The 288,358-nt window shown below is 41.5% G+C and overlaps 1 protein-coding gene and 1 long non-coding RNA gene across 4 annotated transcripts; one reads left to right on the top strand and one right to left on the bottom strand.

The window, feature by feature from the left end:
• The first annotated feature begins 46,220 nt into the window (after nt 1–46,220).
• On the top strand, nt 46,221–252,132 carry LOC134353680 (uncharacterized). 3 transcript variants are annotated; one of them, XR_010019655.1, is made up of 7 exons: nt 46,221–46,306; nt 46,405–46,472; nt 107,902–108,054; nt 129,142–129,184; nt 209,831–209,959; nt 244,156–244,260; nt 244,486–252,132. It is a non-coding gene; the product is annotated as an uncharacterized LOC134353680 (long non-coding RNA). The 3 variants fall into 3 exon arrangements; XR_010019654.1 differs by lacking the exon at nt 129,142–129,184; XR_010019653.1 differs by lacking the exons at nt 107,902–108,054; nt 129,142–129,184.
• Nucleotides 252,133–255,808: 3,676 nt separating this feature from the next.
• LOC134348437 (uncharacterized) lies at nt 255,809–259,942 on the bottom strand. Its single transcript, XM_063051857.1, has 2 exons — nt 258,303–259,942; nt 255,809–255,908 (listed from the first exon to the last, which is right to left on the bottom strand). Exons 1-2 carry the CDS (start codon nt 259,199–259,201, stop codon nt 255,809–255,811), a joined length of 999 nt encoding a protein of 332 aa, XP_062907927.1. The 5' UTR covers nt 259,202–259,942.
• Nucleotides 259,943–288,358: the final 28,416 nt, after the last annotated feature.

Genomic DNA, 288,358 nt, shown 5'->3' with positions numbered 1-288,358 from the left:
TTAGATTCCAATCATCCCCAGGTTCCACCAGCTACACGCACTTGCTTCCCATCAGAAATGGCAGGATAAAAACCCTGTGACCACAGCAAGAAGCTGCCAGTTCGTTGGTCAACTCTTGCGAGAGTAAACCTTGTTTCCTATTCCTGAGAACTGTTAGTTCTAAGCTTCGCATTGTCTCCTGGATATCAGCTCCCTGTTCGTGGTGGTGCTACGCCTAACAACTCTGCCTCAGCATCTGTGTCCTGCACTTGGGTTCGCCCCCAGCCACATCCTTGCAACACTATGGGGGTCAAGTCTTTGAGTACATAAAAAATGAATGTTGATAGGTTCTTGATTGCTCAGGATGCAAAAGGTAACAGAGGAAAAGGCTGGAGAATGTGGTTGAATGAGATAATAAATTGCTATTATGGAACGGTGGTGCTGACTTGATGGACTGAGTAGCCTAATTCTGCTTCTGTGTCTTAGGGTCTTATAAAACCATAAGATCATGAGATGTAGGAGCAGAATTAGGCCATTCAGCCCATTGAGTCTGCTCCTCCATTACATCATGGCTGATCCCAAATCCCACTCAACCCCATACACCTGCCTTCTCACCATATCCTTTGATGCCCTGACCGATCAGTAAACAATCAACTCCTGCCTTAAATATACCCACAGACTTTGGACTTCACCACAGCCTGTCACTTTTGCAACAAATGAGGCGAACCCAAGTGCAGGACACAGGCACAGAGATTTAGTTAGGATTCAGATGTGAACGGCCAACTGGAGGGAGAGCAGGAATGCGGGAGGCAAGCAGAATTATCTTGACACAGAGCTTAGAAAAGGAAACGGCAGACAAAACTCTTGGCACAGAGACCAAGTTATGCAGGCAAACCTCAGTGCTGAAGTAAAACTTTAGAAGACTTGCCTTGAAGCGGAGAGGTTGGGTTTCACAGGTAAACCTTGGAACTGGAGTAGAACTTAGAAAACTGATCTTGACATGGAGAGACCGAGTTTCACAGGTAATTCTCGGTACTGGAGCAAAACTTAGAACACAGTCCTAAGTGGCTGGGAAATGTTAATTGCCACACAGGCAAGACCAACAATCTGGCAACTAGTGGTTGTAATGCTGGGGTTCTTATGCTCCAGGTCTTGATGGAAACCAGGTGTGCTGGCATCAAGGAGAATTAGGAGCAAATAGGGAATTAACAGTCGGGACTGTGACAGTCACAGAGCATTCCACAGACTTACTAGTCTCTCGATAAACAAATTCCTCCTTACCTCTGTTCTTAAAAAGTCACTCCTCAATTTTGGAGCTGTGCCCACTGGTTCTGGATACTCCCAACATAGGAAATATCCTCTCCTCATCCACCGTATCTAGTCCTTTCAATTGGTAGGTTTCAATACACAATAGGTGCAGGAGTAGGCCATTCAGCCCTTTGAGCCAGCACCACCATTCACTGTGATCATGGCTGATCATCCAGTCAGTATCCAGTTCCTGCCTTATCCCCATAACCTTTGATTCTGCTATCTTTAAGAGCTCTAGCCATCTTTCTTGAAAGCATCCAGAGACTTGGCCTCCACAGCCTTCTGGGGCATAGCATTCGATATATCCACCACTCTCTGGGTGGAAAAAGGTTTTCCTCAACTCCATTCTAAATGGCCTACCCCTTATTCTTAAACTGTGGCCTCTGGTTCTGGACTCACTCATCAGCGGGAACATGCTTCCTGCCTCCAGCATGTCCAAATCCCTTAATAATCTTGTATGTTTCAATAAGATCCCCTCTCAGCCTTCTAAGTTCCAGAGTATACAAGCACAGTCACTCCAATTTTTTGACATATGACAGTCCCGTCATCCTGGGAATTAACCTTGTGAACCTACGCTGCACTTCCTCAATAGCAAGAATGTCCTTCCTCAAATTTGGAGACCAAAACTGCACACAGTACTCCAGTTGTGGTCTCACCAGGGCCCTGTACAGCTGCAGAAGGACTCTTTGCTCTTGTACTCAATTCCCCTTGTTATGACGGCCATAATGCCATTAGCTTTTTTCACTGCCTGCTGTACTTGCATGCTTGCTTTCAGTGACTGATGTACAAGAACACCTAGATCTCGTTGTGCTTTCCCTTTTCCTAACTTGACTCCATTTAGATAATAATCTGCCTTCCTGTTCTTACCACCAAAGTGGATAACCTCACATTTATCACATTAAACTGCATCTGCCCACTTACCCAGCCTGTCCAAGTCACCCTGCAATCTCATAACATCCTTTTCATATTTCATACTACCACCCAGCTTTGTGTCATTGGCAAATTTGCTAATGTTACTTTTAATTCCCTCATCTAAATCATTAAAATATATTGTAAACAGCTGCGGTCCCAGCACTGAACCCTGCGGTACCCCGCTGGTCACCGCCTGCCGTTCCGAAAGGGACCCGTTAATTGCTACTCTTTGTTTTCTGTCAGCCAGCCAATTTTCAATCCATGTCAGTACTCTGCCCCCAATACCATGTGCCCTAATTTTGCCCACTAATCTCCTATGTGGGACTTTATCAAAGGCTTTCTGAAAGTCCAGGTACACTACATCCACTGGCTCTCCCTTGTCCATTTTCATAGTTACGTCCTCAAAAAATTCCAGAAGATTAGTCGAGCACGATTTCACCTTCGTAAATCCATGCTGACTCGGACCAATCCTGTTACTGCTATCCAGATGTGTCGTAATTTCATCTTTTATAATTGACTTCAGCATCTTTCCCACCACCGATGTCAGGCTAACCGGTCTATAATTCCCTGTTTTCTCTCTTCCTCCCTTCTTGAAGAGAGGGACAACATTAGCCACCCGCCAATCCACAGGAACTGATCCTGAATCTATAGAACATTGGAAAATGATTACCAATGCGTCCATGATTTCTAAAGTCTTGTCTTTAAGTACCCTGGGATGCAGACCATCAGGTCCCGGGGACTTACCAGCCTTCAGACCCAACAGCCTATCCAGCACCATTTCCTGCCTAATATAAATTTCCTTCAATTTATCCATTACCCTTGGTCCTTTGGCCACTATTACATCTGGGAGATTGTTTGTGTCTTCCTTAGTGAAGACCGATCCAAAGTACCTGTTCAACTCGTCTGCCATTTCCTTGTTCCCCATAATAATAGTTTCATTGATCTCAGTTTCAATGAGATCCCTCCACATTCTTCTAAATTCCAGTGAGTACAGGCCCTAAGCTGGCAAACACGCTTCATCAGTTAACCCCTTCATTCCTGAATCATCCTCGTGAACCTCCTCTGGACTCTCTCCCATGACAACTCATCCTGTCTGAGTTATGTAGACCAAAGCTGCCGACCACACTCCAAGTGCATCCTGACTAGTGTCTTATAAAGCCTCAGTATTATCTCCTTGCTTTTATATTCTAACATCCTTGAAATTAATGCCAATTTTGCATTTGCTTTCTTTACCACAGACTCAACCTGTAAATTAACCTTCTGGGAGCCTTGCATGAGGATTATACGTCTCTCTGCACCTCTGATGTTTTATTCTTCTCCCCATTTAGATAATAGTCTGCACTATTCCTTTTACCGGAATGTATTATCGTACATTTCCCAACATTGTATTCCATCTGCCACTGTTTTGCTATTGGTCCAATTTGTCTAAGTTCTTCTGCAATCCCATTGCTTCGTCAGCACTACCTACCCCTCTACTTATCTTTGTATCATCCGCAAAGCTTGCCACAAAGCCAGCAATTCCATTATCTAAGTCACTGACAAACAATGTGAAAAGTAGTGGTCCCAATACTGATCCCTGAGGAATACCACTAATCACTGGCAGCCAACCAGAAAAGACCCCCTTTATTCCCACTCACTGCCCCCTGCCTGTCAGCCATTCCTCTATCCATATCAGCATCTTTCCTGTAACTCTATTGGATTTTATCTTGTTAAGCAGCCTCATATATGGTACCTTATCAAACATCTTCTGAAAATCCAAGTAATTGACATCCAGTGACTCTCCTTTGTTTACCCTGCTTGTTACTACCTCGAAGAACTTGAACAGTTTTATCAGGCAGTATTTTCCTTTACAGAAACCATGCTGACTTTGACTTATTTTATCATTAATCTCCAAGTACCCCAAAATATCATCCTTTTTGATAGAAACCAATGCTTTCCCAACCATTGAGGTTAAGCTAACTGGCCTATAATTTCCTTTTTTTTTTTACCTTCCTTCCTTCCTTAAATAGTGGAGTGATATTTTCAATCTTCTTCTCCTCTGGAAACATGCTAAAATCAAGTGAATCATGAAGGATCATAACCAATGCATCCCTTATCTTTTCAGCAACCTCTCTCATGGCTCTGGATTGTCGTCCATTTGGTCCAGGTGACTTATCCTCCTTAAGAACTTTGAGGTTGCCTAGCACTTTTCCCTTTGTAAGAGCAATGGCACTCACTCCTGCTCCGTGATACTCACAGACCTCTGGCACACTGCTCGTGTCTTCCACAATGAAGACAGATACAAAGTACCAATTAAGTTCATCTGCTATTTCTTTGTCCCCCATTACTACCTCACCAGCACTGTTTTCCAATGGTCCAATATCAACTCTCATCTTTCTTGTGCTCTTTATGTAACTGAAAAAAACATCTGGTATCTTGCCACAAACAAGAAAAAATCTGCAGATGCTGGAAATCCAAGCAACACATACTTAATGCTGAGGGATCTCAGCAGGCCAGGCAGCAACTATAATGGTATCCTACTTTATATTATTGGCTAGTCTGCCCTCATATTTAATCTTTTCCTTTCTTATAGCTTTTTTAGGTGTCTTTTGTTGGATTGTAAAAGCTTCCCAATTATCAACTTCCCACACGCTTTTGCTACCTTATCTGCCCTTTCCTTGGCTTTTATGCACTCCTTAACTTCCCTTGTCAGCCACAGTTGCCTACCCCTCCCATTTGACAATTCTTCTGTGGGACATATCTATCCTGCGTCTTGAGAACTATTCCCTGAAACTTCAGCCATCTCTGCTCTGCTGTCATCTTCTCCAGTCTCCTCCGATCCACCTGGGCAAGCTCCTCTCTTATGGCTCTGTGTTTCTCTTTATTCCATAGCGATACTGATACATGCGACTCATGCTTCTCCCTCTCAAACTGCAGTATGAATTCAATTGTATTATGATCACTGCCTCTTAAGGTTTCCTTTAAATTAAGCTCCCTAATAAAATCTGGGTTATTACCCAGCACCCAACCTAAAATAGCCTTTCCCTGAGTAGGCTGAAGCACAAGCTGCTCTAAAAAGCCATCTCGTATGCATTCAACAAATTCCCTCTCTTGTGATCAGACACCAACATGATTTTCCCAATCCCCTTGCATCATGCCTTATAAACAGTTAGTTAGCAATAAAGAGTATTTTTAAAAAGACTGTTGTCGTGCTAAAGAAAGAAAAGGAAGAAAATTTGTACATCCTTTGTTACCTTGTTATCCGATGGGCTCCTGTAACTTCTTGTGGCATAGGCATATAGCTTTAGCAATGCCTATGCTGCAAATCATTCCTAGAACTGGCACTCATTGTTTGTCTTCCTTCTCTCCAGGTGCACAGCCATGACTCACAGCCAAGAGTCTTTGTATAATGCCTTATATTTTCTTGTGAAGGGCTTGAGTCTGTGAACAAGAAAAAGGATGTGGAAATGATTGATGAGGCATGCTGTTTGGCTAAAAGGCCATCAGATGGATGACCAAACAAACGTTTCATTCTTTTCTGGCCCTTCCTCTGAATGTGCTGCTGAGATTAGTGAACATTGTAATTTTCCCAAGGTTATCACCCTTTTTTTGATGCATTAAATGGGCTTATTCCTGCTTTACACAGAATTTGTGCAATTTATGGCCATGAGCTGAGCCAATGTAAATATAATTCCTGACTCTTGGTGTTCATGAACTTTATATCAATTGCATACATCACTGCCTAGATCTCTGTGGAAAATTTTCACTTACTTTTCCAGATTAATTCATTAGCTTGACAACACAGATGTAGTAGTTGCAGTCCTACTGGTAGTACTTTTGCTCTGTGACAGAACATTGTGACTTCAAGTCAAAGGAGATATGATATATAAAAAACACTGCTCTTAGGGGGTTCTGTTCATTGGATAAGATGCTCTTATTGGCTATTAGGTTACAAGCCACACTTTTCAGCATAGGAATTATCCTTAGTATCCCAGTGATATTTAGCTCTCACCTTATATTACTAAAAATAGACATTATGTATCTGTATCTTTATGGGATCATGGTGTTGGCAGATTGACTGTCATGTCTTTTACATTGCATCAATAACTACTTTAAGAGTAAAGGTACCTCACATTCTATGATGTATTTTTTTCTTTTGTGAAAGATAATACTGGGAACACTAATTTTGAGCTTTAAAATCTTTTCTAATCCATGTTTCTCCATAAATAAAACATAGTCACTTACCGAAGCAGCAAAGAGAATTGATGCTATATTTTTGGAATGTGCCAATGTGCAAGTGTCTGCAGAGAAATAAACATTACTATTTCATTTCACATTTATATATTCATATTTTATTGTATCAAAACATTGGCTTCATAACCTCACTCAATTATCCTTTGATTTTTAAGATCTCAAAATTAAAACATATCAGTGAATGATTTGTATTGCAAATATTTTTGAACCATGTGTGATAGCTTATAGATCAACGTTCTTTTTTTTCTTTTTAAACAGTCCATGTACTTATCTAGATGATGTTTAAATTTTGCTAATATGCCTGCTTCAACCATCATTTCTGATAGCTAAATACGCACCTCCCTTTATGTAAAGAAGCTATCGTTGATTTCCCTTTTAAATCTCCCACCTCTGATCTTAAAATGATTGCCTTTTATTAGCACCTGTCCATGTGAAAAAGGATGACGTCCTTTCACTGTCTGTGCTCCTCACTGTTCCGGGCAATGAAGTCTATGCAACCTCTCCTTGTAACTCAGGCCCCCAGGCTCACAGCAGATCCTGGTAAATCTTTTCTTCACTTTCTAGTTTAATAATATTTTCCCTAAAACAGGGTGACCAAAAATCTACACAATATCCCAGGTGCATCCTCCCCATCATCATATATAACTCAAACATATTTTCCCATCTCATATATTCAATACCTGGACTGATGACCTATTGGACATTTTGATGGAAATATAATGTGATTTTACAGAAAGTTTGATGAAACAAATGAATGCACTCAAGTTCTCGGTTTGAAAATTGCTGAAGATGTTCACATTGATCATTTGACGATCAGATTAATCCATTAACTTTCAAAACTTGAAGTGTCAGCTGGAACTCAACTGGTAGTTCCCTTCTGTGTCAGTGATACATTTGGAAGGTCAATCTTGAAGGCAGAGTAGAAGGTTAATGGCAGGATTCTTAGCAGTGTGGACGAGTGGAAGAACCTTGGGATCCAAATCCATTGATCTCTCTAAGTTGCCACATAATTTCATGGTGTGCTCACCTTCATTGAGGCATTGAGTTCAAGAGTCCTGACTTAATGTTGCATGTCTATAAACCTCTGGTTAGAGTACACTTGGAGTATTCTGTTCATTTCAGTTCTGGTCACCACTATTAAGGGAAGGATGTGGAAGCTTCAAAGAAACTGCAGAGGAGGATGGCACCTGGAATAGAAAACATGAGGGTAGGTTGAACAAGCAAGGCAAGCAAGGGATTTTCTCTTTGGAGTGAAGCAGGATGAGAGGCAGCTTGATATAAGAGAGATATATATATATATGATATATATGTATATGTGTGTGTATGTGTGTGTGTGTATATATATATATATATAGCATGTTTAGCCAGCACCTTTGTTCCCGGGCAGCAATTGCCAATGAAGAATGAAGAAAGAAAAGAGGGGAAGAACACCAGAGGGAGGTGATGGGTGAGCAAGGAGATAAAATGAGAGATGGAAAAGGGATTGGGATATGGTGAAGGAGAGCGGCAGGGATGGGGGTCATTGATTTCTCAAACTGCTGATGATGCCCCTCACCCCGCTCTCTTTCACCATCCATTTCCCATCCTCTTTTCCCTCTCTCACCTTAACTCCTTGCCTGCCCATCGCCTCCCTCTGGTGCTCCTCCTCCATTTTCTGTCTTCCACGGCCTTCTGTCTCCTTCACCAATTTACTTCCTAGCTCTTTACTTCACCTCTCCCCCTTCAGGTTTCACCTTTCATCTTGTGTCTCTCTCTTCCCCTCCCCCCACCTTTTAAATCTACTCCTCTGCTTTTTTTTCCCTCCAGGCATGCTGAAGGGTCTCGGCCAGAAACAGTGACTGCACTCTTTTCCATAGGTGCTGCCTGGCCTACTGAGTTCCTCCAGCATTTTGTGTGTGTTGCTCGAATTTCCAGCATCCGCAGATTCTCTCTTGTTAGCAATTGGCCATCCCAGAGGACATCCATTGGCAATCCCAGAGGACATCCATTGCCAATCCCAGAGGGCATCCATTGCCAATACCAGAGGACAGCAAGTGCCAGCATCCATTTGCGGTGAATGGAGCAAAGGATCGGGGTGATGTCAGAATCTGGGTTTTTTTAAAACTACACAGGGAGTGGTGGGTGCCTGTAGCCCACAACCAGAGATGGTGATTGAGGTGAATACAATAGGGACTTTTAAAGTACTTAGATAGGCACGTGGTTGGAAGAGAAGTGTAGGGTAAAGGATTGTGTAGGAGGGAAGGGTTAGACTGATCATGGAGTGGGTTTATATAGGTCAGCACAATATCATGGGCCGAAGTGCCCATGCTGTGTTGTACCATTCTATGTTCTATAAATAAAAAACCTACAATATTCAGATTAAGAGCCCATTGACTTTCACAATGTGAAATTTGTTATTTTGCAGTAGCAGTATTGTACTAAGACATAGATTACGATAACTAATATAGTATGTGGATAAATAGTACAAAAATGTGTAATGAAATGGTGTTCCTGGACCAGCAGAAATTTAAAATTCTGTTGGTAGTGGGCTCAGATCTAAAGGTTTTCTGCTATAAGCTGGCAATAGCAAACTAGCAATTAAAATATCTTGGTTAGTGTTTCATGAAGGATGTCCATCCTGTGTCCAGAGGTACGAAACATATGTGAAGCACAGATAATGGCAGGGACCAGCGACCACTTTTGCAGCTTTAGCAACCTGGTGTCTCCATGATGATTTATTTCCCTGATCCTTTTTCCTGTTCATAGCCAGGTAAGTAGCAGTAGGACCATCAATTGACCTCAAGACCGAGTCTACAAACTGAAATTCTATAAAGCACTAAGAAATTTTGAATATACTTTTCTTCAAAGAAAAACTGAATCAACTGTCAAGGTCTTAGAATTCAATAAAAAATGAAATCTTCAAAGAAAACTTGAAAATTCACTTTAAAAATTGAGAACAATTAACTTTAAGAATTTCCCTACAGCCTGCTCCAAGACTTTTCTTGCATTCAGCAGTAATACTTGTCTCATATGTTTTCTTCCCTGAGGCATTCTTTATCACAGGGTGCTCTGGAGAGAATGCGATGTCCATACATATGATGAAGATGCAACAAAGATGTTTGCCTCAGTGGGATGGATGAAAATTACCCGCTACATCTTTCAGACGAAGAACTGGCACTTGGTTTGTCACCCAATGTTCAGTGCAGTTGGGAAGCTGTGTTATCAAACTACAGAGATAAAAATGCATTTAAGACTACTAAAAGAAATGAGGAGTAACTGCTACACTGGTAAAAACATTTGCAATGTATAGGTAGAGTAGCTTCAAACAATTAGAAAGAAACAACTTTTTAAAGAAGCTAGAAACATCATCCTGGGAATTACATATCTGTATTAAAAAAACAAATACTGGAATCTGCCAAGAAGAACACAATTCGTGTGCCCAGTGAAATTAAAGGCAATAAATTGAAGCCAACATGAACCTGTGGAACACATGAGGCTTCAGCCGTTGGAATCTTGAGCAAAACAAAAACAAAGCACTGGAGGAGCTCAGCAGATCAGGCAACATTTGTGAGGGAAACGGGCTGCTGAGACCACCCCGAATAAAGTGTCTCATCATTTTCACACACAACAGTCTTGAGTTTACAGAGAATGGTGCCAAAAACAAATAAACAAAAAATCTAGTGAGCATCAGTTTTCTTGTTGAAAATACCTTGTCACTGAGAAAGGTCAGAGGAGAATGGTCCAAGCCAACAGGAAGGCAACAGTAACTCAAATAACTACACATCTCAACATTGACATGGAGAAGAGCATTTCTGAATGCACCTCTCAACACATTGAACCTTGAAGTGGATAGGCTACAGCTGCAGAAGACTATGAACATACACTCAGTAACCACTTTATTAAGTACAGGAGGTAATGGGCACTAAGTGTATCATGTTTGTATATTGCATGATATTTAAATTTAATATTTTAGGAAGTGGATATAATGAGAATATTTTGAGTATAAAATTTGATCTTAAGTTTATTGATACATGCAGATAGGATTTATACTTGAAAATTAAACATTTTCAGTTCCACGAGAAAAGCATGAAAGCAAAATCATTTGGAATTCTTCAAAAGCAGACAAAAGCTTATGATCAATTCACCAGCCTCCTATGTTAGATGATGCTAATCCACAGCAAAGGTGAAGATAATATCTATCATCTCGTACTCCAAGGAAATGCACCTGTGATTTAAAATATATGCACAGAAACTGATCTATATTTTTGCCTATATCTTGTCCCATTTTCAGTAGGTGAATATGTGTACATACGGTATTATCGGACTATCCCCATGTTCAGCAAAGTTTTTCTTTGAGCTTACTTAGGTTGTCAATTGCTCTGTGGTTGTTTGATGCCAGCCACTCTCCAGTTTTCTGCATAATTAATGATTCCTCATACTCCACTTGCCAATGGCAATTGCACCATAGAATAAATTAATAGCAGCCCTGACCAAATTACTTAAGAAATTATCATAATCTACTACCAGCTAAACATATACCATCCTCCTCTGGATTTTGTTCACTAACTCCCTTTATTCTCCATAGAGAGAATAATGCACTGACATTTGTGATTAATAAGGAATTTGTCAAAGGATGAACAGCAATAGACTTCTAACATCTGACAGGGACTGCACTACATTGACATGATTTGAATGTTAGCTATTTAGGTGTCTTCCAAGTAATCATAACATTATTTTTACTACTCAATCTAAATATTGAGGGGATTAAACCCCTTTGGATTCATATACAATTCCTGTGACATGCTCATTCAGGACACTCCACTGTATACAGAAGGCTGCAATTATTCTAAAACCATAAAGTCACCCCACCTGAAATTAAATGTAGCCAATTCTGTAATAAATAGATAATCCCAATGACATTCAATATCTAACAGCAAATATTATGTTATGTGAGTTTGCAAATATCTTTTCCTTCAGCTTGGAGGAAGCTGTGTATCAGAGTTGATTTTCACATTTGCAATAGCTTTTGGATATGCAGGGCTGACCTTTCTCTGAAGTTTTAGTTGTGGCTACAAATGAAGACTGATTTCAATGAGAAATGCTGATATACTACATACTCTTTGTGAGTTTCAGGTGGGAGTATTTCTCCTTGACAATAATAAATGCAAGTGGACTCCAGCAGAGAGCACACCTCCTCTTCTTCCTCCCTCATCTTCTTGATCTGTATGCTGACTGCTCATTGATCAGTAATACCTTTGAGTCCAGACATCTGAGACCAACTGTTGTGTACAGAAGCTTTTAACAAAACAAATTGCATTTATGTGCCATCTTTCTCTGTTGACTTAAGTAAAAGTGAAGTCTGATAAAATGCCGGAGGTTTATACAGTTATATACTTCAGTAGAATTCAACTAAGAACAATCCTGCAGGTAGAGGTAGTTGATGAAATGGTTCAAGCATGACTCCATGAGGCTGGAAGAGTCTTAGCACAAATGCTGAGCTCCAGAATAGGAGCTCTTGTGTCAATTCAACATTGAGTAGCTCACTCTGCCTACTTGGGAAATATACTGTCGGCATACACATTGAATGAACTTCCAGCTCACCAATATGACCTGTACCAAAGACAAGTTCAAAGGAAGTGTATCATCAAATTACATACAAGTCACCATATGCAACCCTGAGACTCGTTTTCTTGTGGATGTACACAGTAAATCTTATAAACACAATAGCATCAATGAAAGACCATACCCAACAGGATGGACAAACAACCAGTGTGAAAAGGATAACAAACTGTGCAAATATGAAAGAGGAAAAAGCAATAAATATTGAGAACATAAAATGAAGAGTCCTTGAAAGTTAGTCCATTGGCTGTGGGGAAATTTCAGTGATGGAGTGAACGAAGCTGAGTGACGTTATCCCGCTGGTTCAAGAGTCTGCAGGCTGAGGGGTAATAACTTGCTGAACCTGATGGTGTGGTCCTGAAGCTTCTCTGCCTTTTTCCCGATAGCAGGAACAAGGGAACGGGCCAGGCTGGTGGGGGCTCCTTCATGATGGATGCTGCTTTCCTGCCACAGCGCTCCGTACAAATGTGCTCCATGGTCAGCAGGGTTTTAACCATGATGGACTGGGCTATCTCCACTCCATTTTCTAAGACTTTCTGTTCAAAGGCATTAGTGTTTCCTTATCAGGCCATGACACAAGCAGTCAATAAGCTCTTCACCATACATCTATAGAAATTTGTTAAAGTTTTAGATGTCATGCTGAATCTTTACAATCTTCTATAGAAGTATAGGCACTGCCGTGTTTTCTCTGTAAATACATTTCCATGCTGGGCCCAGGACAAATCCTCTGAAATGATAACACTGAGTAATTTAAAGTTGCTAATCTTCTTTACCTCTGATACACCAAAGATGTCTGGCTCATGGACCTCTGGTTTAATCTACTTGAAGTCAATAATCAGCTCCTTGCTGACATTGAGTGAAAGGATGTTGTAGCACCACTTTTGAATCTCCCTCCTCTATGCTGATTCATCACCACATTTGATCTGATCTATGACAGTGGTGTCATCAGCAAACTTGAATATGGCATGAGAGGTGTGCTTAGCCACACAGTGATAAGTATAAAGCGAGTAGAGCAGAAGCCTTGTAGTGGACCTGTGCTGATGGAGATTGTGGAGGAGCTCCAATCCAAAGTGACTTGCAGTTGCAAATGAGGAAATCAAGGATCCCATTGCACCAGCAGGTACTGAGGCCAAGGTCTTAAAGCTTATTGATTAGGTTTGAGGGGGGTGATAGAATGCTGAGCTGTAATTGATAAAGAGCATCCTGATGTATGCACCTTTGTTATCTAGATGTTCCAGGGTTGAGTGAAGAGCCAGTGAAATGGCATCTGCCGTGGACTTGTTGTGCTAACAGGCAAATTACTCCATGTTACTTCTCAGGCAGAAGTTGATGTGTTTCATCACCAACCTCTCAAAACATTTCTTCACAGTGGATGTAAGTGCTACAGGATGTGAGTCATTGAGGCAGATCACCACGTTCTTCTTGGGCCCCCTATATAATTGTAGACAGTTTGAAGCAGATGGATATCTCAGACTGCAAAAGTGAGAGGTTAAAGATCTCAGTGAGCACTCCAGTGAGTTGATCAGCATGGGTCTTTAGTACTCAGGCATGTACTCCATCTGGGCTGGATGCTTTCTGTGGTTTCATCTTTGTAAAGGGTGCTCTCACATCATCCTCAGAGTCTGAAATCATTGAGTGTTCGGGGGCTGTGGGAGTCCATGAAGCTTGCTCCATATTTTGATAGTCAAAGCAAACATAGAAGGTATTGAGCTCATCTGGAAGTGAATCCTTGTTGTCACCTATGTCACTTGGTTTCCCTTAGTAAGGGGAAATAGTACTCAAGCACAGCCACAGCTGTCGAGAATCATTCAGTGATTCAAGTTTGGTCTGGAATTGACACATTGCACATGGAATGGTTTTCCAGAAATTGTACAATTGTACCTAGATCAATAGTATTTCACTTAGTCAGCAGACCTGAATGCCACTGATCTGGCCTTCAGCAGGCTGCAGGTCTAATGGTTCATCTAGGGCTACTGGTTGGGGAAGATTGTGAATGATTTTGGTGGTATACACTTGTCCACAACTGTTTTAATAAAGTCTGTGACAACCGTGGTCTATTCTTTCAGATCCTCTGAAAAGTCCTTAAACATGGCCCAATCCACCGCCTTGAAGCAATCCCATTGCCACTCCTCTAGCTCCTGTGACCACCTCTTTGATGTCCTTATCTCTGGGGCCTTGCTTTTTAGCCTCTGCCTATACGTATGTAGGACAACCAAATGATTAGGTTTCCTGAAATGCAGTCCAAGCATGGAACAGTTGGCATTCTTAATCACAATATAGGAGTGGTCTAGTGTGTTGGGACCCCTGGTGTTGCAGATTATATGTTGATGATAATTGGGCAGAGATTTCTTCAAACAGGAACTTCCTGACTATGATTTGAAATGCAGTTTCTTGTTTGGTGACAGCAGCATTCAATATTAAATGTTTGGTTTATGTCAGCTTTTGGCGGTATGTAAACTGTGGATCACGGAGGAGGAGAGCGTATGCATTGAATACTGTACTGCAATTGCACTGGTATCAGTAATATTTAATATGCATATGCCATAGGGTTAGATTTTACCCTTTCAATCTCTTCTGACACTTTTGAGAGGAACGTAACTGGCCAGGACAGTGGCTAGATGTGCGGAAAAATAACCTCTGCATCTTGTAAATCTGCCATGGATGAAGCTCAGTTTCAGATGGGCATATCACCAAATGCTTGTTTTGACCACCCCTCTTTCTCCTTGACGATAAATTTCACAATGTTCACTAGTCCTAAATTAACCAAACAAAAATAGCTATATGTCACTTCCATACCTGCTATATGTAGAGCCAGACAGAATTCCAATAACTTTGACTAGCGATGGATCTGGCTGATAAGATGAAGAATCCCTGTCAAGTAATTATTACTTATGCAGATGTTTTTTGAAACTGCAAAAGTGAATATTAAACAATTAGAGTACTCAGCAGTTACAAAAGTTGAAGGTCTACTAGAGGATTACTGCATTATTAGAATGGAGGTGAAAATTCAGTATTGCAATATGCTCTGGTACAATACCAGTCTCATTCTGAAAACTTTTTAGCTCTTCATGTTATATAATACCACTCAAGAAAAGAAGAATAAATTTGGCCCACGCTCACTTTTATTTCCTGAATTGTATGACTTGCTCCATAGATAAGTTGTTGCAATGCAGCGTTTGGGAGCGGACCCAAGTGCAGGACACAGACAAGGAGACTTGACACGGAGATGTACTTGGACTTAAATGGAACACAGAGCCTGGACTTGGACTTGACCTGGACACGAAGCCTTGACTGGACTCGGAGCCTTGACTTGGACTGGACTCGGAGCCTTGATTTGGACTGGGACTCGGAGCCTACAAAACAAAACAATGACGGACCACTCGCATCCCGGCTCAGAGCAGCGGCAAAACGGCCGGCAACACTCAGCTGGACATGAGACGACAAAAACAAACAACAACAGACAATACGTATCTTGACATGGAGAAGCTCATGAAGATGGTCTCTTATTTTTGGCAGCTCAGAAGACGGTCCCTTATTCTTGGCGGCTCGGAACATTTATTGCTGCCCTGACTACAGTGACGGACCAGCCCCGAGTAGCTGTAAGTGGGGTTTTTATCCTGCCGGTTCAGATGAAGATCAGGTGCCTTAATCAAGGAGCCCGGTGGGACACAGGGAAAAGGAAATTAATTGAAATGAGTAGTTAATGGACCGGACCATGACATAAGTATCTATATATTGAAAATAATTTAGACTCCAAGGTAAACCTATGATAATCATTAATAATGAAAAACAATGACGTGAATTGTGAATGAAAATAGAATAACTGGTTATACAACCTCTGTGAATACTACTAAATTATAACCAAGCATTTGAATACCTTTATTCCATGTGCTTTATTTTATTGAATTGTATTGAACTAATGAAAGTTTGAAAATTATGCTGTTTTACTCACTTTTCTCATTAATGTCTTTCCTTGTTAATGATACTGAAGGTTTACCTAGGGATCATCATTAACCACTGTCAAGTGGAAGTTAAACTCTATATTTGCAGTTTCATAAAAAAACTAGGTTCTTATTGCACATGGGTTAGAAAACCTCTTTATTAATTCTGCTAGGCCATTATATAAATATTAATGAACTGATGTTACTGATCTATAAAACTAAAAAGAGCTTGCTGGTGAAAATAAATGCCAGTTAAGTGTCAAGATGTTACAGCATAGATCTGGGTCATGAACTTCTGCTTAAATTCTGACGAAAAGTCCTGGCAAAGTTACCGTAGGAAGCAATAGTGTCTTATGGTCTGTGAAGTAAAAACACCTGATGAATTTTAAGGCAAAATGGTCACTGAAGTGAAAAGGAATACTTAAATTTGAAGCGCAAACAACAGGAATTCTGCAGACGCTGGAAATTCAAGCAACGCACATCAAAGTTGCTGGTGAACGCAGTAGGCCAGGCAGCATCTCTAGGAAGAGGTACAGTCGACGTTTCAGGCCGAGACCCTTCGTCAGGACTAACTGAAGGAAGAGTTAGTAAGAGATTTGAAAGTGGGAGGGGGAGGGGGAGATACAAAATTATAGGAGAGGATAGGAGGGGGAGGGATGGAGTCAAGAGCTGGACAGGTGATTGGCAAAGGGGATATGAGAGGATCATGGGACAGGAGGTCCGGGGAGAAAGACAGGGTGGGAGGGAACCCAGAAGATGGGCACGGGGTATAGTCAGAGGGACAGAGGGAGAAAAAGGAGAGTGAGAGAAAGAATGTGTGTAAATTTGAAGGGCTATTTCACAGAAGTATCAAACTGTAAGGGCTAATTTTTGGGATTTGGCTATTTTGTATGTACATTGTGAGGTAACTTTCCTTGACACATAATGTTCTCATCAATTAAAAGAACATTGAAAAATTAATTGAAATCTATAATCTTAAATTACTATTTTTATGTATTCTATCAGGACGAGTTTTACAATAAGTTAGAATATACCCTCAACACCTGAAAGTTAAAAACCTGGCTGCATGTACAACAGTAGAGGTTCACTGTATGACCATTGCCCATATCTCAGCAGCCATCTCTTAGCAAAGGCAGACCTCAGAAAAGAAATTACCCATTATCCACAGAGGAACAGCATAGCCTTTTATAGACTAAGAAAGTGTTGATGACTGAGATTTCAAATTTGTCACAAATCTCATGTTCTGTCAGGAAACATTTATCCCTGCTCTGCTCTGACCTTCAGGACTACCAAGGCACTGGGAAAAATACCACCAATGCTATCTTTGCAAATTCCTTCAAATCCTTCCAGGGAAATGACTTCCAGGCAGATAAAGAAAAAGATTCATGGATGCACATTATACTTTGTTGAAGAGACATAATTCCCCTATTGACTCCTGGGCTAAGGTCGTTCAAAATTGGAAAGAGAAAGTGCATCTGCACCAGCCAGTATTTGTATGCATTTACATCACAGCCAAATCAATTCCTGATCCTGCCAGAGGGTTACGTTTCCATAAAGGTATTCCTGATTTTCTGTCATAACTTTAGCAAAAGAACTGTGGAAATCTAAGTAGTATAATTGTTGTCTGTGTTGGACAAAGATGCTCATTGGGATACTTTTATAGTTTTCCCTCACTACCCCAAGGTCCCAAGGCAAATTGCAGAATGCTATTGATCTGTTTACTGAGAGGAACATCAGTGATATAAAAATCTAGCTACTAATGTTTATATGTATAATTTACAGAAGCTGATTATTGAGGAAAATGCACAAACTTGAGCTCTTCTGAAGCTCCTTAATTAAATGAAGAATTTCATTAGTATTTTGGGAAAAGTTCTGAAATATTTACTCTCTTTGGCATTTTGTGTTACCCAGATTGAATGGAAAGCTCAGAGAGGATGAGACCAAAACACTAGAGAAGATCTTTTGACTTTATTTGGAGGGTGGTATCATTTAGGGCTGACTTCTTGTATACTTACTTGTTTATTGCTTTTTGTTTTACATTTTGAGTCCAGTTTGAGAGGGAGAAGCTGAAATGAGATGTATTAGTATTACAGTGGAGTTAAAGGGTATTACAAAGGCACAAGAGATGAACTGGTCAAAGTTGATTGGAAGGAGACACTAGCAGGGATGACAGTATAACAGCAATGGCTGGAGTTTTTGGGAGCAATTTGGAAGATTCAGGATAGATACATCCCAAGAAATATTCTTAAGCAACTGTGGCTGACAAGGGAAGTTAAGGACAGCATAAAAGCAAAAGAGAGGGCATATAATATAGCAAAAGTGAGTGGGAAAATAAAGGATTGGGAAGCTTTTGAAACCCTACAGAAAGTAACTAAAAAAGCAATAAGCAGAGAAAAATTGAAATATGAAGGTAAGGTAGCAAATAATATAAAAGGGGATAGCTACATTTTATTTACAAACATATAAGGGGAAAAACAGTAGTGAGAGTGGACATCAAACTGCTGGTAAATGAAACCAATAAGGTAGTCATGGGGCCAAAGAAATGGTGGACAAATTTATTAAGTACTTTGCACCAGTCTTACACCAGTCTTTGCACCAAAATGTTAGTGAACAAAGCAGTGGTAATCCCAACGCTCCTGTATGCATCAGAAACCTGGACAACATACCGACGACATTTGAAAGCATTTGAAAAGTTCCATCAGCGCTGTCTTCGAAACATGTTAACTATCAGCTGGGAAGATAGAAGAACCAACGTCAGAGTGCTAATTGAAGCAAAAACAACAAGCATTGAAGCCTACGTCATCAAGAACCAACTAAGATGGAGTGGTCATGTTGTTCAGATGAAAGACGAATGTCTGCCAAAACAAATCTTCTACTCCCAGCTTAAAGAAGGCAAACGTAAAAGAGGCAGACAACAGAAGAGATTCAAAGACGTCTTGAATGCCAACATGAAGAAATGTAACATTGGCATCAACAATTGGGAAACCAATGCCAAGGACAGGAAACTCTGGCAAGCCATCATCCGAGAAGGTACAGCAACTTTTGAAGCCAACAGATGTGCAGAATTAGAAGAACAGAGAAGATAATGGAAAGAGAGGCAGCAACAACCAAAGCCCAATCTGCCATCTGGAACTACCTGTCCTGAATGCTGAAGAACTTTCAAAGCCAAGATTGGAATCATAAGCCAATTGAGAGTCCATAAGTAGATCAACAGAATGAAGATGATCATCCTTGACCTCAAGGGATAGCCACGATGACTAGCCTTCACTATGGAAGACACCAGCAGTATGCCAGAAATTTGAGAATGTCGGGGCAGTAATGAGTGTAGTTCCAACTACTAAGGAAAATGTGCCTGGTAAGCTGAAGGGTCTAAATGTAGATAAGTCACCTGGACCAGATGGATTGCGCCCCCTTGTTCTGCAAGAGGCAGCTGAACAGATTGTGAAGGTATTAATAATGATCTTACAAGAATCACTATAGACATTTGCAATTTTCCATTAAATTCTTGAATGGCCCTAGAGTACTGGAAAATTGCAAATGTCACTCCACTCTTTAAGAAGATAGAAAAGAAAGGACATTATAAGCCAGTTAGACTGACTTTAGTGGTTGGGAAGATGCTGGATCCCATTATTAAGGTTGAGGGTTCAATTATTTGGAGGCACATGATAAAGTATGCCAAAGCCAACATGGTTTCCTTCTGCAAATTCCTGATTCCTCAACTCTACCTGTCCGTCCACTTGTTTCCATATCATCTGCAAAGCTGGCCACAAAACAATCAATTCTGTCATTCAAATTGTTGACATATAACATAGAAAGAAGAGGTCCCAATACCAACACCATTAGTCATTGGCAGCCAACTAGAAAAATCCCTCTTTATTCCCACGCTTTGCCTTCTGCCAGTCAGCTAATAATCTATCTATTCTCATATCCTTCCTGCAATACCATAGGATCCTATCTTGTTTAGCAGCTCATGTGTGGCAATTTGTCAAAGGCCTTCCAAAAATCCAAGTAAATTCTTTGAAAAAATAACAGGCAGGATAGACAAAGGAGAGTCAGATGGAATTGATGGCTTTGTGGCCAGCTTTGCAGGTAAAATGAAGACAGGTGGATGGACAGGTAGAGTGGAGGAAGAAGGAGTTTGCAGAAGTACTTAAGACAGATTAGGAGAACAGGCAAATAAATGGCAGATGGAATAAAGTGTAGGGAAGTGTATGGTAATACATTTTGATAGAAGGAACAGAGATGCAGACTATTTTCTAAATGGGAAGAAAATTCAGAAAGTAGTGGCGCAAAGGGATTTGGAAATCGTCATAGAGTACTCCCTGTAGATTACCTTGCAGGTGGTAATGAAGTCAAATACAATGTTAGCATTCATTTTAGAGGATTGGGATATAAAGGCAAGTATCTAATGCTGAGATTTTATACTGTGCCTATAAAAAAGATTCATCCCCCTCCCCCTAGAAGTTTTCATGTTTTATTGATTTACAACATTGATTCACAGTGGATTTAATTTGGCTTTTTTGACAACGATCAACAGAAAAAGACTTTTTTGTGCCAAAAGTGAAAACAGATCTCTACAAAGTGAGCTAAATTAATTACAAATATAAAACACAAATTAATTGATTGCATAAGTATTCATCCCCTTTAATATGACACACCAAATCATCACTGGTGCAGCCAATTGGTTTTAGAAGTCACATAATTAGTTAAATGGAGATCACAGTGTGCAGTCAAAGTGTTTCAATTGATTGTAGCAAAAATACACTTGTATCTGGAAGGGCCAACTACTGGTGAATCAGATTCCTGGCAAAAACTACACCACGTAGACAAAAGAACAATCCAAGCAACTCCAAGGAAAGGTTATTCAAAAGCACAAGTCAGAAGATCAATGCAAAAAAAAATTTACAAGTCACTGAATGTCTCTTGGAGTACAGTTAAGTCAATCATCAAGGAATTGAAAGAATATTGCATAGCTGTAAATCTGCCTAGAGCGGTTCCTCCTTAAAAACTGTGTGATCGTGCAAGAAGGGGACTTGTGAGGGAGGCCAATAAGAGACCTGTGACAACTCTGAAGGAATTACAAGCTTCACTGGCTGAGATGGGAGAGATGGTGCATACACCAACTCTTGCCCTGGTGCTTCACCAGTCACAACTTTATGGGAGAGTGGTAAAGAGAAAGCCACTGTTGAAAAAAGCACATGAAATCTTGGCTAGAGTTTGCTGGAAGGCATGTGGGAGACCCTGAAGCCAGCTGGAAGACGGTTCTGTGGTCTAATGAAACCAAAATTGAGTGTTTTGTCCATCAGACTAAATACTAAGTTTGGTGTAAGCCAAAGACTGTACATTATCAAAATCACATCATCCCTACTGTGAAGCATAGTTGTGGCTGCATCATGCTGTGGGGATGCTTCATTGCAGCAGGCCCTAGAAGGCTTGTGAAGGTAGAGGATAAAATGAATGCAGCAAAATATAGGGAAATCCTGGAGGAAAACCTGAAGCACTCTGCAAGAGAGCTGCAACTTGGTTGAAGATTTGTTTTCCAGCAAGACAATGAGCCCAAGAATAAAGCCAAAGCTACACAGGAATGGCTTAAAAACAACAAAGTTAATGTTCTGGAGTGGTAAAGTCAGAGTCCAGACCTCGATCTAATTGAAAATTTGTGGTTGAACCTGAAAAGGGCTGTTCACTCACGATCCTCGTTCAATCTGACAGAGCTTGAGCAGTTTTGTAAAGAAGAATAGGGAAAAATTGCAGTGTACAGATGAGCAAAGCTGATAGGGACCTAGCCACAAAGACTCAAGGCTGTAATTGAGGCCAAATGCGCATCTACTAAATACTGACCTTAAGGGGGTGAGTAATTATGCAATCAATAATTTTGTGTTTAATAATTGTAATAAATTTAGACCAATTTGTAGAAATTTGATTTCACTTTGATACAAAAGAGTCTTTTCTGTTGATTGAATCCACCGTGATTCAAACAAGTATCAAAACTTCCAAGGGTGCTGGGGGTGGGGGTGGGGGGTGAATACTTTTTATAGGAAGTATATGTCATTGGTCAAATCGCAGTTGCAGTATTGTGAGCCATTTTGGGCCTCTTATCTAAGAAAATTTGTGTTTGCATTGAAGAGGGTCCAGAGAAGGTTTACAAGAATGATTCTATGAATAAAAGGGTTAATGCATGAGGAGCATTTGTTAGCTCTGGGCCTGTACTCACAGGAGTTTAGTAGAATGAGGGTTTGAGAAAGACGATATGCTTCTCATTGAAACCTATTGAACATAGAAAGTCCTGGACAAAATGGATTTGGAAAGGATGTTTTCTATAATGGGAGAGTCTAGGGCCAGAGGGCATAGCCTGAAAATAGGGGGATGTCTGTTTGCAAGAGAGACAAGGAGGAATTTCTTCTGTCATATGGTAGTTAATCTGTGAATTTTACTGGTGGATGGCTGTGGAGGCCAAAATATTGGGTATATTTTATGGGGAGGTTAGGCAGGAAATGGGGTTGAGAGGGATAATAAATCAGCCATGATGGAATAGCGGAGCAGACTTGATGGGCCAAATGACCTAATTCTGCTCCTCCGTCTTATGCTCTTATTTATTTGCTGGAGAATATGCATGTCACAGCAAATATTTATTGTCAATCAATGTCGTGCTAGCTATTTCACTTAAGAATTAAACATTGCTGGGTCTGGAGTCCTGGACAGTTGAAACTCCATACTGTAAATATAGCTGCTTTTCATTTCGGATGGATATTTATGAAACAAACAGCTGTTTATGACTGTTAACACTTTCAGATTTACGTCACAGATGTTAACTTATAGATGTTATTTCAGATTTATTTAATCACTTGAATTTCAAACTCCTTGCTCTGGAGGTGGGATTTGATTCCCACACTTCATCAATAGTAGAGGCCTCCAGAAACTAGGCCTGGAATTCAACCACTGTAATATTGTAATTCTAATAATAAGAACTATATTTAAAAGAAAACAAACTGTATTAAAATATTTATCAGCCTTTGAAACATTTTCACACTAATCATGTCACTAATCAGAGAAAGTACAGAACTGGCAATCCACACCATGGTGTGTAAAATAATATACCCCCCCAGTCAATACTAGATGCTATGGCAACCAGAGAATTTATTTAGTGGAGTTGCGGGAAGATTGTTGAGTGAATTAGAAGTGAGAATACTATGGTAAACAAAGGAATGAAAAATATGACCAGGCTGGGAACTAATGCAGCCTATGTTCAAGGCATTGATATGCTAATGATCCGCTAATAGTCTATTTTCTGAAGGAAGGTTATGCATCAGAAAAAGACATTTATAGTAACTACTTCAAATAGCATGCAGCAGTTGCCATATAATGTGGAGACAGAGACCTTCGTTGTTATTTCAGTTTTGGACCAAATTTTATCAGGAATTTCAAAGAGGCGCAAAGCATAAACCAGCATTAACTCACCAGTGTGATTGGTATTATTAGGACTCTGGATACTTACTCAGAGATTGATTGTCTATATGGCCAAAGGTTTAGAAATCAATGCTGATCGGCTTTACCCAAATTACATTTATATTCACTATTCAGCATCCTGCTGAGCTTCCCAGCATCAGACAGAGAAGGATCCAATGAGCAACAGTCTCTTAGCATCCATGCAGCTATTCTATTCCAACATGATTCTCCAAAGGACTTGTGTAATTTCAGAGAGCAGGGAAATGCAAGCACCCAGTGTACAATTCAAAATGACTTCTTGTTTTGGTCCATTGTTGACTGTGATTTATGTCAATGATCTGGACAATAATCTGGTTAAATGGATTGGAAAAAATGTGGATGACACCGAGACTTGGGGTATACTGGAGAGCGAGGAAGGCTATCATGGCTTGCAGCGGGAAAGATGGCACATAACACTTAATGCAGATAAGTGTGAAGTGTTGCACTTCGGTAGGACCAACCTGGATAGGTTTTTCACAGTGAACAGTAGGACACCGCGGAGTGTGTTTGAACAAACGGATCTGGGAGTACATCCATAATTCATTGAAAGCGGCATCACAGGTAGTTAAGGTCATAAAGAAAGCTTTTGGCACATTGGCCTTCATAAATCAAAGTACTGAGTACAGGAGATGGCATGTGATGTTGAAGACATTGGTGAGGCCTAATTTGGAGTATTGTGTGCAGTTACAAGGGAAAAAAACCCCGAATTTTAAGGAAAAATTGAATAGGTTACCACTTTATTTCTTAGAACTTAGAAGATTGAGAGGAGATTTGATAGAGGTGTGCAAAATTATGAGGGGTATAGATAAGGTAAATGCAAGGAGGCGTTTTCCACTGAGGGTGGATGGGACTACAAGCAGAGATCAGAGGTCAAAGGTGAAAGGTGAAAAGTTTAAGGGAAACATGAGGGGAAACTTCTTCACTCAGAGGGTCGTGAGAGTTTGGATTGGGCTGCCAGCACACATGTTGCATGGGAGATCAATTTCAATATTCAGGTGATATTTGGATAGGTTCATAGATGGTAGGGGTATGGAGGACTTTGGTTCCAGTGCCAGTAGATGGTAGGCAGTTTAAATGGTTTCAGCATGGTCTAGATGGTCCTAAGGGTCTGTTTCTGAGCTGTGGTTCTCTATGACTCTGTGACTGAGGATACCTCATACGCTCCTCTTATTAAGATTTTTATTTACTTATAATGAAATAGATAGAGCATAGTAACGGGTCTCTCAGGCACATCGAAGCAGTGGCGCACAATTACACCTATGTGACTGATCAACCTACTGACCCGTATGTCTTGCGATATGGGAGGAAACTGGATTGACTGGAGGAAACCCATGCAGCCATGCAGAGAATGTACAATCTCCTAACAGGCAGCGGCAGAATTGAAAAGAGTTGACTGGTACTGTAAGAGCATTGTACTAACCGCAACACTACCCTGCTGCCCAGGTAATGGTGTGACGATATCACTTTCTGTGTATGTGTCAAACATTTGATATAGCATAATTTGTATAGTGCACAGTGCATCTGAAATTCAATTTTATTGTGGGTTTGTTTAAATATACATTATATACCATGTGATTTAGTGCATGCATCAAATTTATATTTCTGCTTCTTTAGATGTCCCGTGCAAACAAAGTGTTCACTGTTTTCAGCTTTGAGAAGCTCAGAATGGATACTCCATAAAATTCCCAGATCACATGACCTATTTTATTTAAAAAGGAATAGATAACCAGGCAATGCTTCTTGCTACTGCCAAGCTAACTCTGCTGGTGAGGAATATTCTCCGTTTAATTGGAGAAGCCTTAAACTTTACTTGGAAATCAGCTTGAAGTCGTCATAATCTGACTGCGGCATTTTCTGCTCACTGCTGAGAGTTTTATATTGTCTGTTTGTTTTATTCTGCTTTTTTTTTTGCCTTTGCTTCCATAGTAACACAGTTTCCACTGCAAATTTCCCTGTATGTCTATGTTTTAGATCAGTTCTCAGTGGGATATGATCTAGCAAAGCTGATGTGTGTATGTTCACTTCCTTGAGAATTAGTGCTTGAAACTGCTTTAACCTGCTGATACAGCAAATTATGATGGCGTTATATCACGTTCAGAAAACGGACTGCAGCCCACTGCAAACTGAAGTTGCCACCACACTCAATTTTTATGAGCCTAGTAATTTCAAATTGTTGCAGCCAAAGCTGCCAGTATCAACTAATCAACCATACATGTCTCACCTCTTTGCCAATGAAATGAATCCAAGAAATTTAGGTTCCTATATTACAGAATTAAAGATATTTTGCATGATGGGCCAACTGGCTGAATATAAGGTCTGCATTACTCCTTATCTGAGTTAATCAGTGATTAATTTTAACCACACGCTGTTTATATGTGCTGTTCATTATAAAAGCAGCATTCTACTGGAAAGATAATTCTTTTCCTCCAAGACAGGTTTTTCGGGAGCTTGCAGCATTTACTGGCAAAAGGGAACTTAGTTCTTTACCAGAAGAATCTCTGTTGGCATATCACAGATAGAAGGCAGTTAAATAATCTTAACCAGTATTAAATTTTTGCGACTATTCCCTTAAATTATAAAGAATTTTAAAACCTTTTGTCACTGTTGGCAACAGGTAATTCTCCCTGTAACCATTGAGCTCAAGCCCTGAAGGGGAGATTCACTCTGGCTAGAATACCCTTCATTGGGAGCACATATAAGCCTTAAATTTCATTGAAGTTAGTTTAACTACACAATACTAAAACTGCAGAATTCCCTGGTATGGCTGGCTTTCTTGTTGTCAGCTCAGCTTTATGCAATTTTAATGGCAGATAGAATCCAGAATAAAGGTCTGGAATTGGGCACCTTTCAAAAGTATTTAAAAAGTATTTGAATATGTTCAATGATTAAACCATGGGGTTTCCAAAGTCAATTGTAACAGCAGGAATTGTGCTGTGAAGCTGTATGAATATCTTTGACTGTATTACTATCAGAGGACTTTGCAAGCAATGCAACCTTTCTGCATTAAAATCAAGATATCGGGAGCAAACTATTCCTGTTTTCCCATTATCAGCACATACATGGAAAATGTCTCTATTGATCCCCAACCTCAAATCGTTGGAGAAAGATGTCAGAAATTAAGCCCTCCAGGCTCTTCAAAGAATGACTGTTTTGACATGCTCTGTGGACCTCTCTGACAACAGCCTTTTCATGTTATGTCTTTGGGCTGGTGCTGAAATAGGCAAGATTCCCTATTGGAATTGAGTTTGAAGAGGTGAGTTAGGAATCTGATTAATAGTATTGGGTAATCACAAGGGTAGCTGACCTTTCCTTGTAAAGGCCCCCACTGCAAGAAGTAGTAGTGTAGGAGAATGAGGGGATATTTATGAGAGGTGTTCAAAATTATGATGGGTATAGGTAAGGTAAATGCAAACAGGCTTTTTGCACTGAGGTTGAGTGAGACTACAACTAGGGGTCATGGGTTAAGGGTGAAAGGTGAAATGTTTAAGGCAAACCTGAGGTGGAACTTCACTTTTTTTTACTTTTTCTGCTCTCTTTTAGCAATACTATTTAATTAATTATATATATATAATTAACAACAAATTTCACAACATTCAAAATGCTGGAGGAACTCAGCAAGTCTCCCTGAAGAAGGGTCTGGGCTCGAAACATCTGCTGTTTATTCATTTCCATAGATGCTGCCTGACCTGCTGAGTTTCTCCAGCACTTTATGGGTATTGCCCTGGATTTTCGGCATCCGCAGCATCTCACAACATATGCTAGTGATATTAAACCTGATTCCGATTCACTCAAAGGGTGAATTGAAGTGCCAGCGGAAGCAGTGGTTATTGGTTCGATTTCAACAGTTAAGAGAAATTTGGATAAGTACATGGATGGGAGGGGTATGAAGGCTGTGGCCCTGGTGTGGGTGGTTGGGATGAGACAATAAGAGGACTAGATGGACTGAACGACCAGTCTCTGTACTGTAGTCTCTTTGACTCTATGACTCTATGGCTTTGATAAGAAGCACAGAAGAACTTGTTCAGGTATATTTGTGGAACAAAGGAGTGCAAAGGCAGCTCTGGGAAGCCAAATATCTGTGTTCACTGAGGCTAAGCTGCCACTGACAACATCCTATGAATTCATAAGTTCTTCTGTGTTAGTTTGATGGTCCATAAATTCCATTTTTGGGAAACAAAATAGAAAACAAATAAAAAAGAGAAGCTTTGTATTTTGAGACTTTGAAAAAGTACCTGAAGTTGAAAAGTCTGTGTTGAGCAGAATTCAGTTTTTAATCACCCTCTACTTAATTTTGCCAACTCTATTAACCTCTTCTACCAAGTTGCCAATGATTTCAAATGGCTCCTCAGCATGTAAAGTTAGGACTCTCAGTCACAGTTGTCCACTTGACCATATTACTGTGGCAACATTCTGTTTTGGAGAGAGAGAAATAAAATATTAAGCTACTTCCCTCTGAGTGTATTTATCACATGCCATAAGACATGGAGGGATATTTCTTTCCCAATGCAGATTTTGATAACCAGTTCTCTGCTCCTCCTCTATTACTTTTAACACTTGATTCGAACATGGAACATTACATCACAGTATAGACCCTTCCACCTGCTGTGCTGATCTTTTAGATTTACTCTAACCCTTCCCTTCTACATAGCCCTCAATTTTACTATTATCCATGTGCCTACCTAAGAGTTTCTTGGAAGTCACTGATGTACTGTATTTGCCTATGTATGTCCCTAATTCTTTGAACAATAGTAATGACTGTAAACCTAGAAATTATGAGCGCTCAGCAGTCTTATCAAATGAAGAGGACTGTATGATCAGGATTTATTGCCCAAAGCCTGGCTGGAAATCATGGTATGAGAAAGCTTGTGGACAGCTTGATTTTGTGGAATGGTCATGGCAAAGTGAAGCCTGAACAAATGTGCATGAAATATTTGACAGAGTTCAGTGATTTGACCCATGAGACTGCCAAAGTCCACAGTGCTGAGAGAGAGTGCAAAGACCATATCAGATCAAATGCAATCCACCCCAATGACTGGATACCAAATCAGACACTGCATCTTTTGTTTTTATTTCATGCTGACAGTGTCACAAGTGTGGAACAAGGGTGGACCCAAATGCAGGACATAAACACATTTTGTAAGGTTAACTAAATAGAGTTTATTAATAATTACAAGGAAAGCCATGACACAAGGATAGAACAGAGAGAAATCAAGGAGAGAGCAAAACAGAAGTGGGAATAAGCGTAATGGACTAGGACTCAGGCTGGGACTCAGGGTCTGGGCTAGGGCTAAGACTAGGAAAGTGGGATCAGGACTTGGAATAGGAGCCTGGGCTAGGACTCCGAGCCAGAGACTGGACAGGGAACTGAAACCTGGGTTTTGACTTGGGCTCGGACCCCGGATCTAGGCGAAGACAAGACGTGTCTACAGGACTGGATGTGGCTAGTCTACAGGACTGGACATGGCTAGTCTACAGGACTGGACGTGGAACTCCTGCACAGGATGAGAACACAAAGCTTTGACTTGGACTTGGACTTGGAACTGAAACATGGAACTCGGGACCCAGACATGGACTGGATACTTGAACCTCGGCGCATGGACTTGAGATACAGGAACATGGAACATAGAGCCGGGACCCCTCCTTGGGAACAGGTCGTAGGGCTGGGACTCATACACAGAAAGCTGAACATGACGAGATGGTTCCCAACACAATGATAGACAGTTCTTTATCTGGACACAAGTACGCTCCAAGCAGCGGCGAGCTCTTGACTCACCCCGGCGAGTTAACTTTGACAGACCCGCTCTGACAAGGGAAGGCGGCTTGTTGGCCCTTGCTTCGGGAGGAAACTTGTCTTGCCCCGGCAAGATGACTTTGGCTTGCACTAGCTTCCGTGACTTCATTAACGCTCTCACACTGAACGGCTGAAAGCTGGAGACTTACAAACTGCCAGTTCAGTTGAGAGTAAATTGCCTTTAATCACCAAGTCCGAGGACACGGGAAAACAGGGAATTAAAGGGAAACAAGGAGTAAATGGTCCCGATCGTAACACAAACAAAGGAAATTTAAAGGGAACCCAATCCGGACCATGACAGACATACCTGCTGTATATTCTTAGCAATTTTATTCTTTATTTCAGATTTTTTTATTTTTCTTTATTTCTAGTTCTATTGGGTAAGCATGGTCCATATTAATAAATCATAATTATGATTCAATTACTCCATTTTGGATCAAAATCAATATTTGATTGTGCTTTATGCTACAACTGTAAATATTGTTCATTTTTCATTGTAGTGCATCACTTGCAGTGTATATTTTTTTAAAATAGGACTTCACGACATGACAGAAAATTTCTCTATAAAATAGTTTGAAATAAAAGGTGCAAGAGTTTTGATGAAACAAACTGAAGTATTGCAATGAAATAAGGTATACAAATTTTGACTGAGTTCTACACTGTTCAATATCTCTAAGTGGTTTTTATTTAATTTTTGTGAAAAGGGGAAGAGTGAAATCCTTTGAATGCAAAGGTTCCATCAAATGTGTAGGAGCATTATTACATTTATGATTTGCTCCATATCTTGCAATAAGGTAGGTGGAATAGACTCAAAAATTTAGAAAACAGTGCAGATGATAATGATGGGGGAAGTGATATGGGCGATTTGGTAGTGAGTGGAGAAGGGTGGACTTTGAGTTAAGGACAATATTACAGATCAGAACCAAGTTGTCCCAGGCACTACTGAACAGTATGAATCATAAAGTCTTTTGTATAGTGATTTTTGTGCTGTATATAATTTTTATTTTATCAAAAATTCAACCTCCAAGTGCAAGTCTTTAAACATAATCAAAAACTTAGTGCACATTTCTATACCTTTTGTTCTCAATGTTCCATGCTTATGATATAAGGTACATACAAGTGCAGTCTACTAGTACCATTTCAAATACTTCATATGTCTCTGGACAATAAGGGCATTTTTATGCTGTAACTTCTTACTCTCTGGGCTGCAATACTGCTAAGTGCAAAAAAAAAATCACAGTCTGTTCAGAAGAAGCCAAATTAAAAACAATTAGAGTAACCAGTGGGTGTAGTGTACTTAGATTTCCAAAGGATATTTGATAAAGTTTAATGTAAAATTTACATTACAAGAGATGACCTATTAGCATTATGGGTAACATGTTAGTGCAAATACAGGTATGACTCACTAAGATTAAAAAGAATTATGATAAATAGGTTATTTTTAGGTTGATTTGGCACATCCAAATTAATGAGTCAAGTGAAAGAACCAAGTGTAAATTTGTTGTCAATATAAGGAAATATTGAAAACAAGTTGTGAGAAGAAGCAAACGTAAGCAAGAAGCAAAATTTGGAAGATGAGGTTTAAGGTCAAGGAATATGAAGTTACCTACTTTGATAGGAAAATTTGTAGATAGGAAATACAAATATCATATAAATGCAGAAAGTCATTAGAAAGGTAAATGGAAAATTGGTCCTTTTTGCAAAGAGAACACAAAATCAAGGAAGCTTACCTCAGTTATGCAGGACAATGTGAATACTGAAAAAATACTGTGTTCAGTTTAGAAGGGATCTACATGGAGGTGATTCAAAGCAAGTTAAGTTGGTTTATTACTGAAATGAGGGAGTTGTCCTCCGATATAAATTTCAGCTGATTGCAGTTTTAAATGAAAGGGACCTGTCAGAAGCAATTGAAAATTCCAGGGGCCTTGGCAGGTAGAGGGTGTTTCCTCTTGTGGGTGAATCTGGAATCATGGGATAACATTTCAGGAAAAAGGATGTACACTTAAGACAACATTATGGAGTAATTCCTTGTTTTGGGAGGTTATGAATCTTTCAAATTCTCCATACCAGAGACCTGGAGAAGCAGTAAATTGAATATATTTATGGATTAGATAGGCAGAGTTTAGGAATATGGAACTTAAGAGGGACGGGGCAAAAGAGAAGTTGAGACTAGGATCAGATGTGAGCTTATCAAATGGAGAATAGAAGGCATATATGGCCTCACGTGATTTTTCTTTCATAGTTTATTCTCTCTTCTATCTGACTATAACTTAGAATGCATAGTCACAAATTGGGAATTAATTTTTGGATAGAAAATCCTGAAAAAATAAAATTCTTAACACAATCCTTAACCCTTAAACTGAGTAAGAACATTAGAAATTTCACAGAGGAAGTACTTCCACTTCTAAAATTGAGTATTCCCATTTTCTTTTAAAAAATCAATCCTTCACTGATAAAGTAAGTGCTGGTGCATTGAGAAACAGGGATTGGGAATAACTTTAACTGTGATATATGTGTTCTTAGCCGCCAGCAAACAAAGGGCAACCTATCGTGGAAATGAAAGTTTGTATCATTTTTCCCCAAAATCTTTTGCCCCCAGATAATTAAAAAATCATGATTACTTCAATTTCAGCTCCAAAAATTATCATATAACTATGTCATAGAAGATTGTTTCATTTTTAAACTAAAGTGAATATCTGTAAATAGTTAATATTCACAGTGAAGTTTTGATTCTGTTAAGACTTCAGATAAAAATTCCAGTTTAGTCTAGCCTTTGCATTTTCATCTGTATGAATACAAAAATTGCCTTCAAATTAGATAATTATAAAGGTTAAAAGTTGAAGATTGCACATCATTAAATACAATGCTGCGTTTAATCCATTTCACACATTACAGTAGTGTCAACAAGTCAAAAGTACTTCTTTGGTTCTAAAAAGCTTTACCATGTCATGAAAGGTGCTATGAAACTGTAAGCTAGTTCTTTCTTTCATGAGATATGAACAAAGTGGTAGATTCTATAATTTATTTTGTCTGTATTTAACCTTCTGGCTTCTGAAATGTAGACTTTTCCAAAACAGTTCATGGACAGATTTCTAGGAACAGCAGAAGTGGGGTCTTGAACTATCAAAGAAAGTAACAGATGAAAGAACACTAATGCACTAAAATTTTGGTGGCAAATAGAGGATTGCAGCAGACCTTTCAATTAATAAATCATGAAATATCCATGGATATGAATACACAATATACCTTTAGGCTAATATACATCCTAAAAGTAAAATGGGAATTTGATTTGTAGGTAACTTATTCTGGTAAGAATGATTGGTAGGAGATGATTCAACAGACACAAGAAAGTTGTTGTGGTTTGAGTGTCACTGATATCATTTTCCACACATATTGCAAGTTTTATTCATTAAATCTCAATTATTATATTTAGATAGCAGAATATGGTCTCATGGTCTCTCATTTGTTGCTTACTGCTTGTCACTGGATTACTTTGTCAGAATTATCTAAGTATTTCTCACTACTCTCCAAAATGCAAGGTCTGTATTCCAATCATGAACTTCTGAGCAACTATTTGGTGCATTTGGAAACTGTTACTATTGATACTTACACTGATATGATTATTACTTACATAGAAACATAGAAAATAGGTGCAGGAGTAGGCCATTCGGCCCTTCGAGCCTGCACCGCCATTTATTATGATCATGGCTGATCATCCAACTCAGAACCCAGCCTTCCCTCCATACCCCCTGAGCCCTGTAGCCACAAGGGCCATATCTAACTTCCTTTTAAACATAGCTAATGAACTGGCCTCAACAGTTTGCTGTGGCAGAGAATTCCACAGATTCACCACTCTCTGTGTGAAGAAGTTTTTCCTAATCTCGGTCCTAAAAGGCTTCCCCTCTATCCTCAAACTGTGACCCCTCGTTCTGGACCTCCCCAACATCGGGAGCAATCTTCCCGCATCTAGCCTGTCCAATCCCTTTAGGATCTTATACGTTTCAATCAGATCCCCCCTCAATCTTCTAAATTCCAACGAGTACAAGCCCAGTTCATCCAGTCTTTCTTCATATGAAAGACCTGCCATCCCAGGAATCAATCTGGTGAACCTTCTTTGTACTCCCTCTATGGCAAAGATGTCTTTCCTCAGATTAGGGGACCAAAACTGCACACAATACTCCAGGTGTGGTCTCACCAAGGCCTTGTACAACTGCAGTAGTACCTCCCTGCTCCTGTACTCGAATCCTCTCGCTATAAATGCCAGCATACCATTCGCCTTTTTCACCGCCTGCTGTACCTGCATGCCCACTTTCAATGACTGGTGTATAATGACACCCAGGTCTCGTTGCACCTCCCCTTTTCCTAATCGGCCACCATTCAGATAATAATCTGTTTTTCTATTTTTGCCACCAAAGTGGATAACTTCACATTTATCCACATTAAATTGCTTCTGCCATGAGTTTGCCCACTCACCCAACCTATCCAAGTCACCCTGCATCCTCTTAGCATCCTCCTCACTGCTAACACTGCCACCCAGCTTCGTGTCATCTGCAAACTTGGAGATGCTGCATTTAATTCCCTCATCCAAGTCATTAATATATATTGTAAACAACTGGGGTCCCAGCACTGAGCCTTATGTGAATGGTAATAATAATCTGGTAGTATTTTCTGATGCTGGTTAGCATTCAATCATAATATCAATATATCTATAAAATATACATGTTTCCAGCCAAACATTTTTGATTTTTCAATGTGATAAAATGCAGAAGAAAATGAAGTGTGATTTTTTGCAAATGGAAATGCAGAAAGTTTGGGAGTAGATCACCTGTCGGGTAGATGTTGCAAGGTTAACCTAGAGCACATGGATATTAACAAAAGGCTATTAAATTAGGGCTTAGTGCTGGTTATATTGTACATAGATTGCCCTATATATTCATGTCAGGTATGAGATGGTAATCCATTTTGCACTGTACTTTCCAAGGCACACAAAAATAATGTTCTAGGAATGCTGGAGAAACAAATTATTTCTTCTTGACTTAACAGGTCAGGAAGCATTACTGAATAAAAGAAACAAAACACTTATTATTTCTGATCAATGACCTTCAAACAGACCTACGAAAAGTTAGAGATAAACAAATGCAAGCTAATCCTGGTACTCTGTTACAGAAGATAAACACTAGTCCCAGCTGCACAGATCCTAATTGCTGGATTTCTTTCCCCAAACTCCTCCGATTTCTCTCCCCTTTTTCCTGTATTCATTCAACACTCACAAAATTCAGCTCCTTGATGAACCTTTTAGTCACCATTCTTTCTTTGCTTCAACATCAGTTTTCCCCATGCCCATGTGAGCCATCCAGGAAACTATTTATAAATGTGTTTTAATCCTTATCGAATCCTGCAAGGAAAATTATGCATGAGTGAAAAAGAGGATGTATTTTGGTCCCAACAAGTCTAGATGCTGAAAAGGTATTTGTGTGTGTCTGCATTACATAACAAGAGCTCTGATTTTTTTCCTGAAGCATTCTGGCAGACCCATTCTGTCCTGCCGAAGGGTTTCAGCCCGAAACGTCGACTGTACTTTTTTCTGTAGGTGTTGCTTGGCCTGCTGAGTTCCTCCAGCATTTTGTGTGTGTTGCTTGGATTTTGAGCATCTGCTGATTTTCTCTTGTTTGCCAAATCAGTCTGCTAGCATTTCTCTGCATGTGTCCAAAAATTATGAAATAAGTCTTTATTTTGGGTTTACTGTCCTTCAGCTGTGTTTTACAATTTTAATTTAATGTAATATTGTCTGAATAAATCTTCTAGTTAATCACATGCTCCTAGACAGGTAGCATGAGAAAAGAGGGCAGAGTGTTTTGCTGGATATATCTTGAGGTTTTGCTGACTACTCTCCAGCACTGGAATCCAGTGAGGAGGAAAACATTTCTGCCGATCCTCACCACATATGCAGGGAATTTTCCATAACAAAGCCAATGTTATGGATAATTTAGTATAGCAACTTTCTGTTCTTTTACAAGACCAATAGGGAATCAATTTCCTCAGACCTTACTGGCACGCAGCCATAGAAACATAGAAACATGGAAAACCTATAGCTCAATACGGGCCCTTCAGCCCACAAAGCTGTGCTGAACATGTCCTTACCTTAGAATTTCCCATAGCCCTCTATTTTTCTAAGCTCCATGTAGCCATCCAGGAGTCTCTTAAAAGACCCTATTGTTTCCGCCTCCACCACCACCACCTGCAGCCCATTCCACGCACTCACCACTCTCTGCGTGTAAAAAAAAAACTTACCCCTGACATCTCCTCTGTACCTACTTCCAAGCACCTTAAAACTATACCCTCTTGTGCTAGCCACATTTCAGCCCTGGGGAAAAGCCTCTGACTATCCACACGATCAATGCCTTTCATTATCTTGTAAACCTCTATTAGGTCACCTCTCATCCTCCATCGCTCCAAGGAGAAAAGGCTGACTTCACTCAACCTATTCTCATAAGGCATGCTCCCCAGTCCAGGCAACATCCTTGTAAATCTCCTCTGCACCCTTTCTATGGTTTCCACGTCCTTCCTGTAGTGAGGCTACCAGAATTGAGCACAGTACTCCAAGTGGGGTCTGACCAGGGTCCTATATAGCAGCAACATTATCTCAAGACTCTTAAACTCAATCGTACCATTGAAGGCCAATACACTGTGTGCCATCTTAACCACAGAGTCAACCTGCGTGGCAGCTTTGAGTGTCCTATGGACTCAGACCCCAAGATCCTCCTGATCCTCCACATCCTCCACACTGTCAAGAGTCTTACCATCAATACCATATTCTGCCATCATATTTGACCTACCAAAGTGAACCACCTCACACTTATCTGGGTTGAACTCCATCTGCCACTCCTCAGCCCAGTGTTGCATCCTATCAATGTCCCGCTGTAACTTCTGACAGCCCTTCACACTATCCACAACACCCCCGACCTTTGCATCATCAGCAAATTTTCTAACCCATCCCTCCACTTCCTCATCCAGGTCATTTATAAAAATCACAAAGAGTAGGGTTCCAGAACAGATTTCTGAGGCACACCACTGGTCACCAGCCTCCATACAGAATATGACTTGTCTACAACCACTCTTTGCCTTCTGTGGGCCAGCCAGTTCTGGATCCACAAAACAATGTCCTCTTGGATCTCATGCCTCCTTACTTTCTCAATAAGCCTTACATGAGGTACCTTATCAAATGCCTTGCTGAAATCCATATACACTACATCTACTACTCTTCCTTCATCAATGTGTTTAGTCACATCCTCAAAAAATTCAATCAGGCTCGTAAGGCACAACTTGCCTTTGTCAAAGCCATGCTGACTATACCTAATCATATTATGCCTCTCCAAATGCTCATAAATCCTGCCTCTCAGGATCTTCTCTAACAACTTACCAACCACTTGAAGTGACTCACTGGTCTATAATTTCCTGGGCTATCTCTATTCCTTGAATAAGGGAACAACATCCGCAATCCTCTGGAACCTGTCCTGTCCTCATTGATGATGCAAAGATTATCGCCAGAGTCTCAGCAATCTCCTCCCTCACTTCTCACAGTAGCCTGGGGTACATCCTGTCTGGTCCCGGTGACTTATCTAACTTGATGCTTTCCGAAAGATCCGGCACATCCTCTTCGTTAATATCTACGTGCTCAAGCTTTTCAGTCCACTGCAGGTCATGCCTACAATCGCCAAGCTCCTTTTCCGTAGTGAATACTGAAGCAAAGTATTCATTAAGTACCTCTGCCATCTCCTCCTGATCCATACACATTTTTCCACTGTCACACTTGATTGGTCCTATTCTCTCACGTCTTATCCTCTTGCTCTTCACATACTTGTAGAATGCCTTGGGATTTTCCTTAATCCTGTCCACCAAGGCTTTGCCATGGCCCCTTCTTGCTCTCCTAATTCCATTCTGAAGCTCCTTCCTAGCAACCTTGTAATTTTCTAGAGCTCTAACAGTATCTTGTTTCTTGAACCTTTCATAAGCTTTTCTTTTCTTCTTAACTAGATTTTCCACGTCCTTTGTACTCCATGATTCTTTTACCCTAGCATCCTTTCCCTGCCTCAATGGAACATACTTCTGCAGAATGCCATGCAAGCTCCTTCCTGCTAGCCTTATAATCCTCTAGATCTCTACCATTACCTAGCTTTTTGAATCTTTTGTAAGCTCTTTTCTTCTTGACTAGCTTTACAACAACCTTTGTACACCACAGTTCCTGTACCCTACCACCTTTTCCCTGTCTCATTGGAATGTACCTACGCAGAACCCCCCCTATGCAAATACCCCCTGAACATTTGCCACATTTCTTCCATATATTTCCCTGAGAACATCTGTTTCAAGTTTATGCTTCCAAGTTCCTGCCTGATAGCTTCATATTTCCCTTTACTCCAATTAAATGTTTCCCTAACTTGTCTGTTCCTATCCCTCTCCAATGCTATGGTAAAGGAGATAGAATTGTGACACTATTTCCAAAATGCTGTCCAACTGAGAGACCTGACACCTGACCAATATCCCTGCTGCTATTGGGTGGTCTATAAAAAAACACCCAGTATAGTTTTTGACCCCTTCCTATTCCTAACTTCCACCCATAGAGACTCTGTAGACAAGCCCTCCATGACTTCCCCCTTTTCTGCAGCCGTGTCACTATCTCTGATCAACAGTTCAATGCCCCCACCTCTTTTGCCTCCCTCCCTGTCCTTTCTGAAACATCTAAAGCCTGGCATTCTCAGTAGCCATTCCTGCCCCTGCACCATCTAAATCTCTGTAATGGCCACAACATCATAGCTCCAAGTATTGATCCACGCTCTAAGCTCATCTGCTTTGTTCACAATACTCCATGCATTAAAATAGACACACCTTAAACCATCGGTCTGAGTGCATCCCTTCTCTATCATAGGAGATGAATTGCCCAAGGCAGTGCCCAGTATCCAGACTGCATTCATGGTGTCAGTAACAGTCTATTTTGAGTCACAATTGCAAACGGAAGGATGACTAGCAAACAACAAATGGTCTTTAATGATGGCACGACTGATGACACTAGCGTTCAACTCAAATGTGTGGCCAGTGTATATTCAGAGAAAGTCATGCCATGGCATGAAACATGATAGAGCAGAGTAGTGACATGCAGTCACAGTAAATTTTTCACCGGTAAACTGGTGGGAAGCCCTCAGCACTCAGCAGATATGGTGCTGCCGAACTCATAATGTCACTATCTTGAGGACACAACCTTTGCTACCATTCGTCAGACAGGCAGCCACAGATAAAGAAGAATAACCGGAAAAGCACACAGATATAGGGCAGGATTAGGCCACCTGGCCTGGCAATCAATACCATGACAATTGTCCTGCACCAGATCAGTTCTCCTATGTGCCAGTCCCCCACAGTGCTCAATTCCTTGCTCTTTTGACAATTTATCTACCTCCGGTTTTAATACTTCTGATGACTTAGCCTCTGCAAGTCCCTAGGATAGACAACTCCAGATATTCATTACCTTCTACAAAGAGAAATTTCCAAGCACCTTGGTTTGAAGTGACTGCCCCCACCCCGATCTTGAGGGAGAAGAGGACCCACAGAATAAAAATAGGTTATTCATTTTCTATCAGTCTGTTGCTGATAGGCACCTCCAATAACAATTCCAGTCCTCAGAATTCCTGTTTCCCCTTCACCAGAAGTCTCACACTTAACCTTCTTTCTGTTTTTGCCACATCATAAATGCCACAATGTAAAACTATAATCTATCATAAAATAAACATCCCAAACCAAATCACAACATTTTCCATAAAACATTCATCTGGTCACGTCTGACCTTTCACTTTCATCTAAATTCTGTGTGCATCATCTATCCTCTCTTAATATTCCTATGCAGTTTTACTGCAATGATTACACATAGCTGTTGGAAGATTGCTGACTTCCATTTGGTTGGTTTTAGAGAATATTCAGAATGCACCATCTCAGCATGCTTATAAGCTCTCCTCACACTGAAAAATTAATTCTGTTTGCCCTTCCACAGATGCTGCCTGCTTTGCAGATTGCTTCCAAGGATCTGTTTCATTTTGTGTTTGTAGTTTGTTAATCAGTGGAAGTAATTCGATTTTCATGAGATGACATCTTAACGATCCGAGCAATTTGTCGTGGAGAAATTTGCTGAACAGCTGCGAGACTCTGCAAACACCTCAATATACTAATTCACCTTCAGGATGGCTATTGCAAGGGAAGCTCCAATATCGGCTTTGAAAAGCTGCTTCATTGCTGGGTTTGGAAAACACAATTGGTCTCAGGCATCACTCCTTAAGTGTGGTTCACAACCCTGTACCAAGTTTCTGCTGGAAATTTCAGTGCTTTAGTACATTAAACTCTAACTTTCTGGCAGGTTTTTCAATACACCAGCCACTTCTTTGTTTGCACACACCACCAGATTTTGGCTGTTGGCTGCCCTATCAGAATCCAGATTAAAGTCCTCCTATACTATGCATGACCTCTGTTTCAATGAGGTTGCCTTTATTTCCCCTTTCCCTGTCGTGAATGCAAGTGACTCCATGATATCTTATTACATGTAGAGCCCGGCTCGAAGCTATCTTCTAAATTATGTCCAGTGTCCGTATCTGAGCTGCCAATGTGAAATCAAATGATGATGTTGCTATTCCTGTCCTCTGCTCTACTGCCTGATAATTTTGCAGTTCTTGTGTTTCTGAAATGAAAACAGCACAGGCTTAAGGTCATGGTATAGCAGATGGGAGATAGTAAGGGCTACATGCAACATATTTGGGAAGTATGCTGTTATATTAAAGAAAAACTGCAGTAAAGTTAAATGACTAACTGTGGACGTGAAGCTTCAAGCAATGCTCAGTGTCAGGAGGAAATGTAACAAATAAATGTAATGAAACCTTGATTCCCAGATTAGTCTGTAGGTCAGTGTTGGGAATTTAGGGCTTCTGGGAGATGCAACAATTGAAAACCCACTCAGTAACCTAGCCCCTTACTGATGTGCTTCTGACACATCCAGGATCCCAGGGTTTAAATGGTGACAATGACCACCAGGAAACTCTGCTCCCTTGAGCCTCTTAGCACGGCTTGGATGTTCCTTGGATCCTTAAGGACAAAACGACTCTCTGTAGTATAAATAAGTTTATACTCTGTGGCTGCAAAGAGCAGAATTAGGGCTACCAACAGATATCCATTAATGAAGCTGTTAAACAGGAATTTAATTGAATTGAATTGTTACATCCTTCACATATGTGAAGAGTAAAAATCTTTATTTTGTCTCCATCTGAATGTGCAATGTGCACATTATAGTAACTTGTAATACAAATGTATGTACAGTAAAGTATACAAAGAATAGTCAATATAACTTAGAAATTTAATTGTGTTAGTGTGAATTAATCAGTCTGATGTCCTGGTGGAAGAAGTTGTCGCAGAGCCTGTTGGTCCTGGCTTTTATGCTGCGGTATCGTTTCTTGGATAGTAGCAGCTGGAACAGTTTGTGGTTGGGGTGACTCGGGTTCCCAATGATCTTTCAGGCCCTTTTTATGCACTTATCGCTGTAAATGTGGGAATTGTGGGAAGTTCACATCCACAGATGTGCTGGACTGACCGCACCATTCTCTGCAGAGACCTGCGGTTGAGGGAAGTACAGCTCCCATATCAGACAGTGATGTAGCCATCAGGATGCTCTCAGCTGTGCCCCTGTAGAAAGTCCTTAGGATTTGGGGACTCATGCCAAACTTCTTCAACTGTCTGAGGTGAAAGAGGTGCTGTTGCGTTTTTCTCGCCACACAGCTGGTGTGTACAGGTCAAGTGAGATCCTCGGTGATGTGTATGCCAAGGAACTTGAAGTTGTTCACCCTCACAACCCCAGATCCATTGATATCAATAGGGGTGACCCTGTCTCCATTCCTCCTATAGTTCCTGTTTCCATCCAGGGGGTCAGTGTGGACATGGAGGATTACAAATACCTGGGGATACGAATTGACAATAAACTGGACTGGTCAAAGAACACTGAGGCTGTCTACAAGAAGAGTCAGAGCCGTCTCTATTTCCTGAGGAGATTGAGGTCATTTAACATCTGCCGGACGATGCTGAGGATGTTCTACGAGTCTGTGGTGGCCAGTGCGATCATGTTTGCTATTGTGTGCTGGGGCAGCAGGCTGAGGGTAGCAGTTACCAACAGAATCAACAAACTCATTCGTAAGGCCAGTGATGTTGTGGGGATGGAACTGGACTCTCTGACAGTGGTGTCTGAAAAGAGGATGCTGTCCAAGTTGCATGCCATCTTGGACAATGTCTCCCATCCACTACATAATGTACTGGTTGGGAACAGGAGTACATTCAGCCAGAGACTCATTCCACCGAGATACAACACAGAGCGTCATAGGAAGTCATTCCTGCCTGTGGCCATCAAACTTTACAACTCTTCCCTCGGAGGGTCAGACACCCTAAGCCAATAGGCTGGTCCTGGACTTATTTCCTGGCATAATTTACAAATTACTATTTAACTATTTATGGTTTTATTAATATTTAATTATTGTGCAACTATAACGAAAACCAATTTCCCCCGAGATCAATAAAGTATGACCATAACTATGACTGTAGTTCCCAACCAGCTCCTTTGTTTTTGCGACATTGAGAGAGAGGTTGTTTTCTTGACACCACTATGTCAGGGTGATGACTTCCTCTCTGCAGGCTGCCTCCTTATTATTTGAGATAAAATCAATCAATGTAGTAGCATCTGTGAATATAATTAGCAGATAAAAAACAATTTACTATATTCACACTACAAGATAGATTCAGAAATTCAAGGTAGATTTACACTAACACACAATATACTCTTCCTGTTTTATATGGAATAAAGCAATCCTTTAATACACCACTTAAAAACTATGGAGTGTACTCTCTTCTCCAAGATGACTCTGTTTCAGAACAGAGTCCTTTAGCAAAACATTTGCCTCCAACTGCTCCATTCATAATGTGTCTCTTCTTCAACTGGTCCAGGCTGGCCTAAGTACTCCAAATTAACTTTACCACTAACTATAAAGGCTATCTACTCACATGTTGGCCTATTAATGGCAGATGTGTTTTACAGTCTTTACAATTTATTATCTTATTTTGCAATCTCTGTGCCTTCTTTCACGATTAAACAAATTTAGTCTGCTCAATTATGTCCTGCATTCTCAACCTTCATGACCTAGGTTGGAGTAACCAACTACTCTCCAGCCTCTGACCAAATTCACCTCGTATGTAGTAGTTTAAATCATGATTAAATCTCTTCATAGTCTGCCCATCACTATCTTAGTATTCTACTTTAGTAACACAAACCCTTCCAACGTGGCGACTCTTTTTTAATACAACTTGTAGCATATGATCCTCTGACCACTCCATTGTAGATCATCCATTCAGCCAGTTAGATTTTTGGTTCTGAACTCCATCCCCAAATTCCTTAACCTCTCTGTTTAAAACTAACTGAAAGGCTGAACAATTTTTCAGCATTCATTTATTTTCCTCATACTTGTGGGACACATCATAGCTTTCTGCATTAAAAAAAGTCTCAGGAGTGCAAGTTGTTGTTTATTCATAGGGAAAGAGTAGCAAAAGAACATAACTGCTAAGTGCAATTGCTAAAATCATTTTGGTAATATCACTCTGCAAACTCCAGAGGTGGAAAAAAAACTGCAGGTGAAAAAAATCTGAAATAAAAACAGAGAATGCTGGAGTACTCAAGAGGTCAGGCAGCATCTGTAGAAAGAGAAACAGTTAATATTTCAAATCTGTGACCCTCCATTGGAATTTTGACTTCAAGTCTCTGACCTGAAACATGAACAATTTTTATTTCACATATGCTGGCCAACTTGAACATTTTCAAACTCTTCTGTTCTTTTTTTCATTTCTAACTTCAAAGGTAAACAAAGTATGCTCACAGTGAGGTTAATCTTACAAATGAGGACTTCTGCCACAGAGATTTTTTCCAGGGAGCAGAACAGATTGGGAACTCAGACAAGGAGGACAGCAAACCCAGCAAGGCTTTCTGTTGATTTAAATGAATAGATGGAAATTCATGCATGCATATTGACCTCCTGGCAGAGTACCTGCATCACATTTAGTTAATGAGGAACTGTCTGCATAGACTTTGAGACAAAAATTCTTTCTGATAACCTTCTTCTACTTGGGTGCATTTAGCTAAAAATTCTTAAATCCTTTGACAACATTTGTATCAAAGACTTTTAAGTTCTAAGATTAGGGATGCTCTTTATTTAGTTAGGCAAGAATTTTTTAGCCAGAAGTATTGCATCTTGTGCACTTCTATTTGCTTAATTATATAGCTTCAGAATTTAAGATTCCACAATATTTAACTCTGTATTACTTTGTAAATATATTTGTATTGGTTTCAGTTTAAGATACCAAGAGAGAGTGAAAACTTGCACTAAGATACATCAAGGTTGGGGCAAGCGGAACAGAGCAAAGTCAGAGAGGAGGAGAGGCAGTTTTGAGGCCTTCGTGTCTATGGATACCTTTTGTTCTGAATGCTATTTGCTTACTGTTATTGTTTGAACGACTTGTTTTTTATTCCTCACTCTGCACATTGGGTGTTGGATGTTCTTTTTTTAAAAAGGGTTCTTTTGGGTTTCTTTGTTTTGTGTCTGCTTGTAAGGAGACAAATCAAGGTTGTATAATGTATACATATTTTGATAGCATATGTACTTTGAAATCTTTGTTTACACAACATCCAGACAGATCATAGCTTTCATAGATTTAATTACAATTTTCTTTGGTTTTATCCAAAACTTTGATAAGTGTATTATGTGATGTTAAACTGCTCTGTCAGAGGCAAGGACACCAACTGAAAATCAATTGATTTATTTTGAATATACTGATTTGCCCAATATTTAAAGTATAGATTAACTTTCATATTAGCTCTAACAAAGATTAATCACTCCCCAAAAGGTTCGATACTTAGCCACTCTAATAATATTGTTGTACAAGTAAAGATATTGGTAAATGTCACACCAAATGCATTTACTAATTACTGTTGGGTTATATTTCAGTCTGTGAACTGAACTCTGCTTACAAGAAGTTCACAGTGCCACCCACAGATAAATCATGAAAACTCAGACCTTTTTCAGGACAGATCCACAATCCTTGGAACAAACATAGGTTATTAATAAATAACCTATGTTATTTATTATGCCACAAATTATCAATGCCACAAAAGATTTTAAGCTTCCAGCATCCATAGTGTTTAGCATTTGCCACAAATCAGGATTAAACTTTATATTTTTCCCAAAGTAGTTATCATTTTCAATATCAATTTTGGTTTGATGTGCAAACAATTTGCTTCAATTAAGTACTTTTGTCAATTTGTGTGCAAGATTGCAGCACAAGGAGAGTTCCATTTCACTGCAATGAAAGTCATAAGAGGGAAGTTTTATACTTTCAACAGAACCCAACACAAACAGGAGATGTAAAATAAAACAGCAGCCATGTCTGTGTCAATCATATACTGACAGGAATTAACTTGGAAGTCAACACAGACAAAGAAAATTAGGCAACTAACAAGAGAAGTCTATCAAGTAATTCTGAACTTTGCATAAAGGTAGGCTACTGCATTACTTATAACTGTGTAACAATATCCCAAATCTTTTAGAAGGCCTGGCCCAGAACAGCTGAGAAATGACTTGTCCAGTGGGGAATGGAGTTAAATGAATGGGTAAATCTTAAATTTAATCCTAGTTCTGTTGCATTACTAGGCAGTGGAAGATACTACAGAAGACAAGATTTAAGAATGTGCATAAAGCTTCCTTGAAGGAATACACACGATATGCAGGAGGAGCTCAGCAGGTCAGGCAACATCTATAGATGGGAATAAACAGTTGATGGCTCAGGCCGAGACCCTTCATCAGGAACATGATGTCCTGATGTAGGGTCTTGGCCTGAAAGGTTTATTCCCATCCACAGATGCTGCCTGACACGCTGAGCTCTCTAGCATGTTGTATGCATTGCTGTAGATTCCCAGCATCTGGAGTATCTCCAGTGTCTATGTTCCTTGAAGAAATGTAACATTCACATTGACTCCTGAGAGCCTGTCACCCATTACAATTCAAACTGGCAGAGGATCAGGATGGGATTGGAACCACAAGGAGACACCACAAGAATGCACTAAAGCCCCTCCATAAGTGGAGGGAGAGGATCAACTCAGCATTTACACACCCACCATCGTATCAGCCATCTTGTGCTCCATCTAGTGTGCAATTCCCACACTGGTCTCATCACACCACCCACAAAACCAGACGGGAAGAAAGTCTTTCTCAATCCTGAAGGAATGCCCAAGAAGGTAAGAGTTGAGGCAATAACATTAACTTTTTAAATCTGCTTTTGTATTAGGACATAGAACAATACCGCATAGGAGTAGGCCTTTCAGCCTATGATGTCTATGCCAAGCGTGATTCAAATGAAACCAATCCCTTCTGCCTCTACATAACTTGTATCCCTCCATTCCCTGCACATTCATGTGCCTATCTAAAAGCCTCCTAAAAGTCACTTCCACATCTGCTACCACAACCACAGTGCACTCCTGGCACTTAATACCCTCTGGATAAAAATCTTGCCCTGCACACCTCCTCTAACTATACCTGTCTCACCTCCATGCCTTCCTTCTTGGTGAATACCAGTGCAAAGTACTTTGCTGATATCCTCTGACTCCAAATATTTCTTACTTTGTTCTTTAGCAATCGTACCTTCTCTCTAATCATCCTTTTCATTTAATGTATGAAAAGATGCCTCATGATTCTCTTTAATCCTACTTGCCAAGGACCTCATATATACTTGTAACCGGGTGACCATTGGATCTTATTCAGTATTGTCAAAGGTGTACTTAGACATCCATCCGGGTAATATTAGAATAGTTGTCTGTGCCTTTAAGGGAGACGGTGATGTCATTAGACACGCGCGAGATAGCGGGGAGACCATTTTGCTTTCTGCTGAAGATGTGGTAAGGTGTTGAAATTTGGCCTCTCCCAGAGTGTGCTGGGCATGGTGAGGAAAGGTGAGCATTAATTGACGATATCCATGTGAATTTGTTTATGCTTGTTGGTGGATCGAGAATATCGGTAATTTGACACATTTTACATGTGGATGCTTTAGATCTTCTCGAGTAAGTGACTCAACACTGGATTGCGTGGCTTGGGCAAAGTTCCTCACCAGCAAAGTAGGTCAGTCTTCCTGTAATTTAACTACCAGGCAATACCTTGTAAAAGTTGTGCTAAAGTGTACATTTTGTCTAACTTTATGGTATCGGGACTGATTGTGCATGTAACTGCGTAACGTGAATGTTTAGTCTCTGTTCGGAAGTTCAGCACGTGTGTACGTCTTAGGTGAGATGTATTCGCTTACATTTTTCACTGTTATGTATAAGATGCAGGGTGGGTGGGATTCTAATGTTGTGTGTATTGGGTTCCTTCAGGATTGCCATTACCGTATTTGTACCATATTAGTTCCGGTGTTTTTTATACTGCATACGCAATTCTCTCCATACAGAAGGGTGTGAATCAGAAGTTAAACTGAGATTGTAACAGCAAGAACTGGTTGCAAATTCGTTCGTTTTGTTTCGCTCTCTACTGGCACTTAAACATCGAAAACTGATAAAGGAATTAAAACCTGAAAAAGTAATTGTTGTCCTGAGCGTGTACTTTTTCCCCGGGCTACAAGATACTCTTTGGCCCTCCTAATTCTTTCTGACTTTCTGGGTGATATCCAATTTCAGCTTTTTAAACTTTACACATCTTCCTTTCTCTTTTTGACTAAAATTTACCACCTCTCTCTCGTCATCCAAGGTTCCTCTACTTTACCATCTTTGTTCTTATACCTCACAGGAATATGTCTGTCCTAAACATTGGTTAGATGGTGTTTAAATTACTCCCATATATTAAGCAGACACTTAACCAATAACAATTGCACACGATTCACTCTCCCACGCTCCTGTCTAAAAATGCTGCAATTAGCTTATCGGTCTGGACAAAAATTCTCCCAACTTCTGGTAACCACCCTTCTAATTCCTTTATTCCACCAGTCCCATCCCTCTTCTTCCCTCCACCACCCATACATCTCTCCCTTTAGTTTCCTCCCTCGTATCATTCCCTTTATTCCATGGTCCACTGTCCTCTCTGATTAGCTTCCTTCTTCAACCCTGTATTACATCCAACTATCAGCTTCTTACAGCTTTCCCACTTTCTCCCTCCTTGTTTATCATCCCCTGCTAGCTCTTGCTGCACGCCTTCCCCTAATATTTTTTTTACTGGCTATCACTCCGCTTTCTTTCCAGTCCTAATGAAAGGTCTCAACCTAAACTGTCAACTGTCCAATTCCCTCTATAGTCTCCGTCTGACCTATTGAGTACCTCCAATGTTTCATGTATGGCTGTGACTGGTCCTGCCCAATTTAATACTTTCTCCTTAGATCCAGACTTGTCCTTATCCATTCACAAACAAAAGAAAATCTGCAGATGCTGGAAATCCAAGCAACATACAAAAAATGCCGGAGGAACACAGCAGGCCAGGCAGCATCTATGGAAAAGAGTACAGTTGATATTTTGGGCCGAGACCCTTCACCAGTCCTAATGAAGGGTTTCAGCCCGAAACATCGACTGTACTCCTTTTCATAGATGCTGCCTGGCCTGCTGAGTTCTTCCAGCATTTTGTGTGTGTTGCTTGTCCTTATCCATAACTTGCTTAAATCTTAAGGACTGATGATCACCATCTGCAGCATGTTCTCCCATTGAAAACTCAGTCAGAATCAGAATCAGGTTTATTATCACTGGCATGTGATGTGAAATTTGTTCACTGAGCAGCAGCAGTTCAATGTAATACATAATTTAGTTGAGAAAGAAAATGATAATAAATAAAATAAAACATAATAAATAAACAAGTAAATCAATTATGTATATTGAATAGATTTTTTTTAAATGTGCAAAAACAGAAATACTGTATATTTTTTTTAAAAAGTGAGGTAGTGTCCAAAGCTTCAATGTCCATTTAGGAATCGGATGGCAGAGGGGAAGAATCTATTCCTGAATCGCTGAGTGTGTGCCTTCAGGCTTCTGTATCTCGTACCTGATGGTAACAGTGAGGAAAGGGCATGCCCTGTGTGCTGGGGGTCCTTGATAAGGGACGCTGCCTTTCTGAGACACCGCTCCCTAAAGATGTCCTGGGTACTTTATAGGCTAGTGCCCAAGATGGAGCTGACTAGATTTACGACTTTCTGCAGCTTCTTTCGGTCCTGTGCAGTAGCCCCTCCATACCAGACAGTGATGCTGCCTATCAGAATGCCAGAATGCTCTCCACGGTACAACTATAGAAGTTTTTGAGTATTTGTTGACATGCCAGCTAGGTTCATGTCTCTTCTCTAGTTGGACCATTTCAAGAAACCCTCTTGGCTGCATCTCACAAATTCTGCCACATCAAAGCCTCTTGTTCTTGTGAAATTAACACTTCAGTAAACTAGTATCACCATGTTCCTTAACATATACTTGCTAGTCCTTCCCTTCAGATGTCATAATCTCAACCTTTCCATCAAATCCTGCACCTTCTGACCAGTAGCTCTGGTTCTGACCACACTGTCACTCTAAATGTTTCTGAGTCACACTGGTGATCCACAATGCAAGGGTTGCACCCAGCTTAGTTGCAACCTATACCTCCTGTACAAATCCCACCTACACAGAAAGAGAGCCCAATGATCCATATATCTCAGAATCTAAACCAGATTTATTATCTCCAGTTTACACGACAAGAAATACACAGCAGCAGTACAGTACAAAGATATTAAATTATTACAATTTACAAAATCATTGCAGGATAAAGAACAATGAGTAACTAATTTTCTTGCTGTTGCCATCAGGTAGGAGGTACAGAAGCATAAAGGCACACTCTCAGCGATTCAGGAACAGCTTCTTCCCATCTGCCATCTGATTCCTAAATGGACATTGAACCTTTAGACACTTCTTTAATATATATTATTTCTGCTTTTGCACAATTTTTAATCCATTTATATATATATATATATATATACATACTCTAATTAATTTAGTTATTATTATTATTATTTTCTTTTTCTTCTATATAATGTATTGCATTGAACTGCTGCTGCTAAGTTAACAAATTTCACATCACATGCCAGTGATAATAAACCTGATTCTGATGATCATGAGTTCATGACCATTTAGAAATGATGGAGGGTAAGAAAATAGAAACATAGAAACATAGAAAATAGGTGCAGGAGTAGGCCATTCGGCCCTTCGAGCCTGCACCGCCATTTATTATGATCATGGCTGATCATCCAACTCAGAACCCAGCCTTCCCTCCATACCCCCTGAGCCCTGTAGCCACAAGGGCCATATCTAACTTCCTTTTAAACATAGCTAATGAACTGGCCTCAACAGTTTGCTGTGGCAGAGAATTCCACAGATTCACCACTCTCTGTGTGAAGAAGTTTTTCCTAATCTCGGTCCTAAAAGGCTTCCCCTCTATCCTCAAACTGTGACCCCTCGTTCTGGACCTCCCCAACATCGGGAACAATCTTCCCGCATCCAGCCTGTCCAATCCCTTTAGGATCTTATACGTTTCAATCAGATCCCCCCTCAATCTTCTAAATTCCAACGAGTACAAGCCCAGTTCATCCAGTCTTTCTTCATATGAAAGACCTGCCATCCCAGGAATCAATCTGGTGAACCTTCTTTGTACTCCCTCTATGGCAAAGATGTCTTTCCTCAGATTAGGGGACCAAAACTGCACACAATACTCCAGGTGTGGTCTCACCAAGGCCTTGTACAACTGCAGTAGTACCTCCCTGCTCCTGTACTCGAATCCTCTCGCTGTTGCTGAATGACTGAGTGTGGGTCTTGCAGCTTCTGTACTGCTCTTCAATATTAGTAACAAGAAGAGGGTATGTCCTGGATGGTGAGGGTCCTTAGTGATGGCTGCTACCTTCCTGAGGCACCAACTCTTGAAGGTGCCCATGATGGAGCTGGCTAGCTGGCTGAGTCTACAAGCCTTTGCATCCTCCTCAGATCCTGTGCATTGGAATCACCAAACTAGGCTACGATCCAGCTGGTCATTACGTACCTCACCGGATGTCTACAAGATTTGAGTGTGAGGTTGTGGTTTCAATATAATTGAACCAGCTGAACTACCTCACACCTGTACCCCTTCTTGCCACCATCTGAGAATGTACCAACAGCGGTGTCATTGGTGAATTTATGTTGTGTACAGGATTCCAAGCTGCATATAGATGGCTTCCATATGCTTGAATCAGCTTCTCACACACAGCTATTTTTGTTTTACAATATCCTTGAATGTATTAGCACCCCATATGGTCTTAGAATGAAATACCAGTTTTGGCAAGATGCTGCCTAGGGAAATGATTGTACTGTGGCAAAACAATTACAAGTAGTACTTAATAAAACCATATACTGTAATTATAGTACATACAGCATATGAGCAACAAAGGAATGGTGAATTAGGTGTAATTCTGAATTAGAATGACACTGAAACATTATAACATGCAAAGACAGAACAGCTTCAGGTAGCAGAAGGCCTTCATTACATCTAGGCCATTTATGCAACCTTCTCTCATTGAAACACTGACCCATCTACGTAAGCACTCTTTCCTCATATGTATTTCAGTTATGAAGGCATGGTTAGCCCTTTAAATTATTTAGTAATCTCAATATTTCTCTTGCAGATGTGAATCAACCTACACTTTTCAAACTGTTTTTCTTATTATTACATAACACAGTTGTAGAATTATTCTGCTGAAAATATTGCAGATGTATCTCAAATGCTTTGTAATTTCAATTCCTTACAAATTCAATGTTTCAAACAAAATAAAATGTTTACTTAAACACAAGAATTCTTTTTGCCAGCATTTTATTTTTCCTCGGCATCACTCTTTTCAGAACTTAGCAGTACATGAAATTTTCAATAAATGTCATCTTGCTTCACAGCAAAGCAGTTATTGAACATTCATGATGAAAGTATTCATGCAGTATTATCTATTTTCTTTCCCAAATATATACATTTTGCAGCCCACAGTTGGATTATTTGAAAATAATCTATCCATTATTTAACAAGAATGGTTTCTTTTTTCTTCTTTGTGAATATTAAAACAAGAAGAAAGCATTGAAACTGTAAGAATCCAAGTGCTATTAAATTTGACTGCAAGAACCCATTACAATCACAGCCCAAGTTTTTATTTCCTCCAGCATCATTTAATTTCCTGATAACTTTCAGCAGACAATGGCAATAAAAAAGAAGGAATGACTAAACAATGCTCTGCATAAATTGAAGTCCTTTTAATTGCTGAGATAGCATTATTTAACATCTGGAAATATCTTTGGAAGATGCATTTAATTTACAGCATGAAACAGCAGATACCAGAGATTGTACATGCAGTTAGCCAGCAAAGGAAATGAAATAGAGGACTTCTCTGTGATTTGTTCTTATTTTCCTTTATTGAAGAGAAATGAATAACTTAGCATGTATTTATTAATAGTTTTTATTTAACCAGAATTTTCTTTTATAATCCTCTTTCCTCAACATTGTCATTGCTTGGAAATGACAGAGAATTTTGTTAAGGTGTTCTGACTTTGTGTATGCTGAATTAAGATAAATTTATCATTGGAATGTATGAAAATTGCTAGCTGCATTGAATAGAAGTTTATTAACCCTACCTTTTCATATTGAAGTATATTTGGGTCATTTTAATCTGACATAACTGGAAAATAAGAAAAAATGGGTGTGAATACTTCAAATAAAAAGTGGCAATTGATGCAACTGTGAAAGATTTATACCAGAAGAGTTGGGATAAATTTACCTCCATTCTTTGAGGAATGAAGATAACTTGGAAGGTTGTAGAATTGAAGAAAATTACAAAACTACAGAGGGGACAAGATGACAGAAGCATATGTGAAATAATAACTTCGAGGTGCTTGAGTCCCCAATGTCCTCAATTCAAATGAAACAGTGAATTTCATCCTTTTTATTGACCCTTTAGGTACAACGTAATGAAGTAAAGAATTTATTAAAAATCACCTCATCCACTGGAAAGTACAGCAAGGAGCCATGACCCAAAATAATGTAATTCTGCTCTGAAGCAATATGTCAATTTTCAAAAGTATTTTTCAACCAATTTGTTACTTATTTGCAGACCTGCAGTTTAGTTGGATGCCTCTCTGTTTTACACAGTGATTTAGTTTACTCTGATTTAAATCACTGAAATAGAATGGATCTTCCATTATCTGTGATAACAGAATGAACCCCTTGTGGTTAACAAAAATTGCTCAGTAATCAAGATTCCCCAATTTTTTCCTTTTTTACACATGATACAGCAATCAGTGGGGATCAGAATGAAGACAAGCATAGTACAAATATTACAAAGGGAGTAATTCTGCAATCTCACACTCTCAGTTGGAAATTATGCTTGCAGGGAGCTAGAGAAGGTATAGAGTTCTTTTTCATTTTATTCAATGATAAATGAAATCAGGTGGTATATTAAATGGGTTGTCAATTTTTTTAAGTTTGTTTTGCACTAATATTAAAAAAAAATTTGCTCAAGTTTGAATTTATAATCATTCAACCATACATAGGTATAGAGCTAAATGAAACAACGTTCCTCGGGAATCAAGAAGCAAAACACAGAACCAGCAACACTGGACAGCAAATTCTTTTGGAAATGTTGCTTCCTCAAAAATTTCCTGTGGTTATGATAGACTGCTTCAAGCTAAACACAAATATAATTTAAGACTACTGTATCACATAGGAATTTGGGCAAACAGGAAATTAACTTTTATTGAATATAATGCATTTAATTGTATAATGCTGCTGACACGTTTAGTTCAGTTGAACTACTGCAAAATGTTTTGTTATTCAAAAGTTACTGCACAGCTGATTGGTGTTGAAGAGCGGACATGGCTGTTGTAGTACAGCACAGCTTTCAGGCCTAACACTGAAGAATCAATAAAAAGACACCATTGTTGTGGGCCATGCTGACAAGCCAAAACAATCAACAGCCTATTAATGTCAGTGCAGAAACACAGATAATCAACTTGACCCAAAAATTGCGTCAGATCTTCTTTGCGGTTGCAAAAGAGAAATATTTGTGTCTGGTGACAGCAGATTCTATCTTTGAAGTCTTGAACCCAGTAATTCTGTGTTTGCCTTTGACAAACCCATCTCTGATCAGGTCAGTTTACTCAGACTGAGTTATCAGATGAGGTTCACTTGACATAATGTGTTCAAAATCTGTATCAGTAACAGTGTCACTTACCATTCCTGGGTCGTTCTTCATGGTATCTTTATCTTCCTCCTCTAGACTCCATGTCTCTGGTGGCTTTGGTACTGGAAGATTATCATCATGCAGCACAGGTTTTGGGCTGAAGGGAAACTGGGGCATTTAATGGATTTCTTGTTTTTAGTAGAGAAACCAAACACATTGATCAGAGAAGTAGCAGTCTGTCACATGATCCTTCTGCTCCCAGCATATCATCAGGACAGCGAGCAGCTTGTGCCTGAGTCAAGCCCTAAGATTGACAATGTATGATGTGCAACAAAACAAAGTATTGCGGCAGTTGCAACATTGCTAAGACATTTTGCTATCATGAATACTCATGAAAATATTTATTTTTATTACAATGAATACACATAATATGCTATGTGCGTAGAGCATGCATATCAACATGGTTGCAAACCAATAAACCTGTAAATGCGACGTGTGTGCATGATGCTTTTATAGCCTTTCTGAAAACCTGTTCTCTCATGCATCATCCGCCCTGCCTAAGTATGCCCAGGCATATCTGGACAAGATGGATAACTTCTCAGATTATATTGTGGGCAACATTTTAACTGATTTGAGTTATGAATTGAAATAACAAATATAGATGATTGGGGAAAAAATGGTATGTGATTGGAAAATGTTATGGTGATTTTCATGAACAGCAGCCCAAAATTCATAAGACACACCCAAAAATATTCAGGAAGCAAAGTCTTTATTGTCCAGTGTAACAAATACAGCACAAAAAATAATATTTACGCAAAGTTAACAAATATAAAGTATTCTGTGGAGTATAAGTTTCATAAAGTGCATATATGCCATATTCTGGTATCCAAGAGGGTTACTTTTGCAGTTACTGAAATTATGGCACTGAATGAACTAGTCATAACATTTCAACTTCAGTTTCTTTAAAACAAGATCTTTGCTGTGTTTTAGCTTCTTTAATTAACTTGACTGCTTTCAATAATGACAGGGACTTTAGGAGAAAGCCGGGTTTGATTATACAGATCATACACTTCAGCTTTGCCTTCTATGTTCATGTGCTAATATCGATATTGTTTAAGATAAGGAAGTTGATGGAGCCTCCTCCTCCTCCCTTTTGCTCTTTAATATATCACTTCCATTCATGATGTGGCAGGACTAACTGCAGAGCTGTGATCTGATTCATTGGTTATTGCATTACTTAGCTATTTCTATAAAGTGTAGTTTTCATCCTTCAGCTTGTACTTGGTTTTAAGTATGGAAGGGTCTGGAAGATCATACTCTGGTTCATTTATTTATCAGAGGTATATCCAAATGTACAGTGAAATGCATTATTTGTGTTAACAAGCAATTGCATCTCTGATTGCAGACATCAGGTCTCCAATCTCTAGTCCTTGGTCTGGATTTGCAAATTCACAGATTATCAAGCTTCTGACATCCGGACATGCTGTGGACTCACCAACTTTTGTCTTTGACTTTTGAGATTTTATTTTCTGTATCGAGCTCAGGACTCACTGATCACGATACTCTGAACTTTGGACTTCAATATCAAGACTTGCATGAATTTTCAGTCCTGGGATTCATTGACTTGTGGGTTCTTGGCTCCTGTGCCTCCAGCCTGCATGATCTTCCAATGCCAGGAATTGTTGACCTGGGATTCACTAGCCTTTGTCTTTGGGGTCAGCTGACCATGTTCCTTGAATGTGGAAATTGCTGGTCTTCGATCTGACTCCAGGAGATCTCTGACCTTAGTCCACAGAGCTTCCCAACCACTGGCTTCTGACCTTGACTTTTCATTTACTGCCTCTGACTTCTAACTTAACCCCCCAACCCTGTTCCTAAAGCCTAACCTGACCCGTAACTTCCCACGCTGTCCCCAAAATCATCCCTATGAACCTAAGAAACAACCAAGTCTGAGCCACAGTCTTGACAGATATTGCAACCTGGTTCCACCTTGAACCAGCAGTTTGGTTGAAAAGTAGGAATTTGTAAGTGTAGTTTTATTATGGTATTGTTTGATGGGTCTTTAGGGCGGTTCTCCCATCTTTACATATTTCCAAATAATGGTAGGAAATGTTTTGCAGGGCTGACAAAGTCAGCAGTAACTCCAGTTCAACAGGATTTTCACATACAGTACAGCTCAAGGACTCAGGAATCCTGATGGGTAGAAAGATATGAAAATGGTCAGAACCATGAAGTAACTGTACTGCTTGTGGCATAAAGAAGATCTTCCTCAACGTCTGTTAAGGTATCCATTATTAAATAGTAGCAGGATAGTTTGGAAATTAGACCTGACAAGCTGAATGAATATGGCTTTATGAAATGGAAATCAAGTTTGATAAATTTATTAGTATTGAATAAATGTGGTTCCATAAAGGGGAACTAGTAGATAAAATATATATATAGAATTTCAGAAGTCATTCAATATGATCCACATGAAAGATTACTGCGTGATGTAAAACATGGCGTTATGTATGACGTGACCAGCATGGGTAGAAAGTTGGCTAACCAACAGAAAACAGAGCCATAGGATTAATGGATCATTTTCAGGTTGTCAAGTTGTAACTAGGAATCAGTAAGGGGACCTCTACAATTTACTATCCATATGAATGAATTAGAAGAAGGGATCAGGTGTGATATAATCAAATTTGTCACTGGTATGAAATAGCTGTGGAAGCAGGATGTGAGGAGCATGCAAAGAATTCGTAAAGGGCTGTATATGGTTAACTAGTGGGTAGGTGGAGAATGATATGGGGAGATGATCCACTTTGGTGGAATGAATAGAAAAACGCAAACACGAGGAAATCTGCAGGTGCCTGAAATTCAAGCAACACACACAAAATGCTGTTGGAACATAGCAGGCCAGGCAGCATCCATAGGAAGAAGCACAGTCGATGTTTCAGGCCGAGACCCTTGACGAATTGTTTCGGCCTGAAAAGTCAACTGTGCTTCTTCCTATGGATGCTGCCTGGCCTGCTGCATTCCACCAGCATTTTGTGTGTGCTGCTTGAACAGGAAAACAGAGTTTTGTTTAAATGGCGAGATACTAAACAGTATTGCGGGACAAAGAGATCTGTGTATTCCCATTCATGAAACACAGGAAGTTAATATGAAGGTGTTCAAGAAGATAGTTTTAAAAAGGGGACGAAATATAAAGGAAGTCATCTTGCTACAGTTTGATGGGGCATTGTTAAAACCACGGTGTATAGTTTTGGTCTCCATATTTAAGGTGAAATGACAATTTGGTTGTTGATCGCATCTGACAGTAACAGATTGATGGAGTTCAGATGATGAGAACTGCATGAAGAAACCTATGTGGGAGAGATTTCAACATGGAAAAGCCATTGCACTGGGGCAGACCCATTCTTTCAGCCTAAAAATTCTAGGTCCAGTGGTATGAGTTGTCATCACAACTGGAGTCTTCCTTGGTTGCAGTGGACCTCCTTGACGTCTTTTGTGTCTTGTCATGCCTTTCGCTCTCCATGAAGCAGCCTGCAGCCTGAAATGGATCTGGAAATGAGTGATGAGGCTTTCGGGTCAGTGGGCATCTCCTGGGTAGACAGCACATCTTTCAAGCACTCTGAGAGGCCGTGATGGTAATGAGGTGCACTCCTCTGTGAAGGTCCTGAATTCAGCACGAAGCATGAGACTTGATGCAGGCAACATATCTGATCCATTTCCTGGATGGTCAAAAACCCGCACATCTTAGCAGTGAAATCCTCATACCTGTCTCAAATGGGGGTCCTATTGTTCCAGTTAGCCGTGGTCCAGGTCAGAGCTCACTCAGTCAACAGAGTGATGACGAAAGCAATCTTGACTTGGTTTGTAAAATACAGGGATGGCTGGAAATTTAAGTGCAAGATACACTGGAACAGGAAGTTGCAGCATCGACTTGGGGATTGTACAGACACTGGGCTCTGAAGGAGGAGGATGACTGGCACAGGGTTGCTGTATTGAGATGAGGAATTTGTGGAGAGTGTCGAACAGATGGTCAATAATTTCTGCCCTGCTTTAGGCAAGCAAACTCTGCTTGGTCAATTGCTGATTCACCATCCTGTCAGGAAAGGTAGACCGAAAGGCAGAGTGGAGGAGGAGATTAAGTGATGAGTGATAACTTTAATAATAAATTATAAAAATAATAAACCACAAGCAGCCATGAATCAAGAGAAAACAGGCACCATAGACAACAAGGTGACTGCAGGCGGGGAGCAACTGATTGAGGCTGGCTGGTCTGATGGGTGAACAAGGGTCTTGGCTGAGAGCTGGGTTTAAATAGGCTGCAGGTGATGAGTTGGAAATGAATGGCAGATGGCTTCTATTAGCTGTGTGGAGACTGGGAGGTGCTTATCTATGCTGGCCTGACATTACTGATCATAAATCAACCAAGACATTATTCCATATGACCTTTGTCATTTCACTTTAATTATTCACTAGGAATATGTCTATTCATTAAATAATCTTGATTTTGGAAATAGAGATAAATTTATTCAAATATTTTTTGTAAACTAGAATTATTTAGAACTGGGAAAATGAAAGCTGAGAATTGTAAAGAGGTTGATGAGTAGCCAGAACAATGGTAAGTAAAGTTTGTACTCAAATCCACTTATTAAAAGAGCCAGCCACTTGCCTTACATAAAAGCAGAATGCTAGAAAAACAAGTCTGGTAGCATCTGTGGAAAGAAAAGTGAAGTGAATCTTTCAGGTTGAAGATCCTTCTTCAAAACTGTCAAAGAGAGAAAACCAATAATGTGACAAATGCAGTTATGTATTGGTCTGATATGGAAATACCGTGAATATACTGAGGAATTATACCAAACAAAACTGTCAATATATTAGGTTGTAAATTGATTTTTAAAGCTTTAGAAATTGTAGAAAAAATAGATTTCCAAAATTGTTTCTATACAGAACACGACCAAAACATATGCGTCAATGTAGCTGTCTCAGTTTTGCATCTATCACACTGACTATTTACATTAGGAAATATTTTAGACAATCTCTCCTTTGTCAAATAATAACAATGTACAATTTTAAATTGAATTAGAGAATGACTGGCACAAATCGAAGAAGAGTGAACCAGCTTCAAAATTTGCAACCAATCCTCTGTTATCAAGGTTATGTTAAGCTTTCTTTCAAGGAGAGAAAACAAATTAACTTTTGCTGCAGAGTTAGATAAAAAGGAACAGATGGGACAAAAGGAATGTAACATTTAAAAACATGTTATTTTTGTTTTGTTTTTTGAATGAGTGTAAATAACTTAACATTTTTCCTAACCCAACATGTTCTCATCCACTCATTTCGCTAGTCCTTAGCTCCTCAGAGGATTTTAATATTCTTATCCTTACCTGTTTTGTAATTCAAGTTATGCTTCTTTTCCTTTTACAGTCAAAATCTGTTTAGGCATGTATATAAGATTGTACATAAGTTTAATTTAATTACAATGGGGATTGGGATCAGAATCAGGAAAAGATTTGCATGTGATAAGGCGACTTACACTTCCATGTCATTTAATAGGTCATCACAATCTCAAGAAAGTGTTTTCACTCTGTCTTCTGCTTGGTTATTACCATACAGAAAGTGCCTCAATGGGACAATGGGCTCAGGAATTATGGTCTTATTGACATTCTGCAGAAATGTCATTCAAATAAGGTCTTTGATATTAGCATTTGTTAGACGTGATTGAACGGGGTTGATTTTTGTTGGACATGAATATTAGGAAATCTTGTTAATGATTTGCAATGGACAAGGCAGGTCTGCCCATTTGAACAAATGAATACAGGGCCTATTAATAAAAAATCTTAAAATGTTACAGTTCATAGTTGAAGTAATCAAACTCTTCCTGTGGGAAATCTAGCAATGGAATGGATGCTCTTATGAAATGAGCACAAAAAGGCTGTATGAGGAAATAACCAGATAGAAGACAGCAATCATATCCATGCCATTGCCATTTTCCCTCACATGTAAAATTAGGGTCAGAAAAAGTCAAAAATTGCCATATATAATACTTCACCTGTCATCAATCCATGCTGTTGTGAGCCACTAAGAAGAACTTCACCTTTCAGTTATTGTAAAAGTATGCTTAGAACTTAACACAGGTAACAACAACAAATTGTAACATCCAACCTTCATATGTACATATACTTCTGTTCACACTATTAATATATTCAAACCTACTTTTCAATGCACTTGCATGGTAATATAATGATAGCTGCCTGGGATGAGAGCTTAGCACATGACTAACTTAATGGAACTGCATGCACTCATGAGGTATGTAACTCTACGATTTACATTCCCATGAGAGAGCTAAGCTCATGCAGTTCAAGGCTCAATGAACCATATCTAAATGATCAGTCCTCCAGCAGTTGCAGCTTTCTTTGTGCTCTTGTTCTGCTGTAACCCATCCACTTCAAAGTTTAACATGTTGTGCATTCATGATATGCTCTTCTGCACACCACTATTATAATATGTGGTTATTTGAGATATGATCGCCTTCCTATTAGCTTAGACTATAAGACCATAAGACATAGGAGTGGACTTAAGCCACTCAGCACATCAAGTTTGCTCCACCATTCCATCATGGCTGATTCCAGATCCCATTCAACCCCAAACATTCGCTTTCACACCATATCTTTTGATACCCTGACCAATCAGGAGACTGTTAATTTCTGCTTTAAATATATCCACAGACTTGGCCTCCACTGCAGTCTGTGGCAGAGCATTTCACAGATTCACTACTCTCAGGCTAAAAATAAAATCCTCCTTACCTCTCTTCTGAAAGGTCGCCCCTCAGTTCTGAGGCTGTGCCCTCTAGTTCTGGATACCCCCACCACAGGAAACATCATCTCCATATTCACCCTCTCTAGTCCTTTCAACATTTGGTAGTTTTCAATGAGATACCCCTGCATTCTTCTAAATTCCAAAGAGTATAAGCTTAAAGCTGATAAGTGCTCCACATATGTTAATCCCTTCATTCCTGGAATCATCCTCGTGAACCTCTTCTGGACTCTCTCCAATGACACCCCATCCCTTCTGAGATATGGGGCCCAAAACAGTTGACAATACTCCAAGTGCAGCCTGGCTAGTGTCTTATAAAGCCTCTGCATTACCTCCTTGCTTTTATATTCTGTTCCCCTTGAAATAAATAGCGACTTTGCATTTGCCTTCTTTACCATAGACTCAACCTGTGAATTAACCCTCTGGGAGTCTTGCATGAGGACTCCCAAGTCCCTTTGCACCTCTGATGTTTGAATTTTCTCCCCATTTAGATAATGATCTGCACTATTGTTCCTTTTATTAAAATGCATTATCATGCATTTCCTAACACTGAATTCCATCTGCCACTTTTTTGCCCATTCTTCCAATTTGTCTATGTCCCACTGCAATCACATTGTTTCCTCAACTCCACCTACTCCTCCACCTATCTTCATATCATTCACAAATTTTGCCACAATACCATCAATTCCATTATCTAAATCATTGACAAAAAATGTGAAAAGCAGTGGTCCCAATACTGACCCCTGAGGACACCACTAGTCATTGGCAGCCAACCAGAAAAGGCCCCCTTTATTCCCACTCACTGCCTCCTGCCTGTCAGCCATTCCGCTATCCATGCCAGTATCCTTCCTGTAATGTCACAGGATTTTATCTTGTTAAGCAGCCTCATGCGTGGCACTTTATCAAATGCCTTCTGAAAATCCAAGTAAGTGATATCCACGGCCTCTCCTTTGTCCACCCTGCTTGTTACTTCCTCAAAGAACTCCAACAGATTTGTCAGGCAAGATTTTGCTTTACAGAAACCATGTTGGCTTCGACTTATTTTATCATTAACCTCCAAGTATCCTAAAACCTCATCTTTAATAATAGACTCCAACACTTTCCCAACCACTGAGGTTAGGCTAACTGGCCTTTAATTTCCTTTCTTTTGCTTTCATTCCTTCTGAAAGAGTGGAGTGACATCTGAATTTTTTCAGTCTTCTGGGACTATGCTAGAATCAAGTAATTCTTAAAAGATCATGCCCAGTGCATCTGTTATCTCTTCAACAACCAGTCTGGCTGTCCTCCTCTGACCTCTTTCATTAACAAGGCATTTTCTCCCACAGAACTGCTGCTCACTGGATGTGTTTTGTTCTGTCTTTTTGCACCAGTATCTGTAAACTCTAGAGATTGTTGTATCCTAGGAGATCAGCAGTTTCTGAGAGACCCCTTCTGACACCAACAATCATTCCATGATCAAAGTCACTTAGATCACATTCTGATGTTCGGTCTGAACATCAACTGAACCTGTTGATCATGTCTACATGCTTTTATACAATGAGTTACTGCCATGTGATTGGCTGATTGGATATTTACATTAATGAGCATTTGTACAGGTATATCTCAGAGTGGACACTGAGTGTGTATATATAGTTAATAAGGTATAACAAAGACAAACTACCATTTACCTGAGTAATAAATTATATATTTAAAAGAAATACAGAATAATTGGAATATTATCAATCCTACTGCAGAACTATAAAACTGTATATTGGTTCATAATCGTTACTGACAGAGGAATTCATCCACTGAATGTTGCTGTGTTCTTCAGACTTTTGATAAAGAACAAAATCAGTGCAGACACCTAGTGCAGATAATGGAATGCCTTTATGTAATGCTTTTGATTATTGCAACTTTCAAATCTTCATTTTCATTGAAAAATTTAATATGATTGTCCATACCTTCAGTTTCTTCATAGGTTTTAACTTGATGAAGTAGTGAAATTGTTTCATTTTCACTCACAACCTCTCTAAGACTGAATGCTTAAAACTGCAGTGAGCAAAACAGTTCTGAATTACCTTACTGCTTATTTCTTGTCAACTATCAGTGACAAAAATCACTGCCTTTTGAACACAAACCCATGCAACTATTATGGTCTGGATCGGGGTCCCTTTAAATTTACCTTGTTTATGTTACGATCCGGACCGTTGATTCCCTGTTTTCCCATGTCCCTCGACTTTGGTGATTAGAGGTAATTAACGTTAGGCTGAACCAGTAGTTTATAGTCTTCGGCTTTCAGCCATTCGGGGCGGGAGCGTCTGCAAAGTCTGCAAAGTCACGGCATGCCAATGTCATCTGGCCAGAGCAAGCCTAGTCTCTGCCGAAGTGTGTGCTGGTAATTCGCCCTTCCTCACCGGAGAAATCCTGTCCAGTTACCTCGTCAAAGCGAGCCGGCAAAGTTTCCTCACCGAGGTGGGTCTGTCATTTAACCCGCCGGAGGGAATCAAGAACTGCTGTCTACTGTTCCCGGGTCGAGTCGAGAGCTTGCCACTACCCGGAGGCTCCAAGTCAAGTCCTGGCTCCGGCGGCATTCAAGCACCAAGCCAAGTCCTGGCCCTGGCGGCATTCAGGCACCAAGTCAAGTCCTGTCCCTCGTGGCATTCTAGCACCAAGTCAAGTCCTGGCCCTGGCGACATTCTAGCACCAAGCCAAGTCCTGGCCCTGGCAGCTTCCCAGTTCTGAGTCAAGTCCTGGCCCTGGCAGTCTGTGATTCCTGTCCTACCCCCTTGTCTGAATCCCTTCTCTACCCCTCTTGCCTCTAGCCCTCGTCTGCAGCCCCGCCTGCACGTCGGTCTAGTTCCATCGCCAGAGCTAGATAGGTACTGTCTGGTGTTCATTCATGTTGGTCTTGTCTTGTCTTGTCCTCGCCTCCGTGGGGTAAGTCAGGCCATCATGCTGTTGCTCTGCGGGGGGTGGGGGTCATGTTTTGTCTTGTCTGGTCCTCTCCTCCGTGGGGGTAAGTCAGGCCGTCTTGCCGTTGCCCCGCGGGGGGTCATGTTCTGTCTTGTCTTGTCCTCGCCTCCATGGGGTAAGTCAGGCCGTCTTGCCATTGCCCCGCGGAGGGTCATGAGTCCCGGCCCTATGTCCTGTACCCAAGGAGGGGTCCCGGCTCTCTGTTCTGTGTGTGAGTCCCGGCCCTATGTCCTGTACCCAAGGAGGGGTTCCAACTCTGTGTTCTGTGTGTGTGTCCATGGTTCCATTTACCTGCTCTCTCGAGACCGAGGCTCTGTGTTCCCATGTTCCTCCTCTCCCTAGCCCATGTCATGTCCATGCCTGGTTCTGGGGTCCGAGCCCGAGGCAAGACCCAGGTACTGGGTCCTTGCCCAGTCTTGGGCTCGGAGTCCATACCCTAGCCTCTTCATGTCTCCTCTAGTTCTGGGAGCTGATTCCGAGCCCTAGCCCAGACCCTTGGTCCCAGCCTAGTCGTAGTCCTCAGTCCTTGTCCAGTTTGCCACTCCTGCTCCTGCCTAGCTCTCCTGATATCGAACAATAAACTAAATTTGATTAACCTCACAAGATGTGTCTTGCATTTGGGTCCACCCTTGCTCCCTATGCCCCCGCCATTGTGACAGCAACTGATTTTATATAAAACTCCAAGCACACTTCAGTGCCTAACAGCCACACATGTGCATGCAACTGACTTTAGTTAGAGACTGTTCGGCAACAATCTCCTGCTCCAGTTATGCAGCGTAGTGCCCAAAATAAACAAAAGGAATCCCCGTTATTTTCTCGGTTAGAAAAATAACTTTAAGAGATGTTACAAATAAACGGCGGCCATCAACATCAATGAACCACTAATTTGCTGGGCTGATCAGTCAGCATCTTGGACTAAGACTGTGTTTCCTTATGTGACTAGGTTTTTTTCCCTTTCTCGTTACTTTGATAGGAAGTGTCTGTTTTTGCACCTTGACCCCAGAGGAATTCTGTCTCGTTCATTTGTATCCATGTATACTGAATATTTACTGTATGAATCTGTAAGTTTGTTATTGATCCTGACAGCAAGCATATTTACATGTTGCCTTTTGCTATAATTAATTATTGCTATATATGTGGCTAATAGATGAATGCCAATTTTTTGTGGTTAATGTGCAAACACAGGGTTTGAAACAATAAAAATTGAAGGTTTCATTAATATTTTTATCAAGCATGAAATATCCAATGATCAAGGAAAAATCTGACTGAAATTGCCGGTGCAAAAACAAAACAATCTTGATGTCAATTAAACCTGAATTTAAACTTGAAAATATCATTGGGTACAGAAGGGATAGATAGAAATTTTATCTGCTGGTTAAAGAGTTTTGCTCTGGAAGGGCATAAGCTACCTATCAGAGCTTAACTTTTCATGACTGATGCCAGAAATCCAGGTGCAAAGAGATCTAGAAATCTGGAACTTCTCCACAAATGAAAATTTGTACAGGGGAAATTAATCATTTTAAACCTAATATCAGTAATATTTGTTGAGTAAAGGAATATGGAGAGAAATGTATGGAATTAGGTCATAGATCCGAAATAACTTTATTGAGTAGTAGATAGTATCCTATGTCCTGTTGAACGTGTCACATTAATGCATTGATTATTATTAACTAATTAAGTAACAGCCTTTAACATTGTAAATGTTAATCAATGTATGTTTAGGATACAACTCCTGCATCTGTGACAGAGAGGGAGATAAGAAAGAAGGGGCAGTTGCTTTCTTGATGAAAGATGGGCAAAACAACAGTCCTTGGAGATGATATTCTTGGGGGATCAACCATTGAGGTCATATTCATAGAACTTAGAAAGAGGAAGAGGATAGTCACTCTGATGAGATTGTATTGCAACTCACTCTTATGTCTTCTTATCTCTTATCTTTTATCTTTATTGTCATTGCATAGTGCAATTTGTCATGCACCAATACAGCGTAAATGAGTTTGCAACTCTTCAACTCAATGCTATAAATCAACCAATAAAACAAATAAACAGTAAATAAAATCAAGTAACCAGCCAGTACAAGCAATGTCCAGCAGTACAAAAGCGTAACTCAGATGCATGACAGCCATAAATCCCCACCACCACCCAACAGACAGCAAAGAAGATTTTGGAACCATTAGTCAAAACTTATATGATGGGACAAGATTCTTTGCAGGGAAATTAACATCTACCAACTGGAAAGACTTTGAAAGTGTAATGTCAAGAGCTTAGGATCTGTGTGTGCTTGTTAGAGTAAAGAGCAGGACTACACAGGCATAAGCAATTAAGTATTAGTGAATTTCTTGGTGATTACAAGAACCATAGGAAGGCAAAAAAAGGATTTGAGAAGGATCTGGTAGGCAAGTTGAAACAAAATTCCAAGAGATTCTGTCAGTATATAAAACTAAGATCCTTTCAGTCAAAAATGAAATCAAATCCTTAGAAAGAGGTGATATAGGATCAGAAGATGCAGAATCCTTGTTGGTAGAGTTAAAGAACAGCAAGGGTGAAAGACCCTGATATGAGTTACATATAGGCATACAAACAAAAGCCAGGATGTGAGCTACAAATTACAAAGGGTGACAGTAAAAGCAAGTATAATGGATAGCAAAAAGGTATTTCAATATGCAGGTAGATTGGGAAAATCAGGTTGGTGCTGGATCCCAAGAGAGAGAATTTGTAGAATGCCTACTAGATGGCTTTTTAGAGCAGCTGTAGTTGAGCCCACTAGGGGAAGGGCAATTCTGGATGTTGTGTGACCTAGATTTGATTTGGAAGCTTAAGGTAAAGGCAACCTTAGGAGGCAGTGATCATGCTGCAGTTTGAGAAGGAAAAGCTAATATTTGGTGTGTCAGGAAATTATAGAGGCATGGGAGGGGAGCTGGCAAATGCTGATTGGAAGGGACACTAGTAGGGATGATTGCAGAACAGCAATGGCTGGAGTTCCATGGAGTAATTCGGAAGGCACAGGAAAGATACATCCCAAAGATGAAGAAGCATTCTCAAGAGACGATGAGGCAACGCGGGAAGACAAAGACAGCATAAAAGCCAAAGAAGGCATCCGTTAGTCTTGCAAGACCATGGATCTGCACCTGGAAAGTCTTCACTCTCCAAGGTGCAGGCCTGGGCAAGGCTGTATGGAAGACCAGCAGCTTCCCATGCTGCAAGTCTCCCCTCTCCACGACACCAATGTTGTCCAAGGGAAGGACATTAGGACCCATACAGCTTAGCACCGGTGTCATCGCAGAGCAATGTGTGATTAAGTGCCTTGCTCAAGGACACAACACGTTCCCTTGGCTGGGCTCGAACTCACGACCTTCAGGTTGCTAGTTCAATGCCTTAACCACTTAGCCACATGCCCACATAAAAGCCAAAGAGAGGGCATATAATAGAGCAAGCATTAGTGGAAAGGGAGAGAATAGGAACATTTTTGAAAGCAAACAGGAGGCAACTAAGAATGACAAAAAGAGAGAAAAGATAAAATATGAAGGTAAACTTGCCAATAATGTAAAGGGAAAAAGAGGAAAAAGAGAAAAAGGAGTAGATATCATACCACTGAAAAATGATGTTGGAGGGGTGGTAACTGGGGACAAAGAAATGGCAGACAAACTTAAGTATTTTGTGTCAGTCTTCAATGTAGAAGTCACTAGCAGAATGCCAGAAATGTGAGATTGTCAGTGGTCAGAAGTGAGTATCATTGCTATTACTAAGGAGAAAGTGCTTGGGAAACTGAAAAGTCTGAATGTGGATAAGTCATTTTGACCAGATGATCTTCACGCCAGGGTTCTGAAAGAGATAGCTGAAGACATGGTCATGCACTTTGATATTAGAAATAAATGTGCGGACTATTTTCTAAATTGGGGAGAAAATCCAAAAATCTGAGATCCAAAGGGACTTGGGAGTCCTTGTGCAGAACACCTTAAAGATTAACTTGCAGGTTGGGTTGGTGGTGAGGAAGGCAAATGCCATTCATTTTAAGAAGTCTAGAATACAAGAGCAAGGATGTGATGCTGAGACTTTATAAGGCACTGGTGAGGCCTCATCTTGAGTATTGTGAACAGTTTTGTGCCCCTCATATTAGAAAAGATGTGCTAGCATTGGAGAGGGTCCAGAGGAGGTTCACAAGGATGACTCTAGGAATGAAGGGGTTATCATACTAGGAATGTTTGATGGCTCTGGGTCGGTACTCGCTGGAATTCAGAAGGATGAGGGAGGATCTCATTGAAATCTTTTGAATGTTGAAAGGCCTAGACAGAGCAGATGTGGAATGGATGTTTCCCATTGTGGGAGAGTCTAGGACAAGAGGGCACGGCCTCAGGATAGAGGGGCACCCTTTCAAAACAGAGATGCAGAGAAATTTCTTTAGCCAATGGGTGGTGAATTTGTGGAATTTGTTGCCACATGCAGCTGTGGAGGCCAGGTCATTCGGTGTATTTAAGGCAGAGATTGTAGATTCTTGATTGGACATGGCATCAAATGTTATGGGGAGAAGGCTGGGTACTAGGGTTGAGGAGGAGAAAAAAAAAGGATCAGGCATGATTGACTGGTGGAGCAGACTTGATAGGCTAGATATATTTGAAGAACCTAGATTCTGGAATGGTTCCGGAGAACTGGATAATTGCAAATGTCTCTCTATTCTTTAAGAAGGGAGGAAGGTAAAAGAAAGAAATTATAACCTTTTTAGCTGGACCAGTAGTTGGAAAGATGTTGGAGTCTATTATTATGGATGAAGTTTTGGTTACTTGGAAGCACTTGATAAAGTAGGACAAAATCAGCATGGTTTCCTTAAGTGGAAACGTTGCCTGACAAATCTGTTTAAATTCTTTGAGGAAATAACAGGCAGAGTAGACAAGGGAGAGTCAGTGGATGTTGTTTACTTTGTTCTTCAGAAGCCCTTTGATAAGGTGCCACACTTGAGGCTGCCTAGCAAGACTAGGGTCCATAGTATTACAAGAAAGGTACAACCATGAGTAGAAGATAGGCTAACTGGCAGCAGACAAAAGGTGGCCTTTTCTCATTGGTTGCCAGTGATTAGCGGTGTACTGCAGGAGTTGGTTTTAGGACTTCTTTTCACATTATATACTGTGGTAAACCATATATATATTGTAACTGGGTTAACTGTCTGGACACACCCCTCTGCTGACTGCCCCTGTGGCTCCTTCCACAGATTCATGAATAAAGGTGATTTCGCCTTGCCCCTCACCCTCAGTCCGGGGGCAGACACTCACCATGGAGGTCGTATTGTACAGCGAATAAAAGCCCTTTATTATTTAACCCAACTTCAGTCTTTTGGAGTTATTGAAGGTGCGCTTCATATACCAATGATTAGAATGAAGGAATTGATGATGTTGTGGCCAAGCTTGTGGATGAAGATAGGTGGAGGGGCAGGTAGTGTTGAGGAAGCAGGATGTCTGCAGAAGGACTTAGGCTGGGAGAATGGATGAAGAGGCCGATGGAATACAATATAGGGAAGTGCATGGTCATGCACTTTTGTAAGAAGTTATAAAGGCAGACTCTATTTTCTCTTAAAAATTCAAAAATCAGATTTATAAAGGTACTTGGGAGACCTCGTGCAGGATTCTCTGAAGGTTAACTTGCAGGTTGAGTTGGTGTTAAGGAAGGAAAAAACAATGTTATCAATCATTTCGAAAGAACCAGAATACAAAAGCAATGATGTAATGTTAAGTTTTATAAGGCATTGGTCAGACTGCACTTGGGAGTATTGTGAGCAGTTTTGAGCCCCTTGTCTCAGAAAAGATGTGCTCACAGTAGAAAGGGTCCAAGAAGGTTCATGAGAATGATTCCAGAAATGAAAGGGTTAGCATATGAGGAGCATTTGATTGTGCTGGGTCTGTACTTGCTGGAGTTCAGAAAAATGAAGGGGGATCACCTTGCAAGGTATCAAATACGGAAAGGCCAAATAGAGTGGATGTGGAGATGATGTTTCTTAGAGTCAGGGTGTCTAGGACCAGAGGGCACTGCCTGAGAGTAGATGGATATCTATTTAGAACAGAGTTGAGAAAACTTTCTTTAACTAAAGTGTGATAAATCTGTGAAATTTGTTGCCACGGACAGCTGTGCAGACCAGATCACTGGGTATATTTAAGGTGGAGATTGATACGTTCTTGATTAAAGAGGGCATCAACGATTACTGGGAGAAGGCAGGAGAATAGGGTTAGGAGTGCTAATAAATCAGCTATATTGGAATGGCGGGGCAGACTTGATGGGACAAATAGCCTGATTCTGCTCCTATTTTATGAATGAAAGTATTAAGAGTAAATGGATGGCTGGAGGGTGGGGGGTGGGAATTAAAGATCAGCGTGGATGTTTGAAATTGAAATGGGTAATGTTTTTAATGAATATTTCTCTTCAGTTTTCACAGTGGGGAACATCATGGAAGCTAAGGAAATGGGGAAAATGAGTGGTGATGTCTTGGAACACATACATATTAGAAGAGAGAGGTTTTGGAGGTCCTAAAGTGCAGTTTGGTGGATAAATCTCCAGAATCTGACCTGGTGGAAGGCTAGAGAGGAAATTATGGAGGACCTTGCAGATATTATTGCATTATCTCTTGTCACAGGTGAGGTTCTGAAGGATTGGAGAGTAGCAAAAATTCTTTTAAAGTGTAACAAAAACTAGCCAGGGAACCAATCTCTGGGAGGTTCCATTTAATGGAATCTTGTTCCCATCTCTTTATGGTCACTGTTGACAAGTTGGTTGTAGAAAGAAGATGATGTTGCTGAATCCATTTCTCTGTTAAACTAAGACATAACGATCATGAATGTGACTGAGGAAAATGAGTGCTCAGCAGGTAAGGTGCAATTGCAGAAAATTAGAGGGAGTAACGTTTGTAGGCAAATATAAACTGAGAGTGCATCTGTCTCGCCACTAACCTGAAGCAACAGTATTGTTTGTACATCTGTTTTGAGGCAAACAACAACTGCTGACAGTACAGTTGAAACCTGAAGGTGACTTCATTAAGTTTCCATCACTAATTGGAGCAAATTCAACAGGAAAACTGGAAGAGCAGACTTGTGGAATGTCTGACTGTTTGCAGCAACTGTCTAATCCTTAGCTGAATGAAGGTCAGCTAAAGGTGCCACATCATTAAACTCTAGCAGCGCTGAAAACACATGCTAGTTTTACTTGCTTTGATAGCTTCTTCAGATCCACCACTGGGGCAATAAAGAAGTCTACAAGGGGAACAAGCTGGGTGCTGTTGCTGGGCCCTGATACACACTCAGCAATTTCCTTTGTCCTTCAGTTAATGGGAGGTAAATCTCAAAGGTTGTATACACAATGACTACTTTGATATACTCCTTGCTAACCAACTCTGCTGTAACTGAACAATTTCTCCATGGTGTGCTTTATGCTTTTGCAGAGTATTATGTAAAACTCCTGTTTGTTGACTTACTTTTGCTGACTTTTTCAACTTTTTGATACTAACAATGTTAAGGAGATATACACAGTAGATAGCCGTGTGACATTTTCCAGTTACAAAGTGCAGGTCCCAGCATATTCTTCATCTAGGCGGTAATAATGTATTACTCAGCATAATTTGGACTGACAACAGCAACAACAAGTTGCACACTTTGTATGATAAAAAAGAACCTCCTAAGATATTTTGGAGATGATTTTCTGAGCCTGAGCAAACAAGAAAGACACATTTAGATGAGGAGTCCAACAGTACGATCAATGTCATACTTTTTGCAGAGGCCAGGGGTGGTGGTAAATGAAGCTGGTTTGTGAAGGAGAGAACTAGAGGAGCAAAATATCCTGGGGGCCCAGGGATACATCATCACTGATGTTATCAGTAACTTGTTGCCTCAGAAAGGTTGTAGAAAATATCCCTATTTGGAGGAAGAAGAGATAACAGGCAGACCCCAAGGTATGACAGAGTCTCCTCTTCCTGGAAATTGTTCTAACCCAGACTGGTCATAGGTTAGAAATGAACAAAGACATAGTGTAGGGGAAGATCACAGAAGCAGCTGTGATGGGATAGTGAGCAGGTGCCAAGTTCCAATGGAATTTTAATTCTGACTGACATTTCATAGGTAGCAACCTTATTTAACAGATGTCTAAGGGACACATAGTGGAATGTTTTGTTTTGGAAATCAACAGCTAGTTGACATATAATTTGCAAGCTGTATAGAGCCCTCTTTTAAAATATGTACACCATCTGGGTTTTCTTCCAGTTCATGGAAGCAATTCCAGAATGCAGAGAACTGCTAAAAACGTCATCCAATGGGTGGCGCAACACAGTCTTCCTACTTTTAACACTCCAGAATGAACCCCACCATGATCAGCCACATGAATAAATTTTAATGATCCTTGCCTGCACTAATTCTATATTAACTTCAGTAGCTTCACTTTTAGTGTCATAATCATTTATTGGTTCAGACAGTTCAGCATCATTCTCACTGTTAAAATAGATGCAAAATCAGATTTTTTTTGGGAAGTACCCAAAAATATGCAATGGCAGATGAGTTATCCATAATTGCCATGGTTGTGGAATGAGGTTGGTATGGTATGTACAGTTCCTTTCCATTAATTCCTTTCCATTCTTTTTCCACCACAACCAGAACCAGAACATTGCTCCAAAAAAAAAACTCATCTGATAATTTAGTTATTCAAATATGAACTTTATCAGCATTCAAAAACTTTGTCTTTTGTGCTATTTCTTACCCTCTTGAAAGAAAAATGCAACTTGTATCGTATTTCCATTCCACCTTATATGTGAGCAAAATTGATTTTATTTTGTCATGTTGTCCCCTCGTTTATACCAAAGATAACAAATGCCTTCATTTTCTTTAAAGAGGTTTGACAGCCTCACATACCATTTGCATTGCAGTGACATGATTCTGCACCTTCCTCCAGCACACTCTGCTTTACACAAGTCTGCACTTGTTCTCACAAATTTAACGTTCCACAAACCTGGTGCTAATATTAGAACATCCGCAGCAAGAAATTAACAATTCAACAATTTTTGTGATAATCTTTTGATGATTGTTGGTAAGATGACATCATACACGGAGACAAGACACCCCTCAGAGTCATTGTTAAACACTGACTCTCTAATGATTGGCTTTCAATAAGAGAGGGCGAGAGATATCCATTAATAATGTTTACCAGTCTAGCACTGTTTACTTCAGAGCCAGGCAAATGAAAGTACTGTATGTACAGCAAGAGTGGAATGCAGAAATAACTATTGTTGGGTCAAGTTGCTATTCTCCAGAAATGGTATGAGTGTAATAATCCATGTATTCCAAACTTGCTCAGAATAGCTTGAAAAATTTTCACAACAGGTATAAGATGGATTTCTCTATACATCATATTGAATATTGAAAAATCATCTATTCCACAATTATCTTCGGGATCAGTGGATGACACATACTGAGTTTTAGGCTCAGCTTTTGAAAATACAATGAACTTACCATCAGGAAAAAACAGCTGAACATAACTGGAATCTCAGGAAGGAATAAAAAATGCATAAGGAAACCTTGACTCGTGCAATAACTGTTTCAAAGATTTTACAATCTTGAAAACAGCAATGCGTTGTTCCTGATTCGGCAATATAAGCTGCAGGACAGCTTTCAAAGTTCAAAGTAAATTTATTATTGAAGTATATATGTCACCATATACAACCATGAGTTTTGTTCTCTTGTGGGCATACACAGTAAATCAAAGAGAAAGAATCAATGAAAGGCAGCACCTACCAGGACGGACAAACGACCAATGTGCAAAAGCCAACAAACAGTGCAAATACAAATAAAAAAAAGGTAAATAAATAATCAATGAATATGAGATGAAGAGTCCTTGGAATTGAGTCCATAGGTTGTGCGACCATTTCAGTAATGAGTAAGTGAAGTTGACTGAAGTTATCCCCTCTGGTTCAAGAGCCTGATGGTTGCGGAGTTATAACTGTTCCTGAACCTGGTGGTGTGGGTCCTGAGGCTCCTGTACCACCTCCTTGAGTGCAACAGTGAAAAAAGAGCATGGTCTGGGTGACGGAGGTCCTTGATGATCCTGGTGGGGGTCCTGGATGCTGCCTTCTAGCTTAGCTTCACAATCTTAAGTATAAAGCAAGTACAGCAGGGGCCTAACCATGTTGTGATGCACCTAAGCTGATGAAGATTGCGGAGTTGATGTTTTTGCCAATCCGAACTGACTGGGACCTGCACATAAGGAAATTTGAGTATCCAATTGCAGAAGGAGGTATTGAGGCCAAGGTCTTGAAGCTTATTTACTAGTTTTGAGAGGATGATAGTATTGAATGCCAAGCTGTATTCGATAAAGAGCATGCTAATGCAAGGATCTTCATTGTTGAAATGTTCCAGGGTTGAGTGAAAAGCCAATGAAGTGGAATCTGCTGTTGGCCTGTTGCGCTGGTAGGAAAATTAGAGTGGATACAAATCGCTTCTCAGGCAGGAATTGATATGGTATCAGCAACCTCTCAAAGTGGATGTACAGTGATTACTACTGGATGACAAGCATTGAGGCAGGCTACAACAGACTACAAAAGCAAGAGTTAAAGATGTTGGTGATCACTCAGTTGTTCAGCACATCTGGGCCTGGTGCTTTCCGTGCAATCATACTCCTGAAGGATGCTCTCATGTTACCATCAGAGACTGAAGTAGCAGGGGTATCAGAAGCTGCGGAAGTTTGTGAAGTTGCCTCCATGTTTTGATGGTCAAAGCAAGCATAGGAGACATGGAACTTATCTGGGAGAGAAGCATTTTTATCACCTAAGGTTTAGTTTTCAACCTAAAGTTTAGCTATCACACTCATATGAAGAGTAATTGACAATTGTAAGATCGGTTTCAATTACGTACACTTTTTTTTTCAGAACTGTAAGATTTCTGGAGTAGGTTTTGCATGAGGAGAAGTTTCCTTGTGTTTTGTTATTTCTGATATTCTAGCAATGCCATAGTCACTTCTCAAACCACCTTCCCATGTAAATGCAGCGGATACAGCTCCTGCCTATGTTCCTCCTCCCTTCCCACCATCAGATGACCCAGATAGCCTTACCTGATGAAGCAGTGATTTGCACATTTCTTCCAATTTAGTATATTATTTTCTGTGGTTTTTCCACTGAGGTTTTGTGCTGCTGAGAAAAATAAAGGCAGATTGGTTTACCACTTTGCACAATGCCTCTGTTCAATCTGTAATAACAATCTTCAGCTTTCATTTACCTGAGATCAATTTATTCTCCCACTCTTACTCTGTGTTTGGCCTCCCACACTTTTCCAGTGAGGTTTGATGTAAGCATGAGGAGCAGCATTTCATCTTCCAGCTAGGCACATTACAACCCTCAGAAGTTAACAATGAATTTAATACATATATATCTAAAGTGTAGCAGCTACAAAGGAAGTGTAGTGCTGGTGAACAAATAACATGCAAGGCCACGATGAAGTAGATTGGCACCTTAGTCACCCGGGCCGAAGGGCTGATTTCAGTGCTGTGTCAATCTGTCGTTCTATGACTCTGAATGGTGAATGCTTAATTCAAAGTTCAAAGTAAACTTTATTATCAAAGTACATATATGTCACCACGTACAACCACAAGATTAATACCCTGTGGGTATACCCCAGCAAATTTATAGAATAGTAAGTATAACAGGATCAATGAAAGATCAACCAGAGTGCAGAAGCCAACAAACTGTGCAAATGAAAATACAAGTAAAAAAAACTGTATCCACTGCATTTGCATGGGAAGGTGGTGTGAGAAGTGACTATAAATAATGAGAACATGAGATAATGAGACGAAAAGTCCTGAAAGTGAGATAATTGGTTATAGGAATATTTCAATGATGGGCAAATGAGTGTAGTTATTCCCTTTTATTCAAGAGCCCGAGGGTTGAGGAGTAGTAACTGTTCTTGAACCTGATGGTACAAGTCCTGAGGCCATTGTAAGACCATAAGTCATAGGAGTAGAATTAGGCCATTTGGCCCATTGAGACTGCTCCACCATTCAATCATGGCTTTTATTTTCCCTCCTCAGCTCCACTCCCTGGCCTTCTCCCTGTAACCTTGGATACCTTGTTCAATCAAGAACCTATCAAGCTCTGTCTTAAATACACCCAATGACCTGGCCTCCACAGCTGCATGTGGCAATGAATTCCACAAGTTCGCTACCCTCTGGCTGAAGAAATTTCTCCACATCTCTGTTTTAAATGGATGCCCCTTTGTCTTGAGGCTGTACCCTCTTGTCCTAGACTCCCCCACCATGGGAAACATCCTTTCTACCATGAATAGGCCTTTCAACATTTAAAAGGTTTCAATGAAATCCCCCCTTATTCTTCTAAATTCCAGTGATAACAGACCGAGAGCCACCCAACATTCCTTGTACTATAACTCTTTCATTCCAGGAATCACCCTTGTAAACCTCCTCTGAACCCTCTCCAATGCCAGCATATCCTTTTTAAGATAAGGAGCCCAAAACTGAAGGTAAGTCCTCACCAGTGCCTTATAAAGCCTCAGCATCACATCCCTGATCTTATATTTTAGACCTCTTGAAATGAATGCTAACATTGCATTTGCCTTCTTCACCACTGACTCTACCTGCAAGTTAACCTTTAGGTTGTTGGGTTGTTCACACAAGGACTCCCAAGTCCCTTTGCATCTCAGATTTTTGGATTTTTTTCCCCTTTTAGGAAATAGTCTGCGCATTTATTTCTTCTAGCAAAGTGCATAACCATGCACTTTCCAACATTGTAATTCATTTGCTACTTTCTTGCCCATTCTCCTAATCAGTCTTAGTTCTTCTGTAGCCTTCCTGTTTCCTCAACACAACCTGTCCCTCCACCAATCTTCGTGTCATCTACAAACTTGAATTGAATTGAATTGACTTTAGTACTTACATCCTTCTTACACGAGGAGTAAAAACCTTCATGTTACGTCTCCATCTAAATGTGCAATGTGCAATTTATAGTAATTTATAATAGATAGTATGTAAACAGGACAACCAATATAACATAGAAATACAATTGTGTCATCATGAATTAATCATTCTGATGGCCTAGTGGAAGAAGCTGTCCCGAAGCATGTTGGTCCTGGCTTTTATGCTGCAGTACCATTTCCGAGATAGCAACAGCTGGAAAAGTTTGTAGTTGGGGTGACTTGGTCCCAAATGACCCTTCGGGCCCTTTTTACACAGCTGTCTCGGTAAATGTCCTGAATAGTGGGAAGTTCACATCTACAGATGCACTGGGCCGTCCGCACCACTCTCTGCAGAGTCCTGCATTTAAGGGAAGTACAATTGCCATACCAGGCAGTAATGCAACCAATCAGGATGCTCTCAATTGTGCCCCTGTAGAAAGTTCTTAGGATTTCATGGCCCATACCAAACTTCTTCAACTATCTTAGGTGAAAGAGGTGCAGTTATGTTTTTTTCACTTATGCCGAGGAATTTTTAAGCTGTTCACCCTTTCAATCCCAGATCCATTGATGTCAATAAAGGCTAGCCTATCTCCATTCCTCCTCTAGCCCACAACCAGCTCCTTTGTTTTAATGACACTGAGGAAGAGGTTGTTTTCTTGACACCACTGTGTCAAGGTGATAACTTCTTCTCTGTAGGCTGCCTCATTATTATTTGAAATTAGGCCAGTCAGTGTAGTGTCGTCAGCAAATTTAATTAGCAGATTGGAGCTGTAGGTGGCAACACAGTCATGGATATACGGAGAATAAAGGAGAAGGCTTAGGACACAGCCCTGAGGGGCATCTGCGTTGAGGGTCAGAGCGTCAAAGGTGAGGGAGCCCACCCTTACCTCTTGCCAGTGATCTGACAGGAAGTCCAGGATCCAGCTACACAAGGCAGGGTGAAGGCAGAAGTCTCTGAGCTTATTGTCAAGTCTGGAGGGAATTATGGCTGAACTGTAGTCCAAGAACAGCATTCTCACATACGCATCTTTCTTTTCCAGATGTGTAAGGACGCGTAGATTTGTGGCTATTGTGTTATCTGTCAATCGGTTGTGTTGGTAGGCAAATTGTAGGGTGTGGTAGTGTAGGTGGTAGCATGCTGCAGATGTAGTCCTTGACCAACCTTCCCCAACAGCTTTAAAAAACCTACCCTTAGAATATTGGTCTCCCTAGGGTTCAGGTGCAATCCGTCACTTTTGAACAGGTCGTACCTCCTCCAGAAGAGATCCCAATGATCCAAGAACCTGAAGCCCTGCTCCTTGCACCATCAGTTCAGCCACACATCAATCTGCCAAATCATCCTGTTTCTACCCTCACTGGCATGTGGCACAGGCAGCAATCAAGAAATTACTACCCTGAAGGTCCTGCTTCTCAGCTTTCTGCCTAGCTCTTTAAATTCTCTTTTCAGCACCTCTTTGCTTTTCCTTCCTATGTCATTAGTACCAATACATACCAAAACATTTGGCTGCTCTCCCTCCTACCTGATGACAGCAGCAAGGAGAGAGCATGACCTGGGTGGTGGGTATCTCTGATGATGGATGTTGCTTTCCTACTCAGTGGTTAGGAGGGCTTTACCCATGATTTATGGGCTGAATACACTATCTTTTGTATGAATTTCTGTACAAGGGAAGATTGTTGAGAATGCAAGCTCAAATTCCCTCGATAGGGATTCCGCGGAGAAAATCACTTCTCTCCACTCACACTAAATGAGCTGTATCCCAGCACTCTCCTCTTTGCATTTGTACCATCAAAGCCAATGAAACCATATAAATGCAACCAACTTCCAATATTCTCACCACATGGTGTTCAAACACAAGCCTCTGCTTCTCATTGTTTTGTTATCAATTTATTGACTGCCACTCTATGCTAAAATTGACACAACAACATGAAAATAATATCAAAGATCATTGCTTCTTTTATTCTCTACATTTTTATTCTATTAAGTTAATACAGATATAAAAACAAATTAATTAAATTTACATCATTCATTTGCTGCAAAAGAACCCCTGGCCAATTTCTATTTCAATTTGTAAATTGCTTATCACACAAATTAAAGGTGGGAAATTACACTGAGAAATCTATGAAGTAGAAATATTAATTAAGCTGAAAAGATAAACTAAGCTTTGGACAACCTTGATACGGATTGCATTTATTTCCAAATGAAATTCTGAAACAGAAAAGCCTCATTGAAAACAAACAAAAAAAAATTGTGCCCAGTGGTAAAGACGCCATATAGAAAAGCACCCATTAATGAGAGAATCTATTATACCAATAGTTCCCAAAGTGGGTGATATCCCGGGCTGCGGGGCGGTGGGAGTTTCTAAAGGGGCAATTAAGATGCCGTGGGCTGTGGAATGAGTGCTCAGTAGAGGGGCGGCAGCTAAGGGATTATAGGCTCAATTTAATAAATGAATTACCTATTATAAGCATTTGATCCTCTGTGCCTCATAATTGATTACAATAATCACATAATCACCTCATCTTTTGCTAACCCACTGTTCTCTTCGACTTTGCTCGAAGCATATTATAGTTGTTGGAAAGCAATGTGACTCTTCTGTATTTGAGAAACTCAGATTGAAGAAATTGTGTTATTTCTGTGCCCGGTACGTGCGTTATTGCTGTTTACTACTGTAGTATGACTCTCATACTCAAATCACACAGAAATGCATTCCCTATGAATTAGGGTAAAGTTCAAAATCTGCCCTTTCAAATGGTCTTACCACATTTAATGCTCCTTGAACATTTAAAGAGAATATACTCTGATAAAGCAAACAAGAACTTGATTTATTTTCAGTCACTGTGAAAATTTTCAGAAATGGTAAGTATGTTTGGCAGCAGTTCACAACAAAATAGTGATGGTTTGTGTGCTTCACACAACATTCCATTGCTCATTGTTAAATCTGGAAAGACTCATACACTTGGAGAGGAACTGATTCCGCCAGCAGTAAGGGATGTTCTAAGTATGGTTTTGCATAAAGTACCAGATTAAATAATTAAAACGAGACCTCTCAGTGACAACTCCATTCAAAGTGGAATAGATGAAGTGTCTGTGAATGTGGATACACATTGTGCACTATACTTAACACGTAGGATTTGGTCTGCATTTGGATGAGTCAACTTTGCCAGACAATGAATCTTTGCTTTTTGGTTATGTTTGCTTCATTGAAGATGAAAGCATAATTCAAGATTTGTTATTTGTTACCTGCAAGTGGACTAGAAAGAGTGAGTCAATATTTCAGGTTGTTGAACTATCTTTCAAAGAGGAGGACATTCTACTCATTAATATTCTTGCTTGTGCATTAGATCGGACATCATGATAGAGTTCTTTGAGGAGGTGACTAGGCATATTGATGAGGGTAGTGCAGTGGATGTGGTCTGTATGGATTTTAGTAAGGCATTAGACAGTGTTCCTCACGGTGGGCTTATTCAGAAAGTCAGAAGGCATGGGATCCAGGGAAGTTTGGCCAGGTGGATTCAGAATTGGCTTGCCTGCAGAAGGCAGAGGGTCGTGGTGGAGGGAGTACATTCAGATTGGAGGATTTTGACTAGTGGTGTCCCACAAGGATCTGTTCTGGGACCTCTACTTTTCGTGATTTTTATTAGTGACCTGGATGTGGGGGTAGAAGGGTGGGTTGGCAAGTTTGCAGATGACACAAAGGTTGGTGGTGTTGTAGATGGTGTTGTACATAGTGTCGAGGATTGTCAAAGATTGCAGAGAGACATTGATAGGATGCAGAAGTGGGCTGAGAAGTGGCAGATAGAGTTCAACCCGGAGAAGTGTGAGGTGGTACACTTTGGAAGGACAAACTCCAAGGCAGAGTACAAAGTAAATGGCAGGATACTTGGTGGTGTGGAGGAGCAGAGGGATCTGGGGGTACATGTCCACAAATCCCTGAAAGTTGCCTCACAGGTCGACAGGGTAGTTAAGAAAGCTTATGTGGTGTTAGCTTTCATAAGTTGACGGATAGAGTTTAAGAGTCGTGAGGTAATGATGCAGCTCTATAAAACTCTGGTTAGGCCACACTTGGAGTACTGTGTCCAGTTCTGGTCGCCTCACTAAAGGAAGGATGTGGAAGCATTGGAAAGGGTACAGAGGAGATTTACCAGGATGCTTCAAAGTTGCTGGTGAACGCAGCAGGCCAAGCAGCATCTATAGGAAGAGGCGCAGTCGACGTTTCAGGCCGAGACCCTTCGTCAGGACTAACTGAAGGAAGAGTGAGTAAGGTATTTGAAAGCTGGAGGGGGAGGAGGAGATGCAAAATGATAGGAGAAGACAGGAGGGGGAGGGATAGAGCCGAGAGCTGGACAGGTGATAGGCAAAAGGGGATACGAGAGGATCATGGGACAGGAGGTCCGGGAAGAAAGACAAGGGGGGGGGGTGACCCAGAGGATGGGCAAGAGGTATATTCAGAGGGACAGAGGGAGAAAAAGGAGAGTGATATACCTCTTGCCCATCCTCTGGGTCACCCCCCCCCCCGTCTTTCTTCCCGGACCTCCTGTCCCATGATCCTCTCGTATCCCCTTTTGCCTATCACCTGTCCAGCTCTCGGCTCTATCCCTCCCCCTCCTGTCTTCTCCTATCATTTTGCATCTCCCCCTCCCCCTCCAGCTTTCAAATCCCTTACTCACTCTTCCTACAGTTAGTCCTGACGAAGGGTCTCGGCCTGAAACGTCGACTGCGCCTCTTCCTATAGATGCTGCTTGGCCTGCTGCGTTCACCAGCAACTTTGATGTATGTTGCTTGAATTTCCAGCATCTGCAGAATTCCTGTTGTTTACCAGGATGCTGCCTGGTTTAGAGAGTATGGATTATGATCAGAGATTAAGGGAGCTAGGGCTTTACGCTTTGGAGAGAAGGAGGATAAGAGGAGACATGATAGAGGTATACAAGATATTAAGCGGAATAGATAGAGTTGTCAGCCAGTGCCTCTTCCCTAGGGCACCACTGCTCAATACAAGAGGACATGACTTTAAGTTAAGGGGTGGGAAGTTCAAGGGGGATATTAGAGGAAGGTTTTTTACTCGGAGAGTGGTTGGTGCGTGGAATGCACTGTCTGAGTCAGTGGTGGAGGCAGATACACTAGTGAAATTTAAGGCACTACTAGACAGGTATATGGAGGAATTTAAGGTGGGGTTTATATGGGAGGCAGGGTTTGAGGGTCGGCACAACATTGTGGGCTGAAGGGCCTGTCCTGTGCTGTACTATTCTATGTTCTATCATCTATGACAGGGCATCTCCGTGGGGTTATTAATATCTTTAAAAAAAGCTGTACACTACTTATTTACCATTCACTGTGTAATTCACAGACAACGTAATCACAAAAAAACTAAGTGATTGGCTGCACAAATCAATAAGTATTGTTATCACAGTAGTAAATAAATTCAAGTCCCTTGATCTCAATTCTCAAGTATTTTTAGAGCTTTGTATTGAGAACGATGAACAGTTTTAATGCTTGCTGTTGCACATGGAGGTCAGATGACTCTCAAAAGGAAACTGCGCATGATGCTTCTATGCTTTTTTTGAAACTGTGATAAAATTCTTTGAAGATTTAAGTGGTGCATTCAGAACCCAACTCAAGAATATTAGGCATGGTATTGCTTATTTCTCAGAATTATTCACAACATTTAATGAAATCAATCTTTAACTGTAAGGAAATGATGTGATTTATCTAAGTTGTCTCCACATTTCTGTCCAACTTTACCCTATTTAAGTGCAACATTAGCCATAGTGATCGTTTCCAATTTCTGAGCCTTTCTGAGTTGAAACAGGAAGAAAAATGATCTTCAAGTATGCTGTGCCCACTTGGGTAAGATGCATAAATACATCAGAGAGATTTCAGGATCTTTTCCTGATCCAAATTGCAGATTGGGTCATAAATCCATTTCTGAACCCTTGCAATGAGGCATTATAGGAAGGATGGAGGAAGAACTGATCTTGCTACGAAATGACTTTGAGCTGAAGCTGAGGTTCAAAAACCATATCAAGTCTTTTGGTTGCAGAAATAAATCTCTGAACGCCATCCTGCACTGTGGAATAAAGTCTAAGATGTTCTTTGTTGCCTTTCCAACATATTTAGTGGAGCGCAGTTGCGGTGCAGTCACCCAAATGATTTCAAAGCAAGAAAACAGACTGCAAATTACTGAACATGGAAATCTGCGACTCCTGAGTGACATTCAGCTTGATGTTGAAAAGCTGCGCCAAACCCATCTACCTCATTGAAAGGTGAAAAAGCAATGAAATAATGACTACTAATGTATGCTCTAAAATTCTTAATAAAAATTGGTTTTATTGTAATTAAATAACTAATTTTATTTTAGCTTTAAATATATTTGAATAATTTTTGCAAACATTTGTCTTTGAATTTGCAGTTCCTATTTCTTGCAGTGTGCATCATAAATCAAAATTCTTTAGAGTTTCTATTTAATGGCTGGAAAGGAGGGGGCACTGGGGATGTGGTCTGGGAGCCAAGGAGGAGGTTACCCAAAAAGTTTAGGAAGCACTATATTATACTAAACGGGATAGAGTGATTGTGAAAACAGCAGTGTGAATTAGCTGAAGAATGCTTCAGTGACTGCCATGATACTGTACTCCTCTCAGAAAGATGTGAAGCATATAGATCTAGGTTATACTACTAATGCTTTACAGAGATGAAGCAAGGAAATGAGGAAATATGATAACAATGAAATTGCCACAAAATACAAAAATACCAATGAATGTTATCATAAGACCATAAGTCATAAGACATAGGAGCAGAATTAGGCCACTCAGCCCATCAAGTCTTCACCACAATGCCATCATGCATGATTTATTATCCCTCTCAACCCCATTTCCTGACTTCTCCCCATAACCTGTAACTTGCTGACTAATCAAGAAAATAATCAATGATTTGGCCTCCATAGCCCTCTATGGCAATGAATTCCACAGATTCACCACCCTGTGGCTAAATGGACGTACCTTTACTCTGAGGCTGTGCCCTCTGTTTCTAGACTTAACTGTTATAGGTACCATCTTATCAACATCCACTCTGTCTAGGCCATTCAATATTCAAGAGGTTTTATTGAGATTCTCCTCACCACACCCCTCTCACCCAGTGCCTAGGCTATCAAATACTCCTCATACATTAAGCTATCATTCTCAGGATTCTTGTGAACCTCCTCTGGACTCTCTCCAAAGCCAAGACACCTTTTCTTGAAGAAGAGGCCCAAAACTACTTATAATACTCTATATGCCTTATAAAGCCTAGCATTACTTTGTTGCTCTAATACTCTATTCCACTTGAATTGTATGCTGATGATGTACTTTCCTTCCTTACCACTGACTCAACCTGCGAGTTAACCTTAAGAAAATCCTGCACAAACTGCTTGAAACTTCTTTCTAAGTTTTCTTCCCATTTAGAAAATAGTATATATCTTTATTCCTACAACCAAAGTATATGACCATACACCTCCCTACACTATACTCCATCTACAACTCCTTTGCCCATCCTCCCAATCTGTCTAAGTATTTCTGCAGACTCTCTGCCTCCTCAACACCACCTGGCCCTCCATCTATCTGTGTATCTTCTACAAACCTGGTCACAAAGCCGTGCATTCCATTATCCTATTCCTTGACATACAAGGTGAAAAGAAGCAGTCCCAATACTGACTGCTGTTGGACACCACTGTTCAATGGCAGCCGACCAGAATAGGATGACTCTTTGCCTCCTGCCAGTTCGCCAATCCTCCATCCATGCTGGTATATTTCCTGTAATACCATGTCCTCTTATCTTGTTTAGCAGCTGTATGTGGGACGCCTTGTCAAAGGCCTTTTGAAAATCCAAGTAAACAACATCTACTGACTCTCTTTTGTCCATCATGCTTGGTATTTCCTCAAAAAATTCCAACAGATTTTTCAGGCAAGATTATCCATTACGGAAACCATATGCCTCCAAGTACCCCGAAACATAATCCTTAATAATGGACTCCAACATCTTCCCAACCACTGAAGCAGGCTAACTAGCCTATAATTCCCTTTATTCTGTCTCCCTCCCTTCTTAAAGAGAGGAGTGACATTAGTAATTCCCCAGTCCCCAGAACCATTCCAGAATCAAGTGATACTTGAAGGATCATTATTAATGCCTCCACAATCTTTTCACCTACCTCCTTCAGAACTCTGCAGAGTATTTTGTCTGGTCCAGATGACTGATCTACCTTCAGGCCTTTCATCTTCCACACACAGACTCACACCTGCTGCCTGAAACTCTCGGATTTCATACAAATCGCTAATCTATTCCACAGCGAAGACTGATGCAAAATACTTATTAGGTTCCTCTGCCATTTCTTTGTTCCGCATTAATACCTCTCCAGTGTCATTTTCCAGCAGTTCAATATCCACACTCACCTCTCCTTTACCCTTTTTATATCTGAATAAATGTTTAGTATCCTCTTTTATACTATTGACTAGCTCACCTTCATATTTCATTTATTTTTCCTTATGGCTTTTTAGCTGCCTTCTGTTGGTTTTTAGAAGTTTCCCAATCGACCAACTTCCCACTATTTTTTGCTGTATAATATGCCCCCTCTTTTGCTTTTATGCTGTCTTTGACTTCTGTTGTCAGCCACGGTTACCTCATTCTCCCTTTAGAATACTTGGTTATTTTTGGGATACATCTATCTCATGCTTTTCGAATTGTCCCCAGAAACACCAGCTATTGCTGTTCTGCTATCATTCCTGATAGTGTTTGCTTCCAACCAACTTTGACCAGCTTCTTTCTCATGCCTCTGTAAGTCTCGGTACTCAACTGTAATACAGATACATCTGGATATTGACTCTATCTTCTCCCTCTCATATTGTAGGGTGAATTCTATAATATTATGTTCACGACTGGTTCCTAAGTTTGTCACAGCCAGGTGTAATAGTGGGGATAAGCTCCCACTACCTATAAAATGCTGCAAATGTTGTGCACCTCACAAATCCTCTGACAACCAAGTCCAACTCTTGGACTTCACGTGTGGCTTTGCTGCTAGGCCTGATGGAATTGTTTTTACTGTGAACAGCAGGAGCACTGGTGCCTCAAAACTAGTTGCTTTGGGCGGGTGGAGCTCGTTAGCCTTGGATGGCAGCCCACCTAAGAGAAGGGAAACTGATTTTAACCACCGCTGCCTTGCGGCCATACCCACCCATGGGAAAGGTTTCAGGAGTAAACCCTGAGGAAGAAATCCGGAACTGGTATTCCTAAGGCAGCTTGATGTTGTTTACAACTTTACTCTGGCAACCTCTGCGACATCACTGGTGCCAAGCTGTATCGATGCTTGTGCTTCCCTTGGATTACATCAGAGATACGGAGAAGGGGAACCCGCTGCATGAGCAACAGGCAGTTCTTCAAATCTTCCTGCCCAGGCTTGTGCCCTGGAGAGGACACAGTCCACCAGAGGCACAAACCTATGATCCCCTGGGATTGATGGCTGCCTGCTATGTTCACTGCTTCCAAAGAGTTCCTTTACCTTAAGATCCCTAATAAAATCTGGTTCATTATGCAAAACCCAGTCCAAAATTGTCTTTGCCCAAGAAGACTCAAACAGAAGCTGCTCTAAAAAGCCATCTCATAGGCACTTTAGAAATATCCTGTAACTCCAATCAGGGTCGTTTGACTTCCTTAACTCTACCCACAATGATTCTACATCTTCCAATTCTATGCCACATCTTTCGAAGGATTTGATTTCCTTTTTTACCAACAGAGTCACGCCACCCCCTCTGCCTAACTGCCTGTCCTTTTCGTACAATGTGTATCCTTGGATATTAAGCTCCCAATTATGATCTTCTTTCAGCCACGATTGTAGGTGCCTACAATTTCAAATTGCCAATCTCTAACTGCACTGTAAGATCATCTACTTTATTCTGTATACTGTGCATTCAAATATAACACCTTCAGTCTTGTATTCATCACCCCTTTTCAAATTTTTCCCCCTGAAACACAGCAACTCATCCCATTGTTATTTTGGAAACATAGAAGCATAGAAAGCCTACAGCACAATACAAGCCCTTCAGCCCACAAAGCTGTGCCGATCATGTCCTTCCCTTAGAAATTACCTAGGGTTACACATAACCCTCTATCTTTCTAAGCTCCATGTACCAATCCAGGGGTTTCTTAAAAGACCCTATTGTATCCACCTCCACAACCATTGCCGGCAGCTCATTCCATGCACTCACCACTCCTTGCATAAAAAAACTTACTCCTTACATCTCCTCTCTACCTACTTCCAAGACCTTAAAACTGTGCCCTCTCATGTTGGCCATTTCATCCCTGAGAAAAAGCCTCTGACTATCCATATGATCAATGCCTTTCATCATCTTATACACCTCTATCATGTCACCTCTCATCCTCCGTCACTCCAAGGAGAAAAGGCTGATTTCACTCAACCTATTCTCGTAAACCATGCTCCTCAATCCGGGCAACATCCTTGTAAATCTTCTCTGCACCCTTTCTATGGTTTTCATATCCATCCTGTAGTAAGGTGACCAGAACTGACTAGAAGTGGGGTCTGACCAGGGTCCTATATAGCTGCAACATTACCTCTTGGCTCCGAAAACCAATTTCCCCCAAGATCAATAAAGTATGATTATTTCTACTACTACTACTACTACTACTACTACTAAACTCAATTCCACGATTGATGAAGGCCAATACACCGTATGCCTTCTTAACCACAGAGTCAACTTGCGCAGCAGCTTTGATTGTCCCATGGACTCAGACCTCAAGATCCCTCTGATCCCCCACACTGCCAAGAGTCTTACCATTAATACTATATTCTGCCATCATATTTGACCTACCAAAATGAACCACCTCACACTTATCTGGGTTGAACTCCATCTGTCACTTCTCAGCCCAGTTTCGCATCCTATCGATGTTCCGCTGTGACCTCTGGTGGCCCTCCACATTATCCACAACACCCCCAACTTTTGTTTCATCAGCAAATTTACTAACCCATCCCTCCACTTCATCATCCAGGTCATTTATAAAAATCACGAAATGAAGGGGTCCCAGAACAGATCCCTGAGGCACACCACTGGTCACTGACCTCCATATGACCCATCTACAACCACTCTTTGCCTTTTGTGGGCAAGTCAATTCTGAATCCACAAAGCAAGGTCCCCTTGAATCCCATGCCTCCTTACTTTCTCAATAAGCCTTGCATGGGGTACCTTATCAAATGCCTTGCTGAAATCCATATACACTACATCTACTGCTCTACCTTCAGCAATGTGTTTAGTCACATCCTCAAAAAATTCAATCTGGCTCATAAGGCACGACCTGTCTTTGACAAAGCCATGCTGACTACTCCTATTCATATTATGGCTCTCCAAATGTTCATAAATCCTGCCTCTCAGGATCTTCTGCATTATCTTACCAACCACCGAAGTAAAACTCACTGGTCTATAATTTTCTGGGGTATCTCTAATCCCTTTCTTGAATAAGGGAAGTACATCTGCAACCCTTCAGTCCTCCAGAACCTTTCCCATCCCCATTGATGATGCAGATATCATTGCCAGAGGCTCAGCAATCTCCTCCCTCATCTCCCACAGTAGGCTGAGGTACATCTCATCCGGTCCTAGTGACTTATCCAACTTGATGCTTTCCAAAAGCTCCAGCACATCCTCTTCCTTAATATCTACATGGTCAAACTTTTCAGTCTGCTGTAAGTCATCCCTACAATCGCCAAGATCCTTTTCCATTGTGAATAATGAAGCCAAAGTATTCATTAAGTACCTCTGCTATCTCCTCTGGTTCCATACACACTTTTCCACTGTCACACTTGATAGGTCCTATTCTCTCATGTTTTATCCTCTTGCTCTTCACATACTTGTAGAATACCTTAGGGTTTTCCTTACTCCTGTCTGCCAAGGCCTTCTCATGGCCCCTTCTGGCTCTCCTAATTTCATTCTTAAACTCTTCCTTCTAGCCTTATAATTTTCCAAATCTCTATCATTACCTAGTTCTTGAACCTTTCGTAAGCTCTTTTTTCCTTCTTTACTGGATTTACAACAGCCTTTCACACCATGGTTCCTGTACCCTAACATCTTTTCCCTGTCTCTTTGGAAGGTACCTATGCGGATAGGGATATCCACTGAACATTTGCCATATTTCTTCCATACATTTCCCTGAGAACATCTGTTTCTAATTTATGCCTCCAAGTTCCTGCCTGATAGCCTCATATTTCCCCTTGCTCCAATTAAATGCTTTCTTACTTGTTTGTTCCTATCCTTCTCCAAAGCTATGGTAAAGGTGATAGAATTGTGATCATTATCTCCATAATGCTCTTCCACTGAAAGATCTAACACCTGAACAGGTTCATTTACCAATACCAGATCAAGTACTGCCTCTCTTCTTGTAGGCTTATCTACATATTGTGTCAAGAAACCTTCCTGAACACACCTAACAAACACCACCCAATCTAAATCCCTCGCTTCAGGGGCATGCCAATCGATATTTGGGAAATTAAAATCTCCCACCACAACAATTCTGTTATTATTACACCTTTCCAGAATCTGTCTCCCTATCTGCTCCTCGATATAAAAAACACCCAGTAGAGTTATTAACCCCTTCCTGTTCCTAACTTCCACCAAAAGAGACTCCGTAGACAATCCCTCCATGACTTCCTCCTTTTCTGCAGTCATGACACTATCTCTGATCAACAGTGCCATGCCCCCACCTCTTTTGCTTCCCTCCCTGTCCTTTCTGACACAACTAAAGCCTAACACTCAAAGTAACCATTGCTGCCCCTGAGCCATCCAAGTCTCTGCCCTATGATCTCACTGTGCTTCCTCACAGTCTCACTACATGCTGCATCTTCTTGTATACCAACGACCTGATCCTCAACCCTATCACTCTGGTTCCCATCCACCTGCCAAATTACTTTATACCCTCTCTAATGGCTCTAGCATACTAGTCCACCAGAATACTACACCCTTTGAGTTCAGGAGTACCCCATCCTTTTTGTACAGGTCTTACCTTCCACAGAAGAGATCCCAATGGTCCAGAAATCTGAAACCCTGCCCACTGCACCACTTCTTCAGCCACTCATTCATCTGTACTATCATCCCATTCCTGCCCGGACAAGCATATGGAACTGGGAGTATTCTAGGGATTACTACCTAGGAGGTGCTGTTTTTTAGCCTCTTAAATAACTTCATATACTCACTGCATAGGACCTCTTCCCCATTTCTACCTTTGTAATCTGTGCCAATGTGCACCATGACCTCTGGCTGTTCATGCTCCCTCATGAACCTGGACTCTATAGCACCTGGGAGGTAACAATCCATCCTGGCATCTGTTTTGCGGCCACAACACAGAATCTCCTGTCCGTCCTCTTAACTATCGAGTCTCCTATGACTAACACTCTGCCTGATTCTACCTTTCCCTGCTGTGCCTCAGAGCTGGCCACATTGCCACTGGTCAGACTGCTGCTGCTGTGCCGTTATAGGTTATCCACACCCAGTCCCTCCCCTCCAGCTGTATCCAAAGTGGTTGCAGAGGGGAATAGCTGCAGGGAAACCTTGCACTGACTGTTACTCCGTCACCCATTTACTATCTGAAGCCTGCACGCTGGGTGTGACCATCTCAGTAAAATTCTTGTCTATGACGATTTCATTCTCCTGGATAATCCTAAATGCACTCTACTCCAGCTCCAGCTCCTTGACTTTGTTAGTCAGGAGCTGCAGTTGGAGGCACTGACACAGTGTACGTGGACTAATACATTGAACATGAACCGACAATTTTTAATTCTGATATCCACCCAAATGGACATAGTGTGATATTGGTTGGCAAGCACGAAAAAAAAAAAACGGGAATAGAGTCACAGGCAGGGATAATTCCAATAGATTTCAACTCAGGTAGATGCAAAAGGGACTGCCATTTCAGTAAAGGATCTAGGCTGGTAACAGAACTCTCAACAGGGAATTCATAAACTAAAATCAATGTAAGAGAATGGTGTACTGTTGCTTTGAACATGCTTGATTTTTAATCAATGGGAGAGCTCAGGAGAAAAGTCATAACTGATTTACAATCAAACATCATGACTGATTTTTCATTTTTCTGAAAACATGTTTGTTGTAAATGACACTAACTGCTCTTAGCTCAGAAGTCTCTACTTGATTTTTTTTTGCTTCCAGCAACCGCAAAGTAAAAAAAAAACATCATTTTTATTGATATTGTACCTTATACATACCATTCAGGATGACCCAAAGCATCTTACAGATGATGAATTTTTTCTCTGAAGTGTTGCAATTTCTACAAAGCAAGTAATTGGTAATAATTAACACACTATGTTCCCACATACAGCGCATTGAGACAGTAAGTTTTGGCACTGCAATATGATCTTAGATGTCTCAAGCACAATTGAAGCGCAGACCATTTGCTGAGTATGCTTTCCTGTTGAATTCCTCATGTACTTAAATTGAGTTTGTTGCAGGGAGAAGAAATGGAAGAAGGATGTTTTTTTAAATGTTTGTGTTTCATTTAATTTTATAATTATTTTAAAGAGCTTGAGTTGACCATACACTAAAAAAAATCTTTTGGAATCCAGCTAAGCTGAAGGTACAGCTTTAGCAGCTGTCAAAAGACCCTGGTGGAAGTTGTAGGCAGAGGTTGTATGGGCCTATCATGGGACATATTTATATCGCTCAAAACTCTGTCATTAATTAGGTTTCTCCTATTGCTCAAAAAAATGGTCTTCTGGTTTTTAGATATTCTGATGTAGACACCATCAATTGTGCCATGCATATTATTCTTTTTCCCAAATTTAAATTAACCAAAAATATTTAGTGATTTGGGAAATGTGGGAAAATGAATAATGCATGTGTCACAATTAATAGTGTGTCAATGTCAGAATATCTGCACTATTATTTTAGCATATCTGTGCAAAGAAATGTGTAACCGACTATGAACAGTGTTGGTCACTTAACATTTCATACCTCAATATTGTTGAAAATTGATCCTAGAAATTATTACTTTTTCTCTCCATTGGCAATTGGTGAAGACAATTCTATATCTCTGTTGTTTTAACAGTGATTCATGAAGGGAATTCATGCAAGGAGGTGTAAAGTGAACCAGATTAATTTGATGAATCAATGTAATTTAATGGTTCTTGACAAAAATGCTGGATCAGATAATTTATCCAAAGCTTTGATTCTAAAATAAAACTCAATGATTCAGCATTGGATGTACTTGTTTGAAAACATGCAAATTCCGTAAAGAGAAAAGTGAACTCCAGTAATAAAGGCAAAACTAAATGGTGCTCTGGATGCAATTGGTTGTTGCTTGAACAGAAAAGAAAAATATTGGTCATTGACTATCTTTGCATATCAATTTGATTAAATATTAATCTGTGAAAATAATCAGCAAACTCAGTTTCCTATAATCAAAACAATCAATTCTTTTATGTGCTCACAGTCATTAATTTATTTAGTACCACTAGATATTGTCAGATTGCAGATATTTAATTTGAAAGAATATCTATTAATGCATGCATACTCTCTTTGGATGTTTCGCGAGTGCCTTTTAGAGCCTCAACATCACATCTCTGCTCTTATATTCTATATCTCTAGAAATGAATGCTAACATTGCATTCACCTTCTTCACCACCAACTCAACCTGGAGGTTAACCTTTAGGGTATCCTGCACAAGGAATCCAAGTCTCTTTGCATCTCTGCATTTTGAATTTTCTCCCCATCTAAGTAATAGTCTGCCCATTTATTTCTTCCACCAAAGTGCATGACCAGACACTTTCCAAGATTGTATTCCACTTACCACTTCTTTGCCCATTTCCCTAAACTATCTCTCTGCAGGTGCTGTGGTTCCTCAACACTACCTGCTCCTCCACTTATCTTTGTATCATCGGCAAATTTAAAAACAAATCCATTAATCCCATCGTCCAAGTCACTGACATATATTTTAAAAAGCAGTGGTCCCAACACTGACCCCTGTGGAACTTCACTGGTAACTGGCAGGCAGGCAGAGTAGGATCCCTTAATTCCCGCTCTCAGCTTTCTGCCAACCCATTCTAATAACTTCCCTGTAATTCCATAGGCTCTTATCTTGCTAAGTAGCCTTATGTGCGGCACTTTGTCAAAGGCCTTCTAAAACCCCAAGTACACCACGTCTACTACATCTCCTTTGTCTACCCTGCTTGTAATTTCCTTAAAAAATTGTAGTAGGTTAGTCAGGCAGGATTTTACTTTCAGGAAACCACTCTGGCTTTGGCCTATCTTGTCATGTGCCTCCAAGTACACAGTAACCTCATCTCTAACAATCGATTCCAACAACTTCCCAACCACTGATATCAGGCTAACAGGTCTATAGTTCCCTTTCTGCTGCCTCCCACCCTTCTGAAATAGCAGAGTAACATTTTCAATTTTCCAGTTATCCGGTACAATGCCAGAATCTATTGATTCTTGAAAGATTACTTGTTAATGCCTCCGCAATCTCTCCAGCCTCTTCCTTCAGAACCCGAGGGTGAATACCATCAGCCTCAGGAAATTTATCCGCCCTCAGACTATTAAGCTTCCTGAGCATCTTCTCAGTCGTAATTTTCACTGCAAAAACTTCACTTCTCAGACACTCTTGAATGTCTGGTATACTGCAGATGTCTTCCACTGTGAAGACTAATGCATAATATGTATTCAGTTCCTCTCCACCTCTGCATCTCTCATTACAATATCTCCACTGTCATTTTCTATTGATCCTATATCTACCCACAACTCTCTTTTACCCTTTATATACTTAAAAAAGCTATTGGTATCTTCTTTGATATTAGTCGCCAGCTTCCTTTCATAATACATCTTTTCCTTCCTAATGACCTTCTTAGTTTCCTTCTGCAAGTTTTTCAAAAGCTTCCAATCCTCTTTCTTCCCACTAGCTTTGGCTTCCTTGTATGCCCTCTCTTTTGGTTTTACTTCGACTCTGACTTCACTTGTCAGCCATGGTAGTGTCCTTCTTCCATTCGAAAATTTCTTCTTATTTGGAATCAGAAGTGGAGAGAATGAGCAGTTTCAAGTTCCTGGGTGTCAAGATCTCTAAGGATCTAACCTGGTCCCAATATATTGATGCAGTTATAAAGAAGTCAAGACAATGACTATACTTTATAAGGAGTTTGAAGAGATTTGGCATGTCAGCAAATACACTCAAAAACTTCTATAGATGTACATGGAGAGCAATCTGACAGGCTGCATCACTGTCTGATATGGAGGTGCTACCACACAGGACAAGAGGGTGGTAAATTTATTCAGCTCCATCTTGGGTACTAGCCTACAAAGTACCCAGGACATCTTCAAGGAGTAGAGTCTCAGAACTGCAGCATCCATTATTAAGGACCTTCAGCACCCAGAGCATGCCCTTTTCTCACTGTTACCATCAGGTAGGAGATACAGAAGCCTGAAGGCACACACTCAGCGATTCAGAAACAGCTTCTTCCCCTCTGCCATCCGATTCCTAAATGGACATTGTACCCTTGGATACTACCTCACTAATTATATATACATATATATAGTATTTCTGTTTTTTGCATGATTTTAATCTATTCACTATATGTATAATGTATGGTATACTGAATAAGATTTACTTATTATTTTTTTCCTTCTACATTATTTATTGCATTAAACTGCTGCTGCTAAGTTAACAAATATCACATCACATGCCTGATTAAACTAATTTGATAATAAACCTGATTCTGATTCTGATTCTGATTCTACTGATTCTGAATTTATCTGTCTTGCACTTCCCTCATTTTTTGCAGAAACTCCAGCCATTGCTGCTCTGCTGTCCTTACTGCTAGTGTCACTTTCCAGTCAACTTTGGCCAGTTCCCCTCTCATGCCATTGTAATTTCCTTTATTCCCCTGGAACACCGACAGATTGGAGTTTAGTTTATCCTTCTCAAATTTCAAAGTGAACTCAATCATGTTGTGATCACTGAACCCTAAGTGTTCCTGAACCTTAAGCTCACTTATCACCTCTGGATCTTTGCACAACACCAAATCTAGCACAGCCGATCCCCTAGTGGGTTCAACAATAAGCTGTTCTAAAAAGCCATCCCTTAGACATTCTACAAATTTTCTCTCTTGAGGTCCAGTATTGGCCTGGTTTTCCCAATCCACTTTCATGCTAAAATCCCCAATGATTATCAAGCATTGCCCTCCTGACACACCTTTTCTGTCTCCTGCGGCAATTTGTAATCCACATCCCAGCTCCTGTTTGGAGGCCTGTATACAACTGCCATTAGGGTCCTTTTACCCTTACCACTTCTTAACTCAACCCATAGAGACTCTATACCTTTCGATCCTATGTCATCCCTTTCTGATTATTTAACATTATTTCTTATACACAGGGTCACACCACCCCCTCTGCCTACTAACGTATCTTTCTGATACACCGTATATCCTTGGACGTTCAGCTCCCAATGGCAGCCATCCTTTAGCCAAGTTTCAGAGATGGCCACAACATCATACTTGCTAATCTGTAGCTGAATTTCAAGATTGTCCATTTTATTTCTTATGCAGCGTACATTCAAATACAACACTTTCAATCCAGTATTTGTTGCTCTCTGTTTTAACTGCACCATGCTTCTATTGCCCTGTAACTCAGCCCACTGGCTGTGATTATGCCTCATCTCCTGTCTGTCCTTCCTGTCATCTCTGTCACACACTATTTCTGTTTTCCCCTTCTTCAGCCCAATCACTCCGGTTCCCATCCCCTTGTCAAATTAGTTTAAACCCTCCCTAACAGCTCTATTAAACCTGCCTGCTAGGATATTGGACCCCTGTAACCTGTCCTTTTTGTACCTCTGCTAGAAGTGGCCCCACTGATCCAGCCACTGCCAAGTCGCCTACACCAGTCTCACAGCCACACATTAATATGCCTGATCATGCTATTCTTGTGCTCATTTTCATGTGGCACAGGCAGCAATCCAGAGATTGCTACCCTGGAAGTCCAACTTTTCAGCTTCCTACCCAACTCCCTGAATTCTCTCTTTAGGACTTCCTCCCTTTTTCTACCTATGTCATTGGAACCAACGTGTACCAAGACTTCTGGCTCTTCACCCTCTCCCTTCAGAATACTCTGCACCTGATCTGAGACATCCTGTACCCTGGCAGCTGGGAGGCAACACAGCATGTGGGTATCTCTATCAGGCTGACAGAATCTTTTGTCTGTTCCTCTCACTGTGGAATCCCCCATGACAATTGCATTCCTCATCATCTTCTCTCCCTTCTGCACAATGGAACCAGGCTCTGTTCCAGAGACCCGATCACTGTGGTCATCCTCTATCAGGTCACCTCCCTCAACAGCATCCAAAACGAGATAATGATTACTGAGGGGGAGGATGGCCACAGGGGTGCTCTCTACTATCTGAGCTCTTCCCTTCTCTTCCTTGACAGTCACCCACTTGTCTAACTCCTGCAGCATCGGGGTGACTAACTCCCTATAGCTCCTATGTATCTCCTGCTCACTTTCCCTAATAAGCTGTAGGTCATCAAACCGCAGTTCCAGATCCCTAACACAGTCTCTCAGGAGCCACATCTCGGTGAACCTGGCGCAGATGTGGCCATCTGGGAGGCTCAAAGAATCCCAAGACTCCCACATCTGGCACCCAGATTTGGCGTGATGTCAAAACATGATGTCAAATTAAACTAAATCTATTCTGCCGATGAGTTGGAACGGAGAAAACTCCCAGCTGAAAATAATATCTGCTTACTACATTTTTTAACCTGAACCTCTGGTTAGAGGTTCCAAGAATTCCGATACTTACTTGAATGATCACAAATGATCAAGTAAAACAAAAAGCAGGCTGTATAAGAGATCATCAGCAAGTTACTCAGAGGCATAGAAAGGACTAAACAAACAACGGAGAGTGGAAGGTAAGATCCACAAAGGTTCAAGAGATAATGCAATGCAGCAGAAAGTGAATTAAGTATTATGATTATGAAGACACACAGTCCTCTTTTATTGTCATTTAGTAATGCATGCATTAAGAAATGATACAATATATCCTCCGGTGTGATATCACAAAACACAGGACAGACCAAGACTGAAAAAAACTAACAAAACTACATAATTATAACATATAGTTACAACAGTGCAACAATAACATAACTTGATGAAGAAGTCCGTGAGCACAGTAAAAGTTCAAAGTCTCTCAAATGTCGCACATCTCACGTAGACGGAGAGAAGGAAGAAAAACTCTCCCTGCCATACCCGACCACGGTCCAACTCTGAGTCATCCGAAAACTTCGAGCTCTGATCAGTTCTCCGACACCGAGTACTGAGCGCCATCTCAATCTGAACGATTCGACCTCCTCCTCGGTCGCCAACAGCAGGCAAAGCCGGGGATTTTGAGGCCTTTCCTCCAAAAGATTCCCAACCGCGCAGTAATGACAGCAGCGAATGAGCGTTTCAGAAATTTTTCCAGATATTCCTCTGTGCTTTCACGTCCATCTCCATCAGATCAGAATTGTCCATGGCCCCTATTTAACAGATACGATATCATTTTTCATCGGAGGGATGCGCACACGTGGCGTGCTGCTTCTCTCTCCTCCCGCCTAGTTGCATAAAGATAATTTAATATTGCCAATCCCTTATCAAGAAGAACTAAAGCTGTACCATTGTGAAATGCCTTTGACCATGGACTGAAATAATCACTCATGGAGTTATATAGTCATACAGCACAGAAACAGGCCTGTTAGGCCCAACTGCTCTGTACCAACCAAGGTACCCATCCAAGCGAGTCTCAATTTCCTACTTTGGCCCATAACTTTCTAAATCTTTCCCATCCATGTAGCTCTCCAAATGGTTTTTGAACATTGTTATTGTACCTGTCTCAACCTCTTCCATGGGCAGCTCATTCCATGTATGCACCATCCTCCGCATATAGAAGTAGCACATCAAATTCCTCTTACTTCTCTCCCCTCTGATTTTAAACCTATGCTCTCTAATTCTTGATTCCCCAACCCTGGGCAAAAAATGGAGTATATCCACTCTATCTAGAGTATGTCCATCATGATCTTATATACCTCTGCAAGATCACCTCTCGGTCTTTTACAGTCCAAGGAAGAAAGAACTACCCTGCCCAGTGTCTCACTATAACTCAGACCCTTGAGTCCTGACAACATTCTTGAAAATCTTTTTTTTCACTCTTTCTAGTTTAGCAAGAGTATAGCAGAGTAACCAAAACTGAGCACAATACTCTCAAGTGTGGCCTCACCCAAGTCTAGTACAACTGCATAATAATCTCCAAACTTTGAAACTCAATGCCCTTACTAATTAAGGCTAGCATGCCTCAAACCTTTTTCACCATCCTGTCTGCCTGTTACTGCACTTTGTACCTGAACTCCAAGTTTTCTTTGTTGCCCAGGGTACTATCATTCTCTGTGAAAACTCTATTATGAAACTCCTATTATCAAATATTGACTGGTGCTTCCCACGTAAACAAGTACACATCCTTGTGTTTTTAAGAAGTAACTATCATGCAAAGTTACTAAAGTCATTATTACATCAACAGGTTACCTGCTTTGAATGTTTATTGTATTCTAGGTCAAAGTGCAAATTGGAAGAGAAGCTAAGTTTAAAAGATGGACTTTTGGACAAAATTAGACATTTATTCTGAATCTGGTTGCTTAAGTGAAGAAACCACATTGTGAGCAGCAAATACAGATCACAGGAAAGGCTCAAGTTAGCAGCAAAGCAGACAATAAATTCCTAGTGTTAAAAGTAATGAATGGAGCAGTGAACAGAAGAGCATAAAATAAAACAGAAGTAGGAGCAGCCCATTTGACTCATGCCAAATATGATCATGCCTTTGAACAAGATCATGGTGATAGTATACCACAGAAGAACTTCCTTGCCTGAGGCCAAATGACCTACTACTGCTTCTATTTCCTTTAATGTCCAGGGTTCACTCCAGAGTTCATCAACATCTGCCATGGCTTCAGTTTCAGTAAAATGTCCTGAACCAGAGGGAATAAAACAATTAAATAAGTATTGTATGCTAAAATGAAGTTAGTATGCTTTCAGTGGAAGGAATTTTTCTTTCATGAATTTACCAGATCTGTAAAGAGAAGAGAACACAGTGTGATTGGTAACAGATTTGCCAAATTTCTTGTGTATATAAGTTGGTGAACAGACTGTTCAGTGAGGCAAAAGAGACTACATGCACGGAAACAGTAGAAAATCTGATAGACATTTGGGAGACTGGGTGATGAAATACAATTAGTTTCTGCAATAAACCAACAGTTTGCAACATTGTTTCTGGGCCTGTACTTTCCTATGTTGCTGGTGCCTCTTTTGACATAAGTAAAGGTCACTTCTTTGCTCATTTTTAAAGTTCAATTTGAAATATTAACATAAAATTGTGCAAGAACTTCTCAACTGCCAATCATTATGAGTCTAACCAGAGAAGTACAGTTGTATTAATTCTAGATAAATGGGGCCTTCTGACACGATGACATGTTGACTGACAGAAAATATGGCATGAGAATAGTATGCCAAAGTAAATAACAGGAAAGATGTGAAGGTTACATTTTCATTATTCCAATAATGTCAATTCATATGCCAGGACTTGAAATCTTAAATTTTAACTTTGCCTGTTATGCTTTAGACCCATGTTTTTGCCTCAGCAAATATTTTTAACACTGGCAGTTCACAGAATCATAAAATTAATGCTTCTGACAGGCCAAAACAAAATTTCTCCTCTCAATATAATTGAACACAATCCAAAATAAACACACTAGCAATAAAGAGGAAAAATGTGTTTAATGAACAAAATTACTGGTGCAAAATAAGCCCCAAAAGTTACAGAAAATATATTGAATAGTGCTGGAAGATGGATGTGGAGATTGTCATATGTGATTAATTCACACACACTTGAGCCTGTGAAGGATTGGAATATGACTGTAATTTCCAGCTGCATTATTGAATTGATTAGAACTGAGCAGACAGAACACGTTTCAGAACTGTCTAATACCAGTAATAAAAAATAATAGTGAGATCAAGTCTGCACTTTTTGAAACTGCCCCATGTCTGAAAGGGGAAAATTCTGTTCTTGTGAGATTCAAGGTGGTTGGAAGGAAGAGAGATGCATTCTGCAATAGTAGACCTGGAAGTACGCTAGATACATACTATCTGTGAAAATAACTTTACAAGTGGAAAGTGCAAGTGCCTTCCACCACCGTTTTATTCTGGCAATTCCCCCTTTCCCTTCCAGTCCTGAAGAAAGGTCTTGGCCTGATGCATTGCCTGTTTGTTCATTGCTATAGATGCCACCTGGCCTGCTAAGTTCTTTCAGCATTTTGTGTGTGTTGCATGAATATAATATCTCTTCCACCCTATTGAGGTCTGAATACAGGGCTACAAAAATTTCAAAGACTTAACATACAGTACATGAAGGAATACACCATGTCCTAACAAATGTATGACTTGGATCCTACTTTCCTCAGTTTACCCCAACTTTCCCAGGGCTCATATCTCTAAAATTCATATGCAACTCAAATGTGTAACCCCACCCCACAATTGCATTTCAGAGCCACCTTGATATTACCTAAACATGTTGTGCCTCAGTCATGAGCTCACCTCTCTCTATCTTTGACACTTTTGCCATTGACATCACTACACTGGCACACAAGATTTCCTTGAATTTGATACTTCAAATGGTGTTGTCCACAAATTCAAACATGTATGACAAAGGCAATCACTAATGGCAAGAGTTAAACTAAATACAATGATCATATCTATGTGATATATTTACCACAAGAAGAAGGTTTTGACTGCCTCTAATAATCCTAAACACAAGGAAATCTGCAGATGCTGGAATTTCAAGCAACACACATAAAAGTTGCTGGTGAACGCAGCAGGCCAGGCAGCATCTCTAGGAAGAGGCACAGTCGACGTTTTGGGCTGAGACCCTTCGTCAGGACTAACTGAAGGAAGAGCTAGTAAGCGATTTGAAAGTGGGTGGGAGAGGGGGAGATCCAAAATGATAGGAGAAGACAGGAGGGGGAAGGATGGAGCCAAGAGCTGGACAGGTGATTGGCAAAGGGGATATGAGAGGATCATGGGACAGAAGGCCTAGGGAGAAGGAAAAGGGGGAGGGGGGAAAAAACCCAGAGAATGGGCAAGGGGTATAGTGAGGGGGACAGAGGGAGAAAAAGGAGAGAGAGAAAAAGAATGTGTATATAAATAAATAACGGATGGTGTACGAGGGGGAAGTGGGGCATTAGCAGAAGTTTGAGAAGTCAATGTTCATGCCATCAGGTTGGAGGCTACCCAAATGGAATATAAGGTGTTGTTCCTCCAGCCTGAGTGTGGCTTCAGCTTTACAGTAGAGGAGGCCGTGGATAGACATATCAGAATGGGAATGGGATGTGGAATTAAAATGTGTGGCCACTGGGAGATCCTGCTTTCTCTGGCGGACAGAGCGTAGGTGTTCAGCGAAACGACCTCCTAGTCTGCGTCGGGTCTCGCCAATATATAGGAGGACAAATCGGGAGGTCGCCAATATATAGAAGGCACCTTATATTCCGTCTGGGTAGCCTCCAACCTGATGGCATGAACATTGACCTTCTTAAACTTCCGCTCATGCCCCACCTCCCCCTCGTACCCCATCCGTTATTTATTTATATACACACACACATTCTTTTTCTCTCTCTCCTTTTTCTCCCTCTGTCCCCCTCACTATACCCCTTGCCCATCCTCTGGGTTTTCCCCCCTCCCCCTTTTCCTTCTCCCTCGGCCTCCTGTCCCATGATCCTCTCATATCCCTTTTGCCAATCTACTTTCCAGCTCTTGGCTCCATCCCTCCCCCTCCTGTCTTCTCCTATCATTTTGGATCTCCCCCCTCCCCCTCCCACTTTCAAATCTCTTACTATCTCTTCTTTCAGTTAGTCCTGACAAAGTGTCTCGGCCCAAAACGTTGTCTGTACCTCTAATAATCCTATACACTTCTATCAGATGCAACGCTTTCAATATGCTGGAGAAACACAGCAGGTCTGGCAGCATCAACAAAAAGGAATTAACTGTTGATGTTTCTGGCCTAGACTCTCCATCAGGACTGGAAAGGAAGAGGGAGGAAGCCAGAATGAGAAGGTGAGGGTGGAGGGTAAGGAGTACAAGCTAGAATGTGATTGGTGAAGTCAAATGGGCGGGGAGGGAGTTTGAAGAGAAAAGCTGGGAGGTGATAGGTGGAAAAGGTAAAGAGCAGAAGAATAAGGAATCTGATAAGCGAGCAGAGAGGACGTGGACTGGCTGGCCAGGGAGGTGGTCAGAGGAGCTGGATCATGTTTTGAACTCTCGGCTGCTGGCTGGGTGGGAAGCAGACTGGCAGATGGGGCTGTTGATTGAGTGGGTGGGGACTTTGGCATGGAGGAGCCTAGTAGTCTGGAAAGGGTTAGTTGTAGCCTATGGCTGCAAAAGGGAGAGGGGGTGTTGAGATTGAAGGGGGAGGGTGGGAGACTGTGGAATACTCCAGAAGTAAGGGTAGCCAAAAAAGGGGTACATCAAGTGAATGACCTGAAGTAACGGGGGACAACAAATTGACGAAAATGAGTGAATTGGAGGAATTTATAGTTCTGTATAAAATTAAAGGTCAGAAGGAAGGAGAAGGAGGATTTAGAGCCCTTAATCCTTTGAAAGTGGCAGCAGCATTAGAGAACCAAATAGGTAAAGGATTCCAGGCCAAGATTTGTCTAATGGATTGCTGAAAATTTGTTGCAAAGATATTGACCAATATAACAGTGCTAAAATGGTGGGAAAATTGGTTGTGAAAGTGGAGTGTATTACTCCGAAAGAAAGGAAGGGAGTTAAGGGGGTAGTGTATGGTATTTGGTCTGGCATGACTGAAAAGGAAATTTTGCACAATATTAAAGATGGTCGAGTGATTGAAGCCAAACGATTAAAATCGAGAGAAGGTGGTAATTGGTATTCTCCTGTCCTTCTGGTTTTTGCAGGTGATGTTCTTCCAACTAGAGTCTATCTTGGGTGCATGTCTTATCAAGTTAGAGAATACATTAGGCCTCCCTTACGCTGTTATAATTGCCAGAGATTAGGACATGTTGCTGGTTCATGTCGAGGTAAAAGAAGATGTATGAAATATGGAGACGATCATGATATTAAAGCATGTAAGGCAGCGGTGCCTAAACACAGTAACTGTGGAGGGGACCACATAGTGGCGTTCAGAGGATGTAAGTAGTTTAGTAAGGCAAAGTAGATTCAGGATGTTAGTATTCAACAAACACTGAAGTACTGAAGCAGTAAAGAAAGTTGATGGAGAGCAAGGGATAAGTAAAGAAAAGATTGGAATGATGGGGAGTCAGTTCATTCTGAGTTCTCTAACTATGGTTTCTTCAGGCATGTTGTTGACGACTAAAGAGTCTGTTTTGGCGTTTGTAGTTGATGTACTGGTTGGGGCTAAAACTACAGCCAAGAGGTCAGATATGATAAAAGTAGTTGTTGGAGCTGCAGAGAGATTCCTTGATATAAAACAGATTTTGTCGGAAAAATTACATGAGTATATGACAGACAAACAATCACTGAATACTTCCCAGTTATCTGGATCAGAGAGTACAGAGGAGCTTTATGTGGATGAAGAGGCCAATAATTAATATTTGAATGTTTTTAATATTACAATATTACAAGAAGATTACCTGCAAATGGTTAAGAATTAAAAAGATTTGTTGGAACTTTTAAAGACAAGCCCAATTTGATCTGTATACAGGAGACATGGTTAAAGCCTCATCTGGATTTTGTGATCCCTGGATATGATAGCTTGAGAGCTAATGAAACAGGTAAATCTGGTGGAGGGTGTGCAACTTTCGTAAAAACAGGACTCCAGTTTAGAAGACTTGATTTTAAATCTAACCTTGAAATTGTGGCTGTGGAGGTTTGGAGCTCTCGTGGTCAAATAACTTTGATTAACTTTTATGATCCAGGTAATATGATGTTATCAGATTTGGATGAAATTATGAATAAGGTAAGATTCCCTATAATCTGGGTTGGAGATTTCAATGCCCATAATCCTATATGGGGTAGTAAAAGTAAAGATAGTAATGGAGCAGTAATAGAGGAGTTTCTAGATAAATACAACATGGTACTGCTAAATGACGGAAGGCCTACAAGATTTAATATTGTAAAGAATATGTGTAGTCACTTAGACTTATCTATCACTTCCTCAATCTTACCTAGGGTTGGGGAATGGGATGTTATGGACAGATACAGACTAGGAACTATGTAGATTTGGTAGAAATTTGATAGTAGAAGTTGAGGAGAGGTCTGCTAGGTATAATTTTTCTTTGGCCCATTGGGATGAGTACCAGGAGAAAGCTGTGGCTATAATAGAAGAGATTAATAGTGAGGGCTCCATAGACGATTGGAATGAATCCCTCTGTCCTATAATTCATAAAGTTGCTCAGTTGACTATTCTGCTATGGAATGTACTTAAGGCTCGAGTATTAGTTCCGTGGTGGAATAAAAATTGTGATATAGCAGTAAGAAACAGAAATAGAGCTTTTTTTTAGATTATGAAGACACGTAGTTCTCTTTTGTTGTCATTTAGTAATGCATGCATTAAGAAATGACACATTATTTCCTCTGGTGTGATATCACAGAACACAGGACAGACCAAGACTGAAAAAACTGACAAAACCACATAATTATAACATATAGTTACAAACAGTGTAACAATACCATAACTTGATGAAGAAGTCCATGAGCACAGTAAAGTTCAAAGTTTTTCAAATGTCCCACATCTCACACAGACGGGAGAAGGAAGAAAAACTCTCCCTGCCATGCTGACCACAATCCGACTCTGAGTCATCCGAAAACTTCGAGCTCTGATCAGCTCTCCGACATCGAATACTGAGTGCCATCTCTGTCCGAACGATTCCACCTCCTTCTCGGTCGCCAAAAGCAGGCAGGACCAGGGATTTTGAGGCCAACCCTTCAAAAGATTCCTGACCACACATTAACGACAGCAGCGAATGGGCGTTTCAGAAATTTCTCCAGATGTTCCTCTGTGCTTTCACGTCCATTCTCCATCAAATCAGAATTGTCTACAGTCCCTATTTAACAGATACAATATCATTTTTCACCGGAGGGCTGCACACACGCAGCGGGCCGCCATCTTCTCCTCCCGCCTTACAGGAAATTAAGAAAGTACCCAGTGTTAGGTAATGTTATGGAGTATAAAAGGGAAAGAGCAGTAGCAAGCAGAGTAATTAAAAATGCAAAGAGGGATAGTTGAAGAAGATTTTGTGGAACCCTGGGCCCTGAGACAGCTATAAAGCAGCTATAGACGATTATTCACAGAATGTCAGGGATATATAGGAAACCATCTATCCGAGCTTTGTTGGAAGGAGATATTGAAGCTGTAACCAATAAGGAAAAGGCTGATATGTTTGTAGAGGTGTTCCAAGCGTTACACAATTCTGGAGAGTTTGGTGATTTGAGAAAGGAAATAATGTTAAAGGAAAGTTGGAAATTGGACAGGAGTTTGGATGATAATAGCTCCATAAATTTGTTTTTCTCCCTTCAGGAATTGCAGGAAGCTGTCCAATCAGGTTCAAACACTTCTCCTGGTAGGGATGGACTGTGTTATGAATTGCTTAAGCATTTAGATGACTCTGTATTAATAGAAATTCTAGCATTGTTTAATTCAGTGTGGAAAGAAGGAAAATTACTAGTAGAATGGAAGCATGCGGTGGTAGTTCCAGTTTTAAAGCCAGGTAAGGATGCGTCTATTCCTAGCTTGTATCGGCCTATAGCTTTAACGTCAGTGCTTTGTAAAACTATGGAACGAATGGTCACCAACAGACTTGTTTATTTTTTGGAAAATAAGAGACATTTTGCTGCGTATCAAAATGGTTTTAGAACTGGAAGATCAACAACGGAATCTGTTGCCATTTTAGTTCATGATATTAAAAAAGCATTTCAAAATAAAGAAGTAATGGTAAGTGTATTTCTAGATATTGAAAGAGCATATGACTCGTTATGGAAGGATGGTTTATTAATTAAACTCTATGATGTTGGAATTAGAGGTAGAATGTTTAATTGGATCAAAGGTTTTCTTAAGGAAAGAACAATTCAAGTAAGAATAGGCGGAAAAAGCTCCAAGTCAGTTAAAATAGGTAATGATACCTCTCAAGGAAGTGTCATTAGTCCAGTTCTTTTTAATGTCATGATAAATGATACCTTTGGTCAGGTAGGGACAGGATTTGGCAAATCATTGTTTGCAGACGATGGTGCAATTGGAAAAGAGGAAGAAACATCAAGTATATATTAAGGCAGGTACAGAAGTCTTTAAGATCAGTTGAAAACTGGGCTAATAAATGGGGTTTCAGGATTTCTGCTTCTAAGTCTAAATACATGATTTTTGGCTTTAGAAGAAAGATTCCTGATTGTGAATCGTATGATTCTCCACTAGAAAGAGTCAAGGTATTCAAGTTTTTATGTGTCTGGTTTGATGAAAGACTTTCTTGCAGGGTTCATATAGATAAAACAATTGGAAAGTGTGAGAAAGTTTTAAATGTTATGAGAAGTATTGCTGGATGGGACTGGGGAGCAGGGCAGGAAACTATGTACTTGATATATCTAGCTATGATTAGATCAGTTATAGATTATGGTTGCATTGCTTATGGTTCCGCTGCTACGGCAGTGCTTGGAAAACTAGACACCGTGCAGTCCAAAGCGCTTAGACTCTGTTGTAGAGCTTTTAGAACAACATCAGTCCCAGCATTATGTGTGGAGATGGGAGAACTGCCTCTGCATTTAAGACGAGCAACACACATCAAAGTTGCTGGTGAACGCAGCAGGCCAGGCAGCATCTATAGGAAGAGGCGCAGTCGACGTTTCAGGCCGAGACCCTTCGTCAGGTCCTGACGAAGGGTCTCGGCCTGAAACGTCGACTGCGCCTCTTCCTATAGATGCTGCCTGGCCTGCTGCGTTCACCAGCAACTTTGATGTGTGTTGCTTGAATTTCCAGCATCTGCAGAATTCCTGTTGTTTGTGATATTTCCGCTAAGGCCCCACCTCCCCCTCGTACCCCATCTGTTACTCATTTTTATGCACACATGCTTTCTCTCACTCTCCTTTTTCTCCCTCTGTCCCTCTGAATATACCTCTTGCCCATCCTCTGGGTCACTCCCCACCCCCCCCGTCTTTCTTCCCGGACCTCCTGTCCCATGATCCTCTCGTATCACCTTTTGCCTATCACCTGTCCAGCTCTCGGCTCTATCCCTCCCCCTCCTGTCTTCTCCTATCATTTTGCATCTCCCCCTCCCCCTCCAGCTTTCAAATCCCTTACTCACTCTTCCTTCAGTTAGTCCTGACGAAGGGTCTTGGCCTGAAACGTCGACTGCACCTCTTCCTATAGATGCCGCTTGGCCTGCTGCGTTCACCAGCAACTTTGATGTGTGTTGAGGAAATATCACATGTGAGTGAAGTCACCCAAATGGCAAAGAAACAGTAGAAGTGAAGGGAGCAGTTCAAGCTTGCTAGGAATGGGGTAAAGAATATCAAGAAGCATGAAAAAACATAGGATGAACTAAGAATCCATTCTTTTGATTTCAGTGGTCAATGACTGGTTTATCTGTATTGTTGGTATGTCTTTTTTGCTTTTCGGAATTGTACCAGTGGTTTGGAAATCCTTTGTGTTTTAGAAACGGTTTCTAATTTGGAAATCTTTTATAAGATGGCAACCTTCTATGAGTTTTAAATGTGTTTTAAGAATGTTGTTAGGATTTAAATGCATATTACTGAAAATGATTGAGCTCTGTTTTAAACTACTTTGTTAGCTGAATGTATCTTCTCCTTGGTGGTAGGGTGTGGGGGAGAATCCACTGCTCAAATAGTGGGTACAAGATAGTGAACTGGTCTTTGAAAATTTGGCAGTTAAAGGCCAAACTCCCTTAGGTGAGGATACCATAGCTAATTATATCTTGTAGGGCTTAAGGTTCTTATTTGAGTTTAGAGCTTTGCGGTCAGCAAATCTAAGAACATCAGGCTTCTGCACTTTATCTTTTTGACCTATCACCTCCCAGCTTTTCACTTCATCACCCCTCCCCTACCCACCTGAACGTGTGTGTTTTTCTGGATTTAGAGCATCAGCCGAATCTCTTCTGTTTACTTCTGTCAGGTTATCCATCAGCCTCTTTCGCTCCGAAGAAAATAAACCCAGTCTGTTCAATATCTCCCCACAGCTGAAGTCCTGCTGTCCAGGCAACATCCTGGTGAACCTTCTTTGCATTGTTCCAGTACTTTCATATCCTTCTGATGGCAATGCAACCAGAACTAAACACAATATTCCATGTGTGGCCCAAACATGTTTTGTTAATGTCCCAGCTCAAACATTCTTTTATAAACTTACTTTGCTTTTATTTTGTTGCCAGGAAGAAGCTATAAAGGTCAGCAAAAGAGTAAATGTATTATGAGAACCTAAGAGGATGAGATTTGTGACCTTCTTCACTGGCGTTAATGTATAATTAGTTGGCCATGGACAGGTTGTCCAGAAAGAAACCGTATGAAAAAGGAGGGGGATAGAAATATTACATCCTTTCTTTCATGCCTTTTTACATTTTTCCTTCATTTACCTTCAATTTTCTTCTCCCTTCCTCTTTTCTCCTCTTCTCCTTATCCTTCTTTTCCTGCTCTGCAGCTGCCTAGAATTGATCTCAAGGACTGAGACCACATGATCATGAGATTCTGCAGCATAAGTAGACCTTAATGAATTTTGGGACAGAAGGCCAGCAGGACTCTACTAGAATGGCTCAGGCAACCAACTCTTTGATGATCTATGACAAACCTTAAGGTAGCTGCTCAAGTTTGTGTGGAGTGCAAAATTATCTCTGGAATGGAGGAGGTATTTTCTGTATGATAAAACTTATGACAAAATTGTTGTTTTTACAGGCCATTACTTTTTCAGAAGTTTTCCTCAAAATAAACTCTGCAGGCCTTGCACAATACTCCCTATAGTGTTTACAAACTCCGTTGAATTCTGGAAGCTTCATTTATTAGTTGATGTAATACTTAAATCAATAGAAAGGATGTTTGATAGCACAGTAGTTAGGCAGGGGGTGGTAGGTTTATTTATTGCCGGCATGGTGCATCACTCCTGCTGGTAGACATGCATTCATAGAACTTAAGACGTTAAGCAGTACAGCACAGGAACAATGAGGCACTATATCTGTGCCAAACATGATGCCAATTTAAAATAATTCGATTTGGTTGCACATGTTTGTATCCCTCCTTTCCCAACTGTTCATGTGCCTCCCTAGATATGTTTAAACTTTGTTATTCTATCTGCTTCTACCATTTTTCTTGACAACACTTTCCAGCCACCTTCAGGACCCTGTGTAAAAAATCTTGGCTTGTAAATCTGCTTTAAATATTCCCCTTGTCACAACTACGGACTCAGCTGTGCAGCAGATTCAGCTCGTGAATCTGCACGTGTCAGCTAACTATTATTTCATTATGGTGTTATTGAACTTCCATCGTTTAATTGTAGTGTTTGGAGAGACTTGAGCAAAGCACAGCACTGTTACACTGCCTGCTAGCAATTGGCCTTGCCTGAGAAAGTGAACTATCAAATCTACTGATGCTGAACACTAGTGGTATTCATTTTATATTTAGATATTCCTTTCAGTTGTGGTGTTGGCATCTAGTTTTCCATTTGAGTTTTAATTAAATGCCCTGTTTGGCCTAGCATTTATTGTTTTCTTTTCCCTTAAAATACTGTTCACATTAAAGTCTATTAACTATCACCCCCTTCAGTCTCAGTCTCTCTCTCTCCCTCTCTCCCTCTCTCTCTCCCCCTCTCCCCCTCTCTCCCTCTCTCCCTCCCCACTCAGGCCATATCCAAATGTACTGACACCCCTGCTCTTCTGCACCCTGTCCAAAGTTTCCATATTTTTCTGTAATGTGGCAACAAGAACTAAACACAATCAAATATGGCTTAAATAAGGCTTTATATAGCTGCAACTTTTACAATAGATAAAAGCAAGCACACTATCCATATGAATTGCCAGGTTTAAGATATTAATAAAAGCAACTGGGCTCATATCAAAGCAATACTGAACATGGAAAAATGTAATAATCTGTTTTCTCTGCAAGATTTCAACTATCATTGGGGAGCACATTTTAACTCAAACTGCATATGTGTGCTTACAATGTAACAATAAATATCACACAGCTAAGTTTTGCAGACTATTTCTACTTATTACAGATGACCACAAGATTGTCATAGATTTGCACAGCACAGAGGATGCCACTGGACACATTGAATCTGTGCCAACTCTTTCAAAGAGAAATCAGTTTAGTTCCAGCTGCTGTCCTGCTGAAGGGTTTTGGCCCAAAACGTCGACGGTACTATTTTTCAAAGATGCTGCCCGGCCTGCTGAGATCCTCCAGCATATTGTGTGTGTTGCAAAGTTCCAGCTGCTGGACGACATCCCTATAATGTATTTTTTTGTGTGATTCTTTTGAGGGTGATATTTGAAAAAGCTCCAGTTGCACTATTTCTTAGAGCCCATTAAATTCTGACAACTTGCTGTGTAAAAAAGTTTCTCATATCATCACCAGCACTTTTGTCAGTCACCTTAAACATGTTTCCCTTGAAAGAAGGATCCTTCAACCAGTGGAAATAAAGTATTTGCTCAAATAAACCCCTCATTGTTTTAAGCAATTCTATCAGACCTGCTGTTGGGCTTCTAGTTTGAGAGGAACTTTGCCTATCAATCTCACAGTAATCAATCCAGTAAAATTCTTTTGAGCCTTTTTCAGAACCTTATGACCTTGGAAATGTGTGGTTCACAGAACTGGAAATTAACTCAGGCTGGGTGGAAACAATGCTTTATATAAATTCAGCATAATATCCTGACTTTGGTGCTCTGTACTTCCACATATAAACCCAGGATTCCAAATGCTATATTAAATGCTTGGTTAAGCCACCCTGCCAGCTGCAACGGATTGTGAACAAACACTACGCTTCCCCTCCCTTTAAGACCGTATCATTTATTTTGCTGTATGAGCTCTCCTCATTCTTTCTATCATAAAATTTTATTTCAAACTTTTCCTTGCTGAAGTTTACTTGCCTTATATCTGATGGTTTCACCAGCCCAGCTTTATTCCCTCAAAGTCTAATAATTTCCTCTCTGCTATATATTACATTTCTAAATATTGTGTTATCTACTTATTTTGATGTTCCGGCAATTCTAAGTGACTAATGGGTGTTGAAAATTATTGTAGTAATGGTGCTAAACCTGGAGATTGTCACTGTATCTATTTAGAAAATCAAACATTCATCATAGTTCAGTTGTTACCCGTCTCTCAGCCAATTCATCCTGCTACTGCCCCTTTCATTCTGTGAATTCCAATGTTGACAAGAAATATGATACATGGCATTTTATCAAATGCCTTTTGGAAAATCATTTATGCAGCATTAATTGTTCTGCTCTCATCCAACTTTGGCATTAACCTATTAACATCATTAAAAAATTCAATCAAATTTGTCAATCACAATTTGTCCTCAACAATTCCTTGCCCAATTTCCTTTATTGGTAAATTCTTGTCCAAGTGGTGATTAATTTTCATCTACATTATTGAAGATTGTGTAGCACAGAGTACAAATTCTACCAAGTGTGAAGTTCTACAGGTCCATTGGGAAAGGGTAGTGATGGTGATTCGTACTTAAAAATAGATTAAAGTTAATTAAGTATTATAATTATCAGTTCTTTTGCCTTGTAGATGTTGCCTGATTGCTGATTTCATCTAGCAGTTTGATTTCTTTTTGCCTGGAATAACAATTACTTAATAATTAATTCATTGAAACAGCAGGAGTGTAGTTATTGTTGACATGGAAAACTAGTTAGATTTTAGCTGAAAATCAAAATTGCAGAGATGCTGAAAATCTGAAATGAAATGTATTTTAGTTCTTCTAATAGACAAAGGCATATCAAGACTCTTCTGGCCCATTGAGTACGCATACTGTGCCACAGGGGAAGCTACAAAACATCGTCTAGAAGAGCTCAAGCTTGAGATCCTGGAATTTGAGCAATGGCTGGCATCACTACCGTACATTGTTGAAGCTGAATATTATGAGATTCACATGTTCCGAGTCATTCCACAGCATAAAGAAAAGCCCAGGTGGAATGCTGTCTACCAGTTACTGCTCCTGCTTTATTATTGCTCAAGAATAGAGTACAAGACAATGGGTTGTTTAATTTTAATTGTTTCAAACAGACGAGCTGACTCTTAAGCTGTTTAGTTCAAGATAGTTTGCAGAACTATGTGGATAATATCTTTTAGCCTATCAATAACTGATGTGTTCATAGTTAGAGGAGTTGTTTATAGTTATGTACTCCGAAGTTAGCTTTATAGCATTGATAGTAGCTAGCTAAGGTCTATGTCTCCAAAGATACTTTTAGACCATTTGTGTTAAAAGGATATCTGAGGAAATATCACATGCTTGTGAAGTCACTCAAAAGGCCACATAAGTGTATAGATGTAGAAAACAGTTCAGGTTAGGAATGGGGTAAGGAACATTAAGAAACATAGTAGAACTAGAATCCAGCTTTGGTTTCTGTGATGGAAAACTTATTTGTCTGCATCTTTGGTATGTCTTTTTCAGATTCTAGGAATTGTACCCATGTTTTTGGAAATACTTATCCATACCGTTTGAGAAATGCTTTGTACTTTGTGCTCTGGAAGTGGTTTGTAATTGGGAAATTAAGATAGAAATCCTCTGTGAGTTTTAAATTTGTTTTAAGAGTGTGTGGATTTAACTTCATTGGACATGTGATTAGGAAAGAGGAGTTAGAATGCACGGCAATTGTGGGAAAGATTGAAGGGAAGAAAGCAAGAGAAAGACAAAGACAAATGATGAAGGAGACAGCGGCCAGAGAACTGGAAATGAATACCAATGAATTGATCCACTTGACCCGAAACATGAGCGTGTGGGCCATGGCAGTCAAAGCTCAAACTGGGCATGGCACCTGATGATGATGATGATGATGTGGATTTAAACATGTATCACTGTAAATAAATGAACTATGTTTTAAACAACTCAGTTAGTTGGAAGTACTGTATCTTTTCCTTGGAAGTGAGAGGGGACCCACTGCTGGAATAGTGGGTATTGGTAGCTAACTACAGCATGGGGAATAAACAAGGAAGAGAACTAGTCTTTGAAGATTGGTAGTTACAGTATAATCTCTCTTTAGTGAGAGTACTTATGCCAATTTATATCTGATAGTACTAAAAGTCTTGGTATGAATTTGGAACTTCGCAGTCAGCGAACCAGTGCCACCACAGATGATGGATGCTGCTTTCCTGTGACAGTGTTCCACGTAGACATGCTCAGTTGTCGGCAGGGGTGTAAAGGTAAATGCATTTTGTAGACAGTCTGTGAGGGCCGTGGTGAGGGCATTTCTGCAGTCAGTTGGATGGGCTGAAATTAGTCTATTTTAATGCAAGAAGTATCCAGAGCAAGGATGATCTTAAAACATGGATCTGTGCATGGAAATGTGTCATTGTAGCCATTACTGAGACCTGCTACTGGATGTTCTGAGGTTTAGATGTTTCTAAAGAGACAGGCAAGGAAGAAAAAAATGAGCGAGTGACATTGCTTATTAGGGATAGTATTACAGCTGCAGAAAGGGGGTATATTGAAAAGGGATTGTTTACTGAGTCAGCATGGGTGCATGTCAGAATGAGAAAGAGTGCTATCATTTGAAGAACTCCATTGGAAGTTTCTATAGAACCCCTTCCTCCCCACACCAGTGGCAACAGAGGCAGTGAGGAGTAGGTTAGGAGGCACATTTTAGAAAGGTGCAAAAATAACAGGGTTGTTGCCATATTATAGGTAACTTCAACTTCCCTAATATTAATTGGCACCTCCTTAGTGCAAAAGGTTTAGATGAGACAGTATTTGATAGGTGTGTCCAGGAAGGATTCCTGACACAATATGTAGACAGGCTGACTAGAGAGGAAGCCATACTGGATCTGGTACTAGGCAATGAACCTGGTCAGGTGACTGATGAATTGATTAGCATTTTTGAGATAGTGGCATTTACAGAGATAAGCTTGGACAGGGATAGGAGGAGATGGTATGTGAAGTGTTGCAAGAGACAAATAATGAGGACAAGTAATTAGTAAATAGGGATGTGAATTATTCTAGTGTGGTAACAGAACCACAGACAAAAGTAGAGACATGGAATAAAACAGCAACAATACCTAATATTCAGGAACTTCACTAATTATATTAATGTGTGCACCAATTTTGAAATAGAAACTTAAATTTATTGCTAGAAATGTGGATAATCATTTTATTCCGTAATCAGGACCTAGTCTGTTTCTTAATTAAGTCTTCTAGAAGCTATTATACTTCTATCAGGTTTTAGTTTTACTGAGAATGTAAAGGTTATACCAAGTTCATGCTCAGATAGATTAGCTTTGGCTGGTCTGCTGGTGCGTACCAGTTTTTAAAATAAGTATCTTATTTCCATAAGGTACAGGAGCAGAACTGGGTCATTTGGCCATCACTCTGCTCCACCATTTCATCATGGCTGATCCAAATTTCTTCTCAGCCCCAATCTCCTGCTTTTCCCGTATTCCTTCATGCCCTGACTAATCAAGAATCTATCAACCACTGCCTTAAATATACTGTACAGAAAGATGTGGCCTCCACAGCTGCCTGCGGCAATGAGTACCACAGATTCACTATTCCCTAGCTAAAGATGTTCCTCCTCAACTCCATTTTAAAAGGACGCCCCTCAATTTTGAGGCTGTAACCTCTGGTCTTAGGAAACCATAGAAAACATTCTTTCCATATTCACTCTATCCAGGCATTTCACTATTCGATAGGTTTCAATGTGGGCACCCCTCATTCTTCTAAATTCCTGTGAATACAGGCCCAGAGCCATAAAACACTCCTCACATGACAAGCTGTTTAATGCTGGAATCAGTTTCCTGAATCCCCTATGAACCCTCTCCAGTTTCAGCACATCATTTCTAAGATAAGGGGCTTATACTGCACCCAATACTCCAAGTGAGGCCTCACCGGTGCTTTATAAGGCCTCAGTATTGCATCCTTGCTTTTACATTCTAGTCGTCTCGAAATGAATGCTAACCCTGCATTTGCCTTTCTCACCACAGACTCAACCTACAAATTAACCTTTAGGGAATCTTGAACAAGGACTCTCAGATTCCTGTGCACCTCACATTTTAGTATTTTCTCTGCATTAAAAATAGTTAACCCTTTCATTTCTTCTACCAAATTACATGACCATACACTTCCTGACACTATATTCCACCTACCATTTCTTAATCAGTCCCCGAATACCCTCCCTATTTCCTCAAAACTACCTGCCTCCCCACCTGTCTTTGTATCATCTGCAAACTTTGCAGCAAAGCCATCAATTACATCATTCAAGTCATTGACATGTAATGTAAAAAGAATCGGTTCCAACACAGACTCCTGTGGAACACCACTAGTTACTGGCAGCCAACCAGAAAGGGCTCTGTTTATTTCCACTCTTTGTCTTCTGGCAATTAACCACTACTGTCTAGAATCTTTCCTGTAATACTATGGGCTTGTTTGACAGCCTCATGTGTGCTACGTTGTCAAAGGCCTTCTGAAAATCCAAGTACACAACATCAACAGACTCTTCCATGTCTATCCTGCTTGTTATTTCCTCAGAGTTCCAACAAATTTGTCAGGCAAGATATTCCCTTGATGAAACCATACTGTCTACAGCCTTTTTCATCATGTACCTCCAATGACCCCCAAACCACATTCTTAATAAGTGACTCCAACATCTTCCCAATCACTGAGGTCAGACTAACTGGCCTGTAGTGTCCTTTCTTCTGCCCCCTCCCTTCTTGAAGAGTGGAGCAACAATTGCAATTTTCCAGTCTTCTGGAACTATTCCAGATCTAGTGATTCTTCAAAGATCATTACTAATGCCTCCACAATCACTTCAACTACCTCTTTCAGAACCCTGGGGTGTACACAATCTGTTGCAGGTGACTTATCCACCTTCAGACCTTTTAGTTTCCCAAGAATCTTCTCTGTAGTAATAGTAACTTCACCCACATCATGACCCCTGATACTTGGAACTTCCACCACACTGCTGGGGTTTTTCATAATGAAGACTAATGCAATATACTTATTCATTTAATCCATAATTTCCTTGCCCCCCATTACTACTCTCCAGCATAATTTTCCAACTGTCCAAAATCCACTCTCACCTCTGTTTTGCATTTTACATATCTGCAGAAACATTTGGTAACCTCTTTTATATTACTGGTTAGCTTATTTTTGTATTTCATCTTTACCTACTTAATGAGTTTTTTAAATGCCTTCTGCTGATTTTTTAAAAAAAGCTTCCTAATCCCCTAACCTCCCACTAATTTTTGCTCTATTATATGCCCTCTCTTTGGTTTTTCTATTAGCTTTGACTTCCCTTGTTAGTCATGGTTGTGTTTGGAATACCTCTTGCTCTTTGGGATGTATATATTCTGTGCCTTCTGAATTTCTCCCAGAAATTCCAGCCATTGCTGCTCTGCCATCATCCCTGCCAGTGTTCTTTTCCAATCAATTCTGGTGAACTCCTCTTTCATGCCTCTGTAGTTTTCTTTACTCCACTGTAATACTGACACACCTGACCTTAACCTGTTTTCAAATTTCAAGATGAATTTGATCATATTGTGATCGCTTACCTCTAAGGGTTTTTTTTTAATCCATAACAGCTCTGATCAATTCTGGTTTGTTTCCCAACACCCAGTCCATAAAAGCTGATCCTGTCATTGCCTCAACCATGAACTGCACTAAAAAATCATCACATAGGCATTCTAGAAACTCCCCCTCTTAGAATCCTAAACCGACCTGATTTTCCCCAATCAACCTGCACATTGAAATCCCCGTGACTATTGTAATATTGTCTTTTTGTCATGCATTTTCTATCTCCTGTTGTAACTTGTAGACCACATTCTTACTACAGTTTTGGGGTCTGTATATGACTCCCATCAGGGTGTTTTTAACCTTGCATATTCTTAGCTCTATCCACAACGATTCAATGGCCTCAGACCATATATCATCTCTTTCTAATGATTTAATTTAATTTTTTACTAACATAACCACGCCATGCACTCTGCCTTCCTGCCTGTCTTTCAATACAATGTGTATCGTTGGACATTAAGCTCCCAGTTGTAATCTTTTCTCAGCCATTATTGAGTGATGCCTACAAAATCATATTTGCCAATTTGTAACAGTGCTACAAGTTCATCACCTTTATTCCATATCCAGCACACATTCAAATATAACACCTTGAGTCCTGTATTCACCTTTTTAGAATTTGTCCACCTTTCATGTTGCAACTCATCCTGTTTACTGCAATTTTGCCCTATCATGAGCCTCTTCTTGCTAGGAGTCACCAGATTCTTTGAAAGATAAGGGGCCCAAACCTGCTCATATACGCCAAGTGAGGCTTCACCAGTGTTTTATAAAGTCTCAACATTACACACTTGTTTTTATATTTTAGTAGTCTTGAAATGCATGCTAACATTGCATTTGCCTTCTTCACCACAGACTCAACCTGCAAATTAACCCAGCAATGGCCTATTTCATCATGTGCCTTCAAGTACCCTGAGCCTCATTCTTCATAATCAACTCCAAAAGCTTCATAATCACTGGGGTCAGACTAATTGTCTATAATTTCCTTTCTTCTGCCTCTTTCCCTTGAAGAGTGGAGTGACATTTGTAATTTTCCAGTCTTTCGGAACCATTCCAGAATCTAGTGATTCTTGAAAGATTATTACTAATGCTTCAACGATCACTTCATCCACCATTTTCAAACTCTGGGGTGTACACCATCTGAAGGAAGTGACTTACCTACTTTTAGACCTTTCAGTTTCCCAAGAGGTTTTTGTCTAGTTATGGTAACTTAACATACTTCATGGCCCCTGACATCTGGAACTTCCACCAAAGTGCTAGTGTCTTACACAGCGAGGACTGATGCAAAATACTTACTCAGTTTGTTGCTTTGGGACAAGGAAATGACCTTTGACTCATTCTCCTGTATGAGTCAAAGGTCATCAAGTTGCAGCTCTAGTTCCTTAATATGTTTCTTTGGAGTTGCAGCTCAGTGTACCTGGTGCAGCTGTGTTTATCTGGGAGACTGGACTTCTCCCAGACTTCTCAAATCCCACACACATTTCAGGATACTACACCTGGAGCTAACTTCACTATACTAGGCCGTAACAGATGAGGAATGAACAAATTAGGACAGAGAGAAGTAGCATGCAAAACTCATATCTCACCCATGCCTGATCTCGCCTAAGCCTGATGAGCCAAGCCACTCTAAAAATTGGCATTCTCCACAAGAATGGCCACTCTGCTTCCACATAAGTTATCCTTTTTGGCCCTTTCTGATGAATATATATTGCTGATTGGCCACTCCTCGTCTGAGAAAAAGAGCCACTAAACTCTGCCTTAAAAATCTTGATTGATGTCCTCATTAAAATGTAGCTCTTTTTGTGCACCCTCCTAGTGTGGATTGTCCAACTCTGAGAAAACTGGCTCGAAGCTCTGCTTTATAATTCTTGAATGTGGACCTGAGGGAAAGGTAGCTCTGTTTATGCACTGCCACTTGCTGATTGGTTGCTCCTCAAATTAGAAAAAACAGCTGCAAAACTCTGCCTTCAAAATTTTGATCACTGCCATGATTAAAAAGTAGCTCTTTCACACACCCCTGATGTGGATTGTCCACCTTCGAATATTAAACTCAATGTGATCTTTCAGTTTGCTCTGCAGGAAGTATTTAATTAGGGGAAAGTTCAAAGTAAATTTCTTATCAGAGTACATACTGTATATATCACCCAAAGATTCATTTCCTTGTGGGTATTCACAGGAAATACAAAGAAATACCACGGAATTAATGAAAAACTGCACAAGAAGTTTGACAAACAACTAAAGTGCAAACGACAACAAACTGTGCAAATAGAAAAGAAAATAAAAAAAACAAAATAATAACACTAAATAACTAACTAATGAATTTTGAGAACATGTGATATAGAATCCTTGAATATGAGTCCATAGATTGTGGAATTAGCTCAACGTTGGAGTGAGGGAAGTTATCCAATCTGGTTCAGGAGCCTGATAGTGTAGGACTTAAGGATCCTGTACCTCCTTCCTGATAGCAGCAGCAAGAAGAGAACATGGCCTGTGTGGTGGAGGTCCTTGATGATGAGGGAAAATTACAATGCTGTTTAGTGAGATCTTGGGAACGTAAATTAGGAACAGATGTACTCAGAGAAATACACAACAGAAATATGGACGCTGTTTAGGGAACACTTGCATGGGATTTTGGATAGATTTTTGTCCCATTGAGACCATAAGACATAAGACATAGAAGCAGAATTAGGCCATTCAGCCCATCGAGTCTTCTCCACTATTGCATCATAGCTGATCCCTGATCCCACTCAACCCCACACACCTGCCTTCTTGCCATAACTTTTGATGCCCTGACCAATCAGAAAAGTTATCAATTTTTGCTTAATATATTCCCACGGTCTTGGCCATCACCGCTGTCTGTGGCAGAGCAGGAAAAGTATGGTAGGGTGAAGAGCCGTAGTTGACTAGATATGTGGAGCAATTAGTTAAGAGGAAGAAAGAAGTATATTTATACTTTAATAAGCAAATATCAGACAGGGTTCTAGAGAGTTACAAGGTAGCCAGGAAGGTACTTAAGAATGGACTTAGAGCTAGAAGAGGACATGAGAAAGCTTTGATGAACAGGATTAAGAAAAACCCAAAAGATGTTCTACATATACGTGAAGAACAGGTAGATTACTAGAATGAGGGTAGGACAGATCAGGAATAAAAGAGGAAATACAGAACATAGAAATCTACAGCACATTACAGGCCCTTCAGCCCACAATATTGTGCTGACTATGTAACCTACTCTAGGAACTGCCTAGAATTTCCCTAGTGCAATACCCTCTATGTTTCTAATCTCCATGTACCTATCTAAGAAGATCTTAAAAGACCTTATTGTATCTGTTCCACCACCGCTCCCTGCAGTGCACTCTGCGTACTCACCACTTTCTGTGTGAAAAACTTACCCCTAACATAGTCTCGGTACCTACTTCTAAGCACCTTAAAACTATGTCCCCTCGTGTTGGTCATTTCAGCTGTGGGAAGAAGCTTCTGGCTATTCGTATGATCAAAGCCCCTCATCATCTTATACACCTCTATCAGGTCACCTTTCATCCTCCGTCGCTCCAAGGAGAAAAGGCCAAGTTCACTGAACCTGTTCTCATCAAGGTATGTCCTCCAAGCCAGACAACATCCTTGTAAATCTCCTCTGCACTCTCTCTATAGTATCCACATCCTTCTTGTAGTGTGGTGACCAGAACTGAACACAGTACTCCAAGTAGAGTCTGACCAAGGTCTTATATAGCTGTAACATCACCTCACGGCTCTTGAACTCAATCCCATGGTTGATGAATACTAACACACAATGTGCCTTCTTAACAACACTGTCAACTTGCACAGCAGCTTGAGTGTCTTATGAACATGGACCCCAAGATATCGCTGATCCTCCACACTGCCAAGAGTCTTACTGTTAATATCATATTCTGCCTTCAAATTTGACCTACCAAAATGAACCACTTCACACTTATCTGGGTTGAGGTCCATCTGCCACATCTCAGCCTAGTTCTGCATCCTATCGATGACCCATAGAACCATAGAACCATAGAACATTACAGCACAGACTCAGGCCTTTTGGCCCTTCTTGGCTGTGCCGAACCATTTTTCTGCCTAGTTCCACTGACCTGCACCTGGACCATATTCCTCCATACACCTCCCATCCATGTACCTGTCCAAGTTTTTCTTAAACGTTAAAAGTGAGCCTGCATTTACCACTTCATCTGGCAGCTCATTCCACACTCCCACCACTCTCTGTGTGAAGAAGCCCCCACTAATGTTCCCTTTAAACTTTTACGCCTTCACCTTTAACCCATGTCCTTTGTTTTTTTTCTCCCCGAGCCTCAGTGGAAAACGTCTGCTTGCATTCACTCTATCTATACCCATCATAATTTTATATACCTCTATCAAATCTCCCCTCATTCTTCTACACTCCAGGGAATAAAGTCCTAACCTATTCAACCTTCCTTTGTAACTCAGTTTCTCAAGTCCTGACAACATTCTTGTAAACCTTCTCTGCACTCTTCCAACCTCATTAATATCCTTCCTGTAGTTTGGTGACCAAAACTGACCACAATACTCCAGATTCGGCCTCACCAATGCCTTATACAACCTCATCATAACATTTCAACTCTTATAGAAACATAGAAACATAGAAAATAGGTGCAGGAGTAGGCCATTCGGCCCTTCGAGCCTGCACCGCCATTTATTATGATCATGGCTGATCATCCAACTCAGAACCCAGCCTTCCCTCCATACCGCCTGACCCCTGTAGCCACAAGGGCCATATCTAACTTCCTTTTAAACATAGCTAATGAACTGGCCTCAACAGTTTGCTGTGGCAGAGAATTCCACAGATTCACCACTCTCTGTGTGAAGAAGTTTTTCCTAATCTCGGTCCTAAAAGGCTTCCCCTCTATCCTCAAACTGTGACCCCTCGTTCTGGACCTCCCCAACATCGGGAACAATCTTCCCGCATCTAGCCTGTCCAATCCCTTTAGGATCTTATATGTTTCAATCAGATCCCCCCTCAATCTTCTAAATTCCAACGAGTACAAGCCCAGTTCATCCAGTCTTTCTTCATATGAAAGACCTGCCATCCCAGGAATCAATCTGGTGAACCTTCTTTGTACTCCCTCTATGGCAAAGATGTCTTTCCTCAGATTAGGGGACCAAAACTGCACACAATACTCCAGGTGTGGTCTCACCAAGGCCTTGTACAACTGCAGTAGTACCTCCCTGCTCCTGTACTCGAATCCTCTCGCTATAAATGCCAGCATACCGTTCGCCTTTTTCACCGCCTGCTGTACCTGCATGCCCACTTTCAATGACTGGTGTATAATGACACCCAGGTCTCGTTGCACCTCCCCTTTTCCTAATCAGCCACCATTCAGATAATAATCTGTTTTCCTATTTTTGCCACCAAAGTGGATAACTTCACATTTATCCACATTAAATTGCATCTGCCATGAGTTTGCCCACTCACCCAACCTATCCAAGTCACCCTGCATCCTCTTAGCATCCTCCTCACTGCTAACACTCAATACTTTGATTTATAAAGGCCAATGTACCAAAAGCTCTCTTTACGATCCTATCGACCTGTGACGCCACTTTTAGGGAATTTTGTATCTATATTCCCAGATCCCTCTGTTCTACTGCACTCCTCAATGCCGTACCATTTATCTTGTATGTTCTACCTTGGTTTGTCCTTCCAAAGTGCAATACCTCACACTTGTTTGTATTAAACTCCATCTGCCATTTTTCAGCCTATTTTTCCAGCTGGTCCAAATCCCTCTGCAAGCTTTGAAAACCTTCCTCACTGTCCACCATACCTCCAATCTTAGTATCATCAGCAAATTTGCTGATCCAATTTACCACATTATCATCCAGTTCATTGATAAAGATGACAAGTAACAATGGACCCAGCACTGATCCCTGTGGCACACCGCTAGTCACAGGCCTCCACTCAGAGAAGCAATCCTCCACTACCACTCTCTGGCTTCTTCCATTGAACTAATGTCTAATCCAATTTACCACCTCTCCATGTATATCTAGCAACTGAATATTCTTAACTATCCTCCCATGTGGGACCTTGTCAAAGGCCTTACTGAAGTCCATGTAGACAACATCTACTGCCTTCCTTCCTTTCATCCACTTTCCTGGTAACCTCCTCGAAAAACTCTAATAGATTGGTTAAACATGACCTACCACACACAAAGCCATATTAAGTCCCTAATAAGTCCCTGTCCCTGTCTATCCAAATACTTATAGATCCTATCTCTCAGTACTCCTGCCAATAATTTACCTACTACCGATGTCAAATTTACCGGCCTATAATTTCCTGGATTACTCTTAGAGCCTTTTTAAAATAACGGAACAACATGAGCTATCCTCTGATCCTCCGGCACCTCACCCGTAGATACCGACATTTTATGTATATCTGCCAGGGCCCCTACAATTTCAACACTAGTCTCCTTCAGGGTCCGAGGGAATACCCTGTCAGGTCCTGGGGACTCATCTACTCTGATTTGCCTCAAGGTAGCAAGCACCTCCTCCTCCTCAATCTGTATAGGTTCCATGACCTCACTACTTGTTTGCCTTATTTCCATTGACTCCATGCCAGTTTCCTTAGTAAATACAGACACAAAAAAACCATTTAAGATCTCCCCCATTTCTTTTGGTTCCATACATAGCTGACCACTCTGATCTTCAAGAAGACCAATTTTATCCCTTATTATCCTTTTGCTCTTAATATACCTGTAGAAGCTCTTTGGATTATCCTTTACCTTGACTGCCAAAGCAACCTCATGTCTTCCTTTAATCCTCCTGATTTCTTTCTTAAATATATATTTTTGGACTTTTTATACTCCTCAAGCACCTTATTTGCTCCCTGTTTCCTATACATGTCATACATCTCTCTCTTCTTCTTTATCAGAGTTCCAACATCCCTTGAGAACCAAGGTTCCTTATTCTTATTCACTTTGCCTTTAATCCTGACAGGAACATACAAATTCTGCACTCTCAAAATTTCTCCTTTGAAGGCCTCCCACTTACCAATCACATCCTTGCCAGAGAACAACCTGTCCCAATTCACGTTTTTTAGATCCTTTCTCATTTCTTCAAATTTGGTCTTTTTCCAGTTTAGAACCTCAACCCGAGGACCAGATCAATCTTTATCCATGATCAAGTTGAAACTATTGGTGTTATGATTACTGGAACCAAAGTGTTCCCCTACACACACTTCCGTCACCTGTCCTAACTCGTTTCCTAATAGGAGATCTAATATTGCATCCTCTCTAGTAGGTACCTCTATATATTGATTTAGAAAACTTTCCTGAACACATTTTACAAACTCTAACCCGTCTAGACCTTTAGCAGTATGGGAATCCCAATCAATATGTGGAAAATTAAAATCCCCTACTATCACAACTTTATGTTTCCTGCAGTTGTCTGTTATCTCTCTACAATTGCTCCTCCAATTCTCGCTGACTATTGGGTGGCCTATAATACAACCCCATTAATGTGGTCATACCTTTCCTGTTTCTCAGCTCCACCCATATGGCCTTGGTAGACAAGCCCTCTCATCTGTCCTGCCTGAGCACTGCTGTAACATTTTCCCTGACTAGCAATGCCAGACCCCAACCTTCATTCCTCTGCCTCTATCACATCTGAAACATCGGAACCCTAGAACATTAAGTTGCCAGTCCTGCCCCTCCTGCAGCCAAGTTTCACTAAAGTTTCACTAATGGCTATAATGTCATAATTTCATGTGTCAATCCACTCCCTCAGCTCATCAGCCTTCCCCACAATACTCCACTGTAACCTTTGATAAACCATCAGACTATCCACAATACCCCCAACATTTGTCATCAGCAAACTTACTAACCCACCCTTCTACTTCTTCATCCATGTCAATTTAAATATCACAGAGTTCCAGAACAGATCCCTGCGGAACACTACTGGTTACCATCCTCCATGCAGACTACGAACCATCTGCAACCACCCTTTGCCTTGTGTGGGCAAGTCAATTCTGGATCCACAAAGCAAGGTTCTCCATACAAGGCTCCTTCAGAAAGTAAGGCTCCAAGGCTCCTTACTTTCTGAAGGAGCCTAGCATGGAGAACCTTATCGAATACCTTACTGAAATCCATATACACGACACCCACTGCTCTACCTTCATCAATGTGTTTTGTTACTTCCTCAAAGAATTCAATCAGGCTCATAAGGCATGACCTGCCCTTGACAAAACCATGCTGACTATTCCTAATCAGATTATGTCTCTCCAAATGCTCATAAATCCTATCTCTCAGGATCTTCTCCAACATCTTGCCCACCACTGAAGTCAGACTCACTGGTCTATAATTTCCTGGGTTATCTCTACTGTCTTTCTTGAACACTGGAACAATATTTGCAACCCTCCAATCCACTGGCACTTCTCCTGTCCCTATTGATGATGCAAAGATCATCACAAGAGGCTCAGCAGTCTCCTCCCTCACTTCCCACAATAGCCTGGGATATATCTCAGTCAGCCCAATGACGTATCTAACTTAATGCTTTTCATAAGCTCCAGCACATCCTTTTTCTACATGCTCAAGCAATTCAGTCCACTGTAAGTCATCCCCACAATTGCCAAGGTCATTTTCCCTGGTGAATACTGAAGCAAAGTATTCATTAAGCCTCTGCAACCTCCTGCAACTCCATGTACACATTTCCACTATTGCACCTGAACGATCCTATTCTCACACGACTCATCCGCTTGTTCTTCACATCCTTGTAGAATGTCTTGGAGTTATCTTTAATCCTGCTCACCAACACCTTCTCATGGACCCTTCTGGCTCTCCTAATTCCATTCTTAAGCTCCTTCCTAGCAACCTTGTAATTTTCTAGAGCTCTAACAGTACCTAGTTTCTTGAACTTTTTGTAAGGTTTTCTTTTCTTCTTAGCTAGATTTTCTACATCCTTTGTACACCATGAAGCGAGTAGGGTTAAGGTCCCCAGGGCATATGTGAAAAACAGGAAGATAACTAAAGTTAGGGTAAAACCAATCAGGGATTATAGATTAAACGTGCCTGGAGTCAAAGAGGTAGGGGATGTCCTTAATGAACACTTTGCTTCAGTATTCACCAGTAAGAGGGATCTTGATGAATATGAGGACAGTGTCTTGTGGAAGAATATGAAACATTGAGATCAGCGGGTCAGTTGCTGGTGGTTGTGTGTTCAGAGATCTGAGCCTTTTTGCTGCCGACTTTCTGAGCGCAGAGCTCGGAATAAGTGATGCAACAGACTTGTGACAATTCAGTGAGTTGTTTGTTATGTCTCTCCTCTCACTGTGAAATGGGGACATCTCTTTTTCCCTTAGTAGGGAGAGAGAGCGCCTGTGCTGTGCTTCCCAGGTGAACAAGTAGTTTTTGGGGTACTGCAAGTCTATGTCTATATTGACGCTTTGCTGCGCACTTGAGTGCTCAGTGCAGAGCACTGATACTTTTTGCTGCTGGGGGTGGGGGGTTCTTTACCTTGCTGCTGCTTGTGCATGGGAGGGGGAGCTGGGGGGTCTTTAGGGTTCTAACATTTAACTGTCATTCATTCCTTGTGGCATTCCTCTGTTTTCGTAGATGTTTGCGAAGAAAAAGAATTTCAGATGTATATTGTATACATTTCTCTGTCATTAAATGTACCTATTGAGTTAAGAAACTGCAAGGGTAAAAGGAACCTGATTACAGTCATATGTAGACCACAGATTATAACAGAAATTAGAAATGGCATGCCACACATATGAGAGTCATGGGAGATTTCAACATGCAGGTCAATTGGGAAAATTAGGTTGGAAATGAATCTCAACAAGGTGAGTTTGTTGAATGCCTATGAGATTAAAAGGGAGGTGAGAGTTGATATTAGACCATTGGAAAATGATGCTGGTGATGTAGTATTGGGGGACAAAGAGATGGCAGATGAACTTAGTGAATACTTTGCATTGGTCTTCACTGTTGAAGACACTAATGTGTGGCAGAGGTCCGTGAGTGTCAGGGAGCAGGAGTGAATGCCAATTAGAACATAAGAACCTAAGAAATAGGAGCAGGAGTAGACCATCTGGCCTGTAGAGCCTGCTCTACCATCCAATAAGATCATGGCTGATCCGGCCATGGACTCATCTCCACATACCTGCCTTTTCCTCATAACCTTTAATTCCCCTACTATGCAACAATTTATCCAACCTTGTCTTAGATATATTTACTGAGGTAGCCTCCACTGCTTCATTGGGCAGAGAATTCCAGATTCGCCACCCTCTGGGATAGGCAGTTCCTCCTCACCTCCGTACTAAATCTACTCCCCAATTCTTGAGGCTATGTCTCCTAGTTCTAGTCTCACCTATCATTGGAAACAGCTTTCCTGCCTCTATCTTATCTAACCCTTTCATAATTATATATGTTTCCATAAGATTGCGATTACAAAGGAAAGAGTGCCAGGCAAACTGAAAGGTCTTAAGGTGGATAAGACACCTGGACCAGATGAACTACATACCAGAGTCCTGAGAAAGGTTGCTGAAGAGATAATTGATGCATTTATCACGGTTTTCAAGAATCACTCAATTCTGGCATGTCTTGGAGGACTGGGAGATTGCAAATGTCACTCTACTCAATAAGAAGGGAAGAAGGCAAATGAAATGAAATTATAGGCCAGTTAGCCTAACCTTAGTGGTTGGAAAAGCATGAGGTGTGGGGGTACTTGGAGACTAATGATAAAATAAGTCAAAGTCAACACGATTTCTGTAAAGGGAGATGTTGCCTGACAAATCTGTTAGAGTTCTTCGAGCAAGTAATAAGCAGAGTGGACAAAGGATGTCATTTACTTGAATTTTCAGAAGGTGTTTGATAAGGTGCCACACTTGAGGCTGCTTAACAAGGTAAAGTCCTATGGCGTTACAGGAAGGATACTGGCGTGGATAGAGGAATGGCTGACAGGCAGGTGGTAGTGAGTGGGAGTAAAGGGGCCTTTTCTGGTCGGCTGCCAGTGACCAATGGTGTTCCTCAGGTGTCAGTATTGGGACTGTTGCTTTTTACTTTGTCAATGATTTAGGTAATGGAAATGATGACATTGGGCAAAGTTTGTGGATGATACAAAGATAGGTGGATAGGTAGGTAATGCTCAGGAAGCAATGCGATTGCCTCAGGGCTTGGACAAATTTGAAGAACGGGCAAAAAAGTAGAAGATGGAACACTGTGTTGAGAAGTGTATGATAATACATATTGGTAAAAGGACTAAATTTTAAATGGGGAGAAGGTTCAATCATCAGAGGCCCAGAGAAACGTTGGAGTCCTTGTGCAAGGCTCCCAGAAGGTTAATTTTAGATTGAGTCTGTGGTAAAGAAGGTCAATGCAACGTTCGTATTTATTTCAGGGGAATAGAATACGAAAGCATGGAGGTAATGCTAAGGCTTATAAGACACTAGCCAGGCTGCACTTGGAGTATTGTCAACAGTTTTGGGCCCCATATCTCAGAAAGGATGTGGTGTCATTGGAGAGAGTCCAGTGGAGGCTCATGAGGATGATTCCTTGAATGAAGAATTAACAAATGAAGAGCGTTTGGCAGTTTTGGGCCTGTACTCACTGGAGTTTAGATGAATGCATGGGGATCTCAAGGAAACCAACTGAATGTTGAAAGGACTACATAGGGTGGATGTGGAGAGGATGTTTTCTATGGTGGGGGTATCCATAAATAGAGGGCACAGCCTCAAAATTGAGGGATGACTGTTTACAACAAAGGTAAGGTAGAATTTTTTTAGCCAGAGTATAATGAATCTGTGGAATGCTCTGCCACAGGCTGCGATGGAGGCCAGGTCCGTGGGTATATTTAAGGCGGAAGTTGATTGTTTCCTGATTGGTCAGAGCATCAACGGATATGGTGAGAAGGCAGGTGTATGGCCATGATGGAATGGCAGAGCAGGCTCTATTGGCTGAATTAACTTATTCTGCTCCTATGCCTTATGGTCTTATGGTTTTTAGAGGTTTTTGTCATGGCCTGCTATTGTTATGTAATGAACTGGAGGTGATTAGGGAGCTGAAAGTAAAAGAACCCTTTGGAGGCAGTGATCACAATGTGATTGAGTTCAACTTGAAATTTGATAGGGAGAAAGTAGAGTCTGACAGCAGTATTTCAGTGGAGAAAAGGAAGTTATAGTGGTATGAGAGAGGATTTGGCTAAAGTAAATTGGAAGGAGATATTGGCAGGGATGACAGCAGAGCAACAATGGGATGAGTTTCTAGGAAAAATGAGGAAGGTACAGAATAGATGTATTCCAAAAACAAAGAAATACTCAAATGGCAAAATAGTACAACCACGGCTGACAAGGGAAGTTGAAACTAATGTAAAAGCAAAAGAAACAAAAAATTGTGGGAAGACAAAGGATTCAGAACTTTTTAAAACCCTACAGAAAGCAACTAAAAGAATTATTAGGAGGGAAAAGATAAAGATGAAGTATGAAAGCAAGCTAGCAGCAATACCAAAGTGGACAGCAAAATCATTTTTCAGTATGTAAAAAATAACAGAGAGGTGAGAGTGGATATAGGACCGCTAGAAAATGAGGCCAGATAAATGATAACTGTCATGGTCCAGCCCATGAAACCCACATTCCAGTTCACGGTCCGGTCCATGCTCCTTATTCCAGGTTTTCCAGTTTTCCCCAATTTCTGTTGAGGCAGCTGATTCCCATTTGTGCTGGCTTCATAAATAGCGTCAGGATTCATCCTCTGCCTGTGGTGGAATAAAAATTGTGATATAGCAGTAAGAAACAGAAATAGAGCTTACAGGAAATTAAGAAAGTGCCCGGTGTCAGATAATGTTATGGAGTATAAAAAGGAAAAAGCAGTAGCAAGGAGAGTAATTAAAAATACAAAGAAGGATAGTTGGAGAAGATTTTGCAGAACCCTGGGCCCTGAGACACCTGTAAAGCAGCTATGGACGATCATTCACAGCAGGTCAGGGAGATATAGGAAACCATCTATCCCCCCTTTGCTGGAAGGAGATATTGAAGCTTTAACCAATAAGGAAAAAACTAATATGTTTGTAGAGGTGTTCCAAGTGTTACACAGTTCTGGGGAGTTAGGTGATTTGAGAAAGGAAATTATGTTAAAGAAAAGTTGGAAATTGGATAAGAGTTTGGATGATATTAGTTTCATGAATTTGTTTTTCTCCCTTCAGGAATTGCAGGAAGCTGTCCAATCAGGTTCAAACACTTCTCCTGGTAGGCATGGACTGTGTTATGAATTGCTTAAACATTTAGATGACTCTGTATTAATAGAAATTCTAGCATTGTTTAATTCAGTGTGGAAACAAGGAAAATTACCAGTAGAATGGAAGTGTGTGGTGGTAGTTCCAGTTTTAAAGCCAGGTAAGGACGCCTCTAGTCCTAGTTTGTATTGGCCTATAGCTTTAACGTCAGTGCTTTGTAAAACTATGGAACGAATGGTCACCAACAGACTTGTTTATTTTTTGGAAAATGAGGGACATTTTGCTGCCTATCAAAATGGTTTTAGAACTGGAAGATCAACAATGGTATCTGTTGCCCTTTTAGATTATGATATTAAAAAAGCATTTCAAAATAGAGAAGTGTATTTCTAGATATTGAAAGAGTGTACGACTCACTATGGAAGGATGGTTTATTAATTAAACTCTATGATGTGGGAATTAGAAGTAGAATGTTTAACTGGATCAAAGATTTTCTTAAGGAAAGGGAAATTCAAGTAAGAACAGATGGAACAAGCTCCAAGTCAGTTAAAATAGGTAATGATACCCCTCAAGGAAGTGTCATTAGTCCAGTTTTTAATGTCATGATAAATAATATCTTTGATCAGGTAGGGACAAGATTTGGCAAATCATTGTTTGCAGATGATGGTGCAATTGGAAAAGAGGAAGAAACATCAAGTATATATTAAGGCAGGTACAAAAGGCTTTAACATCAGTGGAAAACTGGACTAATAAATGGGGTTTTAGGATTTCTGCTTCTAAGTCCAAATACATGATTTTTGGCTTTAGAAGAAAGATTCCTAATTGTGAATTGTGTCTATATGATTCTCCACTAGAACGAGTCAAGGTATTCAAGTTTTTAGGTGTCTGGTTTGATGAAAGACTTACTTGGAGGGTTCATATAGATAAAACAATTGGAAAGTGTGAGAAAGTTTTAAATGTTATGAGAAGTATTGCTGGATGCAACTGAGGAGCAGGGCAGGAAACTATGTACTTAATATATCTAGCAATGATTAGGTCAGTTATAGATTATAGTTGTATTGCTTATGGTTTCGCTGCTACCATAGTGCTTGGAAAACTAGACACTGTGCAGTCCAAAGCACTTAGACTCTGTTGTGGAGCTTTTAGAACAACATCAGTCCCGGCATTATGTGTGGAGATGGGAGAACTGCCTCTGCATTTAAGACGAATTCAGTTGGGCCTGCAGTATTGGGTAAAACTAAATGGATTCAATCACAGCTGTCCATCAAAGTGTCTTTTGCAGGGGAAGTCGGAGCGCCAAAGTAAAATTAAAAGATACCCATTTTTAGATTTGGTTAATAACTGGGATGTGAAATTGAAACTGACTGAGGAAGACATAGTTGACCAAATTTGCTTCATTTGCTTGCCACCCGTCCCTTTTTGACTCTTTCCAGAACCAGAAGTAGACCTATTCCTCCCTTTTCAGCTTAAAGGAAGCAGTGAAATTTCATCAGCGTTGATCACAAATGAATATTTAAATAATAAATGGGGATCTTATCTGAAGATTTTCACTGATGGCTCAGTGGACCCAGAGAGAAGTAGGGCAGGATTTGGGATGTATGTGTCTCAACTTGGAGTTACATTTGGTCACCGGGTTTCAGATGGTGTTTCTGTCTTTGCAACAGAATTATTAGCAATCCTCCGGGCCTTATGGTGGATAGAAGACTCTCGACCACATAGGATTATCATCTGTTCAGATTCTGCTGCTGCCTTAGAGTCTATGAAAGGGAGTAAATTAAAAGCTCGTCCTGACATAGTTATTGAGATTCTTAGTTTTGTTTAGAGTAAGGAAGATGGGTTGTGCAGTTAGATTTTCATGGATACCTGGGCATGCTGGGGTGGAGGGAAATGAAATTGTGGATGGCATTGCAAAGTCTTCCTTACAGAGTAGGCAAGTAGAAATTAGAGTTCCCCTGGGCAGAGCAGAATTGAGAAGTAGGATTGAAAAAGGTATAGAGAAGAAGTGGCAGGAGGATTGAAAAAATGAACTAAGGGGCAGGCGTTATTTTTCTAGTCACCCACTAGTTGAAAAGGTCTCAGACTGTTACCTTTTAAGTCGTAGAGTTATGGTGAAACTTACAAGACTTAGGTTGGGGCATTGTGGGTTAAACTATTATTTAAGGATAATAGGAAAACATCCTACTGGATTGTGTGACTGTGGTAGTCCAGAGACAGTCCAGCATGTTTTGCTGAGTTGTAATCGATACAAAATTGAACGAAGCCTGTTGTTCAAGAGGCTATCTGGCTTAAATTTATTTTGGTTCTCTATTAAATCTTTGTTTGGCCATCAAGAGAATCAACATTTGATTGAAGAGTCTATTATTCAGTTTATACGTAAGACTAGTTTGTATTCGAGAATTTGAGTTCTTTGAAGTTCTATAATTAATTGTACATCATGCGGAGGGCTGTAATACACCTAGATGTGTCTAAACAGCTGGAAATAGATGAAGAAGAAGAAAAAGCCTCTGGCTGCTGGATTGTTCCTGACCATACCTCCTGTCTGAATCCCTTCCCTTTCTTCTGTTGCCTCATCACATATCCTATGAAGCCTTGCCTCGCTGTGCCTTGTCTGAAGCCTTGCCTCGCCTTGTGTTGCCTGTAACCCTCGCCTGCACTGCTGTCAAGTTCAATTGTTGGAGCAAGATAAGGAATTGCCTATTGTTGTTTTGAACTGTCTCAGTGTCCGTGCCTTCACTATGCAGGTCCGGATGTTTGCTACCACCTAGTGTTGGAATCTATCTTTGTGTCCTCACCTTCGTTAGGCAGGTCCGGCTGTTTGCCACTACCTAGTGTTGGGAACTGTCTGTGTCCATGCCTTCACTAGGTAGGTCCGGCCATCTGCCACTATCTTGTGTTGAGAACCGTCTCGTTCTATTCTGCATTCTGTGTAATGAGTCCCGGCCCTATGTCCTGTACCCAAGGAGGGGTCCCGGCTCTATGTTCTGTGTATGAGGCCTGGCCCTACGTCCTGTTTCCAAGGAGGGGTCCTGGCTCTGTGTTCCATGTTCCTGCCTCTCCCTCAACCATGGCTCTGCATTCCTGCCTCTCCCTTGACTCTCGTCCAGTCCTAGCCACGATCCAAGAATCTTGTCCTATGGCTTTGTATTCTTGTCTTGTCCATTTCTCTCGCCCAGCCCAGGAGTACCTTGCCCAGCTGGGGTGTCCTTGTCCTGTACAGGGGTCTCGTGTCCAGTCCTGTTGCCTCTCCTCATCCTGTATCCACGTCTTGTCCTCGCTTAGTTCTGGAGTCCGAGCCCTAGACAAGTCCCATGTTCTGGGTCCTTGCCCAGTCTCTGGCTCAGAGTCCATATCCAAGCCTCAAAATACCCTAGCCTCGAGGAACCCAAGCCCTGTCACGTCTCCGCCTCGAGGAACCCAAGCCCCGTCACGTCCCCGCCTCGAGGAACCCAAGCCCCGTCACGTCCCCGCCTCGAGGAACCCAAGCCCTGTCACGTCCCTGCCTTGAGGAACCCAAGCCCCGTCACGTCTCCGCCTCGAGGAACCCAAGCCCCATCACGTCCCCGCCTTGAGGAACCCAAGCCCCGTCATGTCCCCGCCTCGAGGAACCCAAGCCCCATCACGTCCCCGCCTTGAGGAACCCAAGCCCCGTCATGTCCCTGCCTCGAGGAACCCAAGCCCCGCCTGGATCCTGGGTCCGAGCCCGAGTCAAGACCCAGGTTTCGGGTCCTTGACCAGTCTCTGGCTCGGAGTCCAAGCCCAGGCTTCTAGTTCCAAGTTCCATGTCCTGGGTCTGTTATCCTAGTCAAGTCCTAACCCAGGCCCTGTATCCTTGTCTCGTCCAGGGCCTCTGTCATGTCCAATGTCCTTTCTTCCCCACTTCTGTTGCTTTCTTGACTTACCTAGTCCTGTTCCTAGTACTTCAGTGTCTGTGTCTTGCATTTGGGTCCGTCACCATCGCCCCCCACTGTGACAGAGACGGAGACACAAAGTGTTTCAAAATGAAATAGGACAAAAAGGTTTGAATCAACTTGAGGATGAGAGTTTCAGTGTATTTAAGAACACTGCAGGAGATACAGACAATGGAATAGGAGATGGTAGAAGGACAAGAAGGTAGTGGAAAGGAAGAAATCCCTGGAGACACCACCTAAGAGACAAGTTTCTGAGAATAAGCAGAACAGGAAGGGTCTTGGTCCCAGGCATCAACTATTTATTCCTCTGTATAGACACAGCATGACTTGTTGAGTTACTCCAGCATTTTGTGTGTATTGCTTGGGTAAAAAGGACAATACAACAGCCATTTGTCATCAACCACTGCTTATCAGAGGACAAAGGAAATACAGAAAATTGATGGTGCAGGCAAGGAAAGTGTCAAAACAGAGAGGTCAAAGGGGGGCAGAGTTCATCGACAATTATTGCCAAGGAAAAAATTTAGCCTGCTACTCTCATGCTCCTGGAGACTGGAATCAACAGAGGCCAGCTCACTTGGGCATCAGATAGAGTGAATCTGATGGATCACAATGCATAAGTCCCCGGAGAATGGAGGCAAAATGCACTTAATGTTGCCCTCATCCTGATGACCAACTTTGTGGGTGGTTCTATCAATTTGTGGACCCAAAGCATTTGGGCACAGAAGTCACCATGTGCTGAGGTTCTACCTGTCCCTCATGTTATAGAGGGTAGATTTGGCCCTGTTAACCATCCAGAATTGGACACTGCTGCATTACCTATCCTTTGTGGCATTATTTATTTATTTATTGATATATAGAGTGGAGTAGTCCCTTCTGGCCCTTCGAGCCTCCCCATCCAGAAATCCCCAATTTTCCAAGTAAACATCTCTGACCACAAGTCCATCAGGCAGCAATCAGCATAGAACATCCTGCAGACGGAGTATGGAGAAGAAGGGGAGTGACTGGTGTGAGAAGAACAACCTAAGCCTGAACATGGAAAAGATCAAGGAAATCATTGTGGATTTCAGGAAGGTTCAGATGAATCATCTCCCTTTACTAATACATGGTTCCTCCTTAGAGCGAGCTAAGTGCACTAAATTCCTGGAAGTTCACATCACAGATGACCTCACCTGATCCCTTAGCATCACCTCCCTGAACAAGAAGATATAGCAGCGCCTCCACTTCCTAAGAAGATTGAGAGTCCCTCTCATCACTTGCCTTAAAAAAAAGAGTTAAACTGCCTGTACATCAATGCACATGATGCGTCCATTGAAACAGAGCTGAATGCAGTCACAGCCAGGAAGAAATAATGTTGTTTTAGGGACAACCAAAAATGGATCAATCAAAAAGATAAATAAGAACTGAGAATTATACATAGCAGAAAGGACACATTTTCAAAAGAGTGCAAACGAGTAAAGAGTATCTGTCCCTGTCATGGATGAGATGAAGACAGTTAATCCCAGACAACCTTGATTCATTGAAAGTTGCCTACAACTGAAAAGGGAATAAAGTTGCCATATAGTGTAATAGAGGAATGCTTCTTAATCATCTATAAGTACCCAAAAGTGGAGGATTCATTATTGGATCTACAATTAGAAATAAACTGAAGTGAACAAGAGATGTAAAAGTTAGAGGAATATTTATTCAATGGTGACTGTAATAATTGTGCACTTTATGATAATAGAAAATTACAATAAGTACAACAAAAGCTTGTTTATACATTAAAGAAAAGTTGGTTTTGAGGTGCTCAGGTAAAGTGGACAATAATATTGGCCAATAACAATATAGAATAACAATAAGAGATATTTAAAATGGTGTTCAGAGTGCAGTAAAATATGTTTCCTGCTTAAAGGAAAAATCAAACAAAATACTCATGATATTCCATGGATGAAAAAAAGCAATAACAAAACAATTCAAAGCAAGGAAAGAGGCATACATTATGTTCCGAGACATCAGGAGATGCCATAAGCGAGAATGCAAATGTATTGGGAGGGAAGTCAATAAAAATGCAATTAGGAAAGCAAGGAAGAATTATGATATCAAATTATCAAGGCACATAAAACAGTAAAATAGTTTATAGAGAGGTAAGTAAAAAAATAGTTGTGAGGGGATTGGGGCTCTAATGGATAACATTACAGATAATGATCAGCAGAAATATTAAATTCCCACTTTGCTTCAATACTTGTTAGGGAAATAGAACTAGCGACACATTATTGAATGGTGAGTTGCATATGAAAGAAGTACATTCAAAATAGATGAAAAGGATACATTAGATATCAAACTCAGATGGTAATCTTCTATACCCACCTACCCCCATCCTTTTCAATGCAGGTGAATTGCATCCATGCATTTTAAAATATTTTAAGGAAGAGGCAACAGATGTATTACTATACTGGCAAATAGATGATACATTACCTTTATATTTAAGATAGGGGCTATAATATGACCAGAAAATTTTAGACCTCATTCATCATTAACATTAGGAAAAATAATGGACTCCTTTTAAAAGGTAGAATGGAAGAACATCCAGAAACAAAAGCATAATTATGAATAGTCAGCATGGATTTCAAAAGGGAAGTCTAATTTGATCAATCATATTGTTTTTTTTGGAAAAGATAACAGAGACAATAGTAATACTCTAGTGTAATTCATCTTAATGTTCATAAAGCCTTCACTAAGGTTCCCCAAAACATACCGATGAATAAGATTAGGGATTGCAGATCAGAGGGTAAATAGCTGAAAAAAGTGTAGTCTGGTTTTAGGAGGGCAAACAGATTGGAAGTAGAGTGACTAATCACAATGGAAGAAGTTCTTTTCATAAAGATTGATGTTGAGATCATTGTACTTCACAATTTACATTAAAAGTTTAGACACTAGAATTTCTAATTGATGGGAAATTTGCCTGGGAGGGGGGTTGTATGGGGAATAATCAATACAGAGGAGTTCTGAAACAAATTATAAAACAGCATTAATAAACTTGCAGAATAGCGAGTGATTAAGTTTGCAACCCAGTTTAATGTGCACTAGTCAATGTAAACAGCAAGAATAGGAAAGTCACCTATTTCTTGAAAGATGTGATTCCAGGTCAAAGGGATCTCAGAGTGAAAATACACCAGTCATTGAAAGTAAGCCCCTAAAAATGTAAACTAAGCCTAAGGATTAACCTACCACAATATCTTGAGAATCTACTGTTGGATTGTTTTTATTGTTGTTTTAATTTTTAACAGACATAGATGTCTCGTTTGCTATTTTAGACAAAAATATTGAGAGTATATGGCATACTTTATAGCCATTTATTTTACTGATGAAGTTTAAGAGCTAATAAACATTTAAAATTGAATTATGGCAATGTTAGTAGGAGCAGGTGTACTTCTCATCACCACCACAAAGCTATGGATTACTGTCACACTATTGAGTCTAAAACTTCAATAAATTGTGTTTAATTGCTATGTGCGATATTCTTTCAAGATAATAGGAAATGATTTAAATTGTTAAAAGTTTCCCTCAGATCTGAAATGATATGTTTATCTGGTAGTTTTTCAGTGTTAACATGCTTGCTATGTCTCATATCAGTTGGTACTTTTAGATTTTGTTTTATGGATTCAGGAGTTATGGAATTACGTGAGTATACCAAGTATTAATTCAAACAAAAATCAGACTTCAGCTCCTAATGTAAATTGCAAGCAGTAATCATTTTGAAGTTAAAAGGAAAGTTTGACAAATGGTGTTGTCTGCAGAATCCAAGCCGTTGGCTCACAGCAGGGAACTGGCTGCTCAAGAGATATGGTTTGGAAAGGGAAGTGACCATGAATTTTTTTTGTATGTATCGGCCAAATGCATGGCAAAGGATGCCATTTAATTGGTTACATCAAACTATCCAATATGGCTAAGTTATTTTACAGTTGTGGTGAGAAAAACGTTAGAGTTCTTTCCCATGACAATTTTATTATGGTTAATGAAACAAAAGTGGCCTCTTTTATTGCAGTTGCAAATTGCATCAGTGTAAGTACTTGTGACGAAGTTTAAGGAAACATGCTGTCCAGACTGATATTGTCACTTAGCACATCAAACATGGTCACAGGCATATTTGATCTATTCATCGTTGGGGAATTTATGTGCAGAGAGAGTCAACCCCCACAATACTAATTATGGGTGCCTGTGATCTCTGTCCTCAGATATCTTTAGACCATCTTTGTGAATTAGTTTGTCCCAATGGTTACAGAGGGGTCTCCCAACTAGGTGGAAGCAAATATTGAAGTAAATTATGTCACTGTAGCTATTAGCATTGTATTAAATCACCCGTTGTTACAGTTATCCTCAAGAGTATAAAAATGTGATGTACTTTGAGTTTGATAGGCTTCTAAAGCGTCTCCAAGAGAATGCTGGCTGATCATGATGAATAAAGACCTCTATGCTGTACTTCTCTATGACTCTATGTTACTAGCTTCAATCCCTCTGTGTTAACTCAGATTACAATAACAATGCTTTACTATCACATTATGGGTTCAAAGAAAATAGTTAAGGAAATTGGTGCAGCATTATTTCATGAAGCAAGCTAAACTATCAATGATATTCCCACTGGTAAAGGAGATTGTGTAACTAAGTAAGAATAACATAATAATCTCCAATAGTTGTTACCAACCAAACATAATCAGGTACATTGCATTGATATAATGCACCTCATTATATTGGATATGCCACAAATATTATCATGTATTTAAGATGAAGACAGTGCGCACTTTTATTTCAGGGTCACAGGGAGGCAGTAATATCCCCTGTAGGATATGAAAAGACCTTTGTGGAAATCATTCTGACAGTCACAGTACTCAGAAGAAGCAGGGGGGTGCAGATGGGGGTGGTGGGAGGCCGAAGACAATAAATTCTGGGAAGGGATGGGCAATCCTGTGCCTGGAATATTTTATATAGACTGTAGCTGGCAAATACACCAATTGAGCAAGTGTGGAGAGTGGGAATGTTGGGGGAATTTTGTTTGAACTATGAGCCGATAAATGTTAGTTTTTTGTAATAATACAGATAGCTTAGAATGAATTATTTTGATGTTACATCATGCTTGAATTCATTTTGTAAGTTCTATTAGTTTCTTAGGGATTTAAAATATATTTCCATGTGATCTTGTGCTGACAAGGGATGATGGCAGATGGTAATAGGTTGCTATAGTGACACACTTTGACAGACGGAAGAAATTCTCTGAACAGTTGTAGTGAGAAAAACGTTAGAGTTCTTTCCCATGACAATTTTATTATGGTAAATGAAACAAAAGTGGCCTCTTTTATTGCAGTTACAAATTGCATCAGTGAGCACTTTGCTGTTGGTGCTGCTTTGTTGTCAATGAACAAGCAAACTTCACTCTGACAATGTGAAAGAACTGAACTAGATTAACATTGGAAACCTATAGATCTCATTGTCACTGCTCACATTAAAAGTGAAGTACATGTGATGTCTTTTTAATGCGCTGATTTCTGGTGAAGATGATTCCTCAGTACCTTGAACAATGACCAAAGTAGAAATCATTCGGGTGTGGGGTCAACACTAAAAATGGTATTACAAATGAAAACATGAAGTATGCTGGATTGTTATGGTTTAGATGAATATTTGTGGCCTTTCTCCATTTTCATTTATATTATGTTGAGCATTTCCACAATCTTCTGCTTTCATTTTAGACTGTTTTCAGCATTTTTTTCTTTTATTTCGTATTATATTTTATTATTTTTCAATTATATGTTTTTATTTTTGATTTTCAGCATCTGCAGTTTTTTTATTGATTTTCACTGACAGATTTTAGAACTATATGCTAAGGTGGACACAGGAAAAAGTAACTAGTGGTCATTGCTCAGAGCATCTAACGCCCAGCATTCACAAGGGCGAGTGGTCTGTCACATGCTACAGTGAGTTTTTGTCAGGCTTATGCCTGACCTTACACAATTCCAAGATTCCAAAGAAGTAGCATACAAATTAGCCAGAGAAAGTGGCTCACCTGAGGACTGGGAGAAATTCAGAGTTCAGCAGAGGAGGACAAAGGGCTTAATTAGGAAGGGGAAAAAAGATTATGAGAGAAAACTGGCAGAGAACATAAAAACGGACTGTAAAAGCTTTTATAGATATGTAAAAAGGAAAAGACTGATAAAGACAAATGTAGGTCCCCTGCAAACAGAAACAGGTGAATTGATTATGGGGAGCAAGGACATGGCAGACCAATTGAATAATTACTTTGGTTCTGTCTTCACTAAGGAGGACATAAATAATCTTCCAGAAATAGTAAGGGACAGAGGGTCCAGTGAGATGGAGGAACTGAGCGAAATACATGTTAGTAGGGAAGTGGTGTTAGGTAAATTGAAGGGATTGAAGGCAGATAAATCCCCAGGGCCAGATGGTCTGCATCCCAGAGTGCTTAAGGAAGTGGCCCAAGAAATAGTGGATGCATTAGTGATAATTTTTCAAAACTCGTTAGATTCTGGACTAGTTCCTGAGGATTGGAGGGTGGCTAATGTAACCCCACTTTTTAAAAAAGGAGGGAGAGAGAAACCGGGGAATTATAGGCCGGTTAGCCTAACGTCGGTGGTGGGGAAACTGCTGGAGTCAGTTATCAAGGATGTGATAACAGCACATTTGGAAAGCGGTGAAATGATCGGACAAAGTCAGCATGGATTTGTGAAAGGAAAATCATGTCTGACGAATCTCATAGAATTTTTTGAGGATGTAACTAGTAGAGTGGATAGGGGAGAACCAGTGGATGTGGTATATTTGGATTTTCAAAAGGCTTTTGACAAGGTCCCACATAGGAGATTAGTGTGCAAACTTAAAGCACACGGTACTGGGGGTAAGGTATTGGTGTGGGTGGAGAATTGGTTAGCAGACAGGAAGCAAAGAGTGGGAATAAACGGGACCTTTTCAGAATGGCAGGCGGTGACTAGTGGGGTACCGCAAGGCTCAGTGCTGGGACCCCAGTTGTTTACAATATATATTAATGACTTGGATGAGGGAATTAAATGCAGCATCTCCAAGTTTGCGGATGACACGAAGCTGGGTGGCAGTGTTAGCAGTGAGGAGGATGCTAAGAGGATGCAGGGTGACTTGGATAGGTTGGGTGAGTGGGCAAACTCATGGCAGATGCAATTTAATGTGGATAAATGTGAAGTTATCCACTTTGGTGGCAAAAATAGGAAAACAGATTATTATCTGAATGGTGGCCGATTAGGAAAAGGGGAGGTGCAACGAGACCTGGGTGTCATTATACACCAGTCATTGAAAGTGGGCATGCAGGTACAGCAGGCGGTGAAAAAGGCGAACGGTATGCTGGCATTTATAGCGAGAGGATTCGAGTACAGGAGCAGGGAGGTACTACTGCAGTTGTACAAGGCCTTGGTGAGACCACACCTGGAGTATTGTGTGCAGTTTTGGTCCCCTAATCTGAGGAAAGACATCTTTGCCATAGAGGGAGTACAAAGAAGGTTCACCAGATTGATTCCTGGGATGGCAGGTCTTTCATATGAAGAAAGACTGGATGAACTGGGCTTGTACTCGTTGGAATTTAGAAGATTGAGGGGGGATCTGATTGAAACGTATAAGATCCTAAAGGGATTGGACAGGCTAGATGCAGGAAGATTGTTCCCGATGTTGGGGAGGTCTAGAACGAGGGGTCACAGTTTGAGGATAGAGGGGAAGCCTTTTAGGACCGAGGTTAGGAAAAACTTCTTCACACAGAGAGTGGTGAATCTGTGGAATTCTCTGCCACAGCAAACTGTTGAGGCCAGTTCATTAGCTATGTTTAAAAGGAAGTTAGATATGGCCCTTGTGGCTACAGGGGTCAGGGGGTATGGAGGGAAGGCTGGGTTCTGAGTTGGATGATCAGCCATGATCATAATAAATGGCGGTGCAGGCTCGAAGGGCCGAATGGCCTACTCCTGCACCTATTTTCTATGTTTCTATGTTTCTATGTTTCTATAAACTACCATTCTGAATCTCTAACATGTACTCTTGAGGTGCCCCGCTGGTCGGGGTCATCCATGTATATTGTGTCCTGGCTGTCTACATGAGATGCGAGCCAGGACAGTATGGTATGGGGAGCAAGCTGTTGCCCATGTAGCAGATTCCCCCTTTTAACACAGCTGATGAATCCAAAGTGATGGCAGAGACCAATACTGTTTGGCACCTGTGGCACTGCAGGATTTGTCATTCAGTGCTGAACTTAATGTAGGATTGTCTTAGGGACCCCAGCTCCAGACTTTTCCTCAGGGTTTACTCCTGAAGCCCCATGAGCAGATATAGATACAAGGCAGCTGAAGTTTGAGATCAGAGGTTTTCTTCTCCTGGATGAGCAGTCAATCATGGCTGATGAACCTTGTCTACCCAAAGCGACTAGTTTTAAGGTGCTAGTAACCTGTCTTTGCCGCTTCTCCTTCAGTAGAAACAGTCCTGCTGGGCTTAGTAGCTAAGACACACATGAAAGCCAGGGGCTAGACTTGCAGCTGTTTGAGATACCCACCATTGGGAGCATTTAGTAGGTTGAGGGTGCTTATCTCTACTTACAACCCCCAGCTACAACAACCTTAAGGAACCAACAAGTATACTTAAGAGTACAGTTAAAACTGAGTTTACAGTGCTACTGCAAGGAAACTACTGAAGAACATGCATTCAGACTTAAAGCCCATCCTTTGAGTCTATCAAGAAGAATAATAATGTGAAGTAGTTCTCAATGGACATAACTGTGGAAATGAAAACCAAGAAAAAAGTTAAAATTTCTGGTGGCAATTCAGCTTCTACCCTGCTTGTTATAAGACTATTGAACAGACCCTAGTGTGATAACACGGATGTCCTCTCCATCAATATTTTTATGACATTTCTCTTTATTGTCTACCTGAACTGCATTTTTTTGTAATTGTAGCATTTTATTCTGTATTCTTTTATTATTTTTCCCTCGTACTACCTCAATGATCATTGCAATCCACAGTCTTTTAAGAAATGTACTTTTTATCTGACTAAATGAACTAGCAATTTTATGATTTCCTGAAGGACTTGGTCATGTAGACTTAGAGGAATTTGGGTATGCACCTTGAAGCAGACAAAGAACATAGAACATAGAATAATACAGCACAGTACAGGTCTTTCAGCCCACAATGTTGTGCCGACCCTCAAACCCTGCCTCCCATATAAGCCCCCCACCTTAAATTCCTCCATATACCTGTCTAGTAGTCTCTTAAACTTCGCTAGTGTAACTGCCTCCACCACTGACTCAGGCAGTGCATTCCACGCGCCAACCACTATCTGAGTAAAAAACCTTTCTCTAATATCCCCCTTGAACTGCCCACCCCTTACCTTAAAGCCATGTCCTCTTGACATGGTCGGTCATCGCTGGAAAAGAAGGCAGAATGGACAGTCAGGTGGACTTCAAGCCAAATTAAAATATCAGGGACTGACAGCAGAAAAAATACTGGTGTTTAGCCCCACTGCTCTGTGCCAGCCAACATCCCCCACCTGAGCCTGTCCCACCCTGCATTTGACCTGTCTTCCCCTCTTCTCACTACTATCTTTGGGCGTGAGTTGCAGGAGTCTTGGTCCCAATCGCCAGGTTTGAGAACAGTTGTTGCCCTGCAACCATCAGCTTCACTGGACCAGTTTCATTCACTTGAGCTCCAAACCAATGATGCAGCCTACGGCTTCACTTTCAGGAACTCTATAGCTCATGTTCTGTGTATTACTTGTTTACTTTTTTTGGTTACTTGTATGATTTGTCCTCTTTGAACATTGTATGTTTGTCAGTCTTTGTTATGTGTGGTTTTACATGGATCTATTGTATTTTTTTTGTGTAGTGCCTTCCAAAAAATTGAATCTCGAGGTTGTGCAGATATGGTATACAACCTTGAGATTGATAATACATTTACTTTGAATTTTGTTAGGTTCCCAGAGTTTATAATTTTACATGTGAACATGAAAATTTTATTAAAGTCTAAACTGAAGCAGTAATTCTGCATTATCTGACACACCTTCAGCTAGGTGCAACTGTTAAGACTCACTGGGGCAACTATAACATGAGTGGTTGGGAACTAATGAAGGGAACAATTTGGTATGAACCGGGCAGCTCAAAATCACACACTTCTGAGGTATATCAAAGTAGAAAAGGGGAAAACTCAATCCACTTCAGGAAGTGATATTTTTAAGCAGTTCAATAAAGTCAGAGTCTCCCAAGTTTGCTGGCCTTGTTTGTTTCACTTAACTGCAGCTTGATTTCTGAGGCTTTATAACAAAGCCCGTTTCAAATAGGAAGCAGGTAAATGTCATTGAATAATTTTTGCTGAGATGGGAACAGAAGTCTAAACTCCACTGCCTACTCAGTGAGCTTCATCCAAACAAGGAATCTTATAGCACTTTGGTACATTGGACAATAATCAAAGACGAGCTTCCACGTTGTGTTATCCCCAACACCCCTCTCATCCCATAATCAATCAGAGCTCCAGTTCTAGCCCCCTCGCCTGTCACAAGAGGGAGCGCTGGTAGCGGACTCAAATGCAAGACACAGACACTGAAGTACAAGGAACAGGACTTGACTAGAGTAGGGACATGACAGGATTCAGACCAGGAGCAGGGACAAGAATGCAGACTTGGGCTAGGAGGTGGACTAGATGGGGAAACCGGACAAGAAACTATGAACTTGGAGCCTGGGATTGGGCTCCAAGCCACAGACTGGACAAGGACCCCGAACACGAGGAATTCTGTAGATGCTGGAAATTCAAACAACACACATCAAAGTTGCTGGTGAACACAGCAGGCTAGGCAGCATATCTAGGAAGAGGTATGGTCGACGTTTTGGGCCGAGATCGTTCGTCAGGGCTAACTGAAAGAAGAGCTAGTATGAGATTTGAAAGTGGGAGGGGGAGGGGGAGATCCAAAATGATAGGAGAAGACAGGAGGGGGAGGGATGGAGCCAAGAGCTGGACAGGTGATTAGTAAAAGGGACACGAGGGGATCATGGGACAGGAGGCCCAGGGAGAAAGAAAAGGGGGAGGGGGGAAAACCCAGAGGATGGGCAAGGGGTATAGTGAGAGGGACAGAGGGAGAAAAAGGAGAGTGAGAAAAAGAATGTGTGTATATAAATAAATAATGGATGGGGTACAAGGGAGAGGTGGGGCATTAGGGGAAGTTTGAGAAGTCAATGTGTGGACCCAGAACCAGGATCTGGCCTCGGGCTCAGGCCCGGGCCCCAGAACCAGGCAAGGACATGGCATGACTACAGGATTGGAGGCTGGGGTCTCGGGGCTTGAGCTTGGAGACAGGCGGGGGTCTCGGGGCTTCAGGTTGCAGAAGCTGATAACTCGGAGGCTGGAGCTCGGAGACAGACTGAGAATTGTACATCAACATAGAGCCGGGACTCAACTTCATCCCCACACCAAGGTAGGAAAGGTTCCTCCGTCGGGTAACAGCAGAACGGCATGACTTACCCTGCAGAGGCAAGGACAAGACAAGACAGATCCCCCCACAGGGCAATGGCAGAACACCCTGACTTATCCCACAGAACCGAGGACAAGTAGAGACAAACACTGAAGAATGACAGATGGTTCCATCTCTGCATTGAGTTTGCTCTAAGTAGCAGTTATGGCCAGGAACCTCAGCTGGCTACGGAAACAGCCGGATCCCTACCTAGCTCAGAGTGGCTGGCGGCCACTCAGCTGGCCTGGGAAACGGCCGAGTCCATACTGCAAAGACGGCTCCGACTACTGACAGCAAGGCTCCATGAAGCGATAGTTCTCTAACGCAGCCTAAAGATGGCAAGTGGCTGCTCTAACCTTCCACCAGCAGGTTGCTCCCAGGAAATCTTGACAAGGCAAACCAGCAGCTCACACTCAACCCCAAGGCTACTTATATTCCAAGCCTCAAGATGGGAATCAGGTGCCTCTGATTAACTCAACCAAAACAAGGGACAGCTGGAAGACCTGGAGTCCTGAGTCCACCGACCAGATCGTGAACCAGAATGCGGACTTCACGGACCAGACCATGACATTGCTCTACATACTAGTACGTAACTCTCTGCTCTCCAAGAGTTAGGGAACAGAGACATCCAACTTAATCAGACCCCAATTGTGTGCCATAGAATCAGATTTTCCTTTAGATCAAAACCAGGTTCCCATTACTACACCATCCCACATCAATGACAAGTATTAGATTTACACAACTTTACAACTTTCTCTGGCTGGAACGCACATTGTATTTATTGCCAATTCACAGATGTATCAACACTGACAAGACAACAGAAAGTGCTGGAGATACTCAGCAGGTCAAGAATGACCTGCAAAGTGAGAAACTGAGTTAATGTTTCAGGCTTCTAGTCGTTCATCAAGACTAGGAAAAACCTAATATTAAGAGTTAACTAATAAATTTAAAATGAAATTAAACTGAAGACCCGTGCTGCAGAATTAGCTGCACCTTCAGCCAAGCTGTTCCAGCACATTTACAATAATGGCATCTAACCAAAAATGTGGAAAATTGCCCAAGCATGTCCTGTTAATTATAAAGAAGGACATATCCAATCCAACTAATTACAGCCCAGTACTTTAATATTAAGTCATTTGCAAAGCGACAGATGTGTCTAAAAATATATGATGACATCCATTCTCCAATAACTCGCTTACCAATGCCAACTATAAGTTTCATCATGAGTTTTCCTCTTCTGACCTCATTATAGCTTTGGTCCAACCTTTAACCAAGGATACGTTTTCAGAAGGAAAATCAGAATCTAGTTTATATTCACTGACATATGTTGCAAAATCTGTTGTGTTGTGGCAACAGAATAGTGGAAGACATGAAAACTACTATAAGTTACAATCCACAGATAGATAGATAGATGGAGCAAAAGACAAAAAGTGGGATGTACTGTTTATAGGTTCATGGACCATTTAGAAATCTAAGGCAGAGGGGAAGAACCTGCTCCTAATAACATTAAATGTGGGTCTTCCGGTTCCTGCATGTCCTGGATGGTGTGAGTCTTTAATGATGGATACCACCTTCTTGAGGCACAGATTTTAGAAGATGTCCTCAATGGTTATGCCCCCTAGTGGAGCTGGCTGAGTCTGCAGCCTCTTCTGACACTGAAACAACCAATGTCTGTATGCAACAATAAACAAGAGAGAATTCAGGATTAATCTGATAAGTTGCCACAGAAGTGCTTAGCATTTACAACCTCTAGCAAAGGAGAATTTAACCACTTATCCATGACATTCAATGACATCACTATCGTTGTCTTCAGCTCAGTACATCAACTACAACTCTGCATTCAAATCCATCATATCCTCAAAACTAATTAATAAACTTCAAGACATTGGTCTCAATACCTCCATGTGCAACTGGTTCATTGATTTCCTCACTTGCAGACCCCGGTCAGATCGGATTGGCAGCAACATCTCCTCCATGGTTCCCTTGCACCACAAGGCTATGTGCGTAGCCTCAAGTTCTACTTACTTTATACTTATGACTGTGTGGCAAAGCGCAGCTCCAAAGTGATACTCAAGTTTGCTGACAACATCACTGCCTTAGTCCAAATCAAAGATGGTGACAAATCAGAATATAGGAAGGAGATGGAAAATTTGGCTGAGTGGTGCCATAACAACAATCTCTTACTCAATGTCAGCAAGACCAAGGAGCTGATTATTGACTTTTGGAGGAGGAAACCAAATTGACTTTAGGAGGAGGAAACCAAAGGTTCATGAGCCAATCCTCATTGGAGGATCAAAGGGTCAAATTCCTCAGTGTTATTATTTCCGAGGACCTGTCCTGGGCCTAGCTCGTAAGTACAATTACAAAGAAAGCACAGTAATACCTAGACTTCTTTAGGAATTCGCAAAGATTTGGCATGATACATAAGACTTTGATAAACTTCTATAGATGCATAGTGGAGAGCACATTGACAGGCTGCATCCCAGCCTCGCATTAAACACCAATGCCCTTGAATAGAAAATCCTACAAAATGTAATGGATATGGCCCAGTCCATTATAGGTAAACACCTTTAATCTATTAAGTACATTTACACAAAACATTGTCATAGTAAGGCAGCATCCATCATCAGGAAATGCTCTCTTTTCACTGCTGCCATTCAGAAGAAGGTACAGGAGCTTCAAGACTTACACCACCAGCCTCACGAGCAGTTATTAACCCTCAACTAACAGGCTCTTGAGCCAAAGGGGATAACCTTACTTAACTTCACTCACCCCAACACTGAACTGTTCCCACAACCAATGGACTCAATATCAGAGTCTTTTCATCTCATGGTTCTCGATATTTATTGTTTATTTATTTATTATTATTTCTCCCTTTATGTAGTTGCACAGTTTGTGTCTTTTGCACACTGGTTCATCACACAAGTTGGTGCAGTCTTTCATTGATGCAATTATGGTTATTATTCTATTATGGATTTATTGAGTATGCCTGCATGAAAATGAATCTCAGGGTTGTATACGGTGACATATACAAAGTTTGTATGTACTTTCACAATAAATTTACTTTGTATTTTTAATTTTGATTGTGTTCACTCTATACCAAGAAAGGAAAGAACAGCAGATGCATGAAACATCAGCACCAACAGTTTCCTTTCCAAGTTACATACTATTCAGCCTTGCCAATGGATGATTGTGCCTTCATTGTTGTGGGTCTAAACCACATGACTTTCCATCCAACAGCATTGTTGTGGTACCTTCCTTCACCAGAAGGGCTGTACTGGTTCAGGAAGCTGGCTCCCCATTCTCTTCTCAATGGAAATGAGGGATGGACCGAAAAAGTTGGCCTTGCCATCTTGAGAAAAAAATAGAAAATTTATTGTGGTTGATTCTTTGAGAAATTCTAATTAACTAATTATGTGTAGTATTCACATAATCTGTCTATGAATTTGCTTATCTCTAAGGTCACTTGAGAAAAGTGTCAGGCAACTGTTTCCAAATGTTGACAAGGGTTAATAAATGAAATAGTTTTCTTAATCCATGTCTTTTAAATTCAAGAGTGCATTTAATGAGGGAGCAACACCAACTGTACTTCCTCCAATGATTTGTTCCAAAAATTGCCAGACAAAACTAAGCAGCCTTGAATTTCTCAGATGCCAGAGGTGATTTGCCAAGGTACAGCAAAACTCATGAGGTCCTAGGGTCCAAGTTGTTGGAATAACTGAATGATACCTGAAGTGTGGCATAACTGCGGGATATATATATTGTTCAGTCGACGTTTCAGGCTGAGACCCTTCGTCAGGACAGAAGGGTCTCGGCCTGAAACGTCGACTGTACCTCTTCCTAGAGATGCTGCCTGGCCTGCTGCGTTCACCAGCAACTTTGATGTGTGTTGCTTGCATTTCCAGCATCTCCAGAATTCCTGTTGTTTGCATATATATATTGTTACACACTTTTGTGATATCTAAGAAAGAACTTCAGTTAAACCAGATATGTGTTGAGAGCTCTGCAGACTCTGTATGTTACTTCATGGAGACTAGGAACCCACAATATTTACATACTGTATATTGCAACATTTCACACACAGCACCATTATGGAATCCAGGGTTTGGACTAGCGTCTCAGTTGGGCATTAAGGTTTGGCCACAAATTTAAAGGGTGCAGAGTTTGGAGGTAGAGGAAGGGAAAAGGGTGATGTTACTGTTGTTATGGGTGTGGATTACTGAAAAAGAGAGGATAAAATATGTGGCAAGAGCAGCACTAATAAAATATAGAAAAGCAAAATTTGCAGATACTGTAATTCAGAAATAATGAACAGGGTCTCCCATTCACCACCGTCAATGCTATCCTCATCCGTATCTCCTCCATTTCCTACAAATCTGTCCTACTTATTTAATTTAACTGTTATATATATATATATTACACACTGTAATTCATATTTTTTTCTATTATCATGTATTGCATTGCACAGCTGTCACAAAGGAAACAAATTTTATAACATATACCAGTGATATTAAGCCTGATTCTGATTATGATATTGACCCCATCTTCCCATCATCATAACAGGGATGGGATTCTTCTTGTCCTTATCGGTTATCCCATCAACATCTGTATCCAGTACAATATTCTCCACAACTTCCACCATTTTCAACAAGATCCTACCACTAATCACATCTTTCTCTTCCCCTCACCCTCTCCTCTTTCCTCACGCCAAATGTTTCCCTTGGCCGTTCATCCTTCTCCACTGATCTCCCTCCTGGCACTTATCTCTGCATCACAACAAGAGCTACATCTGCCTCTACACCTCCTCACGCAACACCAGTCGTGGCTCTAAATAGTCCTCTCAGGTGAGGTAACACTTCACCTATGAGTCTGTCAAAGTCATCTATTATATTCCATAAACACAAAATAATCTGCAGATGCTGGGGTCAAAGCAACACTCACAACACGCTGGAGGAACTCAGCAGGTTGGTCAGCATCCGTGGAAAAGATCGGTCAACGTTTCGGCCTAGAACCCTTCGTCAGGACTGTAGAGGGAAGAGGCAGAGGCCCTATAAAGAAGGTGGGGGGAGGGTGGGAAGGAGAAGGCTGGTAGGTTCCAGGCGAAAAACCAGTAAGGGGAAAGATAAAGGGGTGGGGGAGGGGAAGCAGGGAGGTGATAGGCAGGAAAGGTGAAGAAGGAATAGGGGAAAGCACAATGGGTAGTAGAAGGAGGCGGAACCATGAGGGAGGTGATAGGCAGTTGGGGGAGGGAGCAGAGTGACATAGGGATAGGTGAAGGGAGGGAGAGGGGATTACCGGAAGTTGGAGAATTCTATGTTCATACCAAGGGGCTGGAGACTACCTAGATGGTACAGGAGGTGTTGCTCCTCCAACCTGAGTTTAGCCTCATCACGGCAGTAAAGGAAGCCATGTATAGACATATCTGAATGGGAATGGGAAGCAGAGTTGAAGTGGGTGGCTACTGGGAAATCCTGTTTGTTGTTGCGGACAGAGTGGAGGTGCTCGATGAAGCGGTCCCCCAATCTGCGTCGGGTTTCACCGATGTAGAGGAGGCCGCACCGGGAGCACTGGATGCAATAGATGACCCCAACAGACTCACAAGTGAAGTGTTGCCTCACCTGGAAGGACTGTTTGGGGCCCTAAATGGTGGCAAGAGAGGAGGTGTAGGAACAGGTGCAGCACTTGCGCTTACAGGGATAAATGCCAGGTGGGAGATCCGTGGGGAGGGACGTGTGGACCAGGGAGTCGCGGAGGGATCGATCCCTGTGGAAAGCAGAGAGGGGTGGAGAGGGAAAGATGTGCTTAGTGGTGGGGTCCTGTTGAAGGTGGCGGAAGTTGCGGACGATAATGTGCTGGATCCGGAGGCTGGTGGGGTGGTAGGTGAGGACTAGGGGAACTCTGTCCCTGTTGTGGTGGCGAGAGGATGGGGTGAGAGCCAAATTGCGGGAAATGGAGGAGATGTGGGTGAGGGCATCATTGATGACGGCAGAAGGGAAACCACGATCCTTAAAGAAAGAGGACATTTGAGACGTCCTGGAACGGAAAACCTCATCCTCGGAGTAGATGCGGTGGAGATGGAGGAACTGGGAATAGAGAATGGATTTTTGCATGTGGCAGGGTGGGAAGAGGTATAGTTGAGGTAGTTATGAGAGTCAGTGGGCTTGTAGAAGATGTCAGTGGACAGTCTGTCTCCAGAGATGGAGACCGGGAGATCGAGAAAGGGGAGAGAAGTGTCCGAGATAGACCAAGTGAATTTGAGGGCTGGGTGGAAGTTAGAAGTAAAGTCGATGAAATTGACGAACTCAGCATGGGTGCAGGAAGCAGCACCAATGTAGTCGTCAATGTACCGAAGGAAAAGTTGGGGAGCAGTACCCTATTCCCAGTTCCTCCGTCTCCACCGCACTGCTCCGAGGATGAGGTTTTCCGTTCCAGGACGTCTCAGATGTCCTCTTTCTTTAAGATCGCGGGTTCCCTTCTGCCGTCATCAATGATGCCCTCACCCGCATCCCCTCCATTTCCCGCACTTCGGCTCTCACCCCATCCTCCCGCCACCACAACAGGGACGGAGTTCCCCTTGTCCTCACCTACCACCCCACCAGCCTCCGGATCCAGCACATTATCCTCCGCAACTTCCACCACCTTCAACAGGAACCCACCACTAAGCACATCTTTCCCTCTCCACCCCTCTCTGTTTTCCGCAGGGATCAGTCCCTCCGTGACTCCCTGGTCCACACGTCCCTCCCCACGGATCTCCCACCTGGCACTTATCCCTGTAAGCGCAAGTGCTACACCTGTCCCTACACCTCCTCTCTTGCCACCATTCAGGGCCCAAAACAGTCCTTCCAGGCGAGGCAACACTTCACTTGTGAGTCTGTTGGGGTCATCTATTGCTTCCGGTGCTCCCGGTGTGGCCTCCTCTGCATCGGTGAAACCCGACGCAGATTGGGGGACCGCTTCGTCAAGCACCTCTGCTCCATCAGCCGCAATAGACAGGATCTCCCAGTAGCCACCCACTTAAACTCTGCTTTCCACTCCCATTCAGATATGTCCATACATGGCCTCCTTTACTGCCATGATGAGGCTAAACTCAGGTTGGAGGAGCAACACCTCCTGTACCATCTAGGTAGTCTCCAGCCCCTTGGTATGAACATAGAATTCTCCAACTTCCGGTAATTCCCTCCTCCTCCCTTCCTCTATCCCTATGTCACTCTACCCCCTCCCCCAGCTGCCTACCACCTCCCTCATGGTTCTGCCTCCTTCTACTACCAATTGTGTTTTCCTCTATTCCTTCTTCACCTTTCCTGCCTATCCCCTCCCTGCCTCCCCTCCCCCACCCCTTTATCTTTCCCCTTACTGGTTTTTCACCTGGAACCTACCAGCCTTCTCCTTCCCACCCTCCCCCCACCTTCCTTATAGGGCCTCTGCCCCTTCCCTCTGCAGTCCTGACGAAGGGTTCCAGCCCCAAACGTCGACTGATATTTTCCACGGATGTTGCCTGACCTGCTGAGTTCCTTCAGCGTGTTGTGAGTATATATTATATTCCGTACTTCTATTGCTGCTCCTCTACATCAGTGAGATCCGATGCAAATTGGGGGACCACTTTACTGAGATCCTTTCCTCCTTCTGTTACAAAAGGCAGTGGTTACCAATTTTAATTCAACTTCGGATTCCCACACTGACATGTCCGTCCATTGCCTGCTCTACTACCACGATGAGGTCAAACTCAGGTTGGAGAATTAACACCTCATTCAAGATTCAAGATTCAAAAACCTTTGTTGCCATTCTAACCATACATCAGCTCTGCAGGGCGGAATGAGACTGCGTTTCTTAGGAACAGTGCAATCACAACATAACAAATGCAATACTAAATAATAAAGATAACAATAAATAGTAAAACACAACAGCCACATGTCAGTCAAATTCAAGTCATAAGTGTCCAGTGCAAGTTAAAAGTGTCCAAAGCAGAGTCAGGTAGAGCAGCTATTTAGCAGTCTGACTGCCTGTGGGAGGAAGCTGTTTAGTAACCTTGTGGTTTTAGTTTTGATGCTCCTGTAACGTATGCCTGATGGCAGAAGAACAAACAGTTCATGGAGAGGGTGTGAGGGGTCTTTATTGATGTACCGTGTCTTCTGGAGGCATCAACTCTGAAAGAGGTCTTGAACAGAAGGTAGGGAGACCACAATAACCTTCTCTGCTCCCCTAACCACCCTCTGCAAGGCTTTTCTGTCGACAACACTGCAGCTGGAGTACCAGGTTGTGATGCAAAAGGTCAGCACACTCTCAACCACGCCTCTGTAGAATGTAGTTAAGATGTTAGTGGGGAGTGATGCTTGTTTAAGCTTCCTCAGAAAGTGCAATCTCTGCTGGGCCCGTTTCACAGTCCCAGTGGTGTTCCTGGACCAAGTGAGATTGTCCGAGATCTGCACCCCGAGGAACTTGATGTTTTCCACTCTCTCCACTGTGGAGCCGCTGATGCTGAGGGGTGTGTGCTCAGGCTGAGACCGTCTGAAATCAACGATCATCTCCTTGGTTTTGGTGACATTAAGCATCAAGTTGTTACCCCTGCACCAGCTCTCTAGGTGTTTGACCTCCTCCCTGTACATTGTTTCATCATTTTTTCTGATGAGTCCCACCACTGTGTATCATCTGCAAATTTAATTATCAGATTCTCCTTGAATCTGGCTGTACAGTCATGTGTTAGCAGTGTAAACAGCAATGGGCTAAGCACACAGCCTTGTGGGGATCCAGTGCTCAGTGTGATGGAGTCAGAGATGTTCCTGCCAACATGGACTGACTGTGGTCTCTCTGTCAAGAAATCCAGAATCCAGTGACACATGGCAGTGCTAAGGCTAAGCAGCGACAGTTTCTCCACTGGTCTCTGCGGGATGATGGTATTGAATGCTGAACTGAAATCAATGTACAGGATTCTGGCATAAGTGTCTTTGTTGTCCAAGTGAGAGAGAACTGTGTGCAGTGTGGTGGATATTGTGTCCTCGGTAGAGCGATTTGGACGATAAGCAAACTGTAGAAGATCCAGTGATGAGGGGAGGCTGGCTGTGATATGAGGCTTGACAAGCCGTTCAAAACATTTCATCACTATGGGGGTCAGGGCAACGGGACGGTAATCATTCAGACAGGCTACAACTGATTTCTTTGCTACAGGGATGATTGTGGAGGTTTTGAAGCATCTGGGGACAATGGCTTGACTAAGGGAGATGTTGAAAATGTCTGTCAGGGTATCTGCTAATACATCAGCACATTCCTTGAGCACACGTCCAGGGATGTTGTCGGGACCTCCCGCTTTTTGTGGGTTGATCCTGGCAAGGGTCCTCCGTGTTTGCTCTGGATCAATGATTGGAGCCGGCTGGTCAGATGGTAAAAAGGGACTGGCTCTCCCCCTTGTTGTAGTGTTTGATGCTTTGAAGCGGGCAAATAAATTGTTAAGCCTGTCTGGTAGAGGGGCGTCGCTGTCTTCAGTTTTCTGCCTGATCTTGTAGTCTGTCAGAGCTTTAATTCCCTGCCACATCCATCTGGTGTCACCTGTGTCACAGAAGTGTCCATATATTTTGCCCGTGTAGGCCTTTTTCGCTTTCCTGATCCCTAGTGAAAGCGCAGACCTGGCTGAGCGAAGCGCACTCCTGTCCCCCGATCTGTAGGCTGTGTCACGGGCCTTCAGTAGTGAACGCACCTCTGTTGTCATCCATGGCTTTTTACAACCACGTGCGGTGAAGGTTTTCATCACAGTGACATCCTCCGTGCATTTGGCTGTGTAGCTGGTTACTGCCACCGCATACTCTTCAATGTCTGTATGGTCATCATAGGAGGCTGCTGTTTTGAATATATCCCAGTCTGTGTGAAAAAAACAGTCTTGTAGTGCTGAGTCTGCTCCTTTTGGCCAGACCCTTATCTCTCTTTTCTATGCCGTCACACGTTTAAGCAGTGGTTTATATGCTGGTGTTAACATGACAGATATGTGGTCAGAGTGGCCAAGATGGGGGCAGGGGGCTGCTTTGTATGCCTGTGGTGTGTTGGTATAAACCAAGTCCAGTGTGTTGTCTCCCCTGGTTTTGAAATCCACATATTGCCGGAATTTGGGGAACACAGTCTTTAAGCTGGTGTGGTTAAAGTCCCCAGCAATCACCACAAAGCTGTCAGGATGTGTAGTCAGTAGCTCACTGATGGCTTCATGTAGGCCTCCCAGTGCTTCATTAGCATTAGCCTTACAATTGGCACTGGGAGCTACGTAAACAGCTGCCACAAACATGATGGTGAATTCCCTTGGCAGATAGAACGGCCGGCATTTCACAATGAGAAATTCAGCCAGTGGTGAGCAGTGTTTAGCAGCTACTGTAGCGTTCACACACCAGTATTTGTTTACATAAACACACAGACCACCTCCTCGGCTCTTACCGGAGCTAGCTGCCTCTCTGTCCGCACGTTCTGTCTGAGCATATTCTGCTGGCATGAACATTGGTTTCTAACTTCTGGTAATTACTTCCCACCTCCCCCCTTCTGTTTTCTCCATTCCCCATTCTGATTAACCTCTCAACACTTCCTTTCTTCTCACCTCCCTCTGGCTCCACTCCCTCTTTCCTTTGTTCCATTGTCCACTGTTCTTTCCTGTTATAGAGTCCTTCTTCTTCAGCTCTGTTACTTCTTCCACCTATCACTTCCTAGCTGCCTATTTCACCCCCCTCCCCCAGTCCCTTACCCTTCCATTTGGTCTCACCTATCACCTGCCAGCGTGAACTCCCCCTCCCCCTACCTTCTTCCCCCTTTTCCAGTTCTGATGAAGAGTCTCAGCCTGAAATGTGGACTGCTTATTTCCATCCACAGATGTTGCTTGACTTGCTGAATCCGTCCAGCATTTTGTGTGTTTTGCTCAAGATTTCCAGCATCTGCAGGGTCTCTTGTGTCTGGAAATAAAAATAGTAAGTGCTAAAAGTATTCAGAACTACTAAAAGACTTTTCGTTCATCACAGACTGGTTTGTTTGAGTATTGTCAGCAATTCAACTGATAAGGGGTTCAAAGGTTCACTTATTTTCAATTCTTCTGAAATTCTTCTTCTCCAGAAAACCACAAAACCAAGAGGAAAAAGAGCGGCAGCACGATCATCAACCACTCCCCTCCCAAATCCCTCCGCCCTGTTCAAAAAAAAAGAACAAAAATGGCACAGACACATCAACCCTCAAACCTCCTTCCCCGCACACAAGACAATGAGAAGGATCAGGCAAAGAACACAGAATATAAAAAAACTATAAGACTGAAAAAAGTCTATAGTCCAAGTCTACATCCAAAATGCTGAAAACCTGGGCACCAATCTCCGGGCACAGTGGCAGGCCTTTCCCTTTCTGGCAGTGAACAATCTCACTAGCAATCAAAAGGCAGTCTCCCCACTCCATTGCAGAGCAAGCTCACCAGTGATCAAATGACAGCCTCACCTCTCCTTTGCAGAGCGATCTCACCCGTGATAAAAAGCCAATCTCCCCTCTCCAGCAGCACAGTGGCTTTTTATCACTGGTGAGATCGCTCTGCTGCCAGAGAGAGAGGAGAATGGCTTTTTATCACTGGTGAGATCACTCTGCTGCCAGAGAGGGGAGACTGCCTTTTTATTTCTAGGGGATTGCTCTGCTACTGAAAGGGGAGATTGCCGTTTGATCGCTGGTGAGGCAGTCTCCCCTCTCTGACAACAAAGCAAATCCGAGCAATAAAAAGGCAGGCAGCCAGCACTCACCTTTCGCATTTGCCTCGATGTTTCAATCTCCCTCACTTCAATTGGCAAACAATGGAAGCTTTAGTTGGTGAAATGGAGTCAAATATCGGCTCGCAGCCTTCTTGCCGTGAGATTCTCTGTCTTTTAGAACCCTCTCAGAGTTGCAGAATGCTAACACACCAAAACCATCTCCAAACTGCAACTCACAGGCTCCAACAGTTTCATAATCACATTGAAGTCAAAAAAAAGTAAAACATAAAAGAAGTGAAATATATGGTCTCAAGTTCCATCCAGAAGATGTTGACCGAAGGAGACTTGCACACAGGCACTATCTTGACTGGAAGTCACAGTGGCGATATGGTGGGGAAAATGCAGCTGTTCTGAACTATCCAATGGCAGCACACCAGATTTTCTTCTTGTAACAGAAATTACACCATTCTACTCACGAAACACTGCATCATCTAAAATTCAAGGTTCCTTTTCTGCAGAGTAAAATATAACAAGAAAACAATGCGATTACACTTTGCTCCCAAAATAATTGATTCTGTATTATCTGGCAAAATAGGATTGCATGTATACATTTCTAAGCTACTTTTTGTGCTCTTCAAGGCTGTTAATTCATTAAGTTCTGTACACACTAAATCATCTGGGGTAGAAAGATAATCATTAGGGAATGTTATTAGATCAGTATTATTGCTATTTAACAAACAGAATCCATGGTTGTGTGTTAAAGAAGAAGGAATGAGGCTCCCAAAGAATAAAGTCTCTAACAAGACTCTTGAGGTCTGTTTGGTCCCAATCACTACAGTGAAAAATGGTTGGATGAAGTTACTAAGCCCAAGATGGAGAAGTGGTGAATCACCAATAGAATCTAATATAAAGGGATCAGTGAAGGATTACACCTTCTGATGATTGCTTTAGCTTCTTCATAAGATCGGTCTCACTTTACTGACTATCCTCTGGGGAATGTTACCCTTTCCAAAGAATTGTAATGGTAAGATAATGCTGGTATTTATGCTTGTAAATAAACTCCTACTTACATGAAGTTTCCAGACATTAAAAGCATAACTTTTTAAAGATTCTGATTGAAGAAGAGTTCATTTCAATGCTAAACAGATAATAGATGTTTTCAAGAGCACTTCCAGCTTCAAATGTGCAACCATCCACCATGGAAAATTGACCCTCATGTACTGATTCAAGCATCTGAAATATGAATCACGCAGTAACCAGTTAAACCAAATTGTCAGGTGTGCAGTAAAACAAGATTGTCCCTGCAAGTGCAGAAACCCATTATTTCTACCATTCGCATTATATAAGTTAAGTTCTGCATTGGGTGTAAGAAAGAAATTACTTTATAGCCATCTGTATATAGGTCACAACCAAATTCAACAGGGTTCACAATAGAGAACAGGCTGACCCAAAAAGTCTGAATATTGAAATAGGCATAATTGAATGAAGAAAAATACAGCTGAGAGTTGCAACTATGACAGATGTGTACAAGAGTCATAAATCAACATCAAAGTGTACTGGTGACAGGGAAAGAATCCCTTGGGGGATAATAAGCAAGAATAGATATCTGTTGCCACACAGCAAAGGAGAAAAACTGAATTGGCAAAGGAAATCAAAGAGCTCATTCCAAAATTTTTGCACATTATTCAAAGGTGGATATTGATTAACACACAAAGACAAAAACATGAATATAAAAAAAACAGTAATTCACTTCTTAAAAGCTAATCTGAGGACCATTAAAGCAATGTATGATATTTTTCCTTTAAGTGCATCCAGAACTATGATTGAAAATAAGTTATATCTTTGGATAATAAAGCAAATTGCTCCTAAGAATCTTTATTTCTTTGTGTTTCACCAGAGGAATAGATCTAGATGGATTCCAAATTACTTTTCCCTTTTGCAGAGTCTCTTACTCCATTTGTTTAAACTCAGGAGCATTAACAACATCATGCTCACATCTCAATGCATCACTTCATCTGAACAATTGAAGGCTTTAGTATAGTAAAACAATCCATTAAAAAAGCTGTGTGCATATATATTCAAAATATAATAGACATAAGTTCAAAGTTCAAAGTAAATTTATTGTCAAATTATCCTGACATTCATTTTCTTGCAGGCATGTTGAGCAAATTCAGGAAACATAGCAGAATCAGTGAAAGACCACCTCCAACAGGACAGACAACCAATGTGCAAAAGACAACAAACTTTGCAATACAGGAGAAAAAAAACAAATAATAATCAATAAATATCGAGATGTTTCCACACCAGGCCATGATGCAAGCTGGCAAAACTCTACACCACACATCTATGAAAGTTCTATATGTCATGCCGAATCTTCCCAAACTTCCAAGAAAGTAGAGGCACTGCTGTGCTTTCTTTGTACTTACATGCTGGGCCCAGAACAGATCCCCTGAAATGATAATATCAAAATAATCAAGGCCTGATATGGAAGCATCGATGCCCTTGAATGGAAAATCCTACAAAAATGCAATTTATACGGCTCAGTCCATCTCAGATAAAGCCCTCTCCACCAATAAGCACATCTACATAGAAACATAGAAACATAGAAAATAGGTGCAGGAGTAGGCCATTCGGCCCTTCGAGCCTGCACCGCCATTTATTATGATCATGGCTGATCATCCAACTCAGAACCCAGCCTTCCCTCCATACCCCCTGACCCCTGTAGCCACAAGGGCCATATCTAACTTCCTTTTAAACATAGCTAATGAACTGGCCTCAACAGTTTGCTGTGGCAGAGAATTCCACAGATTCACCACTCTCTGTGTGAAGAAGTTTTTCCTAACCTCGGTCCTAAAAGGCTTCCCCTCTATCCTCAAACTGTGACCCCTCGTTCTAGACCTCCCCAACATCGGGAACAATCTTCCTGCATCTAGCCTGTCCAATCCCTTTAGGATCTTATACGTTTCAATCAGATCCCCCCTCAATCTTCTAAATTCCAACGAGTACAAGCCCAGTTCATCCAGTCTTTCTTCATATGAAAGACCTGCCATCCCAGGAATCAATCTGGTGAACCTTCTTTGTACTCCCTCTATGGCAAAGATGTCTTTCCTCAGATTAGGGGACCAAAACTGCACACAATACTCCAGGTGTGGTCTCACCAAGGCCTTGTACAACTGCAGTAGTACCTCCCTGCTCCTGTACTCGAATCCTCTCGCTATAAATGCCAGCATACCGTTCGCCTTTTTCACCGCCTGCTGTACCTGCATGCCCACTTTCAATGACTGGTGTATAATGACACCCAGGTCTCGTTGCACCTCCCCTTTTCCTAATCGGCCACCATTCAGATAATAATCTGTTTTCCTATTTTTGCCACCAAAGTGGATAACTTCACATTTATCCACATTAAATTGCATCTGCCATGAGTTTGCCCACTCACCCAACCTATCCAAGTCACCCTGCATCCTCTTAGCATCCTCCTCACTGCTAACACTGCCACCCAGCTTCGTGTCATCCGCAAACTTGGAGATGCTGCATTTAATTCCCTCATCCAAGTCATTAATATATATTGTAAACAACTGGGGTCCCAGCACTGAGCCTTGCGGTACCCCACTAGTCACCGCCTGCCATTCTGAAAAGGTCCCGTTTATTCCCACTCTTTGCTTCCTGTCTGCTAACCAATTCTCCACCCACACCAATACCTTACCCCCAGTACCGTGTGCTTTAAGTTTGCACACTAATCTCCTATGTGGGACCTTGTCAAAAGCCTTTTGAAAATCCAAATATACCACATCCACTGGTTCTCCCCTATCCACTCTACTAGTTACATCCTCAAAAAATTCTATGAGATTCGTCAGACATGATTTTCCTTTCACAAATCCATGCTGACTTTGTCCGATCATTTCACCGCTTTCCAAATGTGCTGTTATCACATCCTTGATAACTGACTCCAGCAGTTTCCCCACCACCGACGTTAGGCTAACCGGCCTATAATTCCCCGGTTTCTCTCTCCCTCCTTTTTTAAAAAGTGGGGTTACATTAGCCACCCTCCAATCCTCAGGAACTAGTCCAGAATCTAACGAGTTTTGAAAAATTATCACTAATGCATCCACTATTTCTTGGGCCACTTCCTTAAGCACTCTGGGATGCAGACCATCTGGCCCTGGGGATTTATCTGCCTTCAATCCCTTCAATTTACCTAACACCACTTCCCTACTAACATGTATTTCGCTCAGTTCCTCCATCTCACTGGACCCTCTGTCCCTTACTATTTCTGGAAGATTATTTATGTCCTCCTTAGTGAAGACAGAACCAAAGTAATTATTCAATTGGTCTGCCATGTCCTTGCTCCCCATAATCAATTCACCTGTTTCTGTTTGCAGGGGACCTACATTTGTCTTTATCAGTCTTTTCCTTTTTACATATCTATAAAAGCTTTTACAGTCCGTTTTTATGTTCTCTGCCAGTTTTCTCTCATAATCTTTTTTCCCCTTCCTAATTAAGCCCTTTGTCCTCCTCTGCTGAACTCTGAATTTCTCCCAGTCCTCAGGTGAGCCACTTTCTCTGGCTAATTTGTATGCTACTTCTTTGGAATTGATACTATCCCTAATTTCTCTTGTCAGCCACGGGTGCACTACCTTCCTTGATTTATTCTTTTACATGTGACGCTGCTTCAGGAAAGCAGGATTCATCATCAAGGACACCCCACCATCATGCTCTGTTCTTGCTGCTGAAATTAGGAAGAAGGTACAGGAACCCTAGGACGTGCACCCCTGGGTTCAGGAACATTTCTTACCCCTTAATCATCAGGCTCTTGAACCAGAGGGATAATTTCACTCAGCTTCACTTGTTCCATCACTGAACTGTTTCCACAATCTATGGATTCACCTTCATTAACTTTCTGTCTAATGCCCTCGGTATTTATTGCTTATTTATTTATATATCTAGTTATTTTCTTTTTGTATTTTCATGGTTTGTTGTCTTTTGTACACTGGTTATTCGCTCTGTTGGTGTGGTGTTTCATTGATTCTATTATGGTTATTGGATTTATTAAGTATGCCCACAAGAAAATTAATATAAAGGTTGCATATAGTAACGTATAGGTATTTTCTGGTGCTCTGGAGCTTCTTCCCCCTTTTCTTTCTTTCATGCCCATCTGTCTCTTTCACCAATCAACTTCCCAGCTCTACTTCATCCCTCCCCCTTCAGGTTTCACCTGTCAACGAGTGTATCCCTCTCCCCTCCCACCATCTTTAAAATCTACTCCTGATTTTTTTTTCTCTAGTCCTGCTGAAGGGTCTTGGCCTAAAATGTCAATTGTAGTCTTTTCCATAGATGCTGCCTGTCCTGCAGAGTTCCTCCAGCATTTTGTATATGCTGCTTGGATTTCCAACATCTGCAGATTTTCTCTTGCTTGTAGGTATTTTAATAATAAATTTACTTTGAACTTTAAACCTGTTGTGCTGGTAGGCAAATTGGAGCAGACCCACATTACTTCTTAGACAGGAATTGATGTGTTTCATCACTCCTTCACAAAGTACTTCATTACAGTGAATGTAAATGCTACTGGACAATAGTCATTGGGGCAGGCTACCAACTTCTTAGGTCCCAGTATAACTGAAGCTTGCTTGAAGCAGGTGGGTACCTCAGAATGCTGAAATAAGAGGTTAAAGATATCAGTGAATACTCCAGCCTGCTGATCAGCACAGGTCTTTAGTACTCAGTCAGGTCCCCATTTGTGCTGGATGCTTTCCGAGGGTTCACTCTTCTGAAGGATATTCTCAGATCGGTCTTAGAGATTGAAATCCTAGGATCACTGGGGGCGGTGGGAGATCATGAAGGGAGCATAGAATACATACAGCCCATCTGGGAGAGAAGCTTTGTTGTCACTTATACCACTTGGTTTCACTTTCTAAGTGCTAACAGCATTCAAGCCCTGCCACATCTGTGGAGCATCCTTCAGTAAATCAAGTTTGGTCCGGAGTTACCACTTTGCCTGTGAGATGGCTTTCTGGAGATTGTACTGGAGCTCTTGTATCTTATTTGGTTGCCAGACCCGAATGACACTCATCTGGCCCTCAGCAGATTGTAGATCTAATCGTTCATCCAGAGCTTCAGGTTACAGAAGACACTGTATGATTTTGGCAGTACACACTCATCGAAGATTGTTTTTAATAAAGTCCATTACAACAGTTTTCTTGCATTTGCTTATTCACCAATTGTGTTACCTATTCAAAGCCAACCCACTTTACTCTCAGAAATGGTTACCCTACTCTGAATCCCAGATGAGAACAATTGAAACAGTCTCTGAGCTTTCCAATGAATTCTCCAGTTCAAAGTTCCACCTATAGATATGAAGGTAACTTCTAATTTGCTCACAGTTCACAGGTAGATATGAAGCAGTCTCTTTATTCAACAAAATATCACAAGTAAGCTGACAGCTTTTGGGGCGGGGGAGGGAGAAGAGAGAGAGCGAGAGAGAGAGATAGAGATAGAGATATAAAACAAACTTAAATCAGAATGTCTGTTCCTTCAATTAACTTGGCTCATGGTTCTTAGGAACCCATTGTTCAAAGTTGCATTTTAGATTTAATCCATAATTCACATTTGAATCTGAAGGCTAGTTGAAGTTACTTGCTACATGTGCTAACCCCCAAAATCACTCTAACAGTTCCCACTTGACTCTGTTTCTTCTCTGCCCCTTTGTTTTCCCTTATCCCTGAAGCCCCATTATTTCTTCTCTTTCCCTTTCCCCAGCTCATGAACTGCCCGTCACCTTCACCTTCCACTCTCTCGTTCCCATATCCTTCTCTTTATTCCATGATCTACTGTCCCCTCCTATCGGATCCCTTCTTCTTCAGCCCTTCATCTCTTCCAAACATCACTCACTACCCAACTTCTCACATTATACCCCTTCTCACCTATCACCACCTTCCTGCCTTCTCTACTCACTGGATTCACATATTATTATTATGATTATGAAGACACGCAGTCCTCTTTTATTGTCATTTATTAATGCATGCATTAAGAAACGATACTTTATTTCCTCCGGTGTGATATCACAAAACACAGGACAAACCAAGACTGAAAAAACTGACAAAACCACATAATTATAACATATAGTTAAAAACAAAGTAACAATACCATAACTTGATGAAGAAGTCCATGAGCACGGTAAAGTTCAAAGTTTCTCAAATGTCCCACATCTCACGCAGACGGGAGAAGGGAGAAAAACTCTCCCTGCCATGCTGACCACAATTCGACTCTGAGTCATCCGAAAACTTCGAGCTCTGATCAGCTCTCCGACACCGAGTACTGAGCGCCAACTCTGTCCGACGATGCGACCTCCTTCTCGATCGCCAAAAGCAGGCAAGGCCAGGGATTTGGAGGCCTATCCTCCGAAAGATTCCCGACCACACAGTAACGACAGCAGCAAACGGGAATTTCAGAAATTTCTCCAGATGTTCCTCTGTGCTTTCACGTCCATTCTCCATCAAATCAGAATTGTCCACGGCCCCTACTTAACAGATACAATATCATTTTTCACTGTAGGGGTGCGCACACACAGGCGCGCCACCATCTTCTCCTCCCGCCTTTGCATATCACCTGCCAGCTCTTATTCCTCCCCCTTCTCCTACCTTTTCATTTTGGTTTGTATGCTCTTCCAAACAGTCCTAATAAAGTGCATTGACCCAAAACATTGACTGCAATTTTCTCTCCATAGATGCATCCTGACCTGCTGAGTTCTTTCAGCAGTTTTCATATGTTGATCCTGATTTCCAGCATCCATAGTCTCACTTTTATTTAAATATTAAGGCATTAATATTTGTTGAGAGCATTATTACATGGTCTGTCAAAAAAATGGCCACTTCACTAGGACAATAAATGTAAGCAGCCGAACAGGGAAATTACAACATTTTCTGAAATCGTGCAGAGGTATTTGTGTTGGATTGAGGATGTCAGTAACTTACTTGGGTTCAACTTGTGCAGAAGGTTGTGCAGTTGAACAACTTGTGGCACAATTAGAAGATAAAAGAATTGGCTTAATGTGAATGAGATGGAGTACACTCTGTACATCATGTAACCAATATTGCCCAGTAAGTACTTAAAAAAGGATTGATGTAATCCATCAAGCACTGCTGATGTGATTGAATTGATTACCAAACTCAATATTCAATAATAACATTTCGTCAATTGCTTTCCGTATCCCATATGAATAAGTTAATTGATCTAACACAGGAAATATGTCACACACTTTGCATTAAACAATATTCCCCAAGCAGCAGTGTGATAATGATGAGATTACGTTTTATTCAGAAGTGTGTTATGTGCAACACGTTGCCATGACACCAAAGAGAACTCCATTGCGTTTCTTCCAAACAGTACTCTAGGATATTTTGCACCCAAAATGAGAAGAAATCCATCTGAGAATGTCATAATCTGCAAAAATAAATACTTTTCATTGGCTTGATTATGTCAAATTGAATTGAATTAGATTACTAAAATCAATTTTTAGTAACTTCAGTGTATGGTATTCCACAATTCTAGTATTGATTCTTTTGTCACTTCCCCATCACCATTGCCAATTGGCTTGTTCTATTTACCTCTCCTTCAGCAAGTGTTGAATAATTCTCCATTGCCCTCTCTCACTTGGTGAAATCACCATTCTTTAATTCAGTTTCCCTTGGTCTTCTCTCCATCTCAGACATGCCCTCTGTTCTCTCCTCTGTCACTCTCTCCAAAATGTTTGATTTGTACCTCTTCCAAGTTCTAATGAATGTCAGCAACCTATGTATGTATACAATGCAATGTCGATCCACCTGTTCTTATCAGAAGTAAAACATGAACAGCCCAGCAGAGTTGTTATGTTAGACCTGGAATAGATTTTTACTATGTGATTAATTAATGAATAACATGCGCGTGCAGCTCTCCGGTGAAATGATATCCTATTTGTTAAGTAGGGGCTGTGCACGATTCTGATTTGATGGAGACAGATGTGAGAAGCAGAGGAACAGAGCTTGCCTGCAGAAGGCAGAGGGTGGTGGTGGAGGGAGCACATTCATATTGGAGGATTGTGACTAGTGGTGTCCCACAAGAATCTGTTCTGAGACCTCTACTTTTCGTGATTTTTATTAACGACCTGGATGTGGGGGTAGAAGGGTGGGTTAGCAAGTTTGCAGACGACACAAAGGTTGGTGGTGTTGTAGATAGTGTAGAAGATTGTCAAAGATTGCAGAGAGACATTGATAGGATGCAGAAGTGGGCTGAGAAGTGGCAGATGGAGTTCAACCCGGAGAAGTGTGAGGTGGTAAACTTTGGAAGGACAAACTCCAAGGCAGAGTACAAAGTAAATGGCAGGATACTTGGTAGTGTGGAGGCGCAGAGGGATCTGGTGGTTCATGTCCACAAATCCCTGAAAGTTGCCTCACAGGTAGATAAGGTAGTTAAGAAAGCTTATGGGGTGTTAGCTTTCATAAGTCAAGGGATAGAGTTTAAGAGTCGCGATGTAATGATGCAGCTCTATAAAACTCTGGTTAGGCCACACTTGGAGTACTGTGTCCAGTTCTGGTCGCCTCACGATAGGAAGGATGTGGAAGCATTGGAAAGGGTACAGAGGAGATTTACCAGGATGCTTCCTGGTTTAGAAAGTATGCATTATGATCAGAGATTAAGGGAGCTAGGGCTTTACTCTTCGGAGAGAAGGAGAATGAGAGGAGACATGATAGAGGTGTACAAGATAATAAGAGGAATAGATAGAGTGGATAGCCAGCGCCTCTTCCCCAGGGCACTACTGCTCAATACAAGAGGACATGGCTTTAAGGTAAGGGGTGGGAAGTTCAAGGGGGATATTAGAGGAAGGTTTTTTTACTCAGAGAGTGGTTGGTGCGTGGAATGTACTGCCTGAGTCAGTGGTGGAGGCAGATACACTAGTGAAGTTTAAGAGACTACTGGACAGGTATATGGAGGAATTTAGGGTGGGAGCTTATATGGGAGGCAGGGTTTGAGGGTCGGCACAACATTGTGGGCCGAAGGGCCTGTACTGTGCTGTACTATTCTATGCTCTATGTTCTATGTTCTATGTAACATTTGGAGAAAACTTCTGAAATGCCCGGTTCGCTGCCGCTGCTACTGTGCGATCAAGAATCTCCGGAGGGAAGGCCCCAAAATCCCCGGATTTGCCTGCTGCTGGCAACCAAGGCTGGGGTCGAAGCGTTCGGCAAAGATGGTGCTCAGTACTCGGTGTCGGACAGCTGATCGGAGGCTCGAAGTTTTCGGATGACTCAGCGTCGGACTGTGGTCGGGCATGGCAGGGAGAGTTTTCTTCCTTCTCCCGTCTGCGTGAGATGTGGGACTTTCAAGAGATTTTGAACTTTTTTACTGTGACCATGCCCTGTTCTTCATCAAGTTATGGTATTGTTGCACTGTTGTAACTATATGTTATAATTATGTGGTTTTTGTTAGTTTTTCAGTCTTGGTCTGTCCTGTGTTTCCGTGATATCACACCGGAGGAATAATGCATGCATTACTAAATGACAATAAAAGAGGATTGCGCATCCTCATAATCTAATAATCAAAATGGATTGTTTCATGAGTGATAAGTCATAATGTGAAGAATGTATGACAGGCTGAAACTAAAGGAAATACTGAGGTGACCAGACTGAAGAAGGCTCTAATACTTGTCCCTATAGAGCCAATAAAACCAAGGATGTTATGTTATATGTATTATGCCCTTGTATGAAGCCTTGGTAGCAAGACTAGTGTTGCATAAAACTGGAAGTATAAATGAAGCACATGATTAGAATGCAGCATAATTTTTCGAGACTGAATGCTATATTAAGTCTAACTGGCTGAGTGCATTTGGGATGCATTTGTATTTTGGATGAAACATTTCACTAAGGCTTAGAAGACCATTCAAACAGATATGTTAAAAGAAATTCACAAAACCTGAAGTCACACACTCAACATTGTAGAAACAGTCTCTTATCCACCACTGTCAGATTTCAGAATGAATAATGAACCCATGAGCACTACCTCACTTTTTTTCTTTGCTCTCTTTTTACATTACTTATTTAGTTTAAATATATTTATACACATAATATAAAATGACAAATTAATTTTAACTGAGTAACAATTTATGTGTATAGATGAAATATAGAACAAATTGGAACAATAGCAATACTACTACAGTATTATAAAACTCCATATTAGTTCCAGGGAGGAGGAGAAGATGACAGCACGACAGCAGCGTGCACGGCCACTTCGGTGGTGATGTCTGTTATCTGTCAAGTAGGGGACCGTGCACAATTCTGATTTGATGGAGATGGATGAGAGAGTACGGAGGACCATCTGGAAAACTTCTGAAATGCCCGTTTCGCTGCTGCTTCTACTGTGTGGAGCAGAAAGCCCCGAAATCCTCGGCTTTGCTTGTTTCAGCGGCTGGGGCGAGGTCGAAGGCGCTCGGCAGAGGATGGCGCTCAGGAGGCTGTATCGGAGAGGCTGGTCAGAAGCTCGAAGTTTTCGGACGGATGGCCTCAGTGTCAGCTGTGGTCGGCTGCTTCCAAGGCATTGGCAAGTTGACGGTGCCTGGAGGTTTATGGCAGGGAGTTTCTCCCTTTTGCCGTCTGCTATCGGGGACTTGGGAGTCGATCGACTCGGGGACTTTTGAGACTTTATTTACCGTGCCCATGGTTTGTTCTTCATCAAATTAAGGTATTGCTTTGCACTGCTGAAACTATATGTCATAATTATGTGGTTCTGTCAGTGTTAGTCTTTGGTTTGTCCTGTTTTCTGTGATATCACTCCGGATAAACATTGTATCATTTCTTAATGCATGTATGCATTTCTAAATGACAATAAAAGAGAACTGAGTGTTCTCATAATCTAATAGTTATCCGTGGAGGAATTCATCTAGCATATGCTCCGTGTTCTCTTGATTGACTGTAAAGGAACAAAATCAGCACAGACACATAGTGCAGAAAATGGACTGCCTTCATAAAATGCCTCTGTTGATTGCATCCTTAAATCTTCATTTTCATTGTAATATTCAAGTTGACTGTAGATACCTTCAAATTCTTCGTAGTTTCTAACTTGTTGAAGTAATGAAATTATTTCATTTTCACTCCTGGTCACCTCTGGTGTCTCCAAACCTGAGTGTTTGAAACTGCAACGAACAAAACAGTTCGGAATTGACTTACTGCTCATTTCTCGGCAACAATCTATGATAAAAATCACTGCTTTTTGAACACAAACACACACAACTGATGCTATTTAAAAACTGGTTACGCTAAGCATGGTGTAGTGTGTAATGGTTGCACAAATGCATTTGACTGATGCTAGTTGGAAACTGTTTGGCAATAGGGTCCTGTCACAATTAGTATCCCAAATGGAAAAAGGGAATCCCAGCTATTTTTTCGATTAGTTCTTTAAGTGTTGTCCCAAATAAGCAGCTTCCCTGATTAACGGGTTACCCAATTAACCAGAATCTACTGTATATATTTTATTGCCATTTATAGTTTTTTAAAATTATGGATTGCAATATACTGTTGTCACAAAACAAGAAACTTCACAACATATGCCTGTTATGTTAAACCTGATTCAGATTCAGATTCTAATTCTGAAATTCAAAGTGCTTTGGATTTTATTTCCTATGAGTGGCATGAATTTTGAGGTGGCTGTTCACTTACTTCTGCAAACACTAGGTAGGAAATTTGATGTGACCTGCTGTCTCTGAACTTCATGTCTGGAAGCAATCACAAAACGTGAAATCATAAACTACTAATTTAAAATACTTGATTAAAAATGCCTTTAGGTTCTGCTGCTGAATTTAATTCAGGGTGTTTGAATTTCCCAGGCTCCATGAAATTTGTCCAGAAAACTTGACAAGAGTTGCTAATAATACAATCCTGTGTTTTCAGACATTCTCTCAAGCCATCTGGAAGACTTTCTGCACATGAGTTGTATTGATCGTTTTCAAAGCAAACTTCGGAGAAAGTTTTGAGAAGTATCATGCTAACCTGGCTATTCAGTATTTATGATTTTGGATTGATCTGTTTGTTTACTGCACTTGGCAGATCTCCACCAACACTTGATAATTTGATGCTGTTCATGCTATACTACTGCATGATCCAAAGGAGCAATGATCTGCAGAATCACAAAGGCTCCGAATTAGCAGGAGAGCAGTGCTGACCCATTTACATTCATATCAGTGGGCAGATGTACAATAATCAGCTTGCAGGCATGCTGAACACCATGCTTTTAGAAATTTTCGAAAGCTACAAATTTGACATTTGTCACCAGGAACTGGAAGGAATGGTGATGATTAAGTTGTCAGACTAGATGCTGGTAAAAAGGTGTAAATTTAGACTCAATAATTCAAGTTGTGCTGTTTTCTGATGCTAGGTCGATCATTTGAAAAATAATCACCTGTGTGCACAGAGTGCTGGGAAGTACGAAATAGTTTTTCTTAGGTTGTGTTTCTGAAGTGTGGCCATGTCAAACTGGATGGCCCAGAATGACAAGCAGCTTGAATAAGATTACACTGGACACAGTAATCTTGTTTTTACTGAGCACTTCACAGATCTCAGGAGCAAACAATTTTCAGGGGAGTCTGGAATTTGTTCAGAAATGCAAGACAGTCAGAATTAGTGATGATATGAACAAAGATCTTTTTTATGAGACTACTTTAATCAAAATTGATGTTGCCAAGCCTTGGTAAAAGAGAATGGTGTCTATGAGAGTTTGGTTGTTCACATATTTTCTCGGTGGGTTGTATCAAGTGTGAGCTGGGTGCCTTAAGACAGATTTGAGTTAGAGCTTAGAGATGATTCAAGAGGTCCCAAGATCCAATTAATTATGCGTTCCCAGGACAGTAAGTACCACTATCTACAGTGTAGACTACATGCAGCAGAAGAAGTTGAAAACAGCTATGGCTAAGTGTTGTGTCTGTACAACTACATATCAACTAAATAAAAGCAAGCACATGGGAGATAGATTTAACTGATGCATTCATATTGCAGAGAGAGAGAAAACAACGCACATGCATAAACAACAGATCAATACATAGTGCGAAGGGGGTGGTGGTGCCATTGCTCTAAAAGAAATAGATTCATTTAATACAGTTCATCTCCCTTTAGATTAATGTAATATAAAATTATATGTGTACAAAACATTCAATTTCCTTTCATGTACCCATATACCAAGTAAACATGTTTTCACAATAACAGTCCATAACTAACTTCACAGTTCTAAAGAGTCAATCTTTTTGGCGATGCTCTGTTTCTTTCAGGGTCAATATGCACTCTGCCATGGTGATGACGACCACTCCCACTGCTGTAACAGTGCCTGTGAAGGTGTATTTTCAACTTTTTGGCATTCCAAACAGCTTTTGGCCAAGTCTTCAATCTGTTTATCTATTCCCATAGCTCTGAGTGAGACTATCATCTTAACAGCACCCAGGTGTCCTCCATGCAGATTTTCTAACACTCCGGTGCACAATTTAGAGGGAACCACAAAATGAGATCCATACTTCAACATTCTTTGACATATCAACATTTGGTCTCACCTTGATGAGGTCCGAAATCATAGGGTTACCATGAGCTGGCCATCCTTACGTGGTGACCACATAGACTTTTGACAATGTCAGGTCATTCCTTGTCTCCCTTTGTATTTCAGAATTTGTTACCGGCAACTGGTCCACCAATGTGGTGTGGAACACATCTGCTGGGTCATAGTATGAAGATTTTTCTTCTTCAGTTGCCAGTAATGGAGGACATGACAAGCCATCAGTGTTGCTGCGTTGTTTGGTACCCTTGAACTCTCTGTCATTAGAGTGGGCTCCTAGGAATACTGCCCAATGTTGTAACAAGGTAGCAGTCATCACTGGAATTCCCTTCCTGGGATTGAAAATGGGCAGAATGGGCTGGTGATCTGTCACTAGCGTAAACTTTTGTCCTTAGAGGTAGCAGTGGACCTTCTTTATTCCCTGTATTAGACTGAGGGCTTCTCAGTCGATCTGACCGTAGTTGCGTTCTGTACTCGTCAGTGATTTTGAAGCAAACTCAATTGGGTGTTCAGATCCATCTTTCATAATACGTGACAAAATGGTTCCAATGCCATAAGGGGACATATAACATGTCAGTCTGATTGGAAGGGATGAGTCATAATGGGTGAGCAGTTCATCAGATATTAGTCTCTTTGTTTCCTTGAATGCTTTTTCACTTCTTTCTGATGATTCCCACTTTGCTCCCGTCTGCAACAGGGTATTCAGTGGTAAGCACTTTACCAAGGTTCTGGAGATGCTCTTCATCATTTTTGCCAGTTACGATGATGTGATCAAGGTAACATTGTGTTCCTGGGATATCTTGGAGCACTTGGTCCATTGCTCTTTGCTCAATTGCTGGAGCAGATGTGACACCAAAAACAAGATGATTACACTGGAATAGTCCCTTGTGAGTGTTAATTGTGAGGAATATCCTGCTTGACTCCTCAATCTATATTTGCAGACAGGCTTGAGACAAGTAAATCTTTGAAAACCTCTCCCTGCCTGCCAAAGATGCAAAAATGTCCTCTATTCATGGCAGGGGATACTGCACAGTACGCAGCACAGGGTTGATGCTTACTTTGACCTTCCCACATATGCAAATAGATCCCTTTTTTGATCACCGGGACAATAGGCCTGGCCCAATCACTCCACTCAAACTTGGAGAGAATGCCAGATGCCTCCAAGCTCTGAAGTTCAGCATCCACCTCAGAACATAGTACATAAGGCACTGGACACACTTAATGGAATCTTGTGTTGCTGCTTCATTCAATTCAGTTCTGACCTTCATGCCCCTGATATCCCCACATATGCGAATGGCTCCAGCTTTCCCTTTCTCGATCACTGGGACAGTGGCTGTAACTGATGTATTCATATTGCAGCAAGAAAGAGAGAGAACAATTCACATGCATAGCCAATAGATCAATACATAGAGCTAAGGGAGGGTCATTGCTCCAGAAGAAATCCATACGTGACACTAAGTGCAAACATGGAAATAATCTGCTGAGAGACAGTCTAAGGCCCCAACTTTCTAAGGTTTCAAGAGACAGCAGTGAAGAGATAAAGTAAACTGCTCACAGGAAATCCAAAGGGGTATCAAGATGTCCAATACAGTGCTAACAAAGGCACAAATACCACTCACCCTGCTCATGGAATGTTTGTCCCATTACCATCAGGGAGGAGGCTACGTAGCATTCACAACAGGACCACAAGAAACAAAAGACTGGATGAACTGGGCTTGTACTCGTTGGAATTTAGAAGATTGAGGGGGGATCTGATTGAAACGTATAAAATCCTAAAGGGATTGGACAGGTTAGATGCAGGAAGGTTGTTCCCGATGTTGGGGAAGTCCAGAACGAGGGGCCACAGTTTGAGGATAGAGGGGAAGCCTTTTAGGACCGAGATTAGGAAAAACTTCTTCACACAGAGAGTGGTGAATCTGTGGAATTCTCTGCCACAGGAAACAGTTGAGGCCAGTTCATTGGCTATATTTAAGAGGGAGTTAGATATGGCCCTTGTGGCGACGGGGGTCAGGGGGTATGGAGGGAAGGCTGGGGCGGGGTTCTGAGTTGGATGATCAGCCATGATCATAATAAATGATGGTGCAGGTTCGAAGGGCCAAATGGCCTACTCCTGCACCTATTTTCTATGTTTCTATGTAAAACAGTTATACTTTCCCCAAGCACTACCGCTGACCAACACCTCCACCCATTAATCCACACCTCCACGCCCCCAACCACCACTACTTTATCATTTCCAGTCAGTCCCCTTATGTATAGACACCCTTGTGCCTAGCATCACTTCATGAACATACACACAAATTATGTATGTAAGCTATCTTTTGTATTTATATCTATTTTGTTTTTTTATTTGTTGTGTTCTTTATCTTATTTTGCTTTTGTTGTGCTGCATTAGATCTAGAGTAACATTTATTTTGTTCTCCTTTACACTTGGAAATGACATTAAACAATCTAGAATTGTTATTGGCTGAGGTTGAATGTTTTCAATAAAGGACTTAAGTCTTACTAAAGTACAATAGCACCGGGTACAGTATATGACCCCAGCAGACTCACAGGTGAAATATCGCCTCACCTGGAAGACTGTTTGGGGCCCTGAATGATAATGAGGGAGGAGGTGTAGGGGAAGGCGTAGCACTTGTTCCACTTGCAAAGGAAAGTGCCAGGAGGGAGATCAGTGGAGAGTGGCAAATGGACAAGGGAGTCATGTAGGGAGCTATCCCTGTGGAAAGCAGAAATTGAGAGGGGGGGAAGGGAAAGATGTCCTTGGTGGTGGGATAGTGCTGGAGATGGCAGAAGTTGTGGAGAATTACGTGCTGGGTGAGGAGGCTCGTGGGGTGGTATGTGAGGACAAGAGGAACCTCATCTCTGGTAGGGTGGAGGGCGGATGGGGTAAGAGCAGATGTGCATGAATTGAAAGAGATGTGGTTGATGGCAGTGCTGATAGTGGAGGAAGGGAAACCCCTTTCTTTGAAGAAGGAGGACATCTCCTTCGTTCTGGAAGGAAAAGCCTCTTTGTGAGAAGAGATGTGGCCTCCTGTGTATTGGTGAGACTTGACATAGATTGGGAGATTGCTTCGATGAGCCCCTATGCTCTGTCCGCCAGAAAATGTGGGATTTCCTGGTGGCCACCCATTTTAATTCCACTTCCCATTCTGATATGTCTATCCATGGCCTCCTCGACTGTTGTGATGAGGCCACACTTTGGTAGGAGGAACAACACCTTATATTCCGTTTGGGTGGCCTCCAACCTGATGCCACGAATATCGATTTATTGAACTTCCGATAATGCCCCCTGCCCCCTGCTCCCCTCTCCTTCACCATTTCCCATCCCCTTTTCCTGCTCTCACCTTATCTCCTTGCCTGCCCATTACCCCCATCTGGTGCTCCTCCCACTGTTCTCTTTCTCCCATGGCCTTTTGACCTCTTCTATCAGACTGTCCCTTCTCCAGCCCTGCATCTCTTTCACCCGTCAACTTCCCAGATCTTTACTTCATCCCTCCCCTTTCAGGTTTCACCTATCACCTTGTGTTTCTCTCCACCACCACCTCCCAAACTTTTAAACTGACTTTTCAGCTTTTTTTCTCCAGTCCTACCAAAGGGTTTTGGCCAGAAATATCGATTGCACTCTTTTCCTAGATTCTGCCTGGCCTGCTGAGTTCCTCCAGTTTTTTCTGTGTGTTGCTCAAAGTACACAGAGTTGTTAAGCCATATGTTGCTAAGCAAGACCAACATTTATTTCCCATCTCTCTGGGCAGTGCTAGTGAATGCCTTCATGAGTTGTTGTAGTGTTGTAGTGGCAAATGTACTTTGACACCACTGTTTGGTAGAGTTTCAGGATTTTGAACTAATGATAATGAGGAACGTGGAAAATTATTTCTAAGGTAGGTTGTTTTGGGACTTGGAGAATAAAGAGATCATTTTTCATCGTACTTACTGGTCTTGAACTTCAATATAATCAAAATTATATTGCAGTATTTGTGTCAGAGGAGGTTGGCTGTTATTGTATATTGGAGCCACACTATACAATGTTTAGGTGGATGGCACATAGGACACAGCACCAATCAAGTGGGCTGCAATTTCCTTAAGTGACCTTCTTGAGTGTTAGAGCAGTGTTTATGAGGTAATTGGAAAACTTCTGCTCACAGACTTGATATATATTCTGTGAATAGTGGGGATACATAGGGAACTGGACACTCCAGAGCAGTATTTACCAACCTTTTGTAGACCAACAACCCCTAAAGCATTTTTGACTTGCCAATGTCCCCCAGATGTCCTTCATACTTGCCAACCCGCCTCTTAGGTACAATATTCTTCCCGGCACCCCATAGTGTAAAAGTATGTGTCTTCAAATATAGCTTTTACAGTATCTGTGTGCTGTATATATAGCAGCTTCGATATCAATGTGGCTTTTAGCAAGAGTTGAGATATCTGGTTCAAGTTGTGACAGCAAAACCCTCAAGTCCCCATGTGTAAAAATGTCCAAGTGATTTCTGGTTTTTTTTTTGTGTGTATGTGGTTCAGTGTTCTAAAGCCTCTTTCAACAAGGTGGGAGAAAGGAAATGCAATGAAGAGCAGTTCAGCTTTCTCCAAAGACCAGGGAACTTTGTATGACATTATAGTCACATACTACAAAAGCTGACAATTTTGAAAAGCATTTTTGCTTCTTCCATCATTCTGAATATTGATAATTTCTTCTTGCAAGCTCTCTTCATGTTCTTCCACCTTGCAAAGAAATGGGTTAATTACCCAGTTCCGAATTTCCTGATTGTTCAAACCCTTGAATCAATTCTGGCAACCTTTCTTCAGAGACTGCAAATGTAAGCACCATCTGTGAAAGAGAGCCATGCTTACTATGCAGGGAAACTGAGAACAATCTTCTCACAATGCTTTCCTTATATATTTCCAATTTTCCAATTAAAGTGGACACTGCACTTTTGGCTGGATAAAGTTGAAAAATCTCCATGTAGAAATTCAATCTTGTTTCCAAAACTCTTGCTGACTTTCAGCAATAATTCAACCACAGTGTCAAAAAGATGACAAAATGTTTTAAGCAGCAGCATTTTGACAGCCAACATACTCCAGTATGAAGCAAGAGTTCAAACTCTTCATTGTCTCTTGGCATAACTGGTGAAATATTCTGTTATTTAATAGATGAGCTTTAATTTTGTTGATAGCAGATATTACAAGAGTCCTGCTTGAAAAAAGTTGCTGGCTGAGGTTTTTGGCTGCAAGATGTTGGCGATGAATTACAGAAATTGATTGTAAACAGACTTTGAATTTCTTTTTTCATAAATGCTACTAAACTAGCATGGTGCCCTGTCATATATGGTGCTTCATCTGTTCCACAAGAAGTCACGTTCCTAATCGGAATGCTTTTATCTTCAATATACATTTTGAGCTCATCACAGGTTGATTCTCCACTGACATTTGTTTTTAACATTTTACAAAAGTGAATCTCTTCATAAACTTTTCCATTTTTGATAAACCGTACATATATTAGCAATGCCTCATTGTCTGGCAGAGTTGACTCATCCCATTGTATCCCAAATTCTGTTTTTTGTAGCTCTGTGCATTGTTGATACTCAATGTCTTCACTCATTTTGTCAATACGACGAGCTACAGAGTTATAACTCAGAGGAATTGATTTTAAAGTACAGGTATCCATTTTGAGAATAACAGTGAGCATTTCTGATACAGCAGGCATTATGAATCTTTCTCCAATTGTATGAGATTTCCCACACTTTGCTATCATTTTGAAAATGTTATAAGAAGCAATGAGACCACTATCAAGATCATTTTTAGCTTTCTTGCTAAATGACTCAAGTGTACAATACTTTCAAATGCTTATATCATCTTCTGGAACAGAATAATACCATAAACAGCCTTTTCAGGTGTCTTTTACGGAAGAGTTCCTGCAATCTTGGTGGCTTCATGGCTTCATCAGATAGTTTGTTGTTGTTCAGTCATTATGCCGAGTCCGACTCTTTGCGACCTCATGGACCTGCACACCAAGCCTTCTTGTTGGAAGCTGCCTCTCTCAGATCCCCCAAGGTCTTACGCATTGTCTGAGTGATATCTATCCATCATATCCTCTGTTGTTCTCTCCTTCTTTTATCTTCTGTTTTACCTACCGTGACAGTCTTCTGCAAGGAATCCTGTCTTCTCATGATGTAGCCAAAATATTTGAGCTTTTGTCTCATAATCAAGCCTCCTAGTGAGTAGTCTGGCTGTATTTCATCAAGTATTGACTTGTTCAATCTTCTTGCTGTCCAGCGAACTCTTAACACTTACTTCCAGTATCCAAGTTCAAAGGCATCGATTCTTTTGTATTCAGCCTTACTAAAAGTCCAGATCTCATAGCCACACATCACAACTGGAAATACCATAGACTTGACTATACAGATCTTTGTAGACAATGTTTGTAGACAAAGTATTTTATCTAAATTTGTCATTGCTGCCCTCCCCAGAAGTCAGTGTTATTTAATTTTGTGGCTGCAGTTACCGTCTATAGAAATCTTTGAACTGAGGAAGACAAAATTCATCACTGCTTCCACTTCCTTTCTATTTATTACTATGGAGTTAATAGGGCTGGTCGAAATAATCTTGGTTTTCTTAATATTGAGCAACAAGCCAGCTTTTGCACTTTCTTCTTTCACTTTGACTAGAAGCTTCCTCAGGTTAGACAGTACAGTGTTACAAGTAAGACACATGGGGCATCACTGATCTGACAGGAACAGAGTAAAACTATACTTCAGGTATGTAACATTGCATTGACACATTGTCTGCACTTTCTGTACCTTTTTATGACATAAATATCAATGGTAATAAAGCTAACCCCATAATTTTTACCTCATGAGAACATTTGATCCTAGGTGGGCATTTATATTTATTAACTGCTGTAAGTATAATATACAAACTATAAACATTTATGGTATGTCAGTAATTCTCCGGATGCAGGGTATTATTGATGCTATATTAAAGCTTTAATATGTGAATTACTCAATTTTCACAGCAGGAAGGATTATTGAATTAATATTCTATTACTATTTATATAATTTTGCCTGTGAGTGCATATTAAGTTGGCTCATATGTATTTTATCTACAAAAAGCAGCAATGTTATCCAAAATCAAAATCAGTTTGTTTGAAATCATGCCTGTTTCTAAAGAGTGGAGAAACAGAACAAAAGGATTTCACCCATGCTGTAACAGCAAAAAAAAAATACTCACTGATGTCTTGCCTCAGGTATTTTGATATATCCAGAGAAACCTTACAATAAAATCTGAAACAATGTCAAAAATATCATTGGGCAATATGTTGCACAATTAATCCATTCAGAAAGGATTAGTTCTGCCATATGTCATTAAATAACTAGAACATGATTTGTTTGATAATAAATTAGAAAGAAGTTATATCCATCTCTGCAGGAGTTTTCCCTTAAGCTTCTTTGTGTTTTTTGAGCATTCCTCTATCTATATTAATGCAAATCAAAAAGTAAACCCAAAGGCAAAGAAGCTGCCTTTCTGCTGTATTTGTATTGGATTCAGGTCTATAAGGTGCAGCAGTGACCAGTATCACACACAGACACAAGTGAAGGATTTGAGAGCAGGAGAATCTGAATACAGATTTCTGCAGCTGAGAAACTATTGGTAAAGCTTTGTTGTTCAAGTTCAAGTTTACTGTCATTCAACCACATACATGTATATAGCTAAGTGAAACATCATTCCTCTGGGGAATCCTCTGTTATTTTCAGCCTGTCAATGAACACACAAATTTGCTTTACACTGCTTCAATCAAGGTGAGATTACAGGGGCTCATCTGAGCCCTATCCACTTTTCACACAGGCTTTCATACCATGCATGGCATTACCTGTCTTTCATTCATTCTTTGGGGCACTGCTCTGTTTTCGTGGATGTTTGCAAAGAAAAAGAATTTCAGGATGTATATTGGATACATTACTCTGACATTAAACGTACCTATTGAAACCTATTGACAGATATTTATGTGACGTGAGGAGAACAACCTGCTCAACAAACCAGCAGAATACATCATAATACTTCTTGTCTTTGGCACTAAATTCCAATCTACCTTCAAATTCACAAACTATCCACCCTGCACACACACAAAATGCTGGAGGAGTTCAGCAAGTCAAGCAGCATCTGTGGAGGGGAATTAAACAATCAGTTTCAGGCCAAGCCCCTACATCAGGCTGATATCTACTGCAGACCTACAGACTCCTAAAGCTACCCCGACTACCTCTCCTCCCACTCTATCTCCCGTGCAAAGGCCATCTCTTTCCACCTCTATTCTTAAGATGAGCATTTTCTGCTGTAGGACTTGAAGAAACAAACTTCTTCTTCAGTAAACACAGGTTCTTGCCTGCTGTAGCTGATGGAGCCCTCACACGTTTCCTCAGTTTCCCAGATGTTTGCCCTCACCCACAAACAGAACGGAGAGAGGGCTCCCTTGGCTCGTACTTTTCACCATACCTGCCTCCACATCCAGCAATTTACCTTTTCCACCTGTTCCAACAGGATCCCACCACCACTGACATCTTCCCACCCCCCTCTTAATATAGCATTCTGCCTGAACCACTCCCTAGTCCAGGAAGAATTCTGTGGTCTACTCATCCCTTCCCCAACACCTCTCCCTGACCCTGGCAGTTTAGGAGGTGCAATACTTGTCCTTTCACCTCTTCCTTTACCAACATCCAGGGCTTAACTCTTCCAAGAGAGGCAGAGATCCTTGTACACCTCCTCTAACCTGTCCTATTGCATTCAGTGCTCATGATGTGGTCTCCTCCACACTGTTGAGACATACGCAGATTAAGTCTCTGTTTAGAAGAACACATGCACACTGTTCATAATGACTATCCTGAGTTTTGAGTTGCATGACATCTTAACTTCCCTCTTCGTTCCCACACTGACATATATTCCTTAGCCTTTCCACTGTCACAGTGAAGCTAAATGCAAACTAAAAGAACAACATCCAAACATTCTGCAACACAATGATATATATGAACATTTCATTTTCCATTTTCAACTAATCCACACTTGTGTTTAACCCCTTACGTTACTTCCAAATGTCTATCATCCACCAATGTTTTCTCTCCTTTTGTTCATCTTTTCCATCCCTCCATTCCTCCTAACAAAGACCCATTACCCTCCCTCATTTGGTTCTATCTTTCTACCCAAATATCAACACGCCTGGGTTTTTTCTTCCTGGGTGCCTATCTGTTCTATCACATAGCTCCATCTACCTATCATCTCTCCTTTATTTGGTTTCATTTTTCACTTACTAGTCTCTGTCTCTACCCTCTCCATCTCCCCGCCCATAACATCTGTCCATTTTTTTTCTTATCTGTCTCTACCCATCACCTACCAGCCTGCATCTCATCCCTTCCTTTCACTTCTAGGTACTGGCCATCTTCTCTCTTCACCCTCAGTCCTGATGCATTTTTCTGCCCCCACAGATTCTGGTTAACCTAATCAGTTCTTCTAGCACCACACACAAAATGTTTGAGGAACTCAGCAGGCCAAGCAGCGTCTGTGGAAAAAGAGACAGTAGATATTTTGGGCTGAGACCTTTCAGTAATTTGTGCGTTGCCTGGATTTCCAGCATCTGCAGATTTTCTCTTGTTTGTGTTATCAGTTCCTCTAGCAGCTTGTTTTGTTTTGTTTGCTCCAGATTCCAGCATCTGTAGTTTCTTATGTCTCCAAAACACCACACTCAGGTTGGAGGAACAACACCTTATATTCCGTCTGGGTAGCCTCCAACCTGATGGCATGAACTTCACCTGTGAGTCGACTGGGGTGATATACTGCGTCCGGTGCTCCCGATGTGGCCTTTTATATATTGGTGAGACCCGACGCAGACTGGGAGACCGCTTTGCTGAACATCTACGCTCTGTCCGCCAGAGAAAGCAGGATCTCCCAGTGGCCACACATTTTAATTCCACATCCCATTCCCATTCTGACATGTCTATCCACGGCCTACTCTACTGTAAAAATGAAGCCACACTCAGGTTGGAGGAACAACACCTTATATTCCGTCTGGGTAGCCTCCAACCTGATGGCATGAACATCGACTTCTCTAACTTCCGCTAAGGCCCCACCTCCCCCTCGTACCCCATCTGTTACTCATTTTTATGCACACATTCTTTCTCTCACTCTCCTTTTTCTCCCTCTGTCCCTCTGAATATACCTCTTGCCCATCCTCTGGGTCCCCGCCCCCCCTTGTCTTTCTTCCCGGACCTCCTGTCCCATGATCCTCTCGTATCCCCTTTTGCCTATCACCTGTCCAGCTCTTGGCTCTATCCCTCCCCCTCCTGTCTTCTCCTATCATTTTGGATCTCCCCCTCTCCCTCCAACTTTCAAATCCCTTACTCACTCTTCCTTCAGTTAGTCCTGACGAAGGGTCTCGGCCTGAAACGTCGACTGCACCTCTTCCTACAGATGCTGCCTGGCCTGCTGCGTTCACCAGCAACTTTGATGTGTGTTGCTTGAAGAGGAAACGGTATACTTTGTGCATGTTTGTCCAGTTACAGACTAGAAAAACTTAAAAGGAAATTGCCAAATGATGGACAGCTGTTGGCTCTCGTGCAGGAGGACTTAAAACAAAAAAAAACAAGTACTGGAGCGTATGGAGGCAACCGACAGGGAGTTCATGGACAGTATGACCCGGCTGATGACGAATATTGAAAAACTGACACAATACCAGCATCACAGCCACTACAATTGCTACATATATGGACACATAGACCCCCAGGTGACCCCACAAACATCTTCCCCACTCCCACAGAGGGTCACCCTGGAAACATTTCCTACAGCCATAGTGTCTTCACTGATGAAAGGGACGACAGGTTTCTTAAAACCTCCGGTTACCCCATATACACTACAACGCCCAACCGGCGTTTCCAGAGTTAAACACTCTGGAGAGAGTTTTAGAAAAGCTCCGTTTTTGGGGGAGGAAAACATCATTTCAATGTGGACAGAGGGTCAAGATGAAGAGAGAAAGCTTCAGTTACGGATTTATCTGGTCTAGTGTGGACGTAGCCTCAGGAAGCAACAATATGTGCTGAAAATAATACTACAAAGCATTCAAATCTCTAGACATTTCTTTTTAAACAAGTAACAGCAGAAACATGCGGGATCCTTTCTCTCCATGGTAACAAGATGATTTCCATTTCGCTTGACAGTCATGCATCTGTTGAAAAGTCTCAGCATGAAAATATCACACTTTGCCATGAGATTTCATTTGGACTATTTTGTTCGATACTTAACTTTTAACAGTGACCTCTGGCTTATGTTCCATATCTTCCACATTACTCCTTGGACATTCTGCTGTCAGTTCAAAGCATTAGGTTTTTTTCTTATCACCAGTTGAGTTATTCCTATTCCTATTTTCTTCCTCATCATAACTAAGTGATAGTGGAAAGGGAAGGGGGCTGAAGGGTTCCTCATGTATTTTTATGGATTTGGCTTAAATACCATTGAAGATAAATCACATTATTTCCAAGGCCTCTGAGGTTGTTTTGACGATGAAGCGTAGGGCCAGATTGTGCAGATAGAAACATATGATTAAGATGTCTGAATATTAGAAAAACACTAACCTGCATCCAGTTTGGGTTTTAATAGATGCCAGTAAGAAACCAATACGCTCAGGTCAAATGTTTATAACTTAAATTTAGGCCAATATTTAAACAAATATTCAATATTTTTAGAAGTGGATTTAATGCCCTAATCATGGGCTTCTAAATTCTTAGAAAACTAACCAGCAAAACAAAGATGAGTTTAGTCTGAAGTTTGATTATTTATTTCTTTATTTATTTATAGATTGATTGATTGAGATACAGCACAGAATAGGCCCTTCAAGCCACGTCATCCAGTAATTCCCCTAATTTAAATGTAGCCTAATCATGGGACAATTTACAATGTCCAATTTACCCACATTATATTTCTGGAATGTGTGAGGAAATCCACACGGTCACGGAGAGAACGTACAAACTCATTTCAGGCAGCAGTGGGAATTGAACCCCGATCGCCTTTACTGTAAGGTGTTGTACTAACCATTGCACTACTATGCTGCCCTCATTATGCCATCTAAATAAAAGCTTGTTTACAAATGGAGTCTCAGTTTTCTCTGGAAAACATTTGACAGACAAAATGTGTGTGGTTACTGTATTTTTTTCATCTTTGAATTCTAAATTAACGCAATCAGGATGGAATCGGCCTTGGACAAACAAAGAAGACTATGGACTTAATGAAGGTAAATAATATTAATATAAACAGATGGCCAGCTTGAACATGGAGGTCTGAGGTCCCTGTTTCTGTGCTAGAAAACTTTTATGACTCCATGGATGTGCTTAACATCTCATCAGCACAGGAAGGCAATAACAATCCACGGAAGCAAATATACTGCATGGTTTTATATAGTTTCAACACATTTCCAGGAGAGAGGTGCACAGGGGGGAGGTGTGCTGGTTGTTGGAGATCCTGTATCACCATGTCTGTGACAGAGCCTCAGCCACCAGAACCGCAAGGATATCATAGGCTGAGATTTCCTCTTCAGGTAGTGCAAGAGAAAACAGATTCCTTGCTAATGCTCTGCAGCCAGATCTGGGTATTACTATTGGCTTTTAAAGTGACAACTCTGAAAATCTCTGCTTTTCCATTGATATAGAGAAAACAAATGGGGAAATACATTTGTTTTGTGTGTTTCTGATTAACTGTTTGTTTTGTTTTTTTAACAATTTTTATACATTTTTCATCATATGCATTTGAGCATTAGGGTTTAAAAACAACCTCATTGGAGTTTCAGCCACTTGGTAGAAAGCAGTGATGGAGCATACAGGCAGGTGAAATGCAATCTGTTTTTTAGATTACAGCACAGAACAGGTCACATTGCTCAACAGAATCAGAATCAGAATCAGGTTTATTATCACTGGCATGAGACGTGAAATTTGTTAACTGAGCAGCAGCAATTCAATGCAATACATAATCTAGCAGACAGAGAGAGAGAAAAAAATAAATTAAATAAAACATAATAAATAAACAAGTAAATCAATTATGTATTTTGAATAGATTTTTTTTAAATGTGCAAAAACAACAATACTGTATACTAAAAAAGTGAGGTATGTCCATTTAGGAATTGGATGGCAGAGGGGAAGAAGATGTTCCTGAATTGCAGAGTGTGTGCTTTCAGGCCTCTGTATCTCGTACCTGATGGTAACAGTGAGAAAAGGGCATGCCCTGGGTGTTGGAGCTCCTTAATTATGGACACTGCTTTTCCGAGACACCATTCCCTAAAAATGTCCTGGGTACTTTGTAGGCTAGTGCCCAAGATGGAGCTGACTAGATTTACAACCTTCTGCAGCTTCTTTTGTTCCTGTGCAGTAGCCCCTCCATACCAGACAGTGATGCAGCCTGTCAATGCTCTCTAAATGTCATAAGGAGGTGGCTGGGAACGGACCCAAGTGCAAGACACAGACACTGAAGTACTAGGGACAGGACTAGGATACAGGGTGAGGGCAAGGACATGGAAAGGAAAACCAGGAACCTGGAACAGGACTAGACAAGAGAGCTAGGAGCCTGGGCTTGGACTCCGAGCCAGAGACTGGACAAGGATCAGAACTAGGCAAGGACGAGGCTTGGCAGGCAGGCAGGACGAGGCTGGGGTCTTCAGGCTTGAGGCTAGGCAGGAGGCTGGAGTCTTCATGCTTGAAGCTAGGCAGGAGGCTGGAGTCTTCATGCTTGAAGCTAGGCAGGAGGCTGGAGTCTTCAGGTCTGAGGCTAGGCAGGCACCTCCTGGGCAGGGTGCAGTTCACCTGGGCATGGCGCGGTACTCCTGGGCAGGGCGCGGATCACCACCTGACGGAGGAGGCATGGGAGAGGAAGGGACAGAACCAACCGCAGGTAACGGCAAGACGGCCTGGCTTACCCTATGGAGGCAAGGGACAGGAAGGGACAGAACCAACCGCAGGTAACGGCAAGACAGCCTGAGTTACCTGGCGGAGGCAAGGGACAGGAATGGAGCTAGGTACAGGGTGGCTCTAGGACGAGACTGAAGGCAAGACAAGGCGCGAGTTACCAGCAAGACCAGGCAAGGCTTCAGGCAATGCAAGGCAAAATGAGAACTTCAGGCGAGGGAAGAGTTACCGGCAAGACAAGGCAAGGCTTCAGGTGAGGAAACAGAAGGCAGAGGAAGGGATAAGGAGTTAGGACAAGAACAATCCAGCAGCCACACCCTGGTCTCTGAAGGTATTTATGCAGCCAGCCCCAACAAGTATCAGCTGCCTCAATTAGAGCTCAACAAGAACAGGATCAGGGCAGACAGGAAAACCTGGAGCAAGGGTCGATGGACCGGACTGTGAACCGGAATACGGACTTCACAGACCGGACCATGACACTACGGTAGAACTATAGAAGTTTTTGAGTGTATTTGTTGACATGCCAAATCTCTCCAAACTCCTAATAAAGTATAGCTTCTGTCTTGCCTTCTTTATGACTACATCAATATGTTGGGACCAGGTTAGACCCTCAGAGATCTTGACACCCAGGAACTTGAAGCTGCTCACTCTCTCCACTTCTGACCCCTCTGTGAGGTTTGGTATGTGTTCCTTCGTCTTACCCTTCCTGAAGTCCACAATCAGCTCTTTCGTCTTACTGACGTTGAGTGCCAGGTTGTTGCTGCAGCACCATTCCACTAGTTGGCATATCTCACACCTGTACACCGTCTTGTCACCACCTGAGATTCTACCATGGTTGTAAATGGTTGTAAAATGGTTGTATCGTAATCAAATTATGCTTAGCCACACAGTCATGTGTATACAGAGAGTAGAGCAGTGGGCTAAGCACACACCCCTGAGGTGCACCAAAGTTGCTCATCAGTAAGGAGGATATGTTATCACCAAACCGCACAGATTGTTGTCTTCCAGTTAAGAAATCGAGGATCCAATTGCAGAGGGATGTACAGAGGCCCAGGCTCTGCATCTTCCCAATCAGGATTGTGAGAATGGTGGTATTAAATGCTGAGCTAGAGTCGATGAACAACATCCTGATGTAGGTGTTGGTGTTGTCTAAGTGGTCTAAAGCTGTGTGGAGAGCATCTGCCGTTGATCTATTTTGGCAATAGACAAATTACAATGGGTCCAAGTCCATGCTGAGGCAGGAGTTCAGTCTAGTCATAACCAACCTCTCAAAGCATTTCATCACTGTCGATGTGAGTACAATTCACCTATTTAACCCTAGCCTATTCACCAATGACCAATTAACCTACTAACAGTTACATCTTTGGAATGTGGAGGAAAATGAAGCTCCCGGAGGAAACCCACATGTTCACAAGGAGGACAGACAAACTCCTTACAGACAGCGCCGGAACTGAACTCCAAATTACGACACCCTGAGCTGTAATAGTGTCTTGCTATGCGCGACAGTATCATTGGCTCCAATATTTCCAGTAATACTGGTTACAATACCACCTATCTTCATGTCTTTGACAAATAAACATAACTGATTTTTTGCAGTTAAGCCAGATTACACTTGTTGTGTATTTAATATTTCAGTAATATTGTAAATATATTTGATTAAGTATTCTTTGTTGTTTACATAATTCATAACAGGTTAAATGTAAAAGAACATGAATGGCATATGTCATTGCACCACCACATCATAAATGCGGGCCTCACTGAAGAAAAAACAAAGTGTACACATTCTGTCAGTATCCTGCATTTTTCTTTCAATTAGTTTTATGTATTGGAGATAAAAATAACATAACAGTAGTGACGAATAAGTTTTAAAATGAATCTGAGGAGACCAGCTATCTTTTGAAGTGCAGCACATTTTTTCTCTAGAAAGGGGAGAGAAAGATGGTCGTTAAAAAAAGGCGTAAGATGAACAAGATGCATGGGTTCATAAACAGTGAGTACCGGGTGATAATAATCATAAATACAAAAATGGCTGCTGACTTTAGAAAGATAGACCTGCTTGATTTCACAAAGGATAAACTGAGCAAATTAAGCATTATTTTCAAACAAGTGAAATTGCCAATGAAAAAGGAGTGCCAGCATACAGCTTGCTTAGAAGTTTAACTCCTCCAACCAAACCAGCCAAAAATATGTTTTGCTGATATCATGAGAGGAATGCAAGTACATTTAGAACCAAAAATATTGTTGATTGCAAAAGTGTCATAAGTAGACTTAAAAGGAAAGGGAGTCCATTTCAGCTTACGTGGTTGAATTGACGAAGTTGCCTGAGCATTACCAGTTCAGTGAACGGCTTAATGATGTACTGAGATCATTTAGTTTGTGGATTTTGCAATAAAGCATTCAAAAATGGCTCCAAACTGAAGCACAACTCACATTTTAAAAAGCTGTTGAAATTGCTGTATCAATGGAAACATCAGCTAGGGATACAATTAAGCTGCAGTCAGGAATGAAAGTGAGCGTAAACAAAATTGCAATGTCTAAACAGAAAGCTGCCAGGCTGAACAGATTATGTTACTATTATAGCAAAGGGCTCACTTACACCAGACTAATGTCAGATTTAAAGGCAAAACTTGCAGAAAATGCAACAAATTAGGATACATACAAAAAATATGTTGGGCAGACAAAAATAAATGGGCTGCACAGGGAAAAGAAATAGATAAAAAGTCAAGTGGCAGTTTAAACAGAGCATTAATCTGCATGCTGTTGATGGAAAGTCTGGGAATGATGAGAGTGACACAGGACTGGTTAGCATTAAGATTTTAAGTACAATGTGAAAGCTAACTACTGACAAGTAATATGGCTTACACCAGAAGTGAACAGCAAATTAATTAAAATGGAATTGAACACTGGCTCGGCTGTTTCAGTCATTCCACAAAATAAGTTTAAATGGTATTTCAAAGATACTGAACTGAAGCTTGCAGATATCCAACTAATGCAGGAGAAAAGATAACTCCTGTGGAAATGACATTCATAACAGTAAATACAACAACCAACAAGCTACATTGGGCTTGTTTGTGGTAAAGGCAGGTGGGTTAAGATTGGCTGAAACAACTACAACTTGATTGGAGATCCATCTACTATTTGCATGCTGTTAGTCTTGCGAGACCATGGATCTGCGCCTGGAAAGTCTTCACTCTCCAGGGTGCAGGCCTGGGCAAGGTTGTATGGAAGACCAGCAGTTGCCCATGTTGCAAGTCTCCCCTCTTCATGACACCAAGGTTGTCCAAGGGAAGGGCATTAGGATCCATACAGCTTGGCACCGGTGTTGTTGCAGAGCAATGTGTGATTAAGTGCCTTGCTCAAGGAAACAACATGTTGCCTTGGCTGGGGCTGGAACTCATGACCTTCAGGTCGCTAGTCCAATGCCTTAACCACTTGGCCATGTGCCCTTCACATTTGCATGCCACATCCCCCGTAATAGAGTCAAATGAAAGCAAATTAAGAAAGGCACTAGATGATGTCTCAGCAGTATTCAGGAATGGCATTGGAAAACTCAAACATTTCAAGGATAAAATAATGTTAAATGGAGATGCCACACCCAAGTTTTACAAAGCCTGTCCTGTTCCTTATATCATCCATGATCAATTAGCTAGTAAGTTTAGATTGCATGGAGGCTGAAGGAATTCTTTCCAAGGTTGAGTGGAACCCATGAGCAATGTCAGTGGTCTCGGTAGCTAAGCAGAATGGGTGTATCATGATTTGTGGTGATTTTAAGGTCACCATCAAGCCTGCACTGAAAGTAAATCAATAGATAGATAGATAGATATACTTTATTAATCCTGAGGGAAATTTGGTTTCGTTACGGCCGCACCAACCAAGAATACAGCGTAAATATGGCAATACAAAAAACACCAACAATCAAATCCCAAAATGCAGACTATGCCAGATGGAAAATACGTCCAGGACCAGTCTATTGGCTCAGGGTGTCTGATCCTTCACGGGAGGAGCTGCACGTTCGATGGCCACAGGCAGGAACGACCTCCTGTGCCGCCAAGTGTTGTATCACAGTGGAATGTGGCCGAAGTCCAACAGTAAAAAGTTCAATATCCAGTCTGCAAACACGTTCCTTGATCGTAATATACCCCGTATCGCACCATCCGTTGTTAGCCAGAACAGTAAGCACCCAATTCCTTTACGCTTACCGCTCTCAGTGCACTTCCGGTCAGCCGGAACGGTATTACCCACCGAACTCCTCTTCTCCAAAAGTCTCTGTTGTCTCGAGCTGGTCCTCTTTCCTCGGCTTTGTGATCCCCCTCTGCATCCTCTGTGTGTTTTCCTCCGGATTTCAGCAGAGGTGTCCGCCGCTCTGTTCGCTAAGCTGGCGGGTCTTTGCTGGTCCGTGGAATACACAATGCAACCTTGCTTCTGTCCCGCGTGTCGGGATGTAACCATTTCCAGTGCTAAAGAAAACCCAAATAAAACTCTCTCTACCAGCATGTTAGAGAGGGTGTAGCTTCGACGTGTTACCGTGAAAAAAAAATACAAAAAATAGCGTAAATTAAAAAGTAAGAAGAAGAAAGTAAGAATAGATCGGAACGGCTGTACCAGGCTGCTTGCACGACCGGCGCATGTGCACTTCGCACTTCAATACCCTCTCTGCCCAGGATAGAGGATATCTTTACAAGCCATTCTGGATGGTAATGTAAACCTAGCTGACCTACAGATAGAGGTAGAAAAAGAGTCCAAATTATTTCTCACCATGAACACTCACAAAAGACTTTATCACTAAAATAGGTTTATTTCTGGAGTAGCATCTGCACCTGCACTCTGGCAGAACACTATGGACCAGGTGCTGCAAGGCTGCCCAGACACTCAGTGCTAAATCAATAAAATCATCGTTACCAGTAAGGATGACAAGGAACATTTCCAAAATCTCAACACAGTGTTAAAATGTTTAGAAGATTATGGGCTCAGAGCACAATGTAACAAGTGTAAATTTGTTAAACCAAGCATCACTTCCTGTGGTCTCACTATTAACACATAAGGATTACACAAGTGTGCTGAGAAAATTCAAGCAGTGGTGGATGCCCCAAGGCCAAAGGACGTGTCACAGTTGTGATCCCTTATAGAATTTGTCAATTACTATAACAGATTCTTGCCAAACCTAGCTATCGTGCTCCACCCCCTGAATTCATTATTACAGATGAGGAAGAAAAGGCAATGGACAAGGCAGTGTGAAGTGGCTTTTCAAAAGGTAAAGAAAATGGTGATGACAGACACTATAGTGACACATTATGATACACATTATCCAGTGAAGCTTGCCTGTGATGTCTCACTTTATGTTATAGTGGCAGTCATGTTACATGTCATGAATGATGGAAATGAACACCTCATTGGTTTTGTACCATGTTCCCTTACTGCTGCAGAGTAAAATTATGTACAGATTGACAGAGAGGCCTCAAGTCTGTTTTGGAGTGTAAAACTTTTCAACTGGTACTTGTATGGGAGGGTACTTAACCTCATTTCTGATCGTCAAACTGTTGTGTTTATTTTCAACCCGCAGCAGCGTTTTCCACTAACAGCAACAACATGATTACAGAGGTGGGCTCTGTTTCTTGGAGTACACAAGGAAGGATATACTGGCTTTGGAGGCAGTGCAGAGGAGGTTCACCAGGTTGATTCCAGGGATGAAGGGGTTAACCTACGAGGAGAGATTGAGTTGCCTGGGACTATACTGTCTGGAATTCAGAAGAATGAGACTGGATCTTATAGAAACATACAACATTTTGAAAGGGATAAGTAAGATAGAGGTAGGAAAGTTGTTTCCATTGGTAAGTGAGACTAGAAATAGGGGACATTGCCTCAAGATTCAGGGGAGAAGATTTAGGACAGGGATGAGGAGAAATTGTTTTTCCCACTGAGTGGTGAATCTGTGGAATTCTCTGCCCAGGGAAGCAGTTGAGGCTTCTTCACTAAATATATTTAAGATACAGTTAGATAGGTTTTTACATAGTAAGGGAATTAAGGGTTATGGGGAAAAGGCAGGTAGATGGAGCTGAGTTTACGGACAGATCAGCCATGATCTTATTGAATGGCGGGGCAGGCTCGATGGGCTGGATGGCCTACTCCTGCTCCTATTTCTTATGTTCTTATTATGTTCTTATGAATTCAAGATGACAACTAATCATTGAAATGCTGAAAAATACCAGAAAATTTACAAGTGAGGACACTCCTGTAGAAGTATACGCTGTAATGCAAATTGGAAGTCTCCATATTACAACAGAGATGATCCCTAGGGAAACCAGAAAATACTCCACACTGGCTCCTAGCAGTTCCCCTATTTTTTTTGCCATGCCGGGATGAACTTCCCCTTGATAGAGGTTGCTTTATGAGTGGTTTGAGAGTTGTTGTACCTCATAAGCTGAGGGCTGAAGTGTTGGAAGAGCTACTTACCTGTCATCTATGTGTGGTCGAAATGAAAGCATTGGCTTGAAGTTTTGTCTAGTGGCTTGGGATAAATCAGCAGACTGAGCAACTCGTCATGCACTGTTCAGTATGCCAACATGTCCAGAAGATGCCAAGAGCAGTGCCTCTCCACCTCTAAGAATGTGGATTTTGTCATACTATTCCTTGGCATAAATTTCCTGGTAATAGTTAATACAGCCTCACACACTGCTGATGTGTTGAGAAGCCTCTCAGTAAGTACTGGCGTTCCAGAACACTTTGTTAGTGACAATGGACACAGTTTGTTGTGGAACAGTATTAGTCATTCTTGAAAATGAATAGAATAAGACAAACTGCATCTGAATCGTACCATCTAGCTACAAATAGCTTGGTGGAAAAGTTTGAACAGGGTCTAAAGAATGCACTGAGGGCAATGTCAGAAGAACATTCTAGTGACACTGAATCAGAGGCTGCAATGCAGCACACTCCACAACCAACAACTCACCAGCTATGCTATGTCTAGGCCGTCCTTTGCGCTCACACTTGGACCTCCTCAAACCCAATATCAGAAGGAGTGTAACACTCACTTCGCCTAGCGGCTTAATATAGGGGGTGATAACCCCTTGCCCGGCCAAACTTAGAAATCTTGTTTGGGCGGACGCTGCGTGATGAAATCAGTACCCCAAAATAACAAACATTACACAATATGTGATTAAGAGATTAAGCTTTATAACTCTTACTTTGACTATATGGTTAGTAGAGAAACAAAATATAAAAGAAAAAGGGCACAAATCATAAGATTTAACAATAAACAGTCTGTGCACAAAGTTGGAGCTCACTCAGTAGTCCTTCTTCCACCATTGGTCTCCGAGCGTCACCGATCTTCGGACCCCTGCTCCGAGTCCACCCCGTCCAGCGGTCTATCAAATATCTCCATTCGCGTCTTCTCTCTTCATCTCTTTCTCTCTCCCTCTTGCAAAAACCCATGAAATAAACTGCTTCCAGAATCACAAGACAGGGCAACAAAATCCTGACTGGCTAACATGCATCCACAGTCCTGTTATCTCCAGCCATAACCCAAACATTACTGCTACAGAGAAACGATTACCTCAGCAATGAACATTACAAAGAAGCCATTACATAAGCAGTGAAACCTTACAGCACGTTACACTCTCCCCCACCAAATTTTGTCATGTCCTCATGACGTTGAGATAATACGCCAAACCTTCCTGCAAAACACAACGCCCAATTCAGGTGCATAAGGCAGTGACATAGCTCCCCAAAACAATAGGGATCACGCCCTGTTCTCCAGGCAGCTACATAGGTCAACCTATCCGATGGTCTCCTAATTCTCTGAGACCTCCGTACCTCCTCACCTAACTCTTCAGGCTCAGGCCCTACTGAGGATACTTCGGGTCTACTTGGCGAGTCCTCCCTCGATCTATCACTCATGCCGCCCTGCAACTCGGAGCCCTCTGTCCTGTGTCCAGGCCCCACTTCCACTCCTTCAGGGTCTTGCTGTAACCCAGGCTGCCCACAGATAGCCCCCTCCCCCCCACCTCACCTGACTCAGTGGGAGAAGGGCCAGGAGTCTCTTCCTCAATCAATGGGGCGTTAGAGAAAGGCAGCATGTACCACAAATCCAGATCATCATCCTCCGAATCAGTATCCTTCTCATGGGCGAGGCCCGGCCCAGCCTCTCCCACTGTGGGTCCTGCAGCCGCCCTGTGTTTTCGCAGGTGTAGGCTCCAATTCAGGCTCTGGGTCTACCTGCACCTCTTGTCCCAGGAGCAACAGGTGGTTCCGATGGAGAATCCTGACAGGCCCATTCCCCTCCTCTGGTTTCACCCAGAAAGCTGGTAGGTTTGGCATATGACTCTCCACCACATAGGTCAGCCAACTTGTGCTTTCCAGGTAGCCCCAAATTCCTTATGAGGACTCAGTCTCCTGGCAGTAGTTGGAAAAATCTCAATTTTTGATTATACCTCCTCTTATTTCCTCAATTCTGCTTAGCAGCCACGACCCCAGCCAATTCATAAGCCCTTTTCAGCTCTCTCCTCATATCAGACACATACTTCAGATAAGGCTTCAGTGGTAAGTCACCCTCGTCAGTCCCAAAACAAAGGTCAATGGGCAATGTCGCTTCGCACCCAAACATCAGATAATATGGCGAGTATCCAGTAGCTTCATTTTCTGTACAGTTGTAACAGTGAACCAGATGCCCAATATGTTGACTCCATCTGCTTTTCTTGCTGATCTCCAGGGTCCCGAGCATGTCTAGAAAGGTTCGATTAAACTCTCAGGCTGGGGATCGCCCTGTGGGTGATAGGGCGTGGTCCTCAACTTTTCAACTCCAGGCATGCCCGGTAACTCATAGATGAGTTTGCTCTCGAAGTCCCGTCCCTGGTCACTACGTATCCATATGGGAAGGCCATAACAAATGAAATACTTTTCCCATAATACTTTTGTCACTGTAGTCGCCCTCTGGTCCTTGGTAGGAAAAGCCTGAGCATATCTGGTGTAGTGGTCCGTGATGACTAAGACATTCGATGTGTTGCTGCCATCGGGTTCTATGGACAGGAAATCCATACGCACCAGGTCCAGGGGCTCTGCGCTTTGCAAGTGGGACAAAGGAGCTGCCTGCATAGGCATTGTCTTCCACTGTATGTAGTGAATGCATGACTTGCAGTACTCTTCAACCTCCGACTTCATTCAGGGCCAGTAAAACCGGTCACTGAGCAATCCATAGGTCTTTCCCACCCCCAAGTGTCCAGAATCATCATGACTTCTCATTGACTTCTCAAACTTCGGCTAATGGCTCACCTCCCCCTCGTACCCCATCAGTTATTTATTTATATACACACATTCTTTTTCTCTCTCTCCTTTTTCTCACTCTGTCCCTCTCAGTATACCCCTTGCCCATCCTCTGGACTTTTCTCCCCCCTCCCCCTTTTCTTTCTCTCTAGGCCTCCTGTCCCACGATCCTCTCATATCGCTTTTGCCAGTCAACTGTTCTGTTTGTGGCTCCATCCCTCCCCCTCCTGTCTTCTATCATTTCGGATCTCCCCCTCCCCCTCCCACTTTCAAATCTCTTACTAGCTCTTCTTTCAGTTAGTCCTGACGAAGGATCTCGGCCCGAAACGTCGACTGTACCTCTTCCTAGAGATGCTGCCTGGCCTGCTGCGTTCACCAGCAACTTTTGTGTGTGTTACTTGAAATTCCAGCATCTGCAGATTTCCTCGTGTTTGCATTAAGAATCATCATGAAGTGACTTCAACGCAATCGTCCGATACTTCTCGGGCGGAACCAGCTGGTAACGCCGGGGTCGGTCCAGGGGTGACGTGACCCGGTATAAGATCTGGTTCCTCAACTCAAACCGAGGCTATTCTTTCAGTAATGGAGGGACTGAAGCTGTTTCGTCTTCTCTGCCTGAGCCATGTCTCCCTTTCTGACCGTGGACCAAATAGTGCCAATGACCGGATCATCTCGCTGGGCAGCTGCCACTTCCCCAGAACTCAATTCCGGCAGCTAATTGGTCTTCAGAGCAATCAGGTAACAATAAACTTGGGATATGGTGTCATCAGAAGCCCCCAAGTGATCCACTGCTCGATCCGACCTCTCCTTTTCCTCTGCCTTCACGGTGATTGCAAACTGGCACATGGCCTTCAGGGGCAGAAACGCTCTCCCACTCCTCGTCCATGTCCAGTCCCTCATGCACCTGTCAGGACAAAGCATCTGCATTAATGTTCCGGCTCCCCGGCCGGTACTTCAGGCTGAAATCATAGGCAGCCAATGCTGCTAACCACCGATGGCCTGTGGCATCCATTTTCGCTGAGGTCAGGATATAAGTTAGGGGGTTGTTGTCCGTCCTCACCTCAAACTTGGCCCCGTAGAGATGGTCACTCAGCTTATCCATCACCACCCATTTCAAAGCCAGGAATTCCAACTTGTCTGTGGGATAGTTTCTCTCAGAGGGTGACAAACTCTGGCTGACAAATGCCACAGGCCTCAAGCCGGTGCCCTGATCCTGATACTGGATGCCCCCTAAACCCTCTCAGCTGGCATCTGTGTGCAGTACATACGGCAATCGGGGGTCTGGAAAAGTCAGCACCAGTGCCTGGGTCAGCAGCTCCTTCAGCGACTGAAAAGCTTCCTCACATTTTACATCCCACCTCTGTCCAAAGGGTTCCGACGGGTTTAGATATTCTCCACCCTCCTGTCCTTTTTCCCCCTCCCTTTCTTCCCCAAGGGAGGGTAACCACACAGAAGCTGATTCAAGGGGTGACTCACTTTGGCGTAGCCCTTCACAAATCTCCAATAATAACCACAGAACCCAAGGAATGAGCGCAGAGAGCTCACAGTCTGAGGCCTTGGTCAAGTGGTCACCGCTTCCATCTTAGCCGGGTCTGAGATATTCCATTCTGTGAGATTATATGTCCGACATAGCTAACCGACATTTGGCAGAACTGGCACTTGTCCAGGGAAAGTTTTAACCCTTCAGCTTTCAGGCAGCTGAGCACCTTCAGTAGCCTCGCTTCATGTTCTTCCAAGGTGGATCCAAATACTATGAGGTTATCCAAATACATCAACACCTCAGGCAAGTTCATATCCCCCACCGTCTTCTCCATGACCCACTGGAAGGTTGCCGGGGCTCCCGATATGCACTGGGGCATCCTTTCGAACTGGAAGAATCCCAAGGAACATATAAATGCCGTCTTCTCTTTGTCAGCCTCACTGATCAGGATCTGGTAATATCCACTCCTTAAATCCAGCACACTAAACCACTTCACACCACTCAGACAGGCCAACGCGTCTCCAACCCTCAGGACCGAATACTGATCAGGGACAGTGCACTTGTTCAGAGTCCTATAGTCCACACACATGGGTATCTTCCCGTTCTTCTTCTGGGCCACTACTATTGGGGACGCATAGGGGCTTCTGGACTAAGTGATGATCCCAGCTTCCTACAGCTTACACAAATGCTGCCACACGTCTTCTATGTCTGCAGGGGCCAGTCGCTGCGACCTCTCTCTAAACGGGGTGTCCTTGGTCACCTAGATAGTGTGATGAGTGCTCTTGGAACAACCCACATCAAATTCGCCAAAGGAAAAGACACCTTCCAGCTTCAACATCTTCTCTACCAGCCTCCTTTTCCATCCCGGCGGCACCGGGGAGTCCTCGAAGTTGAATGACTCAGCAGTCAACTTTCCCCCCTTTTCCAATAGTTTCTCCCCGGCATGCCTCACAGGGGCACTAGACATTACAGTCACTGGGAACAAATGCGCCAGGGGCATCCCCCACTTGGAGGTGACCTTCCTCTTCGTAGTGTTCCTGACGATCACTGCCATCCTGCTCGCCTGTACAACCGAGGGCATCTGTAATTCAGGCCTCACCAGTAGCCCAGCAGATAATCCTGAATCCCCCTCCTGGTCTTCTGGTGTGTCCACTAAGAAGGCTTCGCCCTGAGGCACTCTAGGAAATTTGGGGTCCCCATCACTCTTGCTACTTCCCCGGGCCGTACCACCATTAGCTTCGACCAGGTGAACCACACAGTCCCTCGTTTAAATTCGGTATCTGGCCCACTGCTACCACGCACTTCCTCAAAAGCAGCTCAAAACACTGGGTGCACAGACAATGTCCCCAGAAAGCTCTCACCAGCTTTCCCCTTGTAGGCCCCCATGAGCCTCCTCAGAAGAGGAGTGTTGGTCCCCACCAGAATTGAAACGCCGTCCGTCTCAACAGGGTCTGGACAAATCAGCACCAATGTATCAAGAACCTCAGGCACTCCCACATCGGCCTCCGAGAACTCCAGTTTCACTGACAAATAAACATTGTATTGATAATCACCAGCACTGAGACCCCAAATCTCCAGTGCACTGAATGGTGTCAAGGGTAAATGCTTCAGATAATGGTTGTAAAACGAATGGTACAGTAACGTGACCTGCGACCCGGTGTCAAGTATGACTTTAGCGTAAATACCCTCTACCCGTAGCAACACACTGGACCGTGGTCCCACTAAGCCTTCAAGAATAGAGTCTTGTGCTTTCGGAAATTCCTTGGAACATTGCTGGGAACGTGTTCCCCCAGAGACACCAGGCTGTTGCCTCACTGGGTCCCTAGGTTTTCCCAGTGACTCTCCCTGTTGAGGTACCCAGGGGCTCACTCTCCTTCTGGCATGATAGATAGATAGATAGATATACTTTATTAATCCCGAGGGAAATTTGGTTTTGTTACAGCCGCACCAACCAAGAATAGAGTGTAAATATAGCAATACAAAAAATACCAACAATCAAACACCAAAATGCAAAACTATGCCAGATGGAAAATAAGTCCAGGACCAGTCTATTGGCTCAGGGTGTCTGACCCTCCACAGGAGGAGCTGCACGTTCGATGGCCACAGGCAGGAACGACCTCCTGTGCCGCCAAGTGTTGTATCACGGTGGAATGTGGCTGAAGTCCAACAGTAAAAAGTTCAGTATCCAGTCTGTAAACACGTTTCTCCATCGTAATATACCCCGGATTGCACCATCCGTTGTTAGCCAGAACAGTAAGCACCAAACTCCTTTACGCTTACCGCTCTCAGTGCACTTCCGGTCAGCTGGAATGGTATTACCCACCGAACTCCTCTTCTCCAAAAGTCTCTGTTGTCTCGACCCGGTCCTCTTTCCTCGGCTTTGTGATCCCCCTCAGTGTGTTTTCCTCCAGATTTCAGCAGGGGTGTCCACTGCTCTGTTCGCTAAACCGGCGGGTCTTTGCTGGTCCGTGAAATACACAATGCGACCTTGCTTCTGTCCTGCGTGTTGGGATGTAACCATTTCCAGTGCTAAAGAAAACCCAAATAAAACTCTCTCTACCAGCATGTTAAAGAGGGTGCAGCTTCAGCGTGTTACCGTGAGAAAAAAAATACAAAAAATAACGTAAATTAAAAAGTAAGAAGAAGAAAGTAAGAATAGATCGGAATGGCTGTACCAGACTGCAGCACGACCAGCGCATGCGCACTATGACACCTGCTGCCAGCAGCCCTCCACTTCGTTTGACCCCTTGGGGAACATGCCCCTCCACCCCCATCAGCTCCATCATATGCGGGGGGGACATACCCGCTGATAATGGCCGACATATCTCTATTCTCAACTCTGCTGCAATCTCCTCTACCGCTCCTCGGGGTAGGCTATCTGTGGTCACTTCACAGCAGGGGACTACCGAGGACTGTACCCTGCTGACTGAGTCCTCCCATGCCTCCGCTGCGTTCTCCCCTTCCCGTACCTCTCTAATCAGCTCAACAAAAGATGGAGGGGTGTGCGTCTTACGAGACTGTTGGAGACACCACGCAGTCTGGTCATGGGACTGGGCAACCCTGGCTATCTGGTCCATTCTTAACCGATCCACCTCAGCCACCCGAATGACCCCTCTGCTCCGCAAGCAATTTAGCTGCCTCTCTAGCCGAAAAATAAAAGCAGAAATCTTCTCCCTCTTCTCCTGATGCGTGTTTTGACACCCCACCAGGAGCTCCATTGGGCTTCCAGTCGGACCAAAAGCATTTTCCAGTGCTTGCAGATAATTAACAGCTGTCACTATGGGATAAATAACCTGACAGTTCTGACAACGTCAGCGGCCCACCCATTCAAACTTTCAACCAATCTCAATCATTTTTCATCATCAGAGCACTGCCACTCATCTAACAACGGAGAGGTCCGCTCTGCCCACGTCTCAATCTCCTCCTCCCCCTCAGGAGTGGGTGTTATTCCAGAGAATAGTCAGAGCCTGCCATAGCTGAGACTTCGAATCTGATTTTTCCATTTATTCGCCAGAGAAGTAAGGGCGGATCCTACATCAGAATTCTCACTCTTCACCGGGGGACATGGACTAAGTAGATATTCCAAATCCTTTTCTTTCTTTTTAAATCTTTTTATTAATTTTTCCAAAGTTATAAACAAAATAACAATGTTGATACAAAGAGATTGGAATAATCTTATTGTTAGTAAACATATACAAAAAAGATTTCAAATAACACAGTTGTAATAGACTTCCAAACTCATGATGTAATTAATCATAGAGAAAAAAGAAATAAAAAGAAAAAAAATACACAGAACCCCCCCCCCAAAAAAACAAAAAAATAGAACTAAATACTAAACCCAAAAAACAAACGGAACAAAACAAGGCTAGACCAATATATTAAATTGAACACGTTCAGTAATGTCGTCAACTCCGCTCCTCTATACATATATTTAAGTTAACAAGAGGGATTTGGAAAGGTCAAATTACATCATGTAAAAATGTTGAATAAATGGTTTCCAAGTCTCTTCAAATTTAACCGAAGGATCAAAAATATCACTTCTAATTTTTTCTAAATTTAAACATAATACAGTTTGGGAAAACCATTGGAATGTAGTAAGAGGATTGGTCTCCTTCCAGTTCAATAAAATAGATTTTCTGGCCATTGAAGTAACAAACTCAATCAACCGACAGGCTGAAGAAGATAAAGATCTATGTTCTACCATTGGCAATCCAAAAATTGCCGTAATAGGATGGGGTTGTAAATCAAAACACAGAACTGTTGAGATAATATCAAAAATATCTTTCCAATATTTTTACAAAAGAGGACAGGACCAAAACATATGAGTTAAAGAAGCCACCTCAGAGTGACATCTGTCACAAATAAGGTTTATATGGGAATAAAAACGGGCTAATTTATCTTTAGACATATGGTGCACTACTTAAAATTGTATTAATGCATGTTTAGCACATATAGAGGAAATACTGACTAATTGAAAAATGTTATCCCATTTCTCTATGGGTAGGCAAAGTTGAAGTTCCCTTTCCCATTCAATTTTAATTTTATCAGATATACCTGGCAGTAATTTCATAATTATATCATAGATAGATGCTATTAATCCCTTCTGAAGAGGATTTAAACCTAAAATTTTATCAATGATATCAGTAGGGTATGAGGTCAGAAAGGTAGGCATCATAGTATTTAAAAAAATTCTTATTTCCAAATATCTAAAAAAATGGGATCTAGACAAATCAAATTTCTTAGATAACTGTTCAAAAGACATGAAACTGTTTTCCAGAAATAAGTCACGAAAACATGTTATACCTTTTGTTTTCCATATCAAAAAGGTTTGGTTCATAACCGAGGGTTGAAAAAAACAAATTAGATATAATAGGGCTTGATAATATAAATTTTTCAAAACAAAAAATTTACAATATTGAAACTATATTTGTAATGTATGTTTAACTATTGGATTAACCATTTGTTTATTCAGTTTAGATAGTACAAAAGGAAGTGAAATTCCTAAAATGGAAGCTAAAGAGAACCCTTGTACAGAGTAGCCTTCAAGGTTTACCCAATATGGACCTGGAACTATATTCCAATCTTGTGTCCAAAATATTAAATATTGAATATTAATTGCCCAATAATAAAATCTTAGATTAGGCAGTGCTAATCCACCATCTTTCTTGGACTTCTGTAAATATTTTTTACTTAATCTGGGATTTTTGTTCGGCCATATATAAGAGGAAATTTTAGAATCAATAGTATCAAAAAAGGATTTAGGAATAAAAATTGGTATCGTTTGAAATAACTATAAAAATTTAGATAAAATAATCATTTTAATAGCATTAATTTGGCCAATCAGTGATAGAGACAATGGGGACCACTTAGTAATCAGTTGTTTAACCTGATTAATTAATGGTAAAAGGTTGAACTTGAATAGATCCTTATGTCTCTTAGTAATTTTAACTCCCAAATAAGTAAAATAGTCAGTAATCACTTTGAATGGAGAACATCTATAAATGGGAACCTGCATATTTAATGGAAAAAGTTCGCTCTTACCTAGGTTCAATTTATAACCAGAAAAACTACTAAACTGAGCAAGCAAAGTTAATACTGCCGGAATAGATTTCCCTGTGTTAGAAATATATAACAGTAAGTCATCTGCATATAGTGATAATTTATGTGTCTCATTTCCACAAATGATGCCAAATATATTAGGGGAGTCACGAATAGCAATAGCTAGCGGTTCCAAGGCAATATCGAATAGTAGTGGACTAAGAGGGCAGCCCTGCCTAGTACCACGGAATAGATGAAAAAGGGGAGATCTTTGATTATTAGTAAATACCAAAGCCAAAGGAGTAAGATATATCAATTTAATCCAAGATATAACTATCAGACTAAAATTAAATTTCTCAAGGGTATTAAATAAATATGTCCATTCAATTCTGTCAAAGGTTTTCTCAGCATCCAATGAAATAACACATTTTGGAATTCTGGGTGAAGGAGTATAAACAATATTCATTAATCTCCTAATATTAAAAAAAGAGTAACAATTTTTAATAAATCTAGTCTGATCAGCAGAAATAATTTGAGGTAATACATTCTCCAATCTCATTGCCAATATTTTAGAAAAAATCTTAGAATCCACATTCAACAAAGATATAGGCTTATAAGATGCACATTCAGTAAGATCCTTATCTTTTTTAAGAATTAGGGAAATAGAAACTCGATAAAAAGATTGTGGTAATTTTCCTATAGATACTGCATCCCTAAAAATTCTACGTAGCCAAGGAGTTAGTGTAGTAGAGAAAAAATTTAAAATATTCTACTGTATATCTTTCTGGGCCAGGTGTTTTACCCGAGTTCATCGAAAGAACAGCTTTTTAAAAATTTCCTTTACTGTAATAGGTACATCCAGTTTTAAACGTTCATTAGATGATAATTTTGGAATATTCAATTTCTTTAAAAATTCATGTATTATAGTGGAGTCATCAGGAGATTCTGATTGATATAGGGAGGTATAAAGTTCTTGAAAGGATTTATTTATCTCGTCATGGTCAACCATCAAAGTGCCATCTTGATTACGAATCTTAACAATCTGTCACTTAACTGAGGCAAATTTCAATTGATTAGCCAATAGTTTCCCAGTTTTATCACCATGTATATGGAATCGACTCTTAGTTTTGGTTAACTGACTTTCAATCGAAGATGATAGTAATAGATTATGTTCCATTTGAAGTTCAACTCTCTGTTTGTAAAGCTCCTGATTAGGGGTTATAGAATATTTCTTGTCAACTTCTTTAATCTTGTCAACCAGTTTAAGTATTTCATTATTAGTTCACTTTTTTAATCCAGCAGTATATGAAATAATTTGTCCACAAATATATGCTTTAAAAGTATCCCATAGTGTTCCACTGGAAATATCCTCTGCAGAATTCGTTGTGAAGAAAAAATTAATTTGCTCCTCAATAAACTTGTCAAAATCTGAATCTTGTAGCAAAGTGGTATTAAATCGCCATTGTCTAGAACTAGTAGATGTATCCCTTGACTTAATAGATAGTTTCAATGGCACATGATCAGAAACACAATGGAATTATATCTGCGACCAGTAACAAGTGGAATTAATCAAGAATCGATAAGAAAATAATCAATTCTTGAATAGTGATGATATACATATGAAAAAAATGAGAACTCTTTCTCATTTGGATGCAAGAATCTCCAAATTTCTGAGATTCCAGAGTCAGTCATAGAAGAATTAATAAGGGTAGCCAATTTATTCAGAAGTACTTGATTGGACATGGATCTATCCATCAAAGGATTTAAACAGCAGTTGAAATCTCCACCCATAGTCAACGTATAATCATTAAAATTAGGAAGAGATGTAAAGAGATTCTTAAAAAAATCGGGACAGTCAACATTTGGGGCATAAACATTAAGCATAACAACTTTTTTGTTAAATAACAAACCAGTAATTAACAAAAATCTGCCATTCGGGTCTGAAACCATCTCATGGTGCAGAAATGAAATTGATGGACCTATAAAAATAGAAATGCCTTTTACTTTGGCCTGTGAATTCGAATGGTACTGTTTTTCCTTCCAGAACCTAAAAAAATGCTGATTATCCTCTTTCCGGACATGAGTTTCTTGTACAAAGATAATGTGAGCATTCATCAATCGGGTGGGTTAAATCATTTGTATTCCAAGAAATCAAATTAATAATCTTATCCATCGTACTGAACCCAAGCATAAGGTATGTAAAGGGTTAACCAGAGTACAAACTCATGACCCCGGAAGAGGGAAAAAAGGTCCAAAGAGGAACTGGAAGTTACGACATTTCGGACATATTGGTAGTTTCAAGTCAGCCCGTATAAAAGGAAGTAAATTTAAAAACAGAACAAAAATGCCTCCCTCCTCCCACAAAAACCCGGAAAAAATCCAGAAAGTGGCCAATGCTAAATCTACAGCTAACTCTAACCCCCATCTTTCCAGAGGGCAACCCAAAAGAAATATGTTTATCATAAGAAATACCACCCATATTCAAAAAAGTGACATTCCAAATCTGACCAATCTTTCCCCTCACTCCTCAGAAATGATAGAATCCTGGCTTTGAAATCTCTGCCCCCAACTACCTCAGTGCTGGTCTGCATTAAAACGAGAGCTGTGCCCACTATTTTATCAAACCTCTGCTCACAATTGCAACTTTAACAGTACTCAAGAGTGGAATTAACAATTCATCTGGAGTACAAAGATCTGCCCCACTGGTTCATTGCTCAGGGTAATCACACAGCATCTAATGGAATCAATCACAAATGTAGCCCCCACAATTGTAACACTTGCTTTGCCTAGTGGCTGAGTATAGTGGGTGATAACTCCCCGCCCAGTCAAACTTAAGAAATCTCATTTGGGTGGATGCTGCGTGATGTGTCCCCTGTTACAAATCAGTACCTCTAAATAACAAACAGTACACAATATGTGATTAAACAATTAAGCTTTATAACTCTTACTTTGAATATATGGTTAGTAGAGAAACAAACTATAAAAGGAAAAGGGCACAACTCATAAGATTTAATAATAAACAGACTGTGCACAAAGTTGGAGCTCACTCAGTAGTCCTTCTTCCACCATCAGTCTCCTCCAAGCGTTGCCGACCTTCGGACCCCGGCTCTGAGTCCACCCCGTCCAGCAGTCTATCAAATGTCTCCATTCGCGTCTTCTCTCTTCATCTCTCTCTCTCTCCCTCTCACAAAAACCTGCGAAAACAACTGCTTCCAGAATCACAAGACAGGGAAACAAAATCCTGATTGGCTAACGTGCATCCACAGTCCTGTTATCTCCAGCCATAACCCAAACATTGCTGCTACAGAGAAACCATTACCTCAGCAGTGAACATTACAAAGAAGCCATTACATTAGCAGTGAAACCTTACGGCACGTTACAGAGTATACAGGACAAACAGCTGAGCTAAATTGAGGGGTCTTCATACAAGGAGGTTCAGTGTTTCATTCCTGGGCAAACGGTCCTGGCGAAGGATTACGGAGATGATCAAGTATGAAAACTTGGAAGTAATAAGGACAGAACTGGACCACTGTCCTATATAGTGGAGATGGCCTCTGAGGTCATCTGCAGATGACACATTGATCAGCTGAAGAGAGCAGGGTCAATTGTTGGAGAAAAAACGGTATCCAGAGCTGTTAGAGCCACTTCCTGCAGTCCCAGATTCAACTTCTACAACCAACACAGAGGAGGCCCCAGAATCTGAGATTGTTTCACAGTCACAAATCTCTCCTGCTGAGTAGAATTACCCTCTTGTCAATAAATACATTATCTCACAAGAATAAAAAATCTTCCACTGAAATTATATCTTTTGCCTTGAATGAGACAATTTAGTATTTGCTATGCTGTGGATTTCTATATGGTAGTTTTATCTCTGAAGTAAAAAGGACATCAAATAATCTGTGCTATCAGATAATTGTGGCTAGTTAGACATCTGATTGCAGGAAATCCATTTGGAACCTTCATCAAACTCTGTAAGAGTCCTGAAAATAATTTGCAGTATTAAGTTTTGACAGTCTTCTGGAGCATTCAATGCTAGGCCCTCTGTGGCCACAGTCCAAGACTCAGTGACCATCTGGAACCTGCTGTCTAATTCCATCACGTAGATAGTCAGTGTGATAGACACCCTCATATACACCCAGACGTCCATGCATGGAAGTCTGCAAGCAGTGACTTGGAGTAGCAGCCCATGTACAGTATGAACTGACTCATCATCATTATCAAGCCAAGATGCAGGAACTAGCTCTTTGATTCATTGTAGGAGACAGTTCATTGTATAAAACATGTCAAATGTGAAGCCATACAAAGTTCCAAGTGTTTATCAGGGGCTTCCATAAAATGTAAACAACTAACCTCTTCCACTTGCAGTCCATCATCAGAAATTTCTAAGAATCTAATCCTTTGAGTTGTTTTTCAAGTTACTACTTAAATCGATTGCCTTGTATAAATACAACTAAATTAAATCAGCAGGTCAAAAATTGTTTGAAATTCCCAAAAGAAATCAATAACTATCACAGTAGGATTGATTCACTAAACAATATTTTGAAAATTTCTGAACAATATTTTCTGTGGTTTAGGTGTTATAAGTCCTTTCCTGAATTACTTTTCAGTTAATGTCTGTAAGTAGCACATGTATAAAAATGCCATTTTTAATTAGCAACAGGACTGCACTGAATTCACAGAAAACTGGTCACTTGAATAGTCACAATTTCAACGTTAAATAATGCCCTTTTGCAGGACTCTTCTCTTCAAGAATATCTGGAAATCAATAATTTGTGCTGTAGTTCAGTCCAAATCATAATGTTTCAAAGCAAAACACAGTGAAGATTAGCTGAGTTCAGATAAAAGAAATTTACCTGAAATATTAAATCTGTTTTCTTCATAATTGTACCCTGATATTGTTCGCATGTTTTTTTAAAATTTCTTGAGTTTCAATATGTGCAGTGTTTTGTTTTTGCTTTGATAGAGCTAAGGCTCATTGTTTCAATTTTCAGATTAGAGGGTAAAAGGTGCCTAGGAAATCGACAAACATTGGCTCCTCATTTTTATACTGTGTTTGATCAGAATCAAAACATGAAAAGGCTGCATATCTTCAAAACAACTTCAAGGAGAAGTGCCTCAGAAAGACAACATCTATAACTAAGGACCCTATCACCCAGAGCATGCCCTCTTCTCATTGTTACCATCTAGAAGGAGGCACAGAAGCCTGAAGGCACACACTCAGCAATTCAGGAGCAGCTTCTTCCCCTCTGCCATCCGATTCCTAAAAGGACATTGAACCCATGAACATGACCTCACTTTTAAAAATAAATTAATAAACAAACAAACAAATAAATAAATAGTGATCAATTTACTAATTGATCTGTATTTTCTTTGCGCTGAATTGCTGCTGCTAAGTTAACAAATTTCATGATACATACCGGTGACATAAACTTTATTCTGACTTGATATCACTTTCCTTACTTATCAGATTCTAGCACTGGTAGCCTCTGTTCTCCCACTTATCACCCTCTTGCAGCTCTCTCCTATTCTCAACCCTCTTACACACCACACACTAGCTGCATCTGCCTTTTTTGGCTTTGTGTGCTGCCTCTGTCTACCAAATCCACCCCTCCCAGTTACCCACCTGGCTTCATCTACCTATCATCCATCATCCCTCCTCAGTTGACCTATTCCACCGAGAGTTATTCCACCGAGATGCAACACAGAGCGTCATAGGAAGTCATTCCTGCCTGTGGCCATCAAACTTTACAACTCCTCCCTTGGAGGGTCAGACACCCTGAGCCAATAGGCTAGTCCTGAATTTATTTCATAATTTACTGGCATAATTTACATATTACTATTTAACTATTTATGGTTCTATCACTATTAATTATTTATGGTGCAACTGTAACGAAAACCAATTTGCCCCGGGATCAATAACGTATGACTATGACTATGGCTACCTACTAGCCATATTCCTCCTTTCCCTCTGCTATCTATACTTGATGTTGAGAAACTGTAGTAATCTTAATGTTACATTTGACAATAGGATACTCTTCCCTTTTTCTCAACATCTCAATGTTATAAGCCGAATCCTGTATACACCCACAGTCCTAGCTCCTATCAGACATCCCATGAAACAGAACTTCACATGACTAACCTAGCCACCTTTCCATCTCTTTGTGTCTGAGAGCTCATTAATTGCCAGAAATAATTTTTCATATATTAAATTTGGCGCATTCCCTCTCCTACTGATCTGAACAGTACCTTTCTTCTTTTCTGTCAGATATCTATGTCAGCTGTTTGACACAATTTTTAATGTTATAATGTCTTAATTTTGAATTACATTCCAGGTGATTAAACACAATTTCAGTAATTACAGTGGGTTACTTCATTAGAATTTCAGGTGACTTGGAATTCTGTATGCTCAGTAGGATGCATTTTAGCTGGTGGAAATATAAACTTTAAATATTTCCTGCTCGTTATTGCTAATCCAAATTTACCCTGTATTGACATAAAACACCCTATGTAAAGAGATAACTGCAGCTTTTTAATATTTCTCAGACAACAATCAACTATTTTACAAGACTATTGTGAATATTATACCTCTATGGATGATAAGAAAAATTACAGAAGACCTGATACATAAGTTACATCTCTCTCTCTCACTTTCTCTATCTGTTCTCAGTTTACAAATCCAGAGAGCCTAGAACTAGCAAAGGTCCTTTGACCTGAAATATTAATCCTGTTATTCTTTCCATTGATATTGCCTGACTACTGTGTGTCTCCAGCATTTTCTTTTTTTGTTTGATATTTCCAATATCTGTGTTTTCTTCAGTCAGGTGTTGGATGGATTCCACTATCATGACAGGAGAGAATGGGGTTGAGGTGTGGAGCCCCAGTAAGAACTGACATCAGGCTGTAACCCCATAAGTAATATAGATTACTTAGAGATAAATAAAATGGAAACAGACCCTTCAGTCCAACTTGTCCATGACAGCCAATGTGTCTATTTAAGATAATCCCATCTCTCTGTGATCGACCCATATCCCTTTAAGCCAGAGGTTCCCAGCCTTTTTTATGCTTTGAAACCTCACCGTTATGTGAGGCATCTGTGGAACCCAGGCTCTAAATATTTCTTATTCATAAACTTGCCTTTTACAATGCTTTTGTAAGCACTTCCTTTTGCAGCTTGTTTCATGTACCCATGGCCTTCTGTGTAAAAATGATGCCTTTCTGATTCCTTTAAATCTTTCCCTGTAACATGAACCCAATGCCTATCACCACAAAAGGTCCGGAGCTGATGCAATCTCACTGGCTCTCCACCCGGCCTTGGATCATCAGGACAATGGTAATACTTACACCAGGCTGCTGTTTATTGGCTGTATCTCAGCATTCAACACCATCATAACTTCCGTACTAATCACCAAGCTCAAAAACCTGGGCCTTTGTACCTCCATGTGCAACTGAATCCTTGACTTCCTCATCGAGAGACAACAGTCAGTGCAAATAGGAAATAACATCTCCTCTTCACTGATAATAAACACTGTCACACCTCAGAAATGCATGCTTAGCCCACTGATCTGCTCTCTCTACACGCACAGCTGTGAGGCTAGGTACAGCTCAAACACTATCTATAAATTTGCTAACTATCGTTGACAGAATTTCAGCTGGTGATAAGGAGGGGAGGTAGATGAGCTAGTTGAGTGGTGTCACAGCAACAACTTTGCCCTCAACGTCAGTAAGACTAAGGAGTTGATTGTAGATTTCAGGAAGGAGAAGTCAAGGGAACTCACACTAGTCCTCATTGAAGGATCAGCAATGGAAAGGGTGAGCAGCTTCAAGTTCCTGAAGATTTATCCTGGGCCCAACATATTAAAGCAATTACAAAGAAGGCACAACAGCAGCTATATTTCATTAGGAGTTTCAGGAGACATGGCATAGGACCAAAGACTCACAAATTTCTACAGGTAATTATAACTATATTATACTTGTATCACTGTCTGGTATGGAGAAGCCACTTCACAGGATTGGAAAAAGCTGCAGAAATTTGCAAACTCAGCCAGTTTCATCATGGACACTAGCTTCTCCAGCACTGAGGACACCTTCAAAATACTTCCAGGCGGCTGTCTCTGTCACTAAGTATTCCCATCACATTTCTGTAATGTATTTCATTATACTTCGGCTGCAAAACACCATATTTCATGACTTATTCTGTGATATTCAACCTGACTCTTATTCTGATTCTGATTCTGAATGTCTTCTTGTTTTAGATTCCCCTATCCTAGGAAAAAGACTGTGACTATCTACCCTATCAATGCCCCTCATAATTTTATAAACATCTATAATGTCACCTCTGAGCCTCTTTTGCCCCAGGGAAAACAACCCCAGCCTGTTGAGCAACGCTAACAGAATGCTGGAGGAACTTAGCAAGTCAAACAGCACCAATGGAAGGGAATAAATAAGCTACACTTCAGGCCAAGATCCTTCATCAGGACTGGAAAGGAAGGATGCAGAAGCCAGAATAAGAAAGTAGGGCAAGTAGGAGAAGTACGGCCTGGGAGGTGATCAGTGAGGGGTTGGGGTTTCGATGATATGAGAGGCTGGGATAAGTTGAAGAGTTAGAGAGCTGAAGGAGGAGGAATCGGCTAGGAGAACAGAGGAGAGTAGAATAAAGGGAAGAAGGAAGGAAACCAAAAGGAAGTGATGGGCAGGAATGATAATGGGGAAGGAGAAGAAAATGGGTGAGAGGGCTACCAGAATGGTGGAAACAAAATGGGGAGTGTGGACGGAAAGAGGGGACTGGTGACTGAAAGTTAGAGAAATCGATATTCATACTATCAGGTTTGGACTTTTCAGGTGGAATATGAAGAGTTGCCTCTCCATTCTGCACTTCCTTCATCGTGGCAGTAGAGAAGGCTACGGATGTCGAGATGAGAAAGGAAAATCGAATTGAAATCAGTGGCCAATGGGACCTTCTAGTCCAAGGTAATCTCTTTGCATATTTTCTGTACTCATTTTGGTTTAATCAGCTTTTTCCTGTAGCTTGATGACCAGAACTGTTCTCAATCTAACCAACATTTTGTATCACTGTAACATGATTTCTCCACTCTTCCACTCACTGCCTCAGCTGATGAAGGGAAGCATGATATATGCTTTCTTCACCATCTCATCAATATACTTCCTTTACCATCCTGTCTATATAGTTTCTTTATACTCTGTAGTGTCGTGGTTACAGCACCAGATTTCCATCACTACCTGTAAGGAATTTGTATGTTCTCCTTGTGGCTGCATGGCTATTCTTCAGGTGCTTCAATTTCCTCCCACATTCCAAAGATGCACACTAAAGTTTATTGAGTTCGGGGCATACTATGTTGATGCCAGAAGTGTAGTGACTCTTGCAGACTCCCCCCAGAACATCCACTGTACTTTCAGGGAACTTTTGTTCTTATAGTTCAAATTCCCAAAATGTATCCTTTTGCACTTGTTTGAGTTAATTACATCTGCCATTTTGTTGCCCACTTTCTCAGTTGATCAATATTTGGTTGTAATCTTAGGGAATTTTCTTCACTGTACATGATGCCACAAATGTTAGTGTCATCTTCAAACTTACTGATCATGCAACCTTCATTATTATCTAACTCTATATATGAGCAACAACAGGAACCCATCACCACCCTATGCAGCACACAGCAGGCTTTCAATGTGAAAACTAATACTCCACTTCTACCAAGCAAATTTTGTTTCTGACTGGCTAGCTCAACATTCCATTTAGTCTACCATGCAGGACATTGTCAAAGATATTATCCTCGTTAATCTTCTTGGCCACGTCTTCCAAAGAAATCAGTGGACTATTGCCTGAATGACTATTGCCCAGTGGCACTTAGATCAACTGTGATGGAGTGTTTTGAGAAGCTGGTGCTGAAGCATCTGCTTCAGTTTGAGTGGTGACTTGCATCCACTCCAATTTGCCTATTGAAGCAACAGGTCTTCAGCAGATGCCATCTCCTTGACTCTACACATAACCCTGAAACATCTGGACAACAAAGATGCATACATCAAGAGGCTCTTTATCAATTACAGCTCAGCCTTCAATTCCATCATCCCCACCCCACCCACACCCACCCTGCCACCACCAAAACTAACCAGTGAATTCCAAGACCTGGGCCTCAATACCCCTTGTTCAATTGGATCCTGGATTTCCTCACTTGCAGACCCTTTTCAGTTTGGATTTTTCAAAAACAACTCCTCCACAATCTTCATCAGCACAGGAGCGCAACAGCGATGTGTACCTAGGCCCCCGCTCTACTCACTTGACAACTATGCATGCGTGACTAAGCACAGCTCCAACACCATATACAAGTTTGTTGATGACGCCACTGTTGTGGGCCATATCAACAACTTCTCACTCAATGTCAATAAGACCAAGGGAATAATTGTAGACTTCAGGAGAGGGAAATGAGAGGTCCATCAGCCAGTACTCATCGGAGGATTAGAGCTGGAGAAGATCAGTAACTTTAAATTTCTGTGTGTCACTATCTCAGAGGACCACTTCTGGACCAGTCATATGAAGAAGACCATAAGATATAGGAGCAGAATTAGGCCATTTGGTCCATCACGTCTGCTCCGTCATTTCATCATGGCTGATCCAAATTTCCTCTCAGCCCTAACCTCCTGCCTTCTCCCTGTATTTCTTCATGTCCTGACCAATCTATCAGCCTCTGCCTTAAATATACATAAAGGCTTGGCCACCACAGCTGCCTGTGGCAAAGAATTCCACAGATTCACTATTCTCTGGTTAAAGAAAGTCCTCCTCATCTCCATTCCAAAAGGATGCCCTCTATTCTGTGGCTGTATACTCTGGATTTAGACTCTCCACTACAGAAAACATCCTTTCCATATTTACTGTATCAAGGACTTTCACCATTCGATAGGTTTCAATGAGGTCACCCCTCATTCTTCTGAATTCCAGTGAAAGTGGCCCAGAGCCATTACACACTCTTCATATGACAAGCCAATCAATCCAGGAATCATTTACATGAACCTCCTTTGAACCCTCTCCAATTTCAGCACATCCTTTCTAAGATAAGGGGCTCAAAACTTCTCACCATACTCAGAGTGGGGCAAATATAATTGCAAAGGAAGCTCAAAAGTGCTTCTACTTCCTCAGGAGTCTGCTGAGCTTCAACAAAAACCTTGGCGAACTTCTATTGATGTGTGGTGGAAGGTGTGTTGACTGGCTGCTTTATGGCCTGGTATGGGAACACCAATGTTTTTGAATGGAAAATCCTGCAAAACATAATGGATTCTGCCCTGTACATCACAGGTAAAGCCCTCCCAAATATTGAAACGTAATAGCAGCATTTATCGTCAAAGATCCTCACCACCCAGAACATGTTCTTTTCTTGCTGTCGCCATCAGGAGAAGGTACAAGTGCCTCAGGACTCACACCACTAGCTTCAAGAACAGTTACCACCCTCAACCATCAGACTCTTGAACAAAAGTGAATAACTACACTCATTCTATTTTTGGTGTTCCCAGAAATAATGGTTTCAGTTTAAGGACTCTTTATCTTGTTATATCATGCCCTTTCATTTCATGTTATTTCATAGTCATTATTTATTGCTATTTATTTATATTTAAATTTGCTCTTTAAGTTGTTCATAGATCTTGTTTACAGTTACTGTTCTATAGATTTGTTCGCAGAAAATAAGAATCTCGGGTTTGTAAGTAGTGACATGTATGTACCCCGATAATAATTTTTACTTTTAACTTCGAAATCACTCAAATTTATGAGACACAGTTTCCCATGTACAAAAAATGCTAACTATCGCTATCAGTCCTTGACCTATTGCACATGTATAAGGCTCACCAGCCTGTACATCACATGCAGTATGAAAACTTGAGGAGCCCACAATGTCCACCGGTCACACATTAAGGAAGTAGCATATTGATATGCAACTAACTTTAACTTTGCGATTATTTTTCCTTGAACTGAATAGGATAACAAAAATTGGCAAAAATATTCTCCAGTCAAACTTTGAAGCCCTTATCTCTGATTAATCAATTTTCTAAGTACCTTTCAAAACATCCTTGATAATAGATATTAGTATTTAGTTATCAACTGATATTGTACTAGTTGTCTGAATAGTTTTTCTTTACCTTGTTTCTTGAAAACAAGTTATTTTAATCTTTTTCTGTGGTGTGACAATAACTAGCAAGGTCTGCATTTATTGTATCCATACTTGTTCTTGAGCGGGTGGCACGGAGCAATGTCATCCTTTTGGTGAGTGTTCTCAAACACTGACAGCAAGATTGAAGAAACAGCATTATACTTTCAAGTCATGTTGACCATGACTTGGTGGAGAGTGTGCAGGTGGATGTGCCTTCAGTACACTTGAAGCTCTTATCCTTCATGACAGAGGTTTTAGGTATTGAAGATGCTATCAGAGTATCCCAAGCAAAGAGTAGCATGTGCACTTTATAGAAGGCACATATTACATTAATTGTGTGATGCTGTTGGAGGGAATAAATGTTTCGGGTGATGGCTAGGACTTAATCAAATGGCTTCCTTGCCAAGATGGTGTTGAGTCATTGTAGCGCTGAAACTGTACTCATACAGGCAAGTTGAAAGTATCCAATCATGTTCATGGCATGTGTATTGTAGATACTGGAAGGACATTGGGATATCAGGAAGCAAATCACATGCTGTCAGATATCCAGACTCTGATTTTCTTTTATAGCCTCTGTATTTATTTGAATGATGCAGCTGAGATTCTAGTAAAGGGTCATCCTCGAAATACTGACAGTGAAGGACTCAGCAATGTAATTGCTGTTTAATATCAAGGCTGTCTCTTTCTGAAGGTTGTTAGTGTCTAGCCCTTCTGCAGTGCAATTATTATTTTGTCTTTTATCAGTCCATGCCTGACTGTTGTTTGGAAATTGAAGGAAGCTGGAAATAATCAGGAGGAAGTTTCCTTGTCCATGTTAGTTCTGATGGCATAATGGTGTGACATCACGGGGTCTGGAATCAACTGAGGGACTCTCAGGGCTAATCACTGCTCTCAATAAACCACCATACAGTCCTTTCAGTGGAGTTGCCATTCTGATGGGTCAGAATGAACACTGGGGTTGTTGTCTCGAGGGTATGTCTCTGAGGATAACTGATAGGTAATGGTTGACAGTCTATGAGACAAGTTTCCCAATATGGAAGCCTGTCCCCAGATAGTCTTCCAGGGAACTTGGCAAGATCAAATGAAATTAACTAAATATTCAAGTAACCAATCTAACCTACCTACTCTGGAAAATTCAGACACGTTATCCACTACCTCTGCAGTCACCTCCTTTAACAAATTCGGATATAAAATATTATGTCCAGGGAGATTTATTGGTTTCCAGTGCGAGAATCAGAATCAGCTTTATTATCACTGACACAAGTCATGAAATTTGATGTTTTGCAGCAGAACTATGGTGCAATGCATAAAAAATGCTCTGTTATAATGAGAGATATAAAAATAATTAGAACAAAATAGTGAGGAAGTGCTCATGGTTAATAGATTGTTCTCAAATCTTAAGGAAGAGGGGAAGAAGCTGTTCCCAAAATGGAATGGGGTGAGTGTGTGCCTTCTGACTCCTGTACCTCCTTTCTAATGGTGTTAATGAGAAGAAGGTATATCCTGGATGGGGGAAGTCCCAAATGGATTTTTGAAGCATCGTTTGTTGAAGAAGTCTCAGTCTAGATGGAGTGGGCTATGTTTACAACCTTCTGCAGTTTTTTTTTCCAGTTCTGTGAACTGGTGTCCTCATGCCAGATGGTGCTGCAACCAGTTAGAAGGGTATCCATAATGAATATATAGAAATGTGCTACTCTTTGGTGACCTACCAAATCTCAAGCTCCTAATGAAATATAGACACTGACGTACCTTCTTTGTAATGACATTAATGTATTGGACACAACATAGATATTTAGAGATATTGTGACATTATTTTTACCCTTTTTTTTCTGACACTGCATTGATAATAATTAATGATGATAATAATAATAATAATGAAGCAAATTAGGGTGGATAAATCCCCAGGGACTAACAAAGTATTTCCTCAGACTCCGTAGGAGACAAGCGCAGAAATTTCAGGGACCCTAGCAGAGATGATTTAAATCATCTGCAACATCAGGTGAGGTACTGAAGTATTGGAGGACATCTTATGTTGTTCCACTGTTTAAGAAAGGCTCTAAATCTGGTATATTTTCTGGTACTTTTTTTTCTTGCTGGCAGTTTGATGTTTATATTTAAAAGCTTTTTGTATGACGCATGGCTCCAGAGTTGTACAACTAATGGGTTTTTTACCCCACTTTTCTGCTTAGTAGGGTTTTTTTATTATCACAAAAAAATTTCAATCTTTAAAATAATGTTTTTTTTCCTTGAGACATTGTAAGTGTTGCCTACTTCGATGTACTCGTGTTATTTTTTGAATAATAATAATAAAAAGATTTGAAAAGAAAGAAAGGCTCTAAAAATAAACAAGGAAATTATGGGCAGTTAAGCCCAATATCAGTAGTGGGAAAATTATAGGAAGGTATTCTAAGGGAACAGATATATGAGTATCAGGTTAAACAGGGACTGATTAGATATAATCAATATGGCTTCTTGCATGGCAGGTCATGTCTAACTAACCTTACAGAGTTTTCCGAGGAGGTTGCCAAGAAAGTGTGGCAGAACAAAGGGTTCTGGGAGTACAGGTCCATAATTCATTGAAACTGGTGGCACAGATAGATAGGGTGGTAAAGAAAGTTTTTGGCACATTGGACTTCATAAATCACAGTACTAAGTACAGGAGATGGGATGTTATGTTGAAGTTGTATAAGACATTGGTGAGGCTTAATTAGGAAGATTGTGTACAGTTTTGGTCACCTACCTACAGGAAAAATGTAAATAAGATTGAAAGAGTAAAGAGAAAATTTATCTGGATACTGCCGGGACTTGAGTCCTAACCTATTCCATATTTCCTTAGGTTAGGACTTCATTCCTCGGAACATAGAAGATTGAGAGGAGATTTGATATAGGTATACAAAATTATGACAGGTATAGATAGGGTAAAAATAAGCAGGCTTTTTCCACCAAGGTTGGTTGGGATTACAACTAGCGGCCATGGGTTAAGAGTAAAAGGCAAAAAGTTTAAGGGGGGAAACACCTTCACTCAGTGGGTTGTGAGAGTGTGGAACGAGATGCCAGCACAAGTGCATGCAAGCTCAATTTCAATGTTTATAGAAGTTTGGATAGGTACATTGATGGGAGGGATATGGAGGGCTATGGTCCCCGTGCAAGTCAATGGGAGTAGGCAGTTTAAATGGTTCAGCATGGGCTAGAAGAGCCCGAGGGCCTGTTTCTGTTGTACTTTTCTATGACTCTAAATACAGACTTCCCCCGCTATCCGAAAGTAGAGTGTTCCTATGAAAACTTTCGTAAGCCAAAATGGCGTAAAGTGAAGAAGCAATTACCATTAATTTATATGGGAAAAAGTTCTGAGCGTTCCCAGTCCCAAAAAATAACCTACCAAATCATACCAAATAGCACATAAAACATAAAATAACACTAACATATAGTAAAAGCAGGAATGATATGATAAATACACAGCCTATATAAAGTAGAAGTAATGTATGTACAGTGTAGTTTCACTTATTAGAATCAGGAAGATTTATCCAAAACCGATTTATAGAAAACAAATCGGCATGTACACGCATGTGCATACACCTGTCCGCGCAAGGCTTCACGGTCATGGCAGCCTTTCTTAGGGTAGACACAAGTCTAAAGCAGGTGCCTTTTTTTGTAAAGGCGAAAATCCTCTTCGGATTTCTTTCGGTTAGCGAGAACAGGTACTAATGTAGGTCTTTCGTAAAAGCGAAGTGGCGTAAAGTGAACTTTCGTAAAGGGGGGGACACCTGTATTTTAAAATCACAACTGTGTTTGATATGTTAACTAGGCTTTCTAGTATTAAAACAAATTATTATAACATCAATTTATTTGATAAACTTAATCCATGTTTTAATTTTCCTGCTCATACATCAAAAGGTACTTTCATTACACTTTCATTTTTACTTTGTGTGGAGAAACATTTTTGAAGTATTTTTAAATATGCATTTAAAACTGTCAGTGATCCCCAGTGATGTTGAGCAATATACTCATCTTCTAATCTAATGTCCCTTTCCATCTACAAGTAGCATCAGATGCAAAACCAGAGTAGAGTCTATTGTCGCAAACACGAGGAAATCTGCAGATGCTGGAATTTCAAGCAACACACACAAAAATTGCTGGTGAATGCAACAGGCCAGGCAGCATCTATAGGAAGAGGTACAGTCGACATTTTGGGCCGAGACCCTTCGTCAGGGCTAAGCGAAAGACGAGATAGTAAGAGATTTGAAAGGGGGAGGGGGAGGGGGAGATCCAAAATGGTAGGACAAGACAGGAGGGGGAGGGATGGAGCTAAGAGCTGGAAAGTTGATTGGCAAAAGGGATATGAGAGGATCATGGGACAGGAGGCCTAGGGAGAAAGAAAGGGGGAGGGGGGAAGCACAGAGGATGGGCAAGGAGTATAGAGAGAGGAACAGAGGGAGAAAAAAGAGAAAATAAATAAATAAATAAATAACGGATGGGGTACAAAGGGGAGGTGGGGCATTAACGGAAGTTAGAGAAGTCAAAGTTCATGCCATCAGGTTGGAGGCTACCCAGACGGAATATAAGGTGTTGTTCCTCCAACCTGAGTGCGGCTTCATCTTGACAGTAGAGGAGGCCATGGATAGACATATCAGAATGGGAATGGGAGGTGGAATTAATATGTGTGGCCACTGGGAGATCCTGCTTTTTCTGGCAGACAGAGCATAGGTGTTCAATGAAACGGTCTCCCAGCCTGCGTTGGGTCTGGCCAATATATAGAAGGCCGTATCGGGAGCAGCAGACGCAGTATATAACCCCAGCTGACTCACAGGTGAAGTGTTGCCTCACCTGGAAGGACTGTCTGGGGCCCTGAATGGTGGTGAGGGAGGAAGTGTAAGGGTATGTGTAGCACTTGTTCCGCTTATAAGGATAAGTGCCGGGAGGGAGATGGGTGGGAAGTGATGGGGGGGGGGAACAAATGGACAAGGGAGTCACGTAGGGAGCAATCCCTGTAGAAAGCAGGGAGGGGGAGGGAAAGATGTGCTTAGTGGTGGGATCCTGTTGGAGGTGGTGGAAGTTACAGAGAATTATATGTTGGACCCGGAGGCTGGTGGGGTGGTAGGTGAGAACAAAGGGAACCCTATTCCTAGTGGGGTGGTGGGAGGATTGGGTGAGAGCAGATGTGCGTGAAATGAGAGAGGTCCTCTGACAGGTCCTCACCCTGTCTTATCCTGACAGAATTCAAATCCCGGATGAGCTCCCACAGTGTAATGGCCTCTGCCCCAACTGACTCCCATTGCCTAGGGTGGATAGCAGTTGACCCGGCCAAACAGTGCAAATGCTTTGGTGTGGATACGGTGTGAGTCGCCCAATGATCAGCCATGACACAAATATGAAACAATATACGAAGTGCGAGTAAAGAATTATACTTTATAGCAAAGTTTGGTGATGGGTTAGTAGCAACAACTAAAAGAAAAGACACCACATAAATAACTTATCAGTCTTGTGCACATAATATTTTAATACGTTGGAGCTCACACCTCCGATTCCATCCACAACGTCCTTCTGAGACTCCAGCCACACCATCCAAACCCCCAAGGTCCGGTATCCACCGCCCTGGAACTGCTGTCCGTTCCCTATATGTCTGTCCTCTCTGCTCCCCTCCTGAAAAAGCCTGCGCTCCTCAACTCAGCACGCATATACAAGATAACAGAACATGACTTCCATTGGTTAACAAATGAATACAGTTTCCATTATCACATTGTATAACCCAAACATTGCTGTTACAGAGAACCCCTTGCTTAGCAGTTAACAGTACGAGAAGCCATTTTAATATAACACTTCAGAGAAGCCATTTTGGTAATAAGCGATTAACAGTTAACAGTCCATCTAGTATTACTGAGAGCCCTACATATTATTTTCTGAACCATTTGTTAAACTATTCTATTCCCTCATTGGTACCCTGAAGTTTTAGTCCATGAAATTATTCTTGAGAATTTGGATAAAACAGGTTTTAATTTTGAAAAGGAAAAAATGTAAATGTTAAGATATCTAAACTCATATGTCTATAGAATAAGGTCTCAGCAATCAAGCAATATTTTGGTGCAACTTCCTGATTTTGTATTTTTTTCATAAAATATGTTTTTTCTGTCATTATTTAGTTTTTGTCAACATAGTCAGACACAATTGAAAGCTAATTATTCCTATTTATTTTGTCTTATATAGATTAAGAGCTTTTAGATCATTGTGTCTACACCATAAGAACACATATATGCTGTTAAATGTCGAATATTCACTTTTGTTCATTTTTTATACTATTTCACATGTACCCCTTTAAAAACTCTTACAACATGCAACTTTTATCACTAGCATTAAATATACAAAATAACAATTTTGGACATAAAAAACACATTTTTAATTAAAAAATACTTTAATAAATCAACCATTTTGGAGGAGCAGATTGTAAGCATATTAATTTAAAACAAAGTAAGTTCCATCTGACGGTGGTGACTGAGACCTGACAGTGGTGGCAGTGGCCTAATCACAACAAACAATTCCAACCTTTTCACCACTCAAGTCAATGCTTCCTCGCGTATCAACTTTATTTAACAATTTGGTACAACAAATAACAATTTGTCATGTACATTTTATCCTTCTGTAAATATTAACAACAACAGTAAACAGCAAAATAAAAACTACAGTACAACTGCAATGTTTAAGGATAAACAGCAGAAAACACACCAGGAACTAAAAAAAAAATCCATCCATTTCTGGGTTTGAAAATCTTCAAAAAGCTTTATCGGAATTAGACGATTAATATGCTCCTCCTCTGTGAAGTCCATGACTTCAGCAGACAGGTGGTAGATTTCCCTCGTCCTGCTTGCACGAGCTGGTGATGATGGCTCCATCAGTCTGACCAGAATATCTTCAACTGGTATGAAGCACATATCCTTTCCATCTGGTTTTGGATGGAAGTGTGTGTTGGGCCCATGAGGGTGGAAAAATTCCACTTGAACATCTTGATGATAAGCATCCACATTGACAGCCTTTGCAAACCACTAATTTTGGTTATAAGTGACTGCAAGCTAATCTCCACAATTAATGACACCAGCAGATATATCTGTCGCATTTCTAGATTGCTCTCGTCACCAACACTTCTTCAGTTTGTTCCTATCTTTTATTATCTCTTGAAGTTTATTTTTCAAAGCTTTCATCTCTCTCAAGTATCTTGTTCTTGTTTTCTTTCTTTCCCTTTCCCCTGCTATAGATTCCTACTGCGAGCTGGCTCCTGTATAGTCTGATCCAATAGACTATCTGGGGAGTTTCTGGGCGTTCTGGGCCCTTTCTCTTACGCTCTGTTGACTCTTTCTGCCTACGTTTCCACGCCTTTCTCTTACTCCTCTTTTCCCTTTCATTCAAATCACTGATAGTTTTTATCTTCCCATCCTCTACTCTCTTCTTCCATCTTTGCTTTTCCTTTTTCAGGTATTCCTCCTTTAACTCTGGCTCACTATATATTTTCTCTCTCTCCATTTTTTTTAGTATTCCCTGTTTCTTCTCCTTTGCTTCTCCACTGATAGCTGCTGCCTAGCCATAGCTTCCTAAAATACATAAAAGGAAGGTCAGAATTTAATGGAATTACTATGAAATTGTGCAAAATCATTATGAATTTAATTATGTTTAATTTGGTGAAATTTTATAAAATGATTATGAAATGGTGCAACTAAATTTATTTATGGTTTTAGTCATTGGGGATACATATAGCAAGGAAATATTATAGGCCTGTGTGTGGAAGAAATAAAGGGGAAATTATGTATATTATAAATAAAGAGGTTAATGAAACATTACAAGCCATATTACTATTTATTGTGATCATAAATTATATTCAAGCCTCCATTGAGGATGCTTTGGATGTTTTTGTCAAACCATGTGTCACCACTGTTACACAGAAAACTATCAAACCATGTGTCACCACTGTCACACAGAAAACCTGACGGCATTGATGTCCGACGGTAGTGACATACACACACTTTTTTACATCACATGCATGAGTTGTATACAGGAGCCATCTTGTTTTCCCTCTGTTGTTAGCTACCTCTGGCCTCTACTTAAAATGCAAATATTTATGACATAATTTAAAATAATTCTTTCTATACCAAAGAGACAGTGTTGACACATCATGGTTGTGACAGTGGTAACATCAATAAATATGCAAAAATTATTGAAAAAATAGCAAACTTACAGGAGCTTGTTTGACCTTGTTGCATTTAGCAGATGTCAAGGGTGGAAAGGAGGTCCTCAGGAATTAGTTGACCATGTGGTTGCCTGATTTTATTGCTTTTTTTATAAATATCTGACGGTGCTGACAAAAACTTGGGACACATTTTGAGCAACCACAAAATAAAAGTAAATATTTTTGAAAAATCACTGCTTTTAGTTTTAAGGAGGTTTTTCACTCTATCTTTCATCTGGCATATATATTATACATTTAAAATGATTTTTTTCACACTTTTTTTATCAAATTGAAATGATAATCTCTTGTCTGGGGACAACTGATTTTGTGGGTACTGGGCTATCATATAATCATATGATTTATATAATTAAAAACAAACATATGAAAAAATGTTGCATTTGCGCAAAAGACCCTCAGATGATCAACCCTGATTATTTGAAATAAGAAAATGTTACTAATTTTCAATGGTGGTCGCACTTCTCTTAGTGGGACATGTTTTCGCCGAAGTCTGGACAATCAGTGCAAAATGCTTTTAATAAATATCTTCCAAACATCCCTGACAAATGGAGTGAATAAAACACTTTGTATTCTATTCTACTATGATTATTTTATTCCGATTAAACTTCCCTTACTTTTAATAAACACCATCTCCAAACTTACTATAAGGGGAGATATAAAAACTTTCCACTGATGTTTCTGTTGCATATCATTTACAATCTTATTGATTCTACTTCCTGATCTTTCAAGAGTTTTATCACAAAGAATGTAAGAATGACTAAGCATCCACAGGCTTCTTAGGTGTTAATTCCAAAAGTTACCACTCCTTGGGTAAATAAATTTCATCTTAATTCATTCTACATTATAGACCTATTATCCTGAGAATATTCCTATACAAGGGTTGATTGATAAGTTCGTGGCCCAGGGTAGGAGGAGATGAGTTATTAACTTCAAACTTCCTGCATAATCACTCAAAGCGTTGAACTGCGGGTGCATGTACTGAGAGCTGTATAACTCATCTCCCTCTACCTTAGGCCACGAACTTATCAATAACCCCTGCTGTGGACACTTTCTGGAGGTCCAAGATCCTTATGCTCCACGACTGCTGGACTAAGTGTGTAAATGTAGGAGGAGACAATGTTGAAAAGTAAATGTGCTAGGTTTTCTAAAATTGAGTCCTTCTACCTTAGGCCACAAACTTATCAATCACCCCTCGTAATTCGAAGCTCTACAGCTAGAGGAAACAATAACTACTGTGTTGTGTAATCTTTTATTATTAGTGTGCACCCTCCATGCCCCACAATTCCATTTCATTATTATAAAGTCATAAAGCATGCAAACAGGTCCATAGGCTCACTGTGTCTGCATCAATCATCATTTATCTATCTATACTAAATCTACAGTACTTTGCAAGAGTCTTAGGTGTATATGTAATCTATCTAGGGTGCCTAAGACTTTAGTGTAGTACTGTAGAAATTTTATGTATTGCACTGCAAAAAGTATTGCAAAAATAAATCATGATATATGTTAGTGATGATAAACCTGATTCTGACATGATATGATGAACTAAGAGTGGAGAGGGGGCTGGGAGAGGGGAATCATGTTGGGAAAAGGGGAACGGAGAGGGGAAGGACCAGGAAGCACCAAAGGGACATTCTGTAATGATCAATAAACCAATTGTTTGTTTTCAAATAAGCTTGCCTGGTGCCTCAGGGCTTGGTGTGTCTGCATCCACACCATTCCCCACCCTTGGCACACCTTCCTGCCATCTGTCCCACACCCCTCCCACAGCACTCCACCTAAGATTTTTGCACAGTAAACACACACACACACACACACACACTTATTTATTTATTTATTTATTTATTTTTATTTTTTCAAAGATATTAAGAGCAGTTCAAGAGGTGCTTCTTCTAAAAAGTGGCATCAATAAGTAAGGAGCCTCACCATCTGGGACATGTTGCTTTCTTGTTAATAACAGCTAGGAGGTTGTACAGGGCCTGGAGATCTGCACACCATCTAAGAACACCATCTCATTGCTCCTTTTCTTGCCTTATTTATTTATGTTGTAATTAATAACATTTATGACTTTGCACTGTACTGTTGACACGAAATGATCAATTTCATGTCATGTAAAACGGTGATTATAAACCTGATTATGACCTCTGCTCTCCTAAGGATAAAGATTTCTTACGCATGTTCCTTATAATTTTGTTTACCTCAAAAAGGTTCCCTTTCAGCCTTCTCCATTCTGAAGAAAACAGGGCCCAGCTATCTAGATTCTCCTCTTCTGTTTGTCCTTGCTAAGCACAAATAATCACTTTAATATAAAATACCCAGTCTTAGCCATCAGAGCGATCTTGAAGTACAGGCCCATAGTTCACTGCAAGTGTATAAGGTGGTAAAGAAGGTATGTGGCATGCTTGTCTTCTTTGGTAGGGATGTTGAGTATAGGAGTAAGGAAGTCATGCTGCAGCTATGTAAAACTTCAGTCAGACCAGGCTTGGAGTACCGTGTACAGTTCTGGTCACTCCATTATAGGAAGGATGTGGAGAACGTGGAGAGAGTGCAGAAGAAATTTATCAGAATGCTGCCAGATTTAGAGTGTATGAACTAAAAGGACATGGTATGAGGCTGGATACGATAGTGTAATGGTTAGCACAACACTTCACAGTACGTGCAACCTGGGTTCAATTCTCACCACTACCTGTAAGGAGTTTGTGTATTCTCCCCATTAGCCCGTAGGATTCCTTCCACAGACCAAAGGATGTACAGTTTGGTAGGTTATTTGTAAATTATCCCATGATTAGTCTTGGATTAAGACCATAAGACATAGGAGCAGAATTAGGCTACTTGGCCCATTGATTCTGTTCCACCTTTCAATCATGGCTGATACTTCTTTCCCCTCCTCAATCCCACTCTCCAGCCTTCTCCTTGTAACTTTTGGTACCATGGCCAATCAAAACCCCATCAATCTCCGCCTTAAAGACACCCAATGACCTGGCCTCCACAGATGCCTGTGGTAATAAATTCCACAAATTCACCACCCTCCGGCTAAAGAAATTTCTCCGCATTTCTGTTTTAAATGAAAGCCCCTCAATCCTGAGGCTATGCCCTTTTGTTCTAGACTCCCCACCATGGAAAACATCCTTTCCACATCAACTCTGTCTAGGCCTTTCAACATTCGAGATGTTTCAATGAGATTCCTTCTCATCCTTATAAATTCCAGCGAGTACAGGCCCAGAGCCATCAAACATTCAGCAACACTGACCCCTGCAGAACACCACCAATCACTGGCAGCCAACCAGAAAAGGATCCTTTTATCACCACTCACTACCTCCTACTAATCAGCCAATACTCTAACCATGTTAGTAACTTTCCTGTAATATCATGGACTATTAACTTGGTAAGCAGCCTCATGAGTGGCACTTTGTTAAAGGCCTTCCGCAAGTCCAAATATACAACTTCCACCGCATCCCCTTCATCTATTTTGCTTGTAATCTCCTCAAAGAATTCCAACAGGTTCGCCAGGAAAGATTTTCCCTTAAGGAAGCCATACTGACTTTGTCCTATCTTGTTCTGTGTAACCAAATAGTACTCCATAACCTCATGCTTAACAATTGACTGCAACATCTTCCCAACCACTGAGGTCAGGCTAACCGGTCTATAGTTTCCTTTCTGCTGCTTCCCTCTTTTCTTGAAGAGCAGATTGACATTTGCAATTATCCAGTCTTCTGGAACCATGCCAGAGTCCAATAATGCTTGAAAGATCATGACTAATGCCTCCACAGTCTCTAACTTTACCTGTATCAGAACCTTAGGGTGCGGTTTATCTGGTCCGGGTGACTTTTTGAGCACCTTGTAAAAGTAACTGCACTCACTTCTCTTCCCTCACACCCTTCAACACCTGGCAGACTTCTAGTCTCTTCCGTAGTGAAGATTGATGCCAAATTCTCATACAGTTCATCTGCCATCTCCATGTCGCATGTTATTATCTCTCTGGCCTCATTTTCTAATGGATTTATATTCTCTCTCATCTCTCATGTTTTTTATATACTGTACTTGAAAAAACTTTTTCTATCTGCTGTGATATTGTTTGCTAGCTTGCTTTCGCATTTCATCTTTTCCTTTCTAATGATTCTTTTATTTGCTTTCTGAGGTTTTTTAAAAGCTTCCCAGTTCCAATCTCCTATCTTCCCACTACAATTGGTTTTGTTGTATGCCTTTACTTTGGCTTTTACATTAGCTTTGACTTCCCTTGTCAGACACAGTTGTATTAGTTTTGCCACTTGTTATTTCTTTGTTTTTGGAATACAGTACATCCACCCTGCACTTTTTTTCCCTACCTCACATCTTTCGAATTATTTAATTCCATTCTTTACCAGCAGAGCCACACCACCCACCCTGTCTACCTTTCTATCTCTCTGATACAATGTGAAACCTTGAACATTCAACTATCACCATCCTTCAATGATGATTCAGCGATGGCAACAACATCATACCCAACAATCTGTAAAAGTGCAACGAGGTCATCCACCTTATTTCTTATACTCCATGCATTGAGATGTAACACTTTGAGTACTGTATTTACTACCCTTTTTGATTCCGCATCCCTAATGCACTGATACTCACCCCAATTTTGTCCTACCATATGCTTGCCCTCCCGAGTAGTCTGACTCCACATCATCTTTGCTTTTTTTAACCATCTAACCTATCCTGAATCACTTCACTCCAGCTCCAAGCCCCCTGCTAAATTAGTTTAAACAATCCACAACAGCTTTTTCATACCTACCCATGAGAATATTGGTTCCCCTTAGGCTGAGGTGCAACCTGTCACTTTTGAACAGGTCGTACCTCCCCCAGAAAATATCCCAATGATCCAAGAAACTGAAACCCTGCCCCCTGCACCAGCTTCTCAGCCATGCATTTATCTGCTAAATCATCCTGTTTCTACCCTCACTGGTGCGTGGCACAGATAGCAATCCAGAAATTTATTACCCTGGAGATATTGCTTCAAAGCTTTCTGCCTAGCTCTTTAAATTCTCCCTTCAGGATTCCTTTACTTTTCCTTCCTATGTCATTGGTACCAATATGTACCAAGACATCTGACTGCTCCCTCTCCATCTCCAAAATGCTGTGGACGCTATCCGAGATTTCCCTGACCCTGGCAGCTCAAAGGCAACATACCCTCTGGTTATCCTGTTCACATCCACTGAATCTCCTGGCTGTTGCTATGACTATTGAGTCCCCTATCACTACCATTCACCTCTTGTCTCTTTTTCCCTTCTGCGCCATAGGCCCATGCTCATGCTCAGATTAAATCGGGGAATTGCTGGGTGGTGCGGCTCCAAGGGTCAGAAGGGCCTACTCCGAGCCGCATCTCAATAACTACATGCATATATATACTCTGCTTGTTCACTTTAGAGTTTAGGAGGCTGAGGAGAGACCTAATAGAATTTTATTTTTAAATTATGATAGGCAGAAATAGAGTAGACAGTCAGAATATATCCTCTAGCGTAGAAATATTAAAAAGCAGAGGAGATGGTTTTAGGGTTACATGGAGGAAAGTTTAAAGGCAAATTGAGAAGCAATGTTTTAATTACATAGAGAATAATGAATTGAACTGAATTGACTTTATTTCTTACATCCTTCACGTACATGAGGAGTAAAAATCTTTACATTACATCTCCATCCAAATGTGCAATGTGCAATCATAGTAATTTATAATAATTTATAATAAATAGAATAGTCAATGTAACTTAGAAATACACTCAGATCAGCGTGAGTTAATCAGTCTGATGGCCTGGTGGAAGAAGCTGTCCTGGAGCATGTTGGTCCTGGCTTTGATGCTGGAGTACCATTTCCTGGATGGTAGCAGCTGGAATAGATTGTGATTGGGGTGGCTCGGCTCCCCAATAATCCTTTGGGTCCTTTTCACACACCTGTCTTTGTAAATGTCCTGAATCATGGGAAGTTCACAAGTACAGATGCACTGGGCTGTCAGCACCACTCGCTGCAGAGTCCTGTGGTTGAGGGAAGTACTGTTCCCATACCAGGCAGTGATGCAGCCAGTCAGGATGCTCTCAATTGTGCTCCTGTAGAAATTTCTTGAGATTTGCGAGCCCATACCAAACTTCCTCAACCGTCTGAGGTGAAAGAGGCACTGTTGTGCCTTTTTCACCACACAGCTGGTGTGTACAGATCACATGAGATCCTTGGTGATGTGGATGCCAAGGAACTTTGCTGTTAACCCTCTCAACCCCAGATCCACTGATGTCAATAGGGTTAGCCCCTCTCCATTCCTGCTGTAATCCACGACCAGCTCCTTTGTTTTTGTGACATTGAGGGAGAGGTTGTTTTCTTGACACCACTGTGTCAGAGAGATGACTTCTTCCCTGTAGGCCACCTCATTATTGTTTGAGATTAGGCCAATCAATGTGATGTCGTCAGCAAATTTAATTAGCAGATTAGAGCTGTGGGTGGCAACACAGTCATGGGTATACAGGGAGTAAAGGAGGGGACTTAGTACATAGCTCTGAGGGGCTCCTGTATTGAGAGTCAGAGGGTTGGAGGTGAGGGAGCCCACTCTTACCACCAGCTGGTGATCTGACAGGAAGTCCAGGATCCAGCTTCACAAGGCAGGGTCAAGGCCGAGGACTCTGAGCTTCCTATCGAGCCTGGATGGAACTATGGTGTTGAATGCTGAACTGTAGTCCAAGAACAGCATTCTCACATAAGCTTCCTTCTTCTCCAGATGTGTAAGGATGGTATGTAGAGCAGTGGCTACTGTGTCATCTGTCGATTGGTTGTGTCGGTAGCTGAATTGTAGGCGGTCCAGATTGGGTGGTAGCAAGCTGCAGATGTAATCCTTGACCAGCGTCTCAAAGCATTTGCTTATTATTGAGGTGAGTGTGACAGGACGCCTGCTGTTCAGGTGTGTTACCTTGGTCTCTTTTGGTACAGGGACAATGGTGGATAATTGAAGCTACACTGGAGGGAGAGATTAAAAATGTCTGTAAACACACCTGCCAGTACTCGCCCTGGATGCCATCTGGTCTCACAACCTTGCGACTGTCCACACATTGAAAATATCTGCGTACCTCAGCCTCAGAGATGATCAGGTTGCAGTTTGTAGCAGTGGCTTTCCTCGGAGGCTCAGAGTTAGCAACATCAAACCAAGTGTAAAAGTGATTGAGCTCATCTGGGAGAGAGGCCGCGATGTGATCTGGGAGTGGGTGCCTGGAATGGATTAGAATGTGTAATAATGGATGCAGGCTATTTGATGGAGTCTAAGAGGCTTTTAGATTGACACACACGTATGAAGACAACGGAGGGAGATGGATGATAAGTGAGAGGAGGACATTTATTATAAATTGGCATCAAGATTGACACAACATTTTGGGCCAAGTAGCCTGTTCAGTGTTGTATAGTTCTACGTTCAAGATTCTATATTCTACAGTATGTTCTGGGCACATGTACTTCTATAATGTCATTAAAATGAAACTACCAAAAACTAATCACTAAAATACATCTTGATTCTCCCTTGTAATAAAAGCTATAGTCCATTACTAATTTTCTACCTCTTAAAATATGAATATGCTCAAGTAATATTAGGTTTTGAATGGCAAGGCTAAAGGCCAAATTTAAAATGAAGTTAATTGATAATTTGGTAAACAAGAACTTCTGTAACTTTAGATTTTAAAATTATGAGTCAGTTCTGTAAAATTTTGCAAAACTTTGCAATTTGTTAAATACGTTGAGGTTCTCTCTGTGTTCATCGTTTGCTGTGTTTGCTTTTGCTGACATTTGTAAGCAGGACTTGTATATTTCAATGATTAATCCTGGGTCAAATCAGCTGTGAAAGACCTCACGTAGTTTACTTTGAGAATAGTAGCTCATATACTGTATAGAAGGGTAGCAATCATCACCTTCGTCTTTTGAGTAGGATTAAGAGAAATAAAATTTTAAATGGATGGGAGGAATGTGCAGGAACTATGATAATTATGGTAAGAATATGTTTCTGCAACAAACCTATCCACAGCTAAGTATTTATCTATGGCAAATTTTGCATTCAGCAGTAAACTGAGTTAGAATGTAAGAAAACAGAGAGTTTTTCAAATCAGATGTAATGTTATATTTGTTTTATTTCTGAGTCTTCAGTTGTTCCTAAAGCAGGAACATCTTCCCCCTTTAATGTAACACTTAATTTTAAGAGTTATTTTAGCACCACAGAAATAAACCATGAGTAATCCTTGAAATAATGTATTTACCCAAGGGGACTGACAAGCCAGGTTTCCTCAATTTCCCTCCTGCTTGGATTTAAGTTATCATATTCTCCTGCTGGATTTTTTTTGAGGATATATCTTAAAAGAATAGTTAAGGATGAATCAGTTGACGTGGTGTGCTCAGACCTTTTAAACAGAAGACATTAGCATACAAAGTTAATGGGCAAGACATAAGATGTAGATACAGATAGGGACCGGTTGGCTGACTGGAAGCAAATAGTAGGATTAAATGGATCTTTTCCAAGAGGCAGGCAGTGACCAGTGCGGTATCACAGGAGCTCTGGGGGGCCTAGCTCTTCGCACTGGTGGATGTTCTGGATACATATGAGGATATATACTTCATTAGCAGTAACAGGAGAGTAGTTATTATCTGAATGGTGATAGATTGGAAAAGGGAGAGATACAATAATATTTGAATGACATTGCACTGAAAATAAGCAAGTAGTTACAGCAGGCAAATCATATGTGGGCCATCATAGTGGGGTGGTTCACATATAGAAGCAATGATATTTTGCAGTAAATTTACATGGCCTTGGTGAGACCACACCTTGAGTCAGTTTAATCTATGTTTAATAGTCTATCTAAATATCCTTGCCAACATGCTTTTTATTTAAAACATGGAAACAAATAAATAGGAGCACACATATTTGTTTCTATATATAATAGATTAAGAACGTATGCAAACATAATCAAGAAATACCATTTGTAAATAATATCGCTTCTTCTCAAAACTAGAGGCTAATAAATGTAACACCTGTGTACCACCAGTCACTGCACTCTGAGAAAATCAAATTACATTAGGTGCTAGTAGGCCATCAGAAGAATCAAGGTATCAGAAGGAGGCAATGAATAGAAACCACACACTTCTGAAGATAAGTTTTGTTTAAAAGAAAAAAAAAACAATACTGTATGTACAAAATATTTACATGAGCAAGAACAATTCAAAATTCAAACAATCTGTTTAGGTTCCAAATCCTAGATATCAAACAACAACAAATTCGTTTTTAATTAGAATCAGTGAGATTCCTCTATTACCCAAATCTCTCCAACTAATTAGATCTAGTGTTATTCCCTATTTAAAAGTTTACAGACTAAACTTTCTTTTTTACTTATCTCTAGTTAGTTAGAAAACCAAATATAATTCCTATTTTCAAGTATCAGTTAACTGAATTCTTAACTTCAGTTTCTTGCAGTATATCTACAAGTTTAACATAGAACATAGAACATAGAATAGTACAGCACAGTACAGGCCCTTCGGCTCACAATGTTGTGCTGACCCTCAAACCCTGCCTCCCATATAACCTTCCACCTTAAATTCCTCCGTATACCTGTCTAGTAGTGTCTTAAACTTCATGAGTATATCTGCCGCCACCACTGACTCAGGCAGTGCATTCCACGCACCAACCACTCTCTGAGTAAAAAACCTTCCTCTAATATCCCCCTTGAACTTCCCACCCCTTAACTTAAAGCCATGTCCTCTTGTATTGAGTAGTGGTGCCCTGGGGAAGAGGTGCTGGCTATCCACTCTGTCTATTCCTCTTATTACCTTGTACACCTCTATCATGTCTCCTCTCATCCTCCTTCTCTCCAAAGAGTAAAGCCCTAGCTCCCTTAATCTCTGATCATAATGCATACTTTCTAAACCAGGCAGCATCCTGGTAAATCTCCTCTGTACCCTTTCCAATGCTTCCACATCCTTCCTATAGTGAGGTGACCAGAACTGAACACAGTACTCCAAGTGTGGCCTAACCAGAGTTTTATAGAGCTGCATCATTACATTGCGACTCTTAAACTCTATCCCTCGACTTATGAAAGCTAACACCCCATAAGCTTTTTAACTACCCTATCCACCTGTGAGGCAACTTTCAGGGATCTGTGGACATGTACCCCGAGATCCCTCTGCTCCTCCACACTATTCTGCCTTGGAGTTTGTCCTTCCAAAGTGTACCACCTCACACTTCTCCGGGTTGAACTCCATCTGTCACTTCTCAGCCCACTCGTGCATCCTATCAATGTCTCTCTGCAATCTTTGGCAACCCTCTACACTATCTACAACACCATCAAGCTTTGTGGTGCAAACTTGCCAACCCACACATCCAGCCCCGCATCCAGGTCGTTAATATAAATCATGAAAAGTAGAGGTCCCAGAACAGATCCTTGTGGGACACCACCTGTCACAATCCTCCAATCTGAATGTACTCCCTCCACCACCACCCTCTGCCTTCTGCAGGTAAGCCAATTCTGAATCCACCCGGCCAAACTTCCCTGGATCCCTTGCCTTCTAACTTTCCGAATAAGCCTACCGTGTGGAACCTTGTCAAATGTCTCACTAAAATCCATATAGATCACATCCACTGCACTACCCTCATCTATATGCCTGGTCACCTCCTCAAAGAACTCTATCAGGCTTGTTAGACACGATCTGCCCTTCACAAAGCCATGCTGACTGTCCCTGATCAGACCATGATTCTCTAAATGCCTATAGATCCTATCTCTAAGAATCTTTTCCAACAGCTTTCCCACCACAGACGTAAGGCTCACTGGTCTATAATTACCCGGACTATCCCTACTACCTTTTTTGAACAAGGGGATGACATTCGCTTCCCTCCAATCCTCCGGTACCATTCCCGTGGATAACGAGGGCATAAAGATCCCAGCCAGAGGCTCGGCAATCTCTTCTCTTGCCTCGTGGATCAGCCTGGGGAATATTCCGTCAGGCCCCGGGGACTTACCTGTCCTAATGTATTTTAACAACTCCAACACCTCCTCTCCCTTAATATCAACATGTTCCAGAACATCAACCTCACTCAAATTGTCCTCACTATCATCAAGTTCCCTCCCATTGTTGAATACCGAAGAGAAGTATTCATTGAGGACATCATTCACTTTCACAGCCTCCAGGCACATCTTCCCACCTTTATATCTAATCGGTCCTACCTTCACTCCTGTCATCCTTTTATTCTTCACATAATTGAAGAATGCCTTGGGGTTTTCCTTTCCCCTACTCACCAAGGCTTTCTCATGCCCCCTTCTTGCTCTTCTCAGCCCCTTCTTAAGCTCCTTTCTTGCTTCCCTATATTCCTCAATAGACCCATCTGATCCCTGCTTCCTAAACCTCATGTATGCTGCCTTCTTCCACCTGACTAGATTTTCCACCTCACTTGTCACCCATGGTTCCTTCACCCTACCATTCTTTATCTTCCTCACCGGGACAAATTTATCCCTAACATCCTGCAAGAGATCTCTAAACATCGACCACATGTCCATAGTACATTTCTCTGCAAAAACATCATCCCAATTCACACCCGCAAGTTCTAGCCTTATAGCCTCATAATTTGCCTTTCCCCAATTAAAAATTTTCCTGTACTCTCTGATTCTATCCTTTTCCATGATAATGCTAAAGGCCAGGGAGCGGTGGTCGCTGTCCCCCAGATGCTCACATACTCAGAGATCTGTGACCTGACCCGGTTCATTACCTAGTACTAGATCTAGTATAGCATTCCCCCTGGTCAGCCTGCCCACATACTGTGACAGGAATCCGTCCTGGACACACTTAACAAACTCTGCCCCATCTAAACCCTTGGAGCTAATCAGGTGCCAATCAATATTAGGGAAGTTAAAGTCACCCATGATAACAACCCTGCTATTTTTGCACCTTTCCAAACTCTGCCTCCCAATCTGCTCCTCTGTATCTCTGCTGCTACCAGGGGGCCTATAGAATACCCCCAATAAAGTAACTGCTCCATTCCTGTTCCTGACTTCCACCCATATTGACTCAAAAGAGGATCCTGCTACATTACCCACCCTTTCTGTAGCTGTAATAGTATCCATGACCAGTAATGCCACCCCTCCTCCCCTTTTTCTGCCCTCTCTATCCCTTTTAAAGCTCTGAAATCCAGGAATATTGAGAATCCATTCCTGCCCTGGTGCCAGCCAAGTCTCTGTAATGGCCACTACATCTTAATTCCATGTATGTATCCAAGCTCTCAGTTCATCAGTTTTGTTCCTGATGCTTCTTGCATTGAGGTACACACATTTCAGCCCTTCTACCTTACTGTCTTTACACCCTTTATTCTGCTTCTCTTTCCTCAAAGCCTCTCTGTATGTTAGATCTGGCTTTACTCCATGCACTTCTTTCACTGCTCTATCGCTCTGGGTCCCATCCCTCTCGCAAATTAGATTAAACCCTCCCGAACCATGCTAGCAAACCTACCTGCAAGGATATTGCTCCCCCTTGAGTTCAGGTGCAACCCATCCAATCTGTGCAGGTCCCACCTTCCCCAGAAGAGATCCCAATGATCTAAAAATCTAAAACCCTGCTCCCTGCACCAACTCCTCAGCCACGCATTCAACTGCCATCTCCTCCAATTCTTACCATCACTGTTACGTAGCACTGGCAGCAATCCTGAGAACGCCACCCTTGAGGTCCTGTTCTTCAGCCTTCTGCCTAGTTCCTGAAACTCACACTTCAGGACCTCATCCCTCTTCCTGCCTATGTCGTTGGTCCCAACATGTATTATGGCTTCTGGTTGCTTTCCCTCTCATACCAGGATGTCGTGCACCCGGTCAGAGACATCCTGGACCCTGGCACCTGGGAGGCAACAAACCATGCAGGTGTCCTTCTCACGTCCACAAGATCTGCTGTCTGCTCCCCTGACTATAGCGTCTCCAATGACAACAGCTCTCCTCTTCTCTGTCCCACCCTTCTGCACCACAGGGTCAGACTCAGTGCCGGAGACCCTGCCACCATGGTTCACACCTGGTTGGTCGTCTCCGCCAGCAGTATCCAGGATGGTAAACTTATTATTCAGGGGAATGGCTACAGGGGTGCTCTGTACTACCTGTGTGCTCACCTTCGCTTTCCCTCCTCTGACTGTCATCCAACGACCTGCTTCCGGCAGCCTAGGTGTGACTACCTCCCTGTAGCTCTCATCTATGACTGCCTCATTCTCCCTTATGAGTCAAAGGTCATCCAGCTGCTGTTCCAGATTCCTTACACGGTCTTCCAGATCGCCCAGCCGTATGCACTTCTGGCAGATGTGACTCTGCGGGAGAGGGGTGCAAGACTGGCACATCGCACCTGAGAGGAACATCGCCGTCTCAGAAGACATTGTAAAAACTAACTGCAAGCTAGCTTGTCCTCCGCCTCTTCTCGTCGAAGCCTCTCGAGTCAAAGCCTCAAAGCTCCACTCCTTCACCGGCCCACTCACTCACTAGCCGCTTTCCACTGGCCGCTTCGCTTGAGCTATCCCTCTATTTATCTGTTTGAGCTTTTCAAAATGTTAGGTCACCTGACCTCGACTGCCCAATCAGCTGCTTTCTGCTGAGTCTGAGCTATTCAAAAATACAAATTCAAAAATTATATATACACAGTTTAACACTTTTCACGACAATTTTCCAACATCACAACTCTTAAACAAAGTAAATCTCATTCAGTCACAATATTAAGTCCTTTGCATCATAATACATTTCCTTCCTGTGTTGGCTCTTCATCTTGGGTGGCTTGCTGGAATGAAATAGTTTATCATCCACAGAAAGTCAATTCACAAACTTGACCAAATGCTTGGTATGATTTTGTAGAACTAATCCCCGACTGCATGGTAGGGATTTTGGACATTCTTCTCTGCCGGTATTCTCTCGCTAAAGCTGCTGCTCATTATAGCCATAACATTACATCTTTGGTTTAGTTAACATGGGTTACATAAATCCTTAGTGATAACTGTAAATGAGAATCAAATTGTGGTGTCAATGTTGGACAAAATAACCATATTTTGATTTTTTCCCCACATGCATTTAATAATACAATAACAATAGCTTAACAATAGCAATAAAGCCAATTACTAGGATCTGGATCCTGTTAGTTTTGACTTGGCCACAATTATCAAATCATATTGTGACAGACATATCTGTTTTTTTCAGTCAAACAAATTCCAGGCCTAAATTAATGTCAATTAGAGCAATGAGAATCAATTTGTTTTATCATGCACAATCACATTAATGAAAACAGCTAGATTAATGCAGAGGTTGTCTTATTCATACATTCAGTTGACTTATGAACACATTATCAAACATTGCTCTCTGTGTGATGAATTTATACTACAATAGTGTATTTTCTGAGTGGATACACATAACTGGTACTCTTTAGGGCATCTTCAGCTTGAATAATGGAAAGTGACATTGAACATTGCAAAACATTTCTAATGGTATTCAAAAGGAGAATAGTGAAGGGTTCATTTCGGATCAGGTCTGAGTTTGAAAGAGATGAGGAATGAAAAAGAGGACCAATTAATATACTGCAGAAAAAAAGCTGTATTGTGAACAAATAAACTAATTTTGATTCATTTCAAGGCAAATAATCTCATGCAATTTGTTTGCTTGTACAATCCCAAAACTACTGCAAAAGAAGAAATCTAATTCCTTGTCCTGAATGCAATAGGAGATAGCTGGCAAGCTAATAAATTGAAAACAATAATAAAATTGGTCCAAAATGTGATATTTTCCAATTAGACAATATAATCAGTACAGTCTCTGCAATGATGTGTTAAAGAAGGTTAAAGATAGTGAACACTAAAACAAAAGTTTGTAATTGAATCTGAATTGAAAGTGCTTTAAAATATTGGAAAATAACAAAGTCTTGGTAGTTGAAGATAAATCAAAAGGTATTTTTGAAAGTTACATATCAGCAAGCTGGCAAAAGATGTACAGAAAGTAATTAAATTCATTTTGAATACTGATACAAATAAACACACACACACACACACACACACACACACACACACCCACACACACACACACACGCACGCACACACACCCACAATCAATGCTGGAGGAGCTCAGATCAGGCAGCTTCTCTGGAGAATATTAAACAGTTGACATTTTGGGCCTAGAACCTTCTTCAGGACTGGAAAGGAAGAAGGAAAATGTCAGAATAAAGAAACTGTGGGAGGAGGGGAAGGCAGATAGCTGGAAGGTGATAGATGAATCCAGGTGGGTAGGAAATGTAAAGGGGCTGGAGAAGAAGGAATCTGATCGGACAGGACAGTGGACCTAGGGGAGAAATGGAAGAAAGAGGGGCACCAAGGGGAGATAGAGGGAAAATAAACTTTTTCCAGAAGGAGAAATCAATGTACATGACATCAGGTTGTTAGCTACCCAGACAGAATACAAGGGGTTGCTCCTCCACCCTGAGAGTGGCCTCCTCGTGGCACAAGAGGAGGCTACAGACCATCATGTCAGAACGGGAACACGAATAACAGTTTAAACAGTTGACCGCTGGGAAATATCACTTTCAGCAGATAGACAAAGTGGTCTCCCAATTTACAAAGGGTCTCACCAATGTAAAGGAAGCCATATTGGAGAACTGGATACAGGCGATCACCTCAGCAGATGTGCAGGTAAAGGGTCGCCTCACTTGGAAGGACTGCTTGGGGCACTGAGTGAAGGTGACTTGCTGAGTTCTTACAGCATTTTGTGTGTGTTGCTTTGGATTTCCAGCATCTGCAGAATTTCTTGTTTATTGATGCAAATATATAGAAGTTCTTAAAATATTTCTTTCTTTAGGTTTAAGTATTATATTATTAACATACATTGTGGAATTCATTGTTTTGCAGCAGCAGAACAGTACGATACATAAAGTATACTACGAATTACAATAAAATATATTAAAATATAAATTAGTGCAAAAAGAGAGCAAAAGTAGCGAGGTAGTGTTCATGAGTTCATTTTCTGTTCCAAAAATCAGATGGCAGTGGCAAAGAAGCTGTTCCTAAAACATTGAGTGCCTCTCTTCAGTCTCCTGTACCTCCACTTTGATGGTAACAATGAGAAGATGGCACATCCTGGGTGATGTGGGTCCTTAGAGATGAACTTCGCCCTTCTGAGGCATCACCTTTTGAAGATGTCCTCGATAGTGGGGGGTCAGTGCCTATGATGGAGTAGGCTGAGCTTAGAATGCTCTGCAGATTTTCCAGTCCTTTCTAGTAACACCTCCATATATGTTAGCATTTATTTCAAGAGGACTAGAATATAACAAGCAAACATGAGGAATTCTGCAGATGCTGGAAATTCAAGCAACACACATCAAAGTTGCTAGTGAACGCAGCAGGCCAGGCAGCATCTCTAGGAAGAGGTACAGTCGACATTTCGGGCTGAGACCCTTCATCAGGACTAACTGAAAGAAGAGCTAGTAAGAGATTTGAAAGTGGGAGGGGGAGGGATGGAGCCAGGAGCTGGACAGGTATTTGGCAAAAGGGATATGAGAGGATCATGGGACAGGAGGCCCAGAGGGAAGGAAAAGGGGTGGGGGGGGGAGAAAAACCCAGAGGATGAGCAAGGGGTATAGTCAGAGGGACAAAAAGGAGAGAGAGAGAAAGAATGTGTGTATATAAATAAATAACGGATGGGGTACGAGGGGGAGGTGGGGCATTAGCGGAAGTTAGACAAGTCAATGTTCATGCCATCAGGTTGGAGGCTACCCAGACGGAATATAAGGTGTTGTTCCTCCAACCTGAGTGTGGCTTCATCTTTACAGTAGATGAGAATGGGAATGGGACGTGGAATTAAAATGTGTGGTCACTAGGAGATCCTGCTTTCTCTGGCGGACAGAGCATAGGTGTTCAGCAAAACGATCTCCCAGTCTGCGTTGGGTCTCGTCAATATATAGAAGGCCACATCGGGAGCACAGGACGCAGTATATCACCCCAGCCGACTCACAGGTGAAGTGTCGCCTCACCTGGAAGGACTGTCTGGGGCCCTGAATGGTGGTAAGGGAGGAAGTGTAAGGGCATGTGTAGCACTTGTTCCGCTTACAAGGATAAGTGCCGGGAGGGAGATCGGTGGGAAGGGATGGGAGGGACGAATGGACAAGGGAGTCACGTAGGGAGCGAACCCTGCAGAAAGCGGGGTGGGGGGGGAGGGAAAGATGTGCTTATTGGTGGGATCCCGTTGGAGATGGCGGAAGTTACGGAGAATAATATGTTGGATGTGGAGGCTGGTAGGGTGGTAGATGAGGACGAGGTGAACCCTATTCCTTGTGGGGTGGCGGGAGGATGGAGTGAGAGCAGATGTGTGTGAAATGGGGGAGATGCATTTGAGAGCAGAGTTGATGGTGGAGGAAGGGAAGCCCCTTTCTTTAAAAAAGGAGGACCTCTCCCTCATCCTGGAATGAAAAGCCTCATCCTGAGAGCAGATGCGGCGGAGACGGAGGAATTGTGAGAAGGGGATGGCATTTTTGCAAGAGACAGGGTAAGAAGAGGAATAGTCCAGATAGCGAGAGTCAGGAGGCTTATAGTAGACATCAGTAGATAAGTTCTCTCCAGAGATAGAGACAGAAAGATCTAGAAAGGGGAGGGAGGTGTCGGAAATGGACCAGGTAAACTTGAGGGCAGGGTGAAAGTTGGAGGCAAAGTTAATGAAGTCAATGAGATCAGCGTGCATGCAGGAAGCAGCGCCAATGCGTTCGTCGTTGTAGCGAAGGAAAAGTAGGGGACAGATACCAGAATAGGTTTGGAACATAGATTGTTCCACAAAGCCAACTGGAATATAACCAGAGAGGGTTTAAAGTAGGTTCACAAAAATGATTCCAGGATTGAATGACTTGTCCTTTGAAGTGCTTATGATGGCTCTGGGCCTGTATTCACTGGAATTCAGAAGAATGAAGGTTGACCTCATTGAAACCTATTGAATAGTGAACAGCCTTGATAGCATGGATGTGGAGAGGAGGTTTCCTGTGGTAGGAGAGTCAAAGATCAGAGGACATGGCCTTAGAATAGAGGGGTGTCCTTTTAGAACAGAGATGAGGAGGAATTTCTTTAGCCAGAGAGTGGTGAATCTGTGGAATTATTTGCCACAGGCAGCTGTGGAGGTCAAGTCTTGATGTATATTTAAGGCTGAGGTTGATAAATTCTCCATTGGTCAGGGCATGAAGGGTGACAGGTAGAAGGCAGGAGATTAGAGCTGAAAGGAAAATTGGATCAGCCATGATGAAATGGCAGAGCAGACTTGATGGGACAAATGGCCTAATTCTGCTCCTACTTGTATCATACACTGGGGTGCTTTCTTCAGTTACCTAATGAGGTAACTGTAGCCTTTGGCCATGGAACAAATGTCGTCAAGTGGTGCCCACCCTTCATAAAGTGTTTGAACCCTTAACCACTACACTCTCCAGCTGGCGGGTCAACATGGTGGCCAAGTCACTGCCCATCTGCTCCTGACTTCCAGTTCAACTCGTCTCACCTGCTTCATATCCAGCAAGAGGCTCTTTCTGCTTCCTCCCCATCCTGCAAACTACTTAGTTATTATTCTTCCTTCAAGGCCCAGTGCAGACAATAACCTCCATGCTGACCTTGCTGGGAACCCTCTGCAGCCAATTTCCATGGGGATTAGGCATGTCTGCCATCCTTTGTTCCTACACTCCTCGACTAAGGACTGGCACTTCAGGGCCTTCCACTTGTGAGCCTCCTCACATCCTTCCTCCCATGGTACTGTGAGCTCCACCAAGATGATTTTCTTGTCGTTGGTGAACCACAGTACTATGTTTGGTCAAAGTGTGGCTTGCACCACCTCCAGGAACTGCAGCTTCCTCCCTACATAGACCCATATCTCCCATGATTTAGTAGTTGCAGAAGATTGGATTTAGGCCTCTTTGATATGACTGGAATGGCCCTCTCCTTGATGAAAATGATTGCCCTGTTTGCCTCTTTGCCAGCTGGTCTCTTTTTACACCTCTCCCACCGCAATGTGTCAGCAAGAGAGAGCAGGACCTTGTTGTGGCACCACCTATACAATCCTGTGTTGAAGCTGTTTTGCATCCTGAGCGTACATGTGCCAGTGAACCCTGCTGACAACAAAGCTTGTAGTTAGGGTGCTCTCTCAGCCCCCATGTGTGCAGCTGTGATAGTGTAGCGAGATCGTCATGCATGGACCCCTGAAGGAAAGAAACACAGAAGGGTTCTAGTCTCCAAAGCTCTGCCCAAGTGATCTTGTGCTTGGGAAGATCCTATTTTCTCCAGGCGCCCTGTGACCCCAACTCCACTACCTTCGATAACCTCCTTTCATCCTCATGGTTCTGTACTTTTGCCTGGACCATGTCCCTGCTATCCCTTGAAATTGCACTCCCCCATCATTGGAACAAAGGCCTTGCTATCCCAGGCATGGGTTACTGATTATGTCTCTCAATTGCAGGGAGCTCACTGCCTGATCTATAGCCAAGCTGGCAGCCCATTTTCAGCCCAATCTTGTTGTGACTCCTCCTTGTAAAAAAAAACTCTACAGTTTGCCATCTTGAACTCCTCCACTACTGATCTTCATCTGGTATGAGAAAAGTTGAGTATCGGCCCAGAAGTCCCTACAACGGACTGTGAGAACAGCTAAGAGGATCTCAGGGGTCTCCCTACCATCCATCGAGGACATTTATCGCAGGGCCTGTGGTATTATTAAAGATCCACCCATCCTTCCAGCATCCTTTCTACCATCAGGCAGTAGAAAACAAGAATGATTAAGATGAGATACAGTTTCTTCCACCAGTTCTGAACTCCCTGCCACATCATATTCAAAGTGTCACTGGTTAATCTGTTCTGTACCTTACAATATTTATTATCAGTACACTTTAGTTTGTTATTTATGTTTGATTCATCTGTAGATTTTACCCTTACCTTCACAAGTTAACATGTGTTATGTGTGTTTGTATGCAACTGTGCTTTACACCCTAGTTCGGAGAAACATTGTCTCATTTCTATATACATTTTATTAGATTAGATCATGAGGACACACAGTCCTCTTTTATTGTCATTTAGTAATGCATGCATTAAGAAATGATACAATGTTTTTCCAGAATGATATTACAGAAACACATGACAAACTAAGACTGAAAAACTGACAAAAACCACATGAGTATAACATATAGTTACAACAGTGCAAAGCAGTACCATAATTTGATAAGAACAGACCATGGGCATGGTACAGTCTCAAAGTCTCTCCAAAGTGCCATCATCTCACGCAGACGGTAAACCTCCAGATCTGCAAAATTGCTGATGCAGCATCCTAGAAGCATCCGACCACAGTCCAACTCCGAGTCCGTCCGAAAACTCCGAGCCTCCAACCAGCTCCCTGACACTGATGCACCGAGCACCATCCCCGCCGAGCGCTTCGACCCCGGCCCCGGCAACCAGTAAGGCCGGGGATTTGGGGCCTTCCCTCCGGAGATTCTCAATCGCACAGTAGCAGTGGCAGCGAAGCAGGCATTTCAGAAATTTCTCCAAATAAACTTGAATTGACATCACTTCCCAAACCTTATGTGTTTGAGGTTGTATGTACAGAAAAGACTATTCAAATGTCAATTTCCAATTATTTCTGAACTCATTCTCTTTCTTTTTGTTGGTGTCTAGGTTCTTTTGAGCTCTTATAATAGTTGCAACTATCTTTTCATTCATTTCTGTTGTTTTCACCAATGTTATGCTCAATAGGAATGTTCCTATAAAATGAGGTTGAAAGAAAATGTTTAACAAATGAGTCAGGTTTGCAGATTACATGAGGTGCACTTTTTCTCCTCACTGCACGTTTTAAGTATTTCTCAGAAAGACAAGAAAATAAAATAATGTGAGATCCAGCAATGCTATCTCAGGAAAGCTGAGCCTAGACCTGACATTGAATAATGTGGAGAGTATCAGTAGAGCAGTCGGGACCATTTAAATGGATATAACTGCTGACACTCAGTGGGGTTTGCTGTGAGTGTAAAGTGCAGGACAAAGATTGTACCTTTAACAGTTAATCACTCTAGTTAATGCCAAGGTTCTGTCAGAGAAGGATGAATGATGCTGAAGAAATGTTTATGAACCAAGGACTATCTGAATCAATTTCCCAATGGTTACCTATCAGCTTGGTAATGATAATTAGTATGATCTAACATGCACAGGGGTGATGGGGTGTCCAGGGAAGGCTAGCATTTCTGGTGAAAGGCTTGTCATGTCCATTCTGGGGCAGCTTAACAAGTCCAGCTGCATAAGTGAAATGAGAAACAGTTTTGGGTCTGATACATTTGCCAGAATTGGGGGGGGGGGGGGAAGAAACTACTTGATTTTCAGGACAGAAAAGTGGGAGGAAGGTTGCAGATCTGCAGAACCTAGGGAATAACTCTGATAGGGCAAGTCCAAACTGTTTAATGGGAGCAGTTACTGACACACAAAGCCTTGTTATCTATGAAATATATTGAAATTAGTGAGGCTGTGGGACATGCTCAGTAGGCCAGGTTATGGAGAAACAAAAAGAAAACTGAGACAATATGTCGATGAGAGAAGTGGATAGATTTGAGGACCTCCATTGGTCAGGTTCAATCATGGATGTGGTATCCCAGCTGTCTATGTGATATGCAAGCCAGGACAGAAGCCAGGGCAGTGTGATATGGAAAGCAAGCTGTTGCCCATGTAGCAGGCTCCCTCTCTCCATGCAGCTGATGAATCCAAAGAAATGTGCAGGACCAATACAATTTGGCACCAACAGCATCGCAGGAGTTGCTGGTCAATGTTGAACTCAATGTAGGACTGCCATAGGAACTCCAGTTCTGGATTGTTCTCTCAGGGTTTACTCCCGAAACCTTCTCCATGAGTGAGTTTAGCTGCAAGGCGCGCAAGTTTGAGATCAGAATTTTTTTCTCCTAGATGAGCTGCAACCATGGCTGACAAGCCCCATTTGTTTGAAGCAACAGGTTTAAAGACAGCAGTAACCCATCTTTGCCCCTTCCCCTGTCAGTAGAAACAATTCCACTGGGCTTGGTAACTAAGCCACCCGCAAAGGCCAGGAGCTGGACTTGGTTGTCAGAGGCTATTTGAGACATACACTATTAAGAGCATTTAGTAGGCATGGGAGTTTATCCTCACTACCTCTCCTGGCTATAACAACCTCAAGGAACCAAGTTTTAATACAGAGTGAGTCACCAAAAGTTAGAGAATTCAGTATTGAATCAGGCAGGCTGCAATACAATTATGCATCCTCAGGAGGTGCAACATGGGTCCTTTCACTTCTCTCCTATCCATCATCGAGACACAAATAGTTCTACAGTTCTTCAGAATGAAGCAATATTTTGCATTTGGTATTCACAATTTGGTTACTCTGCATTGGGAAATCTAAAAGCAGATTGGATTTGCTGAGTACCTGTGTTCAGACCACATTAATGACCTCAAGATCTTATTTAATTCACAATCCCTCTGCTACTTGACTTTCCTGACTCCTACACTGTTAAAATAAGGTCCAACGCAGGCTCCAGCTGGGCATGACATTAAGCCCAATTTCCTGAGAAAAATGGATTTCATGAAAATCTCTGAATTCTAAACATTTCTACTTCCCACATCCTGGTTATTAGCCTGCAATTTTGTTTAAAAAATTGGAATGTCAAACGTAATCTCAAAGGAAATGTTGTAAACAGGGGAATATTGTTTCCCACTCATTATATTCCACAGTAAGTTCTCCTCTTGGTTGACATTTTTTTGATATTACCTTAATTAAAACTTTTTTTCCTTTCCCTTTAAGGCAATATTCCAACAGGGTATCTCATCAGTTTTTCCATTAGCAAAGAACACACATTTGAATCTGAACTTTATGTGCCCACCAGCTATATTGTGACATTTTGCCAAAGTGAGTACTATTGACTTAGATGATTTCAAACAGAAAAATGTTATTTACAGAATTCACATTACTATCAAAGAATTAATTCAGTCATCTCTTACAATCTACAGAGTTTAAATTATTCTGAAGATGTGCGCATAATCAGATTTGGAATTATTACAATGTTCAAAGTAAGTTTATTATCAGAGTACATATATGTCACCATATACAACCCTGAAATTTATTTTCTTGCAGGCATTCTTAATAAATCCAAGAAACAATGAAAGACCATACCTGCAAGGTGGATAACCAGTCCTTCCTGAACTCCACAGTCAGCTCTTTCGTCTCACTGACATTGAGTACCAGATTGTTTCTGCGGCACCACTCCACTAGTTGGCATATCTCACTCCTGTACGCCCTCTCGTCACCAGCTGAGATTTTACCAACAATGGTTGTATCGTCAGCAAATTTATAGATGGTATTTGAGCTATGCCTAGCCACACTGTCATGTGTATACAGAGAGTAGAGCAGTGGGCTAAGCACACACCCCAGAGTTGCGCCAGTGTTGATCGCCAGCGAGGATGATATATTATTACCAATGCACACAGATTGTGGTCTTCCGGTTAGGAAATCAAGGATCCAATTGCAGAGGGATGAATTTGAAACATGCAAGTATCTCAGATACTAACAAGCCAAGAAAATAGATCATTGTGCAATAAAGGGAAAACTTTTGACAGAAGTTACTTCAATGCTTAAGAAAATCTATCGAAGCTCAAATAAACATAAAAATGCAAATAAACACTTTCAATATACCTAATTAACATATTATTTTCTCTAATATCTTGGTCTGGAAAAGTTACAAAGAAAAATTAGAACTAAAATGACTAATTTTAGAAAACACTATGTACATTCGATCACACTTGGATTAACACTACATACAAGGAGGAAGAGAAATAACAGACATAAAACATTTACACAACAGTCAGATAAAACTTAGGATATATTTTCATTAACAAAACAGGATTCAGCACTCCACGCAACCATATGCAACTCTGAAAAATAGTAAGCAGCATTAAACTTAAATGAAGGAAAAATTAAGAAATTATCCCTATAGAAGAAAAAGATAATCAGTGGAAGAGTATGACCCTCCATGGAAGACATCTCCACGGTCTGAGCAGAACAGACATTGATGAGGAAGTGTCGAATGCCTGTCTCAGAGACCTGTTCCCAGAAACAGCAAGGTTCCTTGTGACAATACAGGACCAGTTGGTTAACAAAAAAACTTAACAAAAATTCATAATAAAAGACCAACCTGATTCAAGATGAGAAATGCAAAAAAATGACGAGAGGAACCAGAAATAATATAGCACATTGCAAGGTCTGCAGTAGGTTTAACTCAATCTGATTACTTACATAGGCATAATCAAAAGGCAAATATCATTCACCAAATATCCTGATTTAAAATACAAACTCATAAAAGACACCATACCTTACTATAAATACAAGCCAGATCTAGTTTTAGAGTCAGAATCCTACAAATATTATGACCAATCCATTATTACAGATTGGGCAATCCATAGTAACCACCCATTGTAACTGGATATAAAATTACAGGATAAACAAGAACAACTTACTTAATAGATATAGCCATTTCAAAGACACATAATATACAGAAATCAGCAAGTGAAAAACACCAGAAATATGCAGAATTAAAAGAAGAAATTGAAAGACTATGGAATATGAACAGGGTATACATTGTAAGCACGAGAAAGCCTGCAGATACTAGAAATCAGAAGTAAAACACAAAGTAAAACACACAAAATGCTGGAATAACTCAGCAGGTCAGGTAACATCTATAGAAATGAATAAACAGTTGACTTTTCAGGCCATGATCCTTCCTCAGGAATGAGAAGGAAGGGAAAAGGCTTTACATTGTCCCTTAGTAATATCTACAACTGGTACCATCTCCAAATCACTACACGATAGCATTAAACAATTCTACAAAGCAATATTTATGTAAATCTCCAGAAAGCCACAATACAAAGCACCATCAGAATAGTCCAAAAGTTCCGAGCAATAGAGGAATGTCCATGCTCGGCTATGCCCGTACCTCAGGTTTTACCATGGAAGCCATCTCCACGATCTGAGCAGACTAGATGTCGACAAGGAAGTATTGAATGCCTGGCTCAGAAACCTCTTCCCAGAAACAGAAGGCTTCCTTGTGACAATACAGGGCCAGGCGGTTAACACAAAAAAATATCAAAAATACATAATAAAAGACCAATAAATTCAAGATGGTAGGACAATCCACAATAACCGTTTGGATATAACATTGCAGGAAAAACAAGAGAAACAACTTATTTAATAGATATAGACTTTGAAAGGAAGCTCTCCAAGTACGCAGGACTGGTCAGCAACTGTCAGCAGGTTGGATGGAGAGCGAGGTGTCTCCCAGTAGAGGCTGGTTATAGGGGATTCATAGCCCGTTCTTTAGTTAGAGCCTTCAGCATTTTGGGCATCGAGGGAGAGAGGAAGAGAAGAGCCATCTGCAGTACCACCGATGCGGCAGAGAGGGCCTCAAGGTGGCTGTGGCTCAAAAGAGGGGAGCCATGGAGTCATAAGTAGCTAGCCATCTGGACGCAAGCTGGGGTCTGATCAGCCCTGGCTGGGTCACCTGGAGGAGGGTGTATGATGTTGAAAGACCCGAAAATCCCCGATGATTCCAGGAACATCACTGAAGATGTGTCCAGAAGCATCAGTAGATGTATGTACACAGTCCAAACACACACAACTTACAGAAATCAGTAAGTGAAAACCAGCAGAAATAAGCTGAATTAACAGAGGAAATTGAAAGTCTATGGAATATGTACAGGGTATATATTGTCCCAATAGTAATATGTACAATTGGCATCATCCCAAAGGCACTTCACAATAACATTACACAATTAGGTCTACACAGTAAAATCTATGTAAATCTTCAGAAAGACATGATACAAAATCCCACTAGAGTAGTCCAAGAGTTATTAGCAATTAACAAATGAGCATCCTTGACTATGCCTGTACCTCAGAATTTGCCAGCTTGAGCTGGAATAAATAAGTAAGCAAATGTGCTCAGATTAACTGTACCTAGGACAGAAGGTGGAAGAGGAATAACAGTCATTAAAAATCTACACATCAGAAGGTGGAAGAGGAATAACAGTCATTAAAAATCTACACATCAGATAAAACTTCTCGGGATATACTTTCCTCAATGAAAACAGGAATCAATACTCCATGAGAGCATATACAATTCTGATAAAAAGTATGCATCACTAACGTTAAATGAGAGCACGACTCAGAAAGATGAAGACATTATCGCTATTGAAGAAAAAGTTAACCAATGGAAGAGAATGACCCTCCATGGAAGACATCCCCACGATCTGAGCAGACTAGATGTCGACAAGGAATCATCGATCCCCCAGCTCAGAGTTGAAGACCTCTACCCAAAAACAGAAGGGTTCCTTGTGCATACAGGACCAGGTGGTTAACACAAAAAAAAATTAAAAATACATAATAAAAGATCAACAAATTTAAGATGATAAATGTAGAAAATGCCAAGACAATTCAACACATTACAGGATCCTATAACAGCTGAGTACAATCTGATTACTTACACAGGCACAATCGAGTGACAAATATCACTCAACAAAATCATGCCTTAAAATACAAAATCATAAATGAAATCACACCTTATTATAAATACAAGCCTGTTTCAGTTTTAGAATCAGAATACCGCAAATTATATTACGACTGATCAGTTACTGTATTAGAGATAAGACAATCTATAATAACTGTCCGGATATAATAATACAGGATAAACAAGGAAGAACAACTTATTTAATAGAAATAGCCATTCCAAACACACATAACTTATAGAAGTCAATAAGTGAAAAACAGCAGAAATATGATGAATCAAAAGAGGAAATTGAAAGACTTTGGAACATGAACAAGATATACATTGTTCCATGAGATGAAGAGTCATTGAAAGAGAGTCAATACGTTGTGAGACCAGATAAGTGATAAGGAAAGTAAAGTTGAGTGAGATTAGCCCCTCTGGTTCAAGAGCCAAATGGCTGAGATGTGGTAACTGTTCCTGAACCTGGTAATGAGTCCTAAATCTCCTGATCCTTCTTCCTGATGGCTGCAGCGAGAAGAGAGCATTACCTGGGTGGTGCACATCCTGAGGATGAATGCTGCTTTCCTACAATAATTCTTCATGTAGATGTGCTCAATGGTGGGGAGAGCTTTACCTGTGATGGACTGGACCACATCCACAACTTTTCATAATATTTTCCATTCAAGGGTATTGGTGTATCTATACCAGAGTGTGATGCAGCCAGTCAATTTACTCTCTACCACACACCTATAGAAGTTGGTCAAAGTTTTAGATGTCATGCTGAATCTTCGTGAACTCTAAAGAAAGTAGAGGTACTGTGGTGCTTTCTTCAGGACGGGTCCATGGAAATGATAACACAGAGGAATTTAAAGCTGCTGATCCTCTCCACCTCTGATACCCCCATGACGACTGGCTCATGGACCTTCAATTTCCTCCTCCTGAAATCAATAATCAGCTCCTTGGTCATGCTGACATTGAGTGAGGCTGTTGTTGTAGCATCACTCATCCAGATTTTCCATCTCCCTCCTCTATGTTGAGTGATCACCACCTTTGATTGGGCTTAGAACAGTGATGTCATCAGCAAATTAAATATGGCTTTGGAGCTGTGCTTAGCTACACAGTCAGAAGTGTAAAGTGAGTAGACCTTGGGGCTAAGCACACTGCCTTGTGGTGCACTTGTGCTATGGAGAATATGGAGGAGATATCATTGCCAGTCCAAACAGATCGTGGCCTTCAAGTGAGTAAATTGAGCATCCACATCCAGAAGGAGGCTCTGAGGCCAAGATCTTGAAACTTATTGATAAGTTCTGAGGGGATGATTGTATAGAATACTGATCTGTAATTGATAAAAGGTATCCTGATCTATGTATCTTCATGGTCCAGATGTTCCAGTGTTGAGTAAAGAGACAACAAAATGGCATCTGCTGTGAACTGTTGTGCCGGTATCAAGTTAAATTATCCAAATCACTTTTCAGGCAGGAGTTGATATGTTTCATCACCAACCTCTCAAAACACTTCATCACAACGGATGCAAGTGCTACTGGACGATAGTCATAGAGGCAGGGTACCACATTCTTCTTAGGCACTGTTACGAGGGGTGATTGATAAGTTCGTGGCCTAAGGAAGAAGGAGTCAATTTTAGAAAACCTAGCACATTTATTTTTCCTACATTTACACACTTAGTCCAGCGGTCGTGGAGCATACGGATCCCTTCTTTGTAGAATGTGGTGTCTTGGACCTCCAGAAGTGGTCCACAGCAGTGGTGATTGATAAGTTTGTGGCCTAAGGTAGAAGGAGATGAGTTATTAACTTCAAACTTTCAGCATTTTCACTCAAAGAGTTGAACTGCACATGCATGTAACGAGAGCTGTATAACTCATCTTTTCCCTTCTAATTATTTTTAGTTGCTCTCTGTAGGTTTTTAAACACTTCCCAATCTTCTATGTTCCCACTAATTTTTGCTTTGTTGTATGCCCTTTCTTTTGCTTTTGCAATAGCTTTGACTTCCCTTGTCAATCATGGTTGTACTATTTTACCATTTGAGTACTTTTTCATTTTTGGAATACACATGTCCTGGAATACACCCAATCCAGTATAGCTGATCCCCAGTAGGCTTAATGACAAACTGCTCTAAAAAGCAATCTCTTAGGCATTCAACAAACTCACTCTCAAGATCCATTACTAACCTGATTGTCCCAATCAACCTGCATGTTAAAATCTCCCATGACTACCATAACATTACCCTTTTGACTTGCCTTTTCTATTTCCTGTTGTAACCTGTGGTTCCCCCTCCCAGTCACTGTTGGGAGGCCTGTATATAACTGCCATTGACATCCTTTACCCTTGCAGATTCTTAACTCAACCCACAAGGATTCAACATCTTCCAATCCTATGTCACATCGTTCTACTGATTGTAAAGGATGCGTTTTGTTTTTAACCAGTAGAGCCACACCACTCCCGCTGCCTACCTTCCTATCCCTCTGATATAATGTGTAACCTTGAACGTTCAGTTCCCAACTACAACTATCGTCCAGCCACAATTCAGTTCAGTGATGGCCACAACATCATACTTGGCAATATGTAATATTGCAACAAGATTATCCACCTTATTTCTTATACTACACGCATTTAGATACAACACCTTGAGTACTGTATTTGCTACCCTTTCTGATTCTGCATCCCAAATATTTTGATACTCCGCCTGTTGGCTGCAACTAAGTCCCATCACCTGCCTGCACTTCTCGACAGTCTGACTGCACACTATCTTTACTTTTTACCATTTGTCCTATCCTGAATCCCTTCTCTCTGGTTCTCACCCCCCTACCAAGTTAGTTTAAACCCTCCCAAACAGCTCTAACAAACCTTGGTCCCCCTTGGGTTCATGTACAAGCTGTCACTTTTGAACAGGTCATACCTGTGGTAAATCATATATATGTTGTAACTGGGTTAACTATCTGGACACACCCATCTGCTGACTGCTCCTGTGGCTCCTCCCACAGATTCGCAGACACTCAGCATGGAGGTCATATTGTACAGTGAATAAAAGCCTTAAAGTATTTCACCTAACTTCAGTTTTTTGGAGTTATTGAAGGTGCTTCAATTTTATTCACTGTAAATTTGAAAGCCGGAACTCTCATAGACCCGACAAGTTAGACCTCGATCCGCAAATGCCTGAAGCTGGAAACGCTTTCGAACTCTGGCTGGCCTGCTTTGAAGCGTACCTGGAGGATTTAAAGCGACTGACCCCGTAGCGAAGCGCAGAGTTCTACTCTCCAGGGTCAGTCCACGGGTCTATTCGCTGATCAGAGACCAGCTGAACTACGGTGCGATGAGCGCCCTCAAAGGACAATACCTGTGGCCAGTAATCAGCATCTATGCGCGGCATCGCTTAGCGACATGGCAACAGCAGTCCGGGGCATCAAGTGCTGAGTTCGTCCAGGCCCTATGGACACTTGTGCAAGCCTGCACTTGCCAGGAGCTGACGGCGGCGTAGCACGCCGAACTCCTAGTGAGAGACGCCTTCATCACGGGGACCAGGTCAGTGTATGTACGCCAGCGGCTGCTGGAAAAAGCCAATCTTACCTTTTAAGTTTGGCGATCGAGCTGGCCGACACGCTGGAGGCCGCTCTACACAACCCTGAGGCTCTCCAGGCACGTAGACCCTGCAACCCACCGGCGAATCGACCTCGGCTGCTGCCAATCGCGAGTCCGCAAAGTGCTACTTCTGCAGACTCGAGAAGCACCTCGGAAACGCTGCCCGGCCCAACAAGCTACCCGCTCCAGCTGCGGAAGGAAGGGCCACTTTGCCAAGGTCTGTAAGTCCAAACCGCGAGCAGGATCGAGCAGTGCCGCATGCGAAACATGGGGGTCGCCATCTTGCCTGCCGCCATCTTCCCTGCACACCGCCACCACGTGCAGACATGGGGGCGGCCATCTTGGTCGGCGCCACCTCCCATCGCCTACAACCAACGGGTGCTCACGGGGTACCCCACCGTGCCGGACCAAGACAGCAGCTCAACTCTGGCTTCCGTGACCCTCGACCAATGCGCTCCCCACCAGCTTGCAAGGTCAATGATGGACATCCTGGTGGAGGGGCCCAGGACAAGCTGCCTGTTTGACACAGGCAGCACGGAGAGTTTTATCCACTTGGACACGGTGCAGCAATACGGACTCGTGATACGGCCGGTAAGGCAGAGGGTCACCATGGCTTCCGGGTCGCATACAACAGACATCCGGGGGGGTTGTGTAGCGACGCTAGTGGTTCAGGGCACAGAATATTGAGACTTTACGTTACTGGTCTTGCCTCAACTGTGTGCCCCTGTGCTATTGGGGCTCGACTTCCAGAGCCACCTGAAAAGCATGACAATGAAGTATGATGGGCCCCTCCCACCAGTTACTGTCATAAATCCCTAGTTTTGTAGGGATACGTCACATACCCCACTACTGACCACACACACACACTGACCCACACATCCCACCCAACACCATGCCATCTCCACCCTCAAGGTCCGTCCCCCACCACTGTTCGCCAACCTGACCCCCGACTGTAAACCTGTGGCAACTAAAAGCAGGAGGTACAGCGCGGGGGACAGAGCTTTCATTAAGTCGGAAGTGCAGCGGCTGCTCAGGGAGGGGGTCATTGAGGCAAGCACAAGTCCTTGGAGGGCACAGGTGGTCGTTGTTCAGAACGGGGAGAAAAATAGGATAGTCGTGGACTATAGCCAGACCATCAATAGGTTCACGCAGCTCGACGCATACCCTCTACCCCGCATCACGGATATGGTCAATCAGGTAACGCAGTACAAGGTGTACTCGACCATAGCCCTAAAATCTGCTTACCATCAGGTCCCCATCCGCCAGGAGGACCGCCCTTACACTGCCTTCGAGGCGGACGGCAGGCTTTATCACTTCCTGAGCGTCCCCTTCGGTGTCACGAATGGTGTATCTGTCTTCCAGAGGGCAATGGACCGGATGGTGGACCAGTGCCAGCTGATGGCCACGTTCCCATATCTGGATAACATCACCATCTGCAGTCACGACCGGCAGGATCACGACAACAACCTCCAAAAATTTCTCCAAGCGGCCAAAGCTTTCAATCCCACCTATAACAAGGACAAGTGTGTGTTTGGGACCACCCGACTTTCTATCCTTGGGTGTGTCATGGAGAATGGAGTCATTGGCCCTGACCCCGACCGTATGCGCTCCCTGTTGGAACTCCCTCTTCCCAACACACTCAGCGCCCTCAAAAGGTGCCTGGGCTTCTTTTCATATTATGCCCAATGGGTCTCTAACTATACAGACAAGGCCCACCCCCTGGTCAAGTCCACCACATTCCCCCTCTCTGCCAAGGCCCACGCGGCCTTCAACCGCATAAAAGGGGACATTGCCAAAGCAGCAATGCCATTCCCTTCCAAGTAGAGAGTGACGCCTCCGACTTTGTGCTGGCTGCTACCCTCAACCTGGCAGGAAGACCAGTGGCATTCTTCTCCCATACCCTTCAAGGCCCTGAAATTTGGCACTCCACTTGCAGAAAGAGGCCCAGGCCATTGTGGAAGCTATTAGGCACTGGAGGCACTATCTCGCCGGCAAAAGGCTCACCCTGCTAACTGACCAGTGCTCAATCGCATTCATGTTTAATAAACAACAGCGGGGCAAAATAAAAAATGATAAAATTCTGAGGTGGAGAATTGAACTCTCCACCTACAACTATGACATCATGTACAGGCCTGGGAAGCTCAACGAGCCCTCCGATGCCCTATCCCGGGGAACGTGCGCCAGCACGCAGATCGACCGGCTATATGCCCTACATGTAGATCTTTGCCACCCGGGGGTCACCTGGCTTTTCCACTTCGTAAAAGCACGGAACCTGCCTTACTCCCTTGAGGAGATCAGGATGATGACCAGGGACTGCCAAGTCTGCGCAGAGTGCAAACCACACTTCTACCGACCCGAAAAGGCACCACTCATCAAGGCCACCCGCCCCTTTGAGCGACTGAGTGTTGACCTTAAGGGCCCCCTTCCCTCCACTGACCGCAATGTGTACTTTCTTAACGTTATCGACGAGTACTTGCGGTTCCCCTTCGCCATCCCCTGCCCCGACACCACTACCACGTCAGTTATAAAAGCCCTGCACAAGCTCTTCACTCTGTTTGGATACCCATGTTATATCCACAGTGACAGAGGGTCCTCGTTTATGAGTGACAAGCTGCGCCAATACCTACTGGCTAGGGGTATTGCAACTAGTAGGACCACGAGCTATAATCCCCCGGAGAATGGACAGGTAGAGAAGGAGAATGGCACGGTGTGGAAAGCCACACTCTTAGCCCTCAGATCAAAGGAACTGCTGGTCTCCCGCTGGCAGGAGGTCCTTCCTGAGGCACTCCACTCCATCCGCTCCCTGTTATGCACAGCCACCAATGCCACCCCTCATGAGCGGCTCTTTTCTTTTCCCAGAAAGTCGACCACTGGGACTACCCTACCAACTTGGCTGATGTCCCCGGGGCCAGTGCTGCTCCGGAAACTTGCGAGGAGCAATAAATACTCCCCGATGGTCGAGAGGTTTCACTAACTTCATGCGAACCCCCAGTATGCCTATGTGGTTTTACCTGATGGGCGGGAGGACACAGTCTCCATCCGCGACCTGGCGCCTGCAGGAGCACCAGGCCCCTACCCTGAACACTCTGTGGTGACTATTAACCCCATATCCACCGATATATATACCCACGAGACACCGCGCACTCCAAGCCCTACACAGACACCACACGACACTCCCATACCGGGCGCAACGCACACGCACGAGGGATTAACAACGCCTAACGTGCTGGCACCTGAAGTCAGGCCGGAGCCAGCACAACCGCCATCACTGATGCAATCACCGCCGGTGCTACGTAGATCACAGCGACGGACTCGACCGCCTGATAGACTGACCTGTAAGTATACTTGTTTTAAATATTGTCAGTCACTTCACCCCGCGGGACTCTTTTTAAAAAAAGGAGGGGTGAATGTGGTAAACTATATATATATATAGTAACTGGGTTAACTGTATGGAAATGCCCTTCTGCTGACTGCCCCTGTGGCTCCTCCCACAGATTCCTGAATAAAGGTGATTCCGCCTTGCCCCTCCCTCTCAGTCCGGGGGCAGACACTCACCATGGAGGTCGTATTGTACAGCGAATAAAAGCCTTTTAGTATTTTACCCAACTTCAGTCTTTTGGAGTTATTGAGGTGCTTCAATACCTCCCCCAGAAGATATCCCAGTTGTTCAAGAACCTGAAGCCCTGCCCCCTGCACCAGCTTCTCAGCCATGTGTTTTTCTGCCAACTCATTCTGTTTCTACCCTTACTGGCACGTGGCAAAGGCAGCAATCCAGAAATTAGTACCCGGGAGGTCCTCCTTCTCAGCTTTCTACTTAGCCCTATAAATTCTCTTTTCAGGACCTCATTGCTCTTCATTCCTATGTCATTGGTACCAATATGTACCAAGACATCTGGCTGCTCCCCATCCCTCTCCAAAATGTTGTGGACGTGATCTGAGACATCCCCAACTCTGGCATCTGGGAGGAACATACCATCCGGGTGTCCTGTTCCTCTAGGGGAACAGTCCCCTATCACCACCACTACCTTCTCTCTTTCCCTTCTGCACCATGGACCCTTGATCAGTGCCTGTAACCTGGTCACCATGGCATTCTCGCAGGAGATCATCACCTGCAAAAGTATCCAAAGCGCTATGCTTGTTTTTGAGGGGAAAAGCCACAGGGGTGCTCTGCTCTAACTGCCTATTTCCATTTCTCCTGACAGTCACCCAGCTACTCACCTTCTACAACTTTGGGGTGACTACTTCCCTGTAATTTTGATCAATCATATTCTCCTCTCCCGTACAAGCTGAAGGTCATCCAGTTGCTGCTCCAGATCCCCAACACGGTCTTCAAGGAGGTGCAGCCGGAAGCACTTCATGCAGATGTAGTTCCCCGGGAGACTCTGGGTCTCCCAAGACTCCAGCATCCGGCACGAAGAGCACACCACAGCTATTTAAATAGTACAGTAAGAGAGGGAAAAAAAACCAAAAAGGAAATCTTAACAGACACTTTACACAGAGCCAACGCCTCTTCCTAGCCGAAGCCACCTATGAGTGAGAGAACCCTATATTTAGGGTGAGAGAATTTTTTAAGATAAATATAACAAAAGTATTTCTATTTTAAGGAGAAAGAAATCAAAAAGGGTGATGTTTTTCACTGCCTGCCAAATGACATTTAAAACTGCTGTCAAATACTCACCACTCTGTTCCTTCTGCAGGCCTACTAAACTGTTTTTTTCACCTCACAGTTTAGTTCAGTTGCTCAAGACTCGCACAAGAGGCAGCCAAAAGTATGAGAAACAAATGTAAATTGGAGGCTTATGACACAATTAGATTCAAACTGCAGAACTGTTTAAGTCCTCTCCATCTTTCAAACTATTAATAAAATTCCATTGGACACTATCACATAGCCATTGGAGAAGTATTTCTTTGCAAGTAATTGAATTACTGAATCCATGAACCTTTGCACTAATTGGATCACTGCCTCTTTCTCACATTTTTTTGCCTTACCTTATTAAGTTCTATCAGCTTCTTAAGGATTTAATATTGTCAATTTAATTTGAATAGAAGAATAGCTGTAAATTGAAGAACTGCTGCCTAATTAGAAGCTTGAGCTGGTAAAGTCCCCAATGTGATTTTAGGCAGCAAACAAAAAATACTGGCCAAGAATGTATTTCTGAGATCTGAAAGGTCCTACCTTAAGAGTTTGTTTATCCAGATAGTTTGTTTCAAATCTCCGCAGCTCTCTACAACGTGACTGCTGTGATCAGATCAAAAGGCTATAGGGCAATCTTCCCGAAGTTACTGCAGCTGAACTGCCCTTTGGCCATCTTTCTTCTCTATTTTCGACTGTGCCCATTTCCCAGTTTTCAGTACATAATCTTTAGCTTACTAGCCTACACTGTTGTAAAAGCCTCAAAGGTTACTGCATTCACACTCCTTCAGAAATTTGAGCACAAACACCTGGACTGATGTTCCAGAGCACGGCTGAAGGAGGGCTGTGTTTCAGAATAGTTAGCATTATGATGGCCCTGTCTTCAATCTTAAGTGGGAAGAAACAACCCTACAATATTTCATAAATGAACAAGTGAGTTACTGCTGGTGTCCTGTGTTGGATTTATACCCCTATCAACATAGTGGTCCATATCATTTTCCTGTTTGTGCATGCTTACTCTGTGCAAATCGCTTCCTGCATTGTTTGGCTCAAAAAAAACAGTTTGTAATCTGCAAAATGCTTTTAAGATATAGATGATGTTATACAAACTCTCATTATATTATTTATTAAAAATGTATGCAGTGCCTTGTGCATGGGAGTTAATTTATTGAAAAGCAGAAAGCTGCAGTTTCTGTTCATTTTAAATTAAAACAGGAAGTAATGAAAATATACAGAAAGTCAGTTATCATCTGGGTATAAAGAAATGGCGGATGTTTAAGTTAATATCTTTTTATTAGTACTAGGAAAATTAAGGCTGTTTTAAATTGGAGAGAAGGTGAAGAGAACAAAGGGAAAGTTTGTAAAAGGGTGCCGAGAGACTGAACAACGTGCTTGGTGTTAGTGTTGCTGGTGATCACAATTGGAGGAGATAGAAATAGAAGGAGATGAATGGGGTGGGGGGGGGGGAGGAGTTGGAGAACTGGAGTTATGAAATCCAAGATGTAGCAATTAATGGAAATTTTAACACAATTGAAAAGGCTGTAGAGACATGAAAATGAAGTTAATCTTTCATCAAAAAAGCTAGTTCTCATGTGAAATTATTGAATTTAGTTTTGAGTCCTGAAGGTTATTTACCAATTTTCTTGTTTTCCACCTTGAGCAGGAATAAGCCCTTTGGCCTATGATGTCTCTGTTGACCATAATGATGATTTAAATTCATCTTGGTCTATATCCCTCTATTAACAGCCTGATCACATGCTTCTTTAAAAGTCTCTTAAATGTTGGAATTGGACCTGGATCCACTATTCCCGTGCTAGTATCTTCTACTTTCTATATTTGGCAGTAGTAAATCAAAGCAACTGGACTTGCTGTGTTGTCTAGAGGACATTTTGCCACTCATCCAAGAAGCTTCTTCAGTTCTGATCCAGGGTGGGTAGTTTTCTGGTTTATAAACTCTGTGAGTTGTTTAAAGGTATAACAATCACATGAGAGTTGTTTAAGAGTTGTATAGTAATGATTGGGTCATTAGTCTTACCTTTGCATGAATGGAGATGTGAATTGTTGTGAAGATGCTGGGGTAAAGATGTTAGGACAGCATTGTAAGTAGCCAATAGGTGATATCACACCCCACCCCCTCTGTTCAGGGCTGGGTTTTCCAGTTTGACAAAGATGGCTCCTCTTTCAAACCACCTGTCCTCCCTGTGCAAAATGTGCATATTGTTATCATCAAAAGAGCGTCCCTTGTCCTTAAGGTATAGATATACAGCTAAGTCTTGACCTGAGGAGTTGGCCCTCCTCTGTTGAGCCATCTGTTTGTGAAGTAGTTGTTTTGTCTCACTGATATACACATCTGTGCAGTTCTCATTGGATTGGATAGCATTTACAATATTGCTCTGTTTATGTTTGGGTGTGGGATCCTTGGGGTAGACAAGTTTCTTTCTGAGTGTATTTGTAGGTTTGAAAAACACAAGGATTTGATGTTTGTTGAAAATCCTTCTGAGCTTCTCTGAAATTCCAGCTACATATGGGATGACCACGTTTTTCTGTCTGCTTTGCTCCTTACCTCTGTCTGTTGTGCTGATGTCCTTACTGTTTTTTGTTGCTGTCTTGATGAAGGCCCATTCAAGGTAGCCGTAAGCTTTCAAGGCTTCTTTCAAGTACTTGAGCTCCTTGTCTTTAGCTGTAATGTTGACGTGCACATTCTCAACATGGTGATGTAGTGTTCTGATAACCCCCAAATTAAGTTCTAATGGGTGATGAGAGTCAAACCATAGACACTGATCTGTGTGGGTTAGTTTCCTGTAAACTTTGATATCGAGCTGTCCATTTTTTTTTTTGATAAGTATAGCACAATCTAAAAAGTCCAGTCTATTGTTCTCAACATCTTCTAGGGTAAATTTAATGTTATTATCCACTGAGTTGATGTACTTTGTGACAGCTTGCACCTCATGGATTTTGATCTTGTCCCAGGTGTCACCCACATACCTGAACCATTGACTGGGTGATGTTCCATGGAAGATATTCAAGGCTGTCTTTTCTACTTCTTTCATGTATAAGTTGGCTACAATAGGAGGCACTGTTGAACCCATCACTCAATCATAATTCTGCCCGCAAAAGACATCTCAGTATTTGAAAAAGGTAGTGTTGAGATGAAGGTTGAGTAGAGTACATACCTAATTTGAGTTGAGTGTGGTTCTATTCTTCAGGGTACTATCCTGACGTAGCCGTTCCTTACTGTCTTGATAGCTTCTGAAGTGGGCTCAGATGTAAATAAAGACTTAATATTATTTGACAACATAGTCTCTTCTGTATTCAGCTTCAGATGCCGAACGTTCTCAACAAAGTCTTTGGTATTTTGGATGTGGTTTGTGGTGTTGCCGACCAAACGGGTGAGATTTGTGTAAAGGTATTTTGCAATGTTGTAGGTAACTGAGTTAATGCTGCTCACAACTGGCCTGAGGAGGACTCTTTGCTTGTGGATCTTAGGGAGTCTGGATAAAGATGGGATGGTTTCTAAACAGAGAGAGGCAATGATGTAAGGCCAGATCAATGACTTTGATAATAATGTGCACATTTTGCACAGGGAGGACAGGTGGTTTGAAAGAAGGGTTAATAGAACATAGAACATACAATAGTACAGCACAGTACAGGCCCTTCGGCCCGCAATGTTGCGCTTACCCTCAAACCCTGCCTCCCATATAAGCTCCCACCCTAAATTCCTCCATATACCTGTCTAGTAGTCTCTTAAACTTCAGTAGTGTATCTGCCTCCACCACGGACTCAGGCAGTGCATTCCACGCACTAACCACTCTCTGAGTAAAAAACCTTCCTTTAATATCCCCCTTAATCTTCCCACCCCTTACCTTAAAGCCATGTCCTCTTGTATTGAGCAGTGGTGCCCTGGGGAAGAGACGCTGGCTATCCACTCTATCTATTCCTCTTATTATCTTGTACACCTCTATCATGTCTCCTCTCATCCTCCTTCTCTCCAAAGAGTAAAGCCCTAGCTCCATTAATCTCTGATCATAAATAAATGCTCTCTAAACCAGGCAGCATTCTAGTAAATCTCCACTGTACCCTTTCCAATGCTTCTACATCCTTCCTATAGTGAGGTGACCAGAACTGGTCACAGTACTCCAAGTGTGGCCTAATCAGAGTTTTATAGAGCTGCATCATTTCATTGAGACTCTTAAACTCCATCCCTCGACTTATGAAAGCTAACACCCCATAAGCTTTCTTAACTACTCTATCCACCTGTGAGGCAACTTTCAGGGATCTGTGGACATGTACCCCAAGATCCCTCTGCTCCTCCACACTACCAAGTATCCTGCCATTTACTTTTTACTCTGCCTTGGAGTTTGCCCTTCCAAAGTGTATCATCTCACACTTCTCTGGGTTGAACTCCATCTGCCACTTCTCAGCCCACTTCTGCATCCTATCAATGTCTCTCTGCAATCTTTGACAATCCTCTACACTATCTACAACACCATCAACCTTTGTGTCATCTGCAAACTTGCCAACCCACCCTTCTACCCCCATCCAGGTCGTTAATAAAAATCATGAAAAGAAGAGGTCCCAGAACAGATCCTTGTGGGACACCACTAGTCATAATCCTCAAATCTGAATATACTCCCTCCACTACGACATTCTGCCTTCTGCAGGCAAGCCAATTCTGAATTCACCTGGCCAAACTTCCCTGGATCCCAAGCCTTCTGACTTTCTGAATAAGCCTACCATGTGGAACCTTGTCAAATGCCTTACTAAAATCCATATAGATCACATCCACTGCACTACCCTCAGCTATATGCCTGGTCACCTCCTCAAAGAACTCTATCAGGCTTGTTAGACATGATCTGCCCTTCACAAAGCCATGCTGACTGTCGCTGATCAGACCATGATTCTCTAAATACCCAGAGATCCTATCTCTAAGAATCTTTTCCAACAGCTTTCCCACCACAGACGTAAGGCTCACTGGTCTATAATTACCTGGGCTATCCCTACTACTTTTTTTGAACAAGTGAATAACATTCGCCTCCCTCCAATCCTCTGGTACCATTCCCGTGGACAATAAGGACATAAAGATCCTAGCCAGAGGCTAAGCAATCTCTTCCCTTGCCTTGTGGAGCAGCCTGGGGAATATTCCATCAGGCCCCGGGGACTTATCCACCCTAATGTATTTTAACAACTCCAACACCTCCTCTCCCTTAATATCAACATGCTCCAGAACATCAACCACACTGATATTGTCCTCACCATCATCAAGTTCCCTGTCATTGGTGAATACCGAAGAGAAGTATTCATTGAGGACCTCGCTCACTTCCACAGCCTCCAGGCACATCTTCCCACCTCTATCTCTAATCGGTCCTACCTTCACTCCTGTCATCCTTTTTTTCTTCACATAATTGAAGAATGCCTTGGGGTTTTCCTTTCCCCTACTCACCAAGGCCTTCTCATGCCCCCTTCTTGCTCTTCTCAGCCCCTTCTTAAGCTCCTTTCTTGCTTCCCTATATTCCTCAATAGACCCATCTGATCCCTGCTTCCTAAACCTCATGTAGGCTGCCTTCTTCCACCTGACTAGCTTTTCCGCCTCACTTGTCACCCATGGTTCCTTCACCCTACCAATCTTTATCTTCCTCACCGGGACAAATTTATCCCTAACATCCTGCAAGAGATCTTTAAACATCAACCACATGTCCATAGTACATTTCCCTGCAAAAACATCATCTCAATTCACACCCGCAAGTTCTAGCCTTGTAGCCTCATAATTTTCCCTTCCCCAATTAAATATGTTCCTGTTCTCTCTGACTCTATCCTTTTCCATGATAATGCTAAAGGCCGGGGAGCGGTGGTCACTGTCCCCCAGATGCTCACCCACTGAGAGATCTGTGACCTGACCCAGTTCATTACCTAGTACTAGATCTAGTAATAGCTTCTAAAGAAGCTATTTTTGTCAAACCAGAAAACTCAGCCCTGAACAGAGGGGTTGGGGTTTGATATCACCTATTGACTACTTACAATGCAGTCCTAACACCTTTACCCCAGCGTTTCCACAACAGTTCACACCTTCATTCATGCAGCGATACGACTAATGACCCTCTCATTACCTCTATGACTCTTAATGACACTCATGTGATTGCTATACATTGAAACAACTCAGTTTGTAAGCCTGAAAGCTACCCACCATGGATCAGACCTGAAGAAGCCTCTCAGATGAATGGCAACACAGACAGCACAACAAGACCAGTTGCCTTGATTTACTACTGCTTGATATACAATGACCTGGATGACTGAGAGCCTTCATAGACATACCATTTTCTATGTACATCAGAAAAAAAAAACTTGCCTTGTAAATTATGATTTGTAACTTCAAAACATTAAACTAATTCAAAGAAAGACACAAGATTATGAAATGAAGGTCTAACTTTGAATTTACCTTATGTGAGACACACACGCATCATGTGGCAGCGTGATGACATATGCAATTCACTTATTTATACATATAACACGTAATGAATTATTGAAATTAATGAGCATGCTTAATCAAACAATATTTATACAAGATTCTCTCTTCCCTGCTTAGTTATAAACTCCAACTCAATGCAGAATGCATCTCAACCATATACACAGTATATTATATAATACAACTAATACATAGACTTCCACAGCAAAGTAAACTTTGAACTGTTCCATTCAGACCTAAGGATTGAATCACTGTAGAGGATTTCTTACTCTTGTTGGATAACGTCTTTCCTAACAAGGGTGATCACTCTTCTTGGCAGGTGAGAAATGGGGCTGTGAAAGCAACCTCGGGTTCTGGGACTTTCTCCACGGTGGTTGTAGGGGTTGATTCTGAGACTGCAGGAAGTGGTTCTGATAGTGGTAGCCACATTTCTTCTTCCTTTTACTTCTAGTTTATGTATCTTGATCTTGGGAAGGTCCATTTTGTTCACTGGAGTATTCTATTATTTTCTATTGCTCCCTTTACAATCTGATCTCTCTTCTTGGTTTCCTCATCCTCAACATTATATGATGAATCCTCTTTTCATATCTCCATTAACTTCTTTCTTTTTGGTCTTGCATTCATCCAGCTGGGCTTTTGTATTTGCATCAACTTTTACAAGCAGCTTTTTGTCTCCCATTTGAAGTTAATACAATAACCTTAATGCTCGCAGAGTACATTCTGGTTCTTTATATTCACAAAAGCCAAAGGCTTGCAATTTTCCTGAAGCTCCTTGAAGTCTCTTCTAGCTTAAAACCAAGCCACATTTTGCTTGATTAACACATGAGAAGCTTTCTCAGACATGCTCCCTACAAAAACTGTTTTTGTCAGGCCACTGCTTTCGTCATTTTCACAATCCCTCTGAGCAGCATTGTCCTTCCTTGGTCCAAAATGCTTTCCAACCAGAGGTGCCGAGGTTGGCACCAACACTTGTTTATCCTCAGCCAGGCAACAGGTAATGGTGTTTGGCATGGAGGCAGTTGTGGAATCATCGGGTACCTTTCATAATTCGCACCCAGTTGGCTTTATTGTAGGGGATTTTTCATGCAAATAGTGGATGGATCGCTAATCAAATTGTAGTTGTATCTCAACCCCACTATGCTGGTCCTTCTGTTTTTACTACGTACAAGTACATATGGGGTTGTATGTTGTTGTATTTCACAATTATGAATGTCTTTCCCACAACAGTTATCCTTTCTCCTATATAAGTTATTAGTTAAATATCTGCAGGCTTCAGTTTAGTAACTTTGAAATGCCATTAAAACTAATGTTATGGAATGACTGAAACAGTTGAACTAGCGTTCAATTCCACTTAAATTAATTTGCTGTTCACTTCTGGTGTACGCTATATTGCTTGACCTCTGTTAGTTTTCACATTGTAAACTTTAAGGGTTTCCAGTCCTGTGTCTCTCTCATCAATATCAGAATTCTGATTAACAGCATGCAGATTAGTGCTCTTTTTTTAACGGCAATTTGACTTTTTAGCTTTTTTCCTTCCTACTTTGCTGCATTTTCTGCAAGTTTCTTCTTTAAACCTACATTTTGTTTGATGTATGTGAGCCCCTGCCACAACAGAAACACAATTTGTTCAGCCAGGCCAGTTTGTTTAAATGTTGCAATTTTGTTCACATTTACTTTCATTCCTGACTGCAACTCAATTGCACCTCTATCTGCAATTTCCATTGAAACAACAATTTCAAGTGCTCTTTTAAATGTGAGCTGTGCTTCAATTAGGAGCCATTTTTGAATGCTCTCTTTTAAGATTCCTCAAGCTAAATGATCTTTCATCATTAATCCCAGTACCATACTGACAATGCTCAGACAATCTCTTCAATTCAACCACATACACTGAAATAGACTCTTATGAAACCTAAAGTGTTCTGCAATCAACAATGGCTTCGATTCTAAATGTTCCAGTATCACTTTCACAATATCAATAAAGCTCTTTTCAGATCCTTTGGTTGGAGCAGTTAAATTTTGAAGGAAACTCCATGCCTTTAAACACAATGAGCTCAGCAAAATTAGCACTCACTTCTCATTGCCTATTTCATTTGCTTCAACATACTGTTCCAAATGCTCAGTATTCATGATCCAGTTACCTGTTGTGTAAGCAAGCTCAATCTTTCCAATCTTTCCAGCTATTTCTGATTTTTTTAATGATTGTTATCACCTGGTACTCACTGTTAATGAACCTGTAAATTCTTCCATTTTCTTACATTTTTAAACTCAATCATGTCTTCCCTTCCATAGAACACATGCTGTGCTGCTTTTCCTTTTCAACTCAACTGTGTCCGCCTGTGCTGGCCTGTGTTTTTTTTATAACTTGCTGTTGCTTTTGCTGAGTTTTTTTTTCCAAACATCTTGCTGCGTTTTAACTGCTCGGTCGCTATCTTGGATTTTTTTAAAAATATCTCTTTGCCAATGTTATATTTTGTAAATTCTAAAGATTAAGTTAATTCAAAGGAAGTCACTGGATTCTGAAATACAGTCTAACTTTGAGTTTACCTTAAGCAAGGTGTGCAAGTATCATGTAATAGAGTGATGCGTACATGTAACTGGTAATTAATTATTTAAATGAACAAGAATGCTTAAACAATTTATGTACAATATTACTCAAATATAACTGAAATACTAAATACACAACAGATTTCTCTCTGACCCACTCATCATAGGTCAGTGCCCTCTAGAATTTGATACTTTCACCCTGGAGGAAAAGACTTAAACTCTCTATGCTATATATGCTTTTCAGACCTATATAACCTTCTGTCAGGTCATCCCTCATCCTTACTCCAGAGAAAACAGACCAAGTTTGTCCACACTCTCTTTGTAGCTAATACACTAATCAACACTACATTATGCTGAATAACTTCACCCTTTTTAAAGCCTCCATACCGTTCCTGTAACACAGCAAGCAAACCACACGCAATACTCCAAATATGGTTTAACCACAGCTTTACCTAGCTGTAACATGACTTCCCCAACTTTTAAACTTGATACTCTGAATCATGAAAGCAAGTATGTAGTATACCTTCTTCACTACACTATCTGTGTTGCCATTTTCAGAGAGTTAAGGACTAAGTACTGGCACTCCAAGATCCCTCTGTATACCAGTACTTTGAAGGGTGCTGCCAATTACTGCACACTTTCTTCTTGTATTTGACCTCCAAAATGCAACACATCACACTTATGAGAATTATATTCCTACAATTACTTGCCCGCATTTTCAACTGATATATATGTTGCTATATCAAAACTTCTTCTAGTTTCATTACAGTTTTATGTTGAAATGCTAATTATTTCTCTTCCCATTAAGTTATTTCTTTCCAGAAATAACTTTCACGTTTTCTAGCAGTGTTATTTAATTACTGACTCTGGTACTATTAACTAGGCTAGCAGATACTGGGTTCAAGAAACTAGGTACTGTTAGAATTCTAGAAAATTACAAGATTGCTAGGAAGGAGCTTAAGAATGGAATTAGGAGAGCCAGAAGGGTCCATGAGAAGGCCTTGGTGAACAGGATTAAGGAAAGCCCCAAGGCATTCTGCAAGTATGTGAAGAGGAAGAAGATGAGCCATGTGAAAATAGGACCAATCAGGTGCGATAGTGGAAACATGTGCATGGAGTCGGAGGAGGTACTTAATGAATACTTTGGTGCAGTTTTCACCAGGGAAGAAGACCTTGGCAATTGTGGGGATGACTTACAGCAGACTGAAATGCTTGAGCATATAGAAATTAAAAAAGAGGATGTGCTGGAGTTTTGAAAAGCATTAAGTTAGTATAAGTCACTGGGACCAGTTGACATATATCCTAGGCTACTGTGGGAAGCGAGGGAGGTGAATGCTGAGCCTCTTGCGATGATCTTTGCATCATCAATAAGGATGGGAGAAGTACCAGAGGATTGGAGGGTTGCAGGTTGGTTCCCTTTGGTCCACTAAATTGTGTTAACCTGTATAATCCTACTCCACAATCAATATAACCCTTCCCTCTTACACAACCCATAACTCTCCATTTTTCTTACGTCCATATGCATACCTAAGAGTTTCTTAAATGTCCTCATTATATCAGCCTCTGCCACCACCCCTGAAAATGCATTCCAGTTACCTACTATTTTTTTTTGGAAGAAAACCTACCTCTGACATCTCCCCTAATCTTTTTTCCACTCACATTAAAAGGATGTCCTCCAGTACTGGCAACTGAATACTGTGCAAAAGGTGCTGGCCATCCACCGTACCTAAGCCTCTTGTGTCTACTCTATCGTACCACTCTGTCAAGTTGCCTCTTATCCTCCTCAACCCAATGACAAAAACCCTGCTTGCTCAAACTTTCCTAACGAGACATTTTCTCTATTCCAGGCAGCATTCTAGTTAATCTCCTCTGCATCCTTTCTAAAACTTCCACATCCTTCCAATAACGAGGTAATTGGAACTGAACACATTATTCAGGTGTGGCCTAACCAGAGTTTTAAGGAGCTGCAACATGACTTGCAGCTCATAAACTCAGTCCCTGACCAATGAAGGCCAGAACACTACATGTCTTCCTAACCATCCTAGTAACTTGCATGGCAACTTTGAGAGAGCTATGGACATGGATCCCTTTGTTGCTCCACACCATTAAGAATTAAGCCATTAATCTTGTATCCTGGCTTCAAGTTTGACCTTCAACGGATATCACTTCACACTTTTCTAGATTGAATTCCATTTACCACTTCACTGCCCAGCTCTGCATCCTATCTATATCTAGTTGGAATGTAGGAATACATGTTAACCTTTTGCATTATCCATAACACCACCAACCTTCATATCATCTGCAAACTTTGGTTCATGTATTTGAATCCCTTAACACACTGAATAATTTTATAAAACTTACAGAACAATAACTTCTGATATTTTTGTTTTGAGGTCTCTTCTCTTCCAAGCTAACCAAGTTCCTTTCTATTAGTTTTCCAATTCTGGAATCATTTTGCTTCTATATTCAATAGTCTTTCAAGGGAAATATTATTCGCATGAAGTAATCAAATATAACCCACAATTTTATTTGCTGTTCACGGCAGATAAAGCAATGTGCTTAATGTTTCAGAGTATCTTCTCAGTTTCTCCAGATGAACAGGTTTCTAGTTCTCATTATGATGTTGTCACATTTCAGGTGTCTTGTTGCCATTGTAATTTTTTGTCTTGTGTGGACTGAACATCAACTGCCAAGTATTTGCCAAGGACACGACCCACCCAGCCAACACACTTTTCGTCCCTCTTCCCTCCGGGAGAAGGCTCAGGAGCTTGAAGACTCGTACGGCCAGATTTGGGAACAGCTTCTTTCCAACTGTGATAAGACTGCTGAACGGATCCTGACCCGGATCTGGGCCGTACCCTCCAAATATCCGGACTTGCCTCTTGGTTTTTTTTTTGCACTACCTTACTTCCCCTTTTCTATTTTCTATTTATGATTTATAATGTAAATTTTTAATATTTACTATTGATTTGTACTCCAGGGAGCGCGAAGCGCAGAATCAAATATCGCTGTGATGATTGTACGCTCCAGTATCAATTGTTTGTCGACAATAAAGTAAAGTATAAAGTGTTAGACCTGTTAAGCAAAATTTATTTTAATGTGAGTCTAGTATTTTGAATCTGCAAAAGAGGGAAATAACACATGAAAATAAGTGGATTTATCACTTCCAACAATAAGTTGTCTATTGAATTCATCATGCGATCATTCAATACTCTTTAATACACTTTCTTTACTGATTACTAAGAGAGAAAAGAGAATAGATCTGAAATTCTACACCATACAAAGATTTTGTTGCACTCTGTGAGTGGAAGAAAAGCCCTTGTGTGCACGAAGCCTGCAGGACTAATTCCATCTCACAATGTTTAGGTCTTGCGTAATATTCCTACAGAACAGGCTCTTCTACTCACTATATCTATGTCAGCCATCAAATACTCATCTATACTAATCCTGCTTGCCAGCATTGGGTTCACAGCTAACTATTCCTGTCAAAAGCAAGTGCTTATCCAGAGGCCGCTTAAGTATTGTGAGAGTTGTAATTGGAATCTTTAACAGGATGCCCATGAACAAATCTATTGGTCTGCCATGCATAGCCAGCTTAATATAACTCTCCTGGAGCAGAAGAATTTGCTTGATTCATGTTTTCATTGTTAGATCATGTACATGGACTGCTTATACACTCTGTTATTCAGGTAACTATTTCCCATTATTGTAGACTTAGCTTCAGTTTAAGACCGTAAGATATAGGAGCATAATTAGTTTATTTGGCCCATCAAGGGCCATTTAATCATGGCTGATCAATTTCTCTCTGAGCCCCAATCTCCTGCCTCTCTCCATATCCCTTCTTGCACTGACTAATTAAGAATCTAACAACCTCTGCCTTAAATATACCGAATGATTGGGGCTCCAGAGCCACCTGTGGCAACAAATTTCATGGACAAAAACAATTCCTCCTCACCTCAGTCCTTAATGGCTGTTCCTCTATTCTGAGACTGCATCCTCTGGTCTTAGACTCTCTCACCATGGGAAACATCCTCTATACATCCACTCTGTTAAGGCCTTTCAACATTTGATAGAGTTCAATGACACCCCCCCCCCCATTCATCTCAATTCTAGTGAGTACAAGCCTAGACCCATCAAACACTCCTCATATGATGAGCCTTTTAATCTCAGAATCATTTTTGTGAACCTCCTTTGAGCCCACTTCAATATCAATACATCCTTTGATAAGGGACCCAAAAATGCTCTCAATACTCCAAATGAGGCCTCACCAGTGCCTTATAAAGTCTCGACAGTACATAATTGTTTTTATATTCTAGTGACTAGTCTTCCCAAAATGAATGCTAACATTATATTTGCCTTCCTCACCACCAACTCAGCCTGCAATTAAACTTTACGGAATACTACATGAGGACTCTCAATTACCTTCACATTTCTTTTTGAATTTTCTCTCCTTTTAGAAAATGGACTACCTTTTAATTTCTTCTATCAAAGTGCATGTCCGTATACTTCCTGGCACTGTATTCCATCTGCCACTTATTCACACATTCTCCTAATCTGTCGAAATCCATCAATAGCTTCACTGCTTCAACACTACCTGTCCCTCCACCTTTCTTCATATAATCCACAAATTTGAACACAAACCATTAATGTATAATGTGTAAAGAATCGGTCCCACCACAGAACGCTATAGAACACCAATAGTCACTGGCAGCCAACCAGAAAAGGCTCCCTTTATTTCCACTCTTTCCCTCCTGCCAATCAGCCACTGCTTATTCCATTCTAGAAACTTTCCTGTAATACCATGTGTTTGTAGCTTGTTAAGCAACCTCATGTGTGGCATCTTGTCAGAAGCCTTCTGAATATTGAAGTACACTACATCAACTGATTCTCCTTTGTCTATCCTACTTGTTATTTCTTTCAAGAATTTCAATAGATTTGTCAGGCAAGATTTTCCCTTACAGAAACCATTCTGACTTCAGCCTATTTTATTACGTGTCTCCAATTACCCTGAAACCTGCCCACAATGATATTGGTCTCCCTTGGGTTCAGTTGTAACACATCCATTTACTTCTAATTACTGTACCTTATTACTTCCTGACCTTTTGATTGGCAAGGTTGTCTTGTACGCCCTACAGCCCTTTCAATAGCCATACAACACTGAGTTGTGACATGCAAACAAAAAATAATGGCCTACCCAACAACATTGTGGGAGTGCCTTTACCAGAATGACTAAATCCACAGTCATATACAAGAAAGACAGCAGAAAGAACCCCATCCGAAATGCTGAAGGAACAGCAGGTTAGCACTGGTTTTGAAGAGAGATGAACATTTCATCTTTGAGACTGGAGCAGAAACCAGAATGAAAGTGTGGGAGGAGGTGGAGACACAAAACTGGTGAGTGATGAGTGGATTTAGGTAAGAGGGGTAAGAGGTGAAAAAAGGTAATAATGTGAGAAGCTAGGAGGGGTTAGGATGAAGGAGGGGAAATCTGGTAGTGGCAAAGGGCTGATGAAAGAATCTGATCAGAACTCGGATGTTCCTTAACTGGGGCCAATGTCACTAAATGAGCACGGTTGAGTGGCTGATCATGTAAAATCACGTAGATACCTCTTCTACCCATCACCTCCCAGCTTCTCACATTATTCCATTTCTTCCACCCTTCCCTACTCTAGTGTCTACCCTCCTCTCACCTTGATTCCTCTATCACCTGCCAGTTCCTGCTTCTCCCTGTTTTCCACACACTCCCAACTTACTCTGTATTCTGCTCCCTTCCTTTCCAGTCCTGATGAAGGGTCTTGGCCTGAAATGTCAACTGTCCATTTCCCTCCATAATTGCAGCCTGAGCTGCTGTATTTCTCCAGCATATTGTTTGTGTTGCGCTAGAAGTCTCATTTGTCTCTTGGTCTTTGGACTTCAAAATCTGTGATTTTTATTCTAACTCAAGACCACATCAAGATTTTGACATTAATACTTATTTTCCATTAATTGCCAAAATGATCTACTCATTTTCCTGCCTGACTAACCTACTGCAATATTTTGAGGAAACTACAAGCATGGTAGACAAAGGAGATGCAGTAGACGTGGTATACTTGGAGTTTCAGAAGGCCTTTGACAAGGTGCTGCACATGAGGCTGCTTAGCAAGATAAGAGCTCATAGAATTACAGGGGAGTTACTAGCATGGGTAGAGCATTGGCTGATCAGCAGAGAACAGTAAATGGGAATAAAAGGATACTATTCTGGCTGGCTGCCGGTTACCAGTGGAGGTCCACAGGGGTTGGTGTTGGGACTGCTGCTTTTTGCGATGTATGTCAATGATTTGGATGATGGGATTAATGGATTTCTGGCTAAATTTGCTGATGATACAAAGATAGGTGGAGGAGTGGGGAGTGTTGAGGAAACTGAGAGCCTGCAGAGAGACTTAGACAGTTTCGGGAAATGGGCAAAGAAGTGGCAAATGAAATACAATGTAGGAAAGTGTATGGTCATGCGCTTTGATGGAAGAAATAAATGGGCAGACTATTATTTAAATTGGGAGAGAATTCAAAATGCAGAGATGCAAAGGGATTTGGGAGTCCTTGTGCAAGATACCCTAACGGTTAACCTCCAGGTTGAATCAGTTATGAAGAAGGCTAATGCAATGTTGGCATTCATTTCTAGACGTGTAAAATATAAGAGCAGGGATGTGATGTTGAGGCTCTATAGCGCACTCGTGAGACCACACTTGGAGTATTGTATGCAGTTTTGGGCTCCTTATTTTAGAAAGGATATACTGACATTGGAGAGGCTTCAGAGAAGATTCACGAGAATGATTCCAGGAATGAGAGGGTTATCGTATGAGGAATGTCTGGCAGCTCTTGGGCTGTATTCCCTGGAGTTCAGAAGAATGGGGTGGTGGGGGGAGGGGGGGAGCGGAATCTCATAGAAACATTCCAAATGTTAAAAGGGCTGAACAGATCAGATATAACAAACAACAGGAATTCTGCAGATGCTGGAAATTCAAGCAACACACATCAAAGTTGCTGCTGAACGCAGCAGGCCAAGCAGCATCCCCAGGAAGAGGCGCAGTCGACGTTTCAGGCCGAGACCCTTCATCAGGACTGACGAAGGGTCTTGGCCTGAAACGTAGACTGCGCCTCTTCCTGGGGATGCTGCCTGGCCTGCTGCATTCACCAGCAACTTTGATGTGTGTTGCTTAGATATAACTAAGTTATTTCCCATGGTAAGGAAGTCTAGGACAAGAGGGCACAACTTTAGGATTGAAGGACGTCCATTTAGAACAGAGATGTGGAGAAATTACTTTAGTCAGAGGGTGGTAAATCTGTGGAATTTGTTGCCATGAGCAGCTGTGGAGGCCAAGTCATTGGGTGCATTTTAAGGCAGAGATAGATAGATTTTTGATTAGCCATGGCATCAAAGGTTATGGGGAGAAAGCAGGGGAGTGTGGTTGACTGGAAGAATTGGATCAGCCCATGATTGAATGGCAGAGCAGACTCGATGGGCCACATGGCTCCTGCTCCTATATCTTGTGGCCTTATGGTCTTATGGTCTCTCCTGTTCATGATATGATATAGCTGTCATTTTCTCCATTCCATCACCTTTTAGAAAATGCTAGTTCATATTTTAAACCATAGAAACCATAGAAACTACAGCACAGAAACAGGCCTTTTGGCCCTTCTTGGCTGTGCCAAACCATTTTTTGTCTAGTTCCACTGACCTGCACACGGACCATATCCCTTCATACACCTCCAATCCATGTATCTGTCCAATTTATTCTTAAATTTTAAAAAAGAACCCTCATTTACCACCTCGTCTGGCAGCTCATTCCATACTCCCACCACTCTCTGTGTGAAGAAGCCCCCCCTAATGTTCCCTTTAAACTTTTCCCCCCTCACACTTAACCCATGTCCTCTGGTTTTTTTCTCCTCTTGCTTCAGTGGAAAAAGCCTGTTAGCATTCACTCTATCGATACCCATCATAATTTTATATACCTCTATCAAATCTCCCCTCATTCTTCTACGCTCCAGGGAATAAAGTCCCAACCTATTCAACCTTTCTCTGTAACTGAGTTTCTCAAGTCCCAGCAACATCCTTGTAAACCTTCTCTGCACTCTTTCAACCTTATTTATATCCTTCCTGTAATTTGGTGACCAAAACTGAACACAATACTCCAGATTCGGCCTCACCAATGCCTTATACAACCTCATCATAACATTCCAGCTCTTATACTCAATACTTTGATTAATAAAGGCCAATGTACCAAAAGCTCTCTTTACGACCCTATCTACCTGTGACGACACTTTTAGGGAATTTTGTATCTGTATTCCCAGATCCCTCTGTTCCACTGCACTCCTCAATGCCTTACCATTAACCCTGTATGGTCTACCTTGGTTTGTCCTTCCAACGTGCAATACCTCACACTTGTCAGTATTAAACTCCATCTGCCATTTTTCAGCCCATTTTTCCAGCTGGTCCAAGTCCCTCTGCAGGCTCTGAAAACCTTCCTCACTGTCTACTACACCTCCAATCTTTGTATCATCAGCAAACTTGCTGATCCAATTTACCACATTATCATCCAGATCATTGATATAGATGACAAATAACAACGGACCCAGCACTGATCCCTGTAGCACACCACTAGTCACAGGCCTCCACTCGGAGAAGCAATTCTCTACTACCACTCTTTGGCTTCTTCCATTGAGCCAATGTCAATCCAATTTACCACCTCTCCATGTATACCTAGCGACTGAATTTTCCTAACTAACCTCCCATCCGGGACCTTGTCAAAGGTCCTACTGAAGTCCATGTAGACAATATCCACTGCCTTCCCTTCATCCTCTTTCCTGGTAACCTCCTCAAAAAACTCCAATAGATTGGTCAAACATGACCTACCACGCACAAAGCCATGTTGACTCTCCATAATAAGTCCCAGTCTATCCAAATGCTTGTAATTCTGTCTCTTAGTACTCCCTCCAATAACTTACCTACTACCGACGTTAAACTTACTGGCCTATAATTTCCCGGATTACTTTTCGATCCTTTTTTAAACAACTCTCCAATCCTCCGGCACCTCACCTGTAGACAGCGACATTTTAAATATTTCAGGCTGGGTCCCTGCAATTTCAACACTAGTCTCCTTCAAGGTCCGAGGGAACACCCTGTCAGGTCCCGGGGATTTATCCACTTTAATTTTCCTCAAGACAGCAAGGACCTCCTCCTTTTCGATCTGTACAGTTTCCATGATCTCACTACTTGTTTCCCTTAATTCCATAGACTTCATGCCAGTTTCCTTAGTAAATACAGACGCAAAAAACCTATTTAAGATCTCCCCCATTTCCTTTGGTTCCGCACATAGCCGGCCACTCTGATCTTCAAGAGGACCAATTTTATCCCTTAAAATCCTTTTGCTCTTAATATACCTGTAAAAGCTCTTTGGATTATCCTTCACTTTGACCACCAAGGCAACCTCATGTCTTCTTTTAGCCCTCCTGATTTCTTTCTTAAGTATTTTCTTGCAATTCTTATACTCCTCAAGCACCTTATTTACTCCCTGCTTCCTATACATGTCATACAACTCCCTCTTCTTCTTTATCAGAGTTGTAATATCCCTTGAGAACCAAGGTTCCTTATTCCTATTCACCTTGCCTTTAATCCTGACAGGAACATACAAATTCTGCACTCTCAAAATTTCTGCTTTGACGGCTTCCCACCTACCGATTACATCCATGCCAGAGAACAACCTGTCCCAATCCATGCTTTTTAGATCCTTTCTCAAATTTGATCCTTTCTCAAATTTGTTTAAATTTTTCTGAAGCCCTGATATACCAATGGTATTCCAATCCTTCATGGGTGGGAATTTTATATATTTAATGGCTATAGTCACATTATATGCACAATGTGCTGGAAGCTTCTGTGCAGAGAATAATTCCCAGTTCAGATTCATGATCTTCCATTGGAACTGGAAAAAAATATCAATGATTTGAAATGTTAGTGCATGCAGAGGGATGGAGAAAACAATAGGAATATTTGTGACTGGGTAGAGCTGATGGGAAAATGAATAACGCCATTGGTAGACGTGTGAAAAGGTGTGCAGATGGCTTGTAAATTGCGTATAATCTGCCTGGAGTAGATATAAATAGTAGGAAATGGGTAGAGAGTGTGAAGCATGTGTACCATGTTCCATCTGTCCTTTAACATCTGCCCTTCACCAGAGACCAAACATTTGTTGCTTAACATCATTGTATTCACTTGGCTTAGAGTATACCCCTCAACAATGGTGTGGTAAGGTGAACCAACGGAGTGCCACGTGGGTGGCCAAAAGTATGGATATCTAGAGACCGTAAGGGAAACATATGTAAAGGATTGAGTGGTTGAGTCATTGAATGGTTTATTGTATATAATTTTATTTTTGAAAAGTATATTTTGAAATTTTGAAAAAAGAAGTTAAACAGACATACCTAAGTGGTGAATTCAAGTCAACTGATTTTGACAGTGAAACAAATTATTGGGAGTTAATAGTAATACTTGTTCAGCAATTGTATCTGTGTTTCCCAGTTAGTTTACTATAATGGACTTTGATAAAATTTGGCTCTCCATCCCCTTTATTATTGGTAGTTTGGTTTAGTTATCTCTTTGCATTTCTATTACCCATGACAACCTCATAATTTATTAACCCAGGCAACCTGTTCATATTCTATACCTTCACAGTATGGTCCGGGTCAATTCTGACCCAGCCCAAGAATCCCCTCATAACAAGTGTCTATACCAAATTTTGAACCACAGATCTATTTAGAATGTATAAATAGCCTATCTGACATTAATAAATTGGTGATTAATCCTTAGTTAATGTTTCAGAGATCTAAAATCCATTTCAATAGATACAGGTCAAAATTTACCCGGAACAGCCTCAATGTACAAAAATTTGTAGCACCTGTACAAAAGTACAAAATTTTAAAATATTTTCATTTTTGCGCATTTTGGGTCACTTTAGGATAAGACATCAAATTTTGGCTAAAAAAATGGCATTTAGTGTGTTTTTACTGCTGTCAAATGTCAAAACGGGTCAAATTTGACCCAAACAGTATGTAAGGGTTAAATTGCATACAGTATGCTCCAAACATCTGTTCTACTTGAATCTACATTATTCCAGTAACATTAACATTTCTTTCCATCTATGGATGTTTCCCACACACCCTTATTCTCATTACTTTTCACTTAATGGGTACAATTCCATTGTAAATTAAGAGATTACACATCTTAAATGCTGTAAATTTAAAGGTGATTGTCAGATTTGCTGAAGGATCTTGGATACCCAAATTCTGCACATTGAGTTCCAAAGCCTTCAATATATCTACTTGGGTAAATCCAATCAGGAAAAGAGATTTGTTTGAATATATGTTTTATAAATTGATGTAGCATTGATAGTGCAGTCAAACAGTACAGCCCCAATTCAATTACTTTGTGTACTGCTTGCTAGCTAAAACAAATTCATCTTTTGGAATTTATCCTTAAAGGAGATTAAACCAAGGGAATACAAAATAGAAATCTGAAGTATTGGGAATAATCAGCTAGTGGCTGTGGAGTGGGAAAGTGGATTAATAGTCTGGGTTAATGAAATATCATTAGTTAGAAACAGTTACTATATTTCTCCCTGCCTGACCTATTGAGAGTTTTCATATTATAAGCCTTCAATATTTATGCACAACTTGTGCCTTTTTTTTGTTTGATGTAAGGAAACACAAAAGAAAATGAAAATATTTAGCTTTTGAAGTGGGGACTATTTCAGTGAATGTTGTAGCCTTGATTTTGCTATTGACACTTCATCTTTATTTGTTCTAAGCCCAAGGTATGATAAATGTCCATAAATAAGATTACCATGGCAACAGATCAGCAAAAACAAGTACTATTTCTGAAAAACAGATCAATTGATGTACTCCTTCTTTAAATATTATAACAGTGAGAATAAATTCAGCAATATGTAAGCAAGTAATTTAGCAGTACAATTACGCTACCACATGTTCCTATCTAGAAAACCCTATGGAAAATATTATGGTACAATTACTTGAAAATATTTGGCTAGGACAGATAAGAGATACTCAAGTATGATGGAAGGAAGAAAATGGGCAGGCGTAGAGTTGAGTTGCATTACATAAATCTGTAAGATATCTTAACAAACCCAATAAACTGGAGGCAAGAGCTGTTTATCGGAGGTACAATGTAAAACATTTGGCTGAGGCTAGGGTAGGGAAGTGAATGTTCTTGGAAAGAGATATTTAGAAGAAAGAAAAAATAATACTAATTATACCTTCATAATTTATTGTAATTGAAAAACTGACATCCTTCAGAGAGACTCAATTTTGATTTCTCTTTATGATTATACCTGATTTGATGTTGCTTGATGCATTTAAATTATTTTCAAAGCCCTGACTGTTTCTGACCATTTACATTTAAAAAAAAGAGTTCAGACAGTAACTCAAAAAATATTCATTCAGTGCTTCATTCTGGTCTGATTGTCTTCACATTAAGGCTTAGTTCCAATTGAATAGAAAAACTTCTGATCAAAGAACAAAAATCTAAACTATATTCCTGCAAAAGTTTGGAAAAATTATACAAAAGCTATTAAAGTGATGTTTTTTATTTAATATTACAGGCATTCTTTAGATAAATGTGCTCTAAATATGCAAAAATAAAGGGTTGTGTCTGTTTGATTTATGACGATCTTCCAAGCCAACTAATTTAAGTCATGAGTGAAGTATTTTGTCGTTAAGTGCGTTCTTTGGAGCGATGCAAATGCTGTCAATTGGGTCATTACATAAATAATAGCATTTACTAAAGTGCTTTGCTGCGTAATTCTTATTCTATTTAAAACATAGAGCAGACATAGTTAATAACAAAACTGCTCCACTGACTGCATTATTTATTGTTAAACGAGGAATAATATGCCAGTGCCAACCTTGGCTCAGTTGGTATATCCACGCATTTCCTTCCGAAGACCTCAGTGTAAAAATCTATTCTGATATCCCAGTACATTAATGTGAGTCAGTAGCACTGTCTTTTACATGGTGTCAGACTGGAACCCTCTCTGTTCTCCTAGGACAAATATAACAAATCCCACAGCACTATTTTGAAGATTTAGGTCCTAACAAATACATGTTCCTCTTGTAACATTACCTAAACCCCTAAATCATCACTGACACATTTAGATATTGCTGATATGATAGTAAGGGATGTAAAATATGTGGAGGAGTTGCACTACTCAGAGGAGTAATGCAGCTACACTGTAAATTGTATTTTGTAAGATTCATCCAGTGAGACAAAATGCTTACAGATTCAGAATAAGAAAGGTGTAATAAGTATGATGCGATTATACTGTAGGCCTTACAATAGCTCATGGAAGACAGTGTCATATATGTAGGTAGATAATGGAAAGATGTGAAAACATGGCATTGTTGTCATGGGTGACTTTAATTCCCTGAAATTGACTGAGAATTCCTTAGTGTCAGCTCTCAGATAGGGCAGAATTAGATGTGTCCAGGAGGGTTCCTTACAACATTATATTTATATTTCAACCAGAGAAGATGCTGTACTAGACTGTATATTATGAAATAAATCTGGTCAAATGAATAGAGTTGGAGGAAAAGCATTTTGGGAAGTGATCATAATTTGCTAGATTTTTAATATTTATGGATAACACTGAAGATTTGGCCTGGGGAAGAGAGGAGTACTTATCTGGGAGTGGAGGTGAATAATTGCAACAGGATTAGCTGGGAGATGGGTAGAGTAGATTGGGTAGTAGCTGTTATTGGTTTCTCTACACTTGATATGTGGATGTCATTTAAAGAGCAGCTGGTCAGAATTCATGACTAACATGCACTTATAAGGACGTATGGCAAGGTTCCTGCCTGGGAGACCTCAGTCAGTCCGGATCGGGAGCAGCATCTCCAACACCATCACACTGAGCACAGGGTCCCCCAGGGCTGTGTGCTCAGTCCACTGCTGTTCACTCTGCTGACCCACAACTGTGCTACAACACACAGCTCGAATCACATCATCAAGTTCGCCGATGACATGACCGTAGTGGGTCTCATCAGCAAGAACGACGAGTCGGCATACCGAGAGGAGGTGCAGCGGCTAACAGACTGGTGCAGAGCCAACAACCTGTCTCTGATTGCGAACAAAACAAAAGAGATGTTTGTTGACTTCAGGAGAACACGTAGCGACCACTCTCAGCTGAAGATTGACGGCTCCTCCGTTGAGATCATTAAGAGCACCAAATTTCTTGGTGTTCACCTGGTGGAGAATCTCACCTGGTCCCTCAACACCAGCTCCATAGCCAAGAAAGCACAGCAGTGTCTCTACTTTCTGCGAAGGCTGAGAAAAGTCCATCTCCCACACCCCATCCTCACCACATTCTACAGAGGCTGTATCGAGAGCATCCTGAGCCGCTGCATCACTGCCTGATTCGAGAATTGCACCATCTCGGATCGCAAGACCCTGCACCTCAGAAGATCATCGGGGTCTCTCTTCCCGCTATTACATACATTTACACCACACGCTGCACCCGCAAAGCTAACAGTATTGAGAAGGACCCCACCCACCCCTCACACAAACACTTCTCCCTTCTGCCATCTGGCAAAAGGTACCGAAGCATTTGGGCTTTCACGACCAGACTGTGCAACAGTTTCTTCCCCCAAACCATCAGACTCCTCAATACTCAGAGTCTAGACTGACATCTACATCATTTATTATTATATTGTAATTTGTCCTCTACTGTGCCTATTGTTTATTAATTATTGTAGTGGCCGCATTGTCTTGTGCACTTTATATAGTCCTGTGCAGGTCTGTGGTCTAGTGCAGTTTTTATGTTGTTTTACGTAGTCTAGTGTAACCTTGTGCTGTCTCACATAGTCTAGTGTAGTTTTGTGTTGTTTCATGTAGCACCAGGGTCCTGGAGGAACATTGTTTCATTTTTACTGTGTACTGTATCAGCAGTTTAAGGTCGAAATGACAATAAACTTGACCTAATTTGACGAATGATTAAGGAGAATCATAATTGGATCCCGAGGAAGAGAGCAAGTTACTACATCAGTAATTTACATCTGTGTTACATAGAACATAGAACATAGAATAGTACAGCACATTACAGGCCCTTCGGCCCACAACGTTGTGCCAACGCTCAAACCCTGCCTCCCATATAACCCCCCACCTTAAATTCCCCCATATACCTGTCTAGTAGTCACTTAAACTTCACTAGTGTATCTGCCTCCACCACTGACTCAGGCAGTGCATTCTACGCACCAACCACTCTCTGAGTAAAAACCCTTCCTCTAATATCCCCCTTGAACTTCCCACCTCTTACCTTAAAGCCATGTCCTCTTGTATTGAGCAGTGGTGCCCCGAGGAAGAGGTGCTGGCTATCCACTCTATCTATTCCTCTTAATATCTTGTATACCTCTATCATGTCTCCTCTCATCCTCCTTCTCTCCAAAGAGTAAAGCCCTAGCTCCCTTAATCTCTGATCATAATCCATACACTCTAAACCAGGCAGCATCCTGGTAAATCTCCTCTGTACCCTTTCCAATGCTCCCACATCCTTCCTATAGTGAGGCGACCAGAATCGGACACAGTATTCCAAGTGTGGCCTAACCAGAGTTTTATAGAGATGCATCATTACCTCGCGACTCTTAAGCTCTATCCTTCGACTTATGAAAGCTAACACTCCATAAGCTTTCTTAACTACCCTACCTACCTGTGAGGCAACTTTCAGGGATCTGCGGCCAAGTACCCACAGATCCCTCTGCTCCTCCACACTACCAAGTATCCTGCCAATTACTTTGTACTCTGCCCTGGAGTTTGTCCTTCCAAAGTGTATTCATCAAGCAGAAAAGCACAAGAGATCAATCTGGGGTATGATGATGTCAAAAAGGAGGTTGTGTTAGTCCTTTGAAAAATTATCCACTAGTTTTCCCATGTCCATTTTCATAGTTACATCCTCAAAAAATTCCAGAAGATTAGTCAAGCATGATTTCTCTTTCGTAAATCCATGCTGACTCGGACCTATCCTGTTACAGCTATCCAAATGTGTCGTGATTTCATCTTTTATAATTGACTCCAGCATCTTCCCCACCACTGATGTCAGACTAACTGGCCTGTTTTCTCTCTCCCTCCTTTCTTAAGAAGTGGGATAACATTAGCTACCCTCCAAACCACAGGAACTGACCCTGAATCTATAGAACATTGGAAAATGATTACCAATGCATCCATAATTTCTAAAGCCACCTCCTTAAGTACCCTGGGATGCAGACCATCAGGCCCCATGGATTTATCACCCTTCAGTTCCATCAGTTTACCCAACACCATTTTCTGCCTAATGCGAATTTCCTTCATTTTCTTCGTTACCCTAGGTTCTCTGACCACTATTACATCTGGGAGATTGTTTACGTCTTCCCTAGTGAAGAGAGATCCAAAGTACCTGTTCAGCTCGTCTCCCATTTCCTTGTTCCCCATAATAATTTCACCTATTTCTGTCTTCAAGGGCCCAACTTTGGTCTTAACTAATTTTTTCCTCTTCACATACCTAAAGAAGCTTTTACTATCCTCCTTTATATTCTTGGCTAGCTTACCTTCGTACCTCATCTTTTCCCCCTGTATTGTCTGTATTGCTCCTTAAAAATCTCCCAATCCTCTGGCTTCCTGCTCATCCTTGCTATGTTATACTTCCTCTTTTTTATTTTTATACTGTCCTTGACTTTCCTTGTCATCCACGGTCACCCCTTACTCTCCGTAGAATCTTTCTTCCTCTTTGGAATGAACTGATCCTGCACCTTCTGTATTATTCCCAGAAATACCTGCCATTGTTGTTCCACTGTCATCCCTGCTAGGGTATCTTTCCAGTTAACTATGGCCAGCTCCTCCCTCATGGCTCCATAGTCCCCTTTGTTCCACTATAATACTGACACTTTCAATTTTCCCTTCTCCCTCTCAAATTGTAGATTAAAACTTATCATTTTATAGTCACTACCTCCTAATGGCTCCTTTACCTCGAGTTCCCTTATCAAATCTGGCTCATTACTGAAGCACCTTCAATAACTCCAAAAGACTGAGGTTTGGTAAGATACTGAAAGGCTTTTATTCGCTGTACAATACAACTTCCACGATCTCCACGGTGAGTGTCTGCCCCAGACTGAGGGGGAGGGGCAAGGCAAACATCTTTATACAGGATTCTGTGGGAGGAGCCACAGGGGCAGTCAGCAGAGGGGCGTGTCCAGACAGTTAACCCAGTTACAACATATATATATGGTTTACCACAATTAAAGAACACTAAATCCAGAATTGCCTTCTCCCTGGTAGGCTCTAATACAAGCTGCTCTAAGAATCCATCTCTGAGGCACTCCACAAACTCCCTTTCTTGGGGTCCAGTACCAACCTGATTTTCCCAGTCTACCCGCATGTTGAAATCTCCCATAACAACTGTAGTATTACCTGTGTGACATGCCAATTTTAACTCTTGATTTAGCTTGCACCCTATATCCAGGCTACTGTTGAGGGGCCTGCAGATAACTCCCATTAGGGTCTTTTTGCCCTTACAGTTTCTCAGTTCTATCCATACTGACTCTACATCTCCTGATACTATGTCCCCCCTTGCAAGTGACTGAATTTCATTCCTCACCAACAGAGCCACTCCACTACCTCTGCCAACCTGTCTGTCCTTTCGACAGGATGTATATCCCTGAATATTCATTTCCCAGCCCTGGTCCTCTTGCAGCCATGTCTCTGTTATTCCCACAGCATCATATTTGCCAATTTCCAATTGAGTCTCAAGTTCATCCACTTTATTTCTTATACTCCGTGCATTCATATATAATACCTTTAATCCATTTAAAGTAATACTTTTCTCCCCTCACCTTTCACATCAATTCCTATTGCACTTGGCCATACTCTCCAATCCCTTCCTGAGATTTCTGCCCTGTTAATTCTGTTGTCTTTCTTAACTTTTCTTATTCTCTCTTTCCCTTTAACTCCATCCTTATATTTCCAGTTCATCCCCTCCCCCCCCCGACTATTTAGTTTAAACACACCTGTGTAGCAGTGGCAAACCTGCCTGCCAGAATGCTGGGCCCCCGTCTGTTAAGGTGCAACCTGTCCCTTCTGTACAATTCATCCTTACCCCAAAACAGATCCCAGTGGTCCAAGAATCTAAATGCCTGCCTCCCGCACCAGCTGCTCAGCCGCATTTTCAGATCCCCTATCTCCCTGTTCCTGTCCTTAATAGCACAAGGAACTGGAAGCAAACCGGAGATAACCACCCTGGAATTCCTGCTTTTCAGCCTTCTTCCGAGTTCTCTGAAGTCACGCTGCAGAATTTCTTTCCTCATCCTCCGAACGTCATTTGTGCCAACACGCACCACCACTTCCGGCTGTTCACCTTCACCCTTGAGGATGCCCTGCAATCGGTCTGTGACATCCTGGATCCTGGCACCAGGGAGGCAACGCACCATCCTTAAATCCCGCCTGTTGCCGCAGAAACCCCTTTCTGTACCTCTCACTATGGAGTCCCCTACTACCATGGTTCTGCCTGACTTCTGCCTCCTCGGCTTTGTTTCAGCACCAATTTTTGACTTGCAGGCCTGTCCGCCTCTCAGACTGGCACTGTCTTCTGTCCCGACAGCTTCCAAGAGGGTGAACCTGTTTTCAAGAGGCACATTCCCCGGAGTCTCCTGTACTGTACTCCAAGGAGACCAGGGACCAGGGCTGGGAAATGAATATTCAGGGCTATACATCCTATCGAAAGGACAGACAGGTTGGCAGAGGGGGTGGGGTGGCTCCGTTGGTGAGGAATGAAATTCAGTCACTTGCGAGGGGGGACACAGAATCAGGAGATGTAGAGTCAGTATGGATAGAACTGAGAAACTGTAAGGGCAAAAAGACCCTAATGGGAGTTATCTACAGGCCCCCAAACAGTAGCCTGGATATAGGGTGCAAGTTAAATCAAGAGTTAAATCCTGCACCTCGGCCGACCTCGAACGTTTGTGTTGCTGGATGGTCCCAACCGGTTTTTACATCAACCACTTCTTCTCGGCCAATCCCCTCCCTCACTCCTTCACTTATCACACCTCGGCCCACCTGGAACATTTGTGTTGCTTGTTGTTTGTTTGTCACAGAGGGTGAAAAAAGAAAGTGAGGAAAAAAAAGGGGGGAAAAGAAAAAGAAAAAAAATAATAAATAAATAAATAAATAAATAAATAAGAGAAGGGGTACGAGGGGGAGGAGGGGCATTAACCAAAGTTAGAGAAGTCAATGTTCATGCCATCAGGTTGGAGGCTACCCAGACGGAATATAAGGTGTTGTTCCTCCAGCCTGAGTGTGGCTTCATCTTTACAGTAGAGGAGGCCGTGGATAGACATGTCAGAATGGGAATGGGATGTGGAATTGACATGTGTGGCCATTGGGAGATCCTGCTTTCTCTGGCGGACAGAGCGTAGGTATTCAGCAAAACGGTCTCCCAGTCTGCGTTGGGTCTCGCCAATATATAGAAGGCCATATCGGGAGCACCGGATGCAGAATATCACCCCAGCCGACTCACAGGTGAAGTGTCGCCTCATCTGGAAGGACTGTCTGGGGCCTTGAATGGTGGTGAGGGAGGACATGTAAGGGCATGTGTAGAACTTGTTCCGCTTACAAGGGTAGGTGCTGGGAGGGAGATCGATGGGAAGGGATGGGGGGGACGAATGGACAAGGGAGTCGCGTAGGGAGCGATCCCTGCGGAAAGCAGCAAGAAGGGGAGAGGGAAAGATGTGCTTGGTGGTGGGATCCCATTGGAGGTGGCGGAAGTTACGGAGAATTATGTGTTGGACCCAGAGGCTGGTGGGGTGGTAGGTGAGGACACGGGGAACCTTATTCCTAGTGGAGTGGCGAGAGAATGGAGTGAGAGCAGATGTGCGTGAAATGGGAGAGATGCGTTTGAGAGCAGAGTTGATGGTGGAGGAAGGGAAGCCTCCTTCTTTGAAAAAAAGGAAGATATCTCCTTCGTCCTGGAATGAAAAGCCTCATTCTGAGAGTGGATGCGGCAGAGATGGAGGAATTGTGAGAAGGGGATGACATTTTTGCAAGAGACAGGGTGGGAAGAGGAATAGTCCAGGTATCTGTGAGAGTCTGTACGCTTATACTAAACATCAGTAGATAAGCTGTCTCCAGAGATAGAGACAGAATGATCAAGAAAGGGGAGGGAGGTGTCTTATAGAACGTCAACTGTACCTCTTCCTATAGAAGGTCCCGGCCCGAAACATTGACTGTACCTCTTCCTATAGAGGGTACCGGCCGGAAATGTTGACTGTACCTCTTCCCATAGAAGGTCCCGGCCCGAAATGTCGACTGTACCTCTTCCTATAGAAGGTCCCATCCCGAAGCATCGACTGTACCTCTTCCTATAGAGGGTCCTGGCCCAAAACGTCGACTGTACATCTTCCTATAGAAGATACCGGCCGGAAACGTCGACTGTACCTCTTCCTATAGAAGGTCCCGGCCCGAAACGTTGGCTGTACCTCTTCCTATAGTGGGTCCTGGCCCAAAACATTGGCTGTACATCTTCCTATAGAGGGTCCCAGCCCGAAACGTCGACTGTACCTCTTCTTATAGAAGGTCCCAGCCTGAAACATCGACTGTACCTATTCCTATAGAGGATACCTGCCCGAAATGTCGACTGTACCTCTTCCTATAGAAGGTCCCATCCCGAAGCATCGACTGTACCTCTTCCTATAGAGGGTACCAGCCCGAAACATCAACTATACCTCTTCCTATCGATGTTTCCTGGCCTGCTGCATTCCACCAACATTTTTTATGTGTGTTGTTTGAATTTCCAGCATCTGCAGATTTCCTCAAGTCTGAGAGCCTGATGGGATTGACCCCAGGGCAAGAAGAAAGAAGCAGGTGATAAATTTGTTGGGGCCTTAACAGAGAACTTTGAATCCTCTTTAGCCACAGACGAGTTCTGAAAGACAGAAGAATTGCCTACATTCTTCCTTTGTTTAAAAAAGGTAATAGGGACAAAACAGGAATTCTATAGGCTGGTGAGCATTACATCAGTGTCGGGAGATGACTGGTTGTTGGAGAAGTTTCTTGGGGATAGGATTTGGACACCTTAATCAAGATCTCAATCACATCCTGATGAAGGAACTTAGCCTTAAACATTGACTATACATTTCTCTCAAAAGATCCTGTTTGACCTGTTGAGTTCCTCCAACATATTGTGTCTGTTGCTCAAAATTGTTCAAATTGCTTTGGGTAGAAGAGTTCATATCTTACAAACTTGACTGAGTTTTTTCAAGGATATGGTGGAGATGACTCAGGATAGAGCAGTGAACTTTGTCTACATGGGTTTTAATAAAGCATTCAACAAAGTCAAATTGTTCTTTGCAATCAGGTTTTTCTCCTTTAACTATTTTAACAATGATGTAATTGACATTTTACCGAAAAGCAGACTGATGGTGTGGCCTCTGTCGGTCGTGGTCGACTATGGGTACTGCGACTCTGGTAGTCACTGGTTCATCGAGCAGTGTCGACTGTGACTATTGGGGCCGATCCTGGATCGGCAGGCTCTGCCACAGTTGCTGCATGTGTAGGGTGTCATGGAATTGTTGTCTGCTGTTCGCTGTGCTCTCCGTTTAGCTCTCCGCTCCTCAAACTGACCCAGGATCACTTTTTTGCCTTGCTGTAGGTGTTGCTGAAGAGTACCTCGCCATTTGTCGTGGTCATCTGCTGCATCCTCCTAGCACTCTGTGTTGATTTTTAAGGCTTTCATGTCGCGCTTTCAGAGGTCCTTGAAGCAAAGCTAGGATCTACCAACGTTCCTCGTGCCTGTTGCTAATTCTCCGTAGAAGATGTCCTTTGGCAGTCTACCATCCTTCATACGATGGACGTGGCCCAGCCTGCGCAGTCTGCATCGTCTTAAAAACGTGAACATTGTGGGAAGTCCAGCACGGGAGAAGACCTCAGAGTTTGGGACTTTGTCTCTCCAGGTGATGCTGAGGATACGGCGAAGGAAGAGCAGGTGAAAACTATTGAGTTTCCTCTCTTGCTTGAAGTAGATGGTCCAAGTCTTGCTACCATACAGGTGGGTGCTGATAACACATGCATTGTACACAGCAGTCTTGGTCTTTGTAGCGAGTTTCAGATTCTCCCAGACCCGCGAAGAGAGTCGAGCAAGGATCGATGCTGCTTTGCCGATACGCCTATTGATTTCAGCATCGAGGGAGAGAGTGTCGCTAATGGTCGACCCCAAGTATGTGAACTCATGGACCACTTCTAGATCGTAATTGTCGATGGTAATGACTGGTGTCTCCACTACTTTCTGGGCAATGACATTTGTTTTCTTTAAGCTGATGGTAAGCCCGAAGTCCTTGCATGCCTCAGAGAAACGGTCCACGAGAGTTTGTAGTTGCTCTTTGGTGTGCGAGGTTATAGCAGCGCAATTGGCAAAGAGCATGTCACGTATTAAGATCTTTTGCACCCTTTTTCTCACTCTCAGGCACGCAGGGTTGAACAGCCGCCCGTCAGACCTGGTGTGCATGTACATGCTTTCTGTCGATGTCCCAAATGCGTGCTTCAATAGCAGAGAGAAGATGCCGAATAATGTTGGGACCAACACGCATCCTTGTTTGATTCCACTACGAATAGCGAAGGGTTCTGATGAGCTGCCATTGTACAGAACAGTAGCCCTCATGTCATCATGGAATGACTTGATGATATTTTTGAGTTTTGGTGGATAGCCGATCTTGAGGAGAATCTGAAAGAGCCCATCCCTGCTGACAAGGTCAAAAGCCTTGGTCAAGTCGATGAAAGCGACATAGAGGGGTTTCTGTTGTTCCCTGCACTTCTCCTGGACTCCTGGAGTTGACAGAGTGAGAGAGTCATGTTGACAGTTGACCTCCTTGTGCAAAAACCACATTGGAACTCAGGGTAGTCCCGTTCTGCCAATGTTTGTCGACGCGTCAGAGTTGCATGAGCAAAGACTTTGCCGACAATACTCAGGAGAGAGATGCCCCTGTAGTTGTTGCAGTCACTCCTATCACCCTTGTTCTTGTACAAAGTGACGATTTTGGAGTCGCACATATCCTGTGGTATGGCTCCTTCCTTCCAGCACTGACAGAGGACTTCATGTAAAGGTTGGAGGAGTGAGCTCTTGCAGTGTTTGATCAGGTCTGGAAGAATCCCATCATTGCCAGGAGCTTTCCCTGGGGCCAGACAGTT

The sequence above is a fragment of the Mobula hypostoma genome, chromosome 1 (genome assembly GCF_963921235.1).
Source record: "Mobula hypostoma chromosome 1, sMobHyp1.1, whole genome shotgun sequence".
Classification (NCBI taxonomy): Eukaryota; Metazoa; Chordata; class Chondrichthyes; order Myliobatiformes; family Myliobatidae; genus Mobula; species Mobula hypostoma.
The sequence above is the reverse complement of the archived record's forward strand: the minus strand, read 5'-3'. Positions and strand labels throughout refer to the sequence as shown.

Coding starts and splice junctions, on each gene's coding strand:
- LOC134348437 (XM_063051857.1), bottom strand. CDS start 259,201: ATGGGTTCAACAGTGCCTCCTATTGTAGCCAACTTATACATGAAAGAA. Junction 255,909..258,302: donor ATTTTGCACAGGGAGGACAG/GTGGTTTGAAAG, acceptor CTATTTAAATAG/CTGTGGTGTGCTCTTCGTGC.